The following is a 288,358-nucleotide window of genomic DNA, read 5'->3' as shown; positions in this document are numbered from 1 at the left end:
ACTTTTTACAGCTTTGACAGCACATCATCTAGATGTTGAGAAATATAAAAATACAGACATTTCCTTAAAACACTTACATCACACAGAAAAAAAGTTTCCATATTAATAACAGCAGGAAACAATGCAGTGTTACATATGCATATGACACATATAGCTCATGACATTTCAATATTGCATGTACAATCAGTCAACTTATGGAACTGCATAGCAATGCAAAGATTTGCAATGATTTTTATTTCACAATGTTGCATACAAAATATTGTCTAATCTCTCTAATACACTTGTGCTATAGAACCACATAGGAAGGCCTGAACAAAAATCAGAAAGCTTCAAGTATACAGGATCATATATGTTTCAATAATATATTTCACCCTGTGTAATTATCAAATCACCTTTATTCACACATTTCCTTCTGTATACAACAAAAGTGAATACATCTGTGATCACTGACACCCAAGTTAGATCTTTGGCACAAAATTGAGTACACCTGTGATTTCCAATCACCCTTATTGTATGAACATGGTTATAACATGACCTGTGGACACCAGAACTTTCTCAGTTTTGGACCTATGGGCTGTGTCTATATGCAGGTCTGCATCATGGCTCCACATGGAAAACAATTGCCAGAGAAATTGAAAAATCTGATTGTTAGACTTTACAAAGAAGGAAAAGGATACAGTAAGATCGGTGACCAACTAAAAATCAGTCAAAACACATTTGCAAGTATGTGCAATATAAGTATATGTGCAATATAATCACAAACACAATGCACTCAATAGTGCAAATAGAGCAGGCTGAACTATCAGAGCCGTGCAGCTGACTCACAATCAGGCTACAGCTAACACTGCAAGAGCTGTCATCCAAAGTATATTGTGTTTATTTGAGGGACTGAAAGAAAGGCCTCTACTAAGAACTGCCATGTCCTCATTAGAGAACATGCTTAGATAAATGATAGATTCCTTTTTTTCATTCTCTCAAGTCTCTTCTTTTTGGTTGTGCTACTTCTCCCTCTGCTGCCATGTTGGCGTATGTTCTTTTTCTTGTTCCTATACCTGGGGACCCCCAATGCATTTCCTCTCTTTCTACTGGTCTTTCCAATTATTTGAATCTTATTTGATTATTTGGGGGATAAATCTTTTAATTCTGATTCTCTCGAAAAACCTGCATATTGCTGGATACTCAGTAGCCAATTTGATCATTTGGAGCTACTTGTGTCAATCCGGACTAACGGTCCGCAGTGTTTCTATGTATTGTATGAGACACGCATGGCTACTTTGAATATCCGACACCATTAGTGACTTAACACATCAATCTTATTATGCGGTCCAATGATTTACATTCTAGGACTTGCATTCTCATCCAATTATAGCCCCAAATAGAGACACACCTTATGGACATGCGTAGTCACTTGGGACGCACTCCAAGGATGTGAGGTATTTAAGCTCACGTTTTATATATGTTTGTTATCACCTGATGAAACAGTCATGTACTGAGAAACGTGTTGTGAATAAACTGGATTTTAACTTTTGATCGTGAGCACTTGATTATCCCCGGGGGTGGAATATTGGTTCCTCTTTCTGATTGCATACCTATGCTTCAGAAAACTCAGTGGTGCTATACACTTCTTCCACTTGGATGACGGCTCTTGCAGTGTAAGCTGTAGCTGGATTGTGAGTCAGCTGGACGGCTCTAATAGTTTATGATTATATTGCACATACTTGCTTCTCTACTTTTTGGTAGTTTGTGACATACTGTAAGGATTCTGTTCCGTATATTCTATCTCTCTTCACAGTCACCTGATTTCAGCCTCACCTGTACTTAAGGCATCATGTGACTGCAAACAGGTGCTTAATTATTGTTTATGATTCCCGATGGTTGTAGCTACGTTTTATGTGCCTGCTACTAACGTTAACTAACTTCCTTAGAAAATATAATAATACAAGCCTGCCTTTACCTGGGGATTTCACTTCTGCCAGGCATTACCTCCTTACGGTTTCTACCGTACAACTATGAATTCCATCAAGTTGCTCCCTGCCTTACAAGCTTGCTCGATACCGGACTAATCAGAAGTAAACGCTGCTGCCTATCTTACAGAGCAAAGCCGTCATTCTGGGTTTCCATTTACCCGCTCCCACTGTGTAACTGTCAGTGCATACCGGACTCCTCCCTCAGGTGCTGTTAGAGCTACAGATCCCCGCTTCACTGCGGTCTCACTATCAAGAAATCCGGATCCTCATTTCTCTGTCAGAGGTTTGCATTTGAAGTAAGTTGTCACTGGATTAGAGGTACTTCTCCTGAAACGAGCAGTTTAACTCCTATTGTGCTGGGAACAGCTGCACTCCTGTGTTACATTTAAAGCAGCCTTTGTTGTATACTGGGACTCGCACCTAACATTAACCCATTCCTTTCTGATGCTCTGCCATATGAACTTCCTTAATTAACTTGGCAGTATTTTCCATAAGCTTACCCTAATTAGCTCTTGAGACTCTTTGACCACGAGGTCTTTATTTAGATTTTATATTTGTTGTGAAAGACAAGCAACAACTTCAACTTCTGCCTTTAGTTGCTAGACAAGCCTTTGCTCTGCAACATATGTATGTACATAACAACTTCACAGAAAGCAGCTTGGTCTATGCTGATCAATAGCCCATTTGCCTACGTGATACAAAACCTCCTCTTATCTCAAGTCTGCAGTTGTGATCCACTCTCATTGTCTACAGGGATATTACACATACTTTACCATTGAAGCGCACTCTTTTATCCTGTCTGTATAGATGACTCTGCCCACCTGTTTGGGGGAAAACGTTTGTCGTTTGAAGAGGAGTGGCTCTGGATTAACTTTTTTCACTTGAACTTATTTATTACGATTAAATTATGTTTATTTTTTTGATCAGATATTTATTTTTTTAAAGCATATATGAATATGCTCTCAATCTGATATTTGTTTTTACAAAGTATGTTTTTTAGGGATATTTATATTAGTTTATAATTTGCGCAGCCAGTTTATTTGAGACTTGTTTTCAAATATATTTGTTTTCATTTGCAGCAGTAACCAGGAGGTATAAAACAAGCCATAGTACCACTAATCAGAGCTGCAGTGGCCGTCCTCTTACTTGTACAATCTAGCTCAGTACGCTACTGGTACAATCTAGCTCAGTGCGCTACTTGTACAGTCTAGCTCAATGCGCTACTTGTATAATGTAGCTCAGTGTGCTACTTGTGCAATATAGCTCAGTGTGCTACTTGTGCAATATAGCTCAGTGTGCTACTTGTACAATCTAGCTCAGTGCGCTACTTGTACAGTCTAGCTCAGTGTGCTACTTGTACAGTCTAGCTCAGTGTGCTATTTGTACAGTCTAGCTCAGTGCGCTACTTGTACAGTCTAGCTCAGTGCGCTACTTGTACAGTCTAGCTCAGTGTGCTATTTGTACAATCTAGCTCAGTGCGCTACTTGTACAGTCTAGCTCAGTGTGCTACTTGTACAGTCCAGCTCAGTGTGCTATTTGTACAGTCTAGCTCAGTGCGCTACTTGTACAATCTAGCTCAGTGTGATTGACACCCCCTGCTAGAGGCCGATTGGCCGTGAATCTGCAGGGGGAGGTATTGCACCAGCAGTTCACAAGAACTGCTGGTGCAATGATAAATGCCGAGAGCGTATGCTGTAGGCATTTATCGATGTGCAGCGACATGATCCGTAATATCGGATCATGTCCGCTCACATCATGTTAAATAGGCCCCTATAGCTCAGTGTGCTACTTGTACAATATAGCTCAGTGTGTTACTTGTACAATCTAGCTCAGTGTGCTACTCGTACAATCTAGATCAGTGCGCTACTCGTACAATATAGCTCAGTGTGTTACTTGTACAATCTAGCTCAGTGGGCTACTTCTACAATATAGCTCAGTGTGCTACTTGTACAATATAGTTCAGTGTGCTACTTCTACAATATAGCTCAGTGTGATACTTGTACAATCTAGCTCAATGTGCTACTTGTACAGTCTAGCTCAGTGCGTTACTTGTACAATCTAGCTCAGTGCGCTACTTGTACAATCTAGCTCAGTGTGCTACTTGTACAGTCTAGCTCAGTACGCTACTTGTACAGTCTAGCTCAGTACGCTACTTGTACAGTCTAGCTCAGTACGCTACTTGTACAGTCTAGCTCAGTGTGCTACTTGTACAGTCTAGCTCAGTGTGCTACTTGTACAATCTAGATCAGTGTGCTACTTGTATAATCTAGCTCAGTGTGCTACTTGTATAATCTAGCTCAGTGTGCTACTTGTACTGTCTAGCTCAGTGTGCTACTTGTTCAATCTAGCTCAGTGTGCTACTTGTTCAATCTAGCTCAGTGCGCTGCTTGTACAGTCTAGCTCAGTGCGCTGCTTGTACAGTCTAGCTCAGTGCGCTGCTTGTACAGTCTAGCTCAGTGTGCTACTTGTACAGTCTTGCTCAGTGTGCTGCTTGTACAGTCAAGCTCAGTGTGTTGCTTGTACAGTCAAGCTCAGTGTGCTGCTTGTACAGTCAAGCTCAGTGTGCTGCTTGTACAGTCAAGCTCAGTGTGCTGCTTGTACAGTCAAGCTCAGTGTGCTGCTTGTACAGTCCAGCTCAGTGCATTACTTGTACAGTCTAGCTCAGTCTGCTACTTGTACAATCTAGCTCAGTGCGCTACTTTACAATCTAGCTCAGTGCGCTATTTGTACAATCGAGCTCAGTGCGCTACTTCTACAATATAGCTCAGTGTGCTACTTGTACAATACAGTTCAGTGTGCTACTTCTACAATCTAGCTCAGTGCACTACTTGTACAGTCTAGCTCAGTCTGCTACTTGTACTATCTAGCTCAGTGCACTACTTTTACAGTCTAGCTCAGTGCGCTACTTGTACAGTCTAGCTCAGTGCGCTACTTGTACAGTCTAGCTCAGTCTGCTATTTGTACAATCTAGCTAAGTATGCTACTTGTACAATCTAGCTCAGTGTGCTACTTTTACAATCTAGCTCAGTGTGCTACTTGTACAATCTAGCTAAGGATGCTACTTGTACAGTCTAGCTTAGTGCGCTACTTGTACAGTCTAGCTCGGTGCGCTACTTGTAAAATCTAGCTAAGTGTGCTACTTGTACAATCTAGCTCAGTGTGCTACTTGTACAATCTAGCTCAGTGCATTACTTGTACAGTCTAGCTCAGTGCGCTACTTGTACAGTCTAGGTCGGTGCGCTACTTGTAAAATCTAGCTAAGTGCACCACTTGTACAGTCTAGCTCAGTGTGCTACTTGTACAATCTAGCTCAGTGTGCTACTTGTACAATCTAGCTCAGTGTACTACTTGTACAGTCTAGCTCAGTGCGCTACTTTTATAATGTAGCTCAGTGTGCTACTTGTACAATATAGCTCAGTGTGCTACTTGTACAATATAGCTCAGTGTGCTACTTGTTCAATGTAGCTCAGTCTGCTACATGTAAAATATGGTGCCGAATTATCAAGTTCCGAACAAAGCTTGATGCCCCGTGTTTCTGGCGAGCCTTCAGGTTTGCCAGAAACACAAGTTATTCCGCTGCTCCATAACCTGTCTGACTGCTCTAAGGCGGCGGACAGACATCACCGGAAATCAACCCGATCTAATATGATCGGGTTGATTGACACCCCCTGCTAGCGGACAATTGGTCGCGAATCTGCTGGGGGCGGTATTGCACCAGCAATTCACAAGAACTGCTGGTGCAGTGATAAATGCTGAGAGCGTATGCTGTAGGTATTTATCGATGTGCAGCGGACATGATCCACAATATCAGATCATGTCCGCTCACATCATTATAAATAGGCCCCTATAGCTCAGTGTGCTACTCGTACAATGTAGCTCAGTGTGCTACTTGTACAATCTAGCTCAGTGTGCTACTTGTACAATCTAGCTCAGTGTGCTACTTGTACAATCTAGCTCAGTGTGCTACGTGTACAATCTAGCTCAGTGTGCTACGTGTACAATCTAGCTCAGTGTGCTACTTGTACAATCTAGCTCAGTGTGCTACTTGTACAATCTAGCTCAGTGTGCTACTTGTACAATCTAGCTCAGTGTGCTACTTGTACAATCTAGCTCAGTGTGCTACTTGTACAATCTAGCTCAGTGTGCTACTTGTACAATCTAGCTCAGTGTGCTACTTGTACAATCTAGCTCAGTTCGCTACTTGTACAATCTAGCTCAGTGTGCTACTTGTACAATCTAGCTCAGTTCGCTACTTGTACAGTCTAGCTCAGTGTGCTACTTGTACAGTCTAGCTCAGTGCGCTACTTGTACAGTCTAGCTCAGTGCGCTACTTGTACAGTCTAGCTCAGTGCGCTACTTGTACAGTCTAGCTCAGTGCGCTACTTGTACAATCTAGCTCAGTGTGATACTTGTACAATCTAGCTCAGTGTGCTACTTGTACAATCTAGCTTGGTGTGCTACTTGTACTTTCTAGCTCAGTGTGCTACTTGTCAAAACTAGCTCAGTGTGCTACTTGTCAAAACTAGCTCACTGCGCTACTTGTACAGTCTAGCTCAGTGCGCTACTTGTACAGTCTAGCTCAGTGCGCTACTTGTACAGTCTAGCTCAGTGCGCTACTTGTACAGTCTAGCTCAGTGCGCTACTTGTACAGTCTAGCTCAGTGCGCTACTTGTACAGTCTAGCTCAGTGTGCTACTTGTACAGTCTAACTCAGTATGCTGCTTGTACAGTCTAACTCAGTATGCTGCTTGTACAGTCTAACTCAGTGTGCTGCTTGTACAGTCTAACTCAGTGTGCTGCTTGTACAGTCCAGCTCAGTGCACTACTTGTACAATCTAGCTCAGTGTGCTATTTGTACAATCTAGCTCTGAAAAACAGATGGGCAAGTGCTTGAGACTTGGCTCATGGGTTATCAATGGAAATTGGAGTTTCTGTGCTACTTGTACAATCTAGCTCAGTGTGCTACTTGTACAATCTAGTTAAAGGGACATGAAACCCATTTTTTTCTTTCATGATTCAGATAGAGAATACCATTTTAAACAACTTTCTAACGGCTAGATTTAGAGTTTTGTCGGTAACGACCCGCGTAGCTAACGCTGGCTTTTTTCTGGCCGCACCTTTAAAATAACTCTGGTATTGAGAGTCCACAGAATGGCTGCGTTTGGCTCCAAAAAAGGAGCGTAGAGCATATTTAACGCCACTGCAACTCTCGATACCAGAGTTGCTTACGGACGCGGCCAGCCTCAAAAACGTGCTCGTGCACGATTCCCCCATAGGAAACAATGGAGCTGTTTGAGATTAAAAAAACCCTAACACCTGCAAAAAAGCCGCGTTCAGCTCCTAACGCAGCCCCATTGTTTGCTATGGGGAAACACTTCCTACGTCTGCACCTAACACCCTAACATGTACCCAGAGTCTAAACACCCCTAACCTTACACTTATTAACCCCTAATCTGCCGCCCCCGCTATCGCTGACCCCTGCATATTATTATTAACCCCTAATCTGCCGCTCCGTAAACCGCCGCTACTTACATTATCCCTATGTACCCCTAATCTGCTGCCCCTAACACAGCTGACCCCTATATTATATTTATTAACCCCTAATCTGCCCCCCACAACGTCGCCTCCACCTGCCTACACTTATTAACCCCAATCTGCCGACCGGACCTGAGCGCTACTATAATAAAGTTATTAACCCCTAATCCGCCTCACTAACCCTATAATAAATAGTATTAACCCCTAATCTGCCCTCCCTAACATCGCCGACACCTAACTTCAATTATTAACCCCTAATCTGCCGACTGGACCTCACCGCTATTCTAATAAATGGATTAACCCCTAAAGCTAAGCCTAACCCTAACACCCCCCTAAATTAAATATAATTTTAATCTAACGAAATTAATTAACTCTTATTAAATAAATTATTCCTATTTAAAGATAAATACTTACCTGTAAAATAAATCCTAATATAGATACAATATAAATTTTATTTATATTATAGCTATTTTAGGATTAATATTTATTTTACAGGTAACTTTGTATTTATTTTAACCAGGTACAATAGCTATTAAATAGTTAAGAACTATTTAATAGCTAAAATAGTTAAAATAATTACAAATTTACCTGTAAAATAAATCCTAACCTAAGTTACAATTAAACCTAACACTACACTATCAATAAATTAATTAAATAAAATACCTATAATTATCTACAATTAAACCTAACACTACACTATCAATAAATTAATTAAATACAATTCCTACAAATAAATACAATGAATTAAACTAACTAAAGTACAAAAAATAAAAAAGAACTAAGTTACAAAAAATAAAAAATATTTACAAACATTAGAAATATATTACAACAATTTTAAACTAATTACACCTACTCTAAGCCCCCTAATAAAATAACAAAGCCCCCCAAAATAAAAAAAATGCCCTACCCTATTCTAAATTACTAAAGTTTAAAGCTCTTTTACCTTACCAGCCCTGAACAGGGGCCTTTGCGGGGCATGCCCCAAGAAGTTCAGCTCTTTTGCCTGTAAAAAAAAAAACATACAATACCCCCCCCCCAACATTACAACCCACCACCCACATACCCCTAATCTAACCCAAACCCCCCTTAAATAAACCTAACACTAAGCCCCTGAAGATCTCCCTACCTTGAGTCGTCTTCACCCAGCCGAGCCAAATTCTTCATCCAAGCGGAGCAAGAAGAGGTCCTCCATCCGGTAGAAGTCTTCATCCAAGCGGGGCAGAAGAGGTCTTCCATCCGATTGAAGTCTTCATCCAAGAGGCATCTTCTATCGTCATCCATCCGGAGCGGCAGCATCCTGAAGACCTCCGACGCGGAACATCCATCCTGGCCGACGACTGAACGACGAATGACGGTTCCTTTAAATGACGTCATCCAAGATGGCGTCCCTCGAATTCCGATTGGCTGATAGGATTCTATCAGCCAATCGGAATTAAGGTAGGAATATTCTGATTGGCTGATGGAATCAGCCGATCAGAATCAAGTTCAATCCGATTGGCTAATCCAATCAGCCAATTAGATTGAGCTCGCATTCTATTGGCTGTTCTGATCAGCCAATAGAATGCAAGCTCAATCTGATTGGCTGATTGGATCAGCCAATCGGATTGAACTTGATTCTGATTGGCTGATTCCATCAGCCAATCAGAATATTCCTACCTTAATTCCGATTGGCTGATAGAATCCTATCAGCCAATCGGAATTCGAGGGACGCCATCTTGGATGACGTCATTTAAAGGAACCATCATTCGTCGTTCAGTCGTTGGCCAGGATGGATGTTCCGCGTCGGAGGTCTTCAGGATGCTGCCGCTCCGCTCCGGATGGATGACGATAGAAGATGCCTCTTGGATGAAGACTTCAATCGGATGGAAGACCTCTTCTGCCCCGCTTGGATGAAGACTTCTACCGGATGGAGGACCTCTTCTTGCTCCGCTTGGATGAAGAATTTGGCTCGGCTGGGTGAAGACGACTCAAGGTAGGGAGATCTTCAGGGGCTTAGTGTTAGGTTTATTTAAGGGGGGCTGGAGTTTTGTCATTAGAATTCTGACGCTCACTTCAGACACGACTCTAAATACCGGAGTTAGAAAGATCCCATTGAAAAGATAGGATACGCAAATGACGTAAGGGGATCTGCGGTATGGAAAAGTCGCGGCTGAAAAGTGAGCTCAGTACGCTACTGGTACAATCTAGCTCAGTGCGCTACTTGTACAGTCTAGCTCAATGCGCTACTTGTATAATGTAGCTCAGTGTGCTACTTGTGCAATATAGCTCAGTGTGCTACTTGTGCAATATAGCTCAGTGTGCTACTTGTACAATCTAGCTCAGTGCGCTACTTGTACAGTCTAGCTCAGTGTGCTACTTGTACAGTCTAGCTCAGTGTGCTATTTGTACAGTCTAGCTCAGTGCGCTACTTGTACAGTCTAGCTCAGTGCGCTACTTGTACAGTCTAGCTCAGTGTGCTATTTGTACAATCTAGCTCAGTGCGCTACTTGTACAGTCTAGCTCAGTGTGCTACTTGTACAGTCCAGCTCAGTGTGCTATTTGTACAGTCTAGCTCAGTGCGCTACTTGTACAATCTAGCTCAGTGTGATTGACACCCCCTGCTAGAGGCTGATTGGCCGTGAATCTGCAGGGGGAGGTATTGCACCAGCAGTTCACAAGAACTGCTGGTGCAATGATAAATGCCGAGAGCGTATGCTGTAGGCATTTATCGATGTGCAGCGACATGATCCGTAATATCGGATCATGTCCGCTCACATCATGTTAAATAGGCCCCTATAGCTCAGTGTGCTACTTGTACAATATAGCTCAGTGTGTTACTTGTACAATCTAGCTCAGTGTGCTACTCGTACAATCTAGATCAGTGCGCTACTCGTACAATATAGCTCAGTGTGTTACTTGTACAATCTAGCTCAGTGGGCTACTTCTACAATATAGCTCAGTGTGCTACTTGTACAATATAGTTCAGTGTGCTACTTCTACAATATAGCTCAGTGTGATACTTGTACAATCTAGCTCAATGTGCTACTTGTACAGTCTAGCTCAGTGCGTTACTTGTACAATCTAGCTCAGTGCGCTACTTGTACAATCTAGATCAGTGCGCTACTCGTACAATATAGCTCAGTGTGTTACTTGTACAATCTAGCTCAGTGTGCTACTTGTACAGTCTAGTTCAGTGTGCTACTTGTACAATCTAGCTCAGTGCGCTACTTGTACAATCTAGCTCAGTGTGCTACTTGTACAGTCTAGCTCAGTACGCTACTTGTACAGTCTAGCTCAGTACGCTACTTGTACAGTCTAGCTCAGTACGCTACTTGTACAGTCTAGCTCAGTGTGCTACTTGTACAGTCTAGCTCAGTGTGCTACTTGTACAATCTAGATCAGTGTGCTACTTGTATAATCTAGCTCAGTGTGCTACTTGTATAATCTAGCTCAGTGTGCTACTTGTACTGTCTAGCTCAGTGTGCTACTTGTTCAATCTAGCTCAGTGTGCTACTTGTTCAATCTAGCTCAGTGCGCTGCTTGTACAGTCTAGCTCAGTGCGCTGCTTGTACAGTCTAGCTCAGTGCGCTGCTTGTACAGTCTAGCTCAGTGCGCTGCTTGTACAGTCTAGCTCAGTGTGCTACTTGTACAGTCTTGCTCAGTGTGCTGCTTGTACAGTCAAGCTCAGTGTGTTGCTTGTACAGTCAAGCTCAGTGTGCTGCTTGTACAGTCAAGCTCAGTGTGCTGCTTGTACAGTCAAGCTCAGTGTGCTGCTTGTACAGTCAAGCTCAGTGTGCTGCTTGTACAGTCCAGCTCAGTGCATTACTTGTACAGTCTAGCTCAGTCTGCTACTTGTACAATCTAGCTCAGTGCGCTACTTTACAATCTAGCTCAGTGCGCTATTTGTACAATCGAGCTCAGTGCGCTACTTCTACAATATAGCTCAGTGTGCTACTTGTACAATACAGTTCAGTGTGCTACTTCTACAATCTAGCTCAGTGCACTACTTGTACAGTCTAGCTCAGTCTGCTACTTGTACTATCTAGCTCAGTGCACTACTTTTACAGTCTAGCTCAGTGCGCTACTTGTACAGTCTAGCTCAGTGCGCTACTTGTACAGTCTAGCTCAGTCTGCTATTTGTACAATCTAGCTAAGTATGCTACTTGTACAATCTAGCTCAGTGTGCTACTTTTACAATCTAGCTCAGTGTGCTACTTGTACAATCTAGCTAAGGATGCTACTTGTACAGTCTAGCTTAGTGCGCTACTTGTACAGTCTAGCTCGGTGCGCTACTTGTAAAATCTAACTAAGTGTGCTACTTGTACAATCTAGCTCAGTGTGCTACTTGTACAATCTAGCTCAGTGCATTACTTGTACAGTCTAGCTCAGTGCGCTACTTGTACAGTCTAGGTCGGTGCGCTACTTGTAAAATCTAGCTAAGTGCACCACTTGTACAGTCTAGCTCAGTGTGCTACTTGTACAATCTAGCTCAGTGTGCTACTTGTACAATCTAGCTCAGTGTACTACTTGTACAGTCTAGCTCAGTGCGCTACTTTTATAATGTAGCTCAGTGTGCTACTTGTACAATATAGCTCAGTGTGCTACTTGTACAATATAGCTCAGTGTGCTACTTGTTCAATGTAGCTCAGTCTGCTACATGTAAAATATGGTGCCGAATTATCAAGTTCCGAACAAAGCTTGATGCCCCGTGTTTCTGGCGAGCCTTCAGGTTTGCCAGAAACACAAGTTATTCCGCTGCTCCATAACCTGTCTGACTGCTCTAAGGCGGTGGACAGACATCACCGGAAATCAACCCGATCTAATATGATCGGGTTGATTGACACCCCCTGCTAGCGGACAATTGGTCGCGAATCTGCTGGGGGCGGTATTGCACCAGCAATTCACAAGAACTGCTGGTGCAGTGATAAATGCTGAGAGCGTATGCTGTAGGTATTTATCGATGTGCAGCGGACATGATCCACAATATCAGATCATGTCCGCTCACATCATTATAAATAGGCCCCTATAGCTCAGTGTGCTACTCGTACAATGTAGCTCAGTGTGCTACTTGTACAATCTAGCTCAGTGTGCTACTTGTACAATCTAGCTCAGTGTGCTACTTGTACAATCTAGCTCAGTGTGCTACTTGTACAATCTAGCTCAGTGTGCTACTTGTACAATCTAGCTCAGTGTGCTACTTGTACAATCTAGCTCAGTGTGCTACGTGTACAATCTAGCTCAGTGTGCTACTTGTACAATCTAGCTCAGTGTGCTACTTGTACAATCTAGCTCAGTGTGCTACTTGTACAATCTAGCTCAGTGTGCTACTTGTACAATCTAGCTCAGTGCGCTACTTGTACAGTCTAGCTCAGTGCGCTACTTGTACAATCTAGCTCAGTGTGATACTTGTACAATCTAGCTCAGTGTGCTACTTGTACAATCTAGCTCAGTGTGCTACTTGTACAATCTAGCTTGGTGTGCTACTTGTACTTTCTAGCTCAGTGTGCTACTTGTCAAAACTAGCTCAGTGTGCTACTTGTCAAAACTAGCTCACTGCGCTACTTGTACAGTCTAGCTCAGTGCGCTACTTGTACAGTCTAGCTCAGTGCGCTACTTGTACAGTCTAGCTCAGTGCGCTACTTGTACAGTCTAGCTCAGTGCGCTACTTGTACAGTCTAGCTCAGTGCGCTACTTGTACAGTCTAGCTCAGTGTGCTACTTGTACAGTCTAACTCAGTATGCTGCTTGTACAGTCTAACTCAGTATGCTGCTTGTACAGTCTAACTCAGTGTGCTGCTTGTACAGTCTACCTCAGTGTGCTGCTTGTACAGTCCAGCTCAGTGCACTACTTGTACAATCTAGCTCAGTGTGCTATTTGTACAATCTAGCTCTGAAAAACAGATGGGCAAGTGCTTGAGACTTGGCTCATGGGTTATCAATGGAAATTGGAGTTTCTGTGCTACTTGTACAATCTAGCTCAGTGTGCTACTTGTACAATCTAGTTAAAGGGACATGAAACCCATTTTTTTCTTTCATGATTCAGATAGAGAATACCATTTTAAACAACTTTCTAACGGCTAGATTTAGAGTTTTGTCGGTAACGACCCGCGTAGCTAACGCTGGCTTTTTTCTGGCCGCACCTTTAAAATAACTCTGGTATTGAGAGTCCACAGAATGGCTGCGTTTGGCTCCAAAAAAGGAGCGTAGAGCATATTTAACGCCACTGCAACTCTCGATACCAGAGTTGCTTACGGACGCGGCCAGCCTCAAAAACGTGCTCGTGCACGATTCCCCCATAGGAAACAATGGAGCTGTTTGAGATGAAAAAAAACCCTAACACCTGCAAAAAAGCCGCGTTCAGCTCCTAACGCAGCCCCATTGTTTGCTATGGGGAAACACTTCCTACGTCTGCACCTAACACCCTAACATGTACCCAGAGTCTAAACACCCCTAACCTTACACTTATTAACCCCTAATCTGCCGCCCCCGCTATCGCTGACCCCTGCATATTATTATTAACCCCTAATCTGCCGCTCCGTAAACCGCCGCTACTTACATTATCCCTATGTACCCCTAATCTGCTGCCCCTAACACCGCTGACCCCTATATTATATTTATTAACCCCTAATCTGCCCCCCACAACGTCGCCTCCACCTGCCTACACTTATTAACCCCTAATCTGCCGACCGGACCTGAGCGCTACTATAATAAAGTTATTAACCCCTAATCCGCCTCACTAACCCTATAATAAATAGTATTAACCCCTAATCTGCCCTCCCTAACATCGCCGACACCTAACTTCAATTATTAACCCCTAATCTGCCGACTGGACCTCACCGCTATTCTAATTAATGGATTAACCCCTAAAGCTAAGCCTAACCCTAACACCCCCCTAAATTAAATATAATTTTAATCTAACGAAATTAATTAACTCTTATTAAATAAATTATTCCTATTTAAAGATAAATACTTACCTGTAAAATAAATCCTAATATAGCTACAATATAAATTTTATTTATATTATAGCTATTTTAGGATTAATATTTATTTTACAGGTAACTTTGTATTTATTTTAACCAGGTACAATAGCTATTAAATAGTTAAGAACTATTTAATAGCTAAAATAGTTAAAATAATTACAAATTTACCTGTAAAATAAATCCTAACCTAAGTTACAATTAAACCTAACTCTACACTATCAATAAATTAATTAAATAAAATACCTATAATTATCTACAATTAAACCTAACACTACACTATCAATAAATTAATTAAATACAATTCCTACAAATAAATACAATGAATTAAACTAACTAAAGTACAAAAAATAAAAAAGAACTAAGTTACAAAAAATAAAAAATATTTACAAACATTAGAAATATATTACAACAATTTTAAACTAATTACACCTACTCTAAGCCCCCTAATAAAATAACAAAGCCCCCCAAAATAAAAAAATGCCCTACCCTATTCTAAATTACTAAAGTTTAAAGCTCTTTTACCTTACCAGCCCTGAACAGGGGCCTTTGCGGGGCATGCCCCAAGAAGTTCAGCTCTTTTGCCTGTAAAAAAAAACCATACAATACCCCCCCCCCAACATTACAACCCACCACCCACATACCCCTAATCTAACCCAAACCCCCCTTAAATAAACCTAACACTAAGCCCCTGAAGATCTCCCTACCTTGAGTCGTCTTCACCCAGCCGAGCCAAATTCTTCATCCAAGCGGAGCAAGAAGAGGTCCTCCATCCGGTAGAAGTCTTCATCCAAGCGGGGCAGAAGAGGTCTTCCATCCGATTGAAGTCTTCATCCAAGAGGCATCTTCTATCGTCATCCATCCGGAGCGGCAGCATCCTGAAGACCTCCGACGCGGAACATCCATCCTGGCCGACGACTGAACGACGAATGACGGTTCCTTTAAATGACGTCATCCAAGATGGCGTCCCTCGAATTCCGATTGGCTGATAGGATTCTATCAGCCAATCGGAATTAAGGTAGGAATATTCTGATTGGCTGATGGAATCAGCCGATCAGAATCAAGTTCAATCCGATTGGCTAATCCAATCAGCCAATTAGATTGAGCTCGCATTCTATTGGCTGTTCCGATCAGCCAATAGAATGCAAGCTCAATCTGATTGGCTGATTGGATCAGCCAATCGGATTGAACTTGATTCTGATTGGCTGATTCCATCAGCCAATCAGAATATTCCTACCTTAATTCCGATTGGCTGATAGAATCCTATCAGCCAATCGGAATTCGAGGGACGCCATCTTGGATGGCGTCATTTAAAGGAACCATCATTCGTCGTTCAGTCGTTGGCCAGGATGGATGTTCCGCGTCGGAGGTCTTCAGGATGCTGCCGCTCCGCTCCGGATGGATGACGATAGAAGATGCCTCTTGGATGAAGACTTCAATCGGATGGAAGACCTCTTCTGCCCCGCTTGGATGAAGACTTCTACCGGATGGAGGACCTCTTCTTGCTCCGCTTGGATGAAGAATTTGGCTCGGCTGGGTGAAGACGACTCAAGGTAGGGAGATCTTCAGGGGCTTAGTGTTAGGTTTATTTAAGGGGGGTTTGGGTTAGATTAGGGGTATGTGGGTGGTGGGTTGTAATGTTGGGGGGGGGGATATTGTATGTTTTTTTTTACAGGCAAAAGAGCTGAACTTCTTGGGGCATGCCCCACAAAGGGCCCTTTAGTTAGTTAGTTTAATTCATTGTATTTATTTGTAGGAATTGTATTTAATTAATTTATTGATAGTGTAGTGTTAGGTTTAATTGTAGATAATTATAGGTATTTTAGCTATTAAATAGTTCTTAACTATTTAATAGCTATTGTACCTGGTTAAAATAAATACAAAGTTACCTGTAAAATAAATATTAATCCTAAAATAGCTATAATATAAATAAAATTTATATTGTAGCTATATTAGGATTTATTTTACAGGTAAGTATTTATCTTTAAATAGGAATAATTTATTTAATAAGAGTTAATTAATTTCGTTAGATTAAAATTATATTTAACTTAGGGGGGTGTTAGTGTTAGGGTTAGATTTAGCTTTAGGGGTTAATCCATTTATTAGAATAGCGGTGAGGTCCAGTCGGCAGATTAGGGGTTAATAATTGAAGTTAGGTGTCGGCGATGTTAGGGAGGGCAGATTAGGGGTTAATACTATTTATTATAGGGTTAGTGAGGCGGATTAGGGGTTAATAAGTGTAGGCAGGTGGAGGCGACGTTGAGGGGGGCAGATTAGGGGTTAATAAATATAATATAGGGGTCAGCGGTGTTAGGGGCAGCAGATTAAGGGTACATAAGGATAACGTAAGTAGCGGTGCTTTGCGGTCGGCAGATTAGGGGTTAATTATTGTAGGTAGCTGGCGGCGACGTTGTGGGGGCCAGGTTAGGGGTTAATGAATATAATACAGGGGTCGGCGGTGTTAGGGGCAGCAGATTAGGGGTACATAAGGATAACGTAGGTGGCGGTCGGCAGATTAGGGGTTAAAAAAAATTAATAGAGTGTCAGCGATGTGGGGGGGGCCTCGGTTTAGGGGTACATAGGTAGTTTATGGGTGTTAGTGTACTTTAGAGCACAGTAGTTAAGAGCTTTATAAACCGGCGTTAGCCCAGAAAGCTCTTAACTACTGACTTTTTTCTGCGGCTGGAGTTTTGTCATTAGAATTCTGACGCTCACTTCAGACACGACTCTAAATACCGGAGTTAGAAAGATCCCATTGAAAAGATAGGATACGCAAATGACGTAAGGGGATCTGCGGTATGGAAAAGTCGCGGCTGAAAAGTGAGCGTTAGACGCTTTTTTTAATGACTCCAAATACCGGCGGTAGCCTAAAACCAGTGTTAGGAGCCTCTAACGCTGGTTTTCACGGCTACCGCCAAACTCTAAATCTATGCCTAAATTACTTCTGTTATCTAATTTTCTTCATTCTCTTGATATTCCTTCCTGAAAAGCATATCTAGATAGGCTCAGTAGCTTCTGATTGGTGGCTGCACATATTTTCCTCATGTGATTGGCTCACCCATTTGTATTGCTATTTCTTTAACAAAGGATATCTAAAGAATGAAGCAAATTAGATAATAGACTTAAATTGGAATGTTGTTTAAAAATGTATTCTCTATCTGAATCGTGAAAGAAAATGTTTTGGTGTAATGTCCCTTTAAGGATGCTACTTGTACAGTCTAGCTCAGTGCGCTACTTGTACAGTCTAGCTTAGTGCGCTACTTGTACAGTCTAGCTCAGTGTGCTAACTGTACAGTCCAGCTCAGTGTGCTGCTTGTACAGTCCAGCTCAGTGCACTACTTGTACAGTCTAGCTCAGTCTGCTACTTGTACAATCTAGCTCAGTGCACTACTTTTACAGTCTAGCTCAGTGCGCTACTTGTACAGTCTAGCTCAGTCTGCTATTTGTACAATCAAGCTAAGTGTGCTACTTGTACAGTCTAACTCAGTCTGCTATTTGTACAGTCTAGCTAAGTGTGCTACTTGTACAGTCTAGCTCAATGTGCTACTTTTACAATCTAGCTCAGTGTGCTACTTGTACGATCTAGCTAAGGATGCTACTTGTACAGTCTAGCTCAGTGCGCTACTTGTACAGTCTAGCTCGGTGCGCTACTAGTAAAATCTAGCTAAGTGCACTACTTGTACAGTCTAGCTGAGTGTGCTACTTGTACAATCTAGCTCAGTGCACTACTTGTACAGTCTAGCACAGGGCGCTACTTGTATAATGTAGCTCAGTGCGCTACTTGTACAGTCTAGCTCAGTGCGCTACTTGTACAGTCTAGCTCAGTGCGCTACTTGTACAGTCTAGCTCAGTGCGCTACTTGTACAATCTAGCTCAGTGTGATACTTGTACAATCTAGTTCGGTGTGCTACTTGTACTTTCTAGCTCAGTGTGCTACTTGTCAAAACTAGCTCAGTGCGCTACTTGTACAATCTAGCTCAGTGTGCTACTCGTACAGTCTAGCTCAGTGCGCTACTTGTACAGTCTAGCTCAGTGTGCTACTTGTACAGTCTAACTCAGTGTGCTGCTTGTACAGTCTAGCTCAGTGTGCTACTTGTACAGTCTAGCTCAGTGTGCTACTTGTACAATCTAGCTCTGAAAAACAGATGGGCAAGTGCTTGAGACTTGACTCATGGGTTATCAATGGAAATTGGAGTTTCTGTACTACTTGTACAATCTAGCTCAGTGTGCTACTTGTAAAATCTAGTTAAGGATGCTACTTGTACAGTCTAGCTCAGTGCGCTACTTGTACAGTCTAGCTCAGTGCGCTACTTGTACAATCTTGCTAAGTGTGCTACTAGTACAGTCTAGCTCAGTGTGTTACTTGTACAATGTAGCTCAGTGCGCTACTTGTACAGTCTAGCTCAGTGCGCTACTTGTATATTGTAGCTCAGTGTGCTACTTGTACAATGTAGCTCAGTGTGCTACTTGTAAAATATGGGGCCGAATTATCAAGCTCAGAACAGAGCTTGATGCCACTTGTTATGGACCACTGCTCCATAACCTGTCTACCTGCTCTAAGGCGACGGACAGACATCACCGGAAATCAACCCAATCGAATACAATTGGGTTGATTGACAACCCCTGCTAACGGCCGCAAATCTGCAGGGGGCGGTATTGCAATGATAAATGCCGAGAGCATATGGTGTAGGCATTTATCGATGTGCAGTGGACATAATCCGCAATATCAGATCATGTCCGTTCACATCATGATAAATGGGCCCCTATAGCTTGTACAATCTAGCTCAGTGCGCTACTTGTACAATCTAGCTCAGTGCGCTACTTGTACAATCTAGCTCAGTGCGCTACTTGTACAATCTAGCTCAGTGCGCTACTTGTACAATCTAGATAAGTGCACTACTTGTACAATGTAGCTCAGTGTGACAACTCAGACAGTGCAAAGGATATTGTAGAATGTCAACCTCTATGGTCAGTGTCCAATAAAAAACCTTGCTTGCTGTTCAGCACACAACTTCAAGATTAAACTGCGCTAAATAGCATTAAAAGAAACCTGATGCATATTGGGAGCACATTCTTTGGCCAGATGAGACCAATATACATTTGTTCAGCTTAGATGGGGTCCAACATGTTTGGTGTGAACCTGGCCAGGATTATTACAGTGAATAAATAGTCCCAACAGAGAAGAGGTAGGAGTGTGATGATGTGGGGCTGCATGAGTGAGTGTTGGGGAGATGACATTTATAGATGTACCATGAATATCTAAGGATATACCAAATACTGGCTGACAAGATGGCTCCCAGTCTCCAGAAGTTGAATATTCCAGAATGATAATGATCCAAAGCACATAGACAAAATCACAAAAGAGTATATAAAGAACAAATATGTGAAAACTATGACCTGGCCAAGTATTTTGCCTGACTTGAATCCAACAGAACACCTTTGGGGTATTTTAAAGAGAAAGGTAGAGGTCTGGTTTCCGGTGGAGGAGGAGCAAGCATGTGCTGCTGAGCTCCCTGTTCCAGTCCTATAGCTGTTGGTGGTTCTATTCGCGCCAAACCCTAATTCATGGGGTAGCTACTGGGATAGCTTGAGGCACCGCTTCTGGAACCAGAACAGCAAAAAACTTAATCTCGCTGTTATAGCAAAATAAGCCAAGTGAGAGGGGAAGAAGGGAAGCAAAACCCCCAAGCCAAAGAACTGATCTTAAAATTGACACCTGATGTAATTAACAAACAAAAATCTCTGAATAAGGATACATCTTATTGGGCAGATATCGGCTTCCCCACTGGTCAGGGAAGATGAGTGGAGAATAAGCTGAGAGACCCCTCAGAATTATTAAATAATCTCCTGCTCCCCCCGGTAGAGACAGGTTTACATCTATAAGTCCCAATGAATACGGCCCCAAGAAAGGATCCTACTGGTGCTAAATGAATCTTACCTCTCACTGCTGACCGTGACTCATGACAATCTGCTCGGGTCTATACCCGCCCAGCACACGCTGTCCTCTCCCCCTTCCTGCCGTGGCGGAGTGAGCAGAGGTGAAGACAGGTCCCGCTATGATGGAAGACTAAAGGTACTCACTTTAATGCAGATAAGCCTGCCCGCTGCTGCCGACTCCTTTTCCTTTGTCTTCTTCACTCACCCGAGCAGCGTGCTCAGATCTTTCCCCCTTGAGCGGTCTGAGACTGTGCTTTTCTCCTAAAGGAGGCCTTCTCCCCTGAGGGACTCGCTGAAGTTTGGCCGTTGTGTCACCTGGCCCACCCCTCTCCCACCAGTGCTGCGTGAGAGGGGCTGGAGCTGGAGCCATTCTAGCGGAGGGGAGCGAGTCGAGGAAGAACCCCCTGTGCGGGAAGGATTTCATCTGTTGCCCCTCTCTCCCACTGGTGCTGCATGAGGGAGGGAGAGACGGTCAGGGGGCTGAGACGGAGGCCCTGAAGTGCGAGCGTTAACCAGTGAGAAGCGGGTTCTGTTCCAGAGACCCGTTCTTTCCTACACCAACAGGAAGCCTTGTTTCCCCTACTGAACAAAACTGCGGTCGGCAGCTGGTGAGGAGAGGTGAGTTCAATCTGTGTGCAGCCGTGTGGGTGAAAAGGAGGGAGCAGAGAGAGCAATACCTTGGAAAAAAAAAAAAAAAAGGATAACACAGCCGAGGGGAACACAAGGGAAGAGCAGAAGCGTTTTGTTTATTAGTACAAGATAGCAGTAATTAAGGCAAAAAGTAAAGGGCAAAAGAGAACTGCATATACTTAAGTAAACTTTAAAGAATATTAAGGACTTGATGATATAAATATTTTCTTATAGTGTTTAAAGGACCCCCTTTGCAACATTGTATGCTACAGGAGCTTGAAACTGTTTTGATACGTATTCAAGTTAACAAGACTCATTTTGCTACCAAGAAAAGTTTTTGCTCACTAGACGCACAGCTCTAAGTGTGAGACTATACTAAAACATATATAGAAGATGTTATCTTAGAATGTTTAAATATGCTTTAAAAAATCGTGAAGCTTAGAATAACTATGTAATTTTTTTTTGTGCGCTAAGCTACAAAAATGTTCACATCCCACTGTTTCAAGAAGAACTGTATGTATAGCTATTCTTCTTCTCCCATGTTCTTTCTCTCCCTCACTCCCCTACCCTTGCTTGGTTTCTTTCCATTATACTAAGAACCGGAGAATTGATACTTTTTAAACATAAACAAATACATCAAGTTAAATCGTGGGATCTAGAAAGAGCTGGCTCTCTTGTTAAACTATAAATTGTTATAAGGAAGGGTTGGGAAGAGAGGGGGGGGAAGGAGGGAGGGCTGATAAAAAGTACACTGGGAAGGTAATATTTACTGTTTTATTTTCTCCTATTCGCAATGCTTTAATAAATTACGGGTTCCCTCTAGTTAAGAAAACAAAAAAGACGCGGCAAATTCTAACACCAAGGAGATTACTGAGAGGCTGGCCTAAACAGTTTAAAATTGGTTCATATATTGTATTCCTTCCTTCTAAGCCCTCAACAAGACTGCTATTTACTAAAGGAAACACTAAAGCATATAATTAACCTACTATAAAAAGGACGGAGGGGGAGGAGAGGGATGAAGGTTATAGAAGAAAGTAAATAATATTGTATACAAAGTTTAAACACAATTTAAATTTCATTATTAGAAATAGAAGTGACATCAGTCTACTCAAATTAAAAGCAGAATCTAATAGATTATACTTTTTCCTCCTTGTCTGTGAGCCACTAATGTAGTTTTTACACCATCTATTGTGGTAATTACTGGCCCTGTAATAGATAGATCAGGAAGAGGAATTGAGAAATTGGGTAAAATAAATTCATGCTGCCTCCCCCCACGGCTGTAAGGGAGAGTATTAACACAAGAACACACAAATTTCACTAATATAACACGGGTTAATTTTTTTAGTTTTTGCTTTTCTACACTCACATTAACTAATTGGGTGGATTTCACCCCTTCACTTTTTACACCCTCCCCTCCCTTCCTTCACTTCACATACACCACTATCCTCTTCCACTTCTTTTTTCTTTTTTTCTTCTCTCCTTCCTTAATATAATTCACAACACACGTAATAATCCTGGTGATTATAAATATACATGGATAAATATTTGCACGGTCACCCCAAAACATCTCCTTCAGCCATGACGGGGAGACAAAGAGATAAAAAAATAAAACTACTCTCGAAACTCCAATAGAGATACAAACACCTATGTTAATTCCCCCACCTGTGATGGAATCTATAGATATTCAAACATTGGTCAACAGTATCTCGATAGCTTTAACTCCCAAATTTGACCTTCTGAAGGATGAAATAAAACAAGATATAGCATCCTTGTCCAATGAAGTAAAACAGTTCGCCTTCAGAATGTCTGAGGCAGAACAAAGAATCTCAGATCTTGAGGATCTGACTATGTCTTATAAATCCCTTCTTGAATCCACAAATAATTCTCTCATAAAAATGCAGAATAAAATTGAAGATCTAGAGGATAGGTCAAGAAGAAATAACCTAAGGGTCATTGGGGTTCCAGAGGGAAAACAATTTGAGGATCTAGAAAAACTGCTGTCAAATACTCTACCTCGGTTACTCCAGATTCCTGAAACCCATCCTCAGATAATTTTTGAAAGGGCTCACAGAATAGGACCCCTCAACATGAGTAAAGTAAACGCTAGACCTAGGTCAATAATCGCAAAAATCTTAAATTTCCAGCATAAAATCACACTGCTCCAAGCATATCGCAAACATCAACCTATTTTTCTAGACGGGGCAAAAATCCTCCTGTTTCAGGACTATTCATCAGAGACAGCTGCAAAAAGAAGGGAACTTGCCCCATATTGCACAAAATTCATAAAACAAGGTGTAAGGGCCATTTTACTCTACTCTGAAAAGTTGAAAGTACTAATAGATGGCCATACTCATTTCTTTGAGTCAGCACAGGATGCTGAAAAATTCTATGTTGAGACCTATCCCTTAGCACCAAAAATAGAACACAGGTGAAGCAAGATAGGATATTAAACTATCTCCTTGAATAATAAAGATGAAAAATTTTCAGTTTAAGGCTTGGGGAGGGAGTGGGGACATATCTTCTCCAAGTGCTTGGCTTACAAGGGACATATGGGATATTGAATTTCCTTTTTTTTTTTTTCTTTCTTTTCCTTTTCTTGGTTGTTTCCCCACCCCCCACCCCCTTTTTTTTTCTTTCTTTCTTTTCCTTTTCTTTTCTTTTCCTTTTCCTTTTTGTTCCCCCCCCCCCCCCCTTTTTTTTCTCCTCCTCTTCTTCTTCTTTCTCACTAGATGGATATAAAGAATAAGTTCAAGATGACCTCCTGGAACATAGGAGGCCTTACATCCCCTATTAAACGTAAAATAATACTTTCACATTTTAAAAAAAATAACACGGATATAGCTTTCCTGCAAGAAACCCACTTAAAACCTGAAGAAGTTTGTAAGCTCAAAAGTGGGGTAGCGATCCTTCTGGGAAAGAAAATTACATACGAAGTTATACATATTGAAACAGACAGAGAGGGTAGGTACCTTATTGTGAAAATCAAAATATCGAAAATACTGTACACATTTTGCAATGTGTACACTCCTAATGTTTTTAGCTTTTCCCGTTTGGGAAAAACTACAGAATACGCTTATGACTTGTGCAGAGGGCTATCTGATTCTCGGCTGCGATTTTAATATGGCACCTAAATTTCCACTTGATAGGCTCAGACAGAATCCTATTCCTCAGAAAGAGAGATAATCTAGAATCAAAATTATTTGTTAAATTGACTAAAAACTTAAAAATATGCGACGTATGGAGACTACAGGACACTGATGCTAAAGAATACACATGCCACTCTCGAGCACATAAGACACTGTCCAGAATAGACCTTTTCTTAATAGATGAGAGATTGTGCAAATATAAGGTGATAGCTGGAATATCACCAATCACTACATCGGATCACGCCCCGATTTTTCTTGAATTTCAATCTAGTAATTCTGAGAAAGGGAATAGAGGGTTCCAGTTCCCACAATATTTAGCCTCTGATAATAAATTAAAAAACTGGCTGAACGCCAAGTTCCGTGAATATGCTCACTTTAATCGAGAGCATATAACCCGACCGGTTTTATTCTGGGAAACAGCTAAAGCAGTCTTAAGAAGGGAAATACTGGCATACAGTATATCCAGATCTAAGAAACTAAAGATAAGGGAAGGGGAGCTTCTGAGAGCAGTAACAAATGCATACAATCGATACATATATCAGAAAACCTCAGAAAACTGGTCCAGAATCTATATATCTGCTCTTGCAGATAGAGACTCTGTTTATTTATATAAAACATCTCAAAGTGATCTTAGACTGCAGGCTAAGTTGTATCATTTTGGGAATAAAACAGGGAAACTTCTGGCAAACCTGGTCAGACGCGATAAGGTATCTCCCATAATAGATTCCATATTATCAGAGGGCAAGTGTTTTAAAACACCAGCTGAACTGACTGGAGTATTCGAGGATTACTATAGAACTCTTTACACTACTAAGATATCAAATCTTATAGAACGGGAAGCATTTTGGAAGAAAATGAACCATCCAGTTCTTACTCCTGACTTATTAGACAATTTATATTCTCCTATTACTGAGCAAGAAACCCTCTCAACAATCCAAAATTTAAAGTCAAACAAAATTCCAGGACCTGATGCTCTTCCAAATGAAATTTATAAAATAATGGCACTTGAAATAACAGCACATTTAACTTCATTATTTAACGATTTATATGTAAAGGGTAATATGCCAACATTAGACTTTGTTGCCTCTAACACAGTTCTTATTCTGAAAACAGGAAAAGATCCATTGAGAAAAGAATCTTATAGACCTATCGCGCTCCTAAACACCGACTATAAAATACTTATGACTATTTTGGCAAGGAGGCTTCAATCCCTTCTTCCCAATATCATTCATCTAGACCAAGCCAGGTTTCTATCGAAGCGCAATTCCTCTGCTAAAATCAGGGAAGTATTTCTCACAATATTATAGAATATAGAATATTTCAAAGTAATGGAGGAGCTACGGAGCACGGGGGGAGAGGACGCTCCTGATAAGGCAATCATTTTTATTGATGCCGAAAAGGATTTGATTCGGTACACTATGATCATCTTTAGAACATATAAGGTTGGGGATTGTTGGAGTTAGTTAATGACAGATGCTGCTCATATATATATCACAATAAATGTGCCCACAAATTGGATGACACATTAATTATTTTTAATCACTAAGACCAACATCTGATGTGGATTCTATGTAGAACAGAACAAAACAACTAGATTAACTAATTGTATAGAGAAATACAACTAATATTGTAGCAAAGAACTCCACAAAGTTATAATAAATCTCAACTCCAAAAAGTTATTTCTCATATAATTCTGATAATTCTTCTATTGTTAAAAAGTTCCATATCATTCATACATTACAGTCTTTATTGATTAAACTAGGAACAAACATTCACACTGTAGCAAAGGCAAGTGAATTAAAAACACTAAAACCTGGTTTATAAATAAATACAGATTAGCTCAAATATTCAAATTAATGATATATATTGGCCCACTCATATGATATCCTAAAGTAAGCTAAGCCCTTACAATCCGAGGGCTGAATTACTCTTAAGCATTACCAGCTAATATCGTGGGTACCAGAGAATAATAGAGTACATTGTGGCATTTATATTGCTTTTAAACACAGGCAAGCTAATTAAAAACGGCAGACAGGAGAGACACGGCTGCTCCTGCTGGACCCCTGATGCGCATTTCACAGAACGCTTCCTCAGAGGGGGTCTATGATCATCTGTCATTTACACTGAAGCAATTCGGGCTAGATGGCAACTTTCTCCGCTTCTTTAATAATTTATATAAAAATGCCTCAACTAAAATTATAGTTAAGGGGGACTTAACTCAGGATATAAAACTAGGAAGAGGGACTAGGCAGGGGTGTCCTCTCTCTCCCCACTCCTATTTGATCTGGCTATTGAACCCCTGGTTATTCAAATTCTGCAACAACTGGAAGGAATTAGGATTAAGAAGAAGGAGCTGCGAACTGCACTGTATGCGGACGACGTACTAATTTATATTTCAAACACCTCTAGAAATATCCCCAAATTGCTCACAATAATAGATCAATTTGGAATTTCTCAGGGTACAAGGTCAACACCACAAAATCAGAGCTACTATGGATTAAACAGACGAAGAACTCATTTACAGAAAATCTTTTTAGTGTGGTGTAAGACTCAGTTAAATACTTAGGTTTATGGATATCTGATAATCCTGACAACTGGTACAGCTTGAACATACTTCCAGTGCTTAAAAGTGTAAAATAAGCTTTCAAAAATTGGCAGATGCTCCCTCTATCTTTTTCAGGACGTATCGCATTATATAAGATGACTCTCCTCCCGAAAATACTATATGTCCTTCAGAATACTCTATTGATTTTTAAAATTAAGGATATTCTTTCATTCAATATAGCCCTACATTCATTCATTTGGCAGAATAAAAAACACAGAATTTCAATAGCCAAACTAGCTTTATCTGTGAAATTTGGAGGACTATCTCTCCCTGATTTACATATATATAATCAAGTATTTTTAGCTTGCATTATAGTGGACTGGCTAACTAACAGTAATTATATTACAAATCTTGAACTGGACTCTAATATAACATACCCAATTGATCTAAGGGCACTAATACACTGTAATAACAATGTGTACCCTCCGGAACTAAAAAAAAATAAGATCAATCTACAATCCAATTCAAATGTGGAAGAGGGTATGCAACTCATTATCTATAGAATCTAGGGCATCAAGATACAATCCATTACTAAATAATCCTCAGTTCCAAGCTCTCTTTGCGCAGTGGGAGACTCAAGGGCTTGGTCAGGTTCACCAATTAATAGATTTTGAAAGCAGATGCATCAGGACCTTCAATTCTTTAAAAGAAGAATTTCATATTCCTAACAAAAAAATTTTTGCCTACCTACTGGCAAGACATTATGCTACTAGGTTAATAACGGATTACGGGTGGGATTGGTCTCTGGGAAATATTGAGAATTGGCTCTTATTAGTTAAAAATGGTTTCACATCAATTTCCTATATCTATCAAAACCTGGTCTCAATTAAAGGTCCAGTTACAATGGAAAAAAATTGAGATAAGTGGGTCGAAATGTTAGAACTTGCAACTCTTGACATTACCTCACTTACCTCTTCAGTTCAATTTGTCTCTCAGGCAACTCTCTCTGCATCTTGGAGGGAGGCGCATGTCAAGGGTCACAGTTTTAACAAGTGTCCAAAATGCTCTCTGCCTTCAGCTAATTTACTGCATATGCTCTGGGAGTTCCCAAAAATAAGACATTTTTGGTTGAAGATACAATATTGGCTAGAGAACACGCTGGGTGTTCCCTCTCTGTCTCTTTCACCACTGAAGGTAGTCCTATTTGCTCATGATAAGGGTTTATCCCCTAACAACGCTAAAATTGTTAATCTGATTATATTAGCTGGCAGATATTTAATTTTAAAGAAATGGAAAACTAAAGCTATTCAGAGTATAAAAGAAGTCAAAAATTGTTTAAAGAAACAATGCATTGTCGAACAGGTAGATACTGATTTGCAAAATGATGAGGATTTCAAGAGATTCTTTTTAAAGTGGTCTATATTCATAAAAACCCTCCCCCTCAGGGAGATTGAATACTTAATATACCCATTTAGAAATACTGAACTAGTACTATTAGGGATATGGTGATTTATTTGTTTCTCTTTTTCTTCTTTCTTCTCCCCCTTCTTAAAATTTCCTTTTCCTTTTTTTTTCCAGTATGCTATTAAAGCTGAAGGCCACTTAGGATTAGGGAGCAATTAGGACAATGAACAGAAAGGCTATTTGGAGCATATGTTAAGTTGCCGTTTTTTTTTAATTTTCTATGGGGAAGTAAGTCATGAAGGACAAAAATGAATTTGTAAATACTCCCCAAATATGTAAACATACAGAAAATGTTTTGTATATTTTTTTTTTATTTTTTTTCTTCTTTTTGTTTTTCCCTTTTATTTTTTGTACCCTGGTTGAAATATCAATAAAAAATTAAGATAAAAAAAAAAAAAAATGAAAAAGGTAGAGGCAAAGCAACACAAGTCTCCAGCAAAGTGTAGCTCAAAAAATTGTCTCTGAAGAATGGCAGAACATCTCTCAAAAATTTTGTGCAACACTGGTATACTCCGTAATGAGGATTGAGTCTGTCATCAAAAATAAAGGTGGACATACAAAGTACTAAAAAAATGAAAGGTGTACTGACTTTTGTTGCATTGGCAGAATACAACAAAAGTGACTACACCCTTGTGCAATTTCACTTAAAGTGATAGGAAAGTCAAAATAAAATGTGCATGATTCAGGTACACCATGTAATTTCAAGAAAATTTTAATTTCACTTCTATTTTTAAATGGGCTTCGTTCTCTTGGTATCCCTTGTTGAAAAAGAATACGCACATATCCTACACTAGTGGGAGCTAGCTGCTGATTGGTGCCTGCGCACATTTGTCTGTTGTGATTGGCTAACTAGATGTGTTCAGCTAGCTGCCTGTAGTACAATGCTGTTCCTTCTGCAAAGGATAACAAGATAATGAACCAAATGCGATAATAGAAGTAAAATTAAAAATTATTTAAAACTGTATGCTCTTTTCAAATCATAAAAGAAATGCTCTTTTCAAATCATAAAAGAAATAGTTTGGGGCTTCCTTTACCTTTAAATTTCAAATGATTCAAATTATACCAACGTACAGTAATTAAACAGTAGGATATTTGCTCTTACGTAAAATTAAAAACTAACAGTTTAACCTCTTAAGGACATGTGACGGAATATTTCCGTCATAAAACAATTGAGCAAACTGAAAGCTGTGTCCTTAAAGGGTTAAAGTGATTGTAAAGGTTAATTAATTATTGCCCAGTGCCCAGTATCTAAACATAATCTTAAAAACAGGGGCACTTTAATTCATACAAAGATACTTCTTTTTTTAAATATTTACCATTGCATTATGGTAAATAGACCACCATAATGGCACCATTCCTCCGCCTGCATCTCCTATTTAACATATTGTTGACAAATCCGACTTCCTCCAATCGTTGCGTGTCCCCTTTAATATCCAGCTCGTGGGGCCCGCAACAATTAGACTAAGCCGGATTCGTCATCGACATGCTAAATACAGTAGGAGATGCGGGCAGAGGAACGGCGCTATGTTTACCATAACTCAATGGAAAATATTTGGAAAAAAGAAGCATCTTTGTAAAGTTTAATGAATTAAAGTGCTCCTGTTTTTAAGAATATTTTTAGATACTGGGCAGTAATTCATTAAACTTTACAATTACTTTAAATGTACTATATTAAAAATAACAGCCCCATAGTAGGAACTTTAAATAAGGTTACTGGATGCATATGAAACAAATGGAAATGAACAATACAATCACTTCAAATCCTTTTGAATGAAGATGACTGGCACACTTTTTAAATACCTGTAACCAACTGTATCAAATTCTCCTTTTTTGATAATGCAGACATTGATGCAAGAGAGGAAGGTGCAGGAGAATTTATATGCCCCAAATATCTCATAGTGGATATTGCACTCAAACACAACGCATAGCAGAGCTAAAGAAAAGTTAGTGCAACTGGAGACCTGAAGTAAAGTCTTAGGCCCCAAGTTATCAAGGTCTGTCGGACCTGATCCGACAGTGCGGATCAGGTCCGATAGACCTCGCTGAATACGGCGAGCAATACGCTCACCGTATTCAGCATTGCACCAGCAGCTCACAAGAGGGGGTGTCAATCAACCCGATCGTACTCGATCGGGTTGATTTCCGGCGATGTCTGTCCGCCTGCTCAGAGCAGACGGACAGGTTATGGAGCAGCGGTCTTTGTGACCGCTGCTTCATAACTGCTGTTTCTGGCGAGCCTGCAGGCTCGCCAGAAACACGGAGCATCAAGCTCCAAATGGGGCAAATTTATCAAGGCCCGAATGCAGCTGTTTCCGCGTGAGACTTCAGACTCGCCGGAAACAGGAGTTAAGAAGCAGCGGTCTTGTGTGTGCGGCAGTGGTCTTGTATGTGTGTATGTATGTGGATTTGTATATGTGTATGTATATGCACACATACATACATACATACATACACATATACATATATATGTTTGTGTGTTGTGTTTTAAAAAAAAATAAAAATAACATTTTCTACTAAGTGAATAACAAAGGTGTTCGAACTATTTTGTAGTGCACCCTTGGTTAAGCACACTTTGGCTTAGTGCACTTTCGGGTTAGCGAAATCCAGAAATGAGTTTCATGGTGTGCCCCATAGAAGTCTACTAGGTGAGGGATCTAGGGTCACCACACTAACCTCCGACCTCCAGATGTTAGCACACCTGATGCTTTCACTTGACTGCTACTATTTTACTTTCAACTTGTAATATGAGTGCAAGAATAAGAGTGCTATCTATTTCACTTCAGCAGTGTCAGTGCTCTATAGCGCTAATATTTTTGCTCTCCCCTTGTAATGTAGGCCTATATGTGCAAAATAGGAGGTCAAAATAATAGTGGCTGGTGGGGCGTGTCCAGGCAGTGACTCCAGTAAGTCGCATATCTAGAAGCTGCTGCGAGGAACATTATAATTACCACCAATTACCTAAAGCTTAGTTTACCTTTATGTTGTAGTATTATCATTCTGCAATATTCAGAATGTCTGCTGATATCACTAGAGTGCTGGGCTGTTTTTTTTATTTTTTATTTGGGATTCTGGGATCAATGAGGTATGTAAAGTGGGTGCCAAAGTAGCTACTTGAGAATCGAATTGTATGGCACACATTACCTTTCCTAGTAATAGTCAATGGCCTGTAGTTATTAAGGTCTGGCAGACCTGATCCGACACTGTGGATCAGGTCCGCCAGAGCTCGCTGAATACGGCGAGCAATACGCTCGCTGTATTCAGCATTACACCAGCAGCTCACAAGAGCTGCTGGTGCAACGCCGCCCCCCTGCAGACTCGCGGCCAATAGGCCGCCAGCAGGGGGGTGTCAATCAACCCAATCATACTCGATCGGGTTGATTTCCGACGATGTGTGTCCGCCTGCTCAGAGCAGGTGGACAGGTTATGGAGCAGCGGTCTTTTTGACCGCTGCTTCATAAGTGCTGTTTCTGGCGAGTCTGAAGACTCGCCAGAAACAGGGGCCATCAAGCTCCTTACGGAGCTTGATAACTAGAGGCCAATGTCTCTTTATTGTAAGTGGTCTGAAGGGAAGGTTCCCCCCCTTTTTTATTCCCAACAAACCCATGGGGTAGATTTATCAAGCAGCGGATGCTGCAATCTACCCCTGAAGTTCCAGGTCCGCCTGAAACTTAAGTTAAGAAGCAGCGGTCATAAAACCACTGCCCCTTAACTCATCAGCCACCTCTGAGGTGGCGGACTGCAATTATCCCGATCGGATACAATCAGGATGATTGAGACCCCCTGCTAACGGCTGATTGGACGCGAATGTGCAGGGGGCGGCATTGCACATTGCACATTTTACCAGAAATGCTTGTGCAATGTTAAATCCCGACAGGGTAGGCTGTCGGCATTTAGCAATGTCTGGTGGACATGATCCAGTTTATATATTTTGCCCGGGCTTCTTTAGGTAACAAACCTAAATCCCATGATCCCTGTCTTTAATAAATAGCAAGCCAATGGCATTTTCTATAATAGATTATCTATTTCAACTCTGCTTTAAGGATAATTTTAGATTTCTATATTTAGATGTCTTTGTGACAGTTACGTTGTTCTCCACATCCTCCAAAATTATGAGAAGTAAGATGGGCAGTCCCTTAAAACAAAGATAATTCACATCATTTGTATTTACTTCTACTTTCTATTATTCTTAGTAACAGTTCAATAATGTTTCAGTGGTTCTGTTTTACCAGCTTATTGCATAATATGGGTCTAAAAGTGGCCCTTTGCTAAACTCCCCTTTTTTTAGTTAGTTGTCTTAATCACTGGTACAAAAGAGGCCAATAGCTGCTGGGAAGTGATTTCTTTCCAACTTCATATTATTCAACACAGGTTAATGTAATTGTGGGTTAAGTTTTTCTTTGGAATGTTTTATGTAAAAGTGTTATTCTCCTTATATTGTTACTCAGTATTCTTAATGTATTGTGATTCTGTTTGCATGATGTAAACGTATTTATGTTTTCACTTGTTTGTGCAATCTTAATAAAAATAATAATAATAGTGGCGTGTTGCTGCAAACTACTTCCTAAGCCTCTGGTCTCAGATGTTAGAGAAAAAAAGGCCTGCAAAGGGCTTCATCATAGAGATACATACATATCTATATATGATATGTGTGTGTGTTTATACAAAACACGGAAGGGGACTGCACTCTCAGACTGGACCGGGTACACATCCCATAACCCTGCAACATGCTCAGCCCTGGATGCTCACTGGCACTCACAGGAATCTGTGCTGTCACCAGAGTCACAGTCAGTTAACCCCAGACAGGTCTGGGTGCAAGAACCATAGGGTAAGTGAGTGCTGGACTTTCTCTGTCTGTTGTATTAATTTGTTTTGTAATTTACCCTAATGGTTCTTGCACCCAGACTTGTCTGGGGATAACTGCCTGTAACTCTGGGGACAGCAAAGCTTTCCTGTGAGTGCCAGAGAGCACCCAGGGCTGAGCATATTGCAGGGTCATGGGATGTGTACCCAGTCCAGTCTGAGAGTTCAGTCCCCTTCCGTGTTTTGTATATGTCTAGGGTGATTACATAAGCCTGTGCACCCTTCACTTGTTCCCAGATTGTTGGATTGAGAACTTGCATTGTGTGGCTGTTTTAGGGTCCCAGGTTTTGGAAGGGACCTTGACGTTGTACCTGGGCTTGTCCCATTTGACCAGATGCGGTAACTAACCCTTCCATTGTTTGCTTTTAATCTTAGCTGAGAGCTTGTAAGTGAGTGCTGGACTTTCTCTGTGTGTTTTATTAATTTGTTTTGTCATTTACCCTATGGTTCTTGCACCCAGACCTGTCTGGGGTTAACTGCCTGCGATTCTGGGGACAGCACAGCTTCCTGTGAGTGTCGGTGATTACACAGGGCTAAGCATGTTGCAGGGTCATGGGATGTATACCCAGTCCAGTCTGAAAGTGTAGTCCCCTTCCGTGTTTTGTATATATCTAGAGTAATTACATAAGCCTGTGCAACCTACACTTGTTCCCAATTTGTTGGATTGAGAGCTTGCATTGTGTGGTTGTTTTAGGGTCCCAGGTTTTGGAAGGGGCCTTGACGTGGTATCTAGGCTTGTCCCATTTGGCCAGATGCGGTAACTAACCCTTCCATTTTTTGCTTTTAATCTTAGCTGAGAGCTTGTAAGTGAGTGTTTGACTTTCTCTGTGTGTTGTATTAATTTGTTTTGTAATTTAGCCTATGGTTCTTGCACCCAGACCTGTCTGGGGTTAACTGCCTGTGACTCTGGGGACAGCACAGCTTCCTGTGAGTGCCAGTGAGCACCCAAGGCTGAGCATGTTGCAGGGTCATGTGATGTGTACCCAGTCCAGCCTGAGAGTGCAGTCCCCTTCAGTGTTTTGTGTGTGTGTATATATATATATTTAATGATGTACTTATATGTGTACATTTGTATTTATAGACATATATACAGATATAAACACATTATATATATATATATATATATATATATATATATATATATATATATATATATATATATAAAAAAAGTGCATTGCAGTCAAGTAGCTGAAAACATGTAAAATCATATTTATGCAATATTTATATTTAATAAAGTGTATAACTGTATTTACTGTAAATATTTCACATTCCACTGTTCTTTGCATGTTCTAAGTATTTTTAAATAGATATTTCTATAGATATATCTGCATACAGGTGTGCATTGGAACGTGGCCAGACTGTTATCAGACGGTCGGTCATTTGTGCAACGGATAATAATCCGACACACAGATGTCAGTCGGATAACAGTCCGGACGCAAATTTTACTTTATCTCTAGAATAAATGATCATTGTAAGAAAAATATACAGTAAATTAACATTGTAAATGTCACCAAACAAAACTTAGATGAACATACATTGTTTAAAACAATAAATCATATTTATTTAAAAAAAAAAATCACTTTAAGAGAACTTAGACAAATATAAATAAATCATGCTTTAAACAGAAACAGAAACAGTACGACCTTCTAGAAGTCTGTTAAAAGCACGTTGTGGGGGGTGGGACCCATGGTTAGGTTCCCTGAGGCGGTTGCGGCGCCTGAGGCACTGATTATAACAGAGTGCTCTGGAGAGTATCTGCCCTCAGCCGAACTCTAAGTATAGTCTCTCGGACATAAGTCTGATGGACAAATGAGCTTCGGCATTGTCTGTCGGCATTCTGTCCGAGAATCACGTTGAAGATATTGCGGATTCATATATATATTTATGTATATGATCTGAGGAAGGGGAGATTATCCTCTAAACGTCACCAGAATAAAGAAATACTGAAGTTAGTCTGAAACCCAACGAGTGCGGTCTGTATATTTTCTATTTATTGCCCCTGCCGGCACCCTGGTTGTTGTCATTTTTGGTTAGGGAGAGTGCAGTTCCTAACATTTCTGTATATATAGGTATAGATATATATTTTACCAAAAATTAATCAGATGTGTATAGAAATATTTATTTAAGAATAAATAGAACATATTCTTCTATGTGAAGGACATTGGAGTGTGAAATATTCATAATTAATGTCAGTTTAGCGCTCTTGAATAAGCGTGGTCGGATTAGAGTGTAAGTATGGGTGTAAGTTTTTTTGCAGTTTGCACGCTCCATTGAAGTCTATGGGAGAATATTTTAATGCAGTCGCGATATTCGAAGTTTAACTTTTTGCACGCATCATGCTTTTGCTCACACACTATCTTTTTACAAGCGAGATGGAAAGTAAAATAGCACTCCACTTATAATCTAGCCATGACTCTAGTCACTTTTAGACATTGGGTTCCATTTATTAAAGGTTGGGAGGATATGATTCTCTACTGCGAACCTCGCTGCAATGTGCAATGCCCCCCTGCTTGCTGGTGGCCAATCAGCAGGACTGTCAATCATCCCAACTGGATTGGATAAGAATGATTTACTTTATCATCATAGATTTTTGGAAAATATGTTAAATATATATGACATAGAAAACATGTAAAATAAGAGAGCTCTTGTGCAATTTGCAATTTCACTATGCAATGCTAAATCTCAAGTGAGAGTTTTGGGTGGGCAAGTTCTCTCCTCAAGAACTTGTATTCCCACAGCTTGATAAATTTCCCCCAGAATATCAATTTGCCACTGATGCCTGTTTATAGTTAGCACAAAATTGTCAATTATTTTGTGTAATACCTGTATTTTTTCATTGTGGTGTCCTCATGTTTTTTTTGTTTTGTTTTTTTTTTTGGGGGGGGGGGGGTTTGTAATAACATCAATATCTTCCATTTAAATACAGCATCGTACATTTTGGGAGGAACGGAAGGAAAGAGGAAACATGGAAACATAAGCAATGGAAGCTGTGAACCTGGTTGGAACATTCGTGCATGTATTTATTAATGTATTTATCATGATGGCATCATCAGCAGTGTGCTCAAGAAATAAAGACAATGCTTTGGATCTGCTATAGGTCCCTACCCATGTCTAAGGACCTATAGCAAGTCCGAAACGTTGTCTTTATTTCCCTTGGACCCTAGCATAGGTCCTTCTTTAAATGAAGAGGCTGGAATCACATTGTTTTCACTATTCCACTCACAATTCAGTCAAAATTGTTCTCTGGTTCATCTCCTCCCATCTGTGTTACAAAAGAGGCTAAAAGTTGTAGACTGAAACCACAAAGGTGGAGATGTGCTACAAGAACCAAATATAGTCAAGTTGTAGGTCTCTCTATGTTAGTCATGAAGAAGAGTAGTCAGAAGGTAAGACAAAAGTCAGAAACACACAATCTGTCAAAAGCCAAGTATCATAACAGTGGGAGATTAAAAACTCATAAGCCAGAGAACAGTTCCAAAAGTCTTTAGCAAGTAAATTTATCCTCAGACGACAATGCAGAGTAGGGTCGGACAGAAAGCAGAGTCCAATGAACATGCTAGGGTCAGTATCAGAGTGAAGGGCAAGGAACAAGATTACTAAAGTCTTCATATGGAAATAACCAAGCACTGATTGGGCAACAGAGATAACCTTTTAACATTCCCATTCAGACTTAGTGCCAAAGATCCAGCAAAGGTCCCTACTGATAAGAAATATATAAACAGTGTTATCCTTAGCGCACATACAGACAAATACAAGAGAATGCAGAATAGACAGAGCACACAGCCCTCCCAGCTGCACTAAGCCGAAGACTTCTTAGCGCACCTCGAGTCCTCAGAGCAGTAGAGCATTCAGGAAATACTCACCTCCTATTGCACTCTAGGACCCAACACCGGGTAAGTGTAGCACAGTCGTTAATGCGACTTAGTATTAGACAGAGGCCTGGTTATACCATATACATGCGCTTGGCCATAGAAAGGGACAGAAAAGTCCAAATGAAACTTTCATGAGTCAGATAGAGCAATAAATTTTAAGCAACTTTATAATTTACTACTATTATCACTTTTTCTTCCTTCTTTTGGTATCTTTATTTGAAAAGCAAGAATGTAAAGCTTAAGAGCCGGCCCATTTTTGGTTCAGAACCTGGGTTGCTCTTGCTTATCGGGTGGTTGTAGCCACCAATCACGAATGTTAGCCAGGGTGCTGAACCAAAAATGGGCCGGCTCATTCGCTTACATTCCTACTTTTTCAAATATAGATAGCAAGAGAACAAATGAAAATTGATAATATGAGTAAATTAGAAATTGCTTAAAATTGCATGCTCTATTTGAATCATGAAAGAAAAAAATTGGGTTTACTATCCCTTTAAGCTCATATTTCACAGTTATTGTGCTGATGTTGCTTCCAGAACTCATAGCGAGTGATGCGACAGATGACAAGCGATATGAAACCCAAAATATTCTTTTTATGATTAAGACAGAGCATACAGTTTTAAAAAAGTTTCCAATTTACTTCTATTATCGAATTTGCTTTATTCGCATAATATTTTTTATTGAAAACATACCTAGGTAGTTGTTTGGAGCACTAAATGTCAGGAATAGTGCTCTTGCAAATGGATAACATTTGTGAAAAACTGCTGCCTTATAGTGCTCCAGACACGTGCACGCTCCTGAGATTACATCTCTGCTTTCCAGCAAAAGAGAACGAAGAAAATTTAGTAACAGATGTAAATTAGAAAGTTGTTTAAAATTGCATGCTGGATCTGAATTATGAAAGAAAAAAATTGGCTTTTATTTGTCCTTTAAGCTCATCATGCTTCAGTACTCAGCGGCCCTGCTCTGCGTGTTTGCATGGTCTACCACTTTGTGCCGGGTCTTTTGTTGCTCCTTAACACTTCTACTTCACAATAATACAGCTTGCAGTTGACCAAAGCATATCTTGTAGGGCAGAGATTTCATGGACTGACTTGACTTGTGGCAAAGGTGGTGCCCTATGAAAGTACAATCCATTGTACTGACAATGGATGTCTATGGAGATTTCATGGCTATGTGCTGGATGTTATGCATCTGTTTGCAATGGGTGAGGATTAAACACCTAAACTCAATAAATAGTAGGGGCGTGCACATACTTTTGGAAATACAGTATATTTATATATACACTCACCGGCCAGTACCGGGTTGGACCCCTTTTAGCTTTCAGAACTGCCTTAATTCTTAGTGGCATAGATTCAACAAGGTGTTGGAAACATTCTTCAGACATTTTGGTCCATATTGACATGATAGCATTACACAGTTGCTGCAGATTTGTCAGCTGCACATCCATGATGCAAATTTCCTGTTAAACCATGTCCCAAAGGTGCTCTATTGGATTGAGATGTGGTGACTGTGGAGGCCATTGGAGTACAGCGAATTCATTGTCATGTTCAAGAAACCAGTTTGAGATGATATGAGCTTTGTGACATGGTGCATTATACTGCTGGAAGTAGCCATCAGAAGATGGGTACACTGTAGTCATAAAGGGATGGACATGGTCAGCAACAATACTCAGGTAGGCCGTGGCATTTAAACAATGCTCAATTGGTACTAAGGGGCCAAAAGTATGCCAGGAAAATATCCTCCATACCATTACAGAGAGAGAGAGACTAATTTATTAACTAACGCACTGTGCTCTGTTGAGTTAACTTTGCAGTTACAAGAACCAGAACTTTTGTGTTTTACTATATACAGTATATTGTGACAGAGAACAGGGAATTGTGAGTGATTAGGTGTATATTTCTCCTACTATGTTGAAATGTGTATTCAGTTTTTAAACCCCAGGGAAATGAGTTGTATAAAATGTGGCTAGGAATTAAGCTACTGTGTTTTTGGGTCCCTGGGTTGGAACACTGGAGAGAGGGTGGGCCAGTGTTCCATTCCTCAGTTTTCTATAGCTAAGAATAAGCAATCAGGAAGGGATCTTTTCTCACCTGTGTTTAATTAAAGGAGGGTGATTTATTCTCCAGCTGCTAGGTGGAGAGAGAGAGAGAGAGCCACCAGTGTTTCTGACTTGGAGAGAGACACACACATTGCAGCTGAACTGAGAAAAGCTGATAAAAGTGAGTTTGCTAAAAACAGCATGTTTTGTTTAGTTTAGTTTACCCTGTTTTAGTAAGTGATGTAAACTTATGTTAATAAGAGCTCAAACTGAGCTAGGCTTTTTGTTTGTAGTATTAAGTGTGTTAAACTGCTATAAAACAACATTGCTGTTATCTGCACTTGGACAGTGAAAATAAAACTGACTGTTTAAATTTATCAAGGCTGTGTCATTTATATCCTAGAGGACAGTGCTATTTCCTTTAAACCAGGCACCAGGAGTGGGTGCTGGATTACAATATGGTGGAGAATATGAGCATAGCACAAATATGGTCTGTGGGTATAAAAAGTTTTCTGCAAGCTGCACTAAGAAAACTTTTGCTTTAAACTGTTGTAAATAAAAGTGACACTGTGTCTTTTTTAAACATATACTGTACCTGCCTTGGTGTTACCTGTTGCTTCTAAGAGGAGAAATTTTACAAAATGGAGGAGCTGGTGCAAGCAACCGGTGCAAGCAACCGCTGTACAGCAGGAGACAAATCGCTTACTGACTGCACAAGTTATCAGCATGATGAATGCCCAGCGAGAGGATAGAGCTACATTGGTTAATGTATTGCAGCAAGTCCTACAGTCTTCTGTAGCTTCCCCCACTGTGGATAGAGGGCGCTATATCCGAGCAAATTACTTTCTGCATAAGTTGTCAGAGACGGCAGGGCCGGACTGGGAAATCAGACCAGCCCTGGAAATTTATATCTCCCAGCCCTTCCCCCTCTGACTCAGTCCCGCCCCCTTTGGGTCAGCCCCGCCCCCTCTTGTTCCGCCTCACCCCCTCTGACTCAGTCCCACCCCCTCAGCCTTGCACCACACACAGCACAACAAAAAATGGTTGTAAAGTATATACATATTAACACATATACACAAACTCACACATAGGCACTTACACACACGCTCACACAGTATCATGCTACAGTCTCTCAAACATGCTCACACATACACATAGGCTCACTCACACAGTCTCTCTCACACACACAGGCCCACTCACACAGTATCTCTCTCACTCTCTCACTCTCTCACACACAGTCTCCATCTCACACACATAGGTTCACACAGTCTCCATCTCACACACATAGGTTCACACAGTCTCCATCTCACACACATAGGTTCACACAGTCTCCATCTCACACACATAGGTTCACACAGTCTCCATCTCACACACACACACACACACATAGGTTCACACAGTCTCCATCTCACACACACACACACACATAGGTTCACACACAGTCTCTCTTAGGTAAAAAGTCAAAATGTACTTGATTTAGATAGAGCATGTCATTTTAAACAACTATTCAATTTACTTATTTTACCTAATTTGCCTTGTTCTGTTAGTATCCTTTGTTAAAAGCATATATGCCTCTTGTCATTGGCTCAAACGATGCACTAAATAGCCCTCAGTAGTGCATTGCTGCTCCTTCATAAAAGGATACCAGTATATTAGCAAAATGGATTGGAAATTTGTTTAAAATTGTATGCTCTGTCTGAATAATTTAAAAAAATCTTTAGAGTGTTATGTCCCTTTAAAACACTGATATAAGTAGACCAAACAAGCAACTAAGATTTAAACATCACCGGACAGGTGGACACTAATAATCCTGAAATGGATTTTAGATTTATTTATTTTTTTATTGCCTGCTCTAATTTAAAAGCATAGCATTCTTGCATCATAAAGAACATTATCTAACAGAATATGGAGGGACTTACATTTTTTTACTGCCTGCTCTAAGTTAAAAGCATAACATTCTTGCATCATAAAGAACATTATCTAACAGAATATGAAGTGTATGTATGTGTATATATATATATATATATATATATATATATTTCATATTCTGTGAGATAATGTTCTTTATGATGTATCGTGCAAGAACGCTATATATACTTCATATTCTGTGAGATAATGTTCTTTATATGCAAGAATGCTTCTAACTTAGAGCAGGGCAGGCATTGAAAAAAAAAATCTTAAATCCCTTTCAGGATTATTAGTGTCCTCCAGTACTGTCATGATCTGATCTGTTTTTATTGCATTGTTAGAAACACAAACCTCCTTACTTTATGAACTGCATTTTGTTTGTTTTTCAGTAGAAAAAAACACACACACACTTCAACTTCATGCAGAATTGCAGATATTCATTATGGTGGAGAAGATGTATTTATTCATAGTGGTTTTACAACTTTTACTTGGAGCATTTTTGCAAAAGCAGGTGTTGGGCTTCTCTAGATAGATGCTATATAAAACAGTCTGTCACATTTTATTTTCTTTGCCATAGCAGCTTCTCAGATTATGGCTGACTGTGCTAGCTAGAATTCTACACCTCCACAGGACAGGAGAAATAGTGGATATATTTTTTATGATAATACAACATGCAAGAGAAAATTAAAACAAATTTTGCTGTAATTTAAAACACATCCATATAGAAAAAAAAAATTTACTTTTTAATTTTATCACTGAGTCAGTGACATGAAAAATGATCCTAATCTGTAAATATAAGGAATTAGGAAACATGTTCTCATGTCTCATCAATGCAAATTGCAAAAGAAAACAATTTTTTAAACTGGAAGTAGCTAGTAATAGATCATTGTCAATTAGATGATAGTTACTGTTACAGATCTGAAAATCCATGGTTTCTTTTAGTTTTTTTTAATCAAAAATCAAAATCACACATGGCTCTGACTGACTGTAGGTCATCAGCACTAGTTCAGTACAGTACTAATAAGTAACTGGACATGTTGTTTGTTCATGTTCTGTTCACACAGACAAACATCATCATTCATCATTTATTCAAATCACATAAATAATAATTATTTAAACTGTTGACTCACTGTTCATATCATGATGTTCACAAACTGTTACTTCACATCACCATTCAGTCACATCAAAATCACATTTATTTATTAAAAAGATATACTAGTAGTAGTACTACTAGTAGTACATACGGTTGACGATAAATTCAATAATTCCAGAGACTTCACTTCAATCAACTTCTGTGTGTCCAACTGTCCACTCAGACAGACTGACTGTCTGACTCACTCTGTCTCCACTTCCTGGCTGGCTGGCACTGTCCCTAGGACCCTACCCTAACTGACCCGCCGTCCCGCCGTCAGAAGAATCAGTCTAGTCCCTGGGCCTGCTATGCTTTCCACACAGACATGACCCCACGTGGCCTCACCTGCTGCAAGTTTTTACAGTCCGTCCAAGTCGGCTCGCTGACGTCAGTAACGCGTCATGCATGCGCAGCCGCTCCCAGGGCACGTGTGGTGTGAGACTGAGAAGAAGTTAAGTAGACACAGATTCAGTCTACACAGTCTCAGTGACGTCACTCACGTAGCCGCCAGCCCGCCCTACCTGACCTGACTCTGACCCAGCCCGCCGCGGCCCACCGCCTCTGCCCTCACTCATACATTGATTGTGTTCGTTGACATACACTGTGAGTGACATGATGATGGATGACACAGACTGAGCCTGTGACTGTCTGTCTGACTGTGAGTGACAATTTAACAGCTACAGACACAGACTCAGTCTGTCACTCTGAGCTCCCAGCCTCAATATTTTGGCAAATGCAATGATGAATGATGATGAAGGAAGAAATACTGCTTCTGGTCTTGCGGTAATAGTAGTACTTAGCGGCCGGTGGTACTGGTAATACTATTATCATGTGAAAGACGAATGATGATCAGATTCAGAACAATAAACAAAATGACACACATGATGTCAGACAGTGGATGGTCATGGTGTGGACTGTAATCATTCTGTAAATTCATTCATTATACCGGCAACCAAATTGTGTAATGCAATAGCAGCAGCGTCTGCAGCCTGAGCAGCTGAGCTGAGCCTAGCCCCGGCCCAGCTGAGCTGCAGGCAGGCGCGGCCCACCGGGATTTTTCCCAGTATCCCGGCTGCCCAATCCGGCCCTGAGAGACGGATGATATTGAGGCTTACCTCACAACTTTTGAGAGGATTGCTGCCAGAGAAAAGTGTCCACCTGAACAGTGGGCAGGGCTATTTGCACCATGTCTTAGTGGAGACGCCCAGAAAGCATATGAGGATTTGTCTCACAGCCAAGCTCAAGATTATCAGAAACTAAAAACTGAAATTCTTACACGCTTGGGAGTAACACCTGCAATTCGTGCCCAAAGATTTAACAATTGGGTATTTGAGATGGGAAAACCTACAAGAGCCCAAATGTATGAACTGCTGAGATTTGCTCAGAAATGGCTGCAGTCGGACATTAATGCAGCCACAAAAGTTATAGAAATGGTTGTAAAATGATTTCTCAGGAATCTTCCAGCTGGACTTTGACAGTGGGTCAGTCAAGGGGATCCTAAAGACCCAGAGGAAAGGATGAGCCTAGTTGAGAGATATTTGACTGCTAAGGAATTGCACAGCAATGATCTTCAATCTAAATCAAAGCTGCCTTATAAAAAAAACAAGTGTAAAAACAGAAGCACAGAGGTCTATTCATAACCAGGGACAAAATGACTATATTGGGAAATGGCTCCCTAGGAAACCATTATGGCCAAGAGGCCAAACTGATGAACAAATAAGGTGTTTTAAATGTCAAGAGTTAGGGCATATTGCATGTAACTGTACACAGGGGGAGGAGCCTATGCAATGTAATATGGGTGCAAGGGACAGACATAGTACAATGTTAACTTGCACCAAAATGTCTTTTGTTTCCAGTGCTGTAAGCTCTAGTAATTTAAGATCTGTGAATGTGGAGGGTAAGAGTGTACAAGCGCTCCTGGATTCAGGGAGTTATTTTGGTAAAAAGTGTTTTGCTTCAGCCAGAAAAGTTAGAGATCAAATGCTTGATATTGTCTGTATACATGGGGACACACCCTCATACCCTACAGCTGAGGTTGAAATTATCACAAATATTGGTACAGTTAAGTGCCGCGTAGGGGCAGTACCTCTGTTGCCCTATGATATAGTATTTGGGAGAAACTTTCCTCACTTTTTGTCAAGTGTGGGAGAAACCTTCAGTAGGTCATGGGATTAGTCCTGGGGAGGTACAGGAGGTGGAGGGAATGGAAACCATTTTTCCATTCTCCAATATTGATTGGGAACCAGACACTGCACAGGAGGCACCTCTGGTGTTTCTAGGCAATAAGGCAGAATCCCCTCAGAGTAATGCTTCTGGAGAAGACATAGAACTTGAGGATCTAGGGATTAATTCTTGTAATTTCCGAGCTGCCCAATGGGAGGACCCGACTCTGATGGCGAAGGAGAATGTTCAAGTAATTGAAGGCACTGTCATTGATCCATTGTTTTCCATATTTTAAGGTGAAAAATAACCTGCTTTATAGAGCAGAAAAGAAAGGTGTTAAAGAGGTGGAGCAATTATTGGTTCCAAAGTCTTATAGAAATACAGTTTTGAAATTAGCCCATAGTCATGTGCTGGTGGGGCTCCTTGATATTGAAAAGGCAAGAGAAAGCATTATTGCACGATTTTATTGGCCTGGTATTTTTATTTCAATAGAGATTTTGTAAATCCTGCCCAGAATGTCAATTGAAGGCTCCATTTAAAGGTTACCGCAATCCACTAATACCACCTCCTGTTATAGAGGTTCCTTTTGAGCGTATAGCAATGGATTTGATAGGGCCTTTACTAAAGTCTGCTAGGGGGCATGAGCATATTTTAGTTGTGGTTGACTATGCTACCAGCTATCCTGAGGCAATTCCTTTGCGGAATACCTCCTCTAAGAATATTGCTAAGGAGTTAATGATGATGTTCAGCAGGGTGGGCATACCAAAGGAGATCTTTATGGATCAGGGAACCCCTTTTATGTCCAAAATTATAAAAGAGTTATGTAAACTTCTTAAATTGTTTTAAAAACATCTGTGTATCACCCCCCAACTGATGGTTTAGTTGAGAGGTTTAGTAAAACTCTAAAAAGCATGTTGCGAAAAGTGGTAGACAAGGATGGAAAGAACTGGGATTGTTTGTTACCATATATTATGTTTTCCATTAAGGAAGTGCCCCAAGCTTCCACAGGTTTTTCACCTTTTGAATTGTTACACGGTAGGCATCTCAGGGAAATACTTGACATTGGGAGCAGGAAACTACACCTCACCATAGTGTTATAGAGCATGTAGCACAAATGCAAGAAAGAATGGAAGCTATAATGCCAATAGTAAGGGAAAATATGCAGAAAGCACAAAGAGCTCAGGAAGCCAGTTATAATAAAAATGCAAGGATAAGGGTTTTCCAACCTGGAGATAGAGTTCTAGTTCTGGTACCTATAGTTGAAGGTAAATTCCTGCCAATTTGGCAAGGTCTGTATGAGATTATTGAACAGGTCAATGTTAATTATAAAGTGAGTCAACCTGGTAGAAGAAAACCAGAACAGATCTATCACATAAATCTACTTAAACCGTGGGTAGACAGAAAGGTTTTGACAATAATAAAAGATAAATTTGCTCATGCTACAGTTGAGAAAAATCCTGAGGTATACATAGCAGAGACGCTAGCTCCCCATCAGAAGCAGGAAGTGAAAGAATTTGTGTCTAGAAACAGATGTTTTTCCCCATTGCCAGGGAGAACAAATGTAATCATGCATGATATAATTAAAGAAACCTGGAAAAATAAATAATTTGAAGCAATATCGAATACCTGAGGCCAGGAGAGAGACAGTTAGTGCGGAGGTCAAAAAGATGCTTAAGTTGGGAGTAATAGAGGTTTCACAAAGTGAGTGGAGCAACCCAATTGTTTTGGTGCCTAAGCCGAATGGTGAAATAAGGTTTTGTAATGATTTTCGCAAGCTGAATGATATTTCCAAATTTGACGCTTACCCTATGCCTCAAGTGGACAAGCTAATAGAGAGATAAGGAAGATCTAGGTATCTAAGCACTTTAGATCTGACTAAAGTTTACTGGCAGGTCCCACTGACAGACAGCAAAAGAGCAAACGGCCTTTTCTACACCTGAGGGCCTATTTCAATATAAAGTGTTTGCATGGTGCTCCAGTCACCTTTCAGCATATGATGGATAAAATACTTAGGCCTCATAGAGCATATGCAGCTGCTTATCTGGATGATGTGGTAATTCACAGTGCGGACTGGGAAACACATCTTCCCCGTGTTCAGGCTGTTGTGGATGCACTATGGGCTGCAGGGTTAACTGCCAACCCTGAAAAATGTTCTCTAGGAGTAGAAGAGGCAAAATATTTGGGTTAAACAATCGGTAGGGGGCTCCTTAAACAACAACAGGGTAAAGTTGAGGCTATTTCAGGTTGGCCATGTCCGGTGACCAAGAAACAAGTAAGGGCATTTCTGTGAATAACTTGGTATTATTGCAGGTTCATCCCAAATTTTGCTACTATTGCTAACCCTTTGGTAGAACTCACTAAAGGTAAAAGTTCTGTAATGGTGAAGTGGAACCCTGAAGCAGAGCATGCATTTTGTGTTTTGAAAGAGGCATTGTGCGCTGACCCAGTATTGATGGCTCCAGATTTCTCTAACACGTTTCGGCCTCATCCAGGCCTTTCTGGATGAGGCCAAAATGCGTTGACTAAAGAGCTGGTAAGCATACTTTCAATCCAAAACCAAATCCTATACAATCTACACTATCTATATCTATTTTTAGGACATTGAACTTATGAACTGAGAGACCAAGGATCTATCCGCAGGGATTCTTGTCACCAGGAGAGACTACAAGCCACTCACTGGGAGACTATCTAAATCCATCACAGGGGTTCTCACCACCAGGAAATAAGGTCGTTTTAACTATCAACATTGACTGTTTTTTCACATTGGATTACAATGTATTCTGTGTGTACACACACTTTTTCTTTTGACATTCACCTACACAGTCTGTGTGACTCTCACAGAATTTTTTAGCAATTTTTTTTACTTTTTTTCACTTTTTTCTCCTTTATTTTTATTTTTTCGATTTGTGATTTTTTTTATTTATTTTTTTATTTTGTATTTTTTTTATTGTGTTAACTACACCACCTCGGACCACATCCAACCATATCACATCTTCTTAAGTCACCACATTCAAGTTATAACCTCATAAGAACTCTTTTGAACATTAACCAAACAGGTCTGTCCACTCTGCACCACTCTTAAACCATCACACCTTTACAGCCCTAACCCAGATTTCTCAGCGATTTCACACCCCTCTTATTGGGTATCACCAATACTAGGCTAAGGTCCACCAGCTGGACATCCGTTATCAACCTGCCCTTTGTTTTTATGCTTATTGTTTTTATGTTTTTACTTTTCACTTTTGCCTGAATTGTGGATCCACATTTTATGATTGTGAATTAATTTCTGTTTTATGACTAATGTGTTATGATTACATTTTCCATATACCATACCTGATTATCACCACTTATTCTACTCCACACCTTTGGAGTAGTGATGTATGCGATGTTCGGTCCGCCCCCTATTCGTCATCATTGAGTAAACTTTGACCCTGTACCTCAGTCAGCAAACACATTCCAGCCAATCAGCAGCAGACCCTCCCACCTCCTGGACAGCATCCATTTTAGATTCATTCGGAAGCTGCATTCTTAGTGAGAGGAGGGACAGTGTAGCTGCTGCTGATTTAATAGGGAAATTGATAGCCAGGCTAGTGTATTCAGTGTCCACTACAGTCCTGAAAGACTCATCTGATCTCTGCTGTAAGGACAGCACCCCAAAAAGCCCTTTTTAGGGCTAGAACATCAGTCTGCTTTTTTTTTTTTTTTTTTTCCTGTGTAATCTATGTGCAGTTGCCTGCCAGCGTGTGTGTCAGGCTCACAGCGTATACTGTGCCCACTTGCCCAGTGCCACCACTCATATCTGGTGTAACAGTAGTGTACATTTAAAAAAAAAAAAACACTTTTTTGACTGTGAAATAATAGCAGTCAGTTTCCTTCACACGTGTGCGTTTCAGGGCCTGCCAGGGCACAGTGTCACACCAGTTGAACTCATATCTGGTGTAACAGTAGTGTACATTAACCCCTTAATGACCACAGCACTTTTCCATTTTCTGTCCGTTTGGGACCAGGGCTATTTTTACATTTCTGCGGTGTTTGTGTTTAGCTGTAATTTTCCTCTTACTTGTTTACTGTACCCACACATATTATATACCGTTTTTCTCGCCATTAAATGGACTTTCTAAATATACCATTATTTTCATCATATCCTATAATTTACTATAAAAAAAATTATAAAATATGAGGAAAAAATGGAAAAGAAAACACTTTTTCTAACTTTGACCCCCAAAATCTGTTACTCATCTACAACCACCAAAAAACACCCATGCTAAATAGTTTCTAAATTTTGTCCTGATTTTAGAAATACCCAATGTTTACATGTTCTTTGTTTTTTTTGCAAGTTATAGGGCCATAAATACAAGTAGCACTTTGCTATTTCCAAACCATTTTATTTCAAAATTAGCGCTAGTTACATTGGAACACTGATATCTGTCAGGAATCCCTGAATAGCCATTGACATGTATATATTTTTTTTAGAAGACATCCCAAAGTATTGATCTAGGCCCATTTTGGTATATTTCATGCCACCATTTCACCACCAAATGCGATCAAATAAAAAAATTGTTCACTTTTTCACAATTTTTTTCACAAACTTTAAGTTTCTCACTGAAATTATTTACAAATAGCTTGTGCAATTATGGCATAAATGGTTGTACATTTTTCTCTGGGATCCCCTTTGTTCAGAAATAGCAGACATATATGGCTTTGACATTGCTTTTTGATAATTAGAAGGCCGCTAAATGCCACTGCGCACCACACGTGTATTATGTCCAGCAGTGAAGGGGTTAATTAGGGAGCATGTAGGGAGCTTTTTGGGGTAATTTTAGCTGTAGTGTAGTAGACAACCCAAAGTATTGATCTAGGCCCATCTTGGTATATTTCATGCCACCATTTCACCGCCAAATGCGATCAAATAAAAAAAGTTACATTTTTCCAAATTTTAGGTTTCTCACTGAAATCATTTACAAAATTTTTTTGCAATTATGGCACAAATGGTTGTAAATGCGTCTCTGGGATCCCCTTTTTTCAGAAATAGCAGACATATATGGCTTTGGCGTTGCTTTTTGGTAGTTAGAAGGCCACTAAATGCAACTGCGCACAACACATGAATTATGCCCAGCAGTGAAGGGGTTAATTAGGTAGCTTGTAGGGAGCTTGCAGGGTTAATTTTAGCTTTAGTGTAGAGATCAGCTTCCCACCTGACACATCAGAACCCGATCCCTCCCAAAGAGCTCTCTTCCCTCCCCCACCCCACAATTGTCCCCGCCATCTTAAGTACTGGCAGAAAGTCTGCCAGTACTAAAATAAAAGGTATTTTTTTTTTTTTTTTTTTTTTTTTTTTTATATATATATATATTTGTTAGCATATTTACATATGCTGTTGTGTAGGATCCCCCCCCAAAACAGCTTCCTAACCCTCCCCCTCTGCCTTATTGGGGGCCATATTGGGTACTGGCAGCTGTCTGCCAGTACCCAGTTTGCAAATAAAATGGTTTTTTTTTTATTTTTATTTCATTTTTCTGTAGTGTAGCTCCCCCCCCCCCCCCCCCCCCAAGACCAATCCCCCACCTGCTCCCAGATCACTTAGATTTCCAAGTACTAAATATTTTGCACCCCTTTCTCCCACTTATAAACATTTTTTTCTGTAGTGTAGCGGTGCCCACCCGCCTCCTCCCGTGCGCGCCCCCGGCGATCCCGCCCCCCTCTCTGACAAGGACCGCATCGATGGCCGCCCACCCGCCTCCCACTTCAGCTCCCACCCACCTAACGAATGCGGCCATCGATGCCCGGTGCAGAGAGGGCCACAGAGTGGCTCTCTCTGCACCGGAGGGGTAAAATTTGTTATTGCAGGATGCCTCGATATCGAGGCATCCTGCAATAACCGGAAAGCAGCTGGAAGCGATCAGGATCGCTTCCAGCTGCTTTCCAAACCGAGGACGTACGCCATACGTCCTCAGGCGTTAACTGTATTTTTTCTGAGGACGTATGGCGTACGTCCTCAGTCATTAAGGGGTTAAAAAAAAACTAGAAATTTGACTGTGAAATAATAGCAGTCAGTTTCCTTCACACGTGTGCGTTTCAGGGCCTGCCAGGGCACAGTGTCACACCAGTGCAACTCATATCTGGTGTAACAGTAGTGTACATTAAAAAAAAAAAAATAGAAATTTGACTGTGAAATAATAGCAGTCAGTTTCCTTCACGCGTGTACGTTTCAGGGTCTGCCAGGGCACAGTGTCACACCAGTGCAACTCATATCTGGTGTAACAGTAGTGTACATTTAAAAAAAAAAAATTTTTTTGACTGTAATAGATTGAATAGCAGTTAGTTGTCTGCAAGCGTGTGTGTCAGGCCTACAGCGTCTACTCTGCCAACTTCTGCCAGTGCACAGTGCCACTCATATCTGTTGTCACAGTAGCTTGCACGCATAGTACCACTAATCAAAAAAAAGACAGGTAGAGGCAGGCCACCCCGCAGGGGCTGTCGTGGTCGTGGTGCTGTGATTCCCTTTGGCCCTAGAATAATGCCCAGTGTTCAGAGGCCACGTACCCTGAACTCGAAAAGTTCTGAGGACATAGTTGAGTGGCTAACACAGGACACCCAATCTTCTACAGCTTCCGCTCGGAACCTTGACGCACCATCCTCCTCCAGCTTAGCTTCGGGCACCTCTCAAGTTACCACTCGCCCGCCTGCCGCCACCACTAGCACCACAGCCGCTTCACTTGATCTGTCAGAGGAGTTATTTACACATCAGTTGGAAGAAATGAGTGATGCGCAACCATTATTGCCAGAGGATGTAGATAACAGGGATATGTCTCAGTCAGGCAGCATTACACACATGGACGTACGGTGTGATGATGTTGATGTTGTACCCGCTGCTGCTTCCTTTGCTGAGTTGTCAGATACAAGTGAAGTGGTTGATGATGACGATGCGTCCGTGGATGTCATGTGGGTGCCCGCTAGAAGAGAAGAACAGGGGGAAAGTTCAGATGGGGAGACAGAGAGGGGGAGGAGATGAGTTGGAAGCAGGGGGAGGTCGTCGCAAGGAGCTAGTGGCACAGTCAGACAGCATGCATCGGCACCCGGGGTCAGCCAGACTACACGCCAATCAACGCATGCTGTTGCCACCACCAGAATGCCGTCATTGCAGAGCTCAGGTCCAACCTTGTGCAAATGGGGAGTTTGCGGTGCGTTAAACGGGGAGTTTGGTCTGTCACTGTGAAGCGGGCGTAACCCTTACACTACCTGATCGATACAACATCATACCTGATGTTTTAAAGCATGTTATTCCAAACAATTTAGGAATGTTAGGTGATTTATGCCCTTTATGGATTAAAACCAGACTCTGCATCAACTATGTAATTTTCCATGGGAGTTTTGCCATGGATCCCCCTCCGGCATGCCACAGTCCAGGTGTTAGTCCCCTTGAAACAACTTTTCCATCACTATTGTGGCCAGAGAGAGTCCCTGTGGGTTTTAAAATTCGCCTGCCTATTGAAGTCTATGGCGGTTCGCGAACATTTGCGGAAGTTCACGTTCGCCGCTCGCGAACTGAAAATTTTAGGTTCGCGACATCACTACTTTGGAGTTTTCAGTCACCTGGCCTTGTTCGTGAGGAGCTCTGATCACACAAGCCACTATAGCTGAGAGTAAGCAATCAGGAAGGGATCTTTACTCACCTGTGTTTAATTGAAGGAGGGTGATTTATTCTCCAGCTGCTAGGTGGAGAGAGAGAGAGCCACCAGTGTTTCTGACTTGGAGAGAGACACACATTGCAGCTGAACTGATAAAAGCTGATAAAAGTGAGTTTGCTAAAAACAGCATGTTTTGTTTAGTTTAGTTTACCCTGTTTCAATAAGTGATGTAAACTTATGTTAGTAAGAGCTCAAACTGAGCTAGGCTTTTGTTTGTAGTATTAAGTGTGTTAAACTGCTATAAGCACAGATTGCTGTTATCTACACTTGGACAGTGAAAATAAAACTGACTGTTTAAATTTGGCAAGGCTGTGTCATTTATATCCTAGAGGACAGTGCTATTTCCTTTAAATCAGGCACCAGGAGTGGGTGCTGGATTACAATATATAAATATACATATATTCGGTAGTAGGTGGCACAGGTTAAAGGGACAGTCTACACCAGAATTGTTATTGTTTTAAAAGATAGATAATCCCTTGATTACCCATTCCCCAGTTTTGCAAAAACAACACAGTTATATTAATATATGTTTTTCCTCTGTGAATACCTTGCATCTAAGCCCCTGCAGACTGCCCCCTTATCTCAGTGCTTGACAGGCAGTTTAGCCAACCAGTGCAGACTCCTAAATAACTCCACGGGAGTGAGCACAATGTTATCTATATGACACACATGAACTAGTACTGTCTAACTGTGAAAAACTTTCAAAATGCTCTGAGCTAAGAGGCGGTTTTCAACGGTTTAGAAATCAGTTTGAGTCTGCCTAGGTTTAGCTTTTCAAAAATACCACCAAGGGAACAAAGCAAATTTTATGATAAAAGTCAATTGGAAAGTGGTTTAAAATTGCAGGTCCTATCTGAATCATGAAAGTTTAATTTTGACTAGACTGTCCCTTTAAGGGGTTCTTTCTTTATAAATAGGATCCTCACGATCCTTCAGTAGTAGAATTTCACAGGTGCACTAGGAGTAGAAAACTTCTGTGATGTGTGTGTGTGTGTGTGTATATACACAAAATTGAGGTGTGTGTATATATATATATATATATATATATATATATATATATATATATATATATAAAAACTACACTATAAAAGACCTCCTAACTGGATCTTAGATTCAAAGTACCGAAAAAGGGAATAGGAGCGCCAAAGTTGGCTAAAGTATATATAAAACAGGATAAATCAGGGACAAAGCAGACTGAAAAGTATATCTAATAATATATGATAACACCTACAGTTGGGCTTTCTATATAGGCAAATAAGTATAGAAACTGGTAGTTTCAAAATGCTTAAAACAATTTATTTGTATTAAAAAGTTTTATAATAAAAACAATTTATTATAAAAAAGAGTGACTCAGGATTGGTCGCTCTCACATTTAAATTAAGTCAGATCAAAAACTGTTCAGATAAAATACAATACAATCGGATTCAATGTTATAGAAATGCATATAATACAATTGGTATACAATGTAATAGATATATAAAGTGCAAATAATGAATACACTAATAGAAGAGACAATCTCAGAAGATCAAAATAGTGCAATGACTGGATAGATCTCCGGTAAGGATACTGGTTGGTTACCTATGCAAACGTGTACACGTGCAATAAAAAGGTGGTAAACTGTGGAAAATACAGTCAAAAAATGGCCAAAAATGCAAAAAATATAAAAATTGAAATTTAAAAATCCATATTGTGAAAAATATACGTGAAAAAATTTGTGAAAAAACATATTTCTTTCATGTAATTGACAAGAGTCCATGAGCTAGTGACGTATGGGATATACAACCCTACCAGGAGGGGCAAAGTTTCCCAAACCTCAAAATGCCTATAAATACACCCCTCACCACACCCACAATTTTTTGCCTCCTATGGAGGTGGTGAAGTAAGTTTGTGCTAAGATTTCTACGTTTCAGCATTTTGAAACCCGATTCCTCTCAGAGTACAGTGAATGTCAGAGGGTTGTGAAGGGAGTATCACCTATTGAATGCAATGGTTTTCCTCGCGGGAGATCTATTTCATAGGTTCTCTGTTATCGGTCGTAGAGATTCATCTCCTACCTCCCTTTTCAGATCGATGATATACTATCATATTCCATTACCTCTACTTATAACTGTTTCAGTACTGGTTTGGCTATCTGCTATATGTGGATAAGTGTCTTTCGGTAAGTATGTCTTCATTATATAAGACACTCTCAGCTATGGTTTTACACTTTATGCATTAATAGAAAGTTCTAAATATATGTATTGTACTTATATTTGCCATGAGTCAGGTTTATGTATATTTCCTTTTGCAGACTATCCGTTTCATATTTGGGAGAAAAAACATATTTAAGAAAATATTTTTCTTACCTGGGGTATAGTCCTTTTTTTCAATTGACTGCTTTTTTCATTAAATTTCGCGGGCAAAATTAGGCTTGCAAGGGTGCAAAATGCCAATGTTTATTGCGTCATTCTTGGCGCAAGAATTATTTTGGCGTGAAGGTACGTCCAATGACGCAAATTCATCATTTCCGGCGTCTTAGCTCTTTGCACAAGGTTGCGTCTTCAATGACGCGAGTGTGTCATTTCCGGATGTTGTTAGCACCAAAACATTTTCAGTTTGCGTTGTGCGTCATACTTGGCGCCAAATAATTTCATTATTTAAAACCCCATTCCTATATGCCTCTTGCCTTTTTCTATATCAGAGGGCTATGCTGTCTGCATTTTATTCCCATTCCTGAAACTGCCAAATAAGGAAATTGGTAATTTTGCTTTATATGTTTTTTTTTCTCTTACACTTGCAAGATGTCTCAATCTGATCCTGTCTCAGAAACCACTGTTGGAATCCTGCTGCCTGATAACAGTTCTACCAAAGCTAAGTGCAATTGTTGTAAATTTGTGGAGATTATATCTCCAGCTGTGGTATGTAATAGTTGTCATGATAAGCTTTTACATGCAGATAATGTGTCCATCAGTAATAGTACAATGCATGTTGTTCCTTCAACATCTAATGTACATGATATACCCGTGAATATAAAAGATTTTATTGCTGATGCAATTTAGAAGGCTTTGTCTGCCATCCCGCCTTCCAATAAACGTAAAAGGTCTTTTAAAACTACTCATAAAGTTCATGACATTTCAAATGACTGACAACATACTGAATTATCCTCCTCCGATGAGGATCTATCTGATTCAGAAGATCCTTCCTCAGATATTGACACTGACAAATCTACTTATTTCAAATGGAGTATATTCGTTCCTTGTTAAGAGGTGTTGATTACATTGGATATTGAGGAAACTAGTCCTCTTGATATTAAAACTAGTAAACGTTTAAATTCTGTTTATAAACCTCCTGTGGTTACTCCAGAGGTTTTGCCAGTTCCTGATGCTATTTCTGATATGATTTCTAAGGAATGGAATAGGCCTGGTACTTCTTTTATTCCTTCTTCAAGGTTTAAAAAATCGTATCCTTTGCCAGCAGTTAGATTGAAATTTTGGGAAAAGATCCCCAAAGTTGATGGGGCTATTTCTACTCTTGGTAAACGTACTACTATTCTTATGGAAGATAGTACTTCTTTTAAAGATCCTTTAGATAGGAAACTTGAATCTTATCTAAGGAAAGCTTATTTATATTCTGGCCATCTTCTCAGGCCTGCCATTTCTATTGCTGATGTTGCAGCTGCATCAACCTTTTGGTTGGGAAAGTTTAGTGCAACAGGAAATGGATCCTGATTTGTCTAGCATTGTTCGCTTACTTCAACATGCTAATCATTTTATCTGTGATGCCATTTTTGATATGATCAAATTGATGTTAAATCTATGTCTTTAGCTATTTTAGCTAGCAGAGCTTTGTGGCTCAAATATTGGAATGCTGACATGGTATCTAAATCTAGATTACTATCTCTTTCTTTCCAAGGTAATAAGTTATTTGGTTCTCAGTTGGATTCGATTATTTCAACTGTCACTGGGGGGAAGGGAGTTTTTTTGCCTCAGGATAAAAGACCTAAGGGTATATCTAAAGTTTCTAACCGTTTTCGTTCCTTTTGACAAAGTAAGGAACAGAAACCTAATCCTTCCCCCAAAGAATCTGGTTCCAATTGGAAACCTTCTTCAAGTTGGAGTAAATCCAAGCCATTTAAGAAACCAAAGCCAGCCCCCAAGTCTGCATGAAGGTGCGGCCCTCATTCCAGCTCAGCTGGTAGGGGGCAGATTAAGATTCTTACAAAACATTTGGTCAGATTCTGTCCAAAATCAATGGATTCAGAGTATTGTCTCTCAAGGGTACCGAATAGGTTAAGAGTAAGACCTCCTGTGAGAAGTTTTTTTTTTTTTTTTTTTTTTTTTTTTCTCTCGCATCCCAGCAAATCCAGTAAAGGCTCAGGCTTTTCTGAAGTGTGTTTCAGACCTGGAGCTTTCAGGGGTAATCATACCAGTTCCGTGTGTATATATATATATATATATATATATATATATATATATATATGTTATGTTACCCCATTGTACAGGCAATGCAGCAAATGGCATAAATAACAAACAAATTGCTATACAATATTCACAATTTTTTTTTTGCCAAAAATGTACCAACAACAAGGAATTGCAGTATAGATAGGATACAAATGGTAGTTTTACAGACAAAAATATGTACAAAAGCTAATATATTATATTATAGCAAAATAATCAACTCATGTCTCACAATCTCGAATAGTGTATTTAAATTATATATATATATATATATATATATATATATATATATATATATATATATATATATATATATATATATATATATATATATATATATACCGACGGCCTAGACAAATTCCGGCCAGAACAGTATATACATACCTATGATTAGTGAATAGGAGAGAGATGCCGCAGAAGTCAAACTGTGAAAGAAGGCAGGTAAAATACATATTACTCCCAATAGTTGATAAGATCAAACTCAGAGTTGAGTCCCTGAGGAACCCTAGTTTCCAGTTTAAAAATCCACAGCATCTTTCTCTTGTGTAGAATAACATCCCTATCGCCCCTCTCTTAGGGCGAGGGATCATATCAATGGGTTGCCAGGAGAAACAGGACAGATCTTTATGTATCTGGGCAAAATGGTACACAAATGGTACACCCTGATGGTTGACAAGTGTTCCCTTACCCTAGATCTTATATCTCTTGTAGTGAGCCCTACATACTGCTTTCCACATTTGGTGCAAGTGATGCAGTATATAACATAGATTGAAGTACAATTAAGACAATAGTTCAACTCATAGGTTTTGTCAGTTACAGTTGAACAAAATTGATCTGATATAATCAGATATTCACAAGCTCCACACCTGGAGCTACCACATCTGTATGAGCCTTTGCTAGTAAGCCAGGCACTACCCTGAGCGATATTTTTTTTTTTTTTTTTTTTAGGACCGTGGGTGACAAAATCTTTCCTAATGTTTTATTTCTATGATATGAGCATCTTATCCCTTCTTGGACACAATGTACCAATCTATCATCTGCTACTAACATATCGAAATGATGTTTGACAATCTTACAGATCTCTTCATATTGCGAACTATAATCTGTCACAAATGTTACACCTTTTTGCACCTTTTGGTTTTCCTATTTCTTATCCATGAGATCTGACCTTTTCAAATGAGTAACTTCCCTGTATGCTTTTTTGACAATGTTCTTGGGGTAACCTCTCTGTATAAGACATCGATTGACATCTTCCATCTAGGTACGACAGACTTCCATATCCGAGCAATTCCTTTTAGCTCTGATGAACTGCCCTTTTGCAATCGCATATGGCACGTGCCTTGGATGGCAGCTCTTGGCGTGGAGCAAGGAATTACCGGATAAGGGCTTCCTTAATAGGTTGGTTGTAACCGTGCCCTCCAGGGTTCCACTTAATACCACATCTAGGAAGTTGATGTTCTCCTGTTGGATCTCGTGGGTGAAGTGTAAACCCACGTCATTGGTATTAATACCATCAATGAATCTCTCTAGATCATACAATTTACCATCCCAGATGAGGTTGAAATTGTCAATAAATCGACGATAAAAAACAATGCAGTCTCGATATGGGTTGTTACCTCCAAAGATGTGGGACAGCTCCCACCAACCCATAAACAGGTTGGCATAGGAGGGGGCAAACCTAGCCCCATCGCCGTCCCACATCTCTGGAGGTAAAACGTGCCCTCAAACTCAAAAATATTGTGAGTTAACAAAAATAGACACTCGCAAAACACATTTTTGAAACCCTACAGAGAAGGTAGACCATTCCTGAAGGAAGAATGCAAGTGCTTCCATTCCTTTATCATGTGGAATTGATGAATAGAGAGCAGTTACATCAATTGTAACCCATCTATACGTACCATGTTTCCAAACCAAATCACCTACCAGATTAACCAAATGTTTAGTATCTCTCTTAGGAAGCTAGGTAGAGCCTCCACAAAAGGATGTAATACCATGTCCAGCCATTGAGATAGATGTTCAAAAAGGGACCCTATGCCACTGACAATAGGGCAACTTTTCACATTGTGTAGGGACTTGTGCACCTTCGGGAGGCGGTGGAGTCACTGGATGTTCAACATAAATATATGTAGCAGTGTCCTTGTCAATATGACCATTCTCCACACCATCATCCAGAAGGTGCATCAGTTCCCTCTGAAAAGACAGGTCGGATTAGCAGAAAGCACAGTGTAACAATGGCTATTATCAAGCTGACGTAATGCTTCATTGATATAATCAACCTTGTTCAAAATCACTATAGAACCACTTTTGTCAGCATTTCGTGTGACAATGTCCTGGTTACGTGCTAACTGTTCCAGTGCCTCTTTTTCTGATCTACACAAATTACCAGTTATCCTCTTGGTCTGACTAGCTAGTGACCTTAAATCGCGTTCCACTCTTTTATAGAAATTCTCTACAATATGACCCCTACTATGTATGGGGTAGAACTTTGAAGGTGGTTTTTAAGCTTCTTACACAATTGGTCTGAGAAGGTGCATCCATGCCATCACCTTCTCTTAAAAGAGTGTTAAGCGAGACCAGGTCACATGACTCTGAAAAAGACAAGTTAGTGTTCAAATTAGTGGTAACCCATTTATTGGAGTGACTAGAATCTTGGTGCGGTGTACTCTCACCTGAAAAATGACCTCTCAGTGTAATATTACGGATCAAACGATTCACATCTATCACTGTTCTAAACAGGTTAAAATTAGTTGTGGGTACAAATCCTAAACCTAGACCCAATACACATAGCTGAGCATCTGTAAGATTAGTATTTGACAAATTTATAACACAATTTACTTGTATTTTGTCTGGTGTCTCGTCTCCCTCAATCTGTATCCCACTTTCTCCTGGCTTACGTTCTTTCCCCTGTCTAGTTTACTCTGGGGCAAGGAAAAAACCTGTTCCAGGTGTTGTTGATCTTTGTCTAAAGTTTTGGGGTCATTAGAGCCACCTGTAGCACATGTATCTGTATTCATATAAATAGAGGGGGCAGGGGTAGCTGTTGGTTTACTAGCTTTGTATTTACTTACATTCTTTTGCCTAACTACCTGATCTTGTTTAGTGCTATTTGGGGGAATATTATATCCAGAATTGGTAATCTGGGTATTTTTTAATATACCCTTAGATGGTCCAGTCTCATCTCCGCTAGTAGTTAACCCCTCATCCCCTGACTCAGCCTCTGTATCAGAGAATGTAACCTGCGATTGTCTCCTCCCCCTCCTATTTCTCCATCCTCTATTCTGGCTTCTATTACGATTTTTGTTGTCTGTCTGAGATCGCATTTTGCGATTCCATATGTAGACTGAGCTAGTGTCGTAATCTGTTTGATCACAGATATATTTAACATGTTTAATATTAATTACTTGTTTCTTAACATCAGCTACCGTGTCTCTTAATACTAAGTCAAATCTACCATAATCAATATCCCTCTGTCTGGAGTTCATTTCTAGTTGTAAAGTACATATTTCCCCTCTGACAACAGATAACATTCTAGATTTGAAATCACATAACAATAACATCAGTTGTATTGAGCAGTCCGTTAGTAAATCATTCCAGGCCTCTATAAACTCCATATCTTCTGTATCAAAGGTAGGGCATTTATTCACCCTTAGGCCTCTTAGGATAATACGTAATTCAATGTACCAATAGACCAAATGTCCCAATGCAACTTGGTTTCTTTGACCTTTAATCTTTCCATATCATCAAATAATTCACCAAGTGTAGAATATGATTTGTCAGTAGAGAAAATACTAGATAGTTCCAGGCCAGGTTCAACTCCCATCTCAATAGGCAGTAGTGAAAAGTACTGTTGTACCACTTGACAGTCTGGATTGGAATTACCCTGCATTATGGAAAACTCTCCCTTAGCGCTGCCTGTAAGCGCTAAATAACCACAAACAAACCAAGAAAATAGAGAGAGTGTCCAATCGTACCAAGCTTAAAATGTCCCAGCTCTAGTGTAGCACCGCTTTGCCTTAGTGCTACCTCATAGGAGATACAGGGAGCACAACTTAAGTATAGGCTCAATGGTGGTTGAATACCGTTCAATGTTATAGTATGGATATCTCAATCACAGATATAAGTATATATATATATATATATATATATATATATATATATATATATATATATATATATATTCACCTCCTCCTTGGAATATTTCCGATTACTCACGGTTCTTCATAAGGTCCTGGGAGGATATGTCCATCCACTATGGTCAAAAGAGAGCTATCCTCTTCATATGCGTTTTTTCACTGAATTTCAGCACTTTGCTGTAGTGAGCATCCTCAGCGTCTGTAAATGGCAACTTTCAGCTCCACAGGAACAGAGTCCTTCTACAGGGGGTGTGTCCAAGTCCAAGACAGACTGCTGACAATCTATTCATTGTCCCAAAGAAAGAAAATTAATTCAAGCCAGTTCTGAAACTGAAAATTTTGAATCATTATGTAAGAGTGCAAACTTTCAAAATGGTGACTATAAGGACTATTCTTCCTTTTGTTCCTAGCGACGGCTCCAAGAATCTTTTCAAAGGTTCTCAGTGCCCTACTCTCTGTAATCAGTGAACGGGTATTGCGGTGTTTCCTTATTTGGACGATATCTTGGTATTAGCTCAGTTTTTACATTCTGCAGAATCTCACACAAATCAACTAGTATTGTTTCTTCAAAGACATGGTTGGAGGATCAATTTACCAAAAAGTTCCTTGATTCCTCAGACAAGGGTCACCTATTTAGGTTTCCAGATGGATTCAGTGTCCATGACTCTCTCTAACAGACAAGAGATGATTAAAATTGGTTTCAGCTTGTCGGAACCTTCAGTCTCAATCATTCCCTTCAGTAGCTATGTGCATGGAGGTTTTAGGTCTCATGGCTGCAGCATCGGACGCGATCCCCTTTGCTCATTTTCATATGAGACCTCTCCAGCTTTGTATGTTGAACCAATGGTGCAGGGATTATACAAAGATATCACAATTATTATACTTAAATCCCAATGTTCGACTCTCTCTGACTTGGTGGTTAGATCACCATTATATAGTTCAAGGGGCCTCTTTTGTTCATCGAACCTGGACTGTGATCACAACAGATGCAAGTCTTTCAGGTTGGGTAGCTGTCTGGGGATCTCTGACAGCACAAGGGGTTTGGAAATCTCAAGAGGCGAGGTTACAAATCAATATTTTAGAACTCCATGCTATTTTCAGGGCTCTTCAGGTTTGGCCTCTGTTGAAGAGAGAACCGTTCATTTGTTTTCAGACAGACAATATCACAACTGTGGCATATGTCAATCATCAGGGTGGGACTCACTTCTTTCATAGCTTGGGGACTGTATCTCGGGTACTTGCTTGGGCGGAATCCAGCTCCTGTCTAATTTCTGTGGTTCATATCCCAGGTATAGACAATTGGAAAGTGGATTATCTCAGCCGTCAGACTTTACATCCGGAGGAGTGGTCGCTCCATCCAGATGTGTTTTCTCAGATTGTTCAGATGTGGGGTCTTCCAGAAATAGATCTGATGGCTTCCCATCTAAACAAGAAACTACCCAGGTACCTGTCCAGGTCCAGGGATCCTCAGGCAGAAGCAGTGGATGCGTTAGCAATTCCTTGGTGTTACCAACCTGCTTATATCTTCCCGCCTCTGGCTCTTCTTCCAAGAGTGATTTCCAAGATCATCATGAAACAATTGTTTGTGTTGCTGGTAGCTCCAGGATGGCCTCACAGGTTTTGGTATGCGGATCTTGTTCGGATGTCCAGTTGTCAACCTTGGCCACTTCCATTAAGGCCAGACCTTCTGTCTCAAGGTCCCTTTTTCCATCAGGATCTCAAATCATTAAATTTGAAGGTATGGAAATTGAATGCCTAGTACTTTAGTCATAGAGGTTTCTCTGACTCAGTGATTAATACTGTTACAGGCTCGTAAATCTGTTTCTAGGAAGATTTATTATCTAGTTTGGAAGACTTATATTTCATGGTGTTCTTCTCATAAATTCTCCTGGCATTCTTTTAGAATTCCTAGAATTTTACAGATCCTTCAGGATGGTTTGGATAAGGGTTTGTCTGCAAGTTCCTTGAAGGGACAAATCTCTGCTCTTTCTGTTTTATTTCACAGAAAGATTGCTAAGCTTCCTGATATTCACTGTTTTGTACAGGCTTTGGTCCGTATCAAGCCTGTCATTAAATCAATCTCTCCTCCTTGGAGTCTTAATTTGGTTTTGAAGACTTTACAGGCTCCTCCGTTTGAGCCTATACATTCTTTGTACATTAAACTACTTTCTTGGAAAGTGTTGTTCCTTTTGGCCATCTCTTCTGCTAGAGGAGTTTCTGAATTATCTGCTCTTTCTTGTGAATCTCCGTTTCTGATTTTCCATCAGGATAAGGCAGTTTTGCAGACTTCATTTAAATTTCTACCTAAGGTTGTGAATTCTAACAACATTAATAGAGAAATTGTTGTCCCTTCTTTGTGTCCTAATACTAAGAATTCTTTGGAAGTGGTAAGAGCTTTGAAATATTATGTTGAAGCTACTAAAGATTCCAGGAAGACTTCTAGTCTATTTGTTATATTTTCTGGTTCTAGGAAAGGTCAGAAGGCTTCTGCCATTTCCTTGGCATCTTGGTTAAAGCTTTTGATTAGTCGTGGGCTTTAAAGAATGAAGCTTCAGTTGATCAGATTTGCAAAGCAGCAACTTGGTCTTCTTTGCATACATTTACTAAATTCTACCGTTTTGATGTATTTGCTTCTTCGGAAGCAGTTTTTGGTAGAAAAGTTTTTCAGGCAGATGTTTCAGTTTGATTCCTCTGCTTATGGTTGAGTTTATTCTTTTCATTATGAGAATAAACTTATATTTTGGGTTGTGGATTTATATTTTTCAGCGGAAAATGGCTGTTATTATTTTATCCCTCCCTCTCTCTAGTGACTCTTCTGTGGAGTTCCACATCTTGGGTATTACTATCCCATACGTCACTAGCTTATGGACTCTTGCCAATTAAATGAAATAAAACATAATTTATGTAAAAACTTTACTGGTAAATTAATTTCTTTCATATTGGCCCACCCTTTTTATGGTGGTTATGATTTTTTGTATAAAGCACAATTATTTCCAAATTCCTTTGTTGATGCTTTTTACTCCTTTATCACCCCACTACTTGGCTATTCGTTAAACTGAATTGTGGGTGTGGTGAGGGGTGTATTTATAGGCATTTTGAGGTTTGGGAAACTTTGCCCCTCCTGGTAGGAATGTATATCCCATACACAACTAGCTCATGGACTCTTGCCAATATGAAAGAATAAGTTCTTACATAAATTATGTTATTATATTAAAGTGTCCAAATCAAAAATAAGAAAAAATCAAAAGGTGTAACTCAAATGATATGTATATAATACCCAAAAAATATATAAATGTGTATGTGTCCAGTGGTATTATAGTACTGATGATATAATCCAAGTGTCCAAATAAGTGTGTATACTATTAGTTGTGATTCCTGTGTCCAAGCTCGATATCCATGAAGTCCCGCTACTGGGATAATAACTAGTAATAAACAATACAATCCTAAAAAAGAAAGAAAGAAAAAACAGTGTACAAAATGCCGTTTATAGGTAGAGGCTATTGTTGTTGCACTTACCCAAATAAACGATCCTGAGAGGATCCCCACCAGGATTTGTGATGCTTTCTATTTCTCTCAGGATCGTTTATTTGGGTGAATTATGGTGGATCCATACACTGAGGACGTATGGCCATTGGGGTCTGAATAAAGGCATTAGGGTTGCAGTCTTTATGTAATTGCACGAATAGCACTAGCAAACACATTTTGCACAATGTTAATTAATATTATTGAGTTTTATAGTCCCTTTAATGCACAACAAATGAACTGCTTTTGTTCAATGATCTTTTTGAATGCTGTCTATCGAGTATGAATATAACATATCCCATCCCACTAAATTTAATGGGACATTATTTTATCAAATAGAATGGGATTAGTTTATTAACCTCTTATGAAAGTACAATTGCACTTTAATTTTTTTGTATTTTAGTTTAAAACATTTGTCTGTTTTCATTTGGTTAGATTAACTACATAAGGGTTAGACTCATGATTACTGCTATACATCTTCAGTAATAATTTTTTGTACACAGAGAATTTTAATATATGGTATGCTATAAAAAACAACACATTTCAAATGTTTCATCAAACTGATTTTGTTAACTATCTGTTCGCTAATATTGTTGCATATTTCTAGTATTCTTGTTTTTAGAAAGTGAGATGTATTTGCAATGCTGTTTTTACGGAAATTCCATTGGATGTCCTATACCATGTGACCGGACTTGAAAAAGTAAACATTGGATTTGCACGGACAACATGTGATTGCAACGATGATGGCCCGGACCTGATTGAGGACTTTACATCTAAGGACTTCTTGAATGGGAACTACCTTTTTGAATTGTTTTGTGATAGGTTAATGGGTTTTATTTTCACCCAATGAGAATGCTGAAATATCGGAAAATAGTATTTTAATATTTTACCCTGAATTAAAGGGACACTAAACTCAATTTTTTTCTTTCATGGTTCAGATAGAGCATGCAAGTTTAATCAACTTTATAATTTACTCCTATTATCAATTTTTCTTCGTTCTCTTGCTATCTTTATTTAAAAGCAGGAATGTGATGCGTAGGAGCCGGTCCATTTTTGGTTGAGAACCTGGGTTATGCTTGCTTATTGGTGGGTTAATGTAAGTCTCCAATAAGCAAGCACTATCCATGGTGCTGAACCTAAAATGGGCTGGCTGCTAAGATTTACATTCCTGCTTTTAAAGTAAAGATAGCAAGAGAACAAAGAAAAATTGATAATAGGAGTAAATTAGAAAGTTGCTTAACATTTCATGCTCTATCTGAATCATGAAAGAAAAAAATTGGGTTCAGTGTCCCTTTAATAATAATCCAAATATTTAAAAAAATATATTATTCATTGGTTGGAAATAAAACTTTCTTTTTTGTTTTTCATATGGGGAAAATAAGTTTAATCTGTGAGTCCATCATCCGTTAGACTGGAAGTTGGAACATATTGAATGTGTATTTAAAGCTGTTGATGTCAGCTGATTTTAAGCCTTTGTAGCGTTAAAACGCTTTGAGCTGTTTTTATATTAAATACTGTTCCTAAGGCCTAAGGACTGCTGTTTTTTTCTTTTCTAAACATCGCTGACACCAGAAATTTATACTTGTGAGTATACTGCACTTATACACCTGAATTTTGTGTATATACATCATGGAAGTTTTCTACTCCTAGTGCACCTGTGAAATTCTACTACTGAAGGTCAGGACCGTGAGGATCCTATATATAAAGAAAGAACCCCTTAAAGGGACACTGAACCCAAATTTTTTCTTTTGTGATTCAGATAGTAGTAGATTAGAAAGTTGCTTAAAATTTCATGCTCTATTATCATTTTTCCTTTGTTCTCTTGCTATCTTTATTTGAAAAAGAAGGCATCTAAGCTTTTTTTTTTTCTTCAATACTCTGGACAGCACTTTTTTATTGGTGGATGAATTTATCCACCAATCAGCATGAACAACCCAGGTTGTTCACCAAAAATGGGCCGGCATCTAAACTTACATTCTTGCATTTCAAATAAAGATACCAAGAGAATGAAGAAAATTTGATAATAGGAGTAAATTAGAAAGTTTCTTAAAATTGCATGCTCTATCTGAATCACAAAAGAAAAAAATTGGGTTCAGTGTCCCTTTAACCTGTGCCACCTACTACCGAATCCATTTCCTACTTACAGTCTCATTGGGAGAGACTGAGGGAAGGCAGCGCCTGTACCTTGAGGGGAGTATTTTGTTCTACCATTGCTTACAGTCTGTTTTGTTATACCATCTCACAAACTGTCTGTATATTGTAATATATATACAGGTGGCCCTCGGTTTACGTCGGTTCAATTTGCGCAGTTTCAGAATAACAACCTTTTTTTTCAGTCATGTGACTGCTATTGAAAAGCTTTGTAAAGCAGTGCACTAATTAAAATAGCCAGTAGGTGGAGCTGTCTACTGTTTTTGCAGCACAGTTATGCAACTTAACAGCCTGAAATTGATCTGTGTACACAGAGCAGACATTAGCTATCGAGCAACAAGATTTAGCAGCCACTTCCCTATTATCTTCCTGTCCAGCTGCTTGAGGTGAGGGTGTCTAACTGCCTATTAATCACTGCAGATTGAAATGCATAGAATAGGTGCAGACACAATATTATCTAACATGCTATGCAGAGAACTAATTGCTGGAAAATGCAAGTAATAAAACGTTCATTAAACTTAGTTTGATGATGATGCAGTCTGTAATGTAATTATTTAATTAGGTGCTGTTAGCAAATGTTTTTGTTCATTAAACTTAGTTTGATGATGATACAATATATATTATTAGGTTTATAATGCTGTTTAGCATTTAAAGGCTTCATTTCAAAGCTTTAAAAATAATGTATTAGGTGTTACTTACGACAATTTTGAGAGGGGCCTGGAACCTAACTCCCTCACTTCCCATTGACTTACATTATAAACTGGATTTTAATTTACAACGGTTTTGATTTACAACCATTCCTCCTGGAATCTAACCCCGGCGTAAACTGAGGGCTACGTGTGTGTGTGTGTGTGTAATATATATATATATATATATTATACACGCACCTTTGAACCCTTCACAGACCAACACCTTGTCATATACCACTTTAAATCACTGTTAGAACTCTTTTATTAATAAAAAAAAAACATATATTTTACATTTAATATGTATGTGTGAAACGCATTACTTAATATATCATACATGTGTTGTTGTTTATACTTTTATAAATCTTTTATCTTGTCCTAACACTTTACTTGAGCAGGGTCAAGATATGGATAGCACACCCTGCACTATCAATAGTGCACTACGCATAATCCAGGCCTTAATGTATTAAAGTTTTGTTTGATGGCAAACAGTCATATGAAATTGTTTTATATCCACCTCGACTCATATTGTAATTAATCGCTAATGTATCTTTGATGATGATTTAACCTTAGTTACAAATATATTTAGGTCATGCAGGCTCTAAGAAAATGAATACCTTGGAATTTTACCATAACCACTTCCTTCTCTGCACAAAGTTTCACAATAGCTTACTTTCAAAATGGTCAATTACAAAGAACACATGACAGAACATTTGTGAGAAATATATTGTTTGCTGATCTATTTGACATAGTGTGTTTTGTATTGTCTTAATGAATCAGCTGTTTAGTCATTCATTGCACCTTCCTTTATGCCCCCTCCTTTTTCCTTTTAATGCTACAAGGATTGAATTATTGCTAAAATTATTTGTCTGTTAGCTTAATAGTCACCCAATCAAAAATCACTACACAAAATTATATATTTGGAGAAACTATAGGAAACAACCCCAGGAATGATATTTACCAAAAGGCATTTTTGCCCCCACATTGCAAATACCTAAATTAAACAATCAACCCCTAAACCTAACACCCCCTAACTTTAAAAAAATTAATATACACCTAAATAAAGTTACTATATACTAACTATATTATAAACTATATAATTCATAAGAAACATAATTTGAATTACAGATTCACTGTTTATCTTAAAAATGTAACCAAACGGAGGAATGTTGTTATACCCTATTACATACTTACATAATCTTACAAATCATTTGATTTTTGAATGAAGCTGTTTGAAATACTTTTTTCAATCTGAGTATGATCCATTTACTACTACTCATGGCTCCCTGTTTTTTATCCAGTTATTTATCCATAATCTAACATTTTCAGCTATTCCCAGTCCCTTAATTTTGTACATTAATCTCATGTGGCACTGTATCAAACGCCTTTGCAAAATCCAAGTATATCACATCAACGGATTCCCCTTTATCTATATTTTTCCTTTTTTGTAGAAACTAATGATTAGTTTCACATGATCTATTTCTTATAAAACCATGTTGATTTGAACTCAGCAATTTTTATATACTTTTCTTTTTTTAAATACATTTTTTTTTGTTTATTTCTATTATAAATAATGAGTCAAATGTAACTCTTAAAAGAGGGTTAACAGATGGATAAGCCAGCAAAGGCTAAAGACAAAATCGGTGAAATGACAATTGATGTAATACAATATAGATGTCAATCATAATCCTTTACAAAAATGTATCAAAATGATTCATCTACAAAAATCCCCTTAGACTTTATAGTGTTTTTTTCTGATGAAAATAATTAGATATGATTTCCTAAAGGACTGTAATTGACACCATAATTATGTAACATGATAATTGTTCTGGAGAGTATTTTTTAAGGAGTTCCTTAGCTGATGAAGGACAATAGGTAATTGGAGAGTTTCTTAGGAGCTAGGGGGGTTTTATGTGCATGGGGTGAACTTGCTCTGACTGTCTTGTATGATTTGTTGTTTTAGTTGTAATTGCGTGTGGAGGAGTTCATAGGGAAGTGAGGGGAGTTCAGAGGTATCACATAGGCAGGTTCTAGACATGAGCGGAGGTTGCACTGGGTGGATCATGTAGGGGAGATTGAGAAGCAAGGGCAGTGTGAGTCATTACAGAGGTTTTAGGTTGAGGACAGTTAGTTTTTTATGAAAGATAGGGACATGGTATTGGCTTAAGTTGTTGCGGTGTCCAGTATGGTTAGCATTAATATGGCTGGTTTCTGGCTAGTATAATATTAATTGTGGTGGGGTCCTATAAGGTTATTACTATTTACTGTGTGAAGCAGTGGTCTTGCATAGTTAACTGCAGTAGGTAGCCAACATTGTTAGAATTGAATTTAGTAGAGGGTAAAAGTTAGAGCTCCTGGGGTACCGGGTGTTCTGAGAAATCAAAGTATCTCCCAATAAAGAGAAAGCACTGTAACCTATATTTTGTAGATACATGTGTAGGTCCCTGTGTTTATTGCAGCAAGGGCCAGTTCCTCACTATTTTTCTATCTGCACAAGAGGTAAATAGAAGGAAAAATACTTTGTTTTACGTTTCTTCACAATGGTACTGTAACATTAAGTTAAGGGATAGTAAATTCAAAGTTAAACATTTGTGATTCAGATAGAGCATGTAATTTTAAACAACTTTCCAATTTGCTTCTAGAATCAAATTTGCTTTGAACGCTTGGTATCCTTTACCAAGCATAAAAGCATACCTAGGTTAGCTACTGATTAGTGGTTGCACATCAGCGGCAGCTGGTGAAGTTTAAATTTGATGGGGTATAATATGTAATTTCTATAACCTTAATAAATCTACAAAGTGTCACTGTGGGACATAAAGTAACACTAGGACTCAGGAACAATGGGGCAGATGTGACTTTTGTGCTTCTAGAGCTGGTAAGAACCAGTAGAGTCCCCTGTAGAGGGTGTAAAGGGTTCAGAATGACTGGAAGGTAGAGTAGTCAGAGGTTATGTGCCTCCCTGACCCAGAACCATTAGCATCCACTGTAGAGGGTGTAAAGGGACAGAATGACAGGAAGTAAATCATTTGGATGGTGTGTGCTTCTCTGTGCCAGAAACCGTAGAGTGCCCTGGAGAATATGTAAAGGAACAGAATGACTGGGAGAAAGATCAAAAGGAAGATATGTGCCTATCTGTGCCAGAGCTAGTCAGATCCCAAACCCTGTGTTAGGATGTGAAGGACAAAATGACTTAAGGGACGGCAGAAGAAGAATGTGAACCAACCTGTGCCAGAAGCAACAGTGCCCCAGAACCCAGTGTGTGTGAGGGAGGATGGTACATGATGTTTCTTGAGGGAACCCCCAGAATGTGAGTGATCGAGATTCCAATAGTAGCTGTGGTGACCTGTATGCAGTCTGCACAAACTAGGGGGACAGGGAATGACTTAGATTGAGGATCCATAGAGTAGGCTTACAGAGTGTACTGATGAGGAGACCAGCGGACCTAAAAAATCACCACAGTCCCATTCACAGTCATACAGAGTCAGGCTTATCAGCAGACCCAGCAAACAGATCCTGCATTCGTGAAAATTAGGGATATTGCTAGGCAACCTCCTAAGGAGCAAGTGTCCAGGGAATCAATTCAGGGGGAGGGACAAGATCCCTGGCTAGCTAAGTAATAGTTGGTGGCAAACAAAAAAGTTATATGGTGGGAAGGAAAGTTGTGCATCCCAGAAACACCTGTAACAAAGTATGGCGTTTATTCCAGAGACAAAATGTAAGCCTTATTGCGGGGAGGTACCTGTAAATCTAAGGGCTGCCATATTCATACAAAGCATACTGCCAGAGAAAGAGTGTATGAGCTGGGGCAGAGAGATATAGTACAAAAACCCATGAGACAGAACAAATTACATGCTGCATGCGAGGGTCACTTTATTATCTTAAAGTAACTGGGTTATGGGAATGTTGTGTCATTTTTAAATGGAGGGAGAAAACTACAGAAAACCTATCCTGCAAATATGACAAATGGTATCATTATGGAAAAACTACTGTGTGTAATTTACCTGAGAGTGAGGCTGGTAAAGTTGTCACTTAAAGGGCCATTATACACTCATTTTTTCTTTGCATAAATGTTTTGTAGATGATCTATTTATAAAGCCCATAAAGTTTGTTTTTAAAAATGTATAATTTTGCTTATTTTTAAATAGCATTGCTCTGATTTTCAGACTCCTAACCAAGCCCCAAAGTTTTATTTGAATATCGTCAGCTACCTTCTCCAGCTTGCTCCTGTTTGTGTAAAGGGTATTTTCATATGCAAAAGAAGGGGGAGGGGGGAGTGTCTTATTTCCCACTTGCAGTGGGCTTTCCAACTGCCTTTTCAACAGAACTAAACTGAAAGCTTCTAAGTACGTTTTTAAACAATTTTATACTGGATTTTTATATCAGTATCTGTGCATCTTATTCTTTATAGTAGTGTCTATTACATGCAGTTATATGAAAATGAGTGTATACTGTCCCTTTAAAGGTGGAGGTCCCTTTAATGTGCAGATGAAATGGTTTGTGTGACATATCCTTTCTCTTGGAACAGATCTACGCTTGTACAGTATTAGGTTCTGTTATTTTACTCCTTTTTTTTTAAACTGTTGGTTTGTGTAACTGTTTGTTAATTCCTTTTTTTTTTTATAAATGCACTGTGACCATTTTTGTTTATAATACATATTTCATCATTAACCCTTTAAGGACAAGACCATTTTCAATTTCTTCCCTTTAAGGACCAGGGCTATTTTTACATTTCTGCAGTGTTTGTGTTTAGCTGTAATTTTCCTCTTACTCATTTACTGTACCCACACATTATATACCGTTTTTCTAGCCATTGAATGGACTTTTTAAAGATACCATCATTTTTATCATATCATATAATTTACTATAAAAAAATGATAAAATATGAAGAAAAAAATGGAAAAAACACACACTTTTTCTAAATCTGACCCCCCAAAATCTGTTACACATCTACAACCACCTAAAAACAACCATGCTAAATAGTTTCTACATTTTGTCCTGAGTTTAGAAATACCCAATGTTTACATGTTCTTTCCTTTTTTTGCAAGTTATAGGGCAAAAAATACAAGTAGCACTTTGCTATTTCCAAACCATTTTTTTTTTTTTTCAAAATTAGCGAAAGTTATGTTGTAACACTGATATCTGTCAGGAATCCCTGAATATCACAGGGATATACATGTATATATATTTTTTTTTAGTAAACAACCCAAAGTATTGATCTAGGCCCATTTTGGTATATTTCATGCCACCATTTCACCGCCAAATGTGATCAAATAAAAAAAAATTGCTAACTTTTTCACAAACTTTAGGTTTCTCACTGAAATTATTTACAATTAGCTTGTGCAATTATGGCACAAATGGTTGTAAATGCTTCTCTGTGATCCCCTTTGTTCAGAAATAGCAGACATATATGGCTTTGGCATTGCTTTTTGATAATTAGAAGGCAGCTAAATATCGCTGCGCACCACACTTGTATTATGCCCAGCAGTGAAGGGGTTAATTAGGTAGCTTGTAGGGTTAATTTTAGCTTTATTGTAGAGATCAGTCTCCCACCTGACACATACCACCCCCTGATCCCTCCCTGACCCCTCACAAACAGCTCTATTCCCTCCCCCATCCCACAATTGTCACCGCCATCTTAACTACTGGCAGAAAGTCTGAAAGTACTAAAATAAAAGCCTTTTTTTTTTTTTTTTTGAAGCATTTTTTAAAAATAAATTCATAGTTTCTGCAGTGTAGGTTCCCCCCTAACCCCCCAACCTCCACAATCTCCCCCAAACAGCTCTCTTAACCTCCCCCCTCTTCCTATTTGTGGCCATTTTAGGTACTGGCAGCTGCCTGCCAGTACCCAATTTCTTAACAAAAATTAGCTTTTTTTATTTATTTTTTTTTATTTACCCCATTTTTCCGTAGTGTAGATGCCCCCCCCCTCAATATCGTACCCCCCTCTCCCTCCCAGATCCCCTTTCCAAACAATATTTCCCTCCTCCCTCTCCCATAGATGCAGCATTGATCGCGCGCTCCCGCCCACCTTCCTGGAACTAGTCCAGCAATGGACCACCCAACCACCTCCCTGCAGCTGCTCCCACCCACCAACGATCGGCATCATCGCTGGCCAATGCAGAGAGGGCCATCTGTGGCCCTCTCTGCATTGATGTGCCAAAAAAGGTATTGCAGTGATGCCTCAATATCGAGGTATCATGGCAATACCTTGAAAGCGGCTGGAAGCGATCATGATCGCTTCCAGACGCTTTAAACCCCTAACGACGTTCAGAGTACGTCGCTGGTTTTTAAAGAGCAGTTTGTGTATGACGTACCCTGTATGACGTGTGTCGTTAAGGGGTTACGTTTTACCTTTGTCTAAAATCTAAACCACATTACCGAAGAGACTGTTAATAACAGTATTGTGTTTTCTTTCATGTAATTAGCAAGAGTCCATGAGCTAGTGACGTATGGGATATACATTCCTACCAGGAGGGGCAAAGTTTCCCAAACCTCAAAATGCCTATAAATACACCCCTCACCACACCCACAAAACAGTTTTACAAACTTTGCCTCCTATGGAGGTGGTGAAGTAAGTTTGTGCTAGATTCTACGTTGATATGCGCTCCGCAACAGGTTGGAGCCCGGTTTTCCTCTCAGCGTGCAGTGAATGTGAGAGGGATGTGAGGAGAGTATTGCCTATTTGAATTCAATGATCTCCTTCTACGGGGTCTATTTCATAGGTTCTCTGTTATCGGTCGTAGAGATTCATCTCTTACCTCCCTTTTCAGATCAACGATATACTCTTTTATATATATCATTACCTCTACTGATTTTCGTTTCAGTACTGGTTTGGCTTTCTACAAACTTGTAGATGAGTGTCCTGGGGTAAGTAAGTCTTATTTTCTGTGACACTCTAAGCTATGGTTGGGCACTTTTTTATAAAGTTCTAAATAATATGTATTCAAACATTTATTTGCCTTGACTCAGGATGTTTAACGTTCCTTATTTCAGACAGTCAGTTTCATATTTGGGATAATGCATATGAATAAATCAATTTTTTACCTTAAAATTTGACTTTTTTCCCTGTGGGCTGTTAGGCTCGCGGGGGCTGAAAATGCTTCATTTTATTGCGTCATTCTTGGCGCGGTCTTTTTTGGCGCAAAACATTTTTTTTTTCTGTTTCCGGCGTCATACGTGCTGCCGGAAGTTGCGTCATTTTTTACGTTTTTTTGCGCCAAAAGTGTCGGCGTTCCGGATGTGGCGTCATTTTTGGCGCCAAAAGCATTTAGGCGCCAAATAATGTGGGCGTCTTTTTTGGCGCTAAAAAAATATGGGCGTCACTATTGTCTCCACATTATTTAAGTCTTATTATTTTGTTGCTTCTGGTTGCTAGAAGCTTGTTTACTGACATTTTTTCCCATTCCTGAAACTGTCATTTAAGGAATTTGATCAATTTTGCTTTATATGTTGTTTTTTCTATTACATATTGCAAGATGTCCCACGTTAACACTGAGTCAGAAGATACTTCTGGAAAATCGCTGCCTGGTGCTGGATCTACCAAAGCTAAGTGTATCTGCTGTAAACTTATGGTATCTGTTCCTCCAGCTGTTGTTTGTACTGATTGTCATGACAAACTTGTTAATGCAGATAATATTTCCTTTAGTACTGTTACATTACCTGTTGCTGTTCCGTCAACATCTAATGATCAGAGTGTTCCTGATAACATAAGAGATTTTGTTTCTAAATCCATTAAGAAGGCTATGTCTGTTATTCCTCCTTCTAGTAAACGTAAAAGGTCTTTTAAAACTTCTCATTTTTCAGATGAATTTTTAAATGAACATCATCATTCTGATTCTGATAATGGTTCTTCTGGTTCAGAGGATTCTGTCTCAGAGGTTGATGCTGATAAATCTTCATATTTATTTAAAATGGAATTTATTCGTTCTTTACTTAAAGAAGTCCTAATTGCATTAGAAATAGAGGATTCTAGTCCTCTTGATACTAAATCTAAACGTTTAGATAAGGTTTTTAAATCTCCTGTAGTTATTCCAGAAGTTTTTTCTGTCCCTGATGCTAATTTCCAGGGAATGGAATAATTTGGGTAATTCATTTACTCCTTCTAAACGTTTTAAGCAATTATATCCTGTGCCATCTGACAGATTAGAGTTTTGGGACAAAATCCCTAAGGTTGATGGGGCTGTCTCTACTCTTGCTAAGCGTACTACTATTCCTACGGCAGATGGTACTTCCTTTAAGGATCCTTTAGATAGGAAAATTGAATCCTTTCTAAGAAAAGCTTACTTGTGTTCAGGTAATCTTCTTAGACCTGCTATATCTTTAGCGGATGTTGCTGCAGCTTCAACTTTTTGGTTAGAAGCTTTAGCGCAACAAGTAACAGATCATAATTCTCATAGCATTATTAATCTTCTTCAACATGCTAATAATTTTATTTGTGATGCCATCTTTGATATCATTAGAGTTGATGTCAGGTATATGTCTCTAGCTATTTTAGCTAGAAGAGCTTTATGGCTTAAAACTTGGAATGCGGATATGTCTTCTAAGTCAACTTTGCTTTCCCTTTCTTTCCAGGGTAATAAATTATTTGGTTCTCAGTTGGATTCTATTATCTCAACTCTTACTGGAGGGAAAGGAACTTTTTTTTACCACAGGATAAAAAATCTAAAGGTAAATTTAGGTCTAATAATCATTTTCGTTCCTTTCGTCACAATAAGGAACAAAAACCTGATCCTTCACCCACAGGAGCGGTGTCAGTTTGGAAACCATCTCCAGTCTGGAATAAATCCAAGCCCTTTAGAAAACCAAAGTCAGCTCCTAAGTCCACATGAAGGTGCGGCCCTCATTCCAGCTCAGCTGGTAGGGGGCAGATTACGTTTTTTCAAAGAAATTTGGATCAATTCCGTTCACAATCTTTGGATTCAGAACATTGTTTCAGAAGGGTACAGAATTGGCTTCAAGATAAGGCCTCCTGCAAAGAGATTTTTTCTTTCCCGTGTTCCAATAAACCCAGCGAAGGCTCAAGCATTTCTGAATTGTGTTTCAGATCTAGAGTTGGCTGGAGTAATTATGCCAGTTCCAGTTCTGGAACAGGGGCTGGGGTTTTATTCAAATCTCTTCATTGTACCAAAGAAGGAGAATTCCTTCAGACCAGTTCTGGATCTAAAAGTATTGAATCGTTATGTAAGGATACCAACATTCAAAATGGTAACTGTAAGGACTATCCTGCCTTTTGTTCAGCAAGGGCATTATATGTCTACAATAGATTTACAGGATGCATATCTGCATATTCTGATTCATCCAGATCACTATCAGTTTCTGAGATTCTCTTTCCTAGACAAGCATTACCAGTTTGTGGCTCTACCGTTTGGCCTAGCAACAGCTCCAAGAATTTTTACAAAGGTTCTCGGTGCCCTTCTGTCTGTAATCAGAGAACAGGGTATTGTGGTATTTCCTTATTTGGACGATATCTTGGTACTTGCTCAGTCTTCACATTTAGCAGAATCTCATACGAATCGACTTGTGTTGTTTCTTCAAGATCATGGTTGGAGGATCAATTTACCAAAGAGTTCGTTGATTCCTCAGACGAGGGTAACCTTTTTAGGTTTCCAGATAGATTGTGTCCATGACTCTGTCTTTGACAGACAAGAGACGTCTAAAATTGATATCAGCTTGTCGAAACCTTCAGTCACAATCATTCCCTTCGGTAGCCTTATGCATGGAAATTCTAGGTCTTATGACTGCTGCATCGGACGCGATCCCCTTTGCTCGTTTTCACATGCGACCTCTTCAGCTCTGTATGCTGAACCAGTGGTGCAGGGATTACACAAAGATATCTAAATTAATATCTTTAAAACCGATTGTACGACACTCTCTGACGTGGTGGACAGATCACCATCGTTTAGTTCAGGGGGCTTCTTTTGTTCTTCCGACCTGGACTGTAATTTCAACAGATGCAAGTCTTACAGGTTGGGGAGCTGTGTGGGGGTCTCTGACAGCACAAGGGGTTTGGGAATCTCAGGAGGTGAGATTACCGATCAATATTTTGGAACTCCGTGCAATTTTCAGAGCCCTTCAGTCATGGTCTCTTCTAAAGAGAGAATCGTTCATTTGTTTTCAGACAGACAATGTCACAACTGTGGCATACATCAATCATCAAGGAGGGACTCACAGTCCTCTGGCTATGAAAGAAGTATCTCGAATTCTGGTATGGGCGGAATCCAGCTCCTGTCTAGTTTCTGCGGTTCATATCCCAGGTATAGACAATTGGGAAGCGGATTATCTCAGTCGCCAAACGTTACATCCGGGCGAATGGTCTCTTCACCCAGAGGTATTTCTTCAGATTGTTCAAATGTGGGGACTTCCAGAAATAGATCTGATGGCCTCTCATCTAAACAAACTTCCCAGGTATCTGTCCAGATCCAGGGATCCTCAAGCGGAAGCAGTGGATGCATTGTCACTTCCTTGGAAGTATCATCCTGCCTATATCTTTCCGCCTCTAGTTCTTCTTCCAAGAGTAATCTCCAAGATTCTGAAGGAATGCCCGTTTGTTCTGCTGGTCGCTCCAGCATGGCCTCACAGGTTTTGGTATGCGGATCTTGTCCGGATGGCTTCTTGCCATCCGTGGACTCTTCCGTTAAGACCAGACCTTCTGTCGCAAGGTCCTTTTTTCCATCAGGATCTCAAATCCTTAAATTTGAAGGTATGGAGATTGAACGCTTGATTCTTAGTCAAAGAGGTTTCTCTGACTCTGTGATTAAAACTGTTACAGGCTCGTAAATCTGTATCTAGGAAGATATATTATCGAGTCTGGAAGACTTACATTTCTTGGTGTCTTTCTCATCATTTTTCCTGGCATTCTTTTAGAATTCCGAGAATTTTACAGTTTCTTCAGGATGGTTTGGATAAAGGTTTGTCTGCAAGTTACTTGAAAGGTCAAATCTCTGCTCTTTCTGTTCTTTTTCACAGAAAGATTGCTAATCTTCCTGATATTCATTGTTTTGTACAAGCTTTGGTTCGTATAAAACCTGTTATTAAGTCAATTTCTCCTCCTTGGAGTTTGAATTTGGTTCTGGGGGCTCTTCAAGCTCCTCCGTTTGAACCTATGCATTCATTAGACATTAAATTACTTTCTTGGAAAGTTTTGTTTCTTTTGGCCATCTCTTCTGCTAGAAGAGTTTCTGAATTATCTGCTCTTTCTTGTGAGTCTCCTTTTCTGATTTTTCATCAGGATAAGGCAGTGTTGCGAACTTCTTTTAAATTTTTACCTAAGGTTGTGAATTCTAACAACATTAGTAGAGAAATTGTGGTTCCTTCATTGTGTCCTAATCCTAAGAATTCTAAGGAGAGATCATTGCATTCTTTGGATGTAGTTAGAGCTTTGAAATATTATGTTGAAGCTACTAAGACTTTCCAAAAGACTTCTAGTCTATTTGTTATCTTTTCCGGTTCTAGGAAAGGTCAGAAGGCCTCTGCCATTTCTTTGGCATCTTGGTTGAAATCTTTAATTCATTATGCTTATGTCGAGTCGGGTAAAACTCCGCCTCAAAGGATTACAGCTCATTCTACTAGGTCAGTTTCTACTTCCTGAGCGTTTAGGAATGAAGCTTCGGTTGATCAGATTTGCAAAGCAGCAACTTGGTCTTCTTTGCATACTTTTACTAAATTCTACCATTTTGATGTGTTTTCTTCTTCTGAAGCTGTTTTTGGTAGAAAAGTACTTCAGGCAGCTGTTTCAGTTTGAATCTTCTGCTTATATTTTCAGTTTTTTTCTTTATAAGATTTAAACTTTATTTTTGGGTGTGGATTTTTTTCAGCGGAATTGGCTGTCTTTATTTTATCCCTCCCTCTCTAGTGACTCTTGCGTGGAAGATCCACATCTTGGGTAGTCATTATCCCATACGTCACTAGCTCATGGACTCTTGCTAATTACATGAAAGAAAACATAATTTATGTAAGAACTTACCTGATAAATTCATTTCTTTCATATTAGCAAGAGTCCATGAGGCCCACCCTTTTTGTGGTGGTTATGATTTTTTTGTATAAAGCACAATTATTCCAATTCCTTTTATTTATGCTTCGCACTTGTTTCTTATCACCCCACTTCTTGGCTATTCGTTAAACTGATTTGTGGGTGTGGTGAGGGGTGTATTTATAGGCATTTTGAGGTTTGGGAAACTTTGCCCCTCCTGGTAGGAATGTATATCCCATACGTCACTAGCTCATGGACTCTTGCTAATATGAAAGAAATGAATTTATCAGGTAAGTTCTTACATAAATTATGTTTTTATATTGATATTTGTTAAATTGTGTCTTGGGATTTAACGTATTAGTCTGAGTTTTCCTTAGGATTTCCTATATAATAATACTAGGTGGGGGCAGCAGATATAGTTTAGTGTGGGTGGCACACGTTTTTGGGTGTTTTAGTCTAGTACAGATGACAGAGTGTTTTGTTAACCCTTGCACCCACTGAACTAAGTCACAGGCTTGCAGGGAGTGGTTGGATTGTGATGGTCTGGATAAAGTTGAAAGGGTCTGTCAACCCTTTCTGTGACAATCTACTGGCTGTTGCAGGGTTGGTTAACCCTCTACATCACAGCATGGAATCAGTACAAAATTCCAATCTCTTCCAACCTAAAAATACTCAAAATAATTAAGACTGAAAAATAAAATTAAGAGACACATAATAATGACAATAAGACATTTAGTGGCATTTGGAGGGGCACTGCCCAAGTGGACCAGCTACCACTGCTGCACATATATGCCTTGTCATTTTCCTCAACTGATGTTTTCAGCTAGCTACCAATAGTAAATTGCTGCTCCTTCAATGAAGGATACCAAGAGAAAGAAGCAAATTTGGTATTGGACGTAAATTGGAAAGTTGTTTAAAATGGTATGCTTTATCTGAATCACGAAAAACAAAATATGGATTTGGGGTGTTTAATGTCCCTTCAAAGTGGACTTTGAGCAGGTAAAAAGCTTTCTTTGAAAGAAAGTTGTTGGACCTTAAATAATTGTTTTAGCATTATATTGTAATGTAGATGTCTCTCCTTCAGATTCAGAGCCGCATATAGCAATCTTACAAATCTCACTGTTTTCCTTGATCCCAAAGCTAGCGATTTAGTTGTCTTACAGAATATGTTTTTATATACCTAATTTTGATACTTTAAATAGGAAGTTAAATTGTAAATGGTGTCTCAATGTACTAATTTGTATTTAATTTTATTATGTTTGTCTTGTGGCTACCTATTCTTTAGTAGCATATAGCTCAGAGCTATTTGTGAGGAAATAACACCCACACTGGATTACTTTCCTTGTACTTATACACTTACCACATGCACCAAGACAGGAAATTACTAACCAAATAAGATTTTTATGCAAAACAATGCATGATATTACTGCACTAGACGGTAGAACACAAGCAGCCCATATTTTACTCCATTAATTGTTGTCTTCCTTGCTTAGCCTGGTTTTACTACACTTTGCATAGCTTCTTCTACAATTTATACTTATTGACCAGAGGAAGACTTTAAATGATTTGCAAAGTTATCTGGATAACTGTGTAAATGTTTGCATAGGTTGTTAAATATACTAGTACCTCAGCATATGCATGACTGCTAAATATCCTCTGTAATAATTTGACTTGGGAGGGAATAGGCGAGGCAGTGATTAGACCTTCATCAGATGAGACATTTCTCCTTGCATCTCTTGTCAATCACATGCTTATATCTAAGTTCATATACCCCTCCATGCCCTTTTAGTTTGCATTCTGGTTGCTCTTTGGGACTGTAATAATAATATGCAGATTAGAGGCCCTCAGACAACATGTGCAAGTATAGTTGCCACCTCGGCCATGTTTTCCTGGACACTTATGAGTTACGCATGCTGCAGGGTAAGCAGGGCTGTACATGTATTGTGCTTCTGTACATCACATGAATAGTGCTCATGAACAGCAAAATGCATGTTCCTCCCTGAACACCCTGCAGTATGTGTAACTCAAAAGTGTCCAGGAAAACATGGCCAAGGTGGCAACCCTATGTGCAAGGCCTTCCCAAGAATAAGAGGCAGCATTTCACTGGGTCACTCCATGGTAGACAGGCAAAAAGTGATAAATATTTAAAAAAAAAAAAAAAAAAAAAAGTTTAGATGTTTAAATAAAGTGGAAGGCAGAAATAACAATGCAAATACAGCCCAAATAATAAACATAAAAGAGTGGAAAAAACATTAACATTATTATTCTTCTCGACAGGTTAAAACAGTCCTTGTATATCAAGGCAGCATCAACCACTTCTAAAACATCTGACCAGCTTTGCGCTGCAAATTGCACTATCAATTTTGTGCTTATGCATAGAGAACGTAGTTCCAAAACATCTGGGGTTTCAAGGTTAGTCATCACTGCCCTACAGGGTATTCTGCCACATTGAAAAAGCATTTTCTCATTACCCAATATTCTTTAACTTATTATTTTCTTAGCTGGATCCCTATAGACCACTGGTTTTCAAACCTGTTCTCAAGCCCCCACAGGTCAGGTTTTCAGCATTACCTTGGATGAGTGCAGGTAAAATAACCTAATAATTTAACTTGTGCTCCAGTTCAGATATCCTCAAACTGTAGCCTGTTATGGAGGCCTGAGGACAGGTTTGAAAAACAGTGCTACAGACATATTCAACCAATGTATCCAACAAAATAGGGGTTCTTTTAGGGACAAAACTGCAGTCTTCCAAAAATATTTTGTCTAATATTAGATCTATTCTCCGAATACTTAAAGATACAGTGTACTGTAAAATTGCTTAGCCAAAGATTTGATATACCAGATGCAGAGTATAAAATGTATGAGAAGTTGGTGGGGGGCGGAGCTAGCCAGCCATGAAGATGGACGTGGTGTGAAAGAGCTCTCGTGCCCAAACTGGCTAGGAAGTTGTTAGCACCCTAATTTAGCCAGCATCCAGAGTAACCGACAGCTCTACAATATACACCGGAGCTATATGCACCACATGGCAAGTTAAAAGGAGCGGTGGAATTTAAAAATACCAGCCGTGAGTTAGCGTCTGCATTATAAGGCCTGATCCTTAAGCGCTCTGTTTGTCGGATCAACAACAAAGATGTCATAAGCCCTCAAGACTATCAAGGACATTAAGACGAGGTGAAGTATAATAGTCAAGACACTGTTAAGGGACACTGTGCAGTTAAATATCACACGCTTTTACCTGGTGCACCTAACAGTTACGGCTCCCACGAGGCATCCCGAGATAAGAGGCCAGTACAGAGTACAATCGCGCTCCTCACACCGCAGGGATTCCACAATCTAAAGGCAATCATTTAATCAGTGCTCCAACTAGGAGTAAAATGTTGCCTACAGTGTACACATATTGGGGAAAACTAAGGCCTTTGGGAGACATTGCACTATAGACGAGTCATGCACTGACGTACACACTAACGCTCATATGTAAACAGCAAATAGGGATATAAAGACCACAAGATTAGATGCATAGCTAAGTACAACTTCCCTATATAAAGCACTATTCTCAGCCATCAATACTCGATAAATATATAGAGTTCTTTAAAGGAGGTGTACAACAGCATAAAATATCTACAGTACGCAGTGAAGCTTTCTAGGAGGTTTGTGTGCCTGAATTATAATCATGTCTCCAAAAAGACAGCCTAAAAGGGGCAACGCTACTAAGCAGAAGAGCCACAAGACACCCTCTGTAAATAACTTTTTTAAAACACTTGAAGCTAAATCCACAGCTATGGCAGCTGCTGAGGAACAAGACTTTGCAGAGGCAACCTCTTAATCAGAATCCGAGTCTGAGGCCACACTGGACACTATCACAGTCCCCAAAGCTTTATTTGAAACGCTCCCATCTAAAAAAGATTTTCTCAATTTAGTAGCCCAAGTCAATGATTGCATTAAGGAAGAGCTTAATGATCTAAAGAAAGAAATATCTGATTTGGGCCATAGGGTAGAAGCTGTGGAAAATACCCAAGACACCCATACCTCTACAATCACAGATCTACATAATATTATCACTGAGCAAAACTCTGCAATACAAGATCTAGAAGAAAAAATTGACGACGCTGAAAATAGATCCAGGAGACATATTAGAATTAGGGGAATACCGGAGACCATCAATGCATCGGATCTAGATCAATATCTGCAAGACCTGTTCAACTTTCTTAAGAAATCGGAGGCACCGATTTCCAGTACTCTGGGAGTAGTCATATACCCAGAACTTATGTATAGACGGTATATGTGTTTATATGTACAACAAATATGTCAAATCTGGTCTTATTGACCTTTCATTGTTACCTGTAATTATGCACTTCTGGTCCTATGTTGCATGGACAACTGTAAATGCCTGCCATAGATATCTATCATATTGTGGAACTTGAAAACTTACGCCTAGTTTAAATTTTCATGGTTGCTGAGATGTTCTTTGCCAGTTGGGATCATTCCTATTTTCTAATATAATGAAAGTTAGATTGTTTTTTCTCCCTTATTTCGGGGGGATTGTTAAATGTTTTATATGTTTTTGTTTTTATTTTTGTTTGCTCTATTTGTCTCCATATATTTGCAGGACCGGATGCTTAAGGTTTCTCTTGAAGAGTCAAGGTAACTCAGGTAGATTTTGGGAGGAAGGGTGTACCATTCATGACCAATAGGGAACAACCTAAATCGCAGGTACTAAATATTATTACTCAGAATACCAAAGGGTTAAACTGTCCTAAATAGCGTAGGGTAGCACTCCTGGACTTACATAGGAAAGGGGGACACATCCTTATGCTCCAAGAGACACATTATAAGACTAATCATGTCCCTAATTTCCTATCTTTACACTACCCCCAGCACTTCCACATTACTCACTCCTCAAAAAAAATTAACGGGTGTAAGCATATTAATTCACAAATCCATTCCATTAAAAAAAAAAAACATGTAGAAAAGGATAAAGAGGGGAGATTTTTGTGCCTTACAGGTCTTCTATATGGTAAACCCGTTAGACTGGTAAATTTTTATGCCCCAAACAGGAACCAACATAGCTTCTTCACGACAATTACTAATTTAATCTTAGAGCGGCCCACAAGGCCTTTAGTAATGGCCGGTGACTTGAATGTTCCTCTAGATCCCAGGGTGGATTGTACCAAGGATTACACGATACATGGAGGTACCTAAACGCGCAAAAAAAAATTTCACCTTTTTTTTCCAATCCCAAGAAATGCTACTCTAGATTGGATTATGTTTTTGTAGACCACTTAGTGCTCTCTCACTTAACAGAGGCAAAGATAATACACTCCACATGGTCAGATCACTCTTTAGTCTCATGTATATTAGCTTGGCCTTCCGCCCCTCTGACAGCATACCAATGGAGACTAGATGAATCTCTACTTCAGGGAAAAAAGAGGATCAGAGAGCTATCGAAACAAATTAAAGCATATTTCTCAGTAAATAACACTCCAGACATACACATTAAGACTCTTTGGGAATCCCACAAATGTACCATTAGAGGTGAATTTCTTAAATTAAAAGCCCAATTAATTAAACAACGACGAAATGAACACACGAAGCTAGCTAGAGAAATATCAGAATTAGACCTCCAACACAAGACATCTCCAGGAGATACCCAAATACTTGAATATTAAAAGGAACTAATTCAATAAGGCCCTACAAATAGTCACCCAACAGCAACTTCTATCTTTCACTCAGACTTTTTACCGGGAGGGCAATAAATCAGGTCGATGGGTGGCTAGGGCTCTCAAGAAAAAACAAAGGTCCACATACATCCACTCGATTTAAAGACGGGGCAGGCAAAAATACAGAAGACACATTAACTATAGCGTCTGAATTTAAGACATTTTATCACAAACTATATAACCTGTTCCCTAATAGAGATGCAAAATCCCACGCCCAAAAATGTCACCAATACTTAAATCAAATAGATCTACATCAAGTAAATTCTGAACAAAAGGTAGCCCTAGACAAGCCCATATCTTCTACAGAGGTATTAGATGCCATTAAACTTTTAAAACTAAATAAAGCACCGGGCCCAGATGGCTTTTCTGGCCTATATTATAAAACATTCGCAAAGCAACTCACACCCCACTTAACTAATCTTTTTAATTCCATCTCAGATGCCTCTCCCTTCCCTGACTCAATGCTCCAAGCCCATATTACGGTTTTGGAAAAACCGGAGAAGATTCCAGACAAGCCAGCCAACTTTCGTCCGATATCCTTGCTTAACGTGGACTTAAAAATTTATACCAAAATCTTAGCCTCTTGCATAAACACCATATTACCCCAATTAATTCATCAAGATCAGGCGGGCTTTGTGCCAAACAGGGAGGCTAAGGATAACACTGTCAAAGTTCTTAATTTAATTGAATACGTATCAAAAACAGACTCCCCTGCCATATTTCTCTCCACGGACGCCGAAAAGGCATTTGACAGATTAGACTGGACATATTTGGACATGACATTACGACGGTTTGACTTTCCTATTCCTTTCATACAGAAAATCATGGCCCTATATACCAACCCATCAGCCCAGGTTAGGGTGAATGGGTCCCTTTCAGATATATTTGAAATCAGAAACGGGTCCAGACAGGGCTGCCCCTTATCCCCTCTTTTATTTATTTTATCCTTAGAACCACTAGCTTCCAGGTTAAGGGCAAATCCCAATATACAAGGAATTAACATTGGAGATAGATCACATAAGCTAGCAATATTTGCGGATGATTTATTAACTTTATCAGATCCACTAAATTCTATACCACAAGTCATGAACGAGATCTCCTGCTATGGGGAAGTCTTTAATTTTTTTAGTAAATATGTTAAAATCGGAATTCCTCCTGGTCAATGTTAATTCACAATCCTTAGAATCCATTAGATCCCAATGTTCCCTGAAAATCCAACCAAAATGTTTAAAATAGGTATACAAATGTCATCTGAACCACAACTTACACGTAAACTTAATTATGGGGAATTAATTAATGAGTTCCAATCTCTGATCTCTTCCTGGTCTTTGAGGAATATCTCTTGGCTGGGTCGTATTCAGGCGACAAAAATGGTGCTATTACCTAAAGCTTTGTATTTGCTACAAACAGCTCCCATGCATAATATATCTAAAGATAGAGATGTTCTACAAAAGATTATAAATGACTATATCTGGGGGCGTAGACCACCACGTATTAATAAAGGGACAATTTACAGGGCGCCTGATAGAGAGAGTATCATTACAGAGAGTTGCAGAGTGGTGTAGCCAATCTGCAATAAATCCCAAGGGTTGGCTGCAGATAGAAAACTCCATAGCAGGGGTTGTAGACTTGGGTAGTTCTTGCTGGGATCTCCTAGCCATAAAACATACAGCCATCTCCCAACTATCAATCACCAATGAGACTTGGAGAGATTGGCAACACATACAAAAGTCATATAAAAGAATCTCTACACAACATTCCCCACTTACGAAATTGTTACTCAACCAGGAATTCCCTCCGGGCCTTGAGGAATATATACATACTAAACATGATTTTTCCTCTCAAATCCCCATATACACAATTATGGAAAAAGGAAAGTTAAAGTCAAAACAACAGCTAAACGACATGGAAATCCCATTTTTCTCATCATGGTTTAGATATCATCAAACCAGGCATTTTATATATTCACATAGACGCAAACTAGATCTCACAAGACCACCAGCACAATTTGAGCAAGCCTGTATATACGGCAGGAAATCCCAGAAATCTATTTCATCTTTGTACAAACTAGTTCTAGATAACAAGTTTTCAGACCTACCAACATACACAAAAAGCTGGGACAGGGAAGTAGAGGAAACTACACCACCTAAGGAATGGTATAACAGGTTTAGAAACTTGTCAAAGTCAGCCCATTCCGCGAGGGCCAAAGAAACAAATATTAAAATATTTCTGAGATGGTACTTAACTCCCGCAAAACTCAAATATATTTAAAAAAAATGCTCTGGTGCTTGTTGGAGATGTGGGGGTCAAATAGGCACCATGAAACACATTTGGTGGGATTGCAACCCAATTAATGTATTTTGGAGAAAAATCTTTGTGGAAATCAACACAATCCTGCACACACAATTAACACCTAGCCCAGGGATAGTCTTCCTGTCTCAAACACCACAAATATCATGTAGGATTAGAAGGCAGCTGTTCCTAATTTTGACTAATGTAGCCAAGCAAATTGTTCCTAGACATTGGAAGTCTTCCAACGTCCCCGATATAGATGAGTGGAAGGATAGGGTGGACTCTGACCTTATCCTTCAGAGATTCTTTTTCCTTCGAGGGGGCAAGTTAGATACCTACAAAGATATATTATTCCTCTGGGATTTATACAAATATAGCAGTAGGGAGTGAGTTTTAGTCTAGTTTTAGCCTATTTAGAGATTTAAAATCTCAGGCACATTCTAGGTCCCCCATTCAGAGGCATGTCTTAGAAGAGTAGAATGCTTTTGGGGAAAAGATGTTAAGAAGGGTTATAATGATAATGGTTTGTTCAAGGTCCTTGTTTGTTCTTGTTTATTCATGTTCATAAGAAACTTCATGGAGACTCATGGATACTTTTTTGTTATTTTGTATTTATCTGTTATATAAATGCACTCTTGTCTCACACTGTAATATCCTAGTAGATGGGTAGATGATGCAAATACAGTTTTATTATTGGAACCGCTCATAGGCGGTCCATATCCAGAAATTTAGGTTATAATTAAAGTTTGAGTATCCTGTATCCAATCAAGAGACACTTAACCTATTGTATTAGCAAATATGTTTTGATGTATATCTCTAGGCCTGCCTATGTAAGATCTAACTCGCTAGCTGTCATTTCTTATAATGCAGGGTTTACAGGTAGATACTAATGGATTATAACATACTGAAGCAGATTTTGTATTCTTTCATGTTTATGATTTGTCTGTTTGAAAAATTGAAAATAAAATATTTTTAAAAAAAAATGTATGAGAAGTTGATACTTTAGGATTATTTTTGTGTTTTAAATTGCTGTATTTGTTTTTTGAAACCACAACCCATCAAAATGGTTTTAGCTTGCAGAGGAATCAGATATCCTTATTGTTCGACTTCCTGTAAACACACACGTTTGTTTATATTATCTGTGTGTGTAAACCACACACACAGATAATAGTCAGTATGCAACAAACTCGGGGAAATCCGAGACCTCCTCATCAAAGAAGCTAAGGAAATTAATGGTTCCAGCGGGACCCCCGAGACTGTCACCCCACCAGCTGCCGACTTGAATCACGACCCTGAAACAAAAAGATCTCGTCTGTTCGGGTCATACTTCAGCGAGCCGCAACGCATAACCGGAGACACCAAAGGTAAAGTTGAAAAGTAACATCGGCATCCGGGTTATGTCTTGGGCATGAGAGGTATTCAATTTTGGAAAGAAAACTCCACGTCTTTTCCCCGCCTGGCTAAAGTAGCTCGCATTGTGTTCAGTATCCCAAGCGGCTCTGCGAACTCAGAAGTTTTTTTCCGCTGCTGGACTGCTGTCAAGAAACCACCACATGAGTCTGAAGCCACAGACTTTGGCCAAACTTGTGTTCTTGAAAGTGAACTAAAAAGAACTGTAGATAAGGAAAAAAAAATCATTTTTATTTTGTTTCAAATGTTGACTATATATGTAGGCCAATTTAATTTGTAACCCTCCAAGGTCTTGCTTAGTTACTGTGCAAAATTTTAGTTTAAAATAATTTTGGGCTAATACTTCATTTACTTTTAAAAATTTGATGGGTAGTCACTAGCCAGCCTCGTCACTAGCCACTAATTAGGCCCATTAATTTGTTTAATTTTACAAAACTTTTGTTGTTATATTCCTTTTTACGCAGGCCTAATTTGTAATTTGAAATAAATAATTTCTATTTGAAAAATGTAGTTGTTGTTGCTCTTTAGTTCTTTGGGCTGCGGTTTAAGCTAAAAGTTAAAGGACCAGTAGTGTACCCTACCTGGCAGAGCATGCAATTTTAAGCAACTTTCTCATTTACTCCTATGATCAAATTTTCTTCATTCATCTCTGTCTTGGTATCTTTTTATTTGAAAAGCAAGAATGTAAGTTTAGAAGCTGGACCATTTTTGGTGAACAACCTGGGATGTTCTTGCTGATTGGTGGATAAAGTCACCCACTAGTGCAACCACCAATAAACCAGTGCTGTCCAGGGTCTGAACCAAAAAAAATGGCTGGCTCGAGGCGGCTCCTTAGCCTAGGCTAGAATGCCTTCTTTTTCAAATAAAGTTAGCAAGAGAACAAAGAAAAATTGATAATAGGAGTAAATTAGAAAGTTGCTTAAAATTGCATGCTCTATCTGAATCACAAAATAAACAATTTGGGTTCAGTTCAGTATCCCTTTAAGTAGGCAATACAATACAGGGCAGCCATCTGAGCCATGGCAGTACAATGGATTAAGAAAAGGAGGTTCGGACTCCTGGCTGCCGCTGTCTGTATGCTCTTCTAAGCTCCCCAGTAGATCTCCCATGACTACTTCTTAGAATAGGGTTACGGGACGGCCCGGGTTACGGTAATTATTAGATCAAGTGAAGGAGGGGCGCTGAAAAGCAAAAGGATAAATGGGGTATTATCTACAATAGCAATGTGTACTGTTCGTATAACTGTATAATTGTTTATACAGTTTGAGTGCTTCTGTAATAAGCAGTTAGAATGGATAATTTAAAACATTATTTAAAGTTTATTACTGCTTATTACAGAAGCACTCAAACTGTTTATACAAGTATACAGTAAAGTTGTACATTTAAACTAGTCATATATGGTTAAGAGATTAGGATGATAATTCATTACATAAATCTAATCTTTTATGAAAAAATACAATCTTAAATCAGATGATGATTGTGAGTGTATTGTATATTACAAAGCAAATCTGAGCACAGAATTAATATTAACGATTCTCTAATTTATAAAAAGTTGTGGCCAATTTATAAACACAAAACCTTCCATAGTAAAAGGCTCCGCAATACAAATTATTCTGCCATTATAGGTAGGTTAGGTACTAGTAGGTATAGCCATTTAGCCAACATCAAAGTGAACGATCACGGACTATAATACCCACTTCAGTTCAATAAACACTAAACAGCTGTTACAGCTGTCCGATTACCAAGCCTATTGGAAGCTACCAGATGCAAAGAGGGGGAATTGTGAGTCGTGACCCAGAGCCCCCGATTGGTGTAACAGTCACACGTGTGGATTCACAGATCCTTCCTCTTGGAGTGACTGAAGTGACTAAAGACTATACGGACGGAGTAACGGTTACGGAGAGCAGATGTCTGAGTCCCGGACTCGGTATTCTCCCTAAGGCAAGTGTCACCCATCCCCCACCCCACCCGGCAATAACTCAGCAATGCATCCACGGACTGTACACTACAGTGTATATATTCTAGAAGCAGCACTACATATTGGATACGTCACAAGTCAACACCAATTGTGAACTGTCTGTTACTATACTGTGGGCATTTTATACGATAACTTGTGCCATAGTAGTGTATGGCACAAGTTATCATATAAAATGCCCCCACAGTATAGAGACAGTTCACAATTGTATTTGGTGACGTAGAAAATTATGGCACAAAGACAGTTCAATAATACTAATGTACAATTGTGAACTGAGTCTGTGTGGGCAAATGCATTACTAATACTAATGTGTGGTGAACTGTGGGCTACTAGGCTTCAATTAAACACGCCAACTTGTGCCTGATAATTCATTGGAACTTTCTCTTTTATCACGTACTCTCCCTATTACAGAGCCTTTCACCACGGAAAGGTTTTATTTTTATATGTGATTGTGGTTTGTGGCCACAACTTTTTATAAATTATAAGAGAGTTGTTAATATTATTAATTCTGAGCTCAGATTTGCTTTGTATATACATCATCATCTGATCTGATTAAGATTGTATTTTTTCTCACTTTTTGGGTAAACTGTCAGTTTAAATACATGGCCAATTGGCCATGCAGATGTTTTTCCTTTTTTGTAGTGAGCGGGAGGGCAATTTGAGTGGAGCGGGATGCAATCTGCATTGAGCGCTGAGCGCTAATGAGCGGAGCAGCCTGGTGCGGCTTTGAGCAGGAGAGCAGAGGGGTGAACAGCTCTGTGACCAAGGAGCAGAGATTCTCACCGCTCCACTCCGCTCATATGCTTTGCACTGGATGTGAAAAAAAAAATGAAATTCGTACTTAAAAGTACAAAATACAATAATTGTTGTTTTTCGTAAAATAGACTGAACAAGAGCTTTCTTTGGGCCGATATGAAATTTTCTCTTAAACCCCTGGGTAATTCTATAAACATTTTTGCATTAAGTTCTCACTGTTTTTTCTTGTCAGTTAAAAGGTGGGGAGTTTTCATCAAAATATTCAAAGCAAAAATTATTATGAAAGGAATTTAAGTTACAGTGCACTGAAAACAGCATAATTTGTATTAAGCATATTATTCAAGTTTTAAAACATGCCAGTTCCCCCTCTGTATACTTCGCTCTCCATTGCGAACTTTCACGAAGCAGAGAGCTCTCATTATGGGCCAGATTAAAAGTGGAGCTCTATTTAACACTCCCGGGTTAGCGATCATGAGAATATGCGATCGGGTTTACGCCAGTAGTATATATATATTTAAACTTTGCTGCCCATCGCTGCGCAACTTATCGCCTTCGCTGCGCTAGGTTCTCTGCCATGACTTTCAGCATAAGAACGAGGCTCCCATTGGAGCGTTCGCATTGTGCTTAACCTCCTAATCAACCTCAACTTTCCAACTTAATTTTATCATCAAATTTGCTTTGGTGTTTTTTGTTAAAAGTTAAACTTAGGTAGGCTCATAAACTGATTTTTAAGCCATTGAAGGCCCCCTGGCTGCCTGTTATTTCAGTGCATTTTGACAGTTTTTCAAAGTTTGATACTGCTAGTTCATGTATGCCATATAGATCACACTGTGTTCACACCTGTGGAGTTATTTGAGTCAGCACTGATTGGCTAAAATGCAAGTCTGTCAAAAGAACTGAGATAAGGGGGCAGTCTGCAGAGGCTTAGATACAATGTAATCACAGAGGTAAAAAGTATATTAATGTGGAATGGGTAATACAGGGATTATCTTTTTAAACAATAACAATTTTTAAGTAGACTGTCCCTTTAATTAAAATAATTAAATTTGCTCATATTCCCCCTCTATCTCTCCTCCCCATACTCTCTTCTTTCTCCCTGCTCCACATTCCCAGCTTTATCAATGGAAGAAACACGAGAAACTCTGACATGTGCTTCACTAAATGCTAAGGGTCTAAATTCCCCTACCAAACGAAGTATGATGACCAACGTCATGAAATCCCTTAGAGACTCACTGGCCCTACTCATTTCCCAATCCCTACCAGTCTTTAGATGAGGGGGGTTGCAGTATTGTTCTATAAAACTAAAGCCTCAATAGGGAGGACGCCTACTGGTCCACCTGGGAAATCTGGCTCCTATATTGGGATGTCCCTGGTGTCACAAGAACATGCCAGGAGTCCTCCTTCAGACCCGAACCCCCCCATGAACCTGACTAGCCCCTCCCCCTATTCTCCCTCTCTTTTCCACCCCTCTTTCCCTTTTTCTTCTTCCCACCCTAACGCTTTTCTCTTCCCACACGGGAAATCTTCAGATAGACCACCGACTGAAGGGCCAAAATACGATGTCATCAGACACCGACTCGTTCTGACCAATGTCATGATCACCTTTTCCATAGTGGCTAAATTTATATATTCACATACTTTATATTTATTAAGGCACGCTCTTAACTTATTTGACAATTTTTACCCAGTCTCATTAACCTTTGATATTATGGATGTTATGCTCCCCTATTCAGCTATGGCCCCCAACATTCCCATGTGACAGGGGCTCATGCTCACTAATTCTTCCCTTGAGGATGACTCAATGCTATGCCTTACAACTCTCATCTGGAATAGCCCAACTTACTTCAGGCTTTGCTTATAATATGTGAACTAAATTTACCAGTGTTATTGTCAGTCGATGTATACCTTTTGACATATGGTTCATAATATTTTGTTTTCTTTTTATGTAACTTTACTCCTGTTATGTTTTCAGATACCTTGATTCTTCTTTTATTTAATTTTAAGAAGTTAAATTCTATTTAAGTTTGTGAACTGTCTTCTAGTTTTAAATAACATTTTAAACAGAAAAAAACTTGTTTTTTTTAGTTATCTATCGAAGCTATAAGGTTTTTCTTTTTAATAGACAACCCAAGGTATTGATCTAGGCCCATTTTGGTACATTTCATGCCACCGTTTCACTGTGATATGCAATCGTATTAAACAAACTTTTTCACAAACTTTGGGTTTCTCACAGAAATTATTTACACACAACTATTGCAGTCATAAAACAAATGGTTGTAATAGCTTCTCTGGGGTCCCCTTTGTTCAGAAACAGCAGACATGCATGGCTTTGCCATTGGTTTTTGGCAATTAGAAGGCAGCGAACTGCAGCTGCGCACCACACTTCTGAAATTCCAAGTAGTGAAGAGATTAATCAGATAGATTGTAAGGTTAATTTTAGCTGTAGTGTAGAGATAACCATCCCACCTGACACCTCCCACCCCCTGATCCCACCCAACTAGCTCTCTATCCTCCCTCACCCACTTAGGTAATGGCAGACAGTCTGCCAGTGTAGATTTTTAGTGTTTGTTTTTAATCTTTCTTTGTTTTTTACTGTATGGATCCCTCTTCTACCTCCCTTATCCCTCCCAAATAGCTCTCTAACCCTCCCCCTCATAATGGTCTCCACCATCTTAGTTGCTTTTAATTATTATTTAAATCATTTAAATAGGAGAAGTGTTAGTTTTAATTATTTAAATAGGAGAAGTGTTAGTTTTAGTTCTATGAGTAATGTTAAATACAATACCTTGGAAAGAAAATATTTTATAATCTATATAATCAGAAACTCTTTTACAGGAGAGGAGGCAAAGTAGAGTAGTAAGTTTAAAAGAAAGTTGTTTTAAGGACAGTGATTCATTAGATGGCCAGGATTTAAAAAGGGAGATCATTTAGGTCTACATCCCAAAATTGGTAATGTTTAGGAGTAGGGAGTCTTCGGTCTTGAAAATTATGTCCAATTGGAGTGTCAGATATAGGAAGATGACCTGCTGAAATAGCAGATTGTGCTAAATTAATGACCAATAAGCTAAACCTTGATCAAATAAGAAAGATAGGTAATGTAAGACTTGTGTTATAGGAGCTGAAAAGGGATCCAAATCCCTTTGTGAGCATCAGCTATGCCATCTGGACCATGCGGAAAAATAACATTTTCGATTACCTGGGGACCATGAGTTTCTAAGGAGAGAACTAGCTTCTCAAGAAAGGACCAAGATCCCCAGACAAAGATATATTAGAGGATGGGGGTTTTCTAGAAGGTCTGAGAGGAGATGAGGATGCACAGGAAGAAGTAGAGGAGGTAAATAAGACAGAAGGAGAGTTAATAAAAAGGAGGGAGTTGAGATTCCTGCGAATATAAGTTATTGTTCAGGAAATCATGGAGAAAGGAGGGAAATCGTATGCCCCTTGAAGGGGCCAGGTTTGGAGAAATGTATCTATCGCTATAGCTTACGGATCCGAAAGCCAGCTGAAAAATGAAGCAAGAGGCAAAGGTCTAGAATAAGGACCCCTCATAGATTGAATTTGAAGAGAAATATCTTTGTGAAGTTTCCAGTCGCTTGAGTCTCGCAAATATTGACCCATCTCTGTGGGAGCAAAATCTGCTAGTTTGGGATTTCATTTTCATTTTCGTAGAATTAGTCTACGTCTTTGAGTGGCTAAGGCTATAATTGCATTAACAATTAAATATATTGTTCTTTGTATCCACTCCCTGAGGACTAGAGGTTTTACCAAAGAATTAATGGTAATAACTTCTTCAGCTAGTTCAAAAATCTTTTAATAAATTGGCGTCTGGGGTAACAGAAGATTTGTGGGGAAGTTCAGGACGAGGACATTCTGAATGTAAAGTATTTCTAGACTGTTTGTCTAAAGGTTTTCTAATATAAAAGTCTAGAAATTTTGTAACTCTTTTAGAGGGACGCCACTGATTAGAGCAAGGGTGTTGGAGACCTTCAGGTTTCAGATAGGGATTACCCAAAAAAGCAACTATAACATGTTTATATTTTTTAGAATTTTGGGGGATTTTTTTACATTTGGGAGAGGACTGCCATGAGTCTGAATCTTTGTTAGAATTCGAGTAGGAGTCCGATGACTCAGGTGTAGAATCAAAGTCTATGCAGGGCTTTTTATGTTTTGACTTAAATATATAATTATCTTCTAAATCAAAAGAAGAAAAAGAAACATTCGGCTAGATTACGAGTCTTGCGTTAGCCTTAAAAAGCAGCATTGAGAGGTCCCAACCCTGCTTTTTAACGCCCGCTGGTATTACGAGTCTTGCAGGTACAGATGTACCGCTCACTTTTTTGGCCAGACTCGAAAACCACTTACGTCAATTGCGTATCCTATTTTTTCAATGGGACTTGCATAGCGCTGGTATTACGAGTCTTCCAAAAAGTGAGTGGTAGACCCTTTCCTGTCAAGCCTGATACCGCATTTTAAAATCAGTAGTTAAGAGTTTTATGGTCTAACGCCGTAGTATAAAACCCTTAACTAAAGTGCTAAAAAGTACACTAACACCCATAAACTACCTATTAACCCCTAAACTGAGCCCCCCCCCCACATCGCAAACACTATAATAAATATTTTAACCCCTAATCTGCCTGTCAGAACTCAGTTATTGGTTGGATCACAACCGCAGAGAGTAACAACCTTTATGGAGATGTTTCACTTTAGACACTGTGCTAGTATGAGGTAATAGCCCAGAATAACTTCAGTGAGTTTTAATAGTGGATCTTTTGTTAAATGTTATACTACTCAGTTTGTAGCAAATATTTGTTTGTAGTAACTTCTCTGATAGTGTATATAGGCTGAGCGGTCTTCTCGTGGTAAGCTAGAATATATAAGTTCTAATACTGAGAGTTCATTTATATATTTCTAGTTATTTAGTAATAGTAATAGATAGTGCACTGTAATGGTTGTCAGAGGTTAATCATTAATTGCAGCAGAGACTAATTCTGTACGAACAGCTAATAAAGCCTGTGTTAATGGTGAGTACTCCCCTGTAATTAGAAAGCAACACGTTTAAAAGTAATGTGTCAGATTCGTATGCAGATGCGTCTCTGTTATTAAGCTGCTCAGGAAGTCTGTGGCTGTGCTTTGCAGAATCTTGTTCCCAAAAGTAAAACAGCATACCTGTATGTCTCCGGTAAAGCGTGTGACTCAGAGTTGTTAGATGCGGAGCAGTGTCGGCAGAGTATGCTTTTGTTCCTGCACGATGTGAGAATAGTCAGAAGCGTGTGTCCTTCTAAATAAAGCAAAGTTTAGAGTTGCTAAGACGAAGTGCAGCTGGAGAGAATGAGGAAGTATTTGTTTGTTAGTAATCCACTTGAGGTATGTTTCTGAGGTATAAAGTCTGTAGGAATTCAAAAGTATTTGGTAGTAGATGTGCAGTCCCAGGAGACACACAAGAAAGGCGTAGCTCCTGCTATGATGCAAAATAACTAAGCACCTGTCTAAGGTGAGCTGAGAACTTAAATAGGGGAGTGGCAGAGGTGAGCAGGAAAACAAAGGTGATACATAAAACCTGGTGTGGAATCCTGACAGATCCCCCCCCCCCCTCAAGCAAGCCGACCTTCGGCTTGAAGTTTGGGCCGTTGGGGGTGGCATCTATGAAAGCGAGCAATAAGTCTGGGGGCGTTGATGTTGGAGAAGGGTTCCCAGGTATCATCATGAGGGGAATACCCCTTCCAACGTACTAGATATTGGAGAACACCATGGAAAAGTCTGGAGTCCAATATATCCTGTACTTCAAAGGAGTCCGCATCCAGAATAGCTGGTTTAGGAGGTAAGTAGACCTCATCAGATGCAGAAGTAGAGACTGGCTTCAGAAGTGAAACGCGGAATGAAGGGTGAAATTTGAGAGACGGTGGAAGGTCTAGTACAACCGCATTTTCATTGATTAGCCGGATGATAGGGTATGGACCAATGAAGAGAGTGGCAAGCTTTTTACTTGGTATTTGAAGTCGTAAGTACTTCGTGGACAGCCAAACCTTATCTCCGACTGCATATTTAGGAGCTGGCCTTCTTCTGAGATCATAAAATCGCTTTTGTGTAGATTGCGCGTGTTGTATGTTTTGCTTTAAAAGTTGAAAGTTCGCTGTCAGATTCCAAAGTAACTCGTCTACAGAGGGTATGTTCTCAGCTTCTGCATAGTTGAAGGTTAACCTTGGATGATATGCATAATTTGCATAAAATGGTGTCATATTGGTGGATGAGTTTAGGGTGTTATTATATGAAAACTGCGCCATAGTCAAAAACTTGCTCCAATCCTGCTGATGGTAAGAGCAGTAGCAGCTTAAGTACTGCTCCAACCAGTGATTAATTCTTTCTGATTGCCCATTTATTTGAGGATGGTAGAAAGTTCACAGGCGATGGTCAATTTGTAAAACTTTTGTCAGATGTTTCCAGAAATGGGAGGTGAATTGACTACCTCTATCAGTTGTTAAGATGTTAGGTAGACCATGAGTTCTAACAACATTATCTAGGAAAAGTTCAGCAGTCTCCAATGAGGAGGGGAGTTTGTGGAAGGGGATAAAGTGTGCCATCTTAGTTAGGAGATCTGTTACAACAAAGATGGTGTTCTTCCCCGAACTAAGAGGGAGATCGACAATAAAGTCCATACCCAAATGGGACCAGGGTTTGTCTGGGATTGGCATTGGCATTAGAAGACCATAAGGAGGTTTCTTTTCTGCCTTAGAAACTGTACAAATGATACAGGATCTGATGTAGTCTTTTATAGTGGAAATCATGTTAGGCCACCAGTAGTGTCTTTTAATTAATTCCAAAATTCTTTGAACGCCTGGATGTCCAGATAAAGGAGGTACATGATATTCTTTGATTAGCTTAACTCTCAGTGGTTCTGGGATGTATAACTTGGTACCATGGAAGTATAGCTTATTTTTGTAATTGAGTTTTGAGTGGAATGTGCTTGTCAGCGTTCAAGGCAGCGTGTATGTCTTCAGTCGTAACAGATAACATACCTAGGAATTTTTCTAGTGGGATTATTGAGGTAGGATTAGAGCTTGATTCAGGTTTGTCTATAATTCGAGAGAGCGCATCTGCCTTGCCGTTACGTGAACCAGGTCTATATGTTATCTGGTAGTTAAATTGACTGAAGTAAAGGTTCCATCTAACTTGTCTACTTGAGAGAGACTTATTCTTCTGCAGGTATTCCAGTTTGCGGTGGTCTGTATATATGATAACTGGTTGATCTGTGCCCTCTAAGAGATGCCTCCAATGCTCGAATGCCCATTTGATGGCAAGTAGTTCTTTTTCCCCAATGGGGTAATTCATTTCAGGAGCTGACAAGGTTTTCGAGTAGAAGGCAACTGGATGTAGAGGTGAGTTCAAGCTTTTCCGTTGGGAGAGCACAGCTCTTAGAGCGTATTCTGAAGAATCAACTTCCAGAATGTACTGAAGTGTAGAATCAGGAAATTACAAGATGGGAGCCGAAGTGAAGGCAACTTTAAGAAAAAGAAAGGCTTGGTTAGCCTGGTCATTCCACCGGAAAGTGATGTTAGAACTGGTCAGTTTTGTGAGAGGTTTGACTATCGTTGAGTAGTTCTTTATACATTTTCTATAATAATTGCTGAATCCCAAGAAACGTTGTAATTGTTTCCTGGTGGTGGGTTGAGGCCATTGAGTGACAGCTTCTACCTTATCATGCTGCATGCTTATTCCGTTGGGATTGATACAGTAACTGAGGACGGAGATGTATTGGGTATGAAATAGACATTTTTTGGCTTTTGCATATAAGCGGTGGACCTGTAGACGGGACAGTACCCAGCTAACATGTCTTATGTGTTCTTCCATAGTAGAGGAATAAATTAAAATGTCGTCCAAATAAATAACAACACAAATATCCAAAAGATCCCTGAAAATGTTGTTGATGAAGAACTGAAAGGTTGCTGGTGCGTTAGTCAAACCGAAGGGCATTACCAAGTATTCGTATAACCCGTACCTAGTTCTGAAGGCTGTGAGCCACTCATCTCCCTCATGGATGCGAATGAGGTTGTAGGCCCCCCTTAAATCTAACTTAGTGTATATCTTCGCTTGGTGAAGCCGTTCAATCAACTCCGGAATGAGAGGAAGTGGGTATCTGTTCTTCTTGGTGATGTTATTCAACTCTCTGTAATCAATGATTGGACGGAGAGATTGGTCCTTATTTTTAACGAAGAAAATCCCAGCGGCTGCTGAAGATGTTGAGGGACGTATAAAGCCTTTACATAGATTGTCTTCCAAGTATTGTTTCAGATGGTCTAACTCAGGTTTGTTGAGAGGGTAGAGACGACCACAGGGTGGTGTGGTACCGGGTTTTAAATCAATGGGACAGTCGTAAGAACGATGTGGAGGTAACGACTCAGCTTCTTTCTTGCTGAAAACTTCAGAGAACCTAGAGTAAACAAATGGAACCTGGGATGGTAAAGGTTGTGTATCAGTCAACCGTAACAATGCAGTAGGGGTGTGTTGGTAGCATGTCTGCTTGCAGTATGATGAGTTTAAGTTAAACGTTAGTGTTTTCCAATCTACAGCAGGTTCATGTAATTGAAGCCAGTGTAAACCCAATACGATCGGAAAGAGTGAGGAAGGTATTACATCGAATGTGATATATTCTTGATGTTAAGTTTGTGTTGTCACAAGTATGGGAATTGTGTGATGTGTGATTGGACCTGAAGAGATCTCTGAGCCATCTACTACGCGTATTGACACAGGATTTGTTTTTTTAATCAGAGGTATTTTATTATGGAGTACAAGAGAGTTATCTATATAATTTCCTTGAGCCCCTGTGTCAACGATAGCTTCTTTCTTCAAGTGATTTCGTTCCCACTGTAAGGAAAGAGAAATGATGCAGTGAGTAGCCTTCTTGTGTACAATGAGAGAGGTAATATGGGATGGGAACTTACTGCATTTATTTCCACAGTACATACAAAGACCATTGTTTCTGCGTCTAGAACATTCTTCTGCTGTAAGCGGACCTCGAATGAAGCCTACATCCAAAGCCGCAGTTGCGGCAGAAGGAGAATGAGACATAGGTTGGGTGGATGGAGTTGTTTTCTTGTAGACTAGATCCAGGTTATGGCGTTCAGTTTTTCTCTCTCGGAGTCTATCTGTATACTTAATTTCATAAGAGCTTCTAGAGAATCAGGTAGAGCCACCCTGGCCAGTTCATCCTTTAAGGATTCGGAGTGCCCCAGTCTGAACTGATTCTTCAGAGCTATTTCATTCCATTGCGAATCAGTCGCATATTGCTTAAAATCAGTGATGTATGTTTCCACTGGTCTACTCCCTTGCTTTAGTTTTCTCATTTTCCCTTCTGCACTGAGTTGGAGGTTGGTGTCTGAATAAAATTCATCCATAGCGGACAGGAAGGAGTTGAGGGAAGACAGTATTGGGTTATGAGTCTCGTACAAGGTGTAAGCCCAAACCCTGGGTTCTGATCTGAGAAAGGATATGAGAGTGAGAACCTTAATGTTGTCATTGGGATAGGTCCTAGGTTTCAAATGGAACATCAAGAGAAAGGCATTCTTGAACTGCCTGTATTGACTTCTATCTCCATAGAACAAATCGGGAGTGGAGACTATGGGTTCAGGAGTATGGTCAGGGGACTGGGCCTTTGATGTCACTGTGTCTTTAATTACTTTGCGCAGGGTTTCTTTCTCCACCTGCAGCTCCCTGAGCCCTTGGCTCAATTGATCCACTCTTTGTGAAAGGTTGTAAACAATAGATGGTAGGTCTGCTGGATCCATATTTTTTGGGCTTAGTTATTATGTCAGAACTCAGTTATTGGTTGGATCACAACTGCAGAGAGTAACAACCTTTATGGAGATGTTTCACTTTAGACACTGTGCTAGTATGAGGTAATAGCCCAGAATAACTTCAGTGAGTTTTAATAGTGGATCTTTTGTTAAATGTTATACTACTCAGTTTGTAGCAAATATTTGTTTGCAGTAACTTCTCTGATAGTGTATATAGGCTGAGCGGTCTTCTCGTGGTAAGCTAGAATATATAAGTTCTAATACTGAGAGTTCATTTATATATTTCTAGTTATTTAGTAATAGTAATAGATAGTGCACTGTAATGATTGTCAGAGGTTAATCATTAATTGCAGCAGAGACTATTTCTGTACGACCAGCTAATAAAGCCTGTGTTAATGGTGAGTACTCCCCTGTAATTAGAAAGCAACACGTTTAAAAGTAATGTGTCAGATTCGTATGCAGATGCGTCTCTGTTATTAAGCTGCTCAGGAAGTCTGTGGCTGTGCTGTGCAGAATCTTGTTCCCAAAAGTAAAACAGCGTACCTGTATGTCTCCGGTAAAGCGTGTGACTCAGAGTTGATAGATGCGGAGCAGCGTCGGTTGGGGGCGTGGCTTACTTCCGAGACCGGATCACTTCGGCAAGGGTTACGCTCAACCCGAGAGGCTGTTGAAAGACTCAGGTACTGTGGCAGAGTATGCTTTTGTTCCTACACGATGTGAGAATAGTAAGAAGTGTGTGTCCTTCTAAATAAAGCAAAGTTTAGAGTTGCTAAGACGAAGTGCAGCTGGAGAGAATGAGAAAGTATTTGTTTGTTAGTAATCCACTTGAGGTATGTTTCTGAGGTATAAAGTCTGTAGGAATCCAAAAGTATTTGGTAGTAGATGTGCAGTCCCAGGAGACACACAAGAAAGGCGTAGCTCCTGCTATGGTGCAAAATAACTAAGCACCTGTCTAAGGTGAGCTGAGAACTTAAATAGGGGAGTGGCAGAGGTGAGCAGGAAAACAAAGGTGATACATAAAACCTGGTGTGGAATCCTGACACTGCCGAACCAGAAATCGCTGCCACTATAATAAATATATTAACCCCTAAACTCCCGCATCGCAAACATTAGTTAAATTTTATTAACCCCTAATCTGCCGTCCCTAACATCGCCGCCACCTACCTACATTAATTAACCCCTAATCTGCCTCCCCCAACGTCGCCGCCACTATATTTAATCTTACACTTAATAACCCCTAATCTGCCGCTCCGGACACAGCCGCCACCTACATTATACTTATTAACCCCTAATCTGCTGCCCCCAACATCGCCGACAGCTACATTATATTTATTAACCCTTAATCTCCCTCCCCCAATGTCGCTGCAACCTACCTACATTTATTAACCCCTAATCTGCCGCCCCCAACGTCGCCGCCACTATACTAAATTTATTAACCCCTAAACCTAAGTCTAACCCTAACCCCCCTAACTTAAATATAATTTTAATAAATCTAAATAAAATTACTACAATTAACTAAATTATTCCTATTTAAAACTAAATACCTATAAAATAAACCCTAAGCTAGCTACAATATAACTAATAGTTAAATTGTAGCTAGCTTAGGATTTATTTTTATTTTATAGGCAACTTTGTATTTATTTTAACTAGGTACAATAGTTATTAAATATATATATATATAACTATTTAATAACTACCTAGTTAAAATAAAGACAAATTTACCTGTAAAATACAACCTAACCTAAGTTACAATTACACCTAACACTACACTACAATTAAATTAATTCCATAAATTAACTACAATTAAATACAATTAAATACAATTATCTAAAACCCCCCGACTAAATTACAGAAAATAATAAAATAATTACAAGTTTTTTAAACTAATTACACCTAATCTAATCCCCCTAATAAAATAAAAAAGCCCCCCAAAATAATAAAAAGCCCTACCCTATACTTAATTACAAATAGCCCTTAAAAGTGCCTTTTGCGGGGCATTGCCCCAAAGTAATCAGCTCTTTTACCTGTAAAAAAAGAACAATACCCCCCCAACATTAAAACCCACCACCCACACACACCCAACCCTACTCTAAAACCCACCCAATCCCCGCTTAATAAAACCTAACACTAACCCCTTGAAGATCACCCTACCTTGAGACGTCTTCACCCAACCGGGCCAAACTCCTCAACGAAGCCGGGCAAAGTGGTCCTCCAGACGGGCAGAAGTTTTCATCCAAGCCTAGATGAAGAGGTCCTCCAGACGGGTAAAAGTCTTCATCCAGACGGCATCTTCTATCTTCCTCCATCCGGCGCGGAGCGGGTCCATCTTCAAGACATCCGACGAGTAGCATCCTTCCTGGCCGACGACTACCCAACGAATGAAGGTTCCTTTAAGTGACGTCATCCAAGATGGCGTCCCTTCAATTCCGATTGGCTGATAGAATTCTATCAGCCAATGGGAATTAAGGTAGGAAAAATCCTATTGGCTGATGCAATCAGCCAATAGGATTGAACTTTAATCCTATTGGCTGATTAGAACAGTCAATAGGATTGAGCTTGCATTCTATTGGCTGTTCCAATCAGCCAATAGGATTCTGTAGTCTCAGAATTCTTCATCCAGACGGCATCTTCTATCTTCATTCTTCCGACACGGAGCGGCTCCATCTTCAAGACATCCGGTGCGGATTATCCTCTTCTTTCGACTCCTCTTGAAGAATGAAGGTTCCTTTAAATGACGTCATCCAAGATGGCGTCCCTTGAATTCCGATTGGCTGATAGAATTCTATCAGCCAATCAGAATTAAAGGGTAAAAAATCATATTGGCTGATGCAATAAGCCAATAGGATTGAGCTCGCATTCTATTGGCTTTTCCAATCAGCCAATAGAATGCGAGCTCAATCCTATTGGCTGATTGCATCAGCCAATATGATTTTTTACCCTTTAATTCCCCCTGCTCAAACAGTATTGCAGCGATGCCTCAATGTCGAGGCATCCTGCAATACTGTTCTTGACTGCCGGGCACCATTTCTGATTGCTCCCCGGGAGTAATCACTTCCGGTTTTGCTCCACGTGGACTCCAGCAGTCTAGCAGAGCATCGGAAGCCATCTGGCAGGCTTCTGATGCTCTGACTGTTGTATTATAATTAAAGCCCCATATAGCCCCCCTCCCCATGTGACTTCAAAAATGGCGCTACCCAGTGCATCATGGGGCTTCTGGGGGTGTCTCTAGCCTGCCTCGTCATAGGGGCAGGCTAGGGTCATCCAATCTAAGCTTGTCCCTATAATTAAATTTATAATAATAAAAAATCCAATTTGTCTGACCAGTGCGGATCTCCCTCCCTCTCCTCACTTGTGATTTAGTGAGAGAGAGAAATCTGTGTTTAGGGAGAGAGATTTAGCTATTAGAATATTTGTAAAAAGTTGTGAGACCCAAAAATTATTTTCAGAGCCATTAACCCCTAGCTTGCCAGTAATCACTATAAATAACTGGCTCTTGCACAGCGGCACTTTTTGCTCTCTGTGCATTTTTTAGGGGTTAATTTTTTTTTAGTAATTTTTTTGTGAGACCCAAAGGCTCTTTTCAGAGTCAAAGGTTGCTTTATAGTCCCAGCGTGACATAAAGAGAGAGCTCTTGCAGTAAGTAAAGACAGAGCGCGGCTGATTTTTAAATTTGTGGCAAAAATACAATTTGCAGCCAGCAGGTCCTACTTGTAGCAAAAATAAAATTTTCAGCCAACAGGTCCTATTTGTAGCAAAAATACAGTGTGTGCTGGACTATTCGTTGTGGTTTTTTAAAAAATACATTATTGTAATTACATTGTAATTATTATTATCAAGACTGGTGTTTTTTTTTTAGTTAGGTGACCACGTCACTTGGAATAAAATTAGAGGTAGCCCTTGCCTTACAAAAGTCTGCCCACCCCTGATATTATGTAACCTTGGTTGTCCGTACTGCTAAGCCCACACTGTGCGGCAAGGCTTAAAACTTCAAGTCATAGGTAGGCCCTGCGGAGGGGAAGCTATAGGATCCATCTAGGGGGTCAGAGAACTTATGATCAAGCCTTGAGTTTATTTTGCAGACTGCATAGCTGTAGAGCATACTGGGCCCGTGGATAACCACACACACAGAATCTTGTCAAGATAGCCCCGGCTTTATTCCAAGGTTCACCAAAAAGCTGTCTCCAGCAAGTGTCTTCCACTGTAATCACCACAACAAACATATTGCTAGACTCCAGTGGTTTGCCTTTTATGGGCAGCTTTTGATTAAATATTGCCTCTAATATAACTCATCCACTTAAAAATAAAGAAAAAAAACTTTATGTTGGTGTTTTATACCTTATATAAATATCACATATATCAGTTACTGTCTTATAATAATACAATGTTATAATTATTATTATTAATATTGTTTATAATACCAATACACATAAAGATAATCATATCTTTATTTGCAATGCACTAACAGATTCCGCAGCACAAAAAGAATGGTACAATAAGGCAAAACAAGAAAGGCAAACTGTTTTTGTATTGAAAAATGAGAAATATGTACTTTAAGATTTTGAACAGTTTAATACATTTTTTATTGAGAAATGTATGTTTAACAGTTATGTTTAAAAAATTGCAATCGTGATATTTCATGGCCAAAATCGAGATATTCATTTTTTCCCATATCGCATAGCCCTAGTATTTTTTTTGTTTCCTTTAAATTACTTTTAAAGGGTAAAATACTTACCTTAACGTGCTCTGGAGACAAGTCTCGGCCGCACTTACAGGAGGCTTAGCGTGCTCGGCACTCAAGACCTGCCCTAAGTTTAGTGCAGGTCCTGGGAGTCAAACGCGCTAAGCCTACTGTTAGCACAGCCAGGGCTCTGTCAAGAAGAGTATCGGGTTAGCGCGCTCTCCAGAGCACGTTAAGGTAAGTATTTTACCCTTAAAAAGTACGTATGTAGATGTAACAAAAACTAATGTAAATGTTTAATGAAAATTTGATTTGTATTTAGTTTAAAACTTAACGAAAAACAAATAGTGCAGGGAACGAATATTCGGGAAATGAATATCCTCCCCAGGACATACTTGAAAACAAGAGAAATCTCAATGTATCCTTCCTGGTAAAATATTTTTCTAAATAAAAAAATAAATATTGGTTACAAAATTTTCATTTAAAGCGAAATTTTCTTCCCTGCACGTCCCTGGTAATTAAGCTAGATAACAAGAAGTCAGATTTGCTCATGCCCAGAACTGACAGAATAAAAACTTAGGTTTATATAACTCAGCACTTTCTGTACTGAAACAGTTCCTAAGCCAGGATAATAGACTGCATGGTGCAGAGCAATGAGTATGGCAGCTTGGAACACAGCAGAGAAGGTAGATGCCTATCAGCAAATTATGATCACATGAAGATAATGGTTAGAAAATTAGCTCACATGGAGGGTACCAGTGGTGGTTCTAAAGGGGGGATTGTAGTGTCTTTTTTTTTTTTTTTTTTTTTTTTATCAAGCTTTATTGTAAAAATTCAGAAATACAGAGGAAAAATGAGAAATACATTATCATATCTATAGAAAAAAGCTCTTGTGGAAAGTGTCCATTTGCCCTGTTATATATTACAAATTTGGGGGGATATGTATCAAGCTGTCAACTATGTTGCATTCGCCGGCATCAATACGCTCGCCTAACATCGCAGCCACGGATCTCAATACGATCTCCATATGTATAAAAAAAGCAGTCAAAAACACACGCACCAAGTACGGGGCGATGAGCATCGGACTGTTGTTAACTAACAGTCATCGATGACGCTGCTATTCGTGTTTTTCCCAACTTTATTTATAACGTAACTAAACGCTGCCACTATACTAAAATGTTTAACCCCTATCCAGCCACTCCCCGACATCGCCGCAACCTAAAGGTATTAACCCCTATCCCGCCGCTCCCCATCACTGCAACCTAAATAAAGTTATTAACCACTATCCCGTCGCTCCCCGACATCGCCGCAACCTAAATAAATTTATTAACCCCTATCCTGCCGCTCCACGACATCGCTGCAACCTAAATAAACTTATTAACCCCTATCCCGCCGCTCCCCGACATCGCAGCAACCTAAATAAACTTATTAACCCCTAAAACTCTGGCCTCCCACATCACCACCACTAACTAAACCTATTAACCCCTAAACCAGCAGCCCCCCACATCGCAAAAACCTAAATTAAGCTATTAATCCCTAAACCTAACAATCCCTTAACTTTAAATTAAAATTACATCATCACCTATCTTAATATAAATTAAAACTTACCTGTAGAATTAAAAGAAACTAATTTTAAACTATTAATTAACCTACTCTAACTATTATACTACAATTAAACTACCAATTAAATAAACTAAATTACATATTAAAAAACCTAACCCTACTAAAATTATTTAAATATACTATTAAACATTATTAAAAGTACTACATTAAAAAAACAAACACGAAGTTACAAAAAAAAACACTAAGTTACAAAAAACAACAACACTAAATTACGAAAAAAAAACAACAAATGATCAAAAATAAAAAAAATGACACCTAATCTAATAGGCCTATCAAAAAAAAAAAAAAAATTAAAGAAAAAAAATCCTAGCCTACAATAAACTACCAATGGCCCTTAAAAGGGCCTTTTGTGGGGCATTGTCCCAAAGATATCAGCTCTTTTACCTGTAAAAAAAAATACAAACACCCCCCAACAGTAAAACCCACCACCCAACCAACCCCCCCATATAAAAACCCTGAAAAGGGCATTTGTATAGGCATTGCCCTTAAAAGTGCATTTAGCTTATTTACTGCCTAGACCTTAATCTAAAAATAAAACCCACCCAAAAAACCCTTTAAAAAGCCTAACACTAACCCCCGACGATCCACTTACAGTTCTAGAAGTCCCGTTTGAAGGATCCATTCAGCCGGCGAAGTCCTCATCCAGACGGAAAGAAGTCTTCAGCCAGACGGCATCTTCTATCTTTATCCATCTGGCACGGAGAAGGTCCATCCTGAAGACATCCGGCGCGGAGCATCCTCTTCATACGGCCGCCGCCATACACTGGAACTTGAATCCAAGTGACGCAATCCAAGATGGCGTCCCTTGCTTTCCTATTGGCTGAAAAATTTGATTCAGCCAGTAGAAATTAGGGCTGCTAAAATCCTATTGCCTGTTTAAATCAGCCAATAGGATTTAAGCAGCTCTCATTCTATTGACTAATTTGAGTTCCAATGTACGGTGGCGACCGTATAAAGAGGATGCTCCACGCCGGATGTCTTCAGGATGGACCCGCTCCGCGCCAGATGGCTGAAGATAGAAGATACCATCTAGATGAAGACTTCTTGCCGCCTGGATTTTCCGGCTGGATGAAGATAGAAGATGCCGTATGGATGAAGACTTCTTGCCGCCTGGATGAGGACTTTGCCGGCTGGATGGATCCTTCAAGCGGGACTTCAAGAACTGTAAGTGGATTGTCGGGGGTTAGTGTTAGGCTTTTTAAAGGGTTTTTTGGGTGGGTTTTATTTTTAGATTAGGGTCTGGGCAGTAAAAGAGCTAAATGCCCTTTTCAGCGCAATGGGTAGCTTAGGTTTTTTTTAGAGTTAGGGTTTTTATTTGGGGGGGTTGGTTGGGTGGTGGGTTTTACTGCTGGGGGGTATATCTTTGGTGCACTGCCCCACAAAAGGCCCTTTTAAGGGCCATTGGTAGTTTATTGTAGGCTAGGGTTTTTTATTTGGGGGGGGGCTTTTTATTTTGATAGGGCTATTAGATTAGGTGTAATTCTTTTTTATTTTTGATAATTTGTTGGGGTTTTTTCCGTAATTTAGTGTTTGTTTTTGTAATTTAGTACTTTTAATAAGGTTTAATTGTATATTTAAATAATTTTAGTAGGGTTAGGATTTTTTAATATGTAATTTATTTTAATTGGTATTTTAATTTAATTTTAGTATAATAGTTAGGGTAGGTTTCAAATTAGTTTATTTTAATTCTACAGGTAAGTTTTAATTTATATTAAGATAGGGATGTTGTAATTTTAATTTAAAGTCAGGGGTTAATAGGTTTAGTTAGTGGTGATGGTGTGGGAGGCCAGAGGTTTAGGGGTTATTAAGTTTATTTAGGTTGCGGCGGTGTTGGAGAGCGGCGGAATAGGGGTTAATAACATTATGTAGGTGGCGGCAATGTCGGGGGTGGCAGATTAGGGGTGTTTAGACTCAGGGTTTATGTTAGGGTGTTAAGTGTAAACATAACTTTTTTTTCTACCATAGAAATCAATCGGGTATGCTTCATTCTCTTGCAGCATCGAACATAAGCTTTCGGTGCTTTCATACTCCTATTGATTTCTATGGCATCCGCGGCCTCAAGGGTGGCGGATTGAAAACCAGGTACGATGCGTCTGAATAGCCACGAGCGTACCTGTTAAAAGTTTGATAAATGGGGAAAAGTGTCAAATAGAGCCGAAGGTGTATTCGGAACATCTTTAATGACGTAAGCCTCTGCGTCGGATTGAGACCGGTGGATCGTATGTTGCGTCACAAATTTCAACATTTGCCGGTCTTGAGGCTTTGTTAACTAGGTCGGATCAATCTTGCAACAATTACGATGCGGAATTCTGGCGTATTTGCGTTTGACACTTTGATAGATGGCCTTAGTCTGAAAAAGTCTGGAGAATTTCCATAAAATCCAACTTCGAAAAGATGGCTTCAGAAATCTAAAAGGCGTTGAGCTTGTGCTAGTACATTTTGTTTATAATGTACTATTGGTATAATAATAATATGTGTATCAAAAAAAAGATAAAGAAAATATTTCAAACAGTCCTAGTCATGAACCTCTAGGTTTTCGATCTCAGGGAGCTACTTAATATCGTGATATGGGTAGTGCCATTTTTATTTTATTTTATTTTTACAGCTCTTGGCTGTACATAGTACACGGAGAGAGATTTAGGAGGGAAACGTGATTTATAATAATTAAATAAATAAAAGTTGAAGTAAACAACAGAAGATGGGGCCAGTACCTTATAAATATTTAAAGGGACAGTCAAGTCCAAAATAAACTTTCATCATTCAAAAAGGGCATGCGATTTTAACCCTTTGAGTGCTAATGATGGCTCTGAGCCGTCACAGAGTTTCCCACTCTGGTGCTAATGACGGCTAGCACTAGCACTCTCCCACCTTGAGGGAGATCTGGGGGCTCCCACCCGCTCCTACCCTGGCGATCTTGCCTGTAGAGTGACATACATCACCGGGGCTTCCTGTTTTGCGTGGTGATGCCACGCGCAATAACGTGATGACATCACCGCACAACTTTATTTATCCTTAACAATGTTAAGTATAGGAGCAGGGGGCATTCTGCTTAGAAGCCTGTATCTCAGGCATCTAAGCAGCTACAGACCCCCAAGACCAACCATTGGAAAGGTAATTGCCTAACCTTTCCAGCAGTGTAAGTCTTGGGGGGTCTGAAAAAAAACAAAAGTTAAAAAAAATGTTGTTCAAAAAATAAAAAATAAAATAAAAAAAATCTTAGCACCCAGGTGGGAAAGTGCTTAGCACTCAAAGGGTTAAACAACTTTCCAATTTACTTTTTTTTGCTTTGTTCTCTTGATATTCTTAGTCGAAAGCTAAACCTAGGTAAGCTCATATGCTAATTTCTTAGACCTTGAAGGCTGCCTTTTATCTAAATGCATTTTGACAGTTTTTCACCACTAGACATCGTTAGTTTATGTGTCATATAGAAAACATTGTGCTCACGCACATAGAGTTACCTGGGAGTCAGCATTGATTGGCTAAAATGCAAATCTGTCAAAAGAACTGAAATAAGGGAGAAGTTTGCAGAGGCTTAGATAAAAGGTAATCACAGAGGTAAAAAGTGTATTAATATAACTGTGTTGGTTATGCAAAACTGGGGAATCTGTAATAAAGGGTTTATCTATCTTTTTAAACAACAAAAATTCTGGTGTTGACTGTCCCTTTAAATGAATGATGTACTTTAATTTTTTTTTGCCCATTTAGGGCCAGATTTCACAAAAGAGGTAATTGCGCTCCACTGAGTAATACCAGTGTACACTAATGTGCGCTGGTATTACAAGTTGAGCGCAATGTGAACGCGAGCTTGCGTTTAAATTGCATGGAAGCTTTGTACTCACAAGAGCGCGTTTCTATAGGCTCCAATGGGAGCCTCGTTCTGATGCCGTCATACACGGCACAGAACCTAAGCACAAAAAGGGGGAAAGTCGGGCAGCAACTATAAATATATATGTATATGATTATATACATATATATTTATGTGTTTAGATGTGTATATAACACATAAATATAAGCATATACATATATATTTACAGGGAACACACAGTTCCCATAAACCGCAAAGTAAAGGCACTGTTCATTGCTGTTTTTTTTTCTAACATTTTTTCTAACATCCCACACCCGCTACTTTTAACGCTTTTAAATTGCCTAGTGCATAAAAAAATAAAAGACCGACCCTCTATTTTGGGGGGCATTTGGGGCACTTTTAGAAAATTAACCAGAGATCTGATCTCTGGTTAAAGGGACAGTCTAGTCAAAAATAGACTTTCATGATTCAGATAGGGCATGTAATTTTAAACAACTTTCCAATTAACTTTTATCATCAATTTTGCTTTGTTCTCCTAGTATTTTTAGTTGAAAGCTTAACTTAGGTAGGTCATATGCTCATTTCTTAGCCCTTGAAGGCCACCTATTATCTGAATGCATTTTTCACAACTAGAGGGTGTTAGTTCATGTGTGCCATATAGATACCATTGTGCTCATGCACGTAGAGTTACCTAGGAGTCAGCACTGATTGGCTAAATGCATGTCTGTCAAAAGAACTAAAATAAGGAGGCAGTCTGCAGAGGCTTATATACAAGGCAATCACAGAGGTAAAAAGTGTATTAATATAACTTTGTTGGTTATGCAAAACTGGGGAATGGTTAATAAAGGGATTATCTATCTTTTTAAACAATAAAATTCTGGTGTAGACAGTCCCTTTAATTTTGTGAGTGCTAATTGCTACCGCAAGCTTATGGTAGCAATAACCAGCCACTTGTAATGACTGGTTATTTATCGCACGCCTTGCGGACCCACATTAAATTAGCGCTCCATTTGTAATCTAGCCCTTATTTTGTTCATATTAATACATTTTATCTGCTGGAGTGTATTGTTTACAAATAGCCTTTACTTTTTATTTGAAATAGTTGTTTTTGCCTGCTGAAACCTCCACCTATAATGAAAATTAGAATACTGTGGTAAAGGTTAAAGAAAACTATGTAAACAAAAGTTACACTCCTGGTGGGGGGTGGGAAAGATAATTAAAATATTCATCATATGTTATCTCAAACAGAAATAAGATAAGGAAGAATGTGTGTTTATTTATAGTGATAAGATAATAAGATGTTCTTTCTGCAATCTCAGCCCATTGTAATTGGTTATGGTTTTGAAGCACAAATGCAGCTATTTTATATACCAAATAAACCTAAAGGAGAAATTTCCCATACATTTAGAGGAAACCAATTTTAACATAAAATGTCCCTTTAATATTTACCTCTAGGTTAACGTGTTACACCATTAAAGGGACACTCAAGTCAAAATTAAACTTTCATGATGCCATTTTAACAACTTTCCAATTTACTTCTGTTAACAAAATGTGCAAAGTCTTTTTATATTTACACTTTTTGAGTCACCAGCTCCTACTGAGCATGTGCAAGAATTCACAGACTATACGTATATGCATTTGTGATTGGCTGATGGCTGTCACGCCCTCCAGCCTGCGATCCCATTCAGGAAGTGCCTTTGGATTAAGTACAGACAAAAGGCTAGGACCCAGTGTTAAAGCCCAGTGTGGTTAGGATGGCATAGAACATCTTAAGGTCTTTAAGGGGTTAAGTTTATGAAAGCGTTGCTCTCGCTATCAGCACCGATACTCAGCTATAATAGGTCTGCAGGTGGGAGGGAGGTTGTAATAGTGCGGTCTTGCCGCTGGCGATGAGACCCTCGCTATTATGGGCAAGAAAACAAAAACCTTAAAGGGATATGACACCAAAAGAAAAATTATTTTGTTATTCACACAGAACATATAATTTTAGAAAAGTTTACAATTCACTTCTATTATCAGATTCTGTGTTGAAGAGATACCTAGGTAGGCATCTGGAGCACTACATTGCGGTAAGTAGTGCTGTCATCTAGTGCTCTTTCAAATGTATGACATTCTTGCAAAACTCTTGCCATATAGTGCTCCAGAAATGGGCCAGCTCCTTAGCATAGGTCTCTGCTTTTCAACAAAAGATACCAAGAGAACAAAGAAACAATAATAATAGAAGTAAATTAGAAAGTTGTTAAAAATTGCATGCTCTATCTGAATCATGAAATAAACATGTTGGGTTTCATATCTCTTTAAGAACCAGCAAGTGCAATTTATTTATTTTATCAATTTTGTTTAGTTCTATTAGTATCCTTTGTTAAAGAGCAATCCTAGGTGAGCTCAGGAGCGTGCATGTGTCTTTATCGACTTGGCAGTAGTGTTTTCAACAATGTTTATAGCAAGTTTTCCATAGAATGAAAAAGTAACACGCACGCTCCCAAGCTCCTATTAGCTTACCTATCTTTACTTTGTGACAAAGGATACCAAGAGAACAAATTAGATAATATAAGTTGTTTAAAATGTCATGCTCTATCTGAATCGTGAACGTTTAATTTTGACTTTACTGTCCCTTTAATGTTTAAAATTGCATAACATGGCTTAATGAAGAAATAGGGGCCTATTTATCAAGCTCTGAATGGAGCTTGATGCCCCGTGTTTCCGGCGAGCCGTCAGGCCAGTTGTTGTGAAGCAGCGGTCTAAAGGGCGTTGCTCCATAACCTGTCCGCCTGCTCTGAGATCACCCCCTGCTAGTGGCAGATTGGCCGCAAATCTGCAGGGGGTGGCGTTGCACCAGCAGATCACAAGAGCTGCTGGTGCAATGCTGAATGCGGAGAGCGTATATCTCTCCGCATTCAGCGTTGTCTGTACGACATGACAGAAGGTTGATAAATCGGCCCCATAGTGTGTTTAGGATTGGGTTAGCCTACAAGTGCTCTGCATGCATTGACTCCTCCCACTTTTCTGGTTAACCCCTGCTTTCCACAGTCAAATAGAAAGAAAGCCAGAAGACTGAATATTTATTCATCTGGCAAACAAATCTAGAGAACTGAAGCTAAATATGTAGCCAGCATTTGTTTTTCTCTAAAACAATTCCAGTTACCTACATGTTTTTCTGATACCTGGTCACCAAAGAGCTACTGCATCCCTCAGTGCTGAGTCTGTGGGCAGCCAGAATGTGAGTGATGTATAAACAGGCAGTAGTCACTGGTGCACACACTGTGATAAGAAGGCAAACCTAGTGCAAGAACATAGTTCCCTCTGCTAAAATAGCGCAGGAACGCAGTTCCCACTGGACTCGACCACTGATTTTACAAATTAAAAAAAAAACATCAGCACTGGAAGAATAAAACAAGAATGAAACTAGAACACAGCTGAGCAGTGCATGATGGGGCAAGAGATAGCCGAACACAAATTAGTTATACAATTAGAAATGGTCAGTGTGCTGAAGATTTGGGTAAAAGGAAACAGACAGAAGATGGCAGCAGAGAGCAATAAAATGTACATGAAGGAGAAACCGTAGAGAACAAGCTTAGAATAAGGAAGGACACAGCAGAGGGCGGAAAGGAGCACGGGAATCTAGGCAGCGCCGCAGATATGGGCAGGGCACAGAGCAGGTACCTGGGTGTCACTGTCACCCTGCAGCGCTTTAGGGAAAGGACCGTCACATGAGACAAACTGGTAATCTCTGTGACTAGCTCATTAGAGCAGATCTGGATAGTGCAGATCCACTGGAGAATAGAATGTTAATGACAAGCAAAGCTTGCAGCAGATTGCACCTGTGAGAACATACCCAAGAGCCCAGCTGGATGTCCCTGGACTAATCTAGCAGTCTGCGGACTTGACTTCTACAACAAGGTCAGTGAGCACAGAAACTCCAGGACACAGATGAAATTCCAATGTGAAACTTAGGTTACTTTACCCCTCCAAAGGTGAATGAATGTGCCAGGGGAACTCTATTTCCCGCATTCACACACCTGCATGTCTCTTTACACATCTGTTTGTACACACAAGGAAGCCACCTGAATGCTCCGCTACAAACCTACTTGTCCTTCTGCAGAGCATCTCTTCCAGGTCGGTGATGATAAGTAAAGTCCGGGTCGCCGTGTCTGGGCTAGTGGGGTCTTGGTCAAACAAGCACAACGATCAACCTAGACCAGAGAAGGCGCTTTCAGATGTGGGTGCCCAGACCCCCCGGGCTCCCTGCAGACCAGCCTTCCTGGGTCTGTCACAGGAGGAGCTGCAGGCATCTGGGGACCATGCAGTGCGGACAGTGCTCTGCCAGGAGGGACCAGGAGATCTACAGTGGGGCACGGGCTATGCAGAGTGAGTACAGTGTCTGGGTCATAATGTCACTAAATTAAATTAAATTAGCATTCTATGTTAAATATGGATTATTCTGCCATCATGCTTCTAATATTACATGGACTCTGACTCATCATTTTGGCTGCAGTTTAGTACTTTGGTTGGTACTCAAACCATAAAAATCTGAAATCAATTCTTGAAAATAAAGCTCTATGAAGATTTATAGAAAAAAATACTGAAATACATTTCAGGGATTTTTTCCCCCATGTGTTTAAAATTTAGATAAAGCTTCAGACTGCTTATTTTTTAATTTGCTTCATGCAAAAGCAGAAGCAAAACGCATACAATTGTATTTGGTGAGCATGTGCAGATGCAGTTAAAAAAAACAAAAAAAAAGTTAAGTAACTTTTATATCAAGTTTGCTAACTTTTATTGTTACACTACTCTTCTAAACCTGAACCTATAATATGGTCTAACAGTGTGCACAATTGTATATGATGTAATTATTAAATGTAAAACTAGCTCATCAAATGTGTTGTCATTAAACACAAAAAAACAACTTATTAAACATCAGGTCTGTAGATAGAATAAAGGCTGTGACACACTGCAAGCGGAGCGGTGCGCAGCGTGTAGGTGCAGCTGTGCGCGCTCAGTGTGTCCTGCCTTTTCATCTCTGAGCACTCTGCTGCGTCAGGTCGCGTAGCTGAGCGCTCAAAGATGAAATAATTGAACTTTAGAAGCGATGCGACGCGGTGCGAAGCAGCTGTATCGCCTCGCGCCGCATCGCTTGCAGTGTGTCACAGCCTTAACTTTTTCATGTGTTGAACTTTACAGGTTCAAAATGCACTACAGGCACTTATTTAAATTTTTAGGTCATGTGCTGATACAACAACTTGCACAACAACAAAAAAATTATTGCTTAGGTAATGTTCACTTTCATGTCATATTTAGCAAGTTCTGAGCTTATGTAACATTAACTGTTTGGCTGTGACATTTTTATGTGACATCTTTAAAAAGTAAAACAAAATAACATGTACAGTAATTATAATTTAAGAAGAAAAAAAAAGGAAAATTGAAGAGATATAAATTAATGATAGTAGCTCTTTAAAGCAGTCTTTGGAGAAAAAATGCTGGTTTAGATTTTAGACCATAATGCATTGCTGATCACAGTGCTAACAAGCTGACATGTGAGCAAAATCTTTAGAGTGGTAAAAAGGTTAAATACTGTACTGATTTTGAACAATCTTTGCATTTCAGAATGTCATGTTCAACACAAACATATTTACTCCAGTGCCGCTTTTAAATTGCAAAAACTCTTATGTTCATGACAGAGGTTTGCTCAAATTTGAAAAAGTAGGGAAATTCCTGGTTTCAGCTGTTTCTTAATGGAAATTTAAACAGGAAATTTTGAACTCTCCCCTGCAGTGTAGAGTTTTTTTTAACTGTAATGTTTTGTCTCCATTGCTGTGTATATAGTGGCTAAACCTTAAAGGGACATAAAAAAAAAACAAAAATATTTCATGATTCAGATAGAGCATATAATTTTAAACAATTTACCAACGGCTAGTTTACGAGTTTTGCGGGAAGGTGAAAAAGCAGCGTTAACAGGTCCTAACGCTGTTTTTTTAACGCCCGCTGGTATTACGAGTCTTGCAGGTTTAGGGGCACCGCACACTTTTTTGGCCTTACCGCAAACCAACTTACGCAAATTGCGTAAAGTCTTTTTTCAATGGGACTTCCATAGCGCTAATATTACAAGTTTGTCCTGGGAGGCCAAAAAGTGAGCAGTACAGCCTATCCCGCAAGATTTCTAACGCATTTTAAAGTCAGTAGTTATAAGTTTTACGCTACAAAGCTGTAGCATGAAGCTCATAACTAAAGTACACTAACACCCATAAACTACCTATTAACCCCTAAATCGAGGCCCTCCCGCATTGCAAACACTATAATACAAATATTAACCCCTAATCTGCCGCTCCGGAAACACCACCGCCACTATAATAAGCATATTAACCCCTAAACCGCCGCACTCCGACCTCGCAAACACTAGTTAAATATTATTAACCCCTAATCTGCTGCCCCTAACATCGCCGCCACCTACCTACATTTATTAACCCCTAATCTGCCGCACCCAACGTCGCCGCTACCTACCTACATTTATTAACCCCTATTCTGCCGCACCCAACGTCGCCGCCACTATACTAAATTTATTAACCCCTAAACCTAAGTCTAACCCTAACCCCCCTAACTTAAATATAATTTAAATAAATCTAAATAAAATTCCTATTATTAACTAAATTATTCCTATTTAAAACTAAATACTTAACTGCAAAATAAACCCTAAGCTAGCTACAATATAACTAACTAATAGTTACATTGTATCTAGCTTAGGGTTTATTTTTATTTTACAGGAAACTTTGTATTTATTTTAACTAGGTGGAATAGTTACTAAATAGTTATTAACTATTTAATAACTACCTAGCTAAAATAAAAACACATTTACCTGTAAAATAAAACCTAACCTAAGTTACACTAACACCTAACACTACACTACAATTAAATAAACTACCTAAATGAAATATAATTAAATAAATCAAATACAATTAGCTAAATTCCAAAAAAAAAACAAAAAACACTAAATTACAGAAAATAAAAAAACAAATGACAAGATCTTTAAACTAATTACACCTAATCTAATAGCCTTATCAAAATAAAAAAAAGCTCACCCAAAATAAAAAAATACCTTAGCCTAACCTAAACTACCAATAGTCCTTAAAAGGGCCTTTTGCGGGGCATTGCCCCCAATAACTCAGCTCTTTTACCTGTAAAAAAAAAATACAAACAACCCCCCAACAGTAAAACCCACCACCCACACAACCAACCGCCCAAATAAAACCCTAACTAAAAAAACCTAAGCTCCCCATTGCCCTGAAAAGGGCATTTGTATGGGCTTTGCCCTTAAAAGGGCATTTAGCTCTATTGCAGTCCAAAGCCCAAACCTAAAAATAAAACCCACCCAATACACCCTTAAAAAATCCTAACACTAACCCCCGAAGATCCACTTACCGGGAGAAGTCTTCATCCAAGCGGCAAGATATCCTCAACGAAGCCGGCAGAAGTGGTCCTCCAGATGGGCAGAAGTGGTCTTTCAGACGGGCAGAAGTCTTCATCCAGACGGCATCTTCTATCTTCATCCTTCCGACGCGGAGCGGGTCCATCTTCAAGACATCTTGTGCGGAGCATCCTCTTCCAACGACGACTACACAACGAATTAAGGTTCCTTTAAAGGGACAGTAAAGTCAAAACTAAACTTTCATGATTCAGAAAGGGCATGCAATTTTAAACAACTTTCCAACTTACTTTTATCATCAAATTTGCTTTGTTCCCTTGGTGGTATTTTTGAAAAGCTAAACCTAGCTAGGCTCAAACTGATTTCTAAACAGTTGAAAACCGCATCCTAGCTCAGAGTATTTTGAAAGTTTTTCACAGTTAGACTGTGCTAGTTCACATGTGTCATATAGATAACATTGTGCTCACTCCCGTGAAGTTGTCTAGGAGTCTTCACTGATTGACTACACTGCATGTCTGCCAAAGGCACTTAGATAAGGAGGCTGTCTGCAAAGCCTTAGATACAAGGTAATCACAGAGGTAAAAAGTATATTAATATAACTGTGTTGGTTATGCAAAAACAGGGAATGGGTAATAAAGGGATTATCTATCTTTTTAAATAAGAAAATTTTTGGTGTAGACTGTCCCTTTAAGTGGCATCATCCAAGATGGCATCCCTTAGATTCCAATTGGCTGATAGAATTCTATCAGCCAATCAGAATTAAGGTTGAAAAAATCCTATTGGCTGATTGGAACAGCCAATAGAATGCAAGCTCAATCCTATTGGCTAATTGGATCAGCCAATAGGATTGAACTTCAATCCTATTGGCTGATTGCATCAGCCAATAGGATTTTTATCAACCTTAATTCCAATTGGTTGATAGAATTCTATCAGCCAATCGGAATCTAAGGGACCCCATCTTGGATGACGTCACTTAAAGGTACCTTCATTCATCGGGTAGTCGTTGTTGGAAGAGGATGCTCCGCGCCGGATGTCTTGATGATGTACCCGCTCCGCGTCGGAAAGATGAAGATTTCTGCCCGTCTGGAGGACCACTTCTGTCTGTCTGGAGGACCACTTCGGCCAGCTTTGTTGAGGACATCTTGCCGCTTGGATGAAGACTTCTCCCGGTAAGTGGATTTTCGGGGGTTAGTGTTAGGATTTTTTAAGGTTGTATTGGGTGGGCTTTATTTTTAAGTTAGGGCTTTGGGCCACAATAGAGCTAAATGCCCTTTTAAGGGCAATGCACATCCAAATGCCCTTTTCATGGCAATGGGGAGCTTAGTTTTTTTTAGTTAGGGTGTTATTTGCGGGGTTGGTTGTGTGGGTGGTGGGTTTTACTGTTGGGGGGTTGTGTGCATTTTTTTTTACAGGTAAAAGAGCTGATTTCTTGGGGCAATGCCCCGCAAAAGGCCCTTTTAAGGGATATTGGTAGTTTAGGTTAGGTTAGGTTTTTTTTTATTTTGGGTGAGCTTTTTTAATTTTGATAGGGTTATTAGATTAGGTGTAATTAGTTTAAAGATCTTGTAATTTGTTTTTCATTTTCTGTAATTAAGTGTTTGTTTGTTTTTTGTAATTTAGCTAATTGTATTTGATTTAATTAATTGTATTTCATTTAGGTAATTTATTTAATTGTAGTGTAGTATTAGGGTGTTAGTGTAACTTAGGTTAGGTTTTATTTTACAGGTAAATTTGTATTTATTTTAGCTAGGTAGTTATTAAATAGTTAATAACTATTTAGTAACTATTCTACCTAGTTAATATAAATACAAACTTGCCTGTAAAATAAAAATAAACCCTAAGCTAGCTACAATGTAACTATTAGTTATATTGTAGCTATCTTAGGGTTTATTTTATAGGTAAGTATTTAGTTTTAAATAGGAATAATTTAGTTAATGATAGTAATTTTATTTAGATTTATTTAAATTATATTTAAGTTAGGGGGGGGTAGGGTTAGACTTAGGTTTAGGGGTTAATAAATTTAGTATAGTGGCGGCGACGTTGGGGGCGGCAGATTAGGGGTTAATAAATGTAGGTAGGTTGCGGCGACATTGGGGGAGGGAGATTAAGGGTTAATAAATATAATGTAGCTGTCGGCGATGTTGGGGCAGCAGATTAGGGGTTAATAAGTATAATGTAGGTGGCGGCAGTGTCCAGAGCGGCAGATTAGGGGTAAATAAGTATAATGTAGGTGTCGGCGGTGCCGGGGGCGGCAGATTAGGGGTTAATAAGTGTAAGATTAAGGGTGTTTAGACTCGGGGTTCATGTTAAGGTGTTAGGTGTAAACATAAAATATGTTTCGCCATAGGAATCAATGGGACTGCGTTACTGAGCTTTACGCTGCTTTTTTGCAGGTGTTAGACTTTTTCTCAGCCGGCTCTCCCCATTGATGTCTATGGGGAAATCGTGCACGAGCACATATAACCAGCTCACCGCTCGCTTAAGCAGCGCTGGTATTGGAGTGCAGTATGGAGCTCAATTTTGCTTTACGCTCACTTCTTGCCTGTTAACGCCGGGTTTATAAAAACCAGTAATACCAGCGCTGTAGGTAAGTGAGCGGTGAGAATAACGTGCAAGTTAGTACCGCACCCCTCATAACGTAAAACTCGTATTCTAGGCACAATTTATTTGTTTTCTTGTTATCCTTTGTTGAAAAACAGGAAGGTAAGTTCAGGAGTGCGCACGTTTCTACAGCACTATATGACAGAAGTTTTGCAACAATGTTATACATTAGCAAGAACACTAGATGGCAGCACTATTTCCTGTCATGTAGCATGCTACCTATCCAGATATCACTTTAACAAAGAATAGCATTAGAACAAAGCAAACTTGATAATAGAAGTAAATTGGAAACTTTTTAAAAATTGTATTCTCTATTTGAATCATGAAATAATTTTTTTTTGGGTTTCATGTCCCTTTTAAATATTTAAAAGCACTTTCGTAATAAAACTTTTGCAGCAGTAAGTACAGGCAATCAGAGATAATACTGTCTGGTCTTTTTGAATATAACCGGAACAAGCGTTTGTCTTTGCGTGCCTGAGAGCACTATGATAGGTCTTGCCGGGGTTTGTGATATAGTATAGCTGTACAGCGGGGTGTCTGGGATATGTAGTCTCTGTGAAATGCTTATGAAATGTAAGCTCTAACTTTTAAAGTGGCATGAAATTTAAACTTTCAAGTTCAGATAGAGGCATACAATTTTAAAGTAATTTCCCATTTCCAAGGGACAGTCAATATTAAAATTGTTATTGTTTAAAAAGATAGATAACACCTTTACAACCTATTCCCCAGCTTTACACAACCAACATTGTTATATTAATATATTTTATAACATTTAAACCTCTAAAGTTCTGCCTGTTTCTAAGCCACTACAGACAGCCTCTTATCACATGCTTTTTTTTATTAGTTTTTCACAACAGGAAGACTGCTAGTTCATGTGCACCATATAGATAACATTGTGTTTACGCCCGTGGATTTATTTAAGAGTCAGCACAACACAGCACTAATTGGCTAAAATGCAAGTCAATAGATAATAAATAAAAAGTCATGTGATCAGAGGGGTGTCACAAGAAGCTTAGATATAAGGTAATCACAGAGGTAAAAAGTATATTAATATAACTGTTAGTTATGCAAAACTGGAGAATGGTAATAAAGGGATTATATTTTATACAATAACAATTCTATTGTAGACTGTACTCATTTCCCTGAAGCCATAGTGTGATAGGCTTGGGAATGTGCACGTTTCTTCAGCGCTACATAACACCAAGATTTTACATGTTCCTTAGCGCTATCTGATCTGAATCATAAAAGTTTAATTTAGATTTTTTTATGCCCCTTTAGATACATACACACACATAGATTGTGGGAATTTGATATATATTAGTACAATCACTATTTCTTCTTGACGCAATTAAATATCTATACATTTGATAAGTTGTGTATAGTATGGGATATCCGCTATATCTTTTTAGATATCGTAGCATTTATATGATCAGTATGGAATAAAGGCTTCAATAATGTATATTGATCATACTTGGCAGTAGCGACAACACTGCATTCTTTTGAAGAATTTAACAGTATAGTATAATGTCAGTTATAACTTAAGCTATGTATTCTGTATTACTTTTGTTAAAGCAAATATTTACATTTCTCACCCAAACACATACAAGCTTGGAAATGCCTGGGTTCACTTTCTTGCTTAATAAAAATTTAGAAATTAATTCATGCCCCCCCCCCCCCTCACACCAGTGGCCTACAGCACTGGCTTCCTGCCTAATTGAGTTGTCGATACTTGGTCTATAAAAGTGTGCACACAGTGCTGGTTATGGTCTGCCCCAATAGGGTGCATACAATTCTAAATTAAAGTTTAATTGTTTAGACAGAATATGCAATTTTTAAGAGCCTTTTCAATTTACTTTTACAATTCACTTTGTTTCCTTGGTATCCTTTGTTGAATAGCATACCTAGGTTGGATCAGGACTAGCAGCCTACTACTGGGAGCTACCTTGAATTGTTTTTAATAATAATATTATATGGCGTCAACTCAAGTGAAGTGAGCCCCACATTGTTTGTTATCACTGACAGACAGATAGATATATTTATATTCCTTGTGTCTTTTCTAGACTCTTTGGGGCCGATTTAACATGCTGCAAATGCAGCAGTTTCCGCTCAACATAAGTTAGGAAGCAGGGGTCTTAAGATCGCTGCTCCTTAACTTATCCGCCACCTCTGAGGAGGCAGACAGCAATCATCCCGATCAGATACGATCGGAATGATTGACACCCCTGCTAGCAGCCGTTTGGCCGCGAATCGGCAGGGGGCGGCATTGCACAAGCATATCACTAGAAATGCTTGTGCAATGTTAAATGCTGACAGCGTATGCTGTAGCCATTTAGCAATGTTGGGCGGACATGATCCGCTACAGCGGATCATGTCCGCCCGCATCTTAATAAATCGGCCCCAATAACTGATTATTAGTCATTTTAATTTGGAAATAAATATTTTGTATATATGATTTTATAGCGCTGTTTTCTTAGACATGTATGTGCAAATGTTCATGGAATATTTCATCCCAGAATCAAATGGAAAGATAAGAAGAAATCCCAGAACTAAATTTAACGGATTGAAGGAATGAGGTAGTACAGGAACAGCAAACATTATAACCAGCAAGGGTTAATGAGGAGCAGGTTGCAGAGCTGAGTAGGGATCAGAAGTAAGCAAACAGTTCTATGCCCCTGAGAAACACAAAAATGAAAGGAATGCTCACCAGGTAGTGCACGGTTTAATGAGAACAGGCAGTTACATCTTTCTGAGAATCCAAGGGTTAAGCAAATGAGTGATCACAAGGCAATTCAGGGTTCTGTAACAAGCAGATCCAAAAGGGTTAAGCAGGAGAATGGTCTATAGGCAATGCAGGGTTCTGTAACAAGCAGGTAGTACAATCTTTCTGAGATCCAAAAGGGTTAAGCAGGAGAATGGTCTATAGGCAATGCAGGGTTCTGTAACAAGCAGGTAGTACAATCTTTCTGAGATCCAAAAGGGTTAAGCAGGAGAATGGTCTATAGGCAATGCAGGGTTCAGTAACAAGCAGGCAGTCCAATATAGAACACTAGCAACAGCAAATATAGCACCCAGGATTACACATAGGCAAACCTATACTTTGAGACTAAATGAAAAGGAGGCACTTACATAGGCGCAGGTTCGCACCGAGGATTCACAGGTGAGTAGACTGATGCTTGGAGCGGCACTAGCTGCGTTAACTTTAATGGCGCTTGAGCGACCGCGATTACTTTCAACTTTTAATATGCGTGCTACTTTTGAGGTGAGCAAACTGGCGCCATAAACCCGATATTGTAATCTTGCCCACAATTATATAGTGATGGGCTGACCACAACAGCATAATATGTACATTATTGATGAGAATTCCTTTATACATGGATAACACTTAAAATACTCATATTTATATCTATATATTTCCTGTGATTTTGGGTTTTGAGCCTTCTTCCTGTAAGGTTGCTTATCTTGTAGAGCAATTGGGCATGTTTTTGTGAGCTCAACTTTAAAGGGACAGTAATCGTTACAAAGTACTTTAAAAAAAAAAAAAAAAAATGCCTTTACACAATAAATCTATCTAACAATGCAGAGCAGATGCGCTGTAGAAGCTTTTTATTTTTAAGTTACCAAATCACGGACCCCCTGGCCGCCCACCTATCCGGAACATTTTTTTATTTTTTTATTCCATCATGGCCCCTGCAGCCAGCAGCAGAGGGAATGTCCGTCTACATAGAGCTTGACAGAGCACGTTCCCTCATGTCCTACGCATGTGCAGTACTCCTAGCCAGCTCACTTGTGCAGGGGAAGAGTGAATGCGTGCTCCTGCTGTGTATATGGGTGGTGTGTTTGATATTGAAAAATCAACGGCTTTGTGGGCAGCCAGGGAAGCCAAGCAATGGTAAATTTTTAATAGATATTTAAAACGCTTCCACAGCTCTGCATTGTTAGATAGATTTATTGTGTAAAGACAATAGTTTTTTTTGTTTTTTTTTAATTAGTTTGTAACTTTTACTGTCCCTTTAAGGACTAATGCGTTTGTAGTTTTTCTGGCTATGTGGAGCAGGTTTGCATATTTAAGAAGCAAAAACTGCTTATTTTTTCGTCTCTACCACCTCAGAAGTGGCGAGATCAATAATCCTGACACTCGCTCGTTTCGGGTGATTGACATTCCATTTTTACTTATCTATTGAATGGAAAAAAAGAGTCTTCCTCTGTTGCTAACAGTGCATCGTCACATGATCACTTATATGTCCAAGGACGCTAAGAACATTTTATGCCTTAGTCACCACTTCTTAAAAAAAAATGTAATAAAGGGACTGTAAATAGATTTTAATACTAATTATAATATATTTCTGCAGCTTTGTAAGAAAATAACATTAAGTGATTGATTATTTTTTTTCAATGCATTATCTTGCTTCTGCAATTTTTTTTTATTTTTTTTTACAAAAGCCAAACTACACCTATAACTTGCCTTCTTTGGAAGAGCCCATCCAGATGTGCTTCTGGGGAAGACAAAGCTAGCCACTGTCGTTATGTTTGTAAAATGTGTTTTGTTTTGCAATTCTTATCCAATTATGTCTGCTGAAACCGATTAGGGACAGATATGTAGCAAGCAAGCTTGTGAAGCCTGTCACATGCACTCTTACTTCTTATAACTGGAAAATCAACAATTTTCATGCTTATATTACAGAAAGGGGGGGTATATTGCACAACTGGTGTAATTTAAGGGACAGTCTAAACAAAATTAAACTTTCATGATTCAGATAGGGCACGTCATTTTAAACAACTTTCCAATTTACTTTTATTATCAAATTTGCTTTGTTCGCTTGGTATTCTTTGTTGAAAGCTAAACCTATGTAGGCTCATAGGCTAATTTATAAGCCCTTGAAGGTCGCCTCTTATCTGAATGCATTTGACAGTTTTTCACACCTAGAGGGCATTAGTTCACGTGTACCATATAGATAACATTATGCTTACTATTAGAAAAAGCAAAAGGGAACTTGCTCTTAATAAGAATACACTGGTTAGCACTCAAGATTTATAACTTTCAAATAGAGTTCAAATAGAACAGCACATAGTAATGAACTTGTGGAGCTAAAAATAAAACTTAACTTTTAATAAGTATACTGGTAAGATTAGGAAATAAATTAAAAACACTCTTAAGTAACCCTCAGTAGTCAAAAGCATTATATATGGTAAAGCATATTGTGTCAAATAAGAGATATAAGATGGAAATACGTAAAATTCCTTGTTGGTGTAACTTTAATCAAAGGTCTGTGTGTTATGCAGGCCTCATTTCACTATATTCAGAGGTGGTTTTATAGAGTACAGTCAGAGTTTGTTAGGTTGCTTGTATATTTGTAAAGCATAAATATCTCAATGTGTGTGTATGTATATGTATGTGTATATATATATATATATATATATATATATATACACACACACATATATATATATATATATATATCTCCGTATATTTCTGTGTAGCAGTACTATATTCTTAGTGTTGTTAATGAGTAGCCTTTTAACATACAACAGGGACAACAAGGGTATATATTGATAAGCACAATCTTATAGTCTGGCTGTATTATGCTCTATTCTTAATTATGTCAGTTAGTCAGTAGCTTCTTTAACATTCTAACATCCACTGAGTGTTATATCGTTTTTGCACAGTATTGCAATCAGGTTATATTGTATACAATAGAGTTGTGTAAAGATACAATTTTATAAACATTTTTAGACCATGTTTATGAAATTGTATCTTTACACAACCCTATTGTATACAATATAACCTGATTGCAATACTGTGCAAAAACGATATAACACTCAGTGGATGTTAGAATGTTAAAGAAGCTACTGACTAACTGACATAATTAAGAATAGAGCATAATACAGCCAGACTATAAGATTGTGCTTATCAATATATACCCTTGTTGTCCCTGTTGTATGTTAAAAGGCTACTCATTAACAACACTAAGAATATAGTACTGCTACACAGAAATATACAGATATATATATATATATATATGTGTGTGTGTATATATATATATATATATATATATATATACACACACAAACATTGAGATATTCATGCTTTACAAATATACAAGCAACCTAACAAACTCTGACTGTACTCTATAAAACCACCTCTGAATATAGTGAAATGAGGCCTGCATAACACACAGACCTTTGATTAAAGTTACACCAACAAGGAATTTTACGTATTTCCATCTTATATCTATTATTTGACACAATATGCTTTACCATATATAATGCTTTTGACTACTGAAGGTTACTTAAGAGTGTTTTTAATTTATTTCCTAATCTTACCAATATACTTATTAAAAGTTCAGTTTTATTTTTAGCTCCACAAGTTCATTACTATGTGCTGTTCTATTTGAACTCCATTTGAAAGTTATAAATCTTGAGTGCTAACCAGTGTATTCTTATTAAGAGCAAGTTCCCTTTTGTTTTTTTCTAATAGTATCAATTGTGCTAATACACTAGCACCCATACACTACTAGTGAGCCTGGGTGAGGGGCAGGCCCCGGAGACCATGCTAGGTAAATTGCAAATGGAACTGCTGCATAACTGTATGTATCTGCAGCTTCATTAAGTATGGGGTGGTCCTCATACAAAGGCAAGCTGTCTCACTGGACCCCAAGATCCCTCAGTGACGCCAAGCTATAAGTTAATGGGTGGTTTTCTGATGTTAGGCAATTTCCATTGCAGCTAGATATCCATATACATGTACAGGGGTAAACAGTATGGCAGAGTACCACTAATAATCTCTGTTGAGGATCTGCTTGGTGATACAGGGAACTGACCCAAAAAGATATTTGGTCTTGGGTCTGATTGTATGAAGGCCCTAATACATGCTGTCTACTGTTGTATTTTGACTGTGTGCCTTGGCCTTGTGAACTGTGTTCCCTGATCCTTGTGGTTGTATGTAGAATCTGAGTGTGAGTTTATCTGTGTGTATGAGAGCTCCTGTGTGCAGGGCTGCCATCAGGGGGTGAAAGCAATATGCAGTGCAGCAGTGTATTTATGATGATTTAACAATGCTGTAGAAATGCTATATTTAAAACCATGCAGAAAGGTTTCGTCCTCAATACACAAATGGTAGGTGCCCTTTTGGCAGATATGATTTTTATTATATATATATATATATATATATATATATATATATATATATATATATATATATATAAAATACATTATTTTTATTACATTCCAGTTTACTGCCCCTTTATGCAAGGACTTTCCAGATGCCAAAAGGCATTTTGTCTAAGATTTTTACATCAGCATAAAATGTTATACTCTTAGGCTAAGATTGCTCAGTGTTTGAAAGTGTAACACTGTTCAGTTTACACTACAGCTGACTTAATTTTTAAATACATACAAACAAGCCTAAATCCTGCATTTAACCAGATCTAATGGTATGAGACTGAGTACCACAGCTTATCGTTCCACCAAGACCATATAGAGTACAACATTTTCAAAATCCATAAGTACAGCTGACAGATGGGAACACTTGTACACCAGATTTGAAATGGTGCTCTTGATTGGGGAAAATTGGGGGGGGGGGGGAACCCCATATGTCAACCTTTCAAAAGTACTTTTCTTCATCTACCCATTCTGACAGATCATTAATGTACAATTTCGAATTCACAGAAGTATTTTTGTTTGCACATTTACAAATCTGATTCTTTAAAAAGTGATCTCTTAATTTCTGCTATTTCTTTTATCATGCATGTCACACACTGTTGATTTAGGGGGTGGCAATGCACAGAAATTTTACCTCCTGTGAGTGTTTCTGTGGGTGTCTGTGTTTATGTCTTTGTGCTTTTGTTGGTGTCTCTAACAGTGTGTACATATTTTTTTTCTGTAGGTCTCTCTGCGAGGGTGTGTGTGTCTGTCTTTGTGCATATTCTGTGGATGTCTCTGTGAGGGTGTGTGCATATGTCTTTGTGCATTTTCTGTGGGTGTCTCTGTTAGGGTATGTGTGTATGTATGTCTGTGTATTGTCTGTGGATGCCTCTGTGAGGGTGGGTGTGTATGTCTTTGTGTATTTTCTGTGGATGCCTCTGTGAGGGTGGGTGTGTATGTATTTGTGTGTTTTCTGTGGATGTCCCTGTGAGGGTATGTGCATATGTCTTTGTGCATTTTCTGTGGGTGTCTCTGTGAGGGTGTGTGTATGTATGTCTGTGTTTTTTCTGTGGGTGTCTCTGTGAAGGTGTGTGCATATGCCTGTGTGTTTTCTGTGGGTGTCTCTGTGAGGGTGTGTGCCTATGTCTGTGTATTTTCTGTGGGTGTCTCGGTGAGGGGGTGTGTGTATGTATGTCTTTGTGTGTTTTCTGTGGGTGTATGTCTTTGTGTGTTTTCTGTGGGTGTATGTCTTTGTGTGTTTTCTGAGGCTGTCTCTGTGGGTGTTTCCTTGGGTGTATGTGCAAGTTTGTGTGTGTGTCCATTGTCTGTTCCTTTTTAGGACATTTTGACCTTACTACTGATTATTTACATCTTTCTACAGTCTTTAAGACTAATGAGGCTTTTACGGGAGTCACCAATCCCCCACTTAACCTTTAAATTATTCTTTAGGCAGTTCAGGGCCCTTCCTTTCAGCCACTGCATGCTGTTGTCATCATATAGTTTAATGAAATTTGAAAATTCCAGCACTGTGGAGAAGATGCATGTCACCTTAGGGCCATTGCCAAAAGACCCCAATCAAATAGTAGAAAAGGCAAGTAGAGGACAGCAAAATTAATTTATTTCAATATTACATAGACAAGCAAACAGGCAACGTTTTAGGATGGCATGACTAAGGGATTGTCTCCCGAAACGTCGCCTGTTTTCTTGTCTATGTAACATTGAAATAAATTAATTTTGCTGACACCTACTTGCCTTGTCATCATATAGTTGGCATCTTCCTTGACAAAAAGATAATCAGAACTCCATATTTTGTCTTGTAAATCTCCTTTTTTGACAAAACTGTAGTCCAGCTCATTACTTGTCAAGTCAATGTAAACAAGTGCTGAGTGTCTGTTTGGGTGTCTGTGTCTGAGTGTGTTTGTGTGTTTCTTTGCATGTCTGCTAGAGTGTCTATATGCAAATCCTTATAGTGTGATTGTGTGTTTCAGTGTATGAGTGTGTCTGTGTGTTTGTGTTTGTGTGTTACTACCTTTACAACATTTCCAAGTTTGACTACACTTACGAATAAAATGCATATACGTTTTAGTCACTTGGTCAAAAATTGCACATGTCAAAGTGTGTGTGTGTGTGTGTGGGGGGGCCCGGATCAATGGTTAAGTAAGGGGCCCCAAAATTTCTAGTGGCGGCCCTGCTGCCTGTGTGTGTATGTGAGATAGTGAGTGTCCTTGTGTGTGTGAGATTGTGAATGTCTATGTTTGAATTTGTATATATGTGTTGTTACAATAGTGCATATTATGTAAAAAAATTAATTATAGCACAAGAGTGTTTATGTTTGGCCTGAACTAAAGGTGGCAACCCTAGATGGTTTTCCTTACATGCTAGTTAGACCATGGATGCAAAATGGTCTTTTACCTGGAAGTTTTATTTTAGTTATTTTATCAACCATCTGCTTGTTGATTGTCTGAAGTGCTACTCTGTACTGGTGTTTCTCATTCTATTATGAAACTGGCTAAAGATTGATCTAATGGAAGCTTTGTGAGAATTGGAGAAGTTTAAGATAATTTACTTTATGTGAATACTTAAAGAGCCATTACAACCGAATTGTTACATGGTCTAATTTATTTTAGAGCATCTTATGTTAACAATAGTGACCCTGCACCTCAGTGGGTTTAACCCTTGCAAAGGGGTTAAATACATAGTTACATTACCTCTTAGGAGCTGCAGAGCACTGCTGGTCCTTAGCAGTACTTTATGTGTTTAACCCCATATATAGAAGTGCAAGGTTGCTATTTTTACAATTACATGCTCTAACAAATTACGACAGTGTAACTTTTCAGCTACAATGGCCCTTTTAAAGGGACAATAAGCACCTTGAGATTTTAATATAAATTGTTTAGTTATGAGTAGTTAAACAAACAATTTTGCAGTATACTTAAAGGGACATGAAACCCAAATTTTTTCTTTCGTGATTTAGAAAGAGCATGTCATTTTAAACAACTTTCTAATTTACTTCTATTATCTAATTTGCTTCATTCTCTTGATATCACTTGCCAAAAAGCATATCTAGATATGCTCAGTAGCTGCTGATTGGTTGCTGCACATAGAGGCCTTGTGTGATTGGCTCACTCATGTGCATTGATATTTCTTCAACAAAGGATATCTAAAGAATTGAGCAAATTAGATAATAGAAGTAAATTGGAAAGTTGTTTAAAATTACATGCCCTATCTGAATCATTAAAGTTTAATTTTGACTAGACTGTCCCTTTAAAGTGATGGTAAATCCTAGCATTTGTGAAATGCTAGGATTTACCAGTGGAACAAATAAAGGGGACTTTCAGTCATGGGACTCCATTTAACAAGCAGAACGTAAGACCGCTGCTCCTTAACTTGTTTGACACTTTTTAGGTGGCGGATTGAAATCATCCCGATCCGATCAGGATGATTGACAGCCCCTGTTAGCGGCCAACAGTGAGCAAGGGGCGGCATTGCACAAGCATTTCACTATAATTGCTTGTGCAATGTTAAATGCCGACAGCGTATTCTGTCGGCCTTTAGCAAGGTCGAGAGGACATGATTTGCTTGGTATGGAGGAATATGGATTCTTTAAAAGACAGAGACTTACCGACATACAAGACATAACATTTCTGTAGGAAGAGTCCCTGTATGATCCATGACACACCTCTTTGATTAGGTTATTGAGGAGCAGAGGGCATAGGGACGGTACATTAATTACATAGCGAGGAGAAGTAGAAAGGGGTCAGAGACCGACAGGTGGGGAGCCACATAAAGAAGAGCATGGTTTGAACTCAGAACATAAATGGTTGCATAGACAAAGCGAGCAAGCTGTTATGAGTTTTATTTTGGTTGTCATTTTCTTTTTCTTTTGATTTTGTTGTTATGGTATGGTACGGCAAGAATTGACTTGCCAATGATGGATAAAGGAGATACAGTTATGGTAGTTTGCATAAGACGTGGAACATATTGTGAAGTAAGATATTGTATGGAATTGGATTGTGACATGTCATCCCATTTATATGTATCTTGTTTGAATAATCAATAAAAGCAGTATTAAAAAAAAAAAAAAAGCACGATCAAACTCTCGATGAACCAAGCAAAAAAAAACAATGCGGAAATTTACTTTGTCTAAAACGTTCGCCGCGCTGAGGGCCTCAGGCAGCCCACAGCAAAACCCTATTTTGCTGTGAGGTGACGTTTCCACTTCTTAGCCATTAGCCATGCTAGGTATCTAGTTTGGCGCCAGCTGGCCCGCATATCTATTAGCTAAGAGGTGGAAACGTCACCACACAGCAAAATAGCGTTCTGCTGTGGGCTGCCTGAAGAGCTCAATGTGGCGAACGCTTCAAACAAATAAAGGAACTTTCAGCATGAAGTATTTTATACTTCATGACTGAACGTCCCCTTTATTTGTTCCACTGGTAAATCCTGGTGTTTCACAAACGCTAGGATTTACCATCATTTTCAATTATTTATTGTGCTATGCATACAGATTATGTCAAGTTTGTTTTTTTCCCTTGTGCATGCACCATTGCTGTGTCTTGAATTTGATGATTGGGAGAGTTTGTGTCATGCAGCATCCCAGTTGTTATAAAATGTATGTATAAAGGGACATGCACGTCAACATTGAACTGGATTTGGTGGGTAGATTGAACTGAAAATATAATGAAATAAAAAAGAAAAATACCTCCTTTTTTTTCTTTCTTGCAACTTACTTTGAAAAGTTTAGTTGTTTTTTTTACTGTCCCCCAGAGAGGCTGGAGTGGATCCTGCGGACTTTAGATTCTTAGCCTTGCATGCAACATTGTACCAAGTGAGTGCAGGAGCACATTTATATCTAGCCTTAACTATCCATAGCGGCGAAAATAAGATAAACATACTCAACTTTCAAGGAGTATGTCACTAGACTGCAATATAATGCAGCTTTTATAAATTATGAGTTAATTACACAGGTGTGCTGTGACAGCAATTTACATTGCCAAGTTACCATATTCTGAGACAGTATAAGTGCCATATGTACTTAATCTGCAGTGTAAACAGCTCTGTGCACTTCTGTCTTCTTACAAACAATAAAGGGCATGGCTGATAATCTACATCAGTCTAACAAAACTGTACATTAAAATGAATAATGAAAATCGGTCTAAAGTAGCTGCACATTTTCTAGCTCTTCTCTACTATCTGTTTTTAGATATACCAACCTAACACACATTTGTAGAGATTCACTGGCTCTTTATCAAGAGAACCTACCTCTGTTGCTGTAAATTCTTTATTATTTTTGGCAAGGTCTGTATTATTAAATATTGTATCCTGGATTGTGTTTGCACTAAGATTTACGACATTTCACATTTATTTACAGAAGGAGTTTTGCTAATTAACAGGAGAGGATTTTTTTTTCTAACAAAGATGACATCTCTACCCCTAAGGGAGGGGAGAAGGAACAATTTACTGGGAGAATAGGCGAAGTCTTCCCCAATGTATCCTGCCATCTGGTATCTTTATTTGAAATGCAAGAATGTAAGTTTAGATGCGGCCCATTTTTTGTGAACAACCTGGGTTGTTCTTGCTGATTGGTGGATAAATTCACCCACCAATAAAAAAGTGCTGTCCAGAGTCTGAACTAATAAAAAAGCTTAGATGCCTTCTTTTTCAAATAAAGATAGCAAGAGCATGAAGAAAAATTGATAATAGGAGTAAATTAGAAAGTTGCTTATAATTGCATGCTCTATCTGAATCACGAAAGAAAACATTTGGGTTCAGTGTCCCTTTAAGTTTTGCAAATACAAATTTAACAGCTACAGATTATTAAGGTTTTAGCAGACTGACCGGTATAAAATATTACAGAGCTGCAGTACCCTACTAAATAATTGGATATCCCAGTTTATACTAATTCCACTTATTGTTTTAAACTTGGCAGGCTTTAGTATCAATTATCACAATTATGATGTAACATGAGTCAAATTTAAATGGTCATTAACCTAACAAGACTGAAGCAATTATGGCAGGTGTGTCCAAATGTGACTAAATCTCTAATAGGCAGCTAAGGACCAGCAAATAAATCACAAGATTGTCTATTTTGCCATTTTGCACACATGCAGTAGAGATAATAAGGCCTTAGATTTAGGGCCATATTTATAGCTAATTTCTTACAAAAACACCCGGTTTTGTGCCGCTATAATATCCAGATATCCAGAGAGACCAATTATGCATATACAACCTCTCTGGAATATAAAAAAGAAATTACAGGCCAGGTAGAATGAGAATGCAGAGTTTCTATTATACTGTATTGAAAGAGATAATTTATGACTGTTTCTATTCACAGGCTATGGAGGATTTATTTTTAACATTGAAGAGATAATGTACTCAAAATGTTTTATCATCCACATGAAAAAGCAGCATTTAAATAATATTTTCTTTTGCATGATGTACCGAGTCCACGGATTCATCCTTACTTGTGGGATATTGTCCTTCCTAACAGGAAGTAGCAAAGAGAACACCACAGCAGAGCTGTCTATATAGCTCCCCCCTTAACTCCACCCCCAGTCATTCTCTTTGCTGGCTCTAAGCTGGAAGGGTAAAGAGAAGAGTTGTTAAAACTGTTTTTATTTTCTCTTCAATCAAGAGTTTGTTATTTTTAAATGGTACCGGTGTTGTACTATTTACTCTCAGGCAGGACATAGATGAAGATTTCTGCCTAGAGGATGATGATCTTAGCATTTGTAACAAAGGTCCACTGCTGTTCCCACAGAAGCTGAGGAGTATAGGATAACTTCAGTATGAGGAACGGTTTCTTGCTATACAGCAATGAGGTATGTTCAGTCATATTTTCTGCAGAGACTGTGTTAACTCAGAAAGGCTGACAGTGTCCCCATTAGGGGAAGGGTAAGCAGTAATCCTAGTGTTATCAGAGGTTTTACTAGCTTGCATAAAGGGTTAATTTTTTGTGGGCACTCAGTTTGTTATATGAATTTGTGTCTGGGAGTGACGTTTTCAATTTTATGGGACATTTGCTTGAGGGTTCTTTGGGGTTGCTTATAACCCACATGGCTTTCAGGCAGGGTTTGTTAGTTTTGTGTAGGCCCCAGCAACATCGAGTGAGGTGGGCAGGGCCTAGCATTTACAAGCAGCAAGCAACTTCTCCTGAAGTCCTGATAGTCTTCTGAGGGACTAATTGAAGCTTTAAACCCCATATTATCGTTTCCTAAGGGCAGGTAGGGCCACAGCAGAGCTGTTGGAAGGTGCTTTAGGGGTTTTTAACCGGTTTTAGACAATTATCAATCCGTTTTTTTCATTTGGGGGTCTATTGCTTTTTTACTTGTGGTGCAATCCTTCTAAAGCTAAGTGGGTACACTGTTAAAATTTCAGAAAAATTGAAGCAATTTTAACCTGTTTTGCAGTTTGTGTATGCCTTTTTTTCTCTTAAAGGCACAGTACCGTTTTTGCAAATTGTGTTTTTTTCATTAAATAAAGTGTTTTCCAAGCTTGCTTGCTTTATTACTAGTCTGTTAAACATGTCTGACACTGAGGAAACTCATTGTTCAATTTGTATAGTAGCCATTGTGGAACCCCCTCTTAGAATGTGTCCCACTTGTACTGATATGTCTATAAATTGCAAACCGCATATTTTGACTTATAAAAGTTTGGCATTAGATGATTCTCAGACAGAAGGAAATCAGGTTTTGCCATCTAGTTCTCCCCAGGTGTCACAACCAGTAACGCCTGCACAAGCGACGCCAAGTACTTCTAATGCGTCTAATTCTTTCACCTTGCAAGATATGGCTTCAGTTATGAATACTACCCTCACAGAGGTTTTATCTAAGCTGCCTGGGTTGCAAGGGAAGCGCAGTAGCTCTGAGTTAAGAACAAATGCTGAGCCTTCTGACGCTTTAGTAGCTGTATCCGATATTCCCTCACAATGTGCTGAAGTAGGAATGAGGGCTTTGCTGTCTGAGGGAGAGATTTCTGATTCAGGAAAAATGTTCCCTCAGACAGATTCAGATATGACAGCATTTAAATTTAAGCTAGAGCACCTCCGCTTATTGCTCAGGGAGGTTTTAGCTACTCTGGATGATTGTGACCCTATTGTAGTTCCAGAGAAATTGTGTAAAATGGACAAATATTTAGAGGTTCCTGTTTACACTGAAGTTTTTCCGGTCCCTAAGAAGATTTCGGACATTGTTACTAAGGAGTGGGATAGACCTGGTATTCCGTTCTCTCCCCCTCCTGTTTTTAAGAAAATGTTTCCCATTTCTGACACCATAAAGGACTCATGGCAGACGGTCCCTAAGGTGGAGGGAGCTATTTCTACCCTGGCTAAGCGTACAACTATACCTATTGAAGACAGTAGTGCTTTCATTGATCCTATGCATAAAAAATTGGAGGGTCTCCTAAAGAAAATTTTTGTTCATCAAGGTTTTCTTCTTCAACCTATAGCGTGCATTGTTCCTGTAACCACTGCGGCTGCCTTTTGGTTTGATGCTCTAGAAGAGACTCTTCACATGGAGACCCCACTAGATGATATTTTGGACAGAATTAAGGCTCTTAAGTTGGCTAATTCTTTTATTACAGACGCCGCTTTTCATCTTGCTAAATTAGCGGCTAAGAATTCAGGTTTTGCCATTTTAGCATGTAGAGTGTTATGGCTTAAGTCCTGGTCAGCTGATGTGTCATCTAAATCTAAGCTTTTGTCCATCCCTTTCAAAGGTAAGACCCTATTCGGGCCTGCACTGAAAGAGATCATTTCAGACATTACTGGAGGGAAGGGTCATACCCTCCCTCAGGATAAGTCAAATAAGACAAGGACCAAACAAAATAATTTTCGTTCCTTTCGAAACTTCAAGAGTGGTCCCACTTCCTCTTCCTCTGCTGCAAAGCAAGAGGGGAACTTTGCTCAATCCAAGACAACCTGGAGACCTAATCAGGCTTGGAACAAGGGTAAACAGGCCAAAAAGCCTGCTGCTGCCACTAAGTCAGCATGAAGGGGTAGCCCCCAATCCGGGACCAGATCTAGTAGGGGGCAGACTCTCTCTCTTTGCTCAGGCCTGGGCAAGAGACGTTCAGGATTCCTGGGCAGTAGAAATTGTTACCCAGGGATACCTTCAATATTTCAAGGATTCCTCTCCAAGGGGGAGGTTCCATCTTTCTCAATTGTCTGTAAATCCGACAGAAAAAGAGAGGCGTTCTTACGCTGTGTAGAAGACCTTTTTATCATGGGAGTGATCTGCCCAGTTCCAAAAGCAGAACAGGGGCAGGGGTTCTACTCCAATCTGTTTATAGTTCCCAAAAAGGAGGGAACCTTCAGACCAATTCTGGATCTCAAGATCCTAAACCAATTCCTAAGAGTCCCATCTTTCAAGATGGAGACAATTCGGACTATCTTACCATTGATCCAGGAGGGTCAATATATGACTACCGTGGACTTAAAGGATGCGTATCTACACATTCCTATCCACAAAGATCATCACCAGTTCCTCCAACTAGCCAAGTCTCACACGGACTTAGTGTTGGCCTTTCTAAGATCTCACGGGTGGAAGGTGAACGTACAAAAGAGTTCTCTTTCCCCCCTCACAAGAGTTTAATTTCTAGGGACTCTGATAGACTCAGTGGACATGAAAATATTTCTGACGGAGGTCAGAAAATCAAAGATTTTGTCCACCTGCCGAGTTCTTCACTCCATTCCTCGGCCGTCAGTGTCTCAGTGTATGGAGGTTATCGGTCTAATGGTAGCGGCAATGGACATAGTTCCGTTTGCTCGCTTGCATCTCAGACCACTGCAGCTATGCATGCTCAATCAGTGGAATGGGGATTATGCACATTTATCTCCTCAGATAAATCTGGATCAAGAGACCAGAGACTCTCTTCTTTGGTGGTTGTCACAGGATCATCTGTCCCAGGGAATGTGTTTCCGCAGGCCAGAATGGGTTATAGTGACGACAGACGCCAGTCTTCTGGGCTGGGGTGCAGTCTGGAATTCCCTGAAAGCTCAGGGTTTGTGGACTCGGGAGGAGGCTCTCCTACCGATAAATATTCTGGAATTGAGAGTGATATTCAATGCTCTCCAGGCATGGCCTCAGCTGGCTTCGGCCAGATTCATCAGGTTTCAGTCGGAGAACATCATGACTGTGGCTTATATCAATCATCAGGGCGGAACAAAGAGTTCCATATCGATGATAGAGGTCTCAAGGATAATCCGATGGGCAAAGGCTCACTCTTGCCATCTGTCAGCGATCTATATCCCAGGTATAGAGAACTGGGAGGCAGATTTTCTAAGTCGTCAGACTTTTCATCCAGGGGAGTGGGAACTCCATCCGGAGGTGTTTGCTCAGCTGGTTCGGCTATGGGGCACACCAGAATTGGATCTGATGGCGTCTCATCAGAACGCCAAACTTCCTTGCTACGGCTCCAGGTCAAGGGATCCTCAGGCTGTACTGATAGATGCTCTAGCAGTACCCTGGTCGTTCGACCTGGCGTATGTGTTTCCACCTTTCCCTCTCCTTCCACGTCTGATTGCCAGAATCAAACAGGAGAGAGCATCAGTGATTTTGATAGCGCCTGCGTGGCCACGCAGGATTTGGTATGCAGACCTGGTGGACATATCATCCTTCCACCATGGTCTCTGCCATTGAGACAGGACTTTCTGATTCAAGGTCCATTCAAGCATCCAAATCTAATTTCTCTGCAACTGACTGCTTGGAGATTGAACGCTTGATTCTATCAAAGCAGGGTTTCTCTGAGTCAGTCATAAATACATTAATTCAGCCTCAAAAGCCTGTTACCAGGAAAATCTATCATAAGGATATGGCATAAATATCTTTTTTGGTGCGAATCCAAAGGCTTCTGGAGTAAAATCAGGATTCCTAGGATTTTGTCTTTTCTCCAAGAGGGATTGGAGAAAGGTTTGTCAGCTAGTTCCCTAAAAGGACAGATTTCTGCTCTGTCTTTTTTGTTGCACAAGCGTCTGGCAGATGTTCCAGATGTTTGGGCTTTTTGTCAGGCTTTAGTTAGAATTAAGCCTGTGTTTAAACCTGTTGCTCCACCATGGAGTCTAAATTTAGTTCTTAAAGTTCTTCAGGGGGCTCCGTTTGAACCCATGCATTCCATAGATATTAAGCATTTATCTTGGAAAGTTTTGTTCCTAGTTGCTATCTCTTCAGCTCAAAGAGTTTCGGAACTATCTGCATTACAATGTGACTCACCTTATCTTGTGTTCCATGCTGATAAGGTGGTTTTGCGTACTAAGCCTGGGTTCCTACCTAAGGTTGTTACTAACAGGAATATCAATCAGGAAATTGTTGTTCCTTCTCTGTGTCCTAATCCTTCTTGTAAGAAGGAACGTCTGTTGCACAACTTGGACGTGGTTCGTGCTTTGAAATTTTATTTGCAGGCAACCAAAGATTTTCGTCAAACATCTTCTTTGTTTGTTGTCTATTCTGGAAAGCGTAGGGGTCAAAAGGCTACGGCGACTTCTCTTTCTTTTTGGCTGAAAAGCATCATCCGTTTGGCTTATGAGACTGCTGGACAGCAGCCTCCTGAAAGGATTACACTCATTCTACTAGAGCGGTAGCTTCCACATGTGCTTTTAAAAATGATGCTTCTGTTGAACAGATTTGTAAGGCTGGGACTTGGTCTTCGCTTCATACCTTTTCAAAATTTTACAAATTTGATACTTTTGCTTCTTCGGAGGCTATTTTTGGGAGAAAGGTTTTGCAAGCAGTGGTGCCTTCCGTTTAGGTTCCTGTCTTGTCCCTCCATTCATCAGTGTCCTAAAGCTTTGGTATTGGTAATCGACAAGTAAGGATGAATCCGTGGACTCGGTACATCATGCAAAAGAAAACAAAAGTTATGCTTACCTGATAAATTTCTTTCTTTTGTGATGTACCGAGTCCACGGCCCGCCCTGTCTATCAAGACAGATAGTATTTTTTTATTGAAAATTTCAGTCACCTCTGCACCTTATAGTTTCTCCTTTTCTTCCTTGGCCTTCGGTCGAATGACTGGGGGGGGTGGAGTTAAGGGGGGAGCTATATAGACAGCTCTGCTGTGGTGTTCTCTTTGCTACTTCCTGTTAGGAAGGACAATATCCCACAAGTAAGGATGAATCCGTGGACTCGGTACATCGCAAAAGAAAGAATTTTATCAGGTAAGCATAAAAAGAATTTTTTTTTGCCAAAACAAATGTCAGTTTTGTACTTCCTGTTAATACTCATTGTACCTATCAACTTACATGAAGTACACAAATTATACTTCTATGTTAGTTTCTGTGACGAACCAAGGTTATCCAACCCTGCGCCAGTCACTTATTTGGCACAGAAAGGGTTATCAGCCCCCTTTTTCTGTCACCAACAGGTCACAATCTAGCCACACCAGGCAAGCTTGTGATTCAGTTTAGTGGGTGCAAGGGTTAACCACACTCCCTTAATCTGTAATAGACGTAAGAGAAATGCCCAAAACTCCCTTTTAATGCCACCCACAATAAACTATCAATCCTATAGCTCCAATACTGCGACCACTTACAATTTATTAAAGGGAAAATCCTAAGGAAAAACCCAGACTTTACACATTAACTCTAGAAATACAATTTACCAGAAAATAACCTAAATTATACAGTTCTAATATTCCAGTCTCTTTCAGTAACGTGGTTCAATTATTAGACAAAGGCCAAACTTAATAAAGGAATTATTTATTATGCCAAAAATATTATGCACAATGCATTATTAATAAAAAGTTGATACAAATAAAATTACACACGCAAACAGTGTTTTAAAATAAAAAGGAGAAAAACAGAATTGAATACTTTCCTAGCTTCAAGCTCTGTGCCCGGGGATGGCATGAAAATGATGGCTCCTTACTTCTGTACAGCAGCTCCCCTTGTAAGAATGACAATCTTATTGTTAAGAAATAAGATTCTTAAACCTATTTTTCAGAGATCAGGTTAGCTAACCACACCCTCCTGGGCGGGCTAAGAAACCCCTTGTCTTTATGACCTTCAATAGACTAATTTCTTGCCTGAAATTATACAATCCATTATAATCCCTGCTAGGTAAGAAATTTCTATATTTACATATCTAGAACCTTTTAGTTTTATTGGGAGAATCGGTTTGATATCAAGTAGGCCATAGGTTGTCATATTTACCTTCCTTTAAGGTTATAACAGTTTTAACACACATATGTACATAATATACCAATGTCCTTTCAGTGACCTGGTCAGTTTTTGTAATGAAGGGCCTGTTTTGCATCAGGCATTCTATTGACAGCTTAAGCCATAAACTTTATCCTGTGTATCTCTGGGACTAAGAGCTTGAGTTGTTTTATAACTCAATGCATACACAATAACATTTGGTGGGGCTATTTAGGAAACTCCTGGCAGTTCAAAGAAAACACAAGTCACAATTCTTCTTGAAAACAAATAACTGTTTTGAGTTCAAGCTACACAGAATTAACCCCTTCTTAGCTAAATCCTGGGGTTTTCGTGACAGTTTCCATTTATATTTATACATTTTTTACTTCACATTTTGTGTGTTCAAAAGTAAAAAATCAACAAGTTTACATGCTGCGCTTTCATATGGATAATAGAACATGTTTGAGTGCAATATCCCTTTAATATATTATTGTGCATTGTTCTTGTGTCAGTTTTAAGCAGGGGTCAAGTCCAGTGGGAACGCTTGGGAATGGAGTTTCTGCACTATTGGACAGAGAACAGAAATACTTCAGTAAACACTGCTGCTGGTGGGTGGAGCTGGAACACAGTCTGGTTAGAGGAATAGTGAGATCCTCTAGTAATGGGGATTAACACTTCCTACAGTACACTAAATGCAAGCAGAAATAGGACTATTGCACCTTAAGTGAGTGAGAATCTGTTTCAGTGGGGTCTGGAGTTGCTGTCAGACACAGAGGTCTCACAGAGGTCACAGTCCACCCTGGAGAGGAAGGAGTGTGTGAGGAACTGAAGCTAAGCTGGCTATGCACCATGTCAGTTAAAAACAAAGTATGGACACCCTAGATCTTGACATTAACCAACAGGCATTAATGTGTGTCTAGTTTAGTAATATAGTTGTTTTAAAAAGTTCAGTTTTTCACTAAAGAAAACGTGCTCATCAAGCAGGGAAGAGGCATGTCCTTCCAGCTTCTAGCTTCCTGCTTTCTTTCTGATTGGAATTTCTTTTAGTTCTTCCAGAGATAGTTGGGAGGAGATTTGTAAGGGAAATACATGTGTATGTACAAAGGAAAATAGTCCTTGCAATTGAAGGTGTTTGTGAAACATCTTGTAGTAGGGTAAAGCCCAATTACTTTATTTTATACACCAATATCATGTGCAGTTTATGTTGGTGTCTATGTCTATCAATTTATGGCCAGCAGGCCAGATTCTCTGCAGAATGCTGACCTGTGCAAGACAATGTATTTGCTGCAGACTCAACCATACTTGTTTCCTAAAACTTTACTAAGGCTCTTAGCTTTTTGGATTATTCAATATCATTTATATACAAATGCCCCATTCATGTGTTCTAAAAAGTGTGTGTCTGGCTTCTAGTATTTAGTATGAGTTGAATCCTAAATTACAAATAAAAATGTCACCCCTGTTGTAAAAATGTAACCATGGGTTTCTATCCTCAGGCCCAAAGGCAACCATTCAACACTTCATTGGTTTTAATTTACTTTCATTAACCAGAGAGTATAGATTATATACATATAAATACAGAGTGTGTGTGTGTATAAAACAATATTCATTGTGAGAGGGTCAAAGTCTTGGTGAGTTCCCAAACTTTTTCTTCCAAAGATATGGTGAGTCCACAGGTTCATCTTAATTACTGTTGGGAATACCACTCCTCGCCAGCAGGAGGAGGCAAAGAGCACCACAGTAAAAACTGTTAAGTATCACTTCCCTACCCATAAACCTTAGTCATTCTCTTTTCCTCTTGTGCATGGAGGAGGTGAAGTTTCGTGTGTAATTAAAATAGTTTTTTCTGAGAAGATGGATTACTTCAAGCAAGTTTCAGGGTATAGCTATGCTCCACGTTAGTCTTTGCGATCGAGCTGTGGTGGCTTTAAAGCAGTGGGGAACTTGCAAAGAGGTACTTGCTGCATTTTTCCCCAAATTTGCTGCCCTAGTCTCAGATATCAAAGTTGGTTACTTTGTTATCTGCATTTTGGCCAGGTCTCTGTGAGGAAGATGTGTCCTCTCATACCTAGGGACTGTTTTCATGTCGGGCAGCTGAGCAGGTAAGATTTGGTCTTCCAGGTGGGAGAAGGGGCACTTGAGAATTTTTTTACCTTGCTATGTGTATAGGGACTATATTAGCTCACCCTGGTGTAAGGGCTTCGCTAAGACATGACTGCAGACACAGTGCTTTATTGAGAGACTAGTATGGTTAATTCTAACCTATCAGAGGGCTCTTTTTAGGTGGGTGCTGTGTGTTGGGTCCTTTTACTTAAAGTATATGTTTTCTTTTCTTAACGATATGGCGGCGTGTGGATTCAGCTTGGCAATGCCCCCCTCCTTTCCCGTTGTTCCACGGGAGGTTTTCATGCCTCCCTTACTTTTGCTCACGTAATCTGCCCTTCTCTGCTCTGTTCACTATGGAGGTGATTTCTCATCGAATACGGCTGTGTTCTGTGAGGTAGCGCATATAAGGAGAGGTCAGAGTAGCAATTCAGTTACACGGTGGTGGTAAGGAGGCACCTCAATATACTGAGGTGTGGAGGGAGGTTTAGTCGGAGCGACAACGCTTATTTGCCAGCATAAGCAGCTTTATTAATACACATTAGCAGTGTTATTTTCTCCACTTTTATCAGATAGTTTGAAGAAGAGCTTGAAGCAGGGAAGTAACTGTGTTATTAGCTATTTAACTTTTGTTACTACTCTATCATTAGACTTTGGCATTACCCTCATATGGTAAAGGCCTTGGGGATAGTAATCAGGCATGTCTGACATGAATCAGGAGTCCACTCAATTCAACCCTTGTTTGTTGTGTTTAGATGCACAAATTGCAGCACCCATGCAATTCTGTTCCTCCTGTGATAAACAGACATTACTGGGTAAAGACAAGTTTTTTAATGTGGAGCCTGTCTCTCAGGAGGATGCTGTCCAGGTGTTACCAGGGCCATCTCCTATTCCGTCCTAAACCTCTATGGCATCTAACACTGTGTCCTGCGGTTCCTCGCTATCTCCCAGTGGAGCGTTTTTAAAGGCAGAGATTGCTGCACAGGTATCTTCAGCCTTAGCCGAGTTTCCCAAGTTTACAGGGAAGCGCAAGAGGAAATCTAAGAATTCAGATAAGGTTTCTGTCTCTGGCACTGAGTCTCAGGCTCCTCTTAGATCTTAGGATGAGGAAGACTCTCATTCGGAGGGTGAAATCTCAGACTCGGACAGTATGATGCATTCTTCTGATGGTGAAGGAACTTCCTTCAGATTTAAGTTTGAACACCTTCGTTTACAGTTAAAGGAGGTTTTAGCTACCTTGGATGACTCGGAGACCCAGGTGGTAGTCACGCCTAAGAAGTCTAGTAAACGTAATAGTTTTTTTGACGTTCCTTCCTCTTCAGAGGTTTTCCCAGTGCCAGATAGAGCTAAGGAAATCATAGCTCAGGAGTGGGAGAAGCCAGGAGTGGCTTTTAGTAACTCACCGGTGTTCAGAAAAATGTTCCCGGTGGAGTCATTTATCAAGGAGTCTTGGTCTTCGGTGCCCAAGGAAGAAGGAGCCATTTCTACCCTGGCCAATTAACTACTATTAAGGATAGTTGCTCTTTCAAAGATCCCATGGATAAAAAGATGGAGGCGTATTTGAAAAAGATTTATGTACATCTTGGTCTCCAATGGCAGCCTGTAGTATGTATTTCCACGGTGACTAGTGCAGCTTCCTATTGGTTTGAGGCCTTGTTGGATTCTCTTCAGGAAGAGACGCGAGATTCAGGAGACGCTGTCCTTCAGGTCCTTAGACTGGGAGCTAAGGCTTCTAGTTTTGCAGTTTTAGCCAGAAGGGCCTTATGGTTAAAGTCTTGGTCAGCCGATGTTTCGTCTAAGGTCAAGCTGATGGCACTTCCTTACAATGGAAAGACTTTATTTGGACCGGGTTTGGCGGAAATAATTTCCGACATTACAGGTGGAAAGGGGTCTTTTCTGCCTCAGGATAAGAAGAACAGACCAAAAGGATGTCAGAGTCATTTTTGTTCCTTTTGGAATTTTAGAGGAAAGCCATCCTCGTCCTCGTCCAAACGGGACAATAACAAGCCATCCTGGAAACCAAATCAGTCTTGGAGTAAGGGGAAGCAGGCCAAAAAGCCTGCGGCCGACTCTAAGTCTGCATGAAGGGGTTGCCCCCAATCCAGGCTTGGATCAGGTAGGGGACAGACTGTCTCAGTTCTCTCAGGTCTGGATAAGAGACGTTCCAGATCCTTGGGCTGTGGAAATTGTTTCTCAGGGCTACAGGTTGGAGTTCAAAAATTGTCCTCCCAGGGGCAGGTTTCACCTTTGCAGATTATCTGCAGACTGGATAAAAAGAGAGGCATCCTTAAAATGCGTCCAAGATTTCTCCTCCCTGGGAGTGATTGTCTATGTTCCAAAGCAGGAAGAGGGTCTGGGGTTTTACTCAAACCTGTTTGTGGTTCCCAAAAAAGAGGGGACCTTCCGTCCCATTCTAGACTTAAAATGTCTCAACAAATTCCTCATGGTTCCATCTTTCAAGATGGAAACCATTCGTACGATTCTTCCATTGATTCAAGAAGGTCAGTTCATGACGACCATAGATCTAAAGGATGCATACTTGCATGTTCCCATTCACAGGGATCATCACAAATTCCTGAGGTTTGCCTTTCTCGACCAACACTTTCAGTTTGTGGCATTACCATTCGGCCTTGCCACGGCTCCTAGGATATTCTCAAAGGTCCTAGGAGCCCTCTTAGCGGTGGTCCTGTCCAGGGGGGATTACAGTGGCTCTCTACCTGGACGACATTCTGGTTTAGGCACCTTCCTTTCCTTAAGCAGCATCTTACACGGAGATGTTACTTTCCTTTCTCCGATCGCATGGGTGGAAAGTAAATTTGGAAAAGAGCTCCCTGATTCCTGTTACAAGGGTAGTTTTCCTAGGGACTATCATAGATTCTGTTCTGATGAAGATTTTCCTGACAGAGGCCAGAATAGCGAAGCTCCTATCCTCTTGTCGATCCCTGCAGGAGACGTCTCTCCCTTCAGTCGCCCAATGTATGGAATTAATTGGTCTGATGGTGGCCGCCATGGACATCGTCCCATTTGCTCGGTTTGCTTGGTCTTTGGTCTCAGGAGGAGTCCGAAATACCGATCAACATCTTGGAGTTGAGAGCAATTTACAACGCGCTGTTGGCTTGGCCACAGTTGGCTTTGAGCCAGTTCATCAGATTTCAATCGGACAACATAACTTCAGTGGCTTACATCAACCACCAGGGGGGAACACATAGTTCTCTAGCCATGAGGGAGGGGACTCGGATCATTCAGTGGGTGGAAGATCACTGTTGTTGCCTTTCTGCCATTCACATCCCAGGCGTAGACAATTGGGAAGACAGATATTCCATCCCTGGGAATGGGAACTCCATCCGGAGGTGTTCTCCAGGTAAGTCTCCAAATGGGGGAATCCAGAGTTGGATCTGATGGCGTCTCCACAAAATGCCAAGCTTCCGAAGTACGGTTCCAGATCGAGGGATCCTCAGGCCTGCCTAATAGATGCGTTGGCAGTCCCTTGGAACTTCAGAATGGCCTATCTGTTTCCTCTGTTTGCTCTACATTCTACGGGTGATCGCTCGCATAAAACAGGAAAGGGCATCAGTAATCCTAATTGCCCCGGCTTGGCCTTTATGGATCTGGTATGCGGATCTAGTGGAGATGTCGTCTCTACACCCATGGAGGTTACCTCTGAGGAAGGACCTTCTTCAGGGGCCTCTCATTTCTTTGAAGCTGACTGCTTGGAGATTGAACGCTTGATTCTATCTAAGAGCTACTTTTGGAGTAGGGTTAAGATTCCAAGAATTGTGTCTTTTCTCCAGGAGGGTCTGGAGAAAGGGTTATCTGTTAGCACTTTGAAGGGTCAAATTGTGGCCTTATCTGTGCTGTTGCATAAGCGTTTGGCAGATGTGCCAGATGTTCAATCTTTTTGTCAGGCCTTGGTCAGAATCAAGCCTGTGTTTAAACCTGTTGCTCCACTATGGAGTCTTAATCTTGTTCTTAAGGTTTTGCAGCAGCGCCTGTTTGAGCCAATGCATTCTGTAGATATTAAGTTACTATCCTGGAAGGTTTTGTTTATTTTGGTGATTTCTTCTGCACGGAGGGTATCTGAACTTTCCGCCTTGCCGTTTGATTCTCCTTATCTTATTTTTTATGCGCACTAAGTTGGGATTCCTTCCCAAAGTTGTTTCTACTAAGAATATTAATCAGAAGATTGTTGTTCCATCGCTTTGTCCGTAGCCTTCTTCGGATAAAGAACGTCTGTTGCATAATTTGGATGTGGTTCCTGCTCTTAAGTTCAATTTGGATGCGACTAAGGACTTTCACAAGTCTTCAGCTCTCTTTGTTTTTCTGGGAAGCGTAGAGCGACTGCGTCTACTCTTGCCTTTTGGTTGTGAAGTGTGATTTGCCTGTCGTATGAGTCTACTGGGAAGCAACCTCCAGAGAGAATTACGGCTCATTCTACCAGGGCTGTAGTCTCTTCTTGGGCTTTTAAAAATGAAGCTTCTATGGAGCAGATTTGCAAGGCTGCAACTTGGTCTTCTTTGCATACTTTTTCCAAAATTTACAGATTTGATACTTTTGCCTCAACTGAGGCGGCTTTTGGGAGAAAGGTTCTTCAAGCGGTTGTGCCTTCCATTTAGACATGCTTGTTCTTATCCCCACCTATTCATATGTGTCCTCTAGCTTGGGTATTGGTTCCCAACAGTAATTAAGATGAACCCGTGGACTCACCATATCTTTGGAAGAACTAAATTTATGCTTACCTGATAAATTTATTTCTTCAAGATATGTTAAGTCCACGGACGCACCCTTATTTTAATTTTTTTCCTTTTGACTAAACCTCAGACACCTCTGCACCTTGTGTTGCTTTCCTTTCTCCATTTACTTTCGGTCAAATGACTGGGGTTTATGGGCAGGTAAGTGATACATAACAGTTTTTACTGTGGTGCTCTTTGCATCCTCCTGCTGGCGAGGAGTGGTATTCCCAACAGTAATTAAGATGAACCCGTGGACTCACCATATATTTGGAAGAAAAAGTGTGGGAACTCACCAAGAATTTGACCCTCTCATAATGAATATTGTTTTATACACACATGCACACACTTACATACACACACACACTCTGTATTTATATAATCTATACACTCTGGACTCACCATATCTTGAAGAAATAAATTTATCAGGTAAGCATACATTTTGTTTTTTTTGTAGGACTTTACCCCTGGTTTTAAGCCTAAATCCTCTTCGCATTTCTATTATACAATGATTCCGTGCCAAGTATAGACTAATCTGTACACTAGAAATAAAGTTCCTTTTTTTTATTCCAGTTAATCTGCTAGTTCTTCAACTGTCCTATTTTAGTATATTATTTGACTGAAGACTTGAGATCCAACATTATTTTTGATTTCAGAATAACGTTTAATTGAGTCATTAATTGTAACCACATAGGTCATAATTGAAGAAGGATGTGTTTTTTTATTTTTTTAAATACTTTTTATTAGGGAAACACAGATATTCACCAGAAAAGCCCACATAGCTGACAAAACAATTACTCGTACAATTAAAAAATCAAAAGCGTCACAGCTATTTCAAAGGCATACATAATATGTTTAAAGGGATAGAAAAGTCAAAATTTAAACTTTCAAGAATCAGCTCATGCAGTTTTAAGACACTTTTTTTTACAATTGCTTCTGTTTTCAAATGTGCTTTGTTCTCTAGGTATTAATTGTTAAAAAATGAATACACACATATCCTTCACTAGTGGGAGCTAGCTGGTGAATTGTGCCAGCATACATATGGCTTGTGATTAGCTAACTAGATGTGTTCAGCCAGTACTGCAATGGATAACAAGAGAATGAAGCATATTTGATAATAAAAGTACATTTGTTCTATGTGAATCATGAATGAATTTTTTTGAGTTTCCTGACCCTTTAAGTTCCTTGTTTCAGACCATCAAGTTGTTTGTTTTTCTATGGGATATACCCATGTTTCCAATTGTAAAATTAAAACTATAAAACAACAAAACAAAAAGAACATAACTAAACAAAGGAGTTGTTAATACAATTTGCATAGCATATCACATAGTTTGTAAGAAATCAAATAGTATCTTGTACCACCCTATAAAGCTACACCCAAGTAAAGTTTGGAAATGTATGATGTAGGATACAAATACTGAAACCAGATTAACTGCATATAAAATATCTCACCTAGACCAGACTACCAGGCAACGTAGGAGATTTTATCACATATTTCCAGGTAGTGGCCACATATGGTCTCTTAGAAATGCTGTTAAAGTTAAATAAACAAAATGTTTTATTGTCCTCACTTGTGTGTTTAGAATAACTTTGCATACTAAGTGGGGGGAAGAACTGAACATGAGTGAAGTAAATTTTTCTGAATGAATGAATCATTTGCTACTGAGTAGCCAAATATATTATTAATATATATATATATATATATATATATATATCCTTACTTATACCTTGACAGGCCCTTAGAGGACGGCGAACGTGAGGTCGGTCCTGGAGGGTCAGGGATTATCTCCAGAGACGATTAGCACGGCGGAGTGAATACCTAAGTTATAAACAAGGCTACATAGGGTTATAGCCCGCACCAGGAGAGTCTGCCGCAATGGACCCTGCCAAACGACCCATCTCAACATCTATCCACCACCTTATCTCCTACAAGTCGCAACCGCGGTGCCACACTCAGGTCGGAACCCCTCCGGGGCGCTGGAGCCACCCAGGTTCGGGTGGAGGACACACCCAACTTAATGATCAGGAAGTTGTGGCTATGAGTGTGTCTTACCTAGACCGTACGGGTCGCCATCTTTATTGCCACGTGGACGCTCTCAGATCCTGACCGACCTGCAGCAGATCCTTGCTTACCACTGAAGTGATCACATGGCTCTTCGCAGCTCGGGAATCCATTTGTGGCAGATGGCTCTGACGGAGTCACAGGAGGTCTGGATCTGAGAGCCATGTCCTTGTCATTCTGAATGGCGCTGCCTGTTTGGGAAAGGCCCAGCTTTGCAGGAAACTCTGGGTGAGACTTATCCTTTTTCTGTTTGTTCCCATACACCATTACACCTTGCCCCCTCTAGCCACATTAAAAGACTCACTGGGGCTGTCCCCTATTATCCCTAGGTCTTTGGCTATACGCTTCTGGCTTTGACCACCTAGAGTTGCTGAACTACTCCCTAGCGAGTACTGACAACATTGTTTGCAACCACCCTCTAATAACTATGGGTGAGCCCTAGTTTCTGCTGGACTAAATTAACTACACCTTGGTGACCACTACCCACCACCTTACCAAGTGAAACTCTTAACTCTGCAAATTCAGCATACCTGGTCTGAACTGGTTGAACCTATATTCCAGTTTATTATCTCCTGCCATCACCCTTATTGTGATTTAGCCCATTGCAATATAGACACTTGGGTTGCTGATCCCTAATCAGCCCAGAACTGTTCCTGTCTTACTGTCAATATTGTCATCACATTTGCTGTTAAAGGCCATGCCCATTTTATTGTAGTGATTTGTCACTGCTAGTGTAAAACACATTATATTACTCTGTTGTTAGCTTTGCTCTAGCATTGTGAATTTATAGTAAACCCAACTTTGTGATTGATTGTTGGGGCCCTTCTTACACCTCCTCCTTTCCGGCCAAGCTTGTCGGGGTTGGTCACTTTGCCAATCCCTTTCCCCTTCCCTCGGATCGTTTTCCCTTTCCCTTGAGGTGTGAGAGGGTCTGCAGCGACCTATTATATTACAATACTGTAATTGATTGTGTGGTGTTAGCTGGTTTAAGACGTGCCACAGTGATGTAACCCCAATGTGTAGGCTGAGGCCGGCCCACTCGCATATATGTTTCATTATATATTCTAGCCTTATTCAGATAGTCATGCATAGGCCATTCTCATTTTTTTATTCAACACAGGTGAGACTGATCGAGGTATCTTTGTCACATCTCAAGGCTGACTACAACTTTATCAACAATGCCGCATACCTTGAGAAGGCATCCCAGAACTCCGGCAACTGTCAAAAAGACTGTACTTGACCACTTCACTCAACAGTCTAAAGACTCAGAACCAATCAGAAGGGCCGTAAGTGACTTAGATTCACAGGACGAGGGATCTCAATCCAGTACGCAGTCTACCGCCCACTTGCAACATTATATCACGGAAATCACTATGAAAAAAAATGTTAGCTGCGCAAACAAAATCTATCACTGCGGAGATCCAACGCAGGTCTGCAGAGCTTAGAAAGGACATTGCGGAGATTGGGGATAGAGTAGATACCTTAGAGAGGCAACATGATGACCTCACCATGGATCATTCAAATCTACTTTCATACACTGAGAACCTTGCGGATCAAATCACTTAACTAGAGCTAAAGCTTGTAGACATAGAGGACAGAGCTCGGAGAAATAATGTCCAATTTAGAGGTATACCAGAAAGTGTTGCGGCAGGTGATCTAAAATAATTTCACAAGTCTCTTTTCAAGGCTCTATTAGGCCCCCTGGAGGCTTCGTTACACACTATGAATTGAGCTCACAGAGCTCTGAGACCAAGGAGAATGTCATCAGATAGGCCTAGAAATGTGGTGGTATGTTTCCACAACTTTACCTTCAAAGACCGTCTCATGCGGGCCGCCTTTAACAAGCTAGCTTTCCAGACAATCTCAAAGACATCCAACTCTTACCGGACTTGTCTTCCTATACTCTGCAACAACGCAGGCTCTATATGCCCATAACCGCGTTGCTCAGAAGGGCTAACATCAAGTATAGGTGGGGCTACCCCACTAAGCTTATAGTGACAAAGGATAACCAAACCCATGTGGTGACATCCACATCCCAAGGCAACATTCTCCTAACTAACTGGGTTTTGCAAACAGAACGGGTGCCTCTGACAGTCGCCCATCCTACCAAACAGAGGGTCTCGGCCCAAGAATAGACTTTGAAGGAACAAAGACGAAAGTGTCAGAAATCCAGCCTCCTCAATCAGTCTCTGCAGCCTCAAGCCTTGCTGACCTGACAAGAAACCCTCCTCTTGTGAGGGAAAATTGAGATATGACTAACTATGTTACAAATGTATTCTTTATATTTTGTTTTTTAAGTTTAGTTAGATTTGCTAGTTACAGTGTTTTTCTTTGAGAGCGGGGCTGACTACTTCAGCTCCATTTCTTGCTTGCATTTTCTCTCCCCCCCCGAATCTAGAGCCCACGTTAGGGTTCAACACTGGTGGACTATTTCCACCAATATCTCCATCCCAGATACCTCCCCCCACCAAACATCAAGCCGCTAGGCAAATCCAAAGTCGACTTATAGTATAGTGTTACACATGTCCTCCCTCAAGTTCATAACTTACAATGTGAGAGGCCTGAACACTACTGGGAAGAGAAGTCTGCTAGCTAGATGTCTTAAATTCAATAAAGCAGATGTAGCGTTTCTCCAAGAAATGCATTTGTTAATAGATGGCCCGCCTACATCCATATCTAAAGAATTTCCAATCAAAATCGGCCCCTTTTTCTAAAAAAGCTAGAGGTGCAGCTTTACTGATTCATAAAAGAGTGGCATATTAACCAATCCACATTATCAGAGACCCTCATGCTAGATTCATTATCCTAATCTGTAATTTAGACCATATTACATACACCTTGGTCTCCATCTACCTTTCCGAATGTCCTTCAACTCACATACCTAAAAAAGATCTTATGTAAGGTTGATCAGGCTAAGCAGGGCAGGGTAATCTTGGCGGGCGATTTCAATATGGTCTGGGATAGCAAATTAGACAGGAAATCTAAAACCACTAATAGGAAGGCTGCTGTTTCTAATCATGTGAGTTTTCAATGTAGAGCCCTAATGGCACAATATGGCTACTATGATATTTGGAGGTCTTTCCGCTCATTGGATAAAGACTATACCCATTTCTCTCACCCTCATAACACTTATTCTAGGTTAGATTACTTTTTCTGCCACTCTGCCACTCTAGATTTAGTACAATTCACAAACATATCAATTTGCTCTTGGTCAGACCATGACCAAGTTCTACTAAACCTTCACACCACACATACGATTAGGACCAAATCAACTTGGAGGTTGTCCCACCATATTTTGTTGAATGTACTTTTCAGGGAGGAACTAAGGAATTAGATGCAATTGATTATACAGACAAACGACAACCCACAAATTTGAGATGATTTTATATGGGGGGCATTTAATGCCCCCATTCAGGGCTATTTTATAAGAAAACATGCATTTTTAAGGAAGCAAGCTGGCCTCTCCCTTTCCGAAGGCCATTGCAAACTACGGGACCTAGAGCATCAACATCACATCTCTACTTATTTAGATCTCAGAGATAAAATTTCAGAGCTTAGACAACATATAAGCCAATTAGAGTTCAAGAAAACCCAATCCCATCTATTCAAACTTAAACAACTCTTTTACTCAAAAAGCAACACTGCTAACACCATGTTGGCAAACAGATTGTGGCAGCATACTGGGGCCTCACGCATACACGCATTAAAACAAGGGGATGAAATTTCCAGGCTCCTTGCCCAGATTGGCTAAAAATGTAGTGAATATTACTCTGCCCTGTACAATATACAAAATCAGGAACCTATAAAACCAGCCTCTCCAGAGGTTGTATGCTCTTTCCTGGATTCATTTAAATTGCCGACCCTCAATAATGACCAGAGAAAGTCCTTATCTACTCCCTTTTCTATTCAAGAGGTCAAACAAGTAATTAAAAAATTAAAGCCCCAGGCCCGGATGGTTTCTCAGCAGTCTTTAATAAGTCGTATTCGCATGAAATCTCACCCCTCCTACTTAGATTCTTTAATTTGGCAAGCGAAGAGGGTAAATTCCAGAAAGTTTCTTGAGGCCTCCATCATAACAATCCCTAAACCAGATAAAGACCCTTCATCCTGTACTAATTATAATCCCATCTTGTTAATTAAAGTAGATATTAAGATATACTCAAATATTATAGCGAACAGGATTTCAAGGCTACTCCCTGATCTCATTGACCCTGACCAGGTAGGCTTTATTCCAGGTAGAGAGGGCCCAGATAACACCAGAAGATTGCTGAACATCCTGTTAGAATCCAAAAGGTTAAATAAGCCCTTGGCGGTCATCTCCCTGGATGCCGAGAAGGCGTTCGATCGGATTAGATGGGAATACCTGTGGAAGGTCTTGGAAAATCTTCAATTTCCTGAACACACAATACTGGCCATAAAGGCACTATATTCCAACCTCACGGCCTCTGTTAGAGGACTGGGATTCAATTCCCTGTCCTTCCCTATTTCCAATGGCACCTGACATGGCTGCCCCTTGTCCCCCTTGCTATTTTCCCTAGTGATAGAGCCCTTAGCAGCACAAATTAGGAGTGACAGTAAAGTTGAGGGAATCGCATTGCATGGCACGGTACACAAGGTTGCGCTGTTTGCTGATGACACTGCAATTTTACCCAGTAAATCATACCTGATGTTTTAAAGCATGTTATTCCAAACAATTTAGGAATGTTAGGTGATTTATGCCCTTTATGGATTAAAACCAGACTCTGCATCAACTATGTAATTTTCCATGGGAGTTTTGCCATGGATCCCCCTCCGGCATGCCACAGTCCATGTGTTAGTCCCCTTGAAACAACTTTTCCATCACTATTGTGGCCAGAAAGAGTCCCTGTGGGTTTTAAAATTCGCCTGCCTATAGAAGTCTATGGCGGTTCGCCCGTTCGCGAACAGTTGTGGAAGTTCGCGTTCGCCATTCGCGAACCCAAATTTTTATGTTCGCGACATCACTATTCCTCAACAATACCAATCATTTTGGCTGCTGTCGAGGTGCCACACTGTAAATAAAGTTAGTTTGCAAAGGCAAGTGGATGGCCTCACCTCAACATGTCGTGTAGTGATATATAAAATATCCCAGTCTCAAGATGGCCTACAATTCCTGCCAACTCTCGCAGCCTGTCTTCTCTGCTCTCAGGCAGCATGAACCAGGTTGTAACAATTAGCCAGTATAGGATGAACTGGTCTCCTGGCGATTCACTCAGCCACTAGGGCAAAATTTATAGTCTCTAGAGTCCAACAAATGGCGCGGATATCAGGTATGGCTTCTGCTCTGGGCCTCTGGTGGGAGGGACAAGATGTAAGTCTCCAGCTAATTCCTTTGTACTCTCCAGGAGCCCACAGGTCAGAACAGCCATTCAGCCAAGGATGCTCAGCTGGGCAAGTAGTTTCAGTGAAAGAAACCCTTATTTGGGGCCATAAAAATTATAACTTTGAGGGGAGCTTGTGTCAGGCATAGCTACCACCATTGCCCGCTCAACGGAAGTCCCAGAAGAGGGATGTAATTCGTTTTTTTGTTTTTTTTACCTAATCTTTATTTTAAATAGAGGGTTGGTTAGTAGAAAAAAACGCACTCTCAATATAATGCACTTTTTTTTCTAGTCTATAATGTTCTTGCAAATCTAAATTAAACTCATGGTTCAGATGACATTTTAAGAGACTTTTCAATTTACTTCTGTTGTCAAATTTACCTCATTCTCTTGGTATCTTTTGTTGAAAGTGTATATCTATGTAGTCTCATGAGCAGCCATGTACTATTGGGAGCTAGCTGCCTACACACATATGCCTTTTGTCGATAGCTAACCAGATGTGTTCAGCTAGGTCCAGGTAGTTCTTTACTACTGTGGAGCTGACCTTAACTATGTGTTTATTCATTTTGCAGTGGTTAAACACATTGATATATGCAAGCAATAGGTCAATAATTAGAGATTGAGGTACTCCCAAGATGCTGAGAAAAGTTCTATCATCACCCTAACCACAAAAGAGAGAAAAAAATGTTGTTTTAGAGTATCGTACAGTCTACATATAATCAAACATGAGTTCTAACACAAATGGATGCCAGTGATACTTTTTCATCATAATTTATCTTGTGGAATTCAGAATTCCCCCACAGCTGTGTATCTCTTAGGCTTGAGGCTGATAGAGGAACCAATTCTAGAGAGAAACTACACAAGTCCTGTGAATACTTAAGTCACAAGACTGGATGTGTAATATCTGTGACAGCAGCATAGTGTTTCATTGCTGCCCACAAAGGAAGTGCCGCATTTGTTTTTTTTTTCTTTACTTACTAATTTAAAAGCAGGATTTACAGAGAAGGAGAGAGAGGCGGGTGAACAGAATCTTGTGCTTGTTTTCATAAGATAATGATTTCAAAACTTTAGCAAAAGCTCCAAATCTGTTTAGCTAATTTGATGAATTTGTAATAAAAAATTAGATGTGCCTGATTTAACAATAAATAAATTGGCCGTTTCATGGGTATAGCTGTTATATCACAGGCTGAAATGGTCTATATGCTGAATGGTAGTGATGCTAAAAGGAGGCATGAGCCATTAACCTGCTGTGTTCCAAACCCATATAAATATGTGTATGTGTCTCTACGCCATTGTTTCTCCACCGCGGCCCTCAAGTACTCATAATGGGCAAGGTTTTCATTATTGCTGAACAAGAGCACAGGTGAAATAATCATCTGATGGTTGAGAGCAGATTAGTTACCATGGTTGCCATCATCTGATTATTTCGCCTGTGCTCTATTTCTTCTATTTTCTATTACTTGAGAACACTGCTCCAGGCAATTTGAACAGGGTCATTATTGTATAGTAGCCATGTGTGTTTGTTGGGTTATTGATTTTGCTAAATGTTTTTATTAGTGTGAAATTGGTTATTTTTAATATTAATTGGTCAAGTAGGAAACATTTGTTTCTGTATGGTGTTGTCTTCAAGGTAATCACAGAGGTAAAAAGTATATAACAGTGTTGGTTATCCAAAACTGGGGAATTTTATTTTTTTCCTGGTTGTGAGAGTCCATGACATTACTCTTGAGATTACATCAGCTGACCACCAGGAGGAGGCAAAGACACCCCCAATCCAGAGTTTAAGTATCCATCCTACTCCCAAATGTCATCTGAACCATTCTGCTAAGAAAAAATGTAACAACATTCTGTTCCTCAGTGGAGAGTTCCTGTAAGAGAGGGTACCAGGAATGATGTCTGGTACACAGACACGCCACAGGTGTCACTGGGAAGTTCCAAAGCCTTTTAATTAAAAGTTAAAGTGACAGCCAAGGAATAACTAAAAAAACACAGGTGATTTGTTCATAAAAAGGGAAAAATGCTTATGGGATTCTGAATCAAGGGAAATTTAAATGGTACAGAGAATTGTTATAGAAAAAAAAATAATGAATGTTTACTGTACCTTTTTTAAAAAGTTTTTAGTCCACAAATTTTACAGCATAAAATGAAAACAAAATCATGCTTAGAGGTTGCAGTTCCATTTTGCTTTGATTACTTTAATAACATCATGTTATGTTATCACAGTAATTACTATAACTGGTCATGCTTCTAAAATGGAGAGTCTGTTTTGTTACAGAGTGAGGTGAGCCCTAGGGCACGCATATGTGAAGTTCTTGGAATTCTTCTTTGCTATCAAGGTTTTAAGGCACTAGTTGATATGCTCCAGTAGCCAAGGTTTTTGAAGCATAAAACCAAAGTGTTGTTGAAGGGTTTGCTTCTATAAGAGTATAAGCTAACCCCTCTTTGTGCACGTGTATGTTTAACCAGCAACACTTCCCTCATTTACAAGTGCAAGCAGAAGTTCTTGTTTTAAAATAGAAACTCAGACAATTGCAACAAGTGATAGTGATTGCTGAGTGTTTTTTTTTTCTCTTGCAGAGGGGACAATGCAATGCCGTACTGGTAAGCCTTTATGTCTGTAGCCACCTATCACCAGCTAGCTCCCAATAATTTAATGTTGCTCCTGAGACTACCTAGGTATTTTTTTTTAAGCAAAGGATACCAAAAGCATAAAGTATATTTTATAATTAAATTAAATTAAAAACTACAAAAGTTTTTATTTTTTTACTTTCATGTCCCTTTAAGAAACATCAGTGAATTGTTTATAGTTTAACAAAAAAAAACCTGCAAACCCTTAAAGTGGCTGTGGGTAAAGCCCAAAATAAGATCATATTTTGGGCTTTACCCGGGTAATCCTAGGGTTACCCAAATACTTTTGGATAAAGCTAATAAAATCACAATGGGCTTTACCCGGGTAATGCTAGGAAAATACACCAACAGTAAATGAAACATTTTTATTTTGGATTACACAAACACTTTTAGAAACATTTTATAAACTTTTAGAAACATTTTTATATTTCATATGTGGATTTTTCATATGTTTTGTACCATGTTTTGTTATTTCATATGTGGATTTTTCATATGTTTTGTACCATGTTTTGTTATTTCATATGTGGATTTTTCATATGTTTTGTACCATGTTTTGTTATTTCATATGTGGATTTTTCATATGTTTTGTACCATGTTTTGTTATTTCATATGTGGATTTTTCATATGTTTTGTACCATGTTTTTTTACAACAACAGGAAATGAAACATTTTTGTGTTATTGTTTTCTTAGACAGGCCGGACTGTCTGTCGCACATGCATTCTGTCCGAGAAACTTTAAAAGCACGTTGAGGGGGGTGGGACCCATGGTTAGGTTCCCACCCCCCACGACATGCTTTTAAAGGTTCTCGGACAGACTGGACTGTTATCCGACGGACATTGGTCTGTCAGATTATTATCTGTCACACACGCATTCTGTCCAAGTAACTTTAAATGCACGTCATGGGGGTGGGACCTATGGTTAGGTTCCCAGAGACATTTGCGGCGCCCGAGGCTCTGATTAGAACAGAACTCTCTGGAGCATATCTGCCCTCGGTCATTAATGCATGATCTTATCTGATTGGTTGTGCATCCAGTGACCTCACAGAGACATGGACCAATCAGATCATGCATTAACGGCTGAGGGCAGATACACTCCAGAGAGTTCTGTTCTAACCTCTGGGAACCTAACCATGGGTCCCCACTCCCCACAACGTGCTTTTAAAGTTTCTCGGACATAATGCGTGTGCGACAGTCTGGTCTATCTAAGAACACAAAAATGTTTAATTTCCTGTTGTAAAAAAACATGGTAGAAAACATTTTATTTTGAAAAATAAAAATGTTTAATTTTGAAAAAATAAAAATGTTTAATTTTGACAAATAAAAATGTTTAATGAATAAAAATGTTTCATGTTGTTGTAACAAAACATGCTACAAAACATATGAAAAATCCACATATGAAATATAAAAATCTTAATTTCCTGTTGTAACAAAAGCACTGTACAAAACAAGTGTACAAAACTTCTTTGATTATGTAACAAAAGTATTAGACAACGGAGGAGCAGTTGATGTAGCATATCTAGATTTCAGCAAAGCATTTGACACCGTCCCACACAATAAACTTATTCACAAACTATATCTCCTTGGTCTAGATTCAAAAATTGTGAACTGGGTGGAATGCTGGCTTAAGGACAGAAAACAAAGTGTCTTAGTAAATGGAGTTCATTCAGCAGAGGGGGCTGTTACTAGTGGTGTTCCTCAGGGGTCAGTTCTGGGGCCTGTTTTGTTTAACATATTTATCTGCGATATCAGCAAAGGGCTACAGGGGAAAGTATGTCTCTTTGCAGATGATACAAAAATTTGCAACAGAGTGGATGTTCCAGGGGGGGTAGACAAAATGAGAAGTGATATACAACAATTGGAGGATTGGACAAATGACTGGGGTCTAAAGTTTAACACAGCAAAGTGTAAAATAATGCATTTAGGGAAGAAAAATCCAAATGTTAATTACAGACTCAATGACACTTTACTGACTGTTACAGACGAGGAACAGGACTTGGGAATTATTATTTCAGATGATTTAAAACTTAGTAAACAATGTAGTAATGCAGCGAGTAAAGCTAGCAGAATGCTTGGATGTATTGGTAGAGGTATTTGCAGCAGAAATAGTAAGGTTCTTATGCCACTTTATAGATCATTAGTTAGGCCTCATCTTGAGTATTGTGTGCAGTTCTGGAGACCATATCTTCAGAAGGATATTAACAAACTTGAATCTGTGCAAAGGAGGGCTACCAAAATGGTACATGGTCTAAAAAATAAAACTTACCAGGATAGGCTCAATGACCTAAATATGTATAGCTTAGAGGAGAGAAGGGAAAGAGGTGATATGATAGCAACTTTCAAGTACATTAAAGGGTTTAGTAAAACTGAGGCTGTGGGTATTTTACATAAAATGGAAAATTCAAGAACAAGGGGTCATGAGCTCAAGCTAAAGGGTAGTAGATTCAGAAGTAATTTGAGGAAGCACTTCTTTACAGAAAGAGTGATTGATTTATGGAATAAACTTCCTCAAGAGGTAGTAGCAACAAACACTGTGGGGGACTTTAAAAATGCATGGGACAAGCATAGGGCTATCCTACGAACTAGATAAGTTTATACTGTTAGGTAAGGTCGGGCAGACTTGCTGGGCCTATGGCTCTTATCTGACGTCAATATCTATGTTTCTATGTTTCTAAGTGTTTGTGTAATCCAAAATAAAAATGTTTCATTTACTGTTGGTGTGTTTTCCTAGCATTGCCCGGGTTAAGCCAATTGTATGATCTTATTAGCTTTATCCAGAAGCTTTTGGGTATTCCTAGGATTATCCGGGTAAAGCCCAAAATATGATCTTATTTTAGGCTTTACCCACAGCCACATAGCCATTTCTGACTTTACCCGTGACTTACAATATATATATATTCTCTCTGATGAAGCGCATGTGAGCATGCGCGAAACGCGTCAGATCTAGCACCCCTTGCACACCTGTGTTAGTGCTACTCACCTTTTGTATATCAAATAAAGTCACCTGGCTTCAAGTTCCTGAGTCCTCGCCTTTCTTCCTGTATCCTATATATATATATATATATATCTCAAAATAACATAGGTTTCCAGCAGAGCGCACACATATTACCGCTATCAATCCTCTTCCGGCACAATAGAGAGTGGGGTGCTGTCAGCTGCTTAGTGAAAAGCTGCCTCCATTGGTGTCACAAAAACCACAAAGTAACAAATATCCAAAATGTAGCAGGCAACACTGTAATGTAAGTAATAAAGTCCATCTTTATTGAAAACTTTTAAAAAAGTTTGCTTTTTAAAGTGAATGTAAAGTTTCATGAAAGAGTGCCCAGTTTTTAAAAATATATTAAAAACAGGGGCAATTTCATTTATGAAACTTTACATTGCAGTTTTTTTTTTTTAAATACCTTTTTCTTTAGCAAACGCAGACCGCGATCCTCCGCCCACAGCTCCTACTTACCTCATCAATGACGAAACCGGCTTCCTCCAATCATGATGTGCACCCCAGATTGTCCATCTCGTGAGGCCACGCTGTGATTGGGGGAAGTTGGTTTCGTCATTGAAGTGCTAAGCACAGAGGAGCTGCGGGCGGAGGATCGCTGTCTGTGTTTGCTAAAGAAAAAGGTAAGTATTTTTTTTAAAAATTTTGCAGTGTAAAGTTTCATAAATGAAAGTGCCCCTGTAACACAACTGCTTGGAGTGTTGCCTGCTACATTTTGGATATTATTTATTTATTTATATATATATATATATATATATATATATATTTATATATATATATATATATATTCTACCAAAATACTATCAGATTTATGTAGAAATATGTATTTATGAAAAAATAGAACATATTCTGCTATGTGAAATTTTACAATTTTCATGTCTGGTAAGCGCACTTGAGAATATGCAATTAGTTTTTTAGCACGAGTGGGGTTGCTTTATAAAAAACTGACTTTTGTCATATTTACCTGTGGGTTTCTTTCTCATGTGAGCATGTAGTTTTATCACACTCCCTGTGAATTTCCTCCAACAGTGCAATTTCCCTTGCTCTTTCACACAGGAAGTCCTATATTTTGCTGCTATTTGTGGAATTCTTAAAGGTTTATATATTGAGCAATATGAATAAAAAAAAATTCTCGATGAGGTTGCTACACTATATTCTTTGGCTGTTCAAGATTTCCATTTTTATTTTTATCCTCAGCTCTGTACTCTGGGGATAAAATATTTTTATCAGAGACATTGCATCATTGTTTTGCTTTGGCCCATCTAATAGAGTATATTACAATTATTTTGATTCCTGAGAAATAAATATGTCTTTGGAGAATGGTTGTAAATGTTATTGTCAGGCCTATGGAAGGCCGTCCTTGTCAACTAGAGCTGATTTAAAGTTGTTCCCTGTCAGCCACTGATCAACAGGCATTAAAGGGACATCATTAAACACATCTTGCTTTTGTGTAAACATTTTCGCTTTTTTCCCCACCAAGGGAGGGCAAAAAGCAAATTGTGTAACCTAGGTTTCATTCTAAATGCTGCAAATTGCCTAACCCAGCTAATTGATTTGAAGTATTCTAGATTACAGAATTTGCTTGGGATAAGCACAATTTTTACACAAATGCAAGAAGTCTTTAATGTTCCTGTAACGTCTTAGAAAAAAAAATGAAACTATTCCTGCTCTTCAATCTGAATTATTATATTTTGTCCTCAGTTGTCAGTCTAACTGACTTTCTAAGATAATACATGTGGTAAAGGGGATGTTAGCAGAAAGGTGTGATAAAGATGGCTATCTGTGTGGATGGTGGCGACCGTGGCGTATGTGTGGTGAAAATGGGAGTTATCTTTTTGAACTGGGGATGGTCGTTTGGATTTTACAGGTGATGCTTGCACAGATGGTACGAGGAATTCATGTGCAGATGGTATGTGGGAATGCTATGGCAGGTGTATTGTCAGATTGTACAGCGGATGCATGCACAGATGATTTGTGGGGTGCAAGTGCAGATGGTACAGGGGATTTTGCAGGCGATAAATGTGCAGATGGTACAGGGGAGTGTAAAAGCAGATGATAAAATGATGATGAGTACTGTAGTTTATAATTATTTTGGATTCATGTCACACTTAGGGCTCTATTTAACAAGCTCCGTATTGAGCTTGATGGCCCCTGTTTCTGGCGAGTCTTCAGACTCGCCAGAAACAGCAGTTATGAAGAAGCGGTCACAAAGACCGCTGCTCCATAACCCTGTCCGCCTGCTCTGAGCAGGTGGACACACATCGCCACAATACAACCCAATCGAGTACGATCGGGTTGATTGACACCCCCCTGCTGGCGGCCCATTGGCCGCGAGTCTTCAGGGGGCGGCGTTGCACCAGCAGCTCTTGTGAGCTGCTGATGCAATGCTGAATACGGCGAGCATATTGCTCGCCGTATTCAGCGAGGTCTGGCGGACATGATCCGCAGTGTCGGATCAGGTCCGCCAGACCTTGATAAATATGCCCCTTAGTGTATACAGTATGTGACAGCAAGGGCTATGTTGACATTGTAGATGTTTGTTTTAATAAAATGTAGACGCCTATGTCAGTATAGATTATATTAATGAAGGCTTAGGAGAATGAAGTAGCCTTAGTCCTTTGAATTGAAGTGTTTGTAAACGATAATAGATGGTCAGTGATAATCAAGAAAATGAAGAGGCTTAAAGGGACAGTTTACTCCATAATTGTTATTATTTAAAAAGATAGATAATCCCTTACCCATTCCCCAGTTTTGCATAACCAACACGGTTATATTAATATACTTTTTACCTATGTGATTACCTTGTATTCTGCAGACTGCTCCCTTATTTCAGTTCTTTTGACAGACTTGTATTTTAGCCAATCAGTGCTGAATTATAAATAACAATACGGAGTGAGCACAATGTTATCTATAGGGCACACATGAACTAGCGTTGTCTAGCTGTGAAAAGCTGTTCAAAATGCACTGAGATAAGAGGTGGCCTTCAAGGGCTTAGAAATATGCATATACGTTTAGCTTTCAACAAAGAATACAAAGAGAACAAAACAATTTTGATGATAAAAGTAAATTGAAAAGTTGTTTAATATTGCATGCCCTATCTGAATCATCAAAGTTTAATTTTAACTAGACTGTCCCTTTAAATTTATATTTTAATTCTCACTCAGCCTGCATTATAGAGGAAGGGAATGGCGATCATGAGAAGTTTTATCCAGCTATGATTGGATGAATCTGTGGGTATGATAAGCATTTGTTTATAAACATCTGGGGTTATCATAGAAATGTCTTTTAGACCATATTTAAAGCTTGGTAGTGTAGATAATATAATGTTATGTGTGAATGTGATGGAAGTTAAATGAGTCTGAAATGAAGATATATGGGTATTGGTGTAGAAGGTTTGGCTTGTAAATGGATTGTCATAACTAGAATGGATATAACTCATATAATTTGATGGCCTATATATTAATGACAGGAAGATATATATAAATAAATATGTATATAGATAGATATAGTTAGGATAAATATAATGGGTATTTTGTGTAGGTATGAAAAAGTAAACCGTGTAGGGCAATGAGGGTATGATTTTGTTGGAATATACACTATGAAAGAATTGAGAGGTGATCTAGTCCATGCATGGGTGATTATCATAGAAGGGTCTGTAAGGATATAATAGGATAGTCTATGATAGCTGGCCTATGTCTATATAATGCAAATAGCTGTGAGCTTTGTGTGTGCACATAACATATGTTTACTCTATACAGAGCTAAAGACAAGTGTCCGCAGCTAAGATTTTATTGGGTAAAACAGTGCGAGTTATAAAGATCTATAACATTTTTTATTTTTATTTCTCTTTAGAGTGGTAAATGCAGGAAAAAGCCAACACAATGAAGACCAAGCGTGCTGTGAATTTGTGACTGTGGAAAAAAGAGATGGTAAACTTAGTGACCACCATAAGGAATGGCCGAGCACTGACAGGACAGCAAAGCCTGAACCACAAACCGTACATAAGGTTAGCGATATATATTAAAAATGACCCAAAATGGCTATTATAGATGTATTAATTTTTTTTTTTAGAGAAGCCATAAACCATGAGGAACATCCAGGAGCGAGACATTGTAGTACAAAAACGTGTTAGTGCGTGTAATGTTTGCACTAATGACATGAAACTCTATGGGATAGATTATAAGTGGAGCGCAACAGATAGCACAGAGTACATTATATTTAGCGCGGCCCTGCACAAAGGTATTACAAGTGGATGGTAATAAAGGTTTACCAGAGAATCTTACCAGGACCAACATTTTTTTTTCTCAGCGTGCCCTATACTTTGAATGGTTAGCGCAGTGTTTGCTGTTTCTGCTCATATTACAAATGGTCAGTTAAAGGGACAGTAAACACCTTGAGATTTTTATATAAACTGTTTAGTTACGCGTAATGAAAAAAACTTTGCAATATACTTTCATTATTTATTTTTCCTCCTTTTCATGTAATTTAAAGGGACAGTCTACACCAGAATTGTTATTGTTTTTAAAGAAAGATAATCCCTTTATTACCAATTCCCCAGTTTTGCATAACCAATACAGTTATTTTATTATACTTTTTACCGCTGTGATTACCTTGTATCTAAGCCTTTGCAGACTGCCCCCTTATTTCAGTTCTTTTGACAGACTTGCATTTAGCCAATCAGTGCTCTCTCGTTTGTAACTCCACAGGTGTGGTCACAATGTTATTTGTATGACACACATGAACTAACACCCTCTAGCTGTGAAAAACTGCCAAATGCATTGAAATAAGGGGCAGCCTCAAGGGCTTAGAAATTAGCATATGAGCCTACCTAGGTTTAGCTTTCAACAAAGAATACCAAGAGAACAAAGCAAATTTGATGATAAAAGTGAATTGAAAAGTTGTTTAAAATTACGAGCCCTATCTGAATCATGCAAGTTTAATTTTGACTAGACTGTCCTTTTAACTATGACAATTGAGTATTTTCTTAATTGAAATGCACCCTAATGACTTCTCAAATCTAACCCTGCCACATTTATTTTCCTAAGTGGCTTTAACTAATAAGAACTGCAAAACAAATTTTACCTACATTATGGCTCCTCAAAATAAGGAGTTTGGCTACTGAAAAACAATTGCATTAAAGATAATGTTACTTTGTTTTAAAAACATTTTATGTGGTCTGATATTGATTGATGTTACACAATTGTGCAAATATTTTTGCACTGCATTTGTAATCTAGGTTTATGTATTGGGATTGTCATGTTCAAAGGAGGTTTGCCTGGTATTTCGGAGCTGGATTTAGGCGGGATCAGACTGATATACCTTAGAAAAGCTCTCTATGAAAAGCACAATTGGGCTAAAAGAGGCTGCTCCCAGGTGCTTACCATGCTACAGAAAAAGCTACTGAGCTGTTGTTCATTCCTGATTGAGCATTTCTCTCTCTGTTTGTATTTGCCTATATATTTAACCCCTGCAAATGGGTTAAACAAATAGGAAAATTCCCGCTCTGGAGATTTGCGACTGCTACTGCAGGACTGTATCTATGTTTTAATTCCTTTGTGGGGTTAAATGCATAACGTGCCAGGATGAGTAGGCGGACACTAAAACTCCCTGAAATGGCCAAGGCCAGCCTCTCAAAGCACCGTTTTCATTGTACCTAGCAAGACAACTTTACCTAACAAAACAGATACACAGCGTACAAACCTTTATATAAACCGTTCTGCAAGTCTTTCCAACGTGTTTTAATTACTCTTTTCCCACGTACGTAGCGGTTCTCATTTCATGCCTGAGATATTATGTTTTTGGCACCTTGTGCAATGGTCAGTAATGGCCACTAACAAAGCTGTGGGAAATACAGGCAAAGCGATATTACATTTTGAAAATGATCTCACATTTACAATATGGCTTCTCAGCTACTTCATGAGTGTCTATAGGCCCATGAAAAGCCTCTTGAGTGTTATTACATGTCCCCTGCTGTGGCAAATAAGTGACACCAATAAAAAAAAAAAAGCTATTGCACTGATTCAGCAATCACTAGGTAGTATGTTGGTGGGTCAGCATTTTAAAATTTTGCACCCTGGCCAATCTGTTGTGCTTGAGTGCAGTAACTCACCACTTTAATAGCACTCTGTGTGATATCCATTAAGGTATGGGGTGCACTAAAAAAGTTTTGAATAAGTTAAGATGCTATGACTAGAATATTTAAAGGAACACTAAATTCTCTTCCATTATCTTTTTAGATGCACACTTTAAGACACTAGGTCCTACTGAGTGTGCAATAGTTCACAGAATATACTTGTCAAGGTATTTGAAATGTTATTAAATAATATATAGAGGTATATTTGTCTTTATTTAATAGATCTGTGGATATGAACATGGTCTGTAGACAAAGGTTTGTTCCTAAGAGATCTCCCACATTCATTATGTAAAATTATCCTGAACACACAGGGGGAGACAATGGAACATTTGGCCTGCCAAATTTCAGAACAGTCACTTAGAGGAATGTTGGGGGAAGTAATTTTGAAAGGAAATGGAAACTAACACAGTTTCAGGATACAGCAAATATATGGATTTCCTCCAAGAGAAATGCCGATCCGTCTGAAGAAATGTGAGAGATACAAACATTCTTCAAAGGAACTGATAATTGGCACAGACTTGTTGAGTGACTCAGGCTGTTTGGATGATAACATCAGAATACACGTAACACAGACGTTGTGTCGGGGGTTAGAATAACACAGTGAAGACAAATGACTTACATTATGATTTCAAAGCAACAGTATATGTTTTAATGGACATGAGATGTGTGTGTGTATGTGTATATATATATATATATATATATATATATGATATATATATATGTGTATGTTTTGAAAGCATGAATATCTTAGCCTCTGTGTGTTTAAGAACATGAATAGATGTTTATGGACCTGAAGAGAAGTGATTATTAACATTTATTTCTTTCATGTAATTAACAAGAGTCCATGAGCTAGTGACGTATGGGATATACATTCCTACCAGGAGGGGCAAAGTTTCCCAAACCTTAAAATGCCTATAAATACACCCCTCACCACACCCACAAATCAGTTTTACAAACTTTGCCTCCAAGGGAGGTGGTGAAGTAAGTTTGTGCTAGATTCTACGTTGATATGCGCTCCGCAGCAAGTTGGAGCCCGGTTTTCCTCTCAGCGTGCAGTGAATGTCAGAGGGATGTGAGGAGAGTATTGCCTATTGAATGCAGTGATCTCCTTCTACGGGGTCTATTTCATAAGGTTCTCTGTTATCGGTCGTAGAGATTCATCTCTTACCTCCCTTTTCAGATCGACGATATACTCTTATATTTACCATTTCCTCTACTGATTCTCGTTTCAGTACTGGTTTGGCTTTCTACAAACATGTAGATGAGTGTCCTGGGGTAAGTAAGTCTTATTTTCTGTGACACTCTAAGCTATGGTTGGGCACTTTATTTATAAAGTTCTAAATATATGTATTCAAACATTTATTTGCCTTGACTCAGAATGTTCAACTTTCCTTATTTCCAGACAGTCAGTTTCATATTTGGGATTATGCTTTAATTATCATATTTTTTCTTACCTCAAAAATTTGACTTTTTCCCTGTGGGCTGTTAGGCTCGCGGGGGCTGAAAATGCTTCATTTTATTGCGTCATTTTTGGCGCGGACTTTTTTGGCGCAAAAATTCATTTCCGTTTCCGGCGTCATACGTGTCGCCGGAAGTTGCGTCATTTTTTGACGTTATTTTGCGCCAAAAATGTCGGCGTTCCGGATGTTGCGTCATTTTTGGCGCAAAAAGCATTTAGGCGCCAAATAATGTGGGCGTCTTTTTTGGCGCCAAAAAATATGGGCGTCGCTTTTGTCTCCACATTATTTCAGTCTCATTTTTCATTTGCTTCTGGTTGCTAGAAGCTTGATGTTTGGCATTTTTTTCCCATTCCTGAAACTGTCTTATAAGGAATTTGATCTATTTTGCTTTATATGTTGTTTTTTCTCTTACATATTGCAAGATGTCTCACGTTGCATCTGAGCCAGAAGATACTACAGGAAAACCTCTGCCTGCTGGATCTACCAAAGCTAAGTGTATCTGCTGTAAACTTTTGGTAGCTATTCCTCCAGCTGTTGTTTGTATTAAATGTCATGACAAACTTGTTAATGCAGATAATATTTCCTTTAGTGATGTACCATTGCCTGTTGCAGTTCCCTCAACATCTAAGGTGCAGAATGTTCCTGATAACATAAGAGATTTTGTTTCTGAATCCATAAAGAAGGCTTTGTCTGTTATTTCTCCTTCTAGTAAACGTAAAAAGTCTTTTAAATCTTCTCTTTCTACAGATGAATTTTTAAATGAACACCATCATTCTGATTCTTTGGACTCTTCTGGTTCAGAGGATTCTGTCTCAGAGATTGATGCTGATAAATCTTCATATTTATTTAAGATGGAATTTATTCGCTCTTTACTTAAAGAAGTACTAATTGCTTTAGAAATAGAGGATTCTAGTCCTCTTGATACTAATTCTATACGTTTAGATAAGGTTTTTAAAGCTCCTGCGGTTATTCCAGAAGTCTTTCCTGTTCCTAATGCTATTTCTGCAGTAATTGCTAAGGAATGGGATAGATTGGGTAATTCATTTACTCCTTCTAAACGTTTTAAGCAATTATATCCTGTTCCGCCTGACAGGTTAGAATTTTGGGACAAAATCCCTAAAGTTGATGGGGCTATTTCTACCCTTGCTAAACGTACTACCATTCCTACATCAGATGGTACCTCGTTTAAGGATCCTTTAGATAGAAAAATTGAATCTTTTCTAAGAAAAGCTTATCTATGTTCAGGTAATCTTCTTAGACCTGCTATATCATTGGCTGATGTTGCTGCAGCTTCAACTTTTTGGTTGGAAACTCTAGCGCAACAAGTAACAAATCGTGATTCTCATGATATTATTATTCTTCTCCAGCATGCTAATAATTTCATCTGTGATGCCATTTTTGATATTATTAGAGTTGATGTTAGATTTATGTCTCTGGCTATCTTAGCCAGAAGAGCTTTATGGCTTAAGACTTGGAATGCTGATATGGCTTCTAAATCAACTCTACTTTCCATTTCTTTCCAGGGAAACAAATTATTTGGTTCTCAGTTGGATTCTATTATTTCAACTGTTACTGGTGGGAAAGGAACTTTTTTACCACAGGATAAAAAGTCTAAAGGTAAAAACAGGGCTAACAATCGTTTTCGATCCTTTCGTTTCAACAAAGAACAAAAGCCTGATCCTTCGTCCTCAGGAGCAGTTTCAGTTTGGAAACCATCTCCAGTCTGGAATAAATCCAAGCCTGCTAGAAAGGCAAAGCCTGCTTCTAAGTTCACATGAAGGTACGGCCCTCATTCCAGTTCCGCTGGTAGGGGGCAGGTTACGTTTTTTCAAAGAAATTTGGATCAATTCTGTTCACAATCTTTGGATTCAGAACATTGTTTCAGAAGGGTACAGAATTGGTTTCAAGATGAGACCTCCTGCAAAGAGATTTTTTCTTTCCCATGTCCCAGTAAATCCAGTGAAAGCTCAAGCATTTCTGAATTGTGTTTCAGATCTAGAGTTGGCTGGAGTAATTATGCCAGTTCCAGTTCCGGAACAGGGGATGGGGTTTTATTCAAATCTCTTCATTGTACCAAAGAAGGAGAATTCCTTCAGACCAGTTCTGGATCTAAAATTATTGAATCGCTATGTAAGGATACCAACGTTCAAGATGGTAACTGTAAGGACTATATTGCCTTTTGTTCAGCAAGGGAATTATATGTCCACAATAGATTTACAGGATGCATATCTGCATATTCCGATTCATCCAGATCATTATCAGTTCCTGAGATTCTCTTTTCTAGACAAGCATTACCAATTTGTGGCTCTACCGTTTGGCCTTGCTACAGCTCCAAGAATTTTCACAAAGATTCTCGGTGCCCTTCTGTCTGTAATCAGAGAACAAGGTATTGTGGTATTTCCTTATTTGGACGATATCTTGGTACTTGCTCCGTCTTTACATTTAGCAGAGTCTCATACGAATCGACTTGTGTTGTTTCTTCAAGATCATGGTTGGAGGATCAATTTACTAAAAAGTTCTTTGATTCCTCAAACAAGGGTAACCTTTCTGGGTTTCCAGATAGATTCAGTGTCCATGACTCTGTCTTTAACAGACAAGAGACGTCTAAAATTGATTACAGCTTGTCGAAACCTTCAGTCACAATCATTCCCTTCGGTAGCCTTATGCATGGAAATTCTAGGTCTTATGACTGCTGCATCGGACGCGATCCCCTTTGCTCGTTTTCACATGCGACCTCTTCAGCTCTGTATGCTGAACCAATGGTGCAGGGATTACACGAAGATATCTCAATTAATATCTTTAAAACCGATTGTTCGACACTCTCTAACGTGGTGGACAGATCACCATCGTTTAATTCAGGGGGCTTCTTTTGTTCTTCCGACCTGGACTGTAATTTCAACAGATGCAAGTCTCACAGGTTGGGGAGCTGTGTGGGGATCTCTGACGGCACAAGGAGTTTGGGAATCTCAGGAGGTGAGATTACCGATCAATATTTTGGAACTCCGTGCAATTTTCAGAGCTCTTCAGTTTTGGCCTCTTCTGAAGAGAGAATCGTTCAGTTGTTTTCAGACAGACAATGTCACAACTGTGGCATACATCAATCATCAAGGAGGGACTCACAGTCCTCTGGCTATGAAAGAAGTATCTCGAATTTTGGTTTGGGCGGAATCCAGCTCCTGTCTAATCTCTGCGGTTCATATCCCAGGTGTAGACAATTGGGAAGCGGATTATCTCAGTCGCCAAACGTTGCATCCGGGCGAATGGTCTCTTCACCCAGAGGTATTTCTTCAGATTGTTCAATTGTGGGGGCTCCCAGAGATAGATCTGATGGCCTCTCATCTAAACAAGAAACTTCCCAGGTATCTGTCCAGATCCCGGGATCCTCAGGCGGAGGCAGTGGATGCATTATCACTTCCTTGGAAGTATCATCCTGCCTATATCTTTCCGCCTCTAGTTCTTCTTCCAAGAGTAATCTCCAAGATTCTGAGGGAATGCTCGTTTGTTCTGCTAATAGCTCCGGCATGGCCTCACAGGTTTTGGTATGCGGATCTTGTCTGGATGGCATCTTGCCAGCCATGGACTCTTCCGTTAAGACCAGACCTTCTGTCACAAGGTCCTTTTTTCCATCCGGATCTGAAATCCTTAAATTTAAAGGTATGGAGATTGAACGCTTGATTCTTGGTCATAGAGGTTTCTCTGACTCCGTGATTAATACTATGTTACAGGCTCGTAAATCTGTATCTCGAGAGATATATTATAGAGTCTGGAAGACTTATATTTCTTGGTGTCTTTCTCATCATTTTTCTTGGCATTCTTTTAGAATACCGAGAATTTTACAATTTCTTCAGGATGGTTTGGATAAGGTTTTGTCCGCAAGTTCTTTGAAAGGACAAATCTCTGCTCTTTCTGTTCTTTTTCACAGAAAGATTGCTATTCTTCCTGATATTCATTGTTTTGTACAAGCTTTGGTTCGTATAAAACCTGTCATTAAGTCAATTTCTCCTCCTTGGAGTTTGAATTTGGTTCTGGGAGCTCTTCAAGCTCCTCCGTTTGAACCTATGCATTCATTGGACATTAAATTACTTTCTTGGAAAGTTTTGTTCCTTTTGGCTATCTCTTCTGCTAGAAGAGTTTCTGAATTATCTGCTCTTTCATGTGAGTCTCCTTTTCTGATTTTTCATCAGGATAAGGCGGTGTTGCGAACTTCTTTTGAATTTTTACCTAAAGTTGTGAATTCCAACAACATTAGTAGAGAAATTGTGGTTCCTTCATTATGTCCTAATCCTAAGAATTCTAAGGAGAAATCATTGCATTCTTTGGATGTTGTTAGAGCTTTGAAATATTATGTTGAAGCTACGAAATCTTTCCGTAAGACTTCTAGTCTATTTGTTATCTTTTCCGGTTCTAGGAAAGGCCAGAAAGCTTCTGCCATTTCTTTGGCATCTTGGTTGAAATCTTTAATTCATCTTGCCTATGTTGAGTCGGGTAAAACTCCGCCTCAAAGAATTACAGCTCATTCTACTAGGTCAGTATCTACTTCCTGGGCGTTTAGGAATGAAGCTTCGGTTGACCAGATCTGCAAAGCAGCAACTTGGTCTTCTTTGCATACTTTTACTAAATTCTACCATTTTGATGTATTTTCTTCTTCTGAAGCAGTTTTTGGTAGAAAAGTTCTTCAGGCAGCGGTTTCAGTTTGAATCTTCTGCTTATGTTTTTCGTTAAACTTTATTTTGGGTGTGGATTATTTTCAGCAGGAATTGGCTGTCTTTATTTTATCCCTCCCTCTCTAGTGACTCTTGTGTGGAAAGATCCACATCTTGGGTAGTCATTATCCCATACGTCACTAGCTCATGGACTCTTGTTAATTACATGAAAGAAAACATAATTTATGTAAGAACTTACCTGATAAATTCATTTCTTTCATATTAACAAGAGTCCATGAGGCCCACCCCTTTTTTGTGGTGGTTATGATTTTTTTGTATAAAGCACAATTATTCCAATTCCTTATTTTATATGCTTCGCACTTTTTCTTATCACCCCACTTCTTGGCTATTCGTTAAACTGATTTGTGGGTGTGGTGAGGGGTGTATTTATAGGCATTTTAAGGTTTGGGAAACTTTGCCCCTCCTGGTAGGAATGTATATCCCATACGTCACTAGCTCATGGACTCTTGTTAATATGAAAGAAATGAATTTATCAGGTAAGTTCTTACATAAATTATGTTTTTTATTTCAGATCTACATAGACAGGATTCACTTGGAATACAGTACAATACTGAATTAAAAATAAGCTATTATTCACATATAAATGCCAGGATACCGATAACATTGTAATGCATTTTAAACTAATAATTAGCAGTATTAAATTACCTAAATAAAATAAAATGTTAATAATATAACATATTTGGTATCAGAATAATCAGAAAAAAATAACCTAATATTAACCATCTGTAATTGGGGTTATATATGATTAATGCAGAGAGTGTGATCTGATTAAATAACCATTTTATGAAAAAAAAAAAAAAATTTAACTTGCTTAAAAATGTTAGAGATGGTCTTGTTGTATTTGTTTGTTTGTACATCTGCTGCCACCTAGTGTTATGATGCGGAATTGCAACCATGAGATGATTGGTTGTTGCAAAGAATGCATTTCCTTGACAACACATTTACCAAATAAACCAATCCATGTTCAGTTGCGAAGAACTAATCCAAGACAAGGCCGTGGGCGTTTCCAATATTCACCAATGACTGATAAATAATCAAAAAGGGGAGGGGTAAGATCAGATGATTTAACCCCAGCATAGAGACTAAGAAAGTGTTGTGTTATTTTGATCCAGAAAGGAGTAACTGCGGCAGTTATTAATCAAAAGCACACACCTACCATATGGACTCCATATGCTTTACCCCAATTTTGAATTTCTGAGGTGAATTGGATCTGTTGCAAAACATTGGGAACCGGATTGCTGTTTATTTGGGTGATGTATATAAAAGTTTTATTATAAGATAAGTTATATGCATAGTCAATTTGTATTTAATAGATTTAAAGAAACAGTGTGTTTTAGTTAGCATTTCACAGCCTATATATATATTGTTTAAATCTGCGTCTGATTGACCAAGTAACTCATCTATGCAAGTTCTGATATTGTCAGTTAATTTTGTATTAGGATAAATTGCAGTTAAATAGCAGAATATATATATTATCCTATTGTTTTATAAACACTGTTTAGAATTGTATTGCTTGGATGTTAAAGGTTTTTAATCCCATTGTGTTAAATAAATAAAAGGCTGAATTGTGAAGGTATATTTTTCTGGGTTTTGTAAGAAGGATAGCATATCTTAAGAGTTGGTTTAACGCATATAAACTTTTATTTAGTTTCCTTTTATTGCAAATATAGTTCAATATGTTCATGGATATTAACTAAATAAAAGAATTCAGGTATTTATATTAATTGTATGGTCTAGTAGGTGCATGGTTGATAAGGGTTTCTATTTCTTTGTATTGTGTTTATAACCCTGCCATAAACTTATATATATTATTTGGATAGCACTGCTAAGATTCTTATAAATATACTGACATAATAATTGGAGGCACTTTTTCTGAGATTTATTAATATTCCATCATAATTGATATAATATATTTGTAAGTAAATAGAAATTATTATAAAAGAGAAAAAAAAAAAAAAAAAAAAAAATCATATTTCGATATTAATATTTTAAAGATATAATTTTTTTTTGAAAAGTTGAAATATTAATTTTCATATTTCGAGATTGACATTAATATCTTAAAATATTATTAAAGATTAATTTTGAAAAAGTAATAAAAATATTAATTTTTCATATTTCAAAATTAATCAAAAATATTGATTTTTCATATTTTCAAAGTTAATCAAAAATATTAATTTCTCATATTTTGGAATATTAATTTTTCATATTTCAAAATTAATAATATTTTTTTTTTTGAAATATAAAATTTTTCCTTCTCTCTTTTTATTGGCAAAAATTGTATTAGCGTTTTAGTTTAACTAAGTACTAAACCAATATAATAATGTCTGTAGCCAGAAGTGACTCATTTAATTCTATACATAGCAATGAAATTGGTCCCATAACCATACCTATTACTAAAGGTCAGGTCCTTAAGAAAGATATCTTAAGTTACCTTAAAGGGAAGTTTAATATTGCGGGTGAATTAAATGATTTTATGGATATGCTTGAAACTAGGGCTAAAAATATTACCGTTAATAATAATATGTGGAATGAAGAGAATGAATTCTTCCAGGAATTATTAATGATTAATCAATGCGAAGCTCCCAAAAAGCGAGACGAACTAATACTAAAATCCTGGCCCCTTTTAATATGCATAATTGACGAAATGTCGTTTTGTGTCACAGACAAACGATTGCAAATACAGGAGCTAGAAAATAGTATTCGTTCCTCGCGCAGACGCGAAGAGGGTTTAAAAATAGCCAAAAATAAAATGGATGAATTTGCCCAAAACCTAGCCACCTTAGATAAGCACAATATGGACTTAATCGCGCAGATACAAGATTTAAATAAACAGCTTGCGCAAAGCCAGAGAGAACTAAGCGATTTAAAAAGGTCATATCGCCATAATGAAAACCCCTATATTAGCAATGAGAATAATACAGATAATGCTAACTCCTTTAGCGAACGCGTCAGGGACGAGGTACGAAAATATATAGAACAACATAGACAAATGACCCCTAACGGGTCAGAAGTAGATTTCCCAAATAGACAATCCCCTCAGGATGTAAATCCAGAGGACAGCTGTAGCGCAGCTGATGCGGGGGAGGGAAACTCTAACAGAGAATCCCAAAATATGTCTGATAAAGTCTATGATTCCCATAAAATAATCACTTTCGTACAACGCGCAGTACCTATATTCTCCAATAAGGGAACAACATCTGTAATTGATCATTTACAGGCTTTTGAAAATGCGTTAGCTATAATGAATGTTACAAGTGAGAAATTGAAAATTGAATTTCTACCTTGGGTATTTGACAGTAAGCATCACAAATTCTTTGCCTCACTAAAGGATATGAATATTCATTCCTGGAATGGGGTAAAACGACAATGCAGAAAAGAATTCGGGCAATATCGCACTAAAACTGCCGCAAAGATAGCGGTATATGGTTTAAAGTGTCGTGCGAATCAGAGTCCAGTCGAATTCCTTTCTGTATTGAAAAATGCGTACAGTATGGCTGAAGATAATCCCAGATTTGATGGCTCAGAATTTGTAAATTTATTTTTTGAAGCATTGCCTACACCCATCAAAATCAACTTAGCTAGAGATTTTGATGAGGACTGCTCATTGGAATGGCTGATCAAAGAGAGTACGAAGTTATACTCTATTCAGCAGTCCAGTGAGCAGGGGGTTAAAAAGGAGTCAAAACCCCAAATTGTGGCAGAAACTAGGGTGTCACCTAGCCCCCTCAATTTGGAGTCTAACAAGAGGACTTATGCAGAGGTGGCCAGTCAAAACAGGCCATCTCCACAGAGGTTTAATTCTGCCCCTCCCCCTACACAGGTTGAGGCGCAGGGAGACTATAACCAAAGTGGGGGACATAATCAGGTGAATAATTACTCACAAAGAGAATACTCACCAAATAATTGGTATCCGCGCAAGGGTAGATACAATAGACGGCGAAGATATTCTCAGGGTAACCAGACACCCCAGGTATATAATGCTCCCCAAAGTACTAATGCTGAACAAGCTGAACCCCAGGGGCAACCACGCCAGAATAGAAATAGTGGCCCTGATTCTGAGGGAACCCAATGGTCCAGGAATCAGTACAATGGGGCACCAAGAGATAGGCCCAGGGGTAGAGGTAATTTGTACAATCAGGTAGATATGCTGTTTACCCAATTAAATCGGTTGAGTGAACAAATCGCTAATATGAGTCAAAAATCTACGGCTCAGCAACCGAACAATACTTTTTTAGGGGTACAGCCAGTGGTCAGCAGTGGACCACAGGCACAGTCATAAATACTGCAGTATCACCTGAAGGGGAGGGGAGAGATATACAAAATGTAGTAATAAATATCAATGATACTAATCATGTTATCTCCCCACAGACCGGAAACGGACAAATTAGCTGTGACAATGAGCGACATCAGCCGGGAAAAATTAACCAAACTTTTCCTCTGCAGTGTTCTCTTAACATTATTTCTACAGATGCAGTACACAAGAACCCAGCTGACCTTGTCATAGGGGAAACAGGTAGGTATGAAATTTCCTCTGCATCGAATGACACAGCGGATCCAGGTAAAACGTGGCGAAGCCCACAGATGTACAAGAATGCAAATTTTATGTGTGAAATGATAGAAACTGCAGGAAGATATTATGTACTAGTTGAGCTGCAAGATTCAGTCTCCAACCCTATCAGGGGATTAATTGACACTGGGTCACAGGCAACTATCTTATCCCACAGGTACTACACACAGCTAAATGAGCTAACACCCCACAAACCTAAAATAAAAGAATTTGACGGTTCTCTGATAGGTGTTGGGGGTGATTCCCTAAAAGTCTACGGTATTGCCTGGTTAAAATTTAAATTGGGGAACAGGGTCATAAGACACCCTGTCATTATAGTGGATCTGCCAACTGATCGTTTAATTATTGGTAGTGATCTCCTGAAGCGATTAAGCACCATAATTGATTGCATAAATAATGTAATTTGGTCGCAAGTTAAACGGCCTATCAATTATGAAAAATCTGGTACATCTCGCACCCGACACAGCTGTCACGTGGTGGAAGAGAAACCAGATGCTGTGGAGATTCATTTCAGGAATAACTCTACACCTGAAATCACTATTCTACAAATAGATGATCAGACTCCTTTTAGTGGCTCTGATGGTAATACTTTTAAAATATCGCCTGGAAAGATAGCGAATATCTCCCTAGATGGCGATATATTAACCATATCACTCCACAAGGGGGATCCTAAAATCCCTAAAGGGGGAGACCATGCTCAATACCTCACAGGGATTGAGAGAGTTAAAGAGGATCTATTTATCCCTATACAAGTACATGACCTTGGTAAAACCAAGTATGCTAAAATAAACTTAAAACAGGAAGCTAGCTATATAAGCGAAGGTTTATTAGAGCAAATAGCTGAACCTAAAGTGATTAAATATCTTTCTCCCCAAGACCACTGTGTCAACGGCCTGGATGACAGGTCTGAAAGCTATAACATCACAGCTAAGTGCTTATTATCTATCTCTCTTGGTAATAAGTCAGTGAAGCACCTGTTTTTAGTTTTAAATACTCCCCATAATCAAATATACATTGGCAATGATATCTTACATAGATATGCCATACAAATAGATCTGATTAATTCTTGCCTCTGGAGCAGGTTAAAGGGGGACCCTGAAGTATTTCAGGATGAAAATGCAGCCCTGAAATCAAACCAGCAATTGCCATATGCTGTGAATATGCAGGTATCTAGCGATGTTATAATTCCTGCTGGGGCTGATAAATTTCTTTTACCCTTACAGGTAAAGAGAGGTCAGAAATTAAAAACTTCTGAAACACTGATTTGCCTCTCCCATAGAATACAAAATCTGGGTGTCTCAGTAACCTACACTCCTATGGTGAATATTGGAACTGTTCCAATAAATATTATTGTGCATAACATGACCCCACAGGATATAACATTATCCAAGGGAACTACCATAGGATATGCACTGGAATCAAGTTATTACACTTTTGGATTCCAGAATAATGTAATTGGGCTAATACCTGAAGGATACCTAACTGAAGAACAATTAATAGAACAATCCTTTGCATCTATGCCAGAGGGTCTATTTAATATTCAGTCTATTTATCCCTTCAGCTCAGAGGAAGGCATCTGTAAAATTGAAGAAGCCTCTCTAGTGTTTGATCAGCCAATCAAACAGCAAGATTACCCCAATACCCAGAATCATGGGAGCAACGTAAATTATAATCAAGGGGATCTCACCTCTAGACTGGAAGAAGCCTATGAAATAGGACAGCCTGAAATCTTTCCAGGATTTCAGCAAATAGTCGAAGAGCAAATATCCTTAGCTAATGGCTGTTCCAGCGATGATGAACGCCAACAGCTGCGAGAACTCCTAATGGAATACAAGGATATTTTCGCTAAGGACTCTTATGACTGTGGTACCACAGACTTGCACATTGCAAGAATACAAACAGATCCTAATGCGCCACCTGTATTTGTCAAACAATACAGACTTCCCTTAGCCTCATATGATTCTCTTGCAGAGATCATAAGGAATTTGGAAGAAAGAGGTATTATCAGACAGGTGCACAGCTCTTATAATAATCCTATTCTAGGTGTCCTTAAGCCCAATGGACAATGGCGTTTGTGTGCTGACTTAAGACAGCTAAACAAACGAGTATACATGTCTGGCTGGCCTGTACCATACATTGACCAGTGCCTAGCACAAATGCAGGGATCCAAAATATTCACTGCCATTGATTGTGCACAGGGATATTGGACCATAAAGGTACATGAAGAGGACCAATATAAGCTAGCATTCTCCTTCCAAAAGGTTCAGTATGCATTCCAGAGACTTCCATTTGGATACATAAATTCTGGACATGAATTTGCTGTATTCATGCATAAGGCTATGCCTGACGCACTGGAAAGGGGGACCTTATCTTATGTTGATGATGTTTTAATCAAAAGCACAGACTTTGAAAAACACATCACAGAACTTAAACACGTCCTCAGCCAACTTAAAAGGGCAGGTGTCAAATTATCCCTGCAAAAAGCTCAATGGTGCCGCACTCGTGTAAACTTCTTGGGGCATGAAGTTACCTCTGACGGATTAAATCCCCAGAAGAAAAAGGTGGAAGCTATAGTGAATTCTAAAAACCCAACTAACTTAAAGGAATTGAGATCATTCCTGGGTATGACGAATTATTCTCGCAAATTCATTGATAATTATGCGGAATTAGCTAAACCACTACTACTTCTTCTAAAGAAGGATGTGAAATGGCACTGGAGTGAGTCTCAAGAGACAGCCATCAGAGAGCTGAAGAGAAAACTCACTCAAGCACCTTGCTTAGCGTACCCTGAAGGTGGTAAACCTTTCTACTTAGAAACAGGGTACACAGATGTAAGCATGAGTGCTGTGTTATACCAAAAGCATGATAATTTGAACAAAGCCATTGCTTATGCGAGCAAAAATCTATCCCCAGTAGAAATAAAGTTTAACGATTGCGAAAAAGCCCTCTTATCTACTGTATGGGCTCTACAAAATTTCCGCAGCTATATACAGGGCGAGAAAATTATTGTAGAAACGGCCCACCAGCCTTTGCTATATTTGCAAAGTGAGAGAATAAGAGATGGGAATTTGTCTAATAGCCGCATAACAGCGTGGACTCTTTCCTTACAAGGCTGGCCCTTAGAAATTCGCTACAAGCAGAATAAAAAGAATCCAGTCGCACAAGGGCTTGCTGAGCTCCACGACTGTACTGCTAGAGATCCTGGGGAAGAATTATCAGAAGATGATTTTCTGAAAGAACAATTGCTTTCCCCATATAAAATGTACAATGAGGACCATTGTCAAACATTACCTTGGGTATATGTTGATGGTTGTTCTTACCATGCCACTATTGATAATGAGCGCAGATTAGTCGCTGGCATTGGTATAACGGGGGCAAATGGATTCCCAAATATATCTGTAGGTTTCAACATTGGACCAAGATCCAGTCAAGTTGCAGAACTAACTGCTGTTTTCAAAACCATTGAAATGGCTATTGAACATGGTATTCATGAATTTGTGATCATAACTGACTCAAATTATGTGCGTGACAGTTTTGTTGAATACCTGCCAACTTGGAAAAGAAATGACATGCAGAAAAGCAATAACAAACCAGTCAAGCATGGCAAGTTGTTCTGCGAGATTGATAATCTGGTAGTATCCAATGATTTAACCATACACTGGAAAAAGACCAAGGGTCATTCCAGAGTTTTAGGTCCTGATAAGGAAGGCAATGACCTTGCGGATTCATTAGCCAAACAAGGAGCCATAACTGGAGAACTCCTTAATATTGACCATTTAATGGGTGCAATTCAGGTAGAAGCCATTACCAGAAACCAGGCAAAACAACAGAGTGAGCCTAACTTGGTACAATGGAGTCAGGATTCTCCTAGTGAGGACCTGATCACTAGTCAAAAAGAAGATGCCATTGTAGGCATCTTCTATAAACACATAGAAGATCCTGAAAGCAACCCCATCTCAAAAGATGATTGTATTGGCAAAGAAGATCTGAGAATCTTAATAAAATCTAGATCACAATTCAGATTACAGGATGGTTTGTTAATTAGAACCTCCAAAACTGGCATCCAACAGTGGGTAGTACCCACCAAGTTCAGAGGTCTAATGCTTCAACATGCCCATGATGCTCCCACATCTGGTCATCGCGGTGCCAAACTCACGTACGAAATATTGCGTGACTACGCTTTTTGGCCACACATGTTGAAAGATGTTCAAACCTACTGTCAAGGGTGTTTAATCTGCCCACAGTTCCAACCCACTGCACCAACGCATAGAGCGCCATTGCAGAAAAGGGGGATGGTAATGCCATGGTCAGATATACAAATTGATTTTATTGGCCCGGTAACAAGATCATCAAGAGGTAACAAATACATGTTAACCGTAACATGCCTGTTCACTAAATGGGTAGAGTGCATTAGTGCACCTAACAATAGTGCTGAAACATGTGCAGCGTTGCTCATCAACCATGTATTTTCCAGATTTGGTTTGCCCCAAAGAATCGAATCAGATCGGGGGACCCACTTCACTAGCGAAGTAATGACAAAAATGTGGAAAATACTAGGGGTTAAAAGAAAGCTCCATATTGCTTATAGAGCTGCCTCAAGTGGTGGTGTAGAGCGTTACAACCAGTCTATTGTTAAAATCCTCAAAAAGTTTGTGAGTGAAACAGGTAAAGACTGGGATGTAAAACTACCTCTAGTCTTAATGGCATTAAAAGCAACTCCAAGTAGTGCTACCAAGGTGTCGCCTTTTGAGCTGATGACTGGTAGAAGAATGGTTCTACCTCAGCATCTGCTGTACCGTACATCAGACCAAAATTTGATAGACGCTGCCAATACACATCAATACGTGGAAAACTTAAGAAAGCACCTGCAATATGCCTTTGCATTTGCTCAAAGGAATTTAGAAAGAGCCGCAACTGCCACTAAGACCTATTATGATCTCAAAACATCCAAAAAGGAATATGAAATAAATGATAAAGTTTATCTTTATAACTTTGGAAGAGATCAGGTTAGGGAGAAGAAATTTCTTCCCTCATGGAAAGGTCCTTTCGTCATTACTGACAAAATATCTCCAGTGGCCTATAAAATACGGATCCCCAAAAATGAAAGTTTCATAGATAAATGGGTCCATATCAATCAATTGCGAGCGTGTCATCCCAGATCCCAACTACAAGTCATAGAGGGAGAATGAAGTGTCATATCCCCAAATGAACTAAAGACATACTATAGTTTAAAGATGCCTAACTGATAAACATGAAGGTTCAAAATTGACAGACTATCTACATAGAAGACTGTCCATGATGTGTACGGTCAACATCCTCACCAAATACCACTAACTTTGATCCAATTCAAATACATGTGTCCTACATATTTTTGAATTGGAAAGGGGGATTTATGTCAAGGTATTTGAAATGTTATTAAATAATATATAGAGGTATATTTGTCTTTATTTAATAGATCTGTGGATATGAACATGGTCTGTAGACAAAGGTTTGTTCCTAAGAGATCTCCCACATTCATTATGTAAAATTATGCTGAACACACAGGGGGAGACAATGGAACATTTGGCCTGCCAAATTTCAGAACAGTCACTTAGAGGAATGTTGGGGGAAGTAATTTTGAAAGGAAATGGAAACTAACACAGTTTCAGGATACAGCAAATATATGGATTTCCTCCAAGAGAAATGCCGATCCGTCTGAAGAAATGTGAGAGATACAAACATTCTTCAAAGGAACTGATAATTGGCACAGACTTGTTGAGTGACTCAGGCTGTTTGGATGATAACATCAGAATACACGTAACACAGACGTTGTGTCGGGGGTTAGAATAACACAGTGAAGACAAATGACTTACATTATGATTTCAAAGCAACAGTATATGTTTTAATGGACATGAGATGTGTGTGTGTATGTGTATATATATATATATATATATATATATATATATATATATATATATGATATATATATATGTGTATGTTTTGAAAGCATGAATATCTTAGCCTCTGTGTGTTTAAGAACATGAATAGATGTTTATGGACCTGAAGAGAAGTGATTATTAACATTTATTTTTATTTCAGATCTACATAGACAGGATTCACTTGGAATACAGTACAATACTGAATTAAAAATAAGCTATTATTCACATATAAATGCCAGGATACCGATAACATTGTAATGCATTTTAAACTAATAATTAGCAGTATTAAATTACCTAAATAAAATAAAATGTTAATAATATAACATATTTGGTATCAGAATAATCAGAAAAAAATAACCTAATATTAACCATCTGTAATTGGGGTTATATATGATTAATGCAGAGAGTGTGATCTGATTAAATAACCATTTTATGAAAAAAAAAAAAAAAAAAAATTTAACTTGCTTAAAAATGTTAGAGATGGTCTTGTTGTATTTGTTTGTTTGTACGTCTGCTGCCACCTAGTGTTATGATGCGGAATTGCAACCATGAGATGATTGGTTGTTGCAAAGAATGCATTTCCTTGACAACACATTTACCAAATAAACCAATCCATGTTCAGTTGCGAAGAACTAATCCAAGACAAGGCCGTGGGCGTTTCCAATATTCACCAATGACTGATAAATAATCAAAAAGGGGAGGGGTAAGATCAGATGATTTAACCCCAGCATAGAGACTAAGAAAGTGTTGTGTTATTTTGATCCAGAAAGGAGTAACTGCGGCAGTTATTAATCAAAAGCACACACCTACCATATGGACTCCATATGCTTTACCCCAATTTTGAATTTCTGAGGTGAATTGGATCTGTTGCAAAACATTGGGAACCGGATTGCTGTTTATTTGGGTGATGTATATAAAAGTTTTATTATAAGATAAGTTATATGCATAGTCAATTTGTATTTAATAGATTTAAAGAAACAGTGTGTTTTAGTTAGCATTTCACAGCCTATATATATATTGTTTAAATCTGCGTCTGATTGACCAAGTAACTCATCTATGCAAGTTCTGATATTGTCAGTTAATTTTGTATTAGGATAAATTGCAGTTAAATAGCAGAATATATATATTATCCTATTGTTTTATAAACACTGTTTAGAATTGTATTGCTTGGATGTTAAAGGTTTTTAATCCCATTGTGTTAAATAAATAAAAGGCTGAATTGTGAAGGTATATTTTTCTGGGTTTTGTAAGAAGGATAGCATATCTTAAGAGTTGGTTTAACGCATATAAACTTTTATTTAGTTTCCTTTTATTGCAAATATAGTTCAATATGTTCATGGATATTAACTAAATAAAAGAATTCAGGTATTTATATTAATTGTATGGTCTAGTAGGTGCATGGTTGATAAGGGTTTCTATTTCTTTGTATTGTGTTTATAACCCTGCCATAAACTTATATATATTATTTGGATAGCACTGCTAAGATTCTTATAAATATACTGACATACTGTACATATAGGGTATATGCATTTTGTGATTGGCTGATGCAGGGTTAAGGAAAATAGAACTCATTTTGAAATAATTTTGTCAGAAAAAAATCTGCTACATATTTGAAATTAAAACTAAGTGCTTTTGCATTGTATTATGGTGCGTTTGTTTATTATGCAATTATACTGTTTTTATTGGTCCATTAACCATTTACTTTTAATTTCAGGTTGCACAAAATAGAAGCCACCCTGTGCTAGCGATTGTGCTCCACTTGCAATCTAGCCCTACAGCGCTACAGAATTTTGCAGCTCTATACAAATAAATGATAATAATATCTTTTTATGTAGATTTCAATTTTTATTTTAAAGGGGTATGAACCCACATTTTTTCTTTCATGTTTCAGAAAGAGCTAAATGTAGCCACCAATCGGCAAGCGCTACCCAAGGTGCTGAACGAAAAATGGTCCGGCTCCTAAGCTTACATTCCTGCTTTATCAAATAAAGATACCAAGAGAACAAAAAAAATGATAATAGGAGTAAATTAAAGTAAAATTGGGGTTTCATATCCCTTTAATGTCCCTCTTAGTTTTTGTTTAATTTTAATTTGTGGGTGATGCTTTTTTTTCTGTTTTATTTATCTCTACTTCTACCTTTTGTTAGGTAAAGAATGAAAGTGAGTTACATTTCTACTATTGGGGCCTTTTTGACGGTCATGCAGGCTGTGGTTGTGCTATGGTCGCTTCAAGGCTTCTCCACCTTCACATCTGTGATCAACTAAGAGATCTTGTAGATATCCTGCAGCAATCAGCTGCTGCTCCCATCTGCCTGGAACTCGATGCAAGGGCTGAGCAGACGGCAGGCGCAGAGAATCAGGAAACATCTAAACCACCTCCGGAGAGAATTATTCGCTTCCACCTTGAGAAACAAGTGTTTTCTGAAAGCCTTGTTATTGGGGCTCTTGAGAATGCGTTTAAAGAGATGGTAGGTTCCATGTGTGCTATATACTGTCATACATCCAGATTTTCTTTTCTTTTTTTGTCTGGATGTTCTTATTTTTAATGTTACCTTTGTTTTGTCACACACAAGGCTGGATACAGACTTGTGCACATTATAGACGTGCATTTTCTATCCCACTACACTTTTATCCAATTAGTAAATGAACGAATGTTAGTTAAAAGGACATGAAAGTCAACATTTAAACTTTTATTTTTCAGTTAAAGGGAGAGTGAATGTAAAATGAGTTTTAATGTTGTCATGATACACATCATACCAGGGATTTAGCTACCATGCCCTGTGCATTTAGCTTCATCAGTTCATTCATATCTTCAGACTACAAGAATATAACCTGATGTCAATTTAAAGTGGCAATGTATAGTATTATTGGTTTCCCCTTAATGTGTTTCCGATGACATTTTAGTACAATTATCTCATACCTCCACTGGGAGTATAAATTCTTCTGCAGCGTCATGTTTATATAGATTTAATATAGCCAATACTTAAAGGGACATGAAACCCAAAAATGTTCTTTCATGATTCAGATAGAGAATACAATTTTAAACAACTTTTCAATTTACTTCTATTATTTAATTTGCTGACTTCTCTTGTTATCCTTTGCTGAAAGGTTTATCTTAGCAAGCTCAGGAGCAGCAGAGAACCTAGGTTCTAGCTGTTGATTGGTGGATGCATATATATAACGATTGTGATTGGCTCACCCATGTGTTCAGTTAGAAACCATTAGTGCATTAGTGCTCTTTCAACAAATGATACCAAGAGAATGAAATAAATTAGATAATAGAAGTAAATTGTAAGTTGTTTAAAATTGTATTCTCTATCTAAATCATGAAAGAAAAAATTTGGGTTTCATGTCACTTTAAGTACTGAAATTTTCAGTAAAGGTAGGAATATAAGAGGCAGAAGCAGCTATTTCAAGTGACAAAATAAAGATTAAAGAACTATTTGTAAATAATGTAATACACATTAAAGGCCAGAACATTTTACAGGTTCCTTTTAAGTTCACCAGAAAATTTATGTCAAATTTGGTACTCTGGTGGGGCACCTTAGTGAATGCAAATGTTCAATGAAGTACATTGGTTCAGTATTTTCTGAGCTATTAAGCATTAAAAAATGTTTATTTTTTTATCTCTTAAAGGACCAGTCAACACAGTATATTTGCATAACCAATAAATGCAAGATAACAAGACAATGCAATAGCACTTAGTTTGAACTTCAAATGAGTAAAAGAGTTTTTTCTGAAAATTTTGTTATGGCTTTTTCCACTCCCCCTGTACCATGTGACAACCATCAGCCAATCACAAATGCATACACGTTTATTCTTCATATGCTCAGTAGGAGCTGGTGACTCAAAAAGTTTAAATATAAAAAGACTGCACATTTTGTTAATGGAAGTAAATTGGAAAGTTGTTTAAAATTGCATGCACTTTCTGAATAATGAAATTTTAATTTTGACTTGAGTGTCCCTTTAACATTAAACATGTTGCCTTAATTTTAAGAAAAATTGTTGCTTTTTTAATTGTCACGTGTAGAGCATTTATTGAGAGTATTTATTTTTTTGTGTAAATAGTTTTTTGTTATTTTGGTGATATAGGTTGTAGAAAAATTGCAAATTCTCTGCATAAAATTCAACAGCTGCTAAGTAGACAATATCTGCGGCCATGTTTCATTAGGTAACTTAGGAACAGTAAATATGGCTACTGGGAGCAGAGCTAATGTTTAGTCTTTGAGTGAGCAAAACTAGAGAGGGCTATTTATGACCAGCAAATTAAGGATTTTTGTTTTATTTATATTTGTGAAAACAAAAATGAATCCAGCACAACAATCCAACTGGTAAAAACCCACCTTGAGTTACTACCAAACTCCCAATGTATCAATTAGAAAAAAAGTATGGAGGGTTTCCAAATATGCCAAAAATATCTTTAATGAAACAATTCAAATCATAACAGGGTCAAAAGAAGCAAGTGCTTCTTTTGACCCTGTTATGATTTGAATTTTTTCATTAAAGATATTTTTGGCATATTTGGAAACCCTCCATACTTTTTTTCTATTATTTATATTTGTGACAGGGACAACTCACATTACACACACCGACTTAAAGGGAGAGCTATGTATGTGTGTCTGCTTCACATCCAGATATCTTCTTAGTTAGATAAACGTCTCTCAGGCTAAAATTTGCTTATCTAAAATCATTTGAGGGGCCTCGCAGTACTGATGAGACATCTTAGACAATCTTATCTGAGCAGAGAACTTTAGATCACCAGGCCCTCAGTCTTAAAGGAATAGACACATACAATGCACACAGCCAGTACACATTCCCTTTAAAGGGACAACTCACATCACACGTACACTGTTTTTAAGGTACAGATCCACAAACACTTGGTGCACTCAGATTTTTAGGAATGGTTTACACCATGAACTTAATGTTAAAGTGACAAATACACTCACACAAAGCACACAGCCTTAAAGCACACCCAAAAACAGTGTAAAAGACCCAACACGCATAAAGCATTAAAGAGGCAGCTCACCATACGCTCACAAAGTCTTAAAGCGACAGGCATAAGCAATGCACACAGTCTTCAATGGATAGTTCACTCCACGTACAGAGTCTTAAACTTACAGGCACAAACATAACGCAAACATTTAAAGACAGATTACTTCACACCTACACCAAAACAGAGGCTTAAATGGACATTTCACAGTGCAAACACGCACAAAGGACAGCTCATGCCACATGTACAAGACACACACAACCTTAGAGGTGCAGCTCATGCCACACACACAGTCTTTAAAGTAAAGGTAAACTTTGATTAATGAAAGCCTGTTTTTTAAAAATACTATTAAAAACAGGGGCACTTTCATTCATCAAAGTTTAGAAAGCAGCCGTTTTGTTTAAAAACTTACCTTTCTTCTTTACACAGCCCGAGCAGCTTCCCCCGCCCGGAGATCCTCTCTTCACACATCAGTAATGACTAATCTGGCTTCCTCAAATCACAGCATGGCCTCAGGCAATGTTACTTCTGGGGGGAAAGCTGTGATTGTAGGAAGCCGGATTGGTCATTGCTGACGTGTGAAGAGAGAATCTCCAGGCGGGGGAAGCTGCTCCGGCTGTGAAAAGAAAGGTAAGTTTTTAAACAAAACGGCTGCTTTCTAAACTTTAATGAATGAAAGTGACCCTGTTTTTAATAGTATTTTTAAAAACCGGGCTTTCATTCATCAAAGTTTACCTTCACTTTAAGGTTGTATCTGAATGCTCAAGCAATTGAGTTTACTTTCACGTTTGAGGTGCAAAACTGAAATCTGTCGCCAAAAACTAAAGAAATTATATAACTGAGTGGGTCTTGTAGACCACCTCGAAAGAAATTAATTTACCAGGTAAGTATAAATTGTGTTTTCTTTTGTCCCCTGGCTATGATGTGTAATTTGCTAACTGTACCTGCTAATAGCCGGTAGGCTATGTGAGTGCAAAGTGAAAGACTGTACTTACCTGCACTTACTCTACTTAACTTACCCATGCAGACACACTTGCATCCAGTAGAAGACCCCATCCAGTGCTGTGTATGTCAGATCAGAGTATAACTATAAGGAGTATATCGGTGACCCAACAGGAGGAGGCTTGGATACCGGTACCTGTGACACCTGTGGCAGGCTTGTGACTAACTCCTTCACTGGGAGTAATTATGTCACTACCCTATACTCCAGTGTTTGCTCTGTCTTCCAGTAACAGTTCTGTGGGAGAAAATTAGGGCCTCAAATTAGTCTGAGACCCCTCTCATGAAAGAATGTGGAGCACCTCAATTCTTCACAGTCCTCCTGGAAGGCAAAGATTACACTCGCCTAGATTTGGAGTTTTGCGTTAGAAGGGGTGCGTTAGCTACGCATGCTTTTTTTTGGCCGCACCTTTTAAATACCGCTGGTATTTAGAGTTCACAGAATGGCTGCGTTAGGCTCCAAAAAAGGAGCGTATAGCATAATTTACCGCCACTGCATCTCTCAATACCAGTGGTGCTTACGGACGCGGCCAGCTTCAAAAACGTGCTCGTGCACGATTCCCCCATAGAAAACAATGGGGCTGTTTGAGCCGAAAAAAAACCTAACACCTGCAAAAAAGCAGCGTTCAGCTCCTAACGCGGCCCCATTGTTTCCTATGGGGAAACACTTCCTATGTCTGCACCTAACACCCTAACATGTACCCCGAGTCTAAACACCCCTAACCTTACACTTATTAACCCCTAATCTGCTGCCCCCGCTATCGCTGACCCCTGCATATTTTTTTTAACACCTAATCTGCCGCTCCGTACACCCCCGCAACCTACGTTATCCCTATGTACCCCTAATCTGCTGCCCCTAACACCGCCGACCCCTATATTATATTTATTAACCCCTAATCTGCCCCCCACAACGTCGCCGCCAGCTACCTACAATAATTAACCCCTAATCTGCCGACCGCACCTCACCGCTACTATAATAAATGTATTAACCCCTAAAGCTAAGTCTAACCCTAACACCCCCCTAAGTTAAATATAATTTAAATCTAACAAAATAAATTAAATCTTATTAAATAAATTATTCCTATTTAAAGCTAAATACTTACCTGTAAAATAAACCCTAATATAGCTACAATATAAATAATAATTACATTGTAGCTATTTTAGGATTAATATTTATTTTACAGGCAACTTTGTATTTATTTTAACCAGGTACAATAGCTATTAAATAGTTATTTAATATTTAATAGCTACCTAGTTAAAATAATTACAAAATTACCTGTAAAATAAATCCTAACCTAAGTTACAATTAAACCTAACACTACACTATCAATAAATTAATTAAATACAATACCTACAAATAACTACAATTAAATAAACTAACTAAAGTCAAAAAATAAAAAAGAACTGTTACAAAAAATAAAAAAATATTTACAAACATTAGAAAAATATTACAACAATTTTAAACTAATTACACCTACTCTAAGCCCCCTAATAAAATAACAAAGCCCCCCAAAATAAAAAAATGCCCTACCCTATTCTAAATTAAAAAAGTTCAAAGCTCTTTTACCTTACCAGCCCTGAAAAGGGCCATTTGCGGGGCATGCCCCAAATAATTCAGCTCTTTTGCCTGTAAAAAAACCACATACAATACCCCCCCCCCCCAACATTACAACCCACCACCCACATACCCCTAATCTAACCCAAACCCCCCTTAAATAAACCTAACACTAAGCCCCTGAAGATCTTCCTACCTTATCTTCACCACGCCGGGTTCACTGATCCGTCCTCCGAAGTCTTGATCCAAGCCTCCGAAGTCTTGATCCAAGCCCAAGCGGGGGCTGAAGAGTGACGTCCATCCTTCGGGTGAAGTCTTGATCCAAGCGGCAAATGAAGAAGTCCATCTTCGGGAAGAAATCTTCATCCTATCCGGGCAGAAGAGGACATCCGGACCGGCAAACATCTTCATCCAGGCGGCATCTTCTATGTTGTTCCATCCGATGACGAGCGGCTGATCTTGAAGACCTCCGGCGCGGATCCATCCTCTTCTTTCGACGTCCAACTGAAAAATGAAGGTTCCTTTAAGGGACGTCATCCAAGATGGCGTTCCTCGAATTCCGATTGGCTGATAGGATTCTATCAGCCAATCGGAATTAAGGTAGGAAAAATCTGATTGGCTGATGGAATCAGCCAATCAGATTCAAGTTAAATCAGATTGGCTGATCCAATCAGCCAATCAGATTGAGCTGGCATTCTATTGGCTGATCGGAACAGCCAATAGAATGCGAGCTCAGTCTGATTGGCTGATCCAATCAGCCAATCGGATTGAACTTGAATCTGATTGGCTGATTCCATCAGCCAATCAGATTTTTCCTACCTTAATTCCGTTAAGTATAACGTAGGGGTTAATACATTTATTAGAGTAGCGGTGAGGTCCGGTCGGCAGATTAGGCAGATTAGGGGTTAATTATTGTAGGTAGCTGGCGGCGACGTTGTGGGGGGCAGATTAGGGGTTAATAAATATAATATAGGGGTCGGCGGTGTTAGGGGCAGCAGATTAGGGGTGCATAAGTATAACGTAGGTGGCGGCGGTGTGCGGTCAGCAGATTAGGGGTTAATTATTGTAGGTAGCTGGCGGCGACGTTATGGGGGGCAGATTAGGGGTTAATAAATATAATATAGGGGTCGGCGGTGTTAGGGGCAGCAGATTAGGGGTACATAAGTATAACGTAGGTGGCGGAGGTGTGCGGTCGGCAGATTAGGGGTTAATTATTGTAGGTAGCTGGCGGCGACGTTGTGGGGGGCAGATTAGGGGTTAATAAATATTATGTAGGGGTCGGCGGTGTTAGGGGCAGCAGATTAGGGGTAAATAAGTATAACGTAGGTGGCGGCTGTGTGCGGTCAGCAGATTAGGGGTTAAAACATTTTAATAGAGTGGCGGCGATGTGGGGGGACCTCGGTTTAGGGGTGCATAGGTAGTTTATGGGTGTTAGTGTACTTTAGAGCACAGGAGTTAAGAGCTTTATGAACCGGCGTTAGCCCAGAAAGCTCTTAACTCCTGACTTTTTTCTGTGGCTGGAGTTTTGTCGTTAGATTTCTAACGCTCACTTCAGCCAAGACTCTAAATACCGGCGTTAGAAAGATCCCATTGAAAAGATAGGATACGCAAATGGCGTAGGGGGATCTGCGGTATGGAAAAGTCGCGGCTGGAAAGTGAGCGTTAGACCCTTACCTACACGACTCTAAATACCAGCGGTAGCCCAAAACCAGCGTTAGGAGCCTCTAACGCTGGTTTTGACGGCTAACGCAGAACTCCAAATCTAGGCCACTGACTTTTCAGAGAGGTGGAAGGGATTTGAGTACTCCTTGAGTTTTGGGAATCTTTGCCTCGACCTAGTGGCCAGGAATTGAATCCCAGACGTAATGGACTCACCGACTCTCATCACATTATGAAAGAAAATGTGAGACACTTCAGTACATATATTTTATAAGTTTAAATGTAGAAATACAGTTTAAACAAACTCACTAAAACAATAGCTCAGTACTACAGCACAAAAGACACTCAACTGAAAATGTAAAATTTTAATATATAATTATAATTCAATTTCATATAAAAAGCAAGGAAATTCAATGGCACACAATGTTAGGTATTAAGTTAATGATGATTTTTATTTTTATAAAGATATATATATATATATATATATATATATATATACACACACACACACTCACCGGCCACTTTATTTGGTACACCTGTTCAATTGCTTGTTAACACAAATTGCTAATCAGCCAATCACAAGGGCAGCAACTAAATACATTTAGGCATCAAACCAAGCATCAGAATGGGAAGAAAGGGGATTTAAGTGACTTTAAACGTGGCATGGTTGTTGGTGCCAGACAGGCTGGTCTGAGTATTTCAAAAACTGCTGATATACTGGGATTTTCATGCACAACCATCTCTAGGGTTTACAGAGATGCTATCATGTCAATATGGACCAAAATGTCTGAGGAATGTTTCCAACACCTTGTTGAATCTATGCCACAAAGAATAAGGCAGTTCTGAAGGCAAAAGGGGGTCCAACCCGGTACTAGCAAGGTGTACCTAATAAAGTGGCTGGTGAGTGTATGTTCAGTATGTATGTATGTATGTATATGTATATATATATATATATATATATATATATATGCCGCCACACTCATCATCACCAGGGGCATGGCCGTTAAGCAATACACACTTTTCACCTTTCAATTTTGATTGGACTTTCCCAAGCGTCATTCAGAGTGACAGCTGCACTGGCTTTTTTTACACATAGTAAGGGTTCGAGGAATTAGACCAATAGTTTTGCTTATTTATCATAAAGTTACTTAAACCTATTATACAGTGTATACAAAATGTATACTCAGATATATCATAATATACAATGTATAACCATGAGAGAAAATGTGAATCATCATCTTTCATATAATTATACCCAAATAAATGTAAGGCTCTGTTTCAATAAGACAGACTTTTAATCAGATCCGTTATATGGAACCCTGGATGAACTAAAGGAGTTCATGGAGATACTAAACCAGAATGATTGGAACTTAAAATTCACTTATACTTATATTGAAACAGAACTTACATTCCTAGATTTAAAAATTAGCAAATTAGGTGATAAAACAATTACCCAATCCTTTAGAAAATCCACGGCGGCCAATACACTTTTAGAGGAGTCACCATCCTTTAACACAAATAAAATCTATTCCAGTAGGACAATGCCTGAGACATTGTAGAAGTTGCTCCACCATGTCAAAATTCAAGGAATGTGATGAGGATCAAACTAAAAGGTTTAAGGCCCGATGGTACTTAAACTCCTGAATTAAGAAAGGTTATCAGAGAGCAAAAAAGACATCTAGAGAAAGTCTAAAGTCAGATATATATCAACCTACAATAGTAGATGGAATGATTTTAAATGGAAAGTGTTAACAATTGATAAAGAAATAACAGAAATTGTGGGAGAATCTCACTCGTTAACGGCTCAGAGAGCCCCTTCCCTTAAAGATAAGTTGGTCACATTTATTTCATCAGACCGAATATAAATACAAATAAAAATTGGTTAAATAGAAAAAATCTGGAATCAGTAAATTTATGCTAAAAGGAAACAAAATAATGAATTTAAGTGGGAAAAAGTTTTCAATTAAAGGCCATATAAATTGTAGGAGTACTGGTGTTAAATTAGCTAGTTACACGCTCTTGTCCAAAATTCTACATAGGTAAAACTTATAGGGAACTACATGAACATATTAAGGAACATCTTAGGGATATTGAATAGAAAAGGATTAAAAGTAGTGGAATAGCAAGACACTTTATGGAGTGTCATAATAGCAGTGACAGAGATTTTCATTGGATAGAACTAGAGTTAATTGATTAAAAATCTAGAGGAGGAGATTTTGATAAACTGCTATTAAAAGACGAATGTAAATCGATCTATAATATGGACTCTTTGCAACCACAGGACTTAAATGAGGAAATGAATTATGATCCATGTCCAGATTAAAATAAAGAATTGTTCAGGTATTTTTTGAGAAACTAATGATGTAAAAAGTAAAAACTAAAATTAACTATTCCTCCAAATACTGTGTCACAATGTGCGAGGATTCATTATAAAAAAACATTTTGTTAAGGAAATGACCTGAACATGTGTAGATATTAAAGGGATAGTCAACACCAGAAGGTGTGTTGTTTTAAAAGATAGATCATTCCTTAATTACCCATTCCCCAGTTCTGCATAACCAACACAGTTATACTAATACACGTTTTACCTCTGTAATTACCTCTATCTAAGCCTCTGCAGACTGCCCCCTTATTTCAGTTATTTTGACTGACTTGCATTTTAGCCAATTAGTGCTGCTCACTCCTAGGTAAATTCATGTGTATGAGCTCAATGTTATCTATATGAAACACATGAACTAACTCCCTCTAGTGGTGAAAAACTGTCAAAATGCATTTAGATTAGAGGCGGCCTTCAAGGTCTAAGAAATTAGCATATGAACCACCTAGGTTTAGCTTTCAACTAAGAATACCAAGAGAACAAAACAAAATTGGTGATAAAAGTAAATTGGATTGTTGTTTATAATGACATGCCCTATTTGAATCATGAAAGTTTTATTTGGACTTGACTGTCCCTTTAATAGAGAATATAATGGTTCTGATTAAAGGTCTATCTTATTGAAATAAAGCCTTTACATTTTTGGGGTATAATATGAAAGATGATTATTCCCATTTCCTCTCATGGTTATACATTGTATAGTATGGTATATCTGAGTATACATTTTGTATATATAATAGGTTTAAGCAACTTTAGGATAAATGAGCACTCTTTAGGTTGTCTGAGCATCATGGGAAATGTAGTTCCAAAACATCTGGGGGCCCAAGGTTGCTGACCCCTGCTTTAACTAGCTCTTTCATTCTGGTTTTAATCTAGCTATGTGCTTCCAAGAGAATGTCAGACTCTCTTGATGTTGTATGTATGTCTCTATATAAAATACATATATAATATACATGTATACATACATCTGAGAGAAGAAAGAATCTGTGTGAAATTAATCTACATATATAATGAAAGAAAGGGATAGTAAACCCACATTTTTTCTTTCATGATTCAGATAGAGCATGCAATTTTAAGCAACTTTCTTATTTACTCCTATTATTCATTTTTCTTCGTTCTCCTGCTATCTTTATTTGAAAAAGAAGGCATCTAAGCTAAAGGGACACTGAACCCAATTTTTTTCTTTCGTGATTGAAATAGAGCATGCAATTTTAAGCAAATTTCTAATTTACTCCTTGTATCAATTTTTCTTCGTTCTTTTGCTATCTTTATTTGAAAAAGCAGGCATCTAAGCTAAGGAGCGAGACAATTTTTGGTTCAGAACCCTGGAAAGGAGTTGTTTATTGGTGGGTGAATTTATCCATCAATCAGCAAGAACAACCCAGGTTGTTTACGAAAACTGGGCCGGCATCTAAACTAACATTCTGGCTTTTCAAGTAATAATACCAAGACAATGAAGAAAATTTGATAATAGGAGTAAATTAGAAAATTGCTTCAAATTGCATGCTCTATCTGAATCACAAAAGAAAAAATTTGGGTTCAGTGTCCCTTAATGACCACAGCACTTTTCCATTTTCTGTCCGTTTGGGACCAAGGCTATTTTTACATTTTTGCGGTGTTTGAGTTTAGTTGTAATTTTCCTCTTACTCATTTACTGTACCCACACATATTATATACCGTTTTTCTCGCCATTAAATGGACTTTCTAAAGATACAATTATTTTCATCATATCTTATAATTTACTATAATTTTTTTTTATAAAATATGAGGAAAAAATGAAAAAAAAACACACTTTTTCTAACGTTGATCCCCAAAATATGTTACACATCTACAACCACCAAATAACATCCATGCTAAATAGTTTCTAAATTTTGTCCTGAGTTTAGAAATACCCAATGTTTACATGTTCTTTGCTTTTTTGCAAGTTATAGGGCAATAAATACAAGTAGCACTTTACTATTTCCAAACCACTTTTTTTCAAAATTAGCGATAGTTACATTGGAACACTGATATCTATCAGGAATCCCTGAATATTCCTTGACATGTATATTTTTTTTTTAGAAGACATCCCAAAGTATTGATCTAGGCCCATTTTGGTATATTTCATGCCACCATTTTACCGCCAAATGCGATCAAATAAAAAAAATCATTCACTTTTTCACAAATTTTTTCACAAACTTTAGGTTTCTCACGGAAATTATTTACAAACAACTTGTGCAATTATGGCATAAATGGTTGTAAATGCTTCTCTGGGATCCCCTTTGTTCAGAAATAGCAGACATATATGGCTTTGGGGTTGCTTTTTGGTAATTAGAAGGCCGCTAAATGCCACTGTGCACCACACGTGTATTATGCCCAATAGTGAAGGGGTTAATTAGGGAGCTTGTAAGGTTAATTTTAGCTTTAGTGTAGAGATCAGCCTCCCACCTGGCACATCACACCCCCTGATCCCTCCCAAACAGCTCTCTTCCCTCCCCCACCCCACAATTGTCCCCGCCATCTTAAGTACTGGCAGAAAGTCTGCCAGTACTAAAATAAAAGTTTTTTGTTTTTTAAAAAAAAATAATAATAATAATAATTCTGCTGTGTAGGATCCCCCCTTAGCCCCCAACCTCCCTGGACCACCCCCAAACAGCTCTCTATCCCCTCCCCCCTCTGCCTTATTGTGTGCTGTATTGGGTACTGGCACCCTCTCCCAGATCGCTTAATATTTTTTATTCCCACCCTCTCTCCCACCGAGTCCCACCTTGTCCCTCCTTACACTTGTTCCATAGTGCAGGGTTCCCACTCGCCGTGCGCGCACCCACCCCCGTGAACGCGCACTCTCTGCATCGGACTGCTAAAAACTGTTATTGCAGGATGCCTCAATATCGAGGCATCACTGCAATAACAGGAAAGCGACTGGAAGCGATCAGGATCACTTCCACCGCTTTCAAAGACCAACGACGTACAGGGTACGTCCTCGGTCAATAACTGTATTTTTTTGGAGGACGTACCCTGCACGTCGACGGTCACTAAGGGGTTGAAGGGACACTAAACGCAAATTTTTTTCTTTAATGATTCAGATAGAGCATGCAATTTTAAGCATTTTTTTCATTTACTCCTGTTATCAATTTTTCTTTGTTCTCTTGTTATCTTTATTTAAAAAACAGGAATGTGATGCATAGGAGCTGGCCCATTTTTGGTTGAGAACCTGGGTTATGCTTGCTTATTGGTGGGTAAATGTCAGCCTCCAATAAGCAAGCGCTATCCATGGTGCTGAACCTAAAATGGGCTGGCTGCTAAGATTTACATTCATGATTTTCAAATAAAGATAGCAAGAGAACGAAGAAAAATTGATAATAGGAGTAAATTAGAAAGTTGATTAAAATTGCATGCTCTATCTGAATCATGAAAGAAAAAATATGGGTTCAATGTCCCTTTAAGGAGCCAGTCAATTTTTAGTTTAGACCCTGGACAGCATTTAGCCACCAATCAGCAAGAACAACCCAGGTTGTAAACTAAAAATGGGCCGGCTTGTAAACTTACATTCTTGCTTTTCAAATAAAGATGGCAAGAGAATGAAGAATAATTGATAATAGGAGTAAACTAGTTGCTTAAAATTGCTTAAAATCTGAATCATGAAAGATAAAATTTGGATTCAGTGTCCCTTTAATGGTGACTTAATCAGTTGCCTTCCAGGTCCTTCTAAAAATGTATTTAAATATATTTTATTTAAAGTTCTGAAATGTGTGCCATCATTTTAAAAGCTCATCTCTGTGGTAAAAAGGTATCAAACTACTATGCTTTTAAGGGGAAAGTCTCGTCAGTTCCTGCACAAATACTAGGGATGTGCATAATGCATAATTTTGTTATTCAGCATTTGTTAATGAAATAAAAGGGCAGAAATTGCTGCAGTCTGTTGCATTCGGCTAATGTTGACACCAGATTTATTAGAGTAAGAGTGACTCACAAATATCTTTATTAAAGCCACAGTCCATGGCAATTTTCATCTTTCATTTCATTAGTGAATGAAGTTATGCACATCCGTATTGAATAACTGTCTTAAAGGGACAGTCAACACCTGAATTTTTGTTGTTTAAAAATATAGATAATCCCTTTATTACCCATTCCCCAGTTTTGCATAACCAACACAGTTATAATAATACACGTTTTAACTCTGTAATTACCTTGTATCTAAGCCTCTGCAGAGTGCCCCCTTATGTCAGTTCATTTGACAGACTTGCATTTTAGCCAATTAGTGCTCACTCCTCTGTAAATTCACATGCGTGAGCTCAATGTTATCTATGTGAAACACATGAACTAATGCCCTCTAGTGGTAAAAAACTGTCAAAATGCTTTCAGATTAGAGGCGGCCTTCAAGGTCTAAGAAATTAGCATATGAACCTCCTAGGTTTAGCATTCAACTAAGAATACAAAGAGAACAAAGCAAAATTGGTGATAAAAGTAAATTGGAAAGTTGTTTAAAATTACATGCCCTATTTAAATCATGAACGTTTTTTTGGGACTTGACTGTCCCTTTAATAGTCTCTTACATAGATACGTATGTATTGCTTGTTATTTATCCTTTGAAGAGAGTTCACATAAAGAGCAAATATGCAATTTTTTATGTGCTACTTTTGGGTGCACGTATAACAATTGTTAATGTTTAACATGTAAAACAAACTATTTTAAAATATGTTAAATGTTCTTTTAAAAGAGATCTCTAATGGCACTTTAACCTATATTCTGTGTTTTTATTGCAATATAACTAATTACAACTTATATATACTGTATATTATTCACACTACAATATAAATTATATGTCTATGCCAAATGAAGCAAGTCCATTTATTTGGAGATTTATAAATTGGTTTGGATTTGGTAGTTTTCACAGTATGTTTAGTCTGGCAGACTTGGGGGAAAAATGATCTAAATATACCTGGTGGGCTTTAAAGGGACAGTAAAGTCAAAATTAAAGGGATATGAAATCCAAAAATGTTCTTTTGTGATTCAGAGAGAACATACCATTTAAAAAAAAAGTTTCCAATTTACTTCTATTATGAATTCTGCTAAGTTCCCATGAGAAACTGTGTTGAAGAGATACCTAGGTAGGCATCTGGAGCACTATATGGCAGGAAATAGTGCTACCATCTAGTGCTCTTGCAAATGGATACAATTCTTGCAAAACTGCTGCCATATAGTGTTTCAGAAATGGCCCGACTTCTACGCATACGTTTCTGCTTTTTATCAAAAGATACCAAGAGAAGAAAAATTGATAATAGAGGTAAATTAGAAAGTTGTTTAAAACTGCATGTTCTATCTGAATCATGAAAGAAAAAAAATTGGAATTCATATCCCTTTAAACATTCATGACTCAGACAGAGCATGCAATTTTACACAACTTTCCAATTTAATTTGATCTAATTTGCTTTGTTCTACTACCATGTGCTGATAGGTGGCTGCACATCTATGCCTCCTTTCATTGGCTCACCTAATGTAGTGATGGAACATATACATGGATGTAGAATAATACAAAAGTTTAGTAGGTAGGAATAATGGTTTCCTGTCTTCTGGTATATGCTTGTACATAACTGAAACAGCCATGCAGCAGTCAGAATGCATTGCAGAATCTTTTAGTATACTAATGCTAATTTCTCTGTCCTCAGGATGAACAAATTGCAAGAGAGAGAACAATATATAAAATTGAAGGGGGTTGCTGTGCCCTCGCGGCTGTGTATTTAATGGGCAAGCTCTATGTAGCCAATGCAGGTGACAGCAGGTAAGACTAGATACAATGTATTTATCAATTGTAGTGTTCTGAGCTGCAATTTTTGTCTGCTAGTATAGAGACATATATATATATATATATATATATACATACAGTATCAAATATATATATATATATATATATATATATATATAATTAGTAAATAGGAACTCAGTTTGCATAACGAAGTAAATGTTTTCAAGTAATGAACCCCATTGTGAAAAAAATTTTCAAGATTTCAAACATTTAAAGCTGATCTTTGTTTTCAAAAATTGGTGTCATACCCCTCGAAAAGCCCCATGAGTATTGTTTCTTATCTTCTTGCTGTGGCCAATTGGAGCCCGATAAAATTGGGCCCCGGCACTGATATACTGTTCTGTTCTCTAAAAGATAACAGTTTTAACAATCTTATTATTCTAAACAGAACAAATTGTGTGTTTTTTTTTTTGGCATGTACAGTCTGATTTACCAGTACCAGTGTCTGTTGTCACTGAATGTTCCTTTAACTCCAGCAGAATTGCATTGAAGGTCATAAACCTATGTTAACAAACAGTACACACAATACACTTACTAAACCTAGCCAAAACAAACACAAAAATGTATTATGATCTTTAGAATTTATTATAAAGTTACAGAAATACTTGTTATAATACTTATTGGAACAAAGCTTAGTTGCTTTGCAGGCTATCACTGTTACAGAATAGCTTCATAGCTTTTACTGGTTTATCTCAGTTTTTCCTCACAAGCACCAGCTGGGTGCCTACACACATTATCATGATGTGATCACTGCTCCGCCCCTTTCTGTCTCTAAAATGGAGGATAAAGACTCTGACATTAAAAAATTAGTATTTATTCCTGTGAAAGTGCAGCAGACTAAGATCTGACAAATCTAAATCTCAGTGTGTAGCACTTTCAAAAGAATAAATATGGCTCCAAAAGCTGAATGCCACGAGCGGCCGCCTTCTTCCTGATTCATTAGGTCACGAAGTGCACAAATGCACATATCTACTGTAATGTAGAGACCAACATATGCAACTACTACTTACTTGTATATTAAATTAAGTGACTTTAAACCATTATATCTCAGCACTGAGAATAGCATCCGCTAGAAAAATAAATATATCTGCATGCCAAATTACATACAAATTGGTTCAACAGGTTTTACTTTACATTCAGCTAATTGTTTTCATTGTTAAGAAATGGGGAAAAGTATGATTTGTTTATTCAAATCTTAAAGGGACAGTTCACTGTAAAATTGTTTTTCCCTGAATGTGTTCCCCATGACTGGTTATACCAAAAGCAGCATATAAAACGTATGAGAGATTGTTCATTCATTCTTCTTTTTGAAAAATAAATAGCTGAGTTTGCTCTTTGAAACCACAGCCCATCAAAATAGGCTTGGCTTGCTGACAGATCTGATCTTGTTATCTTATCATTCATATGCTTCCCTTACTTATCTCTGTCTCTGTACAATACTTAGAAAGAACAATTGAAAATGAACATTTTAGAGCAGGTACAATGGATAATTGGGAACAAATTAAAGGAGAGAAAGTTATATCCCTTTAATGACTCCAAAATCAACATTTATTAATTTACTTGAAATTTTCAGTAGTTACAATCACTGATGGTGCCCACAAAACTGACAAGTTTCAAAGAAATGTGTTCATGCAATCAAAAGTTACAAGCATCTTAAAAATATGGTTTATCATTGAACATTCCTACAAGCAAACTATACCACCATGCTGCTAGAATATTCATGTAGCCCTCATTTTACAACAGTAGGTTTTCACATAATTTTGCATGATGATCTGACACCCTGAGAGATAAGAAAATTACATATTGCACTTTATATGAACTTTCTTCAAAACTCTCTTCAAAAGGATATATTACCTGAAACTGTGAGAGACACAATTAAAGGGACAGTAAAAATTATTCTAGAGGCGTGGTCAGAATTTTTCACCTGCACTTAGGGCCATCATTCAGAATTCATCAATACTTTTGCCCTTGATGCTATCTCGCCTTGTGGTCTTGTCACACTGCTTTTATGGACTCTTATATAGAGGAAGTTTATTTTTATTTTTTTCGTTTTCATATTCTATAATTTCTTTCTTATGGCATGGAGAGTCCATGACTTCATTCTAATTACTAGTGGGATATTCAACTCCTGGCCAGCAGGAGGAGGCAAAGAGCACCCCAGCAGAGCTGTTAAGTCTCACTTCCCTTACCCATAATCCCCAGTCATTCTCTTTGCCTCTGTCAATGGAGGATGTGCGAAGATGGCGTCTGAAGATGTTTAATCTTTTTATGGGTACGTTTCCCTGCAAGCAAGGATTGGGGCTATGCTGTGTCCATGTCAATTTCTTTAGTAAGAGTACCCTTACCCCTATACTCACACACATCTTCAACCTCTCCCTCAGCACTGGTATAGTTCCCACATCTCTTAAACATGCATTAGTCACACCTATCCTCAAAAAACCTTCTCTCGATCCAACCTCCCCATCCAACTACCGCCCTATTTCCCTACTACCTCTTGCCTCAAAGCTTCTTGAAAAGCTAGTATATGCATGTCTATCCCATTTCCTTACATTAAACTCCCTCCTTGACCCACTGCAATCTGGATTTCGCCCCCTTCACTCAACAGAAACAGCAATTGTTAAGGTTACCAACAACCTGCTTAAAGCAAAATCAAAAGGCCACTTCTCTCTACTTATCCTCCTTGATCTGTCTGCAGCCTTTGATACTGTCGACCACCCTTTTTTGCTCTATACCCTCCAATCCTTCGGCATCTGTGACACAGCTCTCTCTTGGTTCTCTTCCTATCTGTCTAACCGTACCTTTAGTGTAGCCTTCTCTGGGGTATCCTCTGCCCCGTTACCTCTTCTCAATCTACACGTCCTCACTAGGTTCCTTAATAACGTCCCACAGGTTTCATTATCATTTGTATGCCGACTATACCCAAATCTACCTCTCTGCACCAGAATTATCTCCTTCCTTGCTAACCCATGTCACTAACTGGCTCTCATATCTCATCTTGGATGTCCTCTCACTACCTCAAGCTAAATCTCTCCAAAACTGAGCTCCTTATTTTCCCCCCTTCTTAAAAAATCTCCACCCCCCATGTCTCTATAACTGTTGACAACTCCATCATTACCCCAACCTCACATGCCCGATGTCTTGGGGTCACACTTGACTCAGATCTTTCTTTCACTGCTCACATTCAGTCCTTGGCTAAAGCCTGCCACTTCCACCTTAAAAACATCGCTAAAATTAGACATTTCCTTACACAAGACCCAACAAAGATTTTAATCCACTCTCTCATCCTTTCCCGCCTCGACTACTGCAACTCTATCCTCTCTGGTCTCCATAGCTGCCACATAGCTCCTTTACAATCCATAATGAATTCCTCTGCCAGGCTCATCTTCCTTACACGTCGCTCTTCATCTGCCGCACCTCTCTGCCAATCCCTTCACTGACTTCCTCTTGTCTCCAGGATTAAACACAAAATTCTCACTCTGACACACAAAACCCTCAATTGCATTGCTCCCCCTACATCTCAGACCTTGTCTCCAGATACTCTCCCTCCCGTCCCCTTCGCTCCGCTCATGATCTCCTACTCTCCTCCTCTCTTGTTACCTCCTCACATTCCCGTCTACAAGATTTCTCTAGACTGGCTCCCCTCTTATGGAACTCTCTGCCTCGCTCCACAAGAATCTCCCCTAGTTTTAGTTTTAAAAGCTTCAAGTGCTCCCTGAAGACTCTACTATTCAGGGACGCTTACAACCTACATTAACCTTCCTATCTCCACTGCTATCCCCTAAAACTCCATAGCATGTAAGCCTATGAGCCCAGCTGTTTGTAGTCCACCTTCATAAGAGCCGACTACAACAGTGCAACTCTCGGCAGGGCCCTTCACCCATTTGATCCCTGTTATCGTTTTTTTATACCACCTATGTTCATATTGCTGCAGAACCTGTTGGCGCTCTACAAATACCTGATGATAATAATAATAATAATGGTGGCTATTAGCAGTTAGAAGACGGCGAGGTAGTCTTTACTTCTAACATTATTGCTACCCCTATTTCAGAAAGCCAGAGTTAGTTATTCTGTTCTTTCTTTTCTACAGGTCCCTGGTAGAGGTAGAGGAATCTGCCACACCTTTAGAAATCATTCCCTTCCTGACAGAACAGGATCCACAGGTAAGTGCTTTCCCTTCTAGGTTAGAGAGTACTGGCACTTTAAGGGTTAATCCCTCTGTGGAACAACACAAGAATTGGGACTCAGTATCTCTTAATGGAGATTTGTGTAACTGACATTCTTTTGGGCACAGCATATAGAAACCAGAAAGAGGGGGTTATGAGGCTGACTTTATGTGGACATGGAACTTCCCAAAGGGCAAAAACCTTATGGCAAGGAAATAGACACTTTATTGTTCATCCAGAACAATTCAGAGACCCCCAATATAGGATGGCATCGATACATTTGGTTAGCAATCCGGAATACAGATCAAAAAGCACTCTGTTACAGGAGGGCTTAGAGATCGTTTGTTTTTTCTGGGGGGTTTTTCGTACCGTTTTTATTTAGTTAATGGCGCACTTAATTTTCTTCTTAAAAGGGAAGAGTCCACAGCTGCATTCATTACTTTTGGGCAATACAGAACCTGGCCACCAGGAGGAGGCAAAGACACCCCATCCAAATGCTTAAATACCTCCCCCACTTCCCTCATCCCCCAGTCATTCTTTGCCTTTCATCACAGGAGGTTGGCAGAGAAATGTCAGAAGTCGAGATAGTCTCTCATGGAGGGTAGTACTCTTCTCAATGGGACTGGAGTTTCTAGTAATCCTGTCAGCCTCTCAGTTAGAGCATGGATGAAAGTTAGAGTCCGGAGATGCAGGGAGAGTTTTCCTGCGAATACATCCCAACTCATATTAACAGCTCCTTGGTAATCAGCGTTGATGAGTTTCGCTGCCTACCTTTCTTCACTCAAGTCCATGTCAGAAGCGAGGCTACTATCTGTCACCCTTTAAGGGCCGTGTTCCTGTTCCACGGCGTAGATTCCGGTAAGATCGTTTCATTTTATTTCAATATGTGAATGTAATGTTAACGAAACAAGGTAGGGTCCCAGTGGGACTCCTTTTATCTTAATAAGGAATCATGAGTTAATATCTCCTGAGGGGTGTTATTAAACAGGGGGACTTTTAATCATGTTTGTTATATGGTTCTATCTGCAAATGTGTAGCTATATACTTAGGTTCACTGCCTTTACGGAACATAACGGCTTTCTTTTAATGACGCAATCTTTCCAGATTGTGCGCCTTTTTCATGACTGGCACGGTGCACCTTGTGACGGGTGTGGTTACGTTGGTTTTCACTTCCGTATGCTGTCTGTGGGAGACCGAGAGAGTCTTGCTCGTGGGTTGTCTGGTTCACAGGAGGTGGTGAGTGCCTCAGCCATTGGGGGTGTTAAAGGGTGCCAGTTAGTTTCTTGTCATTTTTGTAATCCCAAGATTATGGAGGATTCCGATATGCGCGACACAGATGCCTCCGATACGGAGGATGTGTCTTGTGATGAATATAAAATGGCCCGGGTAATCAATACCCATCAGTTATGTTCTGATTGCTGTTCTAGAGTACTCTCTTCTCCCGAAGCAGGGAGCATAGAGTGCATTGAGCCATCCGCCTCCGAGGTTTCCATGATCCGTGAAGCGAGTGCCCCAGTCCATTTCCCAGCTACGCAAGCAGGTGTCCAGGGTGGCTTGTTTCCTCCAGAGGTTACGGCACGGTTCCGCATGGCCATTTCTATGGCGCTGGATCATTTATATCTCCCAAGTGAAGTATTTCTAAGATACTGTCCGTGTTCCGTTAACCAGGGCCTGTCGAGCGTGGGATCACCCAATTCAGTTTGGCCTTCTGGGGAAGCGTTGGCCCCTGAGGCTTCAGGGGCCCCTATATCAGAGCCAGGGTCTTCAGTTGATCCGGCGAGGAATGATTTTGCCTTCCATTATAGGCTGGCTCACCTTCGTGTTCTTTTAAGACATGTTTTGGCAATGTTGGAGGATCCCAGTCCTAGCGGGCCGAGGGATCCGAGGCCTTAGAAGCTGGATGGCAAAATCGATATGACGTTTCTGGATGAAGCCAATCTCCTTAACGTAGCCGTTTTTCTTTTTCTTTGTTTTTCAGTTCCAGTTCTGAGCTTGGGTGAACGGGGCTTTTCATCGACTGGTCCTGTTGTCGTCCTCATTCACTGTGGGCGTTCACCCGATGGGTGCGGCCTTCATTTTATTATGTTTGATCCGGATGGATGTGTTTAATTTGTTTTTTTTTCTTAAGCTCATGTCTGTTAGATTTTCGTTTTTTATGAACGTTCTTCTCTGGAACCGATACTTGCTATTTAGGTCGCGTGGGCACTTCCTCGGAAGTTGCGCACTTGTTGAACAATAGAATTATGTTTTTCTAGTTCATTTATCGATCCTTCGGGACAAATTTTCTTGGACCTTGCGCAGTTCTAGAGTGTCCTTATACCAGGCAGGTACTGGTCGGATACTTTTCTCTTGTAAGATGTACCGAGTCCACGGATTCATCCTTTACTTGTGGGATATTCTCCTTCCCAACAGGAAGTGGCAAAGAGAGCACACAGCAGAGCTGTCCATATAGCTCCCCCTCTAGCTCCACCCCCAGTCATTCTCTTTGCCGGCTCTAAGCAATCGGAAGGGTAAAGTGAATGTGGTGTTAGAATTGTAGTTTTTATTTTCTACAAGCAAGAGTTTGTTATTTTAAATGGTACCGGTGTGTACTATTTACTCTCTAGCAGAAAGTAGATGAAGATTTCTGCAGGGAGGAAGATGATTTTAGCAGGTTGTAACTAAAATCCACTGCTGTTCCCACACAGGACTGAGGAGTACAAGAGAACTTCAGTTGGGGGGAACGGTTTGCAGGTTAGGCTGCAATAAGGTATGTTCAGTCATTTATTTCTAGACAAGACTGTGATAATGCTAGAAAAGACTGTTAATATCCCCATGAGGGAAGGGTAAGCTATATTCAGAGACTAAGTATGGAATTTCAAGCTTACATCACAGGGCTAGTTTATGCTGGTTGACACTACTTCAGGGCAAACGGTTTTTATTGAAAATATCGTTTTTTGAGACACTTTGAAGGTTCCTTTTGGTTTCTTTCAGGGGTTATTACCCACATGGCTATTACTAAAACACTTGGGAGTGTTTCTTTAGGCCTCACAAGCACCGGAGTGAGGTGGGAGGGGCCTAATTTCGCGCCTCAGATGCGCAGTTAATTTGACTAGAAGTTCAGGCTGCAGTTTGAGGGCCTATAAGAAGCTTTTTCCCCACAAATCTGGTTCCCAAGGGCAGGTAGGGCCACAGCAGAGCTGTGGCAAGATGCTGAAGTTTCTTTAACTGTTTTTTTGGCTTCTGTCGATCCGGTTTGGGCATTAAGGGGTTAATCGTTTATATTGCTAGTGGTGCAATCTTACTAATGCTTTAGGTACATACTGTAAAAATTTCGAAAAGTTTGCTGCATTTTTTCACTGTTTTGCAAAATTGTGTGCCTTTTTTATCTCTTAAAGGCACAGTAACGTTTTTTTCAAAGTGTGTTTTTACTTGATTAAAGTGATTTCCAAGACTACTAGTCTGTTAAACATGTCTGACACCAAGGAAAATCCTTGTTCAATATGTTTAGAAGCCATGGTGGAACCCCCTCTCAGAATGTGTCCCACTTGTACTGATATGTCTATACACTTTAAAGAACATATTGTTGCACTTAAAAAGGTGGCCCAAGATGATTCTCAGACAGAAGGTAATGAGGTTAGCCCGTCAACCTCTCCCCAAGTGTCACAACCAGTTACGCCCGCTCAAGCGACGCCTAGCACCTCTAGTGCGTCTAACTCTTTTACCTTGCAAGACTTGGCGGCAGTTATGGATAATACCCTCTTGGTGTTCTTATCTAAACTGCCCGTGTTACCTGCAAAGCGTGATAGCTCGGTTTTAAGAACAGATAATGAGCATTCTGACGCTTTAGTAGCTGTATCCGATATACCCTCACAACACTCTGAAGTGGGGGCGAGGGATGTGCTGTCTGAGGGAGAAATTTCCGATTCAGGAAAGGTTTCTCCTCAGACAGATTCAGATACGTTGGCTTTTAAATTTAAACTAGAACACCTCCGCTTATTGCTCAGGGAGGTATTAGTTACTCTGGATGACTGCGACCCTATGGTGGTTCCAGAGAAATTGTGTAAAATGGACAAGTACCTAGAAGTTCCTGTTTACACTGATGTGTTTCCGGTCCCTAAGAGGATTGCGGATATCGTTACTAGGGAGTGGGATAGACCAGGTATTCCCTTCGTTCCCCCTACAGTTTTTAAGAAAATGTTCCCCATATCTAACCCCATGCGGGACTCGTGGCAGACGGTCCCGAAGGTGGAGGGGGCTGTTTCTTCACTTGCTAAATGCACAACTATACCAATTGAAGACAGTTGTGCTTTTAAAGACCCTATGGATAAAAAATTAGAGGGTTTACTTAAGAAAATTTTTGTTCAACAAGGTTTTCTTCTCCAACCTATTGCGTGCATTGTTCCTGTAACCACTGCAGCTGCTTTCTGGTTCGAGGCGCTGGAAGATGCGCTCCAGACGGAGACCTCATATGAGGACATTATGGACAGAATTAAGGCTCTTAAGCTGGCTAATTCTTTTATCACAGATGCCGCTTTCCAACTAGCTAAGTTAGCGGCAAAGAATTCAGGTTTCGCCATTTTATCACGGAGGGCGCTATGGCTAAAGTCCTGGTCGGCAGATGTGTCGTCAAAATCCAAACTATTGAACATCCCTTTCAAAGGAAAGACCCTCTTCGGGCCTGAATTGAAAGAGATTATTTCAGAAATCACTGGGGGAAAAGGCCATGCTCTCCTCCAAGACAAGTCCTTCAAGACAAAGAACAAACAAAATAATTTTCGTTCCTTTCGGAATTTCAGGAGCGGTCTCGCTTCATCCTCCCCTGCTGCAAAGCAAGAGGGTAACGCTGCACAACCCAGGGCAGCCTGGAAACCTTACCAGGGCTGGAACAAGGGTAAACAAGCCAAGAAGCCTGCAGCTGCCTCCAAGACAGCATGATGGGGTAGCCCCAGATCCGGGACCGGATCTAGTAGGGGGCAGACTCTCTCTCTTTGCTCAGGCCTGGGCAAGAGATGTACATGATCCCTGGGCCTTAGAGATTGTATCCCAGGGATATCTTCTAGAATTCAAGGACTCCCCTCCAAGGGGAAGGTTCCACATTTCTCGTTTGTCTTCAGACCAGACAAAGAAAGAGGCGTTCTTACGCTGTGTAGAAGACCTACATACAATGGGAGTGATCCACCCAGTTCCAGTTGCGGAACAAGGGCTGGGTTTTTACTCAAACCTGTTTGTGGTTCCAAAGAAAGAAGGAACTTTCAGACCAATCCTGGATCTCAAAATTCTAAACAAATTCCTCAGCGTCCCATCATTCAAGATGGAGACCATTCGGACAATCTTACCAATGATCCAGGAGGGTCAATATCGGACCACCGTGGATTTAAAGGATGCGTATCTGCACATTCCTATCCACAAAGATCATCACCAGTTTCTCAGGTTCGCCTTTCTGGACAAGCATTACCAGTTTGTGGCTCTTCCTTTTGGGTTGGCCACTGCTCCCACAAAGGTGCTAGGGTCCTTCCTGGTGGTTCTAAGACCACGGGGCATAGCAGTGGCACCTTATCTAGACGACATCTTAATTCAGGCGTCGACTTTCAAGAGCCAAGTCTCACACGGAAATCGTATTGGCATTTCTGAGGTCTCACGGGTGGAAGGTGAACATCAAAAAGAGTTCTCTCTCTCCCCTCACAAGAGTTTCCTTCCTAGGAACTCTGATAGACTCGGTAGATATGAAAATATTTCTGACGGAGGTCAGAAAGTTAAAACTCTTAACCACTTGCCGAGTCCTTCATTCCATTCCTCGGCCATCTGTAGCTCAGTGCATGGAGACAATTGGACTAATGGTAGCGGCAATGGACATAGTCCCTTTTGCACGGATACACCTCAGACCACTGCAACTATGCATGCTCAAACAGTGGAATGGGGATTATGCAGATTTGTCTCCTCAAATACAGATGGACCAGGGGACCAGAGATTCTCTTCTCTGGTGGTTGTCTCAGGATCACCTGTCTCAGGGAATGTGTTTCTGCAGACCAGAGTGGATCGTCATAACGACCGACGCCAGCCTGTTGGGCTGGGGTGCAGTCTGGGACTCCCTGAAAGCTCAGGGCTTATGGTCTCGGGAAGAAGCTCTTCTCCCGATAAACATTCTGGAACTGAGGGCGATATTCAACGCACTTCAGGCATGGCCTCAGCTAGCTGCCGCCAATTTCATCAGATTTCAGTCAGACAACATCACGACTGTAGCTTACGTCAATCATCAAGGGGGAACAAGGAGTTCCCTAGCAATGACGGAGGTAACCAAAATAATCAGGTGGGCGGAGGATCACTCCTGCCATCTCTCAGCAATTCACATCCCAGGAGTAGACAACTGGGAGGCGGATTTTCTAAGTCATCAGACTTTTCACCCGGGGGAGTGGGAACTCCACCCAGAGGTATTTGCCCAGCTGACTCGGCTATGGGGCACTCCAGAATTGGATCTGATAGCGTCCCGTCAGAACACCAAACTTCCTCTTTACGGGTCCAAGTCCCGGGATCCCCAGGCGGTGCTGATAGATGCTCTAGCAGCGTTTCCTCTCCTCCCTCGTCTGGTTGCCAGAATCAAGCAGGAGAGGGCTTCGGTGGTTCTGATAGCGCCTGCATGGCCACGCAGGACCTGGTATACAGACCTAGTGGACATGTCATCTGTCCCACCATGGACGCTACCGGTGAGGCAGGACCTTCTAATACAAGGTCCTTTCAAGCATCCAAATCTAATTTCTCTGCGTCTGACTGCTTGGAGATTGAACGCCTAATTTTATCAAAGCGTGGTTTCTCTGAGTCGGTTATTGATATCCTGATTCAGGCTAGAAAGCCTGTCACCAGGAAAATCTACCATAAGATTTGGCGAAAATATCTCTTTTGGTATGAATCCAAAGGTTACTCATGGAGTAAGATTAGGATTCCCAGGATATTGTCTTTTCTCCAAGAAGGATTGGAGAAAGGATTATCAGCTAGTTCCTTTAAAAGGACAGATATCTGCTTTATCTATTCTTTTCCACAAACGTCTGGCAGAGGTACCGGACGTTCAAACATTTAGTCAGGCTTTAGTCAGAATCAAGCCTGTTTATAGACCTGTGAATTTAGTTCTTTCAGTTCTGCAAGGGGTTCTGTTTGAACCTTTACATTCCATAGATATTAAGCTTTTATCTTGGAAAGTTTTGTTTTTGATAGCTATCTCTTCTGCTCGAAGAGTATCAGAGTTATCTGCTTTACAGTGTGATTCACCTTACCTGGTTTTCCATGCAGATAAGGTAGTTTTGCGTACCAAACCCGGTTTTCTTCCTAAGGTTGTGTCTAATAAGAATATTAACCAGGAAATTGTTGTTCCTTCTCTGTGTCCTAATCCTTCTTCGAAGAAGGAACGTCTGTTACACAATCTTGATGTGGTTTGTGCTTTAAAGTTCTATTTACAAGCAACCAAGGATTTCAGACAAACAACTTCATTGTTTGTTATCTATTCTGGTAAGAGGAGAGGTCAGAAGGCGACTGCTACCTCTCTTTCCTTTTGGCTGAAAAGCATCATCCGTTTGGCCTATGAGACTGCTGGCCAGCAGCCTCCCGAAACAATTACTGCTCATTCTACCAGAGCAGTGGCTTCCACATGGGCTTTTAAAAATGAGGCTTCTGTTGAACAGATTTGTAAGGCAGCGACTTGGTCTTCGCTGCATACTTTTTCCAAATTTTACAAATTCGATACTTTTGCTTCTTCGGAGGCTATTTTTGGGAGAAAGGTTTTACAAGCAGTGGTGCCTTCCATTTAAGGTACCTGTCTTGTTCCCTCCCTTCATCCGTGTCCTAAAGCTTTGGTATTGGTATCCCACAAGTAAAGGATGAATCCGTGGACTCGATACATCTTACAAGAGAAAACAGAATTTATGCTTACCTGATAAATTACTTTCTCTTGTGATGTATCGAGTCCACGGCCCCGCCCTGGCTATTAAGTAAGGTAGTGTTTTTGTTTAAACTACAGTCACCACTGCACCCTATGGTTTCTCCTTTTTCTTCCTAACCTTCGGTCGAATGACTGGGGGGTGGAGCTAGAGGGGGAGCTATATAGACAGCTCTGCTGTGTGCTCTCTTTGCCACTTCCTGTTGGGAAGGAGAATATCCCACAAGTAAAGGATGAATCCATGGACTCGATACATCACAAGAGAAAGTAATTTATCAGGTAAGCATAAATTCTGTTTTTCGGCTGTTACCAGGGTTCATGTCACCCTCGTGGTGCTGATTAATCCTGCTGGATTCTGAATGTCTTTTGGCCTATTCTATGGACTCCAGGCTCGGATCCTACTGAAGTATGAGGCCTGTTGTTTAAATACAACCTCTCCGTACGTAGGGTTATGAGCGCCAATCTAGGTTGGTTGTTCGGGCTTCTTGCCTGGGATACGGATCTGTTTTTGCAGACATAATCATGGTTCCTCAGGTCCCCGGGGATTCAGAACCGTTATTCCATTCTTTGGAGTTGGGAGATGTGTGTGACCTATGTGGTCTGGTGTGCAGAGTAATTAATGATTTGCTTTTTAACTCAAGGTTCTTTCGGACGCTGACTCTTTTGCCTATTAAGCATTTTATTGTGGTGGCAGAGTTTCCTTCCTCCCGCCTTGGGTGGATCATATGGTCTGGATGCGCATGTTTTTTCTCTGTTTAGCGTTGTGTTGCTCTAAGAGTTGGTGTGCAGGGGTTCCCTGCCCTCTGTGAGGAGCTGCGAAGCTCCAGCTTTTGCCTTCTTAAAGAAGATTTTGGAAGATAGATCCTTGGTCTGACCATGGTTTCGACGTTCGGGTGTCTTTCCGTCCTCGTTGCAACTCTAGCCTTGGGGCTTGTCAGTGAAGAGGTGAGGTCGGTTACGGAGGGCCGCCCTTCTGGGGTCAGGTAGTTGACCATTTATCCGCGATGCTCTGTTAGGGGCTTTGTGGCGGTGTCTTCAGTTTGATTCTCTGGGATGGCGAGCAGGGTACAGGGTTCTCATTCGCCTTCAGGTGTTGGTGGCTACCTTGTCTATTGTGTAGCACGTATTACCGGTTGCCTATGAGATTTCTTTGCACTCCAAGTGCCCTGGGTGCTGAATCTTAGATCGTTAAGGAAGTCCTTTGTGACTCTTGGGTTTGAGGCTATTGCTAGATCATCAAGTCTACGGACTTAAGAGTTGCGTTCCTCCTTGTAGGAGGCAGCTTAGGGTTCCTCTGGATGTCAGATCTTCGATTGATTCAGTTTTCAAGGACCCTGACCTAGGTCTGTGTCTCTCCTTAGATGGGTGTGGATGGTTCAATCTCACACTAAATGTTTGTGGTCCCACAGGCCTCTCTCCGTAGAGGCTGGGGCTCTGTGAGAGATGCCTATCGTTTTGCGGCTTAGGCTTTAGGTCCTTCTGACAGTTCCCTACTGGTCTTCTGGCGCATTTACGCTGTTCCTGTAGACTCCAGGCATCCTCACCTGGGTTGGCGATATGGCCGAGGGGTCTCGCCTCTATGGTAGGGTGGTTTTCCGTTGTTTATTTTTCTTCTCTTCTAGAGTGGGGGGTACGGTTACCTTATTATTCAAAGTGACCTGTGGGTCCTTGGTGGCTTGCTTTGTAAGGGTTTTTCTCCCTTCTTGCATTCCAGAATCCTGAAAGGGGAGTTACAATGTAGTGACTGGTTCCTCTGTTCCTGCAGTGAGAGGCTGAGGTTTTGATCCCTATGGGGCTCCTTCTATATGTTGGATTCTGATATATGGATGCTGAGTGTTTGAGGGCCTTCTTCCCATGGAAAGTGTTCCTTGTTTTTAGAGAAGACAGACGTGTAGGGGGTTTCGTACCCGAGCACAATGTCTGTCCTGACTCATGGTAGCATACCATTTGTAGTAACGGTCAGCGGTATAACCAGGGGCTTTGTTCCTACGTTGACCCTTCCTTTCTCTTCCGGAAGTCTGGGACTCTTGTCCTTGGTTTTGACTAGCCTTTGGGCTTGGACCATTATCCTAGAGGGAAGATTGGGGGTTACTCTATGCAGGGTTGACTGTTTTCTTTAGAGTCGGTTCTCTCCTTTGTGGGAGGTCTTGGATGTCCTACTCTTTTCCACTGGTGTTTGGTGCTGGGAGGGGACGCTCCTTAGAGCCCGATATTTGGAGGGCCGTGAGCCCTTGGAAGGTTTGCAGTTGAATCCAGCTACAGCTATTGCACTTTGAGGGTGTAACCAGCTACAACTACTTTGCACTTTGACTGGGTGTTAGCAAGCTTTGAAACGCCTTCCGGTGTTTGGGTTTAGCAACTGTGAGTCAGCTTGCTACCTGGAAGCTGGTCATTGGGAATTCCTGTTCAGACTGTTGGTGTTCTTTTTGGAGAACTCTTTACTAGCTGCTGGGATAGTTATCCTATTCTGCGGTCTCTGCTGTCTAGCTTGCAGGTCTAGATCTAATATGAGGCAACGGGGAACTCATAGTTTTCCTGGAGTACCTATGGGTATGGTACAGGGTCAGGGCTATGAGGGTGTTCCTCAAGTCCTTTTTGGGACAGGTTTCCCTGTTTATGGATCTCTTTTTCTTTGGTCCTTGTGTTTCTAGGGAGTTCGTCTCCCTGGGCGTTGCAATTGTAGGACAATCATGGGTTGTTTCTTTGTTCTGCAGAGTGGAACGATCCTTTGGATTTTTCATGAGAATCTGTTCTCCTTTTTGGGGGCAGATGGCAGTCCTTGTTTTGGCCGGGTACCTTCATGGGAGTCGTGATCCGCGGGGCTGACTCCTCTGAGGTTGTTTGGGCTTGACCGACTCTGGGACTGAGTGGTTTAGTTAGACTTTGCCGGTGGTGTAACTAATGTGTAGTTAGCTGGGCTTCGGGTTTTCTCCCATTGTCGTCTATTTTTTTTAGGGTGTGGAGTAATCAGGCTGTGGTGCCTCTCAAAGGGGCCGCCTTTTGTACCCATCCGTTGTTTGCATTCAGTGTCCTCTAGCTTGGGTATTCTTTTCCCAAAAATAATGAATGCAGCTGTGGACTCTTCCCTTTCTAAGAAGAAAATTCATAAATTATGCTTACCTGATAATTTCATTTTCTTCTGAAGGGAAGAGTCCACAGCTCCCGCCCCTGTTTTTATCTATGAGGCGGCTGTAATTTTTTTGTTCTTCTGGCACCTTTTTTCACCCTGATATTTCTCCTACTGTTCCTTGTTCCCTCGGCAGAATGACTTGGGGATGAGGGAAGTGGGGGAGGAATTTAATCATTTGGCTGGGGTGTCTTTGCTTCCTCCTGGTGGCCAGGTTCTGTATTTCCCAAAAGTAATGAATGCAGCTGTGGACTCTTCCCTTCAGAAGAAAATGAAATTATCAGGTAAGCATAATTTATGTTTTTTCTTGTGGTTACGTTACCGCTCCTCCGCACTTCCGGTTCTGGCTTCTCTGCTTAGATCGGAGTTTTGCTGCGGCTTGTGTGTCAGTTTGCAGCTCCGGTGGGAGGATCAAGGATTCTTATCTCCAGGGCTGTAGTGACAATAGGAGACCTCTACTAGTGGATTCATCTTGCTGGCACAGGGTGGTAAGACAAAATTAAAAGTTTTATTGCTTTATTATTTTTTATCTGTGGTGCATAATATTTTATTATCTGTGGTGCAAAATATGATGCATAATATTTTATTGCTAGTGGAGTCAAGTTTCCCTTTAGTGATGGACACTAATGAAGACTCTGTGTCATTAGACAAATGTTTGCTTGCTTGGAGGCTAAGATTGTTCCTCCAGTGCAGTTTTGCTCCTCCTTGTTTAAATAAGCCTTTATTGTTTAAGGAACATTTATCTACCAGAGTCCCCTGTCTCTCAGGATAGTGTTGTCCTAGCAATGCCTCAGTTGTCCCCTCAGACATCCCAAGCTGTATCAGTTTCCCATGCAGTGCCCTGCGGTTCCTCTCAACCACCTCCTGGGGGGGGGTTATTTACCAACGGATTTTGCTGCTCAGATAACTTCTACGGTTTCTGCAGCTTTGTCAGCTTTCTCTATGTCTGGTAAGAGGAAAAGGCAGTCTAAACATATTTCTCTGGGTAAGGGCTTTGACTCCGCTAAGTCAACGTTGGTCAGTCTCTCTCAGTTATCTGATGATAAGGATTCCTCAGTGGCTTCTGAGGGAGAGATCTCAGATTCTGACTCTATGGTGGAGAAATTTACAGACTCAGTGGAGGTTAATTTTAGGTTTAACCTAGAACACCTCAGGTTACTTCTGAAGGAGGTCCTTGCTACTTTGGAAGACTCAGATTCTCCTGTCGTGGAGAATCCAAAGAAGTCTAGTAAACTCAATAGAGTATATGAGGTGCCTTCCTCTGTAGAAGTTTTTCCTGTTACGGACCGTATGACGGAATTTATAGCGCAGGAATGGGAAAAGCCAGGAATTCCTTTTCCCCATCACCTGTTTTTAAAAAGGATGTTTCCTGTTGCTGACTCTATACGGGACTCGTGGCGCACAGTGGCCAAGGTAGAAGGAGCTATTTCTACCCTAACCAAAAGACCTACTATTCCCATTGAGGATAGTTTTTCAAAGAAACCCATGGATAAGAAGCTGGAAGCTTACTTGAAAAATATTACATTCATCAGGGTTTGCAGTAGCAACCTGTTGCACGTATTGCTATGGTCGCGAGGGAGACATCTTATTGGTGCAATGCCTTGTCTGACCTGATCTTGGAGGAGACTACTATAGAGGAGATCCAAGATAGGATCAAGGCTCTAAAGTTGGCAAATGCTTTCATTTGTGATGCAAACTTGCAAGTACTTTATTTGGTCCTGCTCTGGCTGAGATCATTTCCGAAATTTCGGGTGGAAAGGGATCTTTTCTACTGCAGGATAAGAAGCATAGGCCTAGGGTCGCCAGAATTCTAATTTTCGTTCCTTTTGTAACTTCAAGGAACAGAGGTCTGCCTCTTCATCTTCCAAAGTGGAGCAATCCAGAACCTCTTGGAAGTCCGGTCAACCTTGGAACAAGAGAAAGCAATCCAAGAAACCTTCTATTAATTCCAAATCGGCATGAAGAGGCCACTTCGATCCTGTTTTGGATCAGGTAGGGGGCAGGCTATTACTTTTTTGCCAGGGTTGAATCTGAGATGTCTCAGATCTTTGGGCAGTGGAGCTAGTATCTCAGGGATACAGAATAGGATTCAAGTCTTGTCCCTCCTGGGGAAGATTTCTACTGTCAAGGTTATCTACAAACCAGATAAAAAGAGAGACCTTTCTTTCATGTAATTAGCAAGAGTCCATGAGCTAGTGACGTATGGGATATACATTCCTACCAGGAGGGGCAAAGTTTCCCAAACCTCAAAATGCCTATAAATACACCCCTCACCACACCCACAAATCAGTTTTACAAACTTTGCCTCCTATGGAGGTGGTGAAGTAAGTTTGTGCTAGATTCTACGTTGATATGCGCTCCGCAGCAGGTTGGAGCCCGGTTTTCCTCTCAGCGTGCAGTGAATGTCAGAGGGATGCGAGGAGAGTATTGCCTGTTTGAATTAAATGATCTCCTTCTACGGGGTCTATTTCATAGGTTCTCTGTTATCGGTCGTAGAGATTCATCTCTTACCTCCCTTTTCAGATCGACGATATACTCTTATATATATACCATTACCTCTGCTGATTTTCGTTTCAGTACTGGTTTGGCTTTCTACAAACATGTAGATGAGTGTCCTGGGGTAAGTAAGTCTTATTTTCTGTGACACTCTAAGCTATGGTTGGGCACTTTTTTAATAAAGTTCTAAATATATGTATTCAAACATTTATTTGCCTTGACTCAGGATGTTCAACATTCCTTATTTTCAGACAGTCAGTTTCATATTTGGGATAATGCATTTGAATCAATCATTTTTCTTACCTTAAAAAATTTGACTTTTTTCCCTGTGGGCTGTTAGGCTCGCGGGGGCTGAAAATGCTTAATTTTATTGCGTCATTCTTGGCGCTGACTTTTTTGGCGCAAAAAATCTTTTCTGTTTCCGGCGTCATACGTGTCGCTGGAAGTTGCGTCATTTTTTGACGTTCTTTTGCGCCAAAAATGTCGGCGTTCCGGATGTGGCATCATTTTTGGCGCCAAAAGCATTTAGGAGCCAAATAATGTGGGCGTCTTATTTGGCACTAAAAAAATATGGGCGTCGCTTTTGTCTCCACATTATTTAAGTCTCATTTTTCATTGCTTCTGGTTGCTAGAAGCTTGTTCCTTGGCATTTTTCCCATTCCTGAAACTGTCATTTAAGGAATTTGATCAATTTTGCTTTATATGTTGTTTTTTCTCTTACATATTGCAAGATGTCTCACGTTGCATCTGAGTCAGAAGATACTTCAGGAAAATCGCTGTCTGGTGCTGGAACTACCAAAGCTAAGTGTATCTGCTGTAAACTTTTGGTAGCTGTTCCTCCAGCTGTTGTTTGTATTAATTGTCATGACAAACTTGTTAATGCAGATAATATTTCCTTTAGTAAAGTACCATTACCTGTTGCAGTTCCATCAACATCTAATGTTCAGAGTGTTCCTGATAACATAAGAGATTTTGTTTCTGAATCCATCAAGAAGGCTATGTCTGTTATTCCTCCTTCTAGTAAACATAAAAAATCTTTTAAAACTTCTCTTTATACAGATGAATTTTTAAATGAACATCATCATTCTGATTCTAATGACTCTTCTGGTTCAGAGGATTCTGTCTCAGAGGTTGATGCTGATAAATCTTCATATTTATTTAAAATGGAATTTATTCGTTCTTTACTTAAAGAAGTACTAATTGCTTTAGAAATTGAGGATTCTGGTCCTCTTGATACTAAATCTAAACGTTTAGATAAGGTCTTTAAATCTCCTGTGGTTATTCCAGAAGTTTTTCCTGTTCCTGGTGCTATTTCTGAAGTAATTTCCAGAGAGTGGAATAATTTGGGTAATTCATTTACTCCTTCTAAACGTTTTAAGCAATTATATCCTGTGCCGTCTGACAGATTAGAATTTTGGGACAAAATCCCTAAAGTTGATGGGGCTATTTCTACCCTTGCTAAACGTACTACTATTCCTACGGCAGATGGTACTTCGTTTAAGGATCCTTTAGATAGGAAAATTGAATTCTTTCTAAAAAATTTGGATCAATTCTGTTCACAATCTTTGGATTCAGAACATCGTTTCAGAAGGGTACAGAATTGGTTTCAAGATAAGACCTCCTGCAAAGAGATTTTTTCTTTCCCGTGTCCCAGTAAATCCAGTGAAAGCTCAAGCATTTCTGAAATGTGTTTCAGATTTAGAGTTGGCTGGAGTAATTATGCCAGTTCCAGTTCTGGAACAGGGGCTGGGGTTTTATTCGAATCTCTTCATTGTACCAAAGAAGGAGAATTCCTTCAGACCAGTTCTGGATTTAAAAATATTGAATCGTTATGTAAGGATACCAACATTCAAAATGGTAACTGTAAGGACTATCTTGCCTTTTGTTCAGCAAGGGCATTATATGTCCACAATAGATTTACAGGATGCATATCTGCATATTCCGATTCATCCAGATCACTATCAGTTCCTGAGATTCTCTTTCCTGGACAAGCATTACCAGTTTGTGGCTCTGCCGTTTGGCCTAGCTACAGCTCCAAGAATTTTTACAAAGGTTCTCGGTGCCCTTCTGTCTGTAATCAGAGAACAGGGTATTGTGGTATTTCCTTATTTGGACGATATCTTGGTACTTGCTCAGTCTTTACATTTAGCAGAATCTCATACGAATCGACTTGTGTTGTTTCTTCAAGATCATGGTTGGAGGATCAATTCACTAAAAAGTTCATTGATTCCTCAGACAAGGGTAACCTTTCTGGGTTTCCAGATAGATTCTGTGTCCATGACTCTGTCTTTGACAGACAAGAGACGTCTAAAATTGATTTCAGCTTGTCGAAACTTTCAGTCACAATCATTCCCTTCGGTAGCCTTATGCATGGAAATTCTAGGTCTTATGACTGCTGCATCGGACGCGATCCCCTTTGCTCGTTTTCACATGCGACCTCTTCAGCTCTGTATGCTGAATCAATGGTGCAGGGATTACACAAAGATATCTCAATTAATATCTTTAAAACCGATTGTACGACACTCTCTGACGTGGTGGACAGATCACCATCGTTTAATTCAGGGGGCTTCTTTTGTTCTTCCGACCTGGACTGTGATTTCAACAGATGCAAGTCTTACAGGTTGGGGAGCTGTGTGGGGATCTCTGACAGCACAAGGAGTTTGGGAATCTCAGGAGGTGAGATTACCGATCAATATTTTGGAACTCCGTGCAATTTTCAGAGCTCTTCAGTCTTGGCCTCTTCTGAAGAGAGAATCGTTCATTTGTTTTCAGACAGACAATGTCACAACTGTGGCATACATCAATCATCAAGGAGGGACTCACAGTCCTTTGGCTATGAAAGAAGTATCTCGAATTCTGGTTTGGGCGGAATCCAGCTCCTGTCTAATCTCTGCGGTTCATATCCCAGGTATAGACAATTGGGAAGCGGATTATCTCAGTCGCCAAACGTTGCATCCGGGCGAATGGTCTCTTCACCCAGAGGTATTTCTTCAGATTGTTCAAATGTGGGAACTTCCAGAAATAGATCTGATGGCGTCTCATCTAAACAAGAAACTTCCCAGGTATCTGTCCAGATCCCGGGATCCTCAGGCGGAGGCAGTGGATGCATTATCACTTCCTTGGAAGTATCATCCTGCCTATATCTTTCCGCCTCTAGTTCTTCTTCTAAGAGTAATCTCCAAGATTCTGAAGGAATGCTCGTTTGTTCTGCTGGTAGCTCCGGCATGGCCTCACAGGTTTTGGTATGCGGATCTTGTCCGGATGGCCTCTTGCCAACCGTGGACTCTTCCGTTAAGACCAGACCTTCTGTCGCAAGGTCCTTTTTTCCATCAGGATCTCAAATCCTTAAATTTAAAGGTATGGAGATTGAACGCTTGATTCTTGGTCAAAGAGGTTTCTCTGACTCTGTGATTAATACTATGTTACAGGCTCGTAAATCTGTATCTAGAGAGATATATTATAGAGTCTGGAAGACTTATATTTCTTGGTGTCTTTCTCATCATTTTTCTTGGCATTCTTTTAGAATACCGAGAATTTTACAGTTTCTTCAGGATGGTTTAGATAAAGGTTTGTCCGCAAGTTCCTTGAAAGGACAAATCTCTGCTCTTTCTGTTCTTTTTCACAGAAAGATTGCTAATCTTCCTGATATTCATTGTTTTGTACAAGCTTTGGTTCGTATAAAACCTGTCATTAAGTCAGTTTCTCCTCCTTGGAGTTTGAATTTGGTTCTGGGGGCTCTTCAAGCTCCTCCCTTTGAACCCATGCATTCATTGGACATTAAATTACTTTCTTGGAAAGTTTTGTTCCTTTTGGCCATCTCTTCTGCCAGAAGAGTCTCTGAATTATCTGCTCTTTCTTGTGAGTCTCCTTTTCTGATTTTTCATCAGGATAAGGCAGTGTTGCGAACTTCTTTTCAATTTTTACCTAAGGTTGTGAATTCCAACAACATTAGTAGAGAAATTGTGGTTCCTTCATTATGTCCTAATCCTAAGAATTCTAAGGAGAAATCGTTGCATTCTTTGGATGTTGTTAGAGCTTTGAAATATTATGTTGAAGCTACTAAGTCTTTCCGAAAGACTTCTAGTCTATTTGTTATCTTTTCCGGTTCTAGAAAAGGCCAGAAAGCTTCTGCCATTTCTTTGGCATCTTGGTTGAAATCTTTAATTCATCATGCCTATGTCGAGTCGGGTAAAACTCCGCCTCAAAGGATTACAGCTCATTCTACTAGGTCAGTTTCTACTTCCTGGGCGTTTAGGAATGAAGCTTCGGTTGATCAGATTTGCAAAGCAGCAACTTGGTCCTCTTTGCATACTTTTACTAAATTCTACCATTTTGATGTGTTTTCTTCTTCTGAAGCAGTTTTTGGTAGAAAAGTACTTCAGGCAGCGGTTTCAGTTTGAATCTTCTGCTTATGTTTTCATTAAACTTTATTTTGGGTGTGGATTATTTTCAGCAGGAATTGGCTGTCTTTATTTTATCCCTCCCTCTATAGTGACTCTTGCGTGGAAAGATCCACATCTTGGGTAGTCATTATCCCATACGTCACTAGCTCATGGACTCTTGCTAATTACATGAAAGAAAACATAATTTATGTAAGAACTTACCTGATAAATTCATTTCTTTCATATTAGCAAGAGTCCATGAGGCCCACCCTTTTTGTGGTGGTTATGATTTTTTTGTATAAAGCACAATTATTCCAATTCCTTATTTTATATGCTTTCGCACTTTTTTCTTATCACCCCACTTCTTGGCTATTCGTTAAACTGATTTGTGGGTTTGGTGAGGGGTGTATTTATAGGCATTTTGAGGTTTGGGAAACTTTGCCCCTCCTGGTAGGAATGTATATCCCATACGTCACTAGCTCATGGACTCTTGCTAATATGAAAGAAATGAATTTATCAGGTAAGTTCTTACATAAATTATGTTTTCTTCCCTGGGAGTGATTTTCCAGTTCCTGTAGAGGAACGGGGTCAAGGATTCTATTCAAATCTGTCTGTGGTTCCCAAAAAAGAGGGAAATTTTCGCCCCATCCTAGACCTCAAGTCTCTCAACAAATTCCTCAGGGTTCCGTCCTTCGAGATGGAGACTATTCGTTCCATCCTACCCTTGGTACAGGAGGATCAGTTTATGACTACCATAGATCTGAAGGATGTGTATTTTCATGAAAGAATGAATATATTATTAAGCTGCGCTACTCTGCTCTTGTGGCATCAGACAGTATAAATATCTTTATAATACAGGTTATAGGTAAAAAGTACTCTTTTTACAACATATACATGCACACAGAAGATTCAGATTTCAAAACTGGATAAATACATATGTTGCTGTTTGTAAATGGCTACTGAAAATGCTCGGGCCTGATACAGATGCAAGTAAAATCAAATACAAGTAAAATCAATAACCATAACAGAGAATAAAATACTTCCCAGATATTGGTGGGTAAGTGGATGCTGCTCTGGTGCGGATGTCAGGGCTGTGCTCCTGCTCCCAAGAACCAACTGCAGAAATAGAAAAAGAACAGAGCGCATACCACTCTAAGAGTAACACTGTTTTATTTATACAAAACTAGAAGCACATAAAATAACACGCACAATGTATCAAAATGTAACAAGCACAATCACCACATCAGTGTCTTTCACCGGCTACAATGGATCTGTAACTCGTCACCCCGTCCTTGCGCTCATCTGAGGAACTTCCGGACGCCACAGGAAACCGCACCGGACCAGGGTATACTCCAACGTAGGACACGGTGTCACAGGTAACGTGGTGAGACGAAAAAGGACAGTCTCTACGCGTTTCATCAGGTTACGACCTGACTTTCTCAAGAGTAGTTTGTAAATTAACACCGCTGTTGCTTTTTTTGAAAGACCCGGGCTTGACACACCTCCAATCTGTGGCGGCATCTTATTGGCTTCAACTTAGTTCAAGTCCTGGGATTGGTCAATAAACATTTTGTGTTTGAAAAGTCTGCATCAGCACTGTTACTGCATAAAACACATATGTAAAAAAGGACACATATAAAAAAGGATACATATATACAAACAACTTATAAGAGTAAAAGTATGTTCAATATGTCATCTATATTGAAAGTTCATTATTGATTAAAGTTATTTCAATCTATATTCATAAATATATTGATCCTTGACTGACGATTTAACTACTGTGGTCTCCAAATGTAACTAAAAAGTATCTATACAATAATACAATGATACTATCCAATCTTTACATATTAAAAAAGCGCTAGATTACATAACTATGTTTGTGGATGCATACATTTGTTATACCAACAGAGGAAACTATTAGGTAGACAAAACAAAGGAAGGCTATCTCATCTTAAATGTTAGAATCTCTTTGGGGGCCAAACTGACAATGAAAGCGAAGTACATACAATTATTTAGATGGATGGAATAATCTGAGAGGATGTGAGTTCCCTGATGCGGATGGGAAAAAGCTACATGAACGAATCAGGGAACCCCTGTTGCACAGAAGCTTAAGGGGTAATTGTCTACGGTCCCCTGGAAAATGCATATATATGAATTCCATCCATCTAAATAATTGTATGTACTTCGCTTTCATTGTCAGTTTGGCCCCCAAAGAGATTATAACATTTAAGATGAGATAGCCTTCCTTTGTTTTGTCTACCTAATAGTTTCCTCTGTTGGTATAACAAATATTATCGATATATTTATGAATATAGATTGAAATAACTTTAATCAATAATGAACTTTTAATATAGATGACATATTGAACATACTTTTACTCTTATAAGTTGTTTTTATATATGTGTCCTTTTTTATATACCGGTATGTGTCCTTTTTTACATATGTGTTTTATGCAGTAACAGTGCTGATGCGGACTTTTCAAACACAAAATGTTTATTAGCCAATCCCGGGACTTGAACTAAGTTGAAGCCAATAAGATGCCGCCACAGATTGGAGGTGTGTCAAGCCCGGGTCTTTCAAAAAAAGCAACAGCGGTGTTCATTTACAAACTACTCTTGAAAAAGTCAGGTCGTAACCTGACGAAACCTGTAGAGACTGTTCTTTTCGTCTCACCACGTTACTTGTGACACCGTGTCCTACGTTGGAGTATCCCCTGGTCCGGCGCGGTTTCCTGTGGCGTCCGGAAGTTCCTCAGATGAGCGCAAGGATGGGGTGACGAGTTACAGATCCATTGTAGCCGGTTAAAGACACTGTGATGTGGTGATTGTGCTTGTTACATTTTGATACATTGTACATGTTATTTTATGCGCTTCTAGTTTTGTATAAATAAAACAGTGTTACTCTTAGAGTGGTATGCGCTCTGTTCTTTTTCTATTCATGTGTATTCTCATGTTCCTATTCACAAGGAACATCATTTATTCCTTTGGTTTGCCTTTCTGAACAAACATTTCCAATTTGTTGCGCTTCCCTTTGGTTTTGCCACGGCTCCTCAAATCTTTACGAAGGTTCTAGGGGTCCTTTTGGCGGCGGTCAGATCTCAAGGAATAGCGGTGGCACCTTATCTGGATGACATCTTGGTTCAAGCGCCATCTTTTCAGTTAGCAAACTCTCATATAGAGATGTTGTCTATTCTTTGTTCTCACGGGTGGAAAGTGAATCTGTAAAATAGTTCCCTAGTACTTTCTCTCCAGTCTTCTGTTTGCCAGTCAGTGGCTCTATTCATGGTGGTGATAGGTCTCATAGTAGCTTCCATGGATATCATTGCTTTTGCTCGGTTCCATCTGAGACCTCTGAAGTTATGCATGCTCAGTCAATGTATCGGAGACCACTCAGTTCTCTCACAGAGGATAGATCTGGATCCCCTTACTAGAGACTCTCTCTCATGGTGAATTTCACAGGACCATCTGTCTCGAGGCACATGTTTCCAGAGACCTTCCTGGGTGATTGTGACCACGGACGCCAGCCTGTTAGGCTCAGGGACTGTGGACTCGGGAGGAGTCTTCTCTTCCCATAAACATCTTAGAGTTGAAAGCAATTTTCAATGCCTTGACAACTTGGCCTCAATTATCTTTAGTCCGGTTATTCAGATTCCAGTTGGACAACATCTCCTCAGTGGTTTACATCAACCACCAGGGAGGAACTCATGGTTTCTTAGCTAGGTAGGAGATGACTTGCATTCTGCAGTGTCTTCTATTTGCCTTCCACATTACAGGGTCGCCAACTGGGAGGCGGATTTTCTGAGCAGACAGACCTTTCATCCCGGGGAGTGGGCTCTCCATCCAGAGGTGATCTCAAAGATAACCCTTAGGTGGGGGGTTCGGGGGTTGGATTTGATGGCGTCTCATCAAAATGCCAAGCTTCCAAAGTACGGTTTAAGGTCAAGAGATCCTCAGGCTGCTCTGATAGGGCTTTGGCGGTTCCTTGGAACTGCTCACTGGCATTCCTGTTTCCTCCGCTTGCTCTCTTTCCACAAGTCATTGCTCGTATCAAACAGGAGAGAGCATCTGTGATTTTAATAGCTCCTGCATGGTCTCGCAGGATCCTCTAAGGAAGGACCTTCTATTTCAGGGTACCTTCCTCCATCCAAATCTAGATTCTCTGAAGCTGACTGCTTGGAGATTGAACGCCTAGTTTTGACTAGACGTGGTTTTTCTGAGGCAGTCATTGATGCCATACTTCAGGCTCGTAAACCTGTTTCTCGCAAAATTTATCATAAGGTATGGCATAAATACCTTTTATTGGTACGAATCTAAGGGTTTCTCCTGGAGTCAGGTGAGGATTCCCCGCCTTTTATCTTTCCTTCAGGATGGCCTGGAGCAAGGTTTGTCAGTCAGTACTCTGAAGGGTCAGATTTCTGCACTGTCTATTCTTTTGAACAAACATCTGGCTGGTTTGACAGATGTTCAAGATTTTGTTCAGGCCCTGGTCTGAATCAGGCCTGTGTTATCCTGTTTCTCCTCCTTGGAGCCTTAACCTCGTTCTTAAAGTTTTGCAGCAGGCTCCGTTTGAGCCGATGCATTCTGTTGATATTAAATTATCTTGGAGGGTTTTGTTTCTTCGTGCTATTCTTCCACTCACAGAGTTTCTGAGCTTTCGGCTCTGCAGTGTGATTCCCCTTACCCTATTTTTTATGCGGATAAGGCGGTCCTTCGTACTAAGCTGGGTTTTCTTCCTAAGGTAGTATCAGATCGAAATATTAATCAGGAAATTGTTGTTCCTTCTTTTTGTCCCAATCCTACTTTCGATAAGGAACGTTTTTTGCATAACATGGATGTTGTGCGTAATTTTTTCCTTCAAGCAACTAAAGATTTTCGGCAACCTTCTGCCCTGTTTGTTGTTTTCTCTGGTAAGCGTAAGGATCAGAAGGCCACTTCTACTACTCTTTCCCTCTGGTTTAGAAGTATGATTTGTTTTGCTTATGAGACAGCTGGACAACAGCCTCCTGAGAGGATTATGGCTCATTCCACTAGGGCTGTCTCCTCTTCCTGGGCTTTCAAAAATGAAGCTTCTGTGGAGCAAATTTGCAAGGCGGCAACATGGTCTTCTTTGCAAACATTTTCCAAATTCTACAAATTTGTTACTTTTTGCCTCGGCTGTGGCTTCTTTTGGGAGAAAGGTTCTTCATGCGGTGTTGCCTTCTGTTTAGGTCCACCTGCCTTGTTCTCCCTCCCTTTTCATTCGGTGTCCTCTTGCTTGGGTATTGGTTCCCACTAGTAATTGGAATAAAGTCGTGGACTCTCCATGCCATAGGAAAGAAAACAACATTAATGTTTACCTGATAAATTTCTTTGTTTTCGGGCATGGAGAGTCCAAGACCCCGCCCTTTTTTACATTTACTTTGGCGGGGTTTTTTTTGTGTAAACCTCAGGCACCTCTATACCCTTGTGTTTTCTTCTTTTTCCATTTTCCTTTGGCTGAATGACTGTGAACTATGGGTAAGGGAAGTGATACTTGGCAGCTCTGCTGGGGTACTCTTTTGCCTCCTCCTGCTGGCCAGGAGTTGAATATCCCACTAATAATGGGAATGAAGTCGTGGACTCTCTATGCCCGGAAAGAAAGAAATTTATCAGGTAAGCATAAATTTTGGGTTTTTTAAAGGCGGTTTTGTGATGCTGGTGTCCTTCACAGTAGCGTTTATTCTATGTTGCGCTACAGAGTGACAAGATAGATGCTGTTCTTTTAAATATAATGGAGAGTGACTCATATGAGACTAGGGGAGAGTACAATACTTTAGGTGTTCAGCATTTTGCTGGTTGCAGCAAGTTTATTTCTGAGAGAGATTCTTTTCATGAACAGTTTTATTGAATCTACGCCATGGAATTCCCATTGACCTACATTTTATAAAAAGTTTATTTGAAACAAATTATTTTTACAACTGCTCCTTCAGGAATAGAACCGTGGTATAAACTGAGGTCTACCAGAGTGTATGTGTATGTGTGTATGTACCCAAGCAACGTGAAATTCCTGCTGCTTCAAGATACCTGCTGCTCACTGTGACACTTAAAATGAAGTCAAAATCAACTTACCGCAACTGTTGTTCCATAATTCTTAGGAAGGTAAGTGAAGTCTTCTCACCCCTGCTCCTGATACAGCTCCTGTGATATGTAGCCTAATGGAAGAAAAAACTCCTTACCCTATATCGTTGTGATATCTCACCCGGTAGTTTTACTCTGCTTGTACAGTTCCGTGTCTCTCTTTCAGCGCCTCGCGTGTCTCCTGTGTCATGTGATCCTTCCTCCGCCGAGAGACTTCCGTAATCGTGCTGTCAGTGGGGTAGCTGCGATGGTGTCACTGATCTATGCAGCTACAGTGGAACTGACCTGGAGCCCCCACGGTCATAGCGTGATTCGCTGTTTACCTCTGTCCGGTCAGCACTCTCCAATGCTGAATTGCAATTAGGACCAAAAATCCCGGTACCGTAAAACTTCAATACTTTGTTCCAATGTTTAAAAGATGGCTCACATGAAAATTAAAATATGGCACAGACTTGCCAGACTAGTCTAGCAAGTCTGTGCTATATTTTAATTTTCATGTAAGCTATCTTTTAAACATTAATAATAATTAAAAATAAAGTATTGAAGTTTTACGGTACTGGGTTTTTTGGTCCTAATATGTATGTATGTATGTATTTTAGGATCCAGCACTCCTTATACCAAGGAACTAGGCAGCATCAACTATGGGAATTAAACATTGTGCAACCAATCACTTGTGCAGTTCCATCCCCTGCTCCCTTACAACCAATTGCACAAGAGCAGGGATTGTCAATCGTCCCACGTGAAAGAATCCGGAATTGTCTGAGAGGATTAGAAGCAGCATCCGCAGATTGATAAATAGAGACCCTGCTTAGTGTATGTTTTGGAAAAAAACAAGGTTTTCATTGTTTCCAGTAAAATGTTGTTGTGTTTTGTTTTTCTCCTGTAATTGCTATATAAATCATGTTAAATTGATGTTTTTCTGACAATAAATTAAAAAATTACACTAAAAATACACTAAAAGTAAAGCTAAATAATACAATGATGATTGTTTCAACTTGTGTCATGCTATATAAAATATATATAGTGTTCCTTTGTGTTATGTAGTAACGACCACTAAATAGCTATTAATCAGCCAGATTCATACACAATGCCTTAGGTTTCTGACTGACGTCATCCTTCTACTTATTGTTACAGAGCCATAATCATCCAGCAGCGGAAAACCATTCCAATGTCACAAGAGTTTACACCCGAAACAGAAAGGCAGAGGCTGCAGTTTCTAGTAAGAACAGATCTATTTTCTCATCATACGCTTGTTTCACTATTATAATATGTATTAATATGAAAAGGTCACACTAATTGTCACGTGTGTTTAAGTCATATTTTATGCAAAACTGTTTGTGTCAACTCTCTAATAACACATCTAGAAACTGTGTTGTGATCAAATATAGGTTATAATGTTCCAATAAAGCTGAAAAAAATACAAACAAGGAGTCTATGTGAAGAGGCATTGAACAATAAATGTTATATATATGTGTGATTGTGTGTATGTGTGTATTATATATATATATATATATATATATATATATATATATATATATATATATATATATATATATATATATATATATATATTATGAATGTGTGTGTGTGTGTGTGTGTGTGTACAGATACATGAGAACAGAGAAGATTTTGCAAGCCTGGTAGGGGCTTTGTAATATTTTCTAATATTATATAATTTTCTGTTATCCAAAGCACATATTTATTGCATAATTTAACGTAAATTAATTTAAAGATAATTTGGATAACAATGATTGAAACATTTTTAGCTTAATGCTGTTTTAAATTTTAGCCAGGTTGTCAGTAAAGTTATCTGGCTGGTGTGCACATTAATTAGGAGAGAACACTGCATACATGAACACTTTTTGGTACATTTAAAATACATTTATGATTAAAGGGATACTAAACCCTAATTTTATTTTTCACGATTCAGATAGAGCATGCAATTTTAATCAACTTTCTAATTTATTCCTATTATCAATTTTTCTTCGTTTTTTCTTAAAAAGCAGGAATTTAAAGCTTAGAAGCCGGCCCATTTTTAGGTTCAGCACCCTGGATAGTGCTTGCTTATTGGTCACTACATTTAGCAACCAATAAGCAAGCGTAACCCAGGTTCTAAACCAAAAATGGGCCGACTCCTAAGCTTTACATTCCTGCTTTTTTAAATAAAGATAGCAAGAGAACGAAGAAAAACTGATAATAGGAGTAAATTAGAAAGTTGGTTAAAATTGCAAGCTCTATCTAAATCATTAAATATATTTTTTTGGTTTAATATCCCTTTAAGTCTGTGCTGTCTCAAACAAATCCTTCATGAGTAGTCACTTTTTTATCATGCTTAAGCATATGCTTTTTGTGGTATCTACCTTCCTGTTTGATCAGCAACATAACTTTTTCTACTGTGCAGAATTGTTCTTTAAACTATAGGTCATGACCCAATAGTGGGTAAGATGATGATTACCCCCTTCTTGCAATTCAGTTTCATGTCAGTCACACCACACACAGGAGAAAGCGCCAGAAGATGTAAGGCTTGCTAAGAACAGGCCTCTGTTCTGAAGTCAGACCTTTTTTTGCATACTACTAGAAACATCATGAATAATGAATACTTGCTTGAATTTCTTCTGCTCTTAAGTCTGTTATTTTTCATTGTATAATTCATTAAAAAGGTTGTAGGAACATACTTCAGATCTGAGGTCTTATTATATGGGCATGTAGTTTCCTAAAGAGGTTATTGGCACATCTGATCACATTTGATTTAAATGTTCATAGTGGTCAGAATCAAACTGAAATGTGAAGTGGTGTTTTCTGTTTTGGATTAAAGCATATCTACATTATATTTGTATTAGCACAATGGCTCTAGGAAACAATGTCACTGTTTAAAGGGGCATATGCATGTATGCTGTGCTTGCCTTGTGCATCCACATTAAAACACCACAACTCCTGAGAGAGATGTCTGTGACTTGTATGACATAAACTGAGCCATTGCTGATATGACACATGCCACAGCTGCAGTGTTTGCAGTCCAGGCAGGTAGTATTAGGGTTGATACCTCTGAAGGGGGCATAAAACACCTTGTAATGACAAGACTTTTATGTAGCATTAACATGTCAGTCAAGTATGCAAAATGTCTTAATACATTAGCACCTCACATAGGGGATGATTTATCAAGGGCCGAATGACCCCCTGATGCCCCAAGGTTCGCGCAGAAACAGCAGTTATGAAGCAGTGGTCCTAAGACCACTGCTCCTTAACTGGTCCGCTTCCTCTGAGGCTAGGGACATCAATCCGCCCGATCCTATACGATTCAGGTTGATTGACACCCCCTGCTAGCGGCCCATTGCACAAAAATCGGCCCCATAGTATAAAAAAAATCTGCTTATTTGCTTCCACTTTAAAGACTTTATTATGAAATTTTAAAAAAAAATCACATCTCTCACTAGAGTCTGCTTGGGTCTGAAGAAAAAAATCAGCCCTTAAATCCTCATATTTTCTTTTTTAACAAACTCTAATCAGGGTCTCTCCTATTTAGTTTTGAGGTACCTCTGTTCTTCAGGTAAACAATTAGGCCTTGGTAAATTCACTTTTGTAAAGAAATAGTAAAACACATCTTTATTTAAATGACTTAAAAAAAACAATGCATGGGGGCACATGATACTCCAGACTCCCTATGTCTGACACATTCCACTCGCCATTGTCAGCACTTTCTCAAAGATATGTGAACACCTTGTTTTCAGCAGTTGTTTTTAAAGACATTATGTGGAGGAGAAAATAAGGATGGCAGTGGACAGTATTTGCCACTATCATATTAGCACACCTTGCTTTGTTTTGCAGTATCTTTCCACTTCTGCTGAGGATATGTAGCAGGGTTATCTGCAATGTGCAATTACAGCCTTCAGAAATGCACATTGAAAAAGGGGGCGCAATAACTAATTTGAGTGTATTGCAAATGTTTTTACTGTGCATAATCATTTTATGTTACAATCTCAGCGTTTTTCATGTATGGCTAATGATCATGTACATACATTTATATTGTCCTTTCTTTTTAGGGCTTCTTGAAGCCAGAGCTCTTGGGAAATGAGTTTACCTATCTTCAGTTCCCAAGAAGAATTCAACAAAATGAACTTGGGAAACGGATGTTATATAGAGATCACACCATGACAGGCTGGTAAAATCACCTAGTTGTTTAGCTATATGTGTTTGTACACGTCAAACTAAGTAGCTATATGTGTTTGTACCCATCAAACTAAGTATTCATAGAGGGAAAGCAATAACAGTACAATACGTCATGCGTTGAAGTTAAAGAGCAGTAGATTCAGTAACCTCTAGATTGTAATCTAGACATGTGCACAGACTAAAACAAATTCATTTCGGGTGGTTGGGCAAACATGGTGGCTACATCTCAACTCCCCAAAACACACACTTTTTCTTTCCTATGACATGGAGAGTCCCCAACATCATTCCAATTACTAGTGGGATATTCAACTCCTAGCCAGCAGGAGGAGGCAAAGAGCACCCCAGCAAAAGCTGTTAAGTGTTTGATTTGTAAAGCACTTTTAAAAGCTCTTAATAAAGACGGCTGGGTCCGTTGAGACGCGTTGGGAAAAATAAAAATACTACTTTTTTAAACTTGAAAATCTGTGAAATCCTTTTTTGCACAAAGAAAGAGCCAGATATTGAAAAAATATGCTGTGAGTATATACACGCCTTATATGGTGTCTTAATTTGGTATCATAGCACAATCCTTCTACTCTGAAATAGAAGTACACGTCTACAGATGAAAACTAATGAAGATTAATATACAGCGATTAAATCGATTGACAGAGCGAACCTGCGCCTCCACCTGGCATACCCTATCTATTTGCACAGATTTCAGGAGAGACTGAGAGACGGCTGCGGTTCTGATTTCTTAAGGGAAGTATCAATCCATATAGTACACTGCTTTGTGTGTTCTTACCCATAACCCCCAGTCATTCTCTTTGCCTCTGTCAATGGAAGATGTTGCGAAGTTGGTGTCTGAAGAAATTAATCTTTTTATGGGTATTTTTCCCTGCAAGCAAGGATTGGGGTCTAGCTGTGTCCACGTCAATCTCTTGAGTAAGAAAAGAGTTGGTTACTATGTTCTTTCTTTTCTACAGGTCCCTGTTAGCGGTCAAGTGAGACTTTCAGACCTGCAGCTGCTGTACCTGCTCAACAGCAGAAGTTCCCCTGGAGGGTAAGCTCTTTTATATATTTTTATTTTGCTGGATAAGAAATAGCATGGAAAGGACTACAAGATTCAGGATCCTAGTGGGACCTGTGACCTTCCTAAAGGGGTTGTATATTTTATATATATATATCCGCTGTTTCTGATTTATGTGCGGCTGAGCAGGGATTTTGCCGCTCCATTCCGGTGCTATTTTAAGGATAAGCCCAGGGCTTATGGTGTGTGGGGAATGGGTGTCATGACGACATTAATTTTCCCTCCTTCTATCCCTGTGTGGTTCGTTGTTACGAACGTTAATGGGTTCCTTTTTGTAAGGACTCAGTCTTTTATTGTGGGTGTGTATTCAGTACTGTTTATGGCACAGTTGTTATCGAGCAAGCAACTCTGATCTCATTTATTGTTGCACAGTTAGGGCTCAAAACGTTATGAGTGCCCTCTGCTTATAGTACTTATCAACCCTCATTGGGGCACAGCGCCAACCATGTATTTTGGAAAATTTGTGTCTGCACATATTTGCATCCTGCTTATAATCTTAGCCGAATGAGAAAATTCTGTCGGCTATGTAAATTGAAGCGGTGCGCTCAGTTTCTGAGATCCTTTTTCATGGAAATGAATGCTATCTCTATGGAATCTCTTATGAAGAGAAGGGGAAGAGAAGGGGATTAGAGCGGTTATTTTTGTGGCTCTATTTAACCTTTTTATTCTCTATGCGTTACCTCTGCGAAGATGTTTAACCACAGGCTCAGATAAGGTTTCTGTCTTTAGCACCATTTTTAATGCCTCGACATGTAAAGTTTGAGCACTTGAGTCATCTCCTTAACGGAGTATTCAGTGCGTTGTTTATCTGAGTGTATTTTAAAGTGGTCTAAGGCGCCAGACTCTAGGAATTTCCCACAATTGGGTATTTTAAAAATCTTTCTACTAAGATGGAAGGCTGTTTATATTTACCCCAATATTATTTTTATCTGTGTTCATTGTTTATTTATGTTTATGTTCACATAATTCCACAATGAGGGGATTAAGTTTACTGATCGTATCAATCAGAAATATATAAATGCAAATTTAATTTTTTCATTTTTCTCTGGAAAATAAATCATTTTTTCTAATATTGGCCGCCATCTGGTGACAGTTAAGGTAACTGCATGCTCTACTTTATGACATGCATAGTCTAGAGTCCTCATATGATATATTCACATTCACCTAGATTACAAGTTTTGCGCTATAGAGGGTGCAAAACCAACGCAACAAAAGTTGCGTTATTTCACCCTCCTTAGCGCTGCCATTACGAGTTTTGGAAAAGCCGCCTTGTGCGTGCGATATGGTTGCGTTGAGCTCCATACCACACAAAATCCAAGCGCTGCTTTGACGTGCTCGTGCACGCTTTCCCCATAGACATTAATGGGGAGAAAGTGTTAGAAAACAAACTAGCAACTGCAATTGACGAATGAAAAGCTCTGTAACGCAACCCCATTGATGTCTATGGGGAAAAAAAAGACAAAAAAAACACCCTAGCATAAACCCCTACCCTAAGGTAGTATTGGATCGAAACATTAATCAAGAAATGGTTGTTACTTCTTTTTGTCCTAATCCTTCTTAAATTTTACTTACAAGCTACTAAGGATTTTCGGCAATCTTCTGCCCTGTTTGTTGTTTTCTCTGGAAAGCGTAAGGGTCAGAAGGCCACTTCTACCTCTCTGTCTCTCTGGTCGAGAAGTTTGATTTGCTTGGCTTATGAGACTGCTGGACAGCAGCCTCCTGAGAGAATTATGTCTCCTTCCACTAGGGCCGTCTCCTTGTCTTTGGCTTTCAAAAATGAATTGGCTTTCAAAAATGAAGCTTCTGTGGAACAGATTTGAAAGGCGGCAACATGATCCTCTGTGCATACTTTTTTCAAATTCTACATTTGATACTTTTACCTCGGCCGAGGTTTAATTTGGGAGAAAGGTTCTTCAAGCGGTGGTGCCTTCGTTTTAGGTCCTCTTGCCTTGTTCTCCATCCCTGTTCATTCCATGTCCTCTAGCTTGGGTATTGGTTCCCACTAGTAATTGGAATGACGTTGTGGACTCTCCATGTCATAGGAAAGAAAACAAAATCTATGCTTACCTGATAAATTTCTTTCTTTCCGGACATGGAGAGTCCACAACCCCATCCTCCTTTTTTTATTGATTCGGCAGTTTTTTGAGTATACCTCAGGCACCTTTTTCACCCTTGTGTTTCTTCCTTTTCCATTTCCTTTGGCTGAATGACTGGGGGTTATGGGTAAGGCAGTTACACTTAACAGCTTTTGCTGGGGTGCTCTTTGCCTCCTCCTGCTGGCCAGGAGTTGAATATCTCACTAGTAATTGGAATGACGTTGTGGACTCTCCATGTCCGAAAAGAAAGAAATTTATCAGGTAAGCATAAATTTTGTTTTTTTAATTGTGCTTTTTCCTGGTTCCAAAAAAACTACTAGCACAGAGGACCCAGGGGCGGCTTTTAAAGCCAGTGGTGTTCTTGGTGTGTGATTTTATTTTGGACTCAGATAGAGGCCTGTTTCTACCGTTGTTATTATTTGAAGTTTTGAACCACATGTGTAACCATGTGATCAATGTGTAAATGGCAGCTTTCTAGCCTAATACTCAAGTGATTCATTTTTTCCAATGAGGGTTTACATGAACTTTTAAAGGGAGAGTCTAACTGAAAATTGTTATTGTTTAAAAAAAAGATAGATAGTTACCTTTATTACCTATCCCTCAGTTTTGAATAACCAACACTGCTATATTAATATACTTTTTACCTCTTTGATTATCTGTATCTAAGCCCCTGCACACTGCCCCTTATCTCAGTGCTTTTTTTAGCTTTTTACAATCTTGCATTTTAGCCAATTAGTGCCGCTTCTTGTGAACCCCTTATGATTCTCCATGGTAAGCACAATGTTAAATATATGGCACACATAAAGCAGCTTATGTCTGATGGTATGAGATCGAGGCTCCCATTGGAGCCTGTGGAAGCTCGCTTGTGAGTGCAAAGCTTCCGTGCATTGCTAGGTCGAATTCGCATTGCACCTAACTTGTAATACCAGCGCACATTTTGGTGCACTAGTATTACTGTTAAGTTCAAAAATCACTTTTGCGGAAGCGATATTTTATGCTCAACTTGTAATCTAGCCCTAATTGTTTTGTTGAAACAATGATTTAGCGTTTTTAAAAAACTTTTATTTTTCCTGCTCCTGACTTCTGACTTGTACAATCTTGTAGGTGCTGACCTTTAATTTATTTGCATTCCTTTTCATGTGTTTCTCCCAAGAGTTTATCTCTGTTTCCTCCTTCCTTGACTCATATATATAAATAACAAAAACAAAACTGACCTGTCAGCACCTAAGTGATGATACACAAGATCAGATCTCTGAGTTTCAGAAAAATACAAACACATTATTTAAAGGAACATAAAACCTCAAAACCCTAAATCCTGTACATTCTACACAGTGATTGTCTAAAAGATCCAGGGGCACAATCCAAGTGGTACAGCACAGAGATAGAAAGGTGGTGCAGGCTGAAGGGGTACCACACAAAAACCCTTAAACTTGTAACACAGTCCAAAGAAGGCAGCAGCACTCACCACTATGCAAAAAATGACTAGAGGTCCGAAACGTTGTCTTTTCTTCTTTGAATATCCCAATAAAGATGGAATTTTTTGCATAGTGGTGAGTGCTGCTGCCTTCTTTGGACTGTGTTAAAAGATCCAGGGGCACATTTTTATCTGTCCTTAGCTTGCCACAGCACAGGAGATAAAATAAACAACACTCAAGGGACTTTTTTAAAGAGCATGTCACTGTACTACAAAACTATGCACATTTAAATAACATAATGACCGTTTGAATGCTTTAAAATGATATTCAAGTAATGGATCTTTTGTAGAAATTGCTTATCTGTCTGTCTGTCTACCTTTCAAATGAGTTTCATGACCCTTTAAAGGGACATAAAACCCAACCTTTTTCTTTCATGATTTAAATATAAAATAAAATTTTAAACAACTTTCCAATTTACTTCTATTATCACATTTTATTTGTTTTCTTGTTATCTTTTGTTGAAAAACAGGAAGGTAAGTTCAGGAGTGTGCACGTGTCTTCAGCACTATATTGCAGCATCAAATTTGCTTAGTTCTCATGTTATTTTTTGTTGAAGAGATATTTAGATAGGCAGTGCGCACATGTCTGCAGTACAACATGACAAGAATCAGTGCTGCCATCTAGTGATCTTACTAAAGTATAACATTCTTGCTAAACTGCTGCCATATAGTGCTTTTTTTTAACCCCTTAATGACCACAGCACTTTTCCATTTTCTGTCCGATTGGGACCAAGGCTATTTTTACATTTTTGCGGTGTTTGTGTTTAGCTGTAATTTTCCTCTTACTCATTTACTGTACCCACACATATTATATACCGTTTTTCTCGCCATTAAATGGACTTTCAAAATATACCATTATTTTCATCATATCTTATAATTTACTATAAAAAATATTATAAAATATGAGGAAAAAATGGAAAAAAACACACTTTTTCTAACTTTGACCCCCAAAATCTGTTACACATCTACAACCACCAAAAAACACCCATGCTAAATAGTTTCTAAATTTTGTCCTGAGTTTAGAAATACCCAATGTTTACATGTTCTTTGCTTTTTTTGCAAGTTATAGGGCCATAAATACAAGTAGCACTTTGCCATTTCCAAACCACTTTTTTTCAAAATTAGCGCTAGTTACATTGGGACACTAATATCTTTCAGGAATCTCTGAATATCCATTGACATGTATATATTTTTTTTTAGAAGACATCCCAAAGTATTGATCTAGGCCCATTTTGGTATATTTCATGCCACCATTTCACCGCCGAATGCGATCAAATAAAAAATTTTTTTTACTTTTTCACAAATTTTTTCACAAACTTTAGGTTTCTCACTGAAATTATTTACAAACAACTCATGAAATTATGGAATAAATGGTTGTAAATGCTTCTCTGGGATCCCCTTTGTTCATAAATAGCAGACATATATGGCTTTGGCTTTGCTTTTTGGTAATTAGAAGGCTGCTAAATGCCACTGCGCACCACACGTGTATTATGCCCAGCAGTGAATGGGTTAATTAGGGAGCATGTAGGGAGCTTCTAGGGTTAATTTTAGCTCTAGTGTAGTGTAGTAGACAACCCCAAGTATTGATCTAGGCCCATTTTGGTATATTTCATGCCACCATTACACCGCCAAAAGCAATCAAATAAAAAAAAATTGTTCACTTTTTCAAACTTTAGGTTTCTCACTAAAATTATTTACAAACAGCTTGTGCAATTATGGCACAAATGGTTTTAAATGCTTCTCTGGGATCCCCTTTGTTCAGAAATAGCAGACATATATGGCTTTGGCCTGGCTTTTTGGTAATTAGAAGGCCGCTAAATGCTGCTGCGCATCACATGTGTATTATGGCCAGCAGTGAAGGGGTTAATTAGGTAGTTTGTAGGGAGCTTGCAGGGTTAATTTTAGCTTTAGTGTAGAGATCAGACTCCCACCTGACACATCCCACCCCCTGATCCCTCCCAAACAGCTCTCTTCCCTCCCCCACCCCACAATTGTCCCCGCCATCTTAAGTACTGGCAGAAAGTCTGCCAGTACTAAAATAAAAGGTATTAAAAAAAAAAAAAAAATTTTAAGCATATTTACATATGCTGCTATGTAGGGTCCCCCCTTAGCCCCCAACCTCCCTGATCCCCCCAAAATAGCTCCCTAACCCTCCCCCTCTGCCTTATTGGGGCCATCTTGGGTACTGGCAGCTGTCTGCCAGTACCCAGTTTGCAAATAAAAATGTTTTCTTTTTATTATTTTTTTTTATTTGTTTCTGTAGTGTAGCTTCCCCCCCACAGTCCAATACCCCACCAGCCAAACCGATCACCAAATAAATATATTAACCCCTTTGATCCCCACTTCTAACAAAAAACTTTCTGTAGCGTAGTGGTTCCCACCCGCTCCCTCCCGTGCACGCGCCCGTCCGGCCTCCCCGTGCACGTGCGCGCGTCCGTGCGCGTCCCCCCGGTCGTCCCCGCCCCCCTCCGCATCACAAAGGCCATCGATGGCCGCCACCCACCTCCCACACCGGCTCCCACCCACCAACGAACGTAGCCGTTAATGTCCGGTGCAGAGAGGGCCACAGAGTGGCTCTCTCTGCACCGGATGGCTAAAAATGGTTATTGCAGGATGCCTCGATATCGAGGCATCACTGCAATAACCGGAAAGCAGCTGGAAGCGAGCAGGATCGCTTCCAGCTGCTTTCCACACCGAGGACGTGCAGGGTACGTCCTCAGGCGTTAACTGCCTTTTTTTTGAGGACGTACCCTGCACGTCCTCGGTCATTAAGGGGTTAAACTTAGGAATTTTTTTTAGTATATTTTTTTTTTGTATTTGGGCATAAGATCTATGTTTACTTTAGGGCACTGCCCAACCAAATGCCCCTCTCAGGACAATTATTAGAGTAGTTTTTTTTATAGCTCACTTTAAGGCAATGCCCTACAAAAAGCTGTTCTACAGTCTATTGCTTTAGTAACTTAGTGTTAGTATAGGGTTTTCTATTTTAGGATTTTTTTTTATTTATTTTTTAAAGGGGACTTTAGTTTTAGGATAGGCATAACTGTGGGTTTTTTATTTTTGGTAGTGTTTTTTTTTGTTGTAATTTAAAGGGCCATAATACCCAAATGTTTAAACACTTGAAAGTGATGCAGCATAGCTGTAAAAAGCTGACTAGAAAATATCACCTGATCATCTCTATGTAAAAAAGAAAGATATTTTACCTCAAAAGTTCCTCCGTAGCCACCTCCCATTGTAAAGGATTTCTAAGCAGCATTTTAGTGTGTCTGTCCTGGGACATCTGAAGGGATGAGCATCGTGCACTCTCATATTATTTCACCAATCAGGTAAAGGAAGCTTACTATGAAATCTCATGAGATCACAGTAAGAGTTCATGACCTCAGCACTGCTGATGCTGATTGGCTGCTGTTCATTTCTTTATTTTTTTTATTTTTTTACCTGCAGCTGGGAGCAGCTGAGTATAACTTTTTATACAGAACTTACTCTGCTGAGCTGAGGAGATTGTGAGGTAAAATATCTTCCTTTTTTACATAGAGATGCTCAGGTGATATTTTCCTGTCAGCTTTTTACAGTTATACTGCATCAGTTTCAAGTGATTTAGCATATGAGTATTATGTCCCTTTAAGTGTTTGTTATTTTGTGTAACTTAGGGGGCTTTAGGTTAGTGGTCTTGGGGGGTTAGCTATTAGGTAGTTAAGTAGTGTATGGCTAGTTTGCATTGGGGGTTGTGGCGGTTTAGTGGTTAAAAGGTTAGTGGGTGTTTGAATTGGGGACTGGTGGTAGTATAGGGATTTATAGGTTAGGACGTTTATTGCAGTAGGCTATTGGCGAAATGGGGTTAATAGGTTTTGCGGTGGTTATTGGTGGTTTAGGGGTTAATAGGTTAGGAAGTTTATTGCGGTGGGATACTGGCTGTTTATGGGTTAAGTAGTGTAGGGTTAGTTTGCGGTGGTGGATTATGTCAGTTTAGGGGTACATAGGTATATTTATTAGGCTCGGTGCTATATATTTAAAAGGGAACTTTTACTTTACATTGCCAGTGTCGGTGCCGATGCTGCTTGGAATATTTTGCCAGCATCGTCACCCATTGCATGTGTAGTAAAACGCCCATCCTGCTGCCTTTTAAAGAGTAATGTCTGCACTTTTTATTATTTCAGCTGGAATTCTCAACATTGCATTGGATCCTTCTTAAACATATTGTCACTTCACAGCACTTTCAATCATCAGGGCCTTATAATTGAAAATTAACATTTTATTACTTATCTTAGCTATCTTCTTGCCTACCTCTCTCTCGGAGTGTAATTTCTTCTGCTGGATAAGTTTTCACCGCTTTTTTATAGCCTTTAAGTATATGTAGGGATACCACAGGCAAATTTAACTATTTCAGTTGCTGATATAAAGGTAAAGGAGCTAGTTATAAACAATGTAATACATTACAGCATTGGGAACAAATTAAAGGGGATAACATTTTAGGGCAAACTGTCTCTTTAATTATTTCTATGGGAGGTTGCTCTCATCTCTCTCGGACTTCCAGGGTCTGCCATTTTTTTACAGAATTAAAGTGACATGATTCTTAAATGCTGAATCACTTGAGAATAATGCAGCATATCTGTAAAAAGCTGCCAAGAAAATGTCACCTGAACATCTCGATGTGAAAAAAAATTGAAAAGATATTTTATCTCAAAATTGCCTCAGTAGCCACGTTCCATTGTAAATAGACTGTAAGCATCCAATCAGGATACTAGTCCCATGACTTGCAAGGGAGCATACATCTGGCATGTGCATGCACAGTAACAGATTTCCAATTTAATTGAAATTTGAAAGTTTTATATTCATTAGTAATAGCTACAAAACTGCCAGATTTCAGTCTTAAAATGACATGCTCTATCTGAATCATGCAAGTTTAATTCTGATTTTCCTATCCCTTTAAGCTATAGGTAGGTTCCCTAACGGACAGCTATAATATTGTTTCCTTATTTAACCATGCATAGGGTTAAAAAAAAACATACTATCAAGTAAAACAAGTTCTTCTTTTCTATGTATATGGAATATCATAATATAGCAAGATCTCATTTCTCCATTTCCAAAAAGAAGTTACCATAAAACACAGCATACAAAGCAAATTCTCATTTGTGTTTATATTGGAAAAAGAGTTTGACTATGTGACTATGAGTACATGTGATTGATTTAGTTTCTGTTGCTATTTTTATATTCTTCTTGCATCAATATCCTGCTTCTTAACCAGATAATCAAGAGTTTTAAAGTGACATTAAACAGCAAATAAATGCTAGATAAAATGATGCATTCAAATAAAAGATTAGTCTGAGAATAACATGTAGCTGTTTAAATATTGAGAAAATAAGTGTGAAGTTTTAGTAGCTGCCATGTTTTAACTTAGGTTACATTCTCTGCTGTGGCCAATTAGGGACAGTTATAAATAGGTCACTAGAGAGTGCAGCCAATGACTGTGTGGTATGTTACAGTGTTCTGTACTTCCATTTCTAACAGGAACTGAAAAGATCACAATTTCAGAATGGAATTACAGGAAAAGGGGACAAAATAAAGAATGAAAGTATGTTGCAGACTTATTTATTTATACAGTATATACATATATATATATATATATATATATATATATATATATATATATATATATATATATATATATATATATATATACTGTATATACACTCACCAACCACTTTATTAGGTACACCTTGCTAGTACCAGGTTTTGCCTTCAGAACTGCCTTAATTCTTTGTGGCATAGTGTGGAAACATTCCTCAGAGATTTTGGTCCATATTGACATGATAGCATCACGCAGTTACTGCAGATTTGTCAGCTGCACATCTATGATGCAAATCTCCCGTTCCACCACATTCCAAAGCTGCTCTATTGGATTGAGATCTAGTGACTGTGGAGGCCATTGGAGTACAGTGAACTCATTGCCATGTTCAAGAAACCAGTTTGAGATGGTTTGAGCTTTGTGACATGGTGCATTATCCTGCTGGAAGTAGCCATCAGAAGACTTTCCCACTGTAGTCATAAAGGGATGGACATGGTCAGCAACAATACTCAGGGTAGGCCGTGACGTTTAAACAATGCTCAATTGGTACTAAGGGGCCCAAAGTGTGCCAAGAAAGTATCGCCAACACCATTACACCACCACCACCATCCTGAACCGTTGATACAAGGCAGGATGGATCCATGCTTTCATGTTGTTTACGCCAAATTCTGACCCTACCATCTGAATGTTGCAGCTGAAATCAAGACTCATTAGACCAAGCAACATTTTTCCAATCTTCTATTGTCCAAGTTTGGTGAGCCTGTGCGAATTGTAGCCTCAGTTGCCTGTTCTTAGCTGACAGGAGTGGCACCCGGTGTGGTCTTCTGCTGCTGTAGCCCATCTGCTTCAAGGTTCGACGTGTTGTGCATTCAGAGATGGTATTCTGCATACCTTGGTTGTAACAAATGGTTATTTGAGTTACTGTTGCCTTTCTATCATCTCGAACCAGTCTGCCCATTCTCCTCTGACCTCTGACATCAAGAAGGCATTTTCGTCCACACAACTGCCGCTCACTGGATATTTTCTCTTTTTCAGTACTAGCAAGGTGTACCTAATAAAGTGGCCGGTGAGTGTATATATATATATGTAAACAGAGTTAGCCTTGACAAGTCAGCATGATGGTCTTCATGTTCTAAGAATGATAAATTGCTCAATTCTTAGAGCTACATTACATGAAAAGGGGACAAAATAAATCATGAGAATATAATGCAAAGTGGTTTCATTACATATAACTAAACATTTTATATAAAAATCTCAAGGTGTTAACTATCTCTTTAAATGAGGGTAGATCAATAAGTCCTAATCCTGTCATAAAAAGAAAACACCCATGAAGCATTTTTTAATGTAATGTTATGCCTTCCCAAAATATAAATGTGTTATTGACTGTCCAATTGCTCACCAACACTGCATCACCATTTGCAAAACTTATTTCTGGCAAAGTGAGCCTTCAAATGTTGGAACAGTGACTGGGGCAAGGACTAGTGAAGATTAGGAAGGAGGTGATCCAGTAATGCAATCCAGCTCATTTACCTTTATTTTTGTTATTTGAAATAGCAACTTTTGCCTGTATGTATAAATTATCACGTAAGCAGAAAATATAAATAACAAACACATTTTATGTAGAAAAGATATGTAAACAGGAGCCAATAATACAAATTAAAGGGATAGGAAAGTCAAAATTAAACTTGCTTGATTCAGCTAGAGCATGTAATTTTAAGACACTTTTAAATTCACTTCTATTTTCAATTGTGCTTCATTCTCTTAGTATCCCTTGTTAAAAAATGAATACGCACATTTCATACACTAGTGGGAGCTGCTGCTAATTGGTGCCTGCGCACATTTGTCTCTTGTGATTGGATAACTATGTGTTTAGTTAGCTGCCAGTAGTGCAATGCTGTCCCTTCAGCAATGGATAACAAGAGAATGAAGCAAATTTGATAATAGAAGTAATTTGCATATTTGTTTAAAATTGTATGTTCTATCTGAATCATAAAAGACAAATTTGTGGTTTAGTATCCCTTTAATCTCCTAGTGGGGATAGGAGAGAGACAGAATATTTAAATCTGAAATAGCTGGTTGTGCCAAGCCATAAGTAGCATTTCAATACCTAACTATGTTTAGACATAGATAACATTACCAGGTCTTCTTTACATGGGCACATCCTAGAAAAAAAACAGTTGATGGTTTTAATTAGCTAAACCAACTATTTCAACTACAAAAAATTAACATGAAGGAACAATTCCCCATACATTTAATTCTGTGCATTAGGTATAACAGTTAATTGGAAAACATAAGGGGAAAACACAGAGGCCTAGATTTGGAGTTTGGCGGTAGAAGGGCTGTTAACGCTCCGCGGGCTTTTTTCTGGCCGCACCATAAATTTAACTCTGGTATCGAGAGTTCAAACAAATGCTGCGTTAGGCTCCAAAAAAGGAGCATAGAGCATTTTTACCGCAAATGCAACTCTCGATACCAGAGTTGCTTACGGACGCGGCCAGCCTCAAAAACGTGCTCGTGCACGATTCTCCCATAGGAAACAATGGGGCTGTTTGAGCTGAAAAAAAAACTAACACCTGCAAAAAAAGCTGCGTTCAGCTCCTAACGCAGCCCCATTGTTTCCTATGGGGAAACACTTCCTACGTCTGCACCTAACACTCTAACATGTACCCCGAGTCTAAACACCCCTAACCTTACACTTATTAACCCCTAATCTGCCGCTCCCGCTATCGCTGACCCCTGCATTATATTATTAACCCCTAATCTGCCGCTCCGTAAACCGCCGCAACTTACATTATAGCTATGTACCCCTAATCTGCTGCCCCTAACACCGCCGACCCCTATAATATATTTATTAAACCCTAATCTGCCCCCCTCAACGTCGCCGACACCTGCCTACACTTATTAACCCCTAATCTGCCGAGCGGACCTGAGCGCTACTATAATAAAGTAATTAACCCCTAATCCGCCTCACTAACCCTATCATAAATAGTATTAACCCCTAATCTGCCCTCCCTAACATCGCCGACACCTAACTTCAATTATTAACCCCTAATCTGCCGACCGGAGCTCACCGCTATTCTAATAAATGTATTAACCCCTAAAGCTAAGTCTAACCCTAACACTAACACCCCCCTAACTTAAATATAATTTACATCTAACGAAATAAATTAACTCTTATTAAATAACTTATTCCTATTTAAAGCTAAATACTTACCTGTAAAATAAATCCTAATATAGCTACAATATAAATTATAATTATATTATAGCTATTTTAGGATTAATATTTATTTTACAGGCAACTTTGTAATTATTTTAACCAGGTACAATAGCTATTAAATAGTTAAGAACTATTTAATAGTTACCTAGTTAAAATAATAACAAATTTACCTGTAAAATAAATCCTAACCTAAGTTATAATTAAACCTAACACTACCCTATCAATAAATTAATTAAATAAAATACCTACAATTACCTACAATTAACCTAACACTACACTATCAATAAATAAATACAATTGCTACAAATAACTACAATTACATAAACTAGCTAAAGTACAAAAAATAAAAAAGAACTAAGTTACAAAAAATAAAAAAATATTTACAAACATAAGAAAAATATTACAACAATTTTAAACTAATTACACCTACTCTAAGCCCCCTAATAAAATAACAAAGACCCCCAAAATAACAAAATGCCCTACCCTATTCTAAATTAATAAATTTAAAAGCTCTTTTACCTTACCAGCCCTGAACAGGGCCCTTTGCGGGGCATGCCCCAAGAAAATCAGCTCTTTTGCCTGTAAAAAAAAACATACAATACCCCCCCCCAACATTACAACCCACCACCCACATACCCCTAATCTAACCCAAACCCCCCTTAAATAAACCTAACACTAAGCCCCTGAAGATCTTCCTACCTTGTCTTCACCATCCAGGTATCACCGATCCGTCCTGGCTCCAAAATCTTCATCCAACCCAAGCGGGGGTTGGCGATCCATCATCCGGTGGCTGAAGAGGTCCAGAAGAGGCTACAAAGTCTTCCTCCTATCCGGCAAGAAGAGGACATCCGGACCGGCAAACATCTTCTCCAAGCGGCATCTTCGATCTTCTTGCATCCGGTGCGGAGCGGGTCCATCTTGAAGCAGGCGACGCGGATCCATCCTCTTCTTCCGTTGTCTCCCGACGAATGACAGTTCCTTTAAGGGACGTCATCCAAGATGGCGTCCCTTGAATTCCGATTGGCTGATAGAATCCTATCAGCCAATCGGAATTAAGGTAGGAATATTCTGATTGGCTGATGGAATCAGCCAATCAGAATCAAGTTCAATCCTATTGGCTGATCCAATCAGCCAATCAGATTGTGCTCGCATTCTATTGGCTGATCGGAACAGCCAATAGAATGCGAGCTCAATCTGATTGGCTGATTGGATCAGCCAATCGGATTGAACTTGATTCTGATTGGCTGATTCCATCAGGCCAATCAGAATATTCCTACCTTAATTCCGATTGGCTGATAGAATCCTATCAGCCAATCGGAATTAAGGTAGGAATATTCTGATTGGCTGATGGAATCAGCCAATCAGAATCAAGTTCAATCCTATTGGCTGATCCAATCAGCCAATCAGATTGTGCTCGCATTCTATTGGCTGATCGGAACAGCCAATAGAATGCGAGCTCAATCTGATTGGCTGATTGGATCAGCCAATCGGATTGAACTTGATTCTGATTGGCTGATTCCATCAGCCAATCAGAATATTCCTACCTTAATTCCGATTGGCTGATAGAATCCTATCAGCCAATCGGAATTCAAGGGACGCCATCTTGGATGATGTCCTTAAAGGAACCGTCATTCGTCGGGAGACAACGGAAGAAGAGGATGGATCCGCGTCGCCTGCTTCAAGATGGACCAGCTCCGCACCGGATGCAAGAAGATCGAAGATGCCGCTTGGAGAAGATGTTTGCCGGTCCGGATGTCCTCTTCTTGCCGGATAGGAGGAAGACTTTGGAGCCTCTTCTGGACCTCTTCAGCCACCGGATGATGGATCGCCAACCCCCGCTTGGGTTGGATGAAGATTTTGGAGCCAGGACGGATCGGTGATACCTGGAGGGTGAAGACAAGGTAGGAAGATCTTCAGGGGCTTAGTGTTAGGTTTATTTAAGGGGGGTTTGGGTTAGATTAGGGGTATGTGGGTTGTAATGTTGGGGGGGGGGGGTATTGTATGTTTTTTTTTTACAGGCAAAAGAGCTGATTTTCTTGGGGCATGCCCCGCAAAGGGCCCTGTTCAGGGCTGGTAAGGTAAAAGAGCTTTTAAATTTATTAATTTAGAATAGGGTAGGGCATTTTGTTATTTTGGGGGTCTTTGTTATTTTATTAGGGGGCTTAGAGTAGGTGTAATTAGTTTAAAATTGTTGTAATATTTTTCTTATGTTTGTAAATATTTTTTTATTTTTTGTAACTTAGTTCTTTTTTATACTTTAGCTAGTTTATGTAATTGTAGTTATTTGTAGCAATTGTATTTAATTTATTTATTGATAGTGTAGTGTTAGGTTAATTGTAGGTAGTTTATTTAATTAATTTATTGATAGGGTAGTGTTAGGTTTAATTATAACTTAGGTTAGGATTTATTTTACAGGTAAATTTGTTATTATTTTAACTAGGTAACTATTAAATAGTTCTTAACTATTTAATAGCTATTGTACCTGGTTAAAATAATTACAAAATTTCCTGTAAAATAAATATTAATCCTAAAATAGCTACAATGTAATTATAATTTATATTGTAGCTATATTAGGATTTATTTTACAGGTAAGTATTTAGCTTTAAATAGGAATAATTTATTTAATAAGAGTTAATTTATTTCGTTAGATGTAAATTATATTTAAGTTAGGGGGGGTGTTAGTGTTAGGGTTAGACTTAGCTTTAGGGGTTAATCCATTTATTATAGTAGCGGTGAGCTCCGGTCGTCAGATTAGGGGTTAATAATTGAAGGTAGGTGTCGGCGATGTTAGGGAGGGCAGATTAGGGGTTAATACTATTTATGATAGGGTTAGTGAGGCGGGTTAGGGGTTAATAACTTTATTATAGTAGCGCTCAGGTCCGCTCGGCAGATTAGGGGTTAATAAGTGTAGGCAGGTGTCGGCGACGTTGTGTGGGGGGCAGATTAGGGGTTAATAAATATAATATAGGGGTCGGGGGTGTTAGGGGCAGGCAGATTAGGGGTACATAAGGATAACGTAGGTGGCGGCGCTTTGCGGTCGGAAGATTAGGGGTTAATTATTGTAAGTAGCTGGCGGCGACGTTGTGGGGGGCAGATTAGGGGTTAATAAATATAATATAGGGGTCGGCGGTGTTAGGGGCAGCAGATTAGGGGTACATAAGGATAACGTAGGTGGCGGTCGGCAGATTAGGGGTTAAAAAAAATTTAATCGAGTGGCGGCGATGTGGGGGGACCTCGGTTTAGGGGTACATAGGTAGTTTATGGGTGTTAGTGTACTTTAGAGCACAGTAGTTAAGAGCTTTATGAACCGGCGTTAGCCCAGAAAGCTCTTAACTCCTGCTATTTTCAGGCGGCTGGAGTTTTGTCGTTAGAGCTCTAACGCTCACTTCAGAAACGACTCTAAATACCGGCGTTTAGAAAGATCCCATTGAAAAGATAGGATACGCAATTGACGTAAGGGGATCTGCGGTATGGAAAAGTCGCGGCTGAAAAGTGAGCGTTAGACCCTTTAATCACTGACTCCAAATACCGGCGGTAGCCTAAAACCAGCGTTAGGAGCCTCTAACGCTGGTTTTCACGGCTACCGCCGAACTCTAAATCTAGGCCAGAGTGACCCTTTTACAATGTTGTCAAAATTGCTTTTCAGGAACACCACCATTCAGCTTGAGAGGGGGATAATGCCCTATGATTGGCAGAAACCTATGTATGCCTGCTTCCCATTTGCTCATCAGATGTATCTTCATCTGGAGTGCACAGGAGCACAAATTTGACGATATGTTTAAGAACTTTGCAGGGGATAAACATTTTGTACCAAAAGGGAATGTGTTTAAAAAGGAAATTATTGAAATGGAACACTATAATGACCCTTTAACTTTCCAGTGTAATAAGGCAGTTTTTTCAATTCCTGTCCTCAGGGCAAACTAACAAGACACAATTTTTAATAACCATGATTACTGATCAGCCTATTATTTCACCTCAGTGCTGGTTCAGATATCCTGAAAATCTAGCCTGTTAGTGTGCCCTGAGGATTGGAATTGAGAAACACCAGTATAAGGAACACATTATCTTCTTTTATGTAGGTTTAATCCACAAACAGAGCATTTATGTTTACTTTACATTACTGAAATGGCAGCAATCCCCTTTGCTTTCACAAGTTTTAATAATGAACATTATTTTTTCAGGGCCTACAAAACAATTGATGTAGGAGACATGAAATTCCCACTTATCTACGGAGAGGGCAAAAAAGTAAGAGAAACAGTACAAATCTTGAATTTAAAAATTGTAGTCATATTTAAAGGGACATGAAAGCAACAATTTTTCAATTTTTCTTTCAATTCAATTTACTTCTATAAGAAAATGGACTTCATTCTATTGATATCTTTTGTTGAAAAGCAAACCTGGGTAGGCTCAGGAGAATTCACTACTGGGAGCTAGCTGGTTATTGGTTACTAACTTAAAAATTATAAATGACAAAATTAATTTGTTAGAGAAATTGCTTACTGTATGTTTAACCCTTACTAAACTCATTGCAACTCCCCAGTAATAATCAGCCAGTGGTGAGCCAACAGTGTTCTCCCGGGACCTTTTTAGTAAGAGCACCAACCCAGGTGATTTTACTGACCACCTGGCTAAAATGAACTAATATTAAAAAAAAAAATCAATGTTTATTGCACAAATTCTCATAAAACAAATTTATGTTAAATTATGCAATTTAATTTGTGCTTTAGTATATAGCAGAAAATGTTTTAACAATAGAAAGTATTACACTGCCCCCACCCGGCTACCTCATTATACCACCTGGCTGACATTTTGTTTGGAGAACACTGTATCAGCATATGCATGTAGCCACCAATAGCCAGCCATGCCCTGAAGTTGCAACATGTTTCAGCTTCTCAAGCAAGTTTTTAATTGTGTTTAACTGTTTCTGAGGGTTTAACACCTAGTAAGGAAGGAAACTAATGCAACCTTTCCAGAGTATGTATTTTTTCCATTGAATGTCCCTTTAAATAGCATAAATGAATACATTGAATGTCCCTTTAAATTGCATATATGAATACATTGCTTAACATTTCAAGAAGTACCAATAGAATAATAGAAATGCAGGAACTGTTGTATCATATACTACATAAAGTATATATTTTGTCATGTTTTATATTTTCCAATTTGACACTGATGTGTGTTTTGTTCTTTGTCAAAAAATAATAATTCAAAATTGATTTGAAAGAGATAAACACACAGACAATTATTCTATTTATATATAGGTATATATATATTTATACCTGTCTGTGTGTGTATATATATATATATTTATACCTGTCTGTGTGTGTATATATATATATATATATATATATATAAAACAACAATTCAAATTATGGGGAGGCGAAAAGGGAGTTTAAAATTCTCCATTAAATACAAAATATAGAGAAAATAACTAATTGTGTAAACCATTTACAAATCTTAACAAGTCAGAAGACTTGCTTTAAAACCAGAAACTCTCTGACAACACTGTTTCCAATTTAGCCAAGGAATCTGGGTAAGTTATGTAAATGAGGTTCACAATGACTCACTTTTAGCCTGTTTTTTAAAGACAGACTTGCCTTTATTTATGCCATAGCATTGCTGCATTACACAGCTTTGATACTTAACTAGGGTTAGGACAGTGATTTAGACCAATCCCACGACAGCTGTTTAATGTTGTTGCCACTAATCAACTGGGAGTAGGTTAAATCACTGCTTGGTAAAGTTCATTTGTGGGGGAAATTCAACAACAATTAAAATTATGGGGAGGCGAAAAGTGAGTTTAAAATCCTCCACTAAATACAAAATATAGAGAAAATAACTCATTGTGTAAACCATTTACAAATCTAAACAAGTCAGAAAACTTGCTTTAAAACCAGAAACTCACTGACAACACTGTTTCCAATGCAGCAAAGGAATCTGGGTAAGATATGCAAATGAGGTTCACAATGAGGTTCTGTCTTTAAAAAGCAGGCTAAAAGTAAAAAAGTGAGTCATTGTGAACCTCATTTGCATATCTTACCCAGATTCCTTTTCTGCATTGGAAACAGTGTTGTCAGAGATTTTCTGGTTTTAAAGCAAGTCTTCTGACTTATTTAGATTTGTAAATGGTTTACACAATGAGTTATTTTCTCTATATTTTGTATTTAGTGGAGGATTTTAAACTCACTTTTCGCCTCCCCATAATTTTAATTGTTGTTGAATTTCCCCCAGAAATGAACTTTACCAAACAGTCATTTAACTTACTCCCAGCTGCTAAGTGGCAAAAATATTGAACAGTAGTAAGACAAAAGAAGAGAGGCGCACAAATGTGTGTATCAATCGGTACAATTCGGCATGAGCCGAATTGTACTGATTGATACACACATTTGTGCACCTCTCTTCTTTTGTCTTACTACCTTTCAGCAAACATGTTTTCCATTCTGGGATTGTTGTGGAGAGTGCAGCCGTGAGAAAGTGTTCCTAATCTTGAGACCTATTGGGACTTCCAGGATTTCTAGGAGCCTACATTCAACATCCACCTATTATGGACATTTAACCCATGCCATTTAATGAGGTTCCACTTTTCATTATAAATAATTGTGATTACACATTGTATTTGGTGATTGAATAGTGTTTTAGACATTCTTGTTATTTATTGAGGTTACCTTCCGTTTATTTATTTTTTCTTATTCGTTGTGTACAAAGAGCGCCCTCTGGTGACCTAGGTCATTTAAAAATACTAAACAGCTGTTCTGGGACTGGTCCAAATGACTGTACTAACCCTAGCTAAGCATCAAAGCTGTGTAATGCAGCAGTGATATGGCATAAAGGGAAGTCTGACTTTAAAAAGCAGGCTAAAAGTAAAATAGTGAGTCATTATGAATAGTGATGTGAAGTTCGGTTCATCCTGATGAATCGGTTCATTACTGACAGTTCGATTAACTGAACCAGTTCATGAACCGATTCATCAGTTCACCTACTCTAATTAACCAGGATCTAATAACACCAGCTCGAAGGGGCACCCTGCAGGGTCACAGTAATGCGGTGGTATTCAGGGGTTCAAAGGGTTAACCTTGTAGTTATTTGGGAATCTGCCAGAAAGAATCGATGGTTTATTAAAGGGCCACTGTAAGTAAATATTTTCTATGCCTGTTACTAACTAACTACCCCAAATACGCTTTTTATCAATAGCATTTCATTAACATATCTCTACCGTATATCAGAAAACTTGTCTGCAAATGTAATTGTTTTCCAAACCCACTCTGTGGGTATTCTTTGCTCTGTACCAATCCGTTTACAATACCTAGGTTACAAAATGGCGCTTTAAACACAAAGTTATTGGTTTAAGTATTTTGAACACACAGTGCTTAAAATAGTGGGCAGGATAACGTGACATCATCGGCGAATAAAAGATATAACTTTTAGAAGGTTATGAAACTTCGTTTTGGAGAAAATATAGGTCAGTAGGTTTTAATTAATGTTTATTAACTTTAATATGTTAGTTGTTTAGCTTAAAAATTATAACAGAAAGTAATCCTTTAAGAGAACACCGTATCGTTATAGTTAATGTAATTGGGACACTTTAATTCTGGGTTGTTGCTTTTCTATGACATGGGCAGTTTAGAATGAGCAGGTTAATATGGCTGGGAGCATAACAATGATGGATGTATTATGTTGTAAATAGACGCGCGTTCTAATTGGAGGTAAAGTATAGCAGGGCTATTCCGTCTCCCCTATTCTAGCTGCATTGGTCCTGTGCGCTCCCAGCCATATTAACCCGCTCATTCTAAACTGCCCATGTCATAGAAAAGCAACAACCCAGAATTAAAGTGTCCCATTTACATTAACTATAACGATACGGTGTTCTCTTAATAAACCATCGATTCCTTCTGGCAGATTCCCAAATAACTACAAGGTTAACCCTTTGAACCCCTGAATACCACCGCATTACTGTGACCCTGCAGGGTGCCCCCTTCGAGCTAGTGCTATTAGAGCTGTGAAAGGGGTGGAAAATGGACATTGTTTACAGGGTTAACAGGGGGTCCTTAGGGTTAATTTGCAATGCTCACTCTAGCCTAGGATCATATATATGAGTGCTGTGCTGTTGAATCAGTGTACTGAATCAGTGTACTGTGTACTGTTAACTCAGTGATTCATTAGCAACTGAGTGATTCATAGCAGAACCAGAGTTATAACACAGTTGCTAATGAATCACTGAGTTAACAGTACACAGTACACTGATTCAACAGCATGTAATATGATCCTAGAGTGAGTCTCAGTGATTCATAGCAGAAGCAGAGTTATAACAGAGACCTCACTCTAGGATCATATTACATGCTGCCTGTCTGACTGAGCTGACTCAGGAACTGAACTGTTACAAACGAATCAGTTCAGTCTGGTGAACCGATTCATACAGTTCAGTAAAAAGAACCAGTTCAAATGAACGATTCGTTCATGAACTGTACATCACTAATTGTGAACCTCAATTTGCATATCTTACCCAGAGTCCTTTGCTGCATTGGAAACAGTGTTGTCAGAGAGTTTCTGGTTTTAAAGCAAGTCTTCTGACTTGTTTAGATTTGTAAATGGTTTACACAATGAGTTATTTTCTCTCTATATATACATACATACACATAATTGGTTTTGTTATACAATAAAATATCCATTTTAGCTTACATAACATTCCTGTAAAAAAAGAAAAACAACAATTAAAATTATGGGGAGGCGAAAAGTGAGTTTAAAATCCTCCACTAAATACAAAATATAGAGAAAATAACTCGTGTAAACCATTTACAAATCTAAACAAGTCAGAAAACTTGCTTTTAAAACCAGAAACTCACTGACAACACTGTTTCCAATGCAGCAAAGGAATCTGGGTAAGATATGCAAATGAGGTTCACAATGAGGTTCTGTCTTTAAAAAGCAGGCTAAAAGTAAAAAAGTGAGTCATTGTGAACCTCATTTGCATATCTTACCCAGATTCCCTTTGCTGCATTGGAAACAGTGTTGTCAGAGAGTTTCTGGTTTTAAAGCAAGTCTTCTGACTTGTTTAGATTTGTAAATGGTTTACACAATGAGTTATTTTCTCTATATTTTGTATTTAGTGGAGGATTTTAAACTCACTTTTCGCCTCCCCATAATTTTAATTGTTGTTGAATTTCCCCCAGAAATGAACTTTACCAAACAGTGATTTAACCTACTCCCAGCTAATGAGTGGCAAAAACATTAAACAGTTGTCTAAATGGTCTAAAACACTGTACTAACCCTAACTAAGCATCAAAGTTGTGTAATGCAGCAGTGATATGGCATAAAAGGAAGTCTGTCTTTAAAAAGAATGCTAAATAGTAAAATAGTGAGTCATTGTAAACCTTATTTGCATATCTTACCCAGAGTCCTTTGCTGCATTGGAAACAGTGTTGTCAGAGAGTTTCTGGTTTTAAAGTAAGTCTTCTGACTTGTTTAGATTTGTAAATGGTTTACACAATGAGTTATTTTCTCTCTATATATATATTTGTTTTGTTATACAATAAAATATCCATTTTAGCTTACATAACATTCCTGTAAAAAAAGAAAAACAGGATATTTGTCACAAGTATAATTATTAAAACAGGATATTTGTCACAAGTATTAATTATCTAAAAATGATGGCTGTTTAAGCCCCCCCCCCCCCCCCCCCCCCCCCCCCCCCCCCCCCCCCCATGTCATGAACTGGCACTTAATTGCTGACAGATCTATATAATCATGCTTGAATGATAACACATCTTCAATTTCCAATGTTTCACAGCTTTAATTCAGATGTTTAAAAAAAAAGAACAGGGATGTTACAAAAAATGTTTAAAAATACTAGTATGAAGCGTTTCAGTTTATATTGTAGTTATAGATTCAGGAGAGCTGAAAGTATATTCATGAAGAATACATCCCTATAAGCTTTTTATACTGTGTTCCCAGATTAAGACTGCTATTGTCATCAAAATATGTCTAAAATAGATTCAAAGGGATATAAAATCCAATTTTTCTTTCATGATTCAGATAGCGCATGCAATTTTAAGCAACTTTCTCATTTACTCCAATTATCAATTTATCCTCGTTCTCTTGGTATCTTTATTTGAAAAGCAGTAATGTAAGCTTACGGGCCGGCCTATTTTTGGTTCAGCACCTGGATATGCATGCTCTATCTAAATCATAAAAGAAGAAAAAAAAATTGGGTTTCATATCCCTTTGATAAATATATTGCAAATTTTTTTTTTTTTTTTTTTTTTTTTTTTTTAAAACAAGCTTTATTGAAATAAAGAAAAAAGCATACATCAATCCTTGTACAATCAGTCATACATTGTTTTAAAGATTTCAACAAATGTTAGGCAACTTAGGTATTAGCTAATACATCTGCAGAATAATGTATACTGTAATTCTATAACTGGGAATTAGGAACATAGAGGTTGAATGTTTATTAGTGTCCAAGTCTATGATAATGGGGATTTCCTTTCCCAGCCTTTGAGCTTGCATTTTTAAATGTTAGTTCTAACTTGTCTCCTCCCCTGTCTTTTTCCCTTCTCGTCTTCTCTCTTTCCCCCTTTCCTTTAGAGGTTTTATTGAGATTGAGAGAAACAGCTTATAAACATGACCAAACATAATACCTTTTGTAGGAACAATAACTCTGAGGAACAACAAATGTACAAAGAATAACTTTTTATAAGAGAGATGCAGCCATAGAAAAGGCATCCAATAATATGGTTTGGTGTAAACATGTGGATCCCAGCTATGGCACCTGGGTACACTATCCAGTTAGGAGGCACCCAATAGAGCTAACTCAGTTCACATCTAGCCTCCCACTCAATCCAGTTGGCCCCCCCTATTTCATCCTGGCTATATATTGCAAATGTTTTGTTAATACGTTGGGATAAAGGATCCTCCATTTTGCAATATTAAAATATCCTTCAAACTGTACAGAGCAGAATCCTTTGCTGTCCTGTGTTTATTGTATTCATTCTCCTGCTGTATCGTGGCATATTGATTTGGTGCAATTTGTGTTTTACCTTATTGAGTTGATCTTAATATCACATGTGACTTATGAGACAATTTCAACAAATTTTTTATATTTGATAGAAAGCTCTAAATTATGCATTGGTTTTAACACGTTTTTAGCTGAATGTGTGGGGAGACCCAGTAGTTTATGGATTGCTAAACCCTTAGTTGACAGCAAGGAATGTAGTGGTTTCCATAGCAATACAGTCTTTTTTGGGTTAAAGGTAAAATAATTGTTGAGTAGTCTGCAAGAGAAGGAAGGAGGTGATGATTAGAAAGTGTGGGCTTAGGATATTGGCAGAATAGAGTGAGCAGTAAAGAGAGTTTTTAGAGATAAGATTTGGGAGGCAGTAATGTTAAAGGAACATTGTAATTGTTATATAAATTAGATTTTGACCATAGCATGTTAGCAACATGTTTTAACAGAGTTTGAGTGCCTCATGTCACTTCATAGATCAGTGCCTTCTGCCCATCTCCTCTGTGCTGATTGCAGATTCATGAAGCACACGTTTGACTATCAATAAAGTTGGCCCATGCTGTGTATGCACCAATCAGCTTCTCTGTATGCTGTGAGGTTGGTGCCAGGGGTGTGCAGAAGGTGCCAATCTTGGAGTTAGAAGGCAAGTTAGCCCACACTGTGTATGCGCCAATCAGCTTATCTGTATGCTGAGAGGATAGTGCCAGGGGTGTGAAGAAGGTGCCAATCTTGGAGTTAGAAAGCTGCGCCGATTGGTAAGTACTGAAAATTAGGCAGCATTATGGAGACAAAGTGCACTATTTTGCACATTCTGCATTTGATGTTGAAGCAAATTATAAAAGATATCCTGTTGCATTTGTTCGGTGCCTAATATTAATGTTTTTGGGGTGACAGGCTAGAGTTATGGCCACCATCGGAGTAACACGGGGTCTTGGAGACCATGATCTTAAAGTCTTTAATTCGAACATCTATATCAAGCCTTTCCTGTCATGCACACCAGATGTAAGTAATCTATACACATTAGATGTTAATGTTTGCTTTGTTTTGCTTTCATTTGCAAGTTTGTCTACAATACTACAGCAAATTATTTTTTGGGATTGATCACAGTCCTTCAGAAAAGCTTATAAAATGATTAGATAAACTCTTCCAATGGGTTGTTATCAACCCCTTTTTAAGGGCCCTGTCTACCACTGCCCAGTTTACTGTATAATGGTGTATATCCTTTCATCATTGCCCTGTAATGTGTTATTCATGTTTGCAACTAAATTATAGAAGTCCAGAAAAAAAGCATACTTTTTATACACTCTATTAAAAAGGGTAAAAATAATTTAATTTAAATAAATAAATGTGGCTTTTCACAATGTTGTAGCATTAATCGCATACATTCATAGGCAATCATAGGTAATGCAGGAATCGACAGATGCCCTCCCCTGTATTGTAAAATTGGTTTCCCCTTTATGTGTTTACAATTAATGTTTATAGCAGCTGCAGAGTATAAAATATATTAGAAATTGCTCCTTTAGCTTATTTTTATAGGAAATAGCTCTTTTGCTCCTTTTAAATGGACTGAACATACAGAAATAGCTAATATCCTTATCTATCTATTTATACACCCATGCCTCCTCATCTCCTCAAATGGTTTCCTGATGATTCTTGTTTATATAGTTTTGTTTTTTTTCGAAAGAACACCAAATTAGACATATTTTCAGTGTTTGTGGTGGTTTTGTTAAATAACAAAATAAAGGTAAAGGAGCTGTGTTATCAATTAAATACACTCTAGCAGGTAAAATAGATCTTTGGGAACATATTAAAGGGGATACATTTTTACAGTACAATTTACCCTTAAGAATGAGTTTTTTTGTTTTTGTATCTAATTCGTCTCAATCCAAAATAACCCCCAGAACAGAAGAAGATATTCTTTTCCCCTCCTGCCCTGTAAGCAGTTTGACGACTCAAGCTTGGCACCACTGTTCTTTAAGTTTTGGTTTTTTTACACAAACCAAGAAGATCACATTAGCTTGGTGTCCCATAATTCCATATTGCAAGTACTAAAGTTTTTTTACTAAACAATTTCATTAGTCCCTAGCCAGTATCATAGTGGCCACTACTGTACTTGACATTCATATTGAATTTGTACTTAGTCAATATTAAACATTCATGATTCAACTAGAGTTCAACTCTACCGTTTTACTTCTATTATTATTATCATCTTTTGGTATCCTAGTTCCTTTCTATGAGAGCATTCTGAGGTAGGCTTAAACTGTGCACAATTCTTCAGCACTATATGTATCACATTGTTTTAAACATTGTTGCAAACACTGCTGCCATATAATGCTCAAAACACGCGCACACTCATGAGCATACCTAAGTATGCTCTCATGGGGGGACTTTGGTTCAGCAAAGGATATAAAAAGAAAGAGGTAATTATGGTGTGTATATATCCTTCCCTTCTTGACCCATATTTTTGGCCATGAAGTACAATAAGAAAAGATACGTCATCTGTGTCCAACATATGAGTGTCAAACAGATTATTTTCAGTAGTGGGGCGGGTGTGCGTTCATTTAATTAAAGGAAAAAAATATATATACTTCTTTATAAACATACATCAAATTAGCAATTATATAGCTTGATAACTGCCAGAAACCTACGTTTCACTCTACAGGTTAGAGTTTATGACCTCACAGACTGTGAGCACAGCGCTGATGATGTCATGGTGATGGGAACCGACGGCCTGTGGGATGTCATCAGTGACACAGAAGTGGCTGACGTTGTTCAAAGAGTTTTTTCAGTGCATGGACCTGACAAATCAAATAGGTAAAGGAAGACGTTTTTCTGTGAAACTGCAAATAAAGTAGCATATTATCAAAGTAATTTCTCTATGTGTGAATAGCATATATCCACACTAAGCACTGTCATCTTTTTTTAGCACTGTTTATAAGGTTAAGTGAATTAAGGTCAGTTCAGTGATAAATCTGATCTAAGTAATCACTAATTAATGTTGCAGGGTTATGTGAATTTCACCAGACTTCAGTTTGATTGACGTACTTCATCCTCAGGTGGGGACCTGGAATAAGCCCCATTTACTTGAATACTTTAAATTCCTATGTTCTTTTTTTTATATACAGGGAGTGCAGAATTATTAGGCAAGTTGTATTTTTGAGGATTAATTTTATTATTGAACAACAACCATGTTCTAAATTAACCCAAAAAACTCATTAATATCAAAGCTGAATAGTTTTGTAAGCAGTTTTTAGTTTGTTTTTAGTTATAGCTATTTTAGGGGGATATCTGTGTGTGCAGGTGACTATTACTGTGCATAATTATTAGGCAACTTAACAAAAAACAAATATATACCCATTTCAATTATTTATTTTTACCAGTGAAACCAATATAACATCTCAACATTCACAAATATACATTTCTGACATTCAAAAACAAAACAAAAACAAATCAGTGACCAATATAGCCACCTTTCTTTGCAAGGACACTCAAAAGCCTGCCATCCATGGATTCTGTCAGTGTTTTGATCTGTTAACCATCAACATTGCGTGCAGCAGCAACCACAGCCTCCCAGACACTGTTCAGAGAGGTGTACTGTTTTCCCTCCTTGTAAATCTCACATTTGATGATGGACCACAGGTTCTCAATGGGGTTCAGATCAGGTGAACAAGGAGGCCATGTCATTAGATTTTCTTTATTTATACCCTTTCTTTCCAGCCAGGCTGTGGAGTACTTGGACGCGTGTGATGGAGCATTGTCCTGCATGAAAATCATGTTTTTCTTGAAGGATGCAGACTTCTTCCTGTACCACTGCTTGAAGAAGGTGTCTTCCAGAAACTGGCAGTAGGACTGAGAGTTGAGCTTGACTCCATCCTCAACCCGAAAAGGCCCCACAAGCTCATCTTTGATGATACCAGCCCAAACCAGTACTCCACCTTCACCTTGCTGGCGTCTGAGTCGGACTGGAGCTCTCTGCCCTTTACCAATCCAGCCACGGGCCCATCCATCTGGCCCATCAAGACTCACTCTCATTTCATCAGTCCATAAAACCTTAGAAAAATCAGTCTTGAGATATTTCTTGGCCCAGTCTTGACGTTTCAGCTTGTGTGTCTTGTTCAGTGGTGGTCGTCTTTCAGCCTTTCTTACCTTGGCCATGTCTCTGAGTATTGCACACCTTGTGCTTTTGGGCACTCCAGTGATGTTGCAGCTCTGAAATATGGCCAAACTGGTGGCATCTTGGCAGCTGCACGCTTGACTTTTCTCAGTTCATGGGCAGTTATTTTGCGCCTTGGTTTTTCCACACGCTTCTTGCGACCCTGTTGACTATTTTGAATGAAACTCTTGATTGTTCGATGATCACGCTTCAGAAGCTTTGCAATTTTAAGAGTGCTGCATCCCTCTGCAAGATATCTCACTATTTTTGACTTTTCTGAGCCTGTCAAGTCCTTCTTTTGACCCATTTTGCCAAAGGAAAGGAAGTTGCCTAATAATTATGCACACCTGATGTAGGGTGTTGATGTCATTAGACCACACCCCTTCTCATTACAGAGATGCACATCACCTAATATGCTTAATTGGTAGTAGGCTTTCGAGCCTATACAGCTTGGAGTAAGACAACATGCATAAAGAGGATGATGTGGTCAAAATACTCATTTACCTAATAATTCTGCACTCCCTGTATATATATATATATATATATATATATATATATATATATATATATATATATATATATATATATATATATATAAATATAATATATGCTATATCTGTATCTATACCTGTTTATATGCCTATATATAGGTATAGATATACTGTATATTTTACAAAAAAATTAACTACTGAATAATCTATTTGCTGTGTGATTGTCCCTTGTCAGCCAGTGAGCTGCAGAGTCCCAGGACACAATCCCAAACTTTCTGTTAGATTGTCTAAATTAAAACCACTTTAATTCTACTGTTTTTCATAACATGCTCTTTCTTATATATACCAAAAAGGGTACTCTCTTTTATCATAAGAATAAATAGAATATGTTGGTGCAATCTAATATTTAATAAGTAATTTGTCTTTCAGATATAACCTTGTGGCACAAGAACTTGTCCTTCATACCAGAGGCGTTCTTAAGGAAAATAGCTGGAGATTACCTAATGGTGGCCTAGGGTCAGGAGATGACATATCTGTTTTTGTAATTCCTTTGGCTGGACATAGCACTTGAAGATACCACAGAACAGAAAGGAATATCATAAAACCATCACTGACATTTAATACTAACAGATACCGAAGAAACTGCACAACCAAGAGCAATAATCATCTAAAATGTTTTAAAGCTTTTCTTTTTCAAGGTATCTGTTTTCTCAATTGAAAAAAACTAAAATAAATTTTCAAAACCTATAACAAATCTTTAAATATTTTAAATTATTCTGCAGAAATGGCAAAAAAACAGTTCACTGGAAGATGAACCAAATTGCATTGCAAAGTCTATAACTCAAAATGCGTCATAAAAGGGCAGGAAGAAAAACATTTTTGATTTTCATAATTCTATATGATAAAAATGCTGCATGTCAAACTTTCTGAACATTCTAACCATCATTTCTGCACTTTTGAGGAGCTCAGGTTTTGTGCGCATCAATGATAAATTGACTCTTACTATAACCCTGTTGATATGGTTGAAAGGAAACCAATTTTTTTGCTAATTTCTTTTAGAACTTTGTCCATGATAGATCCTGCAGAAATAAAATCCAATATGATGTAGCTTAAAGGTGTCAGTTTCCTTTAAGTCTGATGTTTGTCGACTTGTTACAAGTCCTGCTGAAGATGTGCCTCTTTGTTTATTTAACTGGAAGTTTTCACTTTTAAAATGTGACTTTTGGGACGTTAAATAAATATTAAACAACCTGTGATTATAATATAAATGTTTTAATAATACCAGTAGCATTATACTTTCATTATTTATGTTGTCCTCATTTCTGTAATTTAATTTCCAATTCCTGATAAAAAATAAAGTGCAGACTCAACACTGCTATATAACACAGTCATTGGTTGCACTCTCTTGTGGCCTATCTATAATTGGCCTCAGCAGAGAAGGAAACCTAGGTTACAACATGGCAGTGCCTGATGTTTTATGGATACTACAATTGTATACTTAAGTTTTCAATATTTAAACAACTAACATAATTTAAAAAAATAAATAAAGTTGTATATTATCCTCAGACTACTTTTTTCCTTTGAATACCTGATTCTTAACCCCCTATAAGGCAATACCTTCCTCAGTTAACACACATCAACACAGAAGTACATTATAAAAGGCCACAACTTGTTTTTAATAATTGTGAAACAACAAAAACATAGCAACAATAAATAACCTCAGCAGGGCTTACCCACCAAAAAACCTAAATTGTTCCCACATAGCTTCAATCCCTGAAATCCAAAAGCTCTCCCATGCAAGCAGGAGGTACATCCCATCTCACTAAACCTAAAGTGATGGTAAATTTAAGACTTTACTTTACAATGAAAAATATATATAGTGTACAATACAATCAATACCGCATAATTATTTTTTTAGAAAAAAGTGTTTATATTTTATAATAAAAGATTTATAATCCTACTTAGTATCTTCTGTTCCTTCACCCCCTTCATTTCCTCTTTTGACTAGGCTGTGACATAGAGAGCAGTCCCACCCACTCTCTACATAGGCTTTCTAAGGGCTTTCAAGGGGCTGGACTTTAAGAGTGTCATGAGACACACACACTGATTGGATGTTCATCGAAATAGTAATAAAAAAAAAAGTGTTCACCCTAGTGGGCCTGCATAACATTGTAATAGAAGCATTACTATATGCATGGATTTAACCATTTTCACGGATAAATTAAATCAAATTTTAATAAAGTGTACACATATACGTTTTTAATGGCAAAGATTACATATATGGAATTTTATTATCTAAAGTTTACCATCACTTTAAGTCCACCCGCAAGTACCCCATAAGCGGGGCCGGCTGTATAATGGGTTAAGGCGCAGCATATGGGGAGAGTACAGTTGCCTTAAATAATATAAGTCTCCAAGTCACTTGTAAATATCTATATATCCCTTCTGCCTTTAGGATACCGTGCAATAATTGAGTTTAGACTGTAGTGGAATGGGAGTTGGGGGTGTCATTTAATTCCCTGACCCAGGCAGCACATTATCAGTGAAATTATTTGAGCTGGCCCAGCCCATTAGCTGCAACTACAACTTTATAGGGGGCTGCTACTTCTCACATGTTTTGCTCCATAGACTTCTGCCTCACTACCCTTTATACAACCTCCCCTTAAAACCCTTATCCTTACAGTTTAACTTTACCTTCCAACTACGCCTTCATGGGGGTAAAATGCCCCTGTATTATACATATCCATGGCTTCCTAACTTACATTCATTTAGTGTTTACTGTCCCTTTAAAGCAGCAATCCTGTCAAAATATGCAGATGTTATTTACTTTAAGTTAATTTATTAGCGATAGATAGATGATAGATAGATAGATGATAGATAGATAGTGCTTTTTTGTAAAAGAAAAGGTGTTGGTACTCATTGATTATTGATTGATAAATAAAAAGTGACTGAGAAAAGCAAAGGGATCAGATTATTTACAATGTTTTATGTACTTTGCAGCCCCCTCTTGTGAAAACTAGAGTATTTACATGTTGATTACAAATAACCTCTTTTTTTTTTTTTTTTTTAATAAAGATCACTTAAGTGTTTTATGAAAATCGTGTGAGTGTTTTTCTGGAGAGTAGCGCATATAATATATATATATTATTCCTAATGCTGCACTGCACTATGAATACTTACAGGAACAGTAAATCTAACCCTGCTACATATCTTCCCCTCATTGGCTTTAATAAATAAGAACTGCAACACAATGCATACTAAAGTTACGACTGGGGCTAGTCTTGTAAGCTGCAGACTCAAATCCGGGATGGCTCCTCTAAATTGAGTGGTGAGTGGAGCTTGGCTGTTGCAAAACAACTGCAGCAAACAATGTTAATTTGTTTTAAAAATGTCTAGACTTGGCTGATATATAATTCTATAGCAAGACAGAAAATGTTCTTAATTATAATGTGTACACTGTCCCTTTAAATGATTGTACATTAAGATGTTCTAATACCATTTTAGATTTCCTTGGAGGATTGTAAAAACTCTAGGAACTCAAGTTTCCCTCTAATACTATATATCTGGTTAGCAACTTGGAAAATATAAACAATCACTTGCATTTGTTACCTTAATATTAAAAGGACATTCAAGTAAATGTTCTAACAAAATATTGTGTTTAATTTTTACACTCGAATGTCTCTAAGTAAAACAATATTAAACTCAATGGCTAGTAATGTCATTAAAGACATCAGTCAGATTGATTAATACATGTATTAATGGTAAAGCTAAATCATATGTGTTTTAATATTTGGAAATGGCAATGAACTGCTACTGGTGTTATGAGATCTATGTTCTTTTTATGTATATTTATTATCTCTGCACTTTAGAGCAGGGCTCAGCAACATTGGGCCCCCAGTCCCAGATGTTTTGGAACTACATTTCCCATGATGCTCAGACAGCCTAAAAGAGTGTCTCAGCATCATGGGAAATGTTGTTCAAAAACTCTATAGTTACTTATTTTCTGGCAAGCCCCTCCTCCTCATGAGTCCTTATCACAAACACATGAACTTACCCTTAAAGGGATACTAAACCCAAATTCTTTCTTTCATAATTCAGATAGAGCATGCCATTTTAAGCAACTTTCTAATTTACTCATATTAGCAATTTTTCTTTGTTCTCTTGCTATCTTTATATGAAAAAGAAGACATCTAAGCTAAGGAGCGAGCCATTTTTTGGTTCAGACTTGGTGGGTGCATTTAGCCACCAATCAGCAAGCACAACCCAGGTTGTGAACCAAAATTGACCCGGTTTCCAAACTTATTTCTTGCTTTTAAAATAAAGATAGCAAGAAAATGAAGAAGAATTGATAATAGGAGTAAATTAGAAAAATGCTTAAAATTGCATGGTCTATCTGAATCATGAAAAAAAAAAATTTGGGGTTCAGTATCCCTTTAACCCCTTAATGACAACTGACGTACCAGGTACGTCCTGCAAAAACTAACAGTTAGTGACAATGGACGTACCTGGTACGTCAGTTGATTAAGAGAGTGCTGGAAGCGATCGCAATCGCTTCCAGCAGCTCTCAGGGTATTGCAGTGATGCCTCGATATTGAGGCATCCTGCAATACCCTTTAACAAGCATCCGATGCAGAGAGAGCCACTCTGTGGCCCTCTCTGCACCGGTAGCGATGGTGCCGTTCGTTGGTGGGTGGGAGCTTTCAAGGGAGGTGGGTGGGCGGCCCATCGCTACCCGGCATCCGGTTCCTGCAAGTGCTTTGTGCACGCCGGATGCTGGGAGCGTGCGGAGGGGGGCCTGCGGTGGCGCGCGTGTGCATGTGTGTGTGCGCGGGCGCGCGCAGCAACCACTGCCACCAATGATTAAAGAAGAGAGAGGGGGGCAGAAAACATTTTTTTTAAAAAAAAATACTAATAGGATCTGCTAGGGTAGGGGGATGGGGTTATTGGGGGAGGGAAGCTACACTACAGAAAACTATGTATTTAAGAAAAAAAACAAAAAAAAAACAACCTCTCTTTTTTTGGGAAAACTGGGTACTGGCAGACAGCTGCCAGTACCCAAGATGGTGGCAAATAGGTAGGTTGGGAGGGTTAGAGAGCTGTTTGGGGGGGGATCAGGGAGGTTGGGGGCTAAGGCAGGGGTCCATCACAGATGAATAATAAAAAAAAAAAAAAAACACCTTTTATTTTAGTACTGGCAGACTTTCTGCCAGTACTTAAGATGGCGGGGACAATTGTGGGGTGGGGGAGGGAAGAGAGCTGTTTGGGAGGGATCAGGGGGTGGGATGTGTCAGGTGGGAGGCTGATCTCTACCCTAAAGCTAAAATTAACCCTGCAAGCTCTCTACAAGCTACCTAATTAACCCCTTAACTGCTGGGCATAATACAAGTGTGGTGCGCAGCAGCATTTAGTGGCCTCCTAATTGCCAAAAAGCAACTCCAAAGCCATATATGTCTTCTATTTCTGAACAAAGGAGATCCCAGAGAAGCATTTACAACCATTTGTGACATAATTGCACAAGCTGTTTGTAAATAATTTCAGTGAGAAACCTAAAATTGTGAAAATTTTAACTTTTTTTTTTATTTGCTCGCATTTGGCGGTGAAATGGTGGCATCAAATGTACCAAAATGGGCCTAGATCAATACTTTGGGTTGTGTACTACACTACACTAAAGCTAAAATTAACCCTTCAAGGTCTCTACAAGCTCCCTAATTAACCCCTTCACTGCTGGGCATAATACACGTGTGGTGCACAGCAGCATTTAGTGGCCTTCTAATTACCAAAAAGCAATGCCAAAGCCATATATGTCTGCTATTTCTGAACAAAGAGGATCCCAGAGAAGCATTTACAACCATTTGTGCCATAATTGCACAAACTGTTTGTAAATAATTTCAGTGAGAAACCTAAAGTTTGTGACAAAATTTGGGAAAAAGTGAACGATTTTTTTTTTATTTGCTCGCATTTGGCAGTGAAATGGTGGCATGAAATATACCAAAATGGGTATAAATCAATACTTTGGGTTGTCGTCTAAAAATAAATATATACATGTCAAGGGATATTCAGAGATTCCGGACAGATATCAGTGTTCCAATGTAACTAGCGCTAATTTTGAAAAAAAGTGGTTTGGAAATAGCAAAGTGCTACTTGTATTTATTGCCCTATAACTTGCAAAAAAAAGCAAAGATCATGTAAACATTGGGGGCGCGATCCGATATAGGTCGTAGTTTTCGGCGCAAGCGAGGTAACCTGCGTCGCCCGCAGTTTCAGCTCGCAACTCGAGCTATCCAATATTCCCCGCCGTCAGATGCTAAACTGGCGTAAGTCATGAAAACCGACGAGCAGCCAAAATGTGCGCAAATACACCTTTTAGTCGTCGCAAGTACTTGCGCCTGTTTTTTGTTCACGTAAAGTCTCAATAAAGTGTAGTTTTATGCAAATTAGCCTACGACTCGTAAAAAATAACGCCAGTTCTAAGAGATGCGCCACGTAATGACGAGATTCAAAAATCATACTTAAACCCCTGCGCAGCCGCCATTTCTTTAGTGTGTTTGGTTGGTTCTTGGAGCTACAGCACACTACAGCGAGTAGAGAGATTAGTGGTAAGAGTAGTGAGAAAGGAGCATCATCAAAAGTTAGTTAGGTCGGATTGTTGGTTGGATTGTTAAGCCAGTACATTTACTTACACTTTTTTTTCATATTGCACACATTTTGCATACACACATATACAAAATACACAACACTTTTTTTTTATAACACCCAACACTCTTTATTTATCTTTTACAGTTTGAAAGGCTGAGTGTCTGGTTGTGATTGTGTGTGATTGAAGTGGGAGTGAGTGTGAGTGTGTGAGTGTGTGTAGTGTGAGGATGTCAGGGAGAGATAGGGCTGTGGGGAGGAGGGAAGGGGAGTCGCAGGGAGAGGATTATGTACAGGAGGAGCAGCAGGGTCCCCGTCAGGGAGTGAGCGGAGTGGGGAGAGGGAGAGCCAGAAGGGAGGATGGGAGTGGGGTTGCCCAAAGGCCAGGCACACTGAGAAGAGGGATAGAGGGTGCACATGGGGATAGAAGGGGGGAGGAGGGAGAGGATAGGGAGGAACCCACACCAGGGACATCCCAGGGAGGGAGCCAGGCAGCCCAGGACGAGGAGCGTATGAGGTGTCCCAATTTCAGTTTTGCCGAAAACCTCGCTCTCGTCCAGGCTGTCCTGGAGAACCATAATGCCCTCTTTGGACAAGAGAAGGGCAAAGGAGTTGCCCGGAGGCGTAAGGATGCTTGGCAGAAGGTGGTGGAGGCCGTCAATGGAGTGTCCCAACAGAGGAGGAATGTTGACGGGCTTAAGAAGAGATGGAATGATTGCAAGAGGAGGGTCAAGGAGAGGATGGGCCAGGAAGCAATCTCCCAGAGGGCAACAGGAGGTGGGCCTCACTATGAGGCCGAATACAATGAGTGGCAGGAGCTCATTCGTAGGTCCCTGAGCCTCACAGCAGTCCGTGGACTTCCAGGGGCTCGTGACTCAGGGACTGCAACATCAGCACAGCATGCTGGTGAGTAACATCCCACACACTAGTATAATATGTATTTGTGTTATAACATCCTATATTGTCACACATTCATGTACACAATGAGGATCATGGTATTTTGATTACTAACAACTAAATATACAATGATATTTAACATTAAAGGGACATGAAACACAAAGATCTTTTTTCATTATTCAGATAGAGAATATAGTTTTAAACAACATCCATATTTACTTCCATTATCTATATTTAATTCTTATTTTGAAAATCTTAGTTTATTAAATATCAATGCACATGGGTGAGGCAATCACACGAGGCATTGATGTACAGCCACCAATCAGCAGCTTCTGAGCCTATCAATAAATGCAGATCAGCTAAGAATATCAAGATAATGAAGCATATTAGCTACTGGAAGTAAATTACTATATTTTTAGAATTCCATGCTTGTCTAGCTGAATCATTAAATAATCAATATGTTTTGCATGTCCATTTAATGCTACTTAACACATTGAAATTCATGATATGAGGTAGAATAGTGAAATACTAACATGTCTCAGAGTAACACAGGCCACAAGCCACATGTAGACCTTTCAGTAAATGGACACCATAGTCATCACAACCATAGTGTCACTTAAAGAACACATTTTCTCCATCACTGACATGTACACAGAACTATTGTATGAAACACATACATGTATAATTAGCATATTACAAACACTCATATCACAAATCTCAATGTGCACAAGCATGTTATAGAGTTTGACATGAGAATGTGGATAGGCCCTAGCATGTAAATTGTATGCCCACATGGATAGATATGTGACTGTACTAATCACTCTCATCATTTGACTCCTTCACAGAACCTCCAGTCACCAGGGTGCCTATGCCCATGAATCCCCCAACACCGGTTCTAAATATATGTCCACCACCACCACCGGTACAGATACGACAGCAGGAGTATGCCAGGCATGAGATGTCTTGGACTGCGTCAATTGAAAATCCACAGATCATGCCACCTGCATTAGAGGAGGATACCTGGCAGGACCCGTGGCAGGAGGAATATTCCTATGGCTTGGAGGGGGAGCCCCACCAGCCCCAAAGGGTAGATGTATTTTCCCCCCCCCCAAGAATATCAGGGCACTACAGGAGTATACCAGCAGGCTGAGTGGATGCACACCAGCGGACATTGGGACTATCGGTCCATCCCGACATCTGGACCATCATCTTCAGTTGGAAGGGCTCCACCAACTGTAATCCATCGCCCTGCACCTCCAGCTCATATCCCTGTGGCTGCACCTCCTGCTGAGATATCTCTTCCTGCACGTCCAGCTGCTGTTTATGTTCCGGCACCTCCAACTGAGGTTATTGTTGCTGCACCTCCAACTGAGGTTATTGTTGCTGCACCTCCAACTGAGGTTATTGTTCCGGCACCTCCAGCTGAGGTTATTGTTCCGGCACCTCCAGCTGAGGTTATTGTTCCGGCACCTCCAGCTGAGGTTATTGTTCCGGCACCTCCAGCTGAGGTTATTGTTGCTGCACCTCCAGCTGAGGTTATTGTTCCGGCACCTCCAGCTGAGGTTATTGTTCCGGCACCTCCAGCTGAGGTTGTTGTTCTGGCACCTCCAGCTGAGGAACATGTCATTGAAAGAGAGCCTATTGTCCCTGCTGATGAAGAGCCCATGGATCAATTGAGTTCTGCCATGGGTGATGAATATATCTCACTACAGAGGAGGCAAACTTTGACCTGTGAGACTCTAACGGAAACATGTCAGAATATGCAGAGGGAACAACACAGGTTCCATAGAACCCAACACTGTTTGCAACAGAGGTCGAATGAGCTGCAAAGGGACATGGCAGCATCGCTATCAGCTATGGTCCAAAATCAGAACCAAATGCTACGTGTAATATCGGACATGCAAATCCAAAGTGACCAAAGATGGAGGGAACAGAATCAACTGTTGGGGGCTTTGGTGGAGCATTTCACCCAACAGCAGGACATGGCATCAAGTATCTCCTCTGTGACCAGCACTCCTAGTGTATCCACACAACCCAGGAGAGGCAGAAGACCCACATCAGGCCCCTCATCTAAGAGGCCTAAAAAAAAAAAAAATATTATTCAATTTCATTGAAAATCTTGTCCTCTGTTATTTACTATCTAATTGTCATCCACATCCATGTGAGTTGTGTTTTAGTACAGTAATATTGTTAAAACATATAATAATACCTGTGTTGAAATGGACAAAAAAGGTATTATTATAATGTTTATGACATATTCATGCTCAATAAACAACATGACATGGTTGTGTCTCAACGGTACATATAGTAATATTAACTTCTAAGATGTACATCAAGGTTTCTCACATCCAATATAAATTGACACGTTGGTATATATAACTAATAATATATTTAAAGAATGTGTGAACATAAGGTATAAATATCCATTATCCTCATTCTTAATGATAGTGAACTAAACATGAATTAAACAAATTATAAATATACAGTAATTAGGGTTGTTAAAGGGACATTAAAGCAAATATTTTTACTTCATGATTTTGAAGGTGAAGATAATTTCTAAAATAAACTATAATTTCATTCTATTATTTCTGTAGCTTCATTCTATTGATATTCTTTGCTGAAAAAAATATCAAGATGTGTTTGGTAGCTGATGATTAGTAGCTATATATAGATGCCTCCTGCAATTTCTTCACTGTGTGCATTTCTATGTCTTCATTAAAGTATATCTAAATTAATAATGAAAATAGGTAATTGATTTCAATTATAAGGTTTGTTATAATTTATCTTCTCTATCCTTAATCATGAAACAATATGTTTGGGTATAGTGTCCCTTTAAGGGAAGGGGGTTGGGATGTAGTACTTTCACTTACATGCAGTGGAAATCCAAACTTTTACATTCTGCAAGACATGATATATACACATGCAATGGTTGGTGAGGTACTGTCAAACATCATAATACATGTGAATGTTACGGTTTACTGTAATTATGAATAAGTAACTTACAGGTGAAGTATTCCCGGATGACATAATCCCTCACTTCATTCCCCCTCAGTGTCCCCCTGTCCACATCCTCAGGTACAGGAACCAGCTGCTGCTGCTGCTCTGGGTCAATGTCCCCCAACAAACGTGTGTCCACAGCAATGTTGTGTAGAATACAGCAAGCATTGACAATGGAACACACTTTGTTGGGGTTATACTGTAGTGCTCCGCCTGTAACATCCAGACACCTGAACCTGGTTTTTAATAGGCCAAAGCTCCTTTCAATGACATTCCTTGTTCTTATGTGTGCCTCCTGGTACCTGAGTTGTGGCTCTGTAATGGGGTGCACCAAGGGGGTTAATAGCCATGGTCTGCAGCCGTACCCTGCGTCACCTGTCATGTAACATATGTGTTTGGATTACTACAGGTACATCATGTGCTTTAAAGGGACACAACATGAATCACATATAAAAGATAGATTTCATCAAAATATTAATGGAAGTAATCAGGATAGTTAATTAAAATTAAAAGGCCTATCTGAATAATGGAAGAGCAATTTATACTAGACTGTCCATTTAATAAGAACCTGCAATTGTTAGCAGCTTGATAATTAACTTTGATTAGATCATTTTCTCCATTCTATAGATAACTCTTGATGACAAGCATATTAGATATGCTCAATAGCTGCTGATTGGTGGCTGCACATAGAAGCCTCATATGATTGGCTCATATATGTGAATTAGAATATTTAAAAAAAAAAATATTTTAAGAATGAATAAAATGATATAAGAGAAGTGAATTATAATGCTGTTTAACATTGTATTCTCTATCTGACACATGAGATGACAATATGTGTTTAGTGTCCCTTTATTAGAAATATACAGACAGAATGAAGGTACTCACCAAGCAGCCATCCTCCCGAAAGTGTTCCATTTTCAAACATATTGAATAAGGAGGTCTGGCGCAGGATGTAGGAATCATGTGCACTCCCTGGGAAGCCTGCATACACATGTAAGAATTTCAGATTGGTATCGCAGACCATCTGGCAATTCAATGAGTGAAACCCTTTCCTGTTAATATAGAGGATTGTCTCCTCATGTGGGGCCACAATACGCACATGTGTGCAATCAATTGCCCCCATGACATTAGGAATACCCCCCAGTCGATAGAAGCCTTGTTTAAGACGGTTCCATTCCTGGGGGGTATGGGGGAAATGAATGTATCGTTGTGTCTGGTTATCTAGAGCAGTCAGAACCTCCCCTAGAATCCTGGAGAAGGTAGACTGCGCTAGGCTAGACACAAGCCCCTCTGTTGACTGGTATGAGCCAGTTTCCAGGAAGTGTACAACACACAACAGCTTCTGCATACCAGTCAGAGCTCGGTTCCTATATGCTTGAGGGTCAATTTCATCCTTCAACACCTCATATAGGTTAATGAGGCTTGCAGATGTCAAGCGATATTTTTCCCTGACCTCCACTTCTGTCATCCCAAACAGGGTGACCCTAACCCTGTGTACCCTTGGTGCTCTTCCCCTCTGCTGATGCCTTCGTCTTATAGGCCCTGCTGGCCTATGGGCAGCTGCAGCAACAGCAGCATGGGGAGCACCATGAACAGGGACAACAGCAGGAGGATCAGGGAGGGCAGCAGCAGCAGCTGGAGCAGGGACAGCTACAGCTCCATGACCAGGGACCTCAGCAGCAGGGATACCATCCAAAACAGGGGCTTGTAGGGGTTCCAGCACCCCTTGTGCCCCACGACGCTGTCTCACTCTAAATGCTATATACTGCAAGGGAAACATGGTGGCTAATGAGGGTGTGCATTTGCAGGTGTTTTAAGGTTGCAGGTGAGGGGTTGTGCTGTTTGTGATTGGTTTGACACACTTGCAGGGGCAGGAATAATAAATGCTTTTAAGAGGTTAACTATTTGTGAACAAGCTGCTGCTATGTATATTGTTAGGCATGCATTTGTTAGGCCTTCTGAGAGTTACGTTGGTTTCTAAGTCAGTGCAAGGGTACCTGCGCCTTCAATTTGTGGCGAGCTGAGAATGGCGTAGATTTAGAAAAATCTGCGCGCGTAAGTCCTTACGCCGTATATAGGATAGCAAATTGCGCGTGTTTTATATGTCAGTCTATGGGCCAAAAAACTACGGGCGACGCCAGAAATCTACGCGCGTAACTTCTAGCTTACGCCGTATATAGGATACCAAATCCGCGCAATTCTTGGCGTCGCCGGCTTTTGCGGGCGACGATTTTTATCGGATCGACCCCTGGGTATTTCTAAACTCAGGACAAAATTTAGAAACTATTTAGCATGGGTGTTTTTTGGTGGTCGTAGATGTGTAACAGATTTTTGGGGTTAGAAAAAGCGTGTTTTTTTTCAATTTTTTCCTCATATTTTATCATTTTTTTATAGTAAATTATAAGATATGATGAAAATAATGGTATCTTTAGAAAGTCCATTTAATGGCGAGAAAAACGGTATATAATATGTGTGGGTACAGTAAATGAGTAAGAGGAAAATTACAGCTAAACACAAACACTGCAGAAATGTAAAAATAGCCATTGTCATTAAGGGTAAGAAAATTGAAAAATGGTCCGGTCATTAAGGGGTTAATCTCTTGCATTAAACAGCTTACTTCAACATCCAAAAAATGTTTACAGAAAAAGAAATGTTAGTGAAAAGCCCTGAAAATAATGTTTATAAATACACGTTATAGAATATCACACAAGATATTCAAACACCAGTGATTATCAGTTTGCTAGTGTATTTATTTCAGTTGTATAAAAATGTGTTTTCCAAATATAAGATCCAGAGCTTTTAAATATCATATTTAAAAAAAAAAATGTGCTTCAAAAGTATGAGGGGCCCATTTATCAAGCTCTGGATGGAGCTTAAGGGCCCTTGTTTCTGGCAAGCCTTCAGACTCGCCAGAAACAGCAGTTATGAAGCAGCGGTCTGAAGACCGTTGCTCCATAAACTGTCCGCTTGCTCTGAGCAGGCAGGCGGACAGACATCGCCGAAAATCAACCCAATCGAGTACGATCAGGTTGATTGACAACCTCCTCCTGGCGGCCGATTGGCCGCAAATCTGCAGGGGGCGGCGTTGCACCAGCAGCCCGCAAGAGCTGCTGGTGCAATGCTGAATACGGAGAGCGTACTGCTCTCCGCATTCAGCGAGGTCTGGCGGACCTGATCCGCACTGTCGGATCAGGTCTGCCAGACCTTTGATAAATATCCCCCTATGCATTATTAATGTTCACAAATGATGTAATGATAGAATAAAGTTACTGGCACAATGTGTTTACGGTGTTTTTCTTTAAGAACACTATGTTATTGAGCAAGAATAAATAAGTTAAACACATTTTACTTTTGTGTAAAATTGTGCTTTCTTCCACATTCAATAGAGATGACAAAAAACAATTTCTGTAACCTGTAAATGTGATAAATCAAATAGCTGGTTTAGGCAATTTGCACCATTTTGATTTCTTTCTTTTTTTCTTTTTGATTTCTCTTGGACACTGGTTTTCAAATCTGTCATCAGGCCTCCCTAACAGGTCAGATTTTCAGCATTACCTTGGGTGAGAGCAGGTAACCTAACTATCACCTAAATTACGAGTTTTGCGTTAGAGGCTGTGCGGTGCTAACAAGCAGTTTATGCTTACTGCTCACTTACAGACAGCACTGGTATTACACGTTTTTACAAACCAGACAAGAAGTGAGCGTTGAGCAAAATGTTGCTCATTACCGCACTCCAATTCCAGCGCTGCTTACGTTAGCGGTGAGCTGGTGTAACGTGCTCGTGCACGATTTCCCCATAGTAATCAACGGGGAGAGCCAGCTGAAAAAAAGTCTAACACCTGCAAAAAAGCAGCGTAAAGCTCCTTAACGCAGCCCCATTGATTCCTATGGGGAAATACATTTTATGTCTACACCTAACACCCTAACATGAACCCCGAGTCTAAACACCCCTAATCTTACACTTATTAACCCCTAATCTGCCGCCCCCGACATCGCGGACACCTACATTATAATTATTAACCCCTAATCTGCCGCTCCGGACACTGCCGCCACCTACATTATACTTATGAACCCCTAATCTGCTGCCCCCATCATCGCCGACCCCTACATTATATTTATTAACCCCTAATCTTACGCCCCCAATGTCACCGCAACCTACCTACACTTATTTACCCCTAATTTGCTGCCCCCAATATCGCAAATCCTACATAATATTTATTAACCCCTACTCTGCTGCCCCCAATGTCGCCGCCACCTACCTACACTTATTAACCCCTAATCTGCCGCCCCCAACGTCGCCGCCACTATAATAAACATATTAACCCCTAAACCACCGCACTCACGCCTCGCAAACATTAGTTAAATATTATTAACCCCTAATCTGCCGCCCCGAATGTCGCCGCCACTATACTAAAGTTATTAACCCCTAAATCTAAATCTAACCCTAACACCCCCTAACTTAAATATAATTAAAATAAATCTAAATAAATATTCCTATCATTAACTAAATAATTCCTATTTAAAACTAAATACCTAAATACTTACCTATAAAATAAACCCTAAGCTAGCTACAATATAACTAATAGTTACATTGTAGCTAGCTTAGGGTTTATTTTTATTTTACAATCAAGTTTGTATTTATTTTAACTAAGTACAATAGTTATTAAATAGTTATTAACTATGTAATAACTACCTAGCTAAAATAAATACAGTTATCTGTAAAATAAAACCTAACCTAAGTTACAATTACACCTAACACTACACTATAATTAAATTATTTCCCTAAATTAAATATATTTATATACAATTAAATAAAATTATCTAAAGTACAAAAAAACCCACTAAATTACAGAAAATAATAAACAAATTACAAGATTTTTAAATTAATTACACCTAATCTAATCCCCTAACAAAATAAAAAATCCCCCCAAAATAAAAAAAAGCCCTACCCTACACTAAATTACAAATAGCCCTTAAAAGGGCCTTTTGCGGGGCATTGCCCCAAAGTAATCAGCTCTTTTACCTGTAAAAAAAATTACAAATGCCCCCCCAACATTAAAACCCACCAACCACACAACAAACCCTACTCTAAAACCCACCCAATACCCCCTTAAAAAAAACCTAACACTAACCCCTTGAAGATTACCTTACCGGGAGAAGTCTTCATCCAACCGGGCCGAAGTCCTCAACGAAGCCGGGCGAAGTGGTCCTCCAGATGGGCAGAAGTCTTCATCCAGACGGCATCTTCTATCTTCATCCATCCGGCGCGGATCGGGTCCATCTTCAAGACATCCGACGCGGAGCATCCTCTTCATCCGACGGCTAAGACTGAATGAAGGTTCCTTTAAATGACGTCATTCAAGATGGTGTCCCTTCAATTCCGATTGGCTGATAGAATTCTATCAGCCAATCGGAATTAAGGTAGAAAAAATCCTATTGGCTGATGCAATCAGCCAATAGGATTGAAGTTCAATCGTATTGGCTGATGCAATCAGCCAATAGGATTGAGCTGGCATTCTATTGGCTGTTCCAATCAGCCAATAGAATGCAAGCTCAATCCTATTGGCTGATTGCATCAGCCAATAGGATTTTTTCTACCTTAATTCCGATTGGCTGATAGAATTCTATCAGCCAATCGGAATTGAAGGGACACCATCTTGGATGACGTCATTTTAAGGAGCCTTCATTTAGTCTTAGTCGTCGGATGAAGATGATGCTCCGCGTCGGATGTCTTGAAGATGGACCCGCTCCGCGCCGGATGGATGAAGATAGAAGATGCCATCTGGATGAAGACTTCTGCCCGTCTGGAGGACCACTTCGCCCGGCTTGGATGAAGACCTCTCCCGGCTTCGTTGAGGACTTCGGCCCGGTTGGATGAAGACTTCTCCCGGTAAGGTGATCTTCAAGGGGATAGTGTTAAGTTTTTTAAGGGGGTATTGGGTGGGTTTTAGAGTAGGGTTGGTTGTGTGGGTGGTGGGTTTTAATGTTGGGGGGGGTTTGTAATTTTTTTTACAGGTAAAAGAGCTGATTACTTTGGGGCAATGCCCCGCAAAAGGCCCTTGTAAGGGCTATTTGTAATTTAGTGTAGGGTAGGGCTTGCTTTTTTATTTTGTTAGGGGGATTAGATTAGGTGTAATTAGTGTAAAAAATCTTGTAATTTGTTTATTATTTTCTGTAATTTAGTGTTTGTTTGTTTTTGTACTTTAGATAATTTTATTTAATTGTATTTAATTTAGGGAATTAATTTAATTATAGTGTAGTGTTAGATGTAATTGTAATTTAGGTTAGGTTTTATTTTACAGGTAACTTTGTATTTATTTTAGCTAGGTAGTTATTAAATAGTTAATAACTATTTAATAACTATTCTACCTAGCTAAAATAAATACAAACTTGCCTGTAAAATAAAAATAAACCCTAAGCTAGCTACAATGTAACTATTAGTTATATTGTAGCTAGTTTAGGCCTAGATTTGGAGTTTGGCGTTAGCCGTGAAAACCAGCGTTAGAGGCTCCTAACGCTGGTTTTAGGCTACCTCCAGTATTTGGAGTCACTCAAAATAGGGTCTAACGCTCACTTTTCAGCCGCGACTTTTCCATACCGCAGATCCCCTTACGTCAATTGCGTATCCTATCTTTTCAATGGGATTTTTCTAACTCCGGTATTTAGAGTCGTGGCTGAAGTGAGCGTTAGACATCTAACGACAAAACTCCAGCCGCAGGAAAAAAGTCAGTAGTTAAGAGCTTTCTGGGCTAACGCCGGTTTATAAAGCTCTTAACTACTGTTACTCTAAAGTACACTAACACCCATAAACTACCTATGTACCCCTAAACCGAGGTCCCCCCACATCGCCGCCACTCGATTAAATTTTTTTAACCCCTAATCTGCCGACCGCCACCTACGTTATACTTATGTACCCCTAATCTGCTGACCCTAACACCGCCGACCCCTATATTATATTTATTAACCCCTAACCTGCCCCCCACAACGTCGCCGCCAGCTACCTACAATAATTAACCCCTAATCTGCCGACCGCAAAGCGCCGCCACCTACGTTATATTTATGTACCCCTAATCTGCTGCCCCTAACACCGCCGACCCCTATATTATATTTATTAACCCCTAATCTGCCACCCTCAACGTCGCCTCCACCTGCCTACACTTATTAACCCCTAATCTGCCGAGCGGACCGCACCGCTATTATTATAAAGTTATTAACCCCTAATCCGCCTCACTAACCCTATAATAAATAGTATTAAACCCTAATCTGCCCTCCCTAACATCGCCGACACCTAACTTCAAACATTAACCCCTAATCTGCCGACTGGAGCTCACCGCTATTCTAATAAATGTATTAACCCCTAAAGCTAAGTCTAACCCTAACACTAACACCCCCCTAAGTTAAATATAATTTACATCTAACGAAATTAATTAACTCTTATTAAATAAATTATTCCTATTTAAAGCTAAATACTTACCTGTAAAATAAATCCTAATATAGCTACAATATAAATTATAATTACATTGTAGCTATTTTAGGATTAATATTTATTTTACAGGCAACTTTGTAATTATTTTAACCAGGTACAATAGCTATTAAATAGTTAAGAACTATTTAATAGCTACCTAGTTAAAATAATTACAAAATTACCTGTAAAATAAATCCTAACCTAAGTTACAATTAAACCTAACACTATACTATCATTAAATTAATTAAATACAATACCTACAATTACCTACAATTAAACCTAACACTACACTATAAATAAATAAATTAAATACAATTCCTACAAATAACTACAATGAAATAAACTAACTAAAGTACAAAAAAAAGAACTAAGTTACAAAAAATAAAAAAATATTTACAAACATAAGAAAAATATTACAACAATTTTAAACTAATTACACCTACTCTAAGCCCCCTAATAAAATAACAAAGCCAATAGAATGCAAGCTCAATCTGATTGGCTGATTGGATCAGCCAATCGGATTGAACTTGATTCTGATTGGCTGATTCCATCAGCCAATCAGAATATTCCTACCTTAATTCCGATTGGCTGATAGAATCCTATCAGCCAATTGGAATTCGAGGGACGCCATCTTGGATGACGTCCCTTAAAGGAACCGTCATTCGGCTAGTAGGCGTCGGGAGAAGAGGATGTTCCGCGTCGGAGGTCTGCAAGATGGATCCGGAAGAAAGAAGATTGAAGATGCCGTTGATAGAAGACTTCATCCGGATCATGGACCTCTTCAGCTCCCGCTTGGATGAAGACTTCATCCAGATCATGGACCTCTTCAGCTCCCGCTTGGATGAAGACTTCAGCCGGATCATGGACCTCTTCAGCCCCCCGCTTGGGCTTGGATCAGGACATCGGAGGAGCTCTTCAGGACGGATCGGTGAACCTGGTATGGTGAAGATAAGGTAGGAAGATCTTCAGGGGCTTAGTGTTAGGTTTATTTAAGGGGGGTTTGGGTTAGATTAGGGGTATGTGGGTGGTGGGTTGTAATGTTGGGGGGGGGGTATTGTATGTTTATTTTTTTACAGGCCAAAGAGCTGAATTCTTTGGGGCATGCCCCGCAAAGGGCCCTGTTCAGGGCTGGTAAGGTAAAAGAGCTTTGAACTGTAGTAATTTAGAATAGGGTAGGGCATTTTTTATTTTGGGGGGCTTTGTTATTTTATTAGGGGGCTTAGAGTAGGTGTAATTAGTTTAAAATTGTTGTAATATGGGGGCGGAGCTAGCTCTTGGGCTGAATGGTCGCATATTCTCTTAGCTCTGGCTATACTATAGATAAAATACAAACTTGGCGACCATCCAAGCCCAAATATTCAAATACCATTAAAGATCAGAAAGCTCAGTATGCTCTGATATTCCATATTAGCAAATCTGACAAGGGCGATATTTGCTAGGAGAGATCTTGTGACATTTGTGTGAATCTAGCCGTCAGCAGTTATTAGGAGCGGCCATCTTTGGACCCACGCGGCTACTGGTGTGAAGCAAGGAACTGTCTACAGCCTTCCCTTCTACTCTCAACTGCGGTCCCAACTGTACTGCTTTACGATGGAGACCACGGAGGTTATTAATTTAGAGATACAGAATTTTTTACAAAGCTGCCGAGATGTGTTGGAGCACACATTTAAAATGGCGTCCCAGCAGATAGCAGCAATACCTACAGGACATGATGCCTCCACAGCTACTCGCTAGGTGTACTCTAGGACATAATGCTTACACCCCTCAATTAAAGTTCTATATATAATTCACTTCATACCACCATATAAGGATATCCTAATGCTGTATCTGCCTGTGTAATAAGACACACTTTATTTCTCTTCCTCCTACGTGCACGGATAGACCATATATCATTTACATGTAGGCAGAAGCATACGTTATGATTTCTATAGGTTCCACATATCCCCTTTCACTTACTCTATACATAGACCTTTTAAGGCTGATTGTAGGTGTATATATATCTGTAAAATATTAAGGATAGCCCCCAACTGCTTATATCTGGTATATCGTTAAATATTGGATTAGTCTTATGCTATTAGTTGGCTGATCCCGACCCCCCCCCCCCCTAAGAGTTTTCTCTTAGTATTAGTTTAATAACTAAACTCAGGAACACAGATTCCATTAAATTTCCCTTTCATTATTGTCATGTTTCAGCGGCTAGTAATACTCCCACCCCTACTTGGTACAATGTTAGTCCTACTCTCCTCCTGTTATTATAAAAAAAAAAATTCTAGAGGTTAGGGACCCATGTGTGGTCTCTTTAGTTTAAGGAGAGTGCTATAGTAGGCTATATTTTTGAAAGTTTTATACCCATCTGGCCACATGCAGCTCTAAGGGCCCAGGAGTGGCCCTATATATTAAATTGAAAAACTGAGGTTAATTCTCTGGCTCTTCGAATCACATAGGTAAAATATCAATATTCTATCACATTTTAGATATTCAACTACAGTAACGGTAAGCTTTTATCTTTACTCTCTTGTATTGTGATAATGTTTGGTTTATATGCAGTATTGTACAATATCTTTATGGGCCCCTACGGGCTAGGGGCCTTTGTAAGTGTTTATTCTGTACTGCTTTATATTTTACCTCAATAAAAACTATTTAAAAAAAAAAAAAATGTTGTAATATTTTTCTTATGTTTGTAAATATTTTTTTATTTTTTGTAACTTAGTTCTTTTTTATTTTTTGTACTTTAGTTAGTTTATTTCATTGTAGTTATTTGTAGGAATTGTATTTAATTTATTTATTGATAGTGTAGTGTTAGGTTTAATTGTAGGTAATTGTAGGTATTGTATTTAATTAATTTAATGATAGTATAGTGTTAGGTTTAATTGTAACTTAGGTTAGGATTTATTTTACAGGTAATTTTGTAATTATTTTAACTAGGTAGCTATTAAATAGTTCTTAACTATTTAATAGCTATTGTACCTGGTTAAAATAATTACAAAGTTGCCTGTAAAATAAATATTAATCCTAAAATAGCTACAATGTAATTATAATTTATAATGTAGCTATATTAGGATTTATTTTACAGGTAAGTATTTAGCTTTAAATAGGAATAATTTATTTAATAAGAGTTAATTTCGTTAGATGTAAATTATATTTAATTTAGGGGGGTGTTAGTGTTAGGGTTATACTTAGCTTTAGGGGTTAATACATTTATTAGAATAGCGGTGAGCTCCAGTCGGCAGATTAGGGGTTAATAATTGAAGTTAGGTGTCGGCGATGTTAGGGAGGGCAGATTAGGGGTTAATACTATTTATTATAGGGTTAGTGAGGCGGATTAGGGGTTAATAACTTTATTATAGTAGCGCTCAGGTCCGGTCGGCAGATTAGGGGTTAATAAGTGTAGGCAGGTGGAGGCGACGTTGTGGGGGGCAGATTAGGGGTTAATAAATATAATATAGGGGTCGGCGATGTTAGGGCAGCATATTAGGGGTACATAGGGATAATGTAAGCAGCGGCGGTTTACGGAGCGGCAGATTAGGGGTTAATAATAATATGCAGGGGTCAGCGATAGCGGGGGCGGCAGATTAGGGGTTAATAAGTGTAAAGTTACGGGTGTTTAGACTCGGGGTACATGTTAGGGTGTTAGGTGCAGACGTAGGAAGTGTTTCCGCATAGCAAACAATGGGGCTGCGTTAGGAGCTGAACGCGGCTTTTTTGCAGGTGTTTTTTTTCAGCTCAAACAGCCCCATTGTTTCCTATGGGGGAATCGTGCACGAGCACGTTTTTTAGGCTGGCCGCTTGCGTAAGCAACTCGTATCGAGAGTTGAAGCTGCGTTAAAAATGCTCTACGCTCCTTTTTTGGAGCCTAACGCAGCCTTTATGTGTACTCTCAATACCAGAGTTGTTTTTATGGTGCGGCCAGAAAAAAGCCGGCGTTAGTTTTTCGGGTCGTTACCGACAAAACTCCAAATCTAGCCATTAGGGTTTATTTTATAGGTAAGTATTTAGTTTTAAATAGCAATTATTTAGTTAATGATAGGGATATTTATTTAGATTTATTTTAATTATATTCAAGTTAGGGGGTGTTAGGGTTAGACTTAGATTTAGGGGTTAATAACTTTAGTATAGTGGCGGTGACAAAGGGGGCGGCAGATTAGGGGTTAATAAATATAGGTAGGTGTCGGCGATGTTAGGGACGGCAGATTAGGGGTTAATAATTTACTAATGTTTGTGAGGCGGGAGTGCGGCGGTTTAGGGGTTAATATGTTTATTATAGTTGCAGCGATGTCCGGTTTGGCAGATTAGGGGTTAAAAAATTATTTTAGTGTTTGCGATGCGGGAGGGCCTCGGTTTAGGGGCTAATAGGTAGTTTATGGGTGTTAGTGTACTTTTTAGCACTTTAGTTAAGAGTTTTATGATACGGTGTTGTAGTGTAAAACTCTTAACTACTGACTTTTTTTTTTTTTAAATATAATTTTTTATTAAGGTTTTTTGTATATTGACAATGAAAATAAGGTTACAAAATATTGTCAGGCTAAGACATTACAGTAAATAGACAATGGAACAATGCTTTGCTTTAGAGGCAATTATACAATAATAATAACTTGCAAGATAAGTATATAAGTTGCGACAGAGTTTTTTTTATCAAATAATCAAGTGTCAGTGATAGAAAGCACATAGGTATGAAACCTCATTTTTCTGATAAATTCTAGAATCAACTCTTAGACCATTTGGTAAAGGATTGGTGTAAGTCAGCAGACGAGAGCTGCTTTAATGTTAGGAGGGGGGAGGGGGGGCGTGCCCATGGAAACTAATGAATTGATATTATGATTATTATGAGGCTCATTAGTAAACAGGACTATCTTTGGGATCACCATAAGCCAAATTAAGTTTATAAGAAGGGGCTAGTAAGTATTTAGTGGATTCGCCAAACATAAACTTAGGATTGTAGAGGGTGTATAAGACCGTTATCCATTATCCAAAATATTAAACATACTATAACAACATACAGTAAACTGAGTTATTGTCTGAGATATAACTGGCAAGTTAATGACAGATGCAAGAACATATGTGATATCAAATAACAGACAAATAAGCTAAGAATACTTGTGCAACCCTAAAATGTAGTGACATGTATTTTGTTTGAGTAGTAACCCCAAATAGATATTATAGGAAAAATTAAAAGATAATGTGGATGCTGGAAGTTAGCCAAGTAGCACATGAATATGAACATATGTTGTATGCGATACGGTGACATTTACCATCAACAATGCTATAAATGGTCAATGGTTAAGGTTTCTATATCTTACTTTGTCATAGATATCTTGATACAATATACAGCCATATCCCAAGGCATATGTCTCTAGTTGCAATCTATTGTCCCTAAGGGGGTTGATGAGGAGCATGAACTTATCAGGGAAAGTAATATGACCACTCATAATCATCGGAGGCATTAAAATGTTCCACACTCCACCTTCACAAATACAGTATAGTCAACCCTGTTGCTTCGGCCGCCAACAGCAGGACAGACCCACACACATAAGTAAGGCAGTGGAGAATTCGAGTATAAATGTTGCCTCTGTTTATAGTAGATTAAAGGAGTAATAGAGGATTTAGGTTACTTTCGCCCCTAGTTTAGTCTAGGGAGCTATAAGGGAATATGGAGATTATATGTATCCACCGATAGAAAATATATAACTTATTCATGCTCTACAGAACACAATACTAAACCCTAGTAGAATATTGGCTATGGATCTATTATGTTAAAATAAATGCTGTTAGTAGTAGGAAAAATAGAAAATCTCAGACCATAGCTAAATGGAGGAAGGAGATTTCATAATGCAAGGCCAGAAACCCACTAATACATTGCTAAGGCAAAGTAGGGGGGTACGAATGTGCCACTATAAAATGGTACCCTTATGTTAAAGACCCTAAACTTAGTATAATATTCAGGGTGGGGAAGTATTACATTTTCTACTTTAAACAATTAGCCTCCAAATTCTTTATCCAAGGCTAACGTGTGGATAATGGAATAGAGGAGAAACTAGAGAACATGTAAGGCAGTTGTGAGGATCTTCAACTTAGTAAAATACTGTAGCGGTCAGCAACTAGGAGCTGTTTGACTAACAATTGTGTGTAAAATGTTATGTTGTTACAAGTTAAGGAGCAAAGTTTGCTAATTTTGGTTTAACAAACTATTGTACACTTGGAGTTAATATTGTCTTTAACCCTTTTACCCAGAAATGAGAGTTTCTATTAATGGGTATTTTGATAGGCAGATGATGGTTAGATACTCCAGAGGTGCTGGGGTAAGAACAGTTTTACAGTGATGAGACTAGTAACTGGTATGATCATATAGTCCAGAACCCCGGAGTCAGTGTATTGACAGTATTATAACAATAGGAACAGAGAGCAGCAGTCAGCTTTGGGGTATTGTTTAGGGCACAGTCTAAATGGTTCACAGTTAGTATACGTGTATTCCCCAATAACACTTTAGTTAAAGAATGGTAATACAGAACCTGTTTCTAGCTGAGCGGAGATTCCTTTCACTGCGTGAGCAAGTCCGGTGGAGGTGAGAGAGGAACGCAGCAATCTGTTCTCCGAGTCGGTTAGAGCGCTCACTGCAGGCTTCCTGGTTGCGGCTTGTGGAACAAGCGTGTTACGTCACACGCCAGACTTTCTGAGTATCAGACTAGCCAACCAGAGTAGAAGCAGGCGGAATCACTGCTGAATCTGTGGGGAGACTGTAGCGGCTTGAGAATGTAAGTAGGTAATTCTGTAAATTCGTAGGATAAAACAGAACAAGTTATTCCCAAAATACAAGTAGTAAAGGTATGGACTGGAAACTGATGCAATAGTACTTCAATAAACCAGCAAGGAACCATGGGAGGAAGCTAGTTTATATTGGCAACAAGAAAGTTGTTAATGAGATAAAAAGGTGGAATTTAGTAATTGGGTTAGAAGCTAAGGTGGAATATGAGGATCATGACAAATACATTGTATGTTGTGCCTAGTTAGGGCTGGAGCTATTATAACATGGGGGGATGTAACAAGAACGAGTCCCAACTGGCCCAATTCAGGGGAGCTTACTGCTAGGGACATGCAATGGTATAGTGGGCAATATTTTAAGAAGCAGCTTAAAACTAATATAAATCTGATGTACTGTAGTAGGGAGCAATTGTTATATGGGTGGTTGTGAACAATGTGTTTAACAATGTGTTTAAGCTTATAGATTCCAACATCACAATAGAGTGTAAGCTTGACCCAAGGAACTGTACTTAACTGGAAGTTGTGAGGCTGCTTTATCTTGTAAGTGTAGCTTCCCGTCGTGATGTGGGAATGATGTTTAAGCCTTTCCTAGTACACCATAAAACATTTTTCATCATATAACCAACTTCAACTTAATGAGGAAATGTGAGTAGGAACAAAGTGCACTTAATCAAACAAACTGATCCATTAGGCTATTTTACAGGAACTCAGAGCATCTAAACAATATACGCCAGTAAGCAATGTGTGTCTCTATATTCTATGACAGGCTCTGTCTTCTGACTATATAGTCTTCATCTAAGGTTAAATCTATCACATATAAGGGACCAATAGAAAAGGTAAAAGAATAAAACAGTGAAGGCAGTAGATTAATTCAGTCCCTATTTAGGAATGATGAAACAGTTACCCCACACCAGTTCTTATAAAGGACATATATTGGACATCGTAGCGTCATGCAGCATGAGTTCCATATCGCTTGAGAGATATCTCTGTGCAAGTATCCCTCCTGGTAAATAGGTGTCACGTCTCAGATACGAATTTAGCCAATCCCTAAGCTGTGGCACTCGGATGTGGATGCTATCTGTTGCAGCCGTAGGATTTGGGATCAGGCAAAACTGTGTTGCAAAAATTCACAAAAA

General features: G+C 39.2%; 1 protein-coding gene across 1 annotated transcript; it reads left to right on the top strand.

Moving 5' to 3' along the window:
- The first annotated feature begins 114,425 nt into the window (after positions 1-114,425).
- LOC128653401 (protein phosphatase 1H) lies at positions 114,426-264,039 on the top strand. The gene is made up of 10 exons (XM_053706652.1): positions 114,426-115,147; positions 164,765-164,918; positions 185,862-186,182; positions 200,940-201,052; positions 230,380-230,464; positions 233,286-233,404; positions 251,013-251,076; positions 258,725-258,832; positions 260,493-260,644; positions 262,904-264,039. Exons 1-10 carry the CDS (start codon positions 114,762-114,764, stop codon positions 263,043-263,045), a joined length of 1,644 nt encoding a protein of 547 aa, XP_053562627.1. The 5' UTR covers positions 114,426-114,761; the 3' UTR covers positions 263,046-264,039.
- The last annotated feature ends 24,319 nt before the right edge of the window (positions 264,040-288,358 follow it).

This window comes from Bombina bombina, chromosome 3 (genome assembly GCF_027579735.1).
Source record: "Bombina bombina isolate aBomBom1 chromosome 3, aBomBom1.pri, whole genome shotgun sequence".
Classification (NCBI taxonomy): domain Eukaryota; kingdom Metazoa; phylum Chordata; class Amphibia; order Anura; family Bombinatoridae; genus Bombina; species Bombina bombina.
This window is presented reverse-complemented; position numbering and strand designations above follow the sequence as displayed.

What these genes read in the sequence shown, in the direction of transcription:
- LOC128653401 (XM_053706652.1), top strand. Translation starts at nt 114,762, where the DNA reads ATGTGCCAGGGGAACTCTATTTCCCGCATTCACACACCTGCATGTCTC. An exon ending in TGGGGCACGGGCTATGCAGA is followed by an intron (nt 115,148 to 164,764) that starts GTGAGTACAGTG and finishes ATTTCTCTTTAG; the next exon opens with AGTGGTAAATGCAGGAAAAA. An exon ending in AACCACAAACCGTACATAAG is followed by an intron (nt 164,919 to 185,861) that starts GTTAGCGATATA and finishes ACCTTTTGTTAG; the next exon opens with GTAAAGAATGAAAGTGAGTT.